At 37.2% G+C, this 272,724-nt stretch overlaps 30 protein-coding genes and 2 pseudogenes across 34 annotated transcripts; 19 read left to right on the top strand and 13 right to left on the bottom strand.

The window, feature by feature from the left end:
- Positions 1-5,147: 5,147 nt before the first annotated feature.
- Positions 5,148-7,074, bottom strand: LOC137742427 (uncharacterized). Its single transcript, XM_068482289.1, has 2 exons — positions 6,998-7,074; positions 5,148-6,042 (listed from the first exon to the last, which is right to left on the bottom strand). Exon 2 carries the CDS (start codon positions 6,017-6,019, stop codon positions 5,345-5,347), a length of 675 nt encoding a protein of 224 aa, XP_068338390.1. The 5' UTR covers positions 6,020-6,042; positions 6,998-7,074; the 3' UTR covers positions 5,148-5,344.
- Positions 7,075-11,937: 4,863 nt separating this feature from the next.
- On the bottom strand, positions 11,938-12,627 carry LOC137743215 (protein ZW2-like). Its single transcript, XM_068483099.1, has one exon. The coding sequence runs from the start codon at positions 12,625-12,627 to the stop codon at positions 11,938-11,940; it is 690 nt and encodes a 229-aa protein (XP_068339200.1).
- Positions 12,628-14,045: 1,418 nt separating this feature from the next.
- Positions 14,046-18,954, bottom strand: LOC137742202 (protein DNA-DAMAGE INDUCIBLE 1-like). Its single transcript, XM_068481994.1, has 16 exons — positions 18,696-18,954; positions 18,545-18,577; positions 18,139-18,266; positions 17,949-18,057; positions 17,592-17,708; positions 17,234-17,299; positions 16,975-17,037; positions 16,851-16,895; positions 16,547-16,608; positions 15,780-15,873; positions 15,599-15,691; positions 15,426-15,495; positions 15,259-15,329; positions 14,832-14,889; positions 14,525-14,550; positions 14,046-14,377 (listed from the first exon to the last, which is right to left on the bottom strand). Exons 1-16 carry the CDS (start codon positions 18,759-18,761, stop codon positions 14,249-14,251), a joined length of 1,230 nt encoding a protein of 409 aa, XP_068338095.1. The 5' UTR covers positions 18,762-18,954; the 3' UTR covers positions 14,046-14,248.
- A 9,098-nt stretch (positions 18,955-28,052) lies between these two features.
- On the top strand, positions 28,053-35,856 carry LOC137741648 (enhancer of mRNA-decapping protein 4-like). Its single transcript, XM_068481340.1, has 12 exons — positions 28,053-29,123; positions 29,564-29,613; positions 29,715-29,871; positions 30,039-30,257; positions 31,150-31,278; positions 31,378-32,976; positions 33,318-33,677; positions 33,798-33,917; positions 34,029-34,199; positions 34,751-34,915; positions 35,041-35,166; positions 35,259-35,856. Exons 1-12 carry the CDS (start codon positions 28,296-28,298, stop codon positions 35,565-35,567), a joined length of 4,233 nt encoding a protein of 1,410 aa, XP_068337441.1. The 5' UTR covers positions 28,053-28,295; the 3' UTR covers positions 35,568-35,856.
- A 1,140-nt stretch (positions 35,857-36,996) lies between these two features.
- On the bottom strand, positions 36,997-37,759 carry LOC137743747 (chaperone protein dnaJ 11, chloroplastic-like). Its single transcript, XM_068483691.1, has one exon. It carries the CDS (start codon positions 37,684-37,686, stop codon positions 37,252-37,254), a length of 435 nt encoding a protein of 144 aa, XP_068339792.1. The 5' UTR covers positions 37,687-37,759; the 3' UTR covers positions 36,997-37,251.
- Positions 37,760-43,228: 5,469 nt separating this feature from the next.
- On the bottom strand, positions 43,229-47,845 carry LOC137742582 (probable galactinol--sucrose galactosyltransferase 1). The gene is made up of 13 exons (XM_068482491.1): positions 47,462-47,845; positions 46,452-46,711; positions 46,258-46,348; positions 45,929-45,977; positions 45,742-45,833; positions 45,556-45,663; positions 45,333-45,467; positions 44,835-45,245; positions 44,580-44,721; positions 44,417-44,484; positions 44,176-44,310; positions 43,877-44,094; positions 43,229-43,781 (listed from the first exon to the last, which is right to left on the bottom strand). The coding sequence occupies exons 1-13, from the start codon at positions 47,650-47,652 to the stop codon at positions 43,408-43,410; spliced, it is 2,274 nt and encodes a 757-aa protein (XP_068338592.1). The 5' UTR covers positions 47,653-47,845; the 3' UTR covers positions 43,229-43,407.
- Positions 47,846-55,968: 8,123 nt separating this feature from the next.
- LOC137743214 (major oleosin NAP-II-like) lies at positions 55,969-56,406 on the top strand. Its single transcript, XM_068483097.1, has one exon. It carries the CDS (start codon positions 55,969-55,971, stop codon positions 56,404-56,406), a length of 438 nt encoding a protein of 145 aa, XP_068339198.1.
- Positions 56,407-60,326: 3,920 nt separating this feature from the next.
- LOC137742137 (vacuolar cation/proton exchanger 5-like) lies at positions 60,327-65,016 on the top strand. 2 transcript variants are annotated; one of them, XM_068481898.1, is made up of 13 exons: positions 60,327-60,476; positions 61,058-61,220; positions 61,413-61,673; positions 61,747-61,814; positions 61,902-61,930; positions 62,622-62,818; positions 62,900-63,112; positions 63,283-63,417; positions 63,710-63,826; positions 63,898-63,951; positions 64,142-64,258; positions 64,414-64,513; positions 64,630-65,016. In XM_068481898.1, exons 2-13 carry the CDS (start codon positions 61,185-61,187, stop codon positions 64,650-64,652), a joined length of 1,350 nt encoding a protein of 449 aa, XP_068337999.1. In that variant the 5' UTR covers positions 60,327-60,476; positions 61,058-61,184; the 3' UTR covers positions 64,653-65,016. The 2 variants fall into 2 exon arrangements, with proteins under 2 accessions (XP_068337999.1, XP_068338001.1); XM_068481900.1 differs by lacking the exon at positions 61,058-61,220 and having other exon boundaries at positions 60,328-60,476.
- A 3,447-nt stretch (positions 65,017-68,463) lies between these two features.
- On the top strand, positions 68,464-82,411 carry LOC137743292 (probable amino acid permease 7). The gene is made up of 7 exons (XM_068483159.1): positions 68,464-68,796; positions 69,898-70,131; positions 70,642-70,735; positions 81,066-81,280; positions 81,399-81,532; positions 81,658-81,885; positions 81,985-82,411. Exons 1-7 carry the CDS (start codon positions 68,604-68,606, stop codon positions 82,384-82,386), a joined length of 1,500 nt encoding a protein of 499 aa, XP_068339260.1. The 5' UTR covers positions 68,464-68,603; the 3' UTR covers positions 82,387-82,411.
- Positions 82,412-84,456: 2,045 nt separating this feature from the next.
- Positions 84,457-85,764, top strand: LOC137741424 (transcription factor MYB80-like). Its single transcript, XM_068481140.1, has 3 exons — positions 84,457-84,589; positions 84,688-84,817; positions 85,044-85,764. The coding sequence occupies exons 1-3, from the start codon at positions 84,457-84,459 to the stop codon at positions 85,762-85,764; spliced, it is 984 nt and encodes a 327-aa protein (XP_068337241.1).
- A 14,997-nt stretch (positions 85,765-100,761) lies between these two features.
- LOC137741535 (probable amino acid permease 7) lies at positions 100,762-104,549 on the top strand. The gene is made up of 7 exons (XM_068481234.1): positions 100,762-102,068; positions 102,307-102,543; positions 102,668-102,761; positions 103,208-103,422; positions 103,535-103,668; positions 103,785-104,012; positions 104,105-104,549. Exons 1-7 carry the CDS (start codon positions 101,996-101,998, stop codon positions 104,504-104,506), a joined length of 1,383 nt encoding a protein of 460 aa, XP_068337335.1. The 5' UTR covers positions 100,762-101,995; the 3' UTR covers positions 104,507-104,549.
- A 4,646-nt stretch (positions 104,550-109,195) lies between these two features.
- LOC137741468 (transcription factor MYB80-like) lies at positions 109,196-110,942 on the top strand (annotated as a pseudogene).
- A 909-nt stretch (positions 110,943-111,851) lies between these two features.
- On the bottom strand, positions 111,852-124,417 carry LOC137741655 (proteasome activator subunit 4-like). The gene is made up of 35 exons (XM_068481349.1): positions 124,074-124,417; positions 123,722-123,824; positions 123,512-123,624; positions 122,936-123,058; positions 122,540-122,641; positions 122,285-122,450; positions 121,905-122,021; positions 121,724-121,791; positions 121,506-121,607; positions 121,201-121,417; positions 120,615-120,848; positions 120,403-120,530; positions 120,203-120,320; positions 119,894-120,112; positions 119,661-119,816; positions 119,458-119,534; positions 119,149-119,357; positions 118,731-118,947; positions 118,547-118,626; positions 118,337-118,454; positions 118,060-118,230; positions 117,269-117,437; positions 117,152-117,195; positions 117,001-117,043; positions 116,764-116,909; positions 116,421-116,515; positions 115,406-116,304; positions 114,398-114,679; positions 114,212-114,307; positions 113,888-114,066; positions 113,677-113,758; positions 113,274-113,398; positions 112,693-112,785; positions 112,249-112,402; positions 111,852-112,161 (listed from the first exon to the last, which is right to left on the bottom strand). Exons 1-35 carry the CDS (start codon positions 124,232-124,234, stop codon positions 112,120-112,122), a joined length of 5,448 nt encoding a protein of 1,815 aa, XP_068337450.1. The 5' UTR covers positions 124,235-124,417; the 3' UTR covers positions 111,852-112,119.
- Positions 124,418-127,677: 3,260 nt separating this feature from the next.
- LOC137741947 (uncharacterized) lies at positions 127,678-129,446 on the top strand. The gene has a single exon (XM_068481651.1). It carries the CDS (start codon positions 128,051-128,053, stop codon positions 128,717-128,719), a length of 669 nt encoding a protein of 222 aa, XP_068337752.1. The 5' UTR covers positions 127,678-128,050; the 3' UTR covers positions 128,720-129,446.
- LOC137741946 (THO complex subunit 3) lies at positions 129,339-132,672 on the bottom strand. Of its 2 annotated transcripts, none has more exons than XM_068481649.1 (11): positions 132,457-132,672; positions 132,242-132,337; positions 132,006-132,135; positions 131,825-131,916; positions 131,602-131,670; positions 130,934-130,991; positions 130,747-130,846; positions 130,404-130,490; positions 130,184-130,262; positions 129,770-129,902; positions 129,339-129,682 (listed from the first exon to the last, which is right to left on the bottom strand). In XM_068481649.1, exons 1-11 carry the CDS (start codon positions 132,529-132,531, stop codon positions 129,645-129,647), a joined length of 957 nt encoding a protein of 318 aa, XP_068337750.1. In that variant the 5' UTR covers positions 132,532-132,672; the 3' UTR covers positions 129,339-129,644. The 2 variants fall into 2 exon arrangements, with proteins under 2 accessions (XP_068337750.1, XP_068337751.1); XM_068481650.1 differs by having other exon boundaries at positions 130,747-130,841; positions 130,935-130,991.
- Positions 132,673-137,467: 4,795 nt separating this feature from the next.
- LOC137742306 (uncharacterized) lies at positions 137,468-143,988 on the top strand. Its single transcript, XM_068482138.1, has 14 exons — positions 137,468-137,671; positions 137,763-137,842; positions 138,411-138,505; positions 138,583-138,743; positions 139,038-139,189; positions 139,920-140,038; positions 140,607-140,770; positions 140,920-140,994; positions 141,314-141,385; positions 141,903-142,040; positions 142,654-142,809; positions 143,141-143,193; positions 143,275-143,453; positions 143,563-143,988. Exons 1-14 carry the CDS (start codon positions 137,590-137,592, stop codon positions 143,621-143,623), a joined length of 1,587 nt encoding a protein of 528 aa, XP_068338239.1. The 5' UTR covers positions 137,468-137,589; the 3' UTR covers positions 143,624-143,988.
- Positions 143,989-145,497: 1,509 nt separating this feature from the next.
- LOC137741842 (KH domain-containing protein At5g56140) lies at positions 145,498-150,147 on the top strand. The gene is made up of 7 exons (XM_068481548.1): positions 145,498-145,761; positions 145,894-145,979; positions 147,517-147,662; positions 148,493-148,612; positions 148,691-148,807; positions 149,008-149,151; positions 149,262-150,147. Exons 1-7 carry the CDS (start codon positions 145,637-145,639, stop codon positions 149,409-149,411), a joined length of 888 nt encoding a protein of 295 aa, XP_068337649.1. The 5' UTR covers positions 145,498-145,636; the 3' UTR covers positions 149,412-150,147.
- Positions 150,148-150,428: 281 nt separating this feature from the next.
- LOC137741843 (probable calcium-binding protein CML21) lies at positions 150,429-153,200 on the bottom strand. The gene is made up of 5 exons (XM_068481549.1): positions 152,887-153,200; positions 151,720-151,969; positions 151,419-151,621; positions 151,147-151,321; positions 150,429-150,853 (listed from the first exon to the last, which is right to left on the bottom strand). The coding sequence occupies exons 2-5, from the start codon at positions 151,916-151,918 to the stop codon at positions 150,747-150,749; spliced, it is 684 nt and encodes a 227-aa protein (XP_068337650.1). The 5' UTR covers positions 151,919-151,969; positions 152,887-153,200; the 3' UTR covers positions 150,429-150,746.
- A 2,781-nt stretch (positions 153,201-155,981) lies between these two features.
- Positions 155,982-158,445, top strand: LOC137742155 (ubiquitin-conjugating enzyme E2-17 kDa-like). Its single transcript, XM_068481924.1, has 5 exons — positions 155,982-156,120; positions 156,773-156,864; positions 157,553-157,680; positions 157,863-157,967; positions 158,066-158,445. The coding sequence occupies exons 2-5, from the start codon at positions 156,795-156,797 to the stop codon at positions 158,207-158,209; spliced, it is 447 nt and encodes a 148-aa protein (XP_068338025.1). The 5' UTR covers positions 155,982-156,120; positions 156,773-156,794; the 3' UTR covers positions 158,210-158,445.
- Positions 158,446-176,218: 17,773 nt separating this feature from the next.
- On the top strand, positions 176,219-181,549 carry LOC137742348 (phosphatidylinositol/phosphatidylcholine transfer protein SFH13-like). The gene is made up of 15 exons (XM_068482197.1): positions 176,219-176,249; positions 177,306-177,415; positions 177,567-177,870; positions 177,992-178,091; positions 178,396-178,662; positions 178,761-178,838; positions 178,989-179,093; positions 179,176-179,225; positions 179,332-179,431; positions 179,536-179,634; positions 179,734-179,847; positions 179,948-180,077; positions 180,214-180,599; positions 180,688-180,762; positions 181,016-181,549. Exons 2-15 carry the CDS (start codon positions 177,409-177,411, stop codon positions 181,034-181,036), a joined length of 1,836 nt encoding a protein of 611 aa, XP_068338298.1. The 5' UTR covers positions 176,219-176,249; positions 177,306-177,408; the 3' UTR covers positions 181,037-181,549.
- Positions 181,550-182,582: 1,033 nt separating this feature from the next.
- Positions 182,583-183,428, top strand: LOC137743213 (probable CCR4-associated factor 1 homolog 11). The gene has a single exon (XM_068483096.1). It carries the CDS (start codon positions 182,583-182,585, stop codon positions 183,426-183,428), a length of 846 nt encoding a protein of 281 aa, XP_068339197.1.
- Positions 183,429-185,099: 1,671 nt separating this feature from the next.
- Positions 185,100-218,026, top strand: LOC137743834 (GPI-anchored protein LLG1-like). Of its 2 annotated transcripts, none has more exons than XM_068483768.1 (3): positions 185,100-185,334; positions 185,465-185,521; positions 217,441-218,026. In XM_068483768.1, the coding sequence occupies exons 1-3, from the start codon at positions 185,235-185,237 to the stop codon at positions 217,800-217,802; spliced, it is 519 nt and encodes a 172-aa protein (XP_068339869.1). In that variant the 5' UTR covers positions 185,100-185,234; the 3' UTR covers positions 217,803-218,026. The 2 variants fall into 2 exon arrangements, with proteins under 2 accessions (XP_068339869.1, XP_068339868.1); XM_068483767.1 differs by lacking the exon at positions 217,441-218,026 and adding an exon at positions 186,588-187,179 and having other exon boundaries at positions 185,102-185,334.
- On the bottom strand, positions 188,666-192,757 carry LOC137743832 (putative disease resistance RPP13-like protein 1). Its single transcript, XM_068483765.1, has 2 exons — positions 189,461-192,757; positions 188,666-189,316 (listed from the first exon to the last, which is right to left on the bottom strand). Exons 1-2 carry the CDS (start codon positions 192,755-192,757, stop codon positions 188,666-188,668), a joined length of 3,948 nt encoding a protein of 1,315 aa, XP_068339866.1.
- Positions 198,866-214,380, bottom strand: LOC137741760 (actin-related protein 8-like; annotated as a pseudogene).
- A 1,508-nt stretch (positions 218,027-219,534) lies between the features above and the next one.
- Positions 219,535-223,617, bottom strand: LOC137741339 (putative disease resistance RPP13-like protein 1). The gene has a single exon (XM_068481063.1). The coding sequence runs from the start codon at positions 223,615-223,617 to the stop codon at positions 219,535-219,537; it is 4,083 nt and encodes a 1,360-aa protein (XP_068337164.1).
- A 3,442-nt stretch (positions 223,618-227,059) lies between these two features.
- Positions 227,060-227,827, top strand: LOC137743212 (uncharacterized). Its single transcript, XM_068483095.1, has one exon. It carries the CDS (start codon positions 227,060-227,062, stop codon positions 227,825-227,827), a length of 768 nt encoding a protein of 255 aa, XP_068339196.1.
- A 2,041-nt stretch (positions 227,828-229,868) lies between these two features.
- LOC137743833 (actin-related protein 8-like) lies at positions 229,869-234,675 on the bottom strand. Its single transcript, XM_068483766.1, has 12 exons — positions 234,129-234,675; positions 233,421-233,506; positions 233,147-233,217; positions 232,914-232,981; positions 232,606-232,667; positions 232,383-232,480; positions 232,119-232,200; positions 231,594-231,736; positions 231,116-231,264; positions 230,692-230,825; positions 230,441-230,559; positions 229,869-230,184 (listed from the first exon to the last, which is right to left on the bottom strand). The coding sequence occupies exons 1-12, from the start codon at positions 234,464-234,466 to the stop codon at positions 230,107-230,109; spliced, it is 1,428 nt and encodes a 475-aa protein (XP_068339867.1). The 5' UTR covers positions 234,467-234,675; the 3' UTR covers positions 229,869-230,106.
- A 3,953-nt stretch (positions 234,676-238,628) lies between these two features.
- LOC137742580 (uncharacterized WD repeat-containing protein C2A9.03-like) lies at positions 238,629-243,265 on the top strand. Its single transcript, XM_068482489.1, has 10 exons — positions 238,629-238,826; positions 240,046-240,196; positions 240,394-240,561; positions 240,684-240,770; positions 240,991-241,125; positions 241,202-241,312; positions 241,715-241,806; positions 241,910-242,015; positions 242,281-242,367; positions 242,456-243,265. The coding sequence occupies exons 2-10, from the start codon at positions 240,068-240,070 to the stop codon at positions 242,867-242,869; spliced, it is 1,329 nt and encodes a 442-aa protein (XP_068338590.1). The 5' UTR covers positions 238,629-238,826; positions 240,046-240,067; the 3' UTR covers positions 242,870-243,265.
- Positions 243,266-244,232: 967 nt separating this feature from the next.
- On the top strand, positions 244,233-244,962 carry LOC137742131 (photosystem I reaction center subunit V, chloroplastic-like). Its single transcript, XM_068481891.1, has one exon. It carries the CDS (start codon positions 244,351-244,353, stop codon positions 244,840-244,842), a length of 492 nt encoding a protein of 163 aa, XP_068337992.1. The 5' UTR covers positions 244,233-244,350; the 3' UTR covers positions 244,843-244,962.
- Positions 244,963-247,088: 2,126 nt separating this feature from the next.
- LOC137743486 (high mobility group B protein 10-like) lies at positions 247,089-250,279 on the top strand. Of its 2 annotated transcripts, none has more exons than XM_068483389.1 (6): positions 247,089-247,380; positions 248,094-248,172; positions 248,554-248,716; positions 248,813-248,884; positions 249,279-249,634; positions 249,886-250,279. In XM_068483389.1, exons 1-6 carry the CDS (start codon positions 247,133-247,135, stop codon positions 249,973-249,975), a joined length of 1,008 nt encoding a protein of 335 aa, XP_068339490.1. In that variant the 5' UTR covers positions 247,089-247,132; the 3' UTR covers positions 249,976-250,279. The 2 variants fall into 2 exon arrangements, with proteins under 2 accessions (XP_068339490.1, XP_068339489.1); XM_068483388.1 differs by having other exon boundaries at positions 248,813-248,890.
- A 3,113-nt stretch (positions 250,280-253,392) lies between these two features.
- On the top strand, positions 253,393-255,447 carry LOC137743211 (uncharacterized). Its single transcript, XM_068483094.1, has one exon. The coding sequence runs from the start codon at positions 253,393-253,395 to the stop codon at positions 255,148-255,150; it is 1,758 nt and encodes a 585-aa protein (XP_068339195.1). The 3' UTR covers positions 255,151-255,447.
- A 3,272-nt stretch (positions 255,448-258,719) lies between these two features.
- Positions 258,720-262,479, bottom strand: LOC137742171 (WPP domain-interacting protein 2-like). The gene is made up of 3 exons (XM_068481958.1): positions 262,296-262,479; positions 260,909-262,105; positions 258,720-259,792 (listed from the first exon to the last, which is right to left on the bottom strand). The coding sequence occupies exons 2-3, from the start codon at positions 262,020-262,022 to the stop codon at positions 259,056-259,058; spliced, it is 1,851 nt and encodes a 616-aa protein (XP_068338059.1). The 5' UTR covers positions 262,023-262,105; positions 262,296-262,479; the 3' UTR covers positions 258,720-259,055.
- Positions 262,480-272,724: the final 10,245 nt, after the last annotated feature.

The following is a 272,724-nucleotide window of genomic DNA, read 5'->3' as shown; positions in this document are numbered from 1 at the left end:
ACCCAGACATGCCGCAATCTTGGATAGAAAGATGGAAAACCGAGGTAAAGATCTCTTGGAAGATTATTTTATCCCCAACAGTTTATTCCCTGATCATATTTTTAGACGTCGTTTTAGAATGCAACGAAGTTTGTTCGAAAAAATCATGATTTTTATTTGCAACCATGATCCATACTTTGTGCAAAAAAATGATGCTTATCATGTTCTAGGTCTTCTTCCTGAGCAAAAAATTAATGTTTCCATGCAAATGCTTGCATATGAAGCATCTGTAAGCCAAGTGGATGAGATAGCAATGATGGAAAAATCAACTGTTATGGAGTCCCTGATAAGGTTTTGCTCTGCAATCGAAGCCTTCTACATCAATGAGTACATCCGAAAACCCACGACAATGGACCTGCAAAGGTTTTTGAAAAAGGGTGAGATGCGAGGCTTTCCTGGTATGATTGGAAGCATCGGCTGTATGCACTAGACCTGAAAAAATTGTCCAAGGGCATGGCAAGGAGCTTATGGCGACAGAAAATGAGCCAAAAGTATCATTTTGGAAGTGGTGGCTTCATTTGATACATAAATTCGGCATACTTTTTTTGGTGTTCTAGGAGCTCAAAATGACCTCAATGTCTTTGCTCAATCTCTAGCATTCAACGAGGTGTTACAAGGAAAAGCACCAAGAGTCACATATTGGGTCATTGGCTATAAATATGAAGGAGCATACTACCTAGCAGACGATATTTACCCAAGGTGGACAATGTTTGTCAAAACAGTGTCACATCCATAAAGTGAAAAAGAAAAATATTTCGCAAAATGTCAAGAGGGGTGTAGGAATGAGCTTGCAAGATATCAAAACAACGCTCCAACGAGCTTGCAGGATACCAAAACATTCTAGCAGCAGCCCTGACAATCGCCCAACGAGATTGCAGGATACCAAAACAACGCTTCACATCCTTCCTACACCCCTCTTAACATTTTGCGAAATGTTTTTCTTTTTCACTTTATGGATGTGGCACTGTTTTGACAAACATTGTCCATCTTGGATAAATGTCGTTTGCTAGGTAATATGCTCCTTCGTATTTATGGTCATTGACCCAATATGTGACTCTCAGTGCTTTTCCTTACAGCACCTAGTTGAACACTAGAGATTGGGTAAGGACATTGAGGCCATTTTGAGTTCCCGGCACACCAAAAAAAGCATGTCAAATTCATGTATCAAATGAAGCCACCGCTTCCAAAATGATACTTTTGGCTCCTTTTTCTATCGTCATAAGCTCCTTGCTACACACTTGGACAATTTTTCCAAGTCCAGTGTATACAGTCGATGCTTCCAAACATGCTAGAAAAGCCTCGCATCTCACCCTTCTTCAAAAACCTTCGCAAGTCTATGGTCGTGGGTTTCCGTAGGTACTTATTGTTGTATAGGGCTTTAATTGCGAAGCAAAACCTTATAAGGGACTCTAGAACAATTGATTTTCCCATCCTCGCTATCACATCAACTTGATCTGCAGATGCTCCATATGCAAGCATTCGCAAGGTAGCAGTAATTTTTGGCTCAGGAAGAAGACCTAGAACATGAAAAGCCTCTATTTTTTGCACAAAGTATGGATCATGATTGCAATTAGCAATCATGATTTTGTCGAACAAATTTCGTTGCATTCTAAAACGACGTCTAAAAATATGATTAGGGAATAAATTGTTGGGGATAAAATTATCTTCTAAGAGATCTTTATCTCGTCTTTCCCTAGTTCTATCCAAGTTTGCAGCGCATCTGAGTTTGGATATCTAACCCACAACTTCCATGACACGACGACAATGTGAGGCTCTTTGCCTTCTATGTTCATCATCATCATCCTCTTACATTGCGAAAGCTTCATCTCCACCTTCCTCGAGATTGAACAATTCTTCCTATTCTGCCAACAAGTTTTTCTGTTACTCATCGATTTCATACAATCTCCTTAAAGAAGACATTGTAAGAACTCAAAATTTAAAAACGATTAAGAATGATTCTGAGCTAGTTTGAGTTTGATGTATAAATTATGATGGATGTAAGGTTTATATGGACAAAAAAAAAATGATGAGATTCTGGATAATGTCACGTGGCACTATGTGATCGGTTGAAAATCTTATCGAAATCTTGACTAAATTATTGTAAACAGATAGTGACACGTGACGCGTTAGGATTGGTTGAAAATCTTATTGAAAATTTATTCACATAATAATACTTTGGGATAATGACACATAGCGTGACAATATTGATTAAAAATTATATCCGAAATTAAAACTAATTTTTTTTATTTATTATTTTATAAAAATAAAATTAATAATATTTTAATATGAATTAACTAGACTTTGTACAAGCACATTTTAAGAATGGAGATACATTTGATCAATTACTGTTCATTAGAGTCAATCAGCATTCATTTAAGTTGATTAAATGGACTGAACGCAATGCATTTTTAGGGATATACTTGCTCTAAGGAGAACGAGCAGTGGACTGGACAACTCTTGCCTCAAAAAATTTGGATGGTAATTTCCTATTCGCTTACAATGTTCTTGACAAGGGCCTTGTAAAGGAACTAGAATTTTCTCCCTTTTTTTTATTTCATTCCCTTCCCTCATCTTCTCTCGCATTATCTATTTTATCTTTTTCTTTCAATATAAAATTAATATAAGATGTTAACGTGGTTTAACCGTAACCGTCCAAATAGGAAGGAAGGGCCTTGTAAAGGAACTAGAATTTTCTCCCCCTTTTTTTTTCATCCCCTTGCTCATCTCCTCTCATATTATATATTTTATCTTTCTCTTTTAATAGAAAATTAATATAAAATGTTGACGTGATTTAACCGTAACCGTTCAAATAGGAACGAAAGAAAGAATAGGAAAAAAAAAAAAAAAAAAAAAAAAAGGGGGAGTAAAGAGATATATGCAGACATCTTTGTCAGCACAAAATTCCAGTTGGCCTTCACTTGACAAGGCCTCCCTGTGGACCAAAAATCCTACCTTCTTGTAATTGAAATCTCACTCCACTCCTCTATACAAACAAACCCGCTATTGATTTCTCAGAAAAATATAACAAAAATTGCTGAGTGAAAAAATGCTTCCAGGAAAATCAAAAATTTGGACTGATCAAATAAATAAAAATAATATAATATAATAAAAACATGATACTTACTTGGGGAAGACGACGGTTAGTTTGGAATCGCGTTGCTCTCTCAAGAACATACACATGATAATATGGCTGAAGGACAATGTGGCAGTGTACTAGGAACTGATGAACAGTAGTCTCATCTGTTATTATTCCTTCCCGGACTTCTGTTAATCCATTACACACAACATTGGGGAAGATCACATAGTTCATGATAATGTAAGGATTTGGATTTTCAATTGCATCAATGATAGGAAGTTTAAGCGAGAGAGATGAAGAAACAAAGAGCGAGAGAGGGTAAGCCGAAGAAGAAGATAGGGAGCTTTGCTTGGGGTGCCCATCTGAAGATGGAAAGCTCAAGTGTTCACGAAAGTCACAGTGCTCTAAATTTCTGCTGTTTGGATTTTCTCCTTCTTGTGTACAAAGCTCTACGAAAGCATGGTTAAATGACCCAAATCATTCTCCTACACAACTTACAAAATACAAATGCTCCAAGTCCTTCGGCCATAGCCGTTGGATTACAAAAATCTAACCTCAACGACCCTTCAAACTTGTCCGTGACCGTTGGATTACAAATAGCCATTGAATCTTCAGCCTTTGTAAGCTGAGTGATGTCATTTTCTTTTTTATTCCTTTGTTTTGTTGGAGAAATTTTTTATTGTAATCGGAATACTAATGGTATACCACAAATTTTTATATAAATGATTGGAAATTTTTTTTTTTTAATTATTAACATTTTAACACACATATCTCACTATTTATATAATAACACGTGATATATCATTCTGTATTCTGATCACATTAAAAAAATATCTCGTCTTGTTGCTGTTAGTTTCATGCATGGTGCATCAATCACTTCATCTTCATGCATGCTTTCTCCTTAAAGGACAAAGTAAATTTTTTTGGAAAGTAGGACAATGTAAATTTTGGATCCACTTTTTCCATGAAAATAAAAGCAAAACCTGAAGATTCTCTGCTTGAATACTCAGTACATCACAGACATCTTTTCTCTGATTTCATGCACGATGCATCGATCACTTCATGCATGCTTTCTCTTTATTCATTTCAGGCCTTGTTTTTTCCATAGCACTGTGACGCTCGTGAAAACTCAACCAACATTCAACTCTCTTTCCAATTCCACGTCATTTAGGACTATCGTTCTGTGTTGCGGTAATCAGTTTATATATGCAATAAAATGACCACGTGGCGCAATATCTTGATAGATATGAGATTGAATTTCTATCTATGCGTCTCAGGTTCAAAATCATTTTCTTTTTCTTTTTCTTTTCAACAAAAGAGACTAATTTACACAAAATTCATCTAAATTATAGAATACTTAAGCCTTGTTGCTATAAGAAAGTAATTACTCAATCGAGCTGTAGTTACAAAAACTATTTTTACCTAATGATTCTTAATAGTTTAATTTAAAAGATACTAGGGTATAAGCATGCACTTTGTGTGTGAACAATTTCATTTTCTTTTTTGTTTTTGAGTAAAGAGTGTGATTAGTTTTTAAAATTTTTAAAAAGAACATAAGACAATGATGATAAGATCTCTTAATAAGGGCATATTTTTTCATTTTCATTTTTGTTTTTTATTAAGGAGTGTGATTAGTCTTTAAAATTTTTAAAAAAAGTATGGGACAATGATGATAAGATCTCTTAATAAAGGCATATTTTTCTTAATGTTACATAATTATCATTTTGTCTTCTTTATATAAATATTGTGTATAAAAAATAAGAGTAAAATATGAAAAATAGGGATCTGATTATTATTTTGTGTACTCAAAAGTGGGGCAAAATTGAAAAAAAATAGGACAAAAAGTTAACAAACCCTCTTCTCTTATAGATTACATTACTTTGGTCGAACAAGATCCATTTTTATCGACTTGGATTCTACCCATGTTACATTACCTTGTAGAGAAACTTCAACTTTCCCTAATTTCCATGTTTTTAAGTCAATTTATTTTCGTAGGATATGCATTAACTGTATAATCATATAATAATAATAATAATAATAATAATAATAATAACAAAATCAATTCATACCAACTTGTTTCCAAAAGATAAAATAAAATAAAATTCTTACGAGATGTCCCTACGATGTTACAAAATCCTCCAACCACCTTTAGCAGAGACACAGGCATCCTCAAAATACTCAAGAGTCAAAACTACAATTGGCTTAACATAACTCAAGACAAACCCGAAATCAAAACCTTTCGGCCAATCTGGCAGTAACTGCTCTTAATTTCGAATACACTTTTCCGGCAGGGGACCCTAAGATAAGGCTGCAAAGAGAATCCCTTGCAACTTTAATATTTGCAAACGAACCCAGTATGTGAATCTTGGTGTCAGCAATCACAATCCTCGTCTTTGTAGCATTCTCGATTGCAAACTTTGTTTTACCGCCCTTACCGGACAGTCTTCCTATAGCACGAGACAAGTGCTCCCCACGAAGGGTTTTAACGTCCTTGATCTCAAACGACTCTACATAGAGCTCATCCATCCGCAAAAGGGCAATGGCGTCTATAACATCAAAGCCCAGCATGAAAGCCTGAACAAAATCAGCGCACTTCTGTAGATTACTTACTTCGGGTGTGTCAGCTCTAGTCTTTAACTCAACTTTGCGACCCTTGAGATTCATACGAATGTCTATCTTCATCTGCTCATAAATTGGTGTGTATATGTCCATCCAAGCTTTCTTGAGGGGCGAATAACGATGTGGCGGAACAGAGACTTTCCGGAACTGGACTTGTCCATCTGACATCTCATGAGCCTTCAAAGGCGCAAACAATGGCTTGGGTGGTAAAGTCACAGCCGCTGAATTTGGTGCAGATGGACCTGCTTCAACTTCCATGGCTGTAAGAGCTCCGTTGGACTGCATTTTTACCTCCGCTCACTACAACCCTTCAAAGATTAATCAAACGTTCATCAAGGGATTACTATAGCAGCACAAAATCAGATATTCATACAAACCCCGTTTACAAACCAGAACAAACATCTATTAAAATAAACCTCTACTCTAATAAGCTCTATATGCAACTTAGTACTACGTTCTAGTGGTTCCATGGCTGTAAGAGCTCCGTTGGACTGCATTTTTATCTCCGCTCACTACGACCCTTCATAGATTAATCAAACGTTGATCAAGGGATTAATATAGCAGCACAAAATCAGATATTCATACAAACCCCGTTTACAAACCAAAACAAACATCTATTCCAATAAACCTCTACTCTAATAAGCTTTATATGCCACTTGGTACTACATTCTAGTGGTATTCTTCTTCAACGTTCTAGTAGTATTCTTCTTCACTTGTAAATGACAGATCTTAGGTTCGGTCATACAGAAGCAACCCTTCCGTTGCACCAAGGCTCACCCACAAGCTCTATAATATCAATGAAATTATAAATATACGAGACATTCGTATAACGCAAAATAACCCTGCCTTATCTAGTGGACTACAACAGTTATTCTCACAACCACCACCATGGAAACATTCCGGGGCCTAAGATGCAATCATGAACCTACGATTTCACAACTGCTTCAATTAATCCACTTCCAAATTTACAAAACAAATGTAAAAAAATTAAATTAAATTTCGTATCCGAAGCGATTAAATATTCCCAATTTCATCATTAGGTGCCTGAAAAATTCTTATCGAGCTCGAAAGCAGAACAAGCATCCAAATTGACACAAACCCAAATAAGAAAAATCAAAGCTTTCATCAAATTCATACAAAGATACAGATATAAACCGATTTTTCAACATACCCACAAGATCTTAGATTATGCATGGTCTAATTCGATTGCGATTAAGAAATGATACAGAAAAGACTGGAACTTTATGATGAAAGAGAAAGTACCTGGACCGGGATTCTTCTTCTTCTCTCTTCCTCTGCGCGTCTTCGTCGATATGAGAGAGCAGAGAGAGAGGCTCGATAGAGGAAGAGAAGGATTAACTAGGGTTTTGATTTTATATGAAGTAGGTGTTTTGGGTATGGATTGGGCCTTATTTGTTCTTATAAAAATATTTAACAGGCTAGTCCACTTGCAACCCTCCTACGGGCTTTTATTATCTTTGAACTGTTATTTATTTTATTTTATTTTGACAAACGTTATTTAATTAGATAGTTAAATGTTTAAAGCATGGGAATTGGTGAAGATCGAACTGCGACAAAGTGCATAAGTATTATTGTTTTTCATCAAAACGTTAAAGCGTCATTTGCTTGAACTGTTAATTAATTACATAGATTTTTGTTAGTCTTTAATTCTTTGATATTAGTCATATTCTAATATAATCTACAGGTATCTTCAATTGAGAATTTAAAAGATTTTAAAGGTTCATACGTATTTAACTTGAGATTTTAAAAGAGTTACACGGAGAGGTTCAGATTTGGATGTATGTGACAAAACATTGTTCTAGTCAATTTGGTTCCGTATAGATCCACTTTTAACAATTAGTTTTTAACTCCTTAATATGTTTTGGGTGAAAGATATTGTAAAGATTACTCTTGATCTAACTAACCCCAACAAACAAACAAGACCGTTGAATTATTGTGCTATATCTGATAATTTTAGAAGTCACATGAGAGTAGCTTGCTCGAAACAGATTTGTCATCGTGTAACTTTCAGATCTGATATTGCACTGTTATGTGAAAAGAAACTTACACTTGACATTGTATTGTTCGGTCAAAATATCACTAGGAACGATTGTTTAAACTTACACATGAATTACACAAAGAACAATTACTGTACTTAATTTTCTTCAAATAAGGACGTCCTTAACATATAGAAAACTAATATTGTTGTCGAGGTTTGTCATGCGGAATAATAATCGGACATATTTCTTCTATCGTCCTTGCTTAAATGTTGGCACAAACTGAAAGCTAAGTAATCTCGTGAATCGGTACAAACCATACATGTAGAATCATGTCTATAAGTTCTACGAAAACCTTAAAAGTCCGCAGCCTCGATGATTATGGCAAACATATCTTCCGCTGCTGCTCTCGATCATCACGGCGAACATACTTTGGTTGCAGCCTGCAGCAGCGGAAGATAAGTTTAATAGTTATCTTAGCAATGACAGATAACAGTAGTCATACACAAGATACATGGTTATTCAATGACTTATACAATTTAAAATTACTACTTCTAAGAAGAATAAAACATCAAACACGCATTAAGCGAAAGCATCCAATCCAGAAATATTTTTGGTTTCCAAAAACTTGCATCGCCCCTAATTAATAATGATGATCATGTGGTATAATCCTGCCAAAGTTTTTCTCCTCAGTTTTATCATGCTTCACCTCATGGAACGTAACAAAAGCGAAGGAAACGAGATCGTCGAAATATCTAAACTTATAAAATTCCGCAGCCTCAAGACTTGCAGAAAGGATTGAGTTGCCACCAGAGTCGTTTGAGATGGAAACTCGAAACACCGCTAAGCGACTATAAGGAACAGAGTCGTCAGCAGCCTTGCCATCGTACACGAACCACATACGGTCATCATCAAATCGACCTATGTGACAGTTAAACGGGGGTAAGAAGGGACAGAATATTGGCACAAGCTCATGCAGAACCTGATACGGCTTGGGGTCAGGGATCCTCGCAGATTCTCAGACCCTCACAGATCCCTGGATCCTCACAAATCGAGGGACCCTCCGAGCTAGTGAGATCAAGGCAATAAACATCCAAATTTGGCACAAAACTGTCATCTGTATGTCTTCCACCTCCCAGAGAATACAACTTGGAATTCACATTATGGACATCCATATCAAAGGGATAATAGGCTGGGGGTTCCTCTGGGGAAAAATCATGCACAAGCTCAAACAGCGGCTTGGGAGAGCTTTTTTTGCAGAACTGACTGATACTTAGACGGCATAGTGCACTATCCACCATCATGTACAAAAACCAATCCTTCTTTGGCGGCGGCGACATCTTCTTCGAAGTTTCCCTTTCTTCAACCTTCACTGCTTGAGAGTACTCCAGCTTTGGAGAAAAATAAGAACATAAAGATTTGCTAGTATCTAAACTGCACGGCCGGCCACACATCTTCACGTATGAAAAGAAATCCTTCTTCAGCATCGTCTTCAACACCTCTCTCTATCGAAGCGGCAGATCCCAAGTGAGGAAGCCGGGTTGTAGGGTTTTTCTTTGGAGGGCTTCATAGGTTCACTTGCTCCTAATTTGTGCTTGCAACGTGTCTAATTATTTAATCGTACACTTTTTTGTTAGATCAGTGATTTTTTTTTTAGAAATTTTAATAAGTAATAGCTAGGGTGGTTTTATCGAATATGCTTTTAAGTATACAACGATATATTTACACCTAATAGGGTGGAGAATTAAATTGGTAGCAAAATTGCCGTTTTTGAGACTAAGATTCGAACCTAAGACCTCTCATTTACAAATAAATGAAGAATATCATTAGGCCGTAGTACTAGGTAGCTTCTTAAGGTGTATTTTGAGTGACGGTGATATATGATATAGAACAAATAGAAAAATCGATTGAAGAGGAAATGGATCATCAGAAGACAAAAGGATGCATTGAGAATTTGCAGATTTAGCGTCCCAGCTCCGATTTGGGACTACGATACTTTTTTGAGAAGAGAATGATGTCATGAGTCAAACTCACTGATTTTTCGTGATGTATGTGAATTTTGGCCATCTAACCTTTTGAGTCACCCATGCTCTATACATATATATCTAATTGCAGCAACATGAAGAACATAATCAAAGAAGTTAAACGTTGAAATTCAATAGGAAAAAGGCGAAGCAGAGGATATAAAAAACCAAATACAAACTAAAGAAGATCACTTCGAACTGAATTATAAGATTAGATCAAAGGGTAATAAGTACATAATATTTCAACTTGAACTTTTATAACTAAGTTCTCAAAGATACCCGTCCGGTTAATTATTCTTCGTTACCATAAACAAATTTAAGAACTTGCGTTACGGAATCTCTCCTAAACCATAGCTCAACAACCTTTGCAATATTCAGTCGACGATATAACTGAGCGCATCAACCCAATCGAACTTCTCCAAGTGGTGATCGACCCCGAAAGATTGAATAACTCTAGTCGTTAACTTAGAACAACCGAGATTAACCAAATGTAAACACTGATAGAAGTTAGCAGAAAGCTAAAGCAATTTAACTGAGTGACTGAATCATGTTAGAGGGAGCACTTCCTGTGTCAATTTATATCATCAGTTATACATGTGGGAAAGATTATACATGCAATGTTATCACAATTTGCCTTTAACGAATTCAACTAAACAAGATCGATCGATGGAACTATAGTAACAAATGAGCTAACTGAAATGAAATCTGGATTTCAAACCAAAAAATAAGTTCTGAATTTTAAACTCTGCATTTATATTTGAGTTTCTTGACCCGTTCATCTAAATCCCGAAAAGATCCAAGCTTTACTTCAGTTTGATACCAAGAACAACTGAGATTAAGCAAATGTAAACACTAGAGCTAAGTTAAACTTCTCGAAAGAAAATCGCAGATAGCGAAAGGAATTTAGCTGAGTCGTGTTAGAACAAACACTTCCGGTGTCAAATTTAAGAGGAAAAGTGAACGATCATTAGTTTTATGAGTCAGCTATCGCAACTTGCATTCAACAAATTCAACCAAACAAGAACCAAAGAAAACTAAATTACACCTCCCCAACACAAATTATTATAATCAAAGCATTTCATTAACAACTCGAGAGCATATCGTAATGAATGCCATGAATATCATCCAACGATCATACAGTTTTGGATGTCGGTGATTTTTGTAGAGATGATTTTGAGAGAAACTTAAAGAATAAATAATTGGATCGCCGGACACATTATAGAGTAGGCTTTAAAAAGTGTATCAAAATTTGAGTCAAAAAACGTCTCCCAATACATAATATAGACACACGCTTTAATACATTTTTCAGGACTCACTTCATAATATATTTCAATAATACAACCGTCTATCTTTTAGGTCGTTGCTCATAATTTTAGATATGCAATCTTACCATGTGTAGGAATGAATTCAATTCAACACTTTGACAGTATAACATGCCAATTACAGTAGCTTAGAGCATCTCCAATAAACTTTCTAAATGAACTCGTGCTAGATTTTGCCACAGTTCCTATCCACCTTCTATTTTGTCACACTTCCTATCCACCTTCTAGGATATGAATTCTCCTGAAAGCTCCTAAATCTAGAAAATGAGAAAGTAATTCCCAACATTAATTGCTAATATTTTAAATAAGAGCTCCCTGACTATTGGTCAACAATGGAAAGGGGTCTCTCCGGATTCCTTCAATTAAATTCATCAATCCTAACTCTTGAAATTTGATCCAACGGTTAAAGTTATTATAACTTTTGAAGGTACCCCTATTTTTAGTCGTTGGATCAGATTTCAAGGATCCGAATTGATGAATTTGACGAATTTTGTGGAAGGGATCCACCCTTTCCGTCAACTATCGTTATATCTCCCTAAACTGGAAAGTATGATTGAAGTAGAAATTTTTAAAGAGCTCCAAAACTAATTTTTTTTTATCTTATTAACTAAAACTGAATTAAAAGTATTAAAAACATAATTAAAGATGCTTTTAATTTTTAATTAGCTTCTCAACACGAGTCTGGCGAGATTTTTCTTTAATCACGCTCACTACGACCCATTACAAATTTGCAAACTATTTGAGTAAATAGAAAAACAAACTTGTAAATTATTCAACTGAAGTGCCAAAAACAAAAATAAAACGATAACATGGAGCAACTTACATGGCTTCCTTTCCCGTTTCATGTAGGTCCCTCGACATTAGCTCAGCTGCGAGTCCCTCTGCAACCCCCACCTTCTAATCCTCAATTGAAACTGCGCCACCGCCGCCAAAACCTTCACAGTCTGCTCCGGACTCAACACCTCCACCACCTTTCTCACCGTCGACCCGCGAAGACCATCGGCGCTCTCAAAAACCCCCAGCATGGCCGTCTTCAGCATCTCCATCGCCATATCCAGCGATGAAATCTCCCCGCCCATCAGCCTCCCCACCCTCCTCGCCAGCGCCAGAATAGGCGGCGCCGCCACGCTCTCCTGAATCCTCGCCATTGTTTCCGAGAGATCCCGCTCCGCCCGCCTCGTCTCGCCCTTCACCGCGTCCATCTCCCTCACCTGTTCAGCCGTCAAGTCCTCAACCGAGCTGTCCACCATGCGCAGCACCATTGACGGCTTGAATCCCGCCAACCAGAGCAAGCTCCGCTCGAAGGAGCTGAGCCACGGCGGCGAAAACAAGACGAACACATCCTCCTCCGCCGTTCTGGCTTTCTCGGCGAAGTACTGCTGGTAGTAGGACAGAACCTGTTCGATTAAGATCCTCTCTCGGGCATCCTTGTTTTCGTAGTCCGGCGATTCGACCAGATTAAGGAGCTGGTCCAGAAACGTTTGCTGGCGGTCCAGCCAGCCGCCGAGGAACGTGACAAACCGTTCCCTGGCCGGGTGAGCAGCAGCCATGTTTGTCGGAAAAGAGCCAACCAAATTGTCGGTGTCTTTTAAAAAAATGGAATGTCACCGCCTCAATTTATATGGTTTCGATTTCCCTTTTTGGTAATTTTATGTCTTTTTGGGATGTGAGTTTTGGAGTTACTTTCCTAAAAGGGTTAGGAGTGGATGCTTTCATAATAGTCAATTACTTCATTGGTGTGCGATGCGGTTGCTTCGTTATGAAGGCTTTTACTTGTTTGGTTAGGCGAGGAAGATCACATAGAAAGTGCTCCTCAATTGTAGGCGGTGAAGCAATGGCAATTCTGTGGGGTTGGTGAATGACTTTCATGTAACGATTTGATTATCGTTTTGATATTTAAATATAAGGTCAAATATAAATTAATATTTTGTTATTGAACTATAAAGCGTAAATTGGCATTTAGATAACTTTACAATTAGATAATGGACTGACATAGAACGAGTTGATAATTATAAAAATATATGAATCACTAAATGTCTATGTTACGTAATGCTAAACTCGATTCATATAAGTTGATATTTTCGAGCTATCCAAATTTTTTTTTTTCTTTCAAATGGGTGTAAGTGTCAAGCAGTAAGAGAGACACGTAATTGAAACGGTGGGAGACATTCAAGTCCTCTGGCTTGGTGATAATTTTGCTTGGCCCACGGTGGGACCCACAACCGACGATTTCATGAAAAGATATGTATTAGCGGTTAATTTCTATCTATCAACCTATCCAAGTCGGGCATTCCCCCTTCTATAACTATCTTTCGCACAGGAATCAAGCACGTTCGTTGATACAAGAACTTTTGCGCCACCTGGTGCTCCTACCAATCGTCGTTAAACACTTGGCCACTTTACTTAGTGACACATGGCATTTCGCTTGATTGACAAGTGGCATATTTGTGTCGCTAACAACTGGAATTCATTATTTTCATTATTTTTCTATTACCACAAAATCCAGGTTACTAAAATTGAATATGACGGTCTTTATTAACTTAGCCTATTAACTCACCTCACACAACCAATGCCCTGAAATTCTGTTACTCACTCTCTTGAACGGTACAAATTTCATGATCCTTTGATTGTAACAGTGATTCAACGCTATATTATATGATCCATCCATACAGACAAACTCGTATAGAGAAATGTAGCGTTATCATTTCACTCAAAATGCAACGCGCAAAATAATTAATACATGGTTTCTCTTTCCGATAAACGTAAAATTCCTCCTCTCTAGAAGCAAGGGCACCTTGGACCATTGCTTTCATCAAATGGTCACTGCATTTGGTACCACCCTTGCTCTAGCACATGTAGCATCTAACTGCAGCTACAAGAGAAACATCATCAAGGAACTTTCGAAACTCAATCCGAAAAGGTCAACCTAGCAGGGGCTAAAGAACAGATTCGAAGTAAAAATAATACTCAAGAAAATCACGGCGAAAGGAATGGAATTTGGAACAGCAAACAGTTTTCGTATAAATTGCAGCCCTCGTTCGAGGGTTTCAGTCAAAAAGATTAGATCAAAGGGTAACAAATACATAATATTCGAACTTGAACCTTTGTAATTGAGTTCTCAAACTAAGCGTATTCCAACAATGAAATGAATTTTTAAGGTATTAAGTTTACTCAGCCCCCGAAAAGATATCCGGCTGCTTGTTCTTCGTTACCATCAAAAAATTTAAGAGCTTGTATTACCGCATCTCTCCCAAATCCTAGCTCAACAAGCTTTGCAACTTTAGCTTCAAAATCAGATCCCTGCAACCAACATTGTCAGATGTGAAAATTTCATTCGATGATCCAACTTCCATGTATGGCGAACCCCGAAAGAGTGAAAACCCTAGTTGATATCTTAGAACTGAGATTAAGCAAATGTAAAATAGCGTATTTGCTAAAAAAATTTACCTGAGTCGGGTTAGAACGAGCACTCCCTGTGTCAAGTTTAAAAGGAAGGAAACGACCATCAGTTATATGCGGGAAAGATTCATACATGCACTGCTCTCACAACTTGCAAGTAACGAATTCAACCAAAAAGAGCAAACAAACTAAATTTCACACCTTGATACATATCATTATCAAGACGTCCCATTAAACTCTATAATTCGCATTTAACAGATTCAACCAAACAAGAGCAAACAAACTAAATTGCACCTCCCAACACAAATCATAACCAAAGCATCCATTAATGACTATGAGCAAGTTCCAAACTAACCAGAAGATTGCCCTCCTGATAGTACAGTTTTGCTCGTATCTGCTGTTCCCGATGTAACCTGAACAACACCATATTAAAGCAAAATGAGCAATAATGAAAGAAATATAAGTCCAAGGTCAGCTACCTTACTATATTTGAAACTTTTCTAAGACAACATTATCCTAATGAATGCTATGATCCAAAAAACCGTGTAATATAAATAGATTCTACACTTAAACAATAAAATTAGGAGGGGATGGGAAGATATGAAAAAAGCCTAAAAAAATGGAGCAAATACAAAGCCTCATACAAGATGATCCAATTGTTTGTAAGGACAACACCAGAATTTTTATCCTAAGTTTTTTCTTATTAGACAATACATTTAAGAATCGGAAACTGCAAAAAGATTCCTTGACTTAAGGAAAAGCATAAACTCGAGTAGACTTACAGGAGCTCCTGAGCTGGATGCTTCCTTAGCAAACCTTTCTTCATCGAGAAAACGAGATGGGATGTCTTTTTCTAAAACAAATACATAGATTTAGATTTTTCTTTAACAAGGGACCATAAATATTCCAGAATATTTAAACATCCATACATAGAGATCATGGGACCAACCTTGCAAAAATGGTACAGAAACTTCTCCACCGCCAACTCTCAAAACATTTTCATTCAAATCTATAATGCACTGATGACATCTTTAATGTTAGAAGACTAACAAATGGAGCTCCTTCATTAATTAAAACCATTGAGAAAGACAGCTTGCACGAAATTTGGAGCATGGATTCTACCTGATGCTTACGGAGCATATCCAACCCAAAGAGAAACTCCATATTTGGAGCATCAAGAACCATGAATGAACAAGGGTAAAATATATTTCCAATCTACAGAAACAATGTTAAAAAGCCTGTCACTCAAGTATGAATTTCAGACAGTATAGTATGATATGGATTGCTTATCACAGGCAACTACCTTGATAGGAGCTACATGTATTCGACCCAATATCTCTGATTGACCAACTCCATGAGCAATGCCCTTATAACGTTGATCTAAAAGCCTCAACAATCTAGAGAGTTCAATGCCCAAAACAACACAACGTTAGGCTTTTGCTCCTGTAACTCTCACGTTATTCATAAAAATATGGAAGAAAAAATAAACAGAATTTGTAATTAAAAAACCCACAGTAAAGCATTAAAAAATTGCCTTCCTTCTACAAAACTTATCAGTAGGGTTGGTCGCCAAAGCAAAATTTATGTGGCTAAAGTTGTATGATAAAAAGTAGCTGGTGAAAAGAAAAATAGATTTGTCATTGAACCACCTCCTAAGGTCTCTCATGCATCCAAATCAACATCAGTATTCATAAAAATACAAAGGAAAAAAAGTCAGCAGATATTCAAATAAAGAAAAAAGCAATAAAGCATTCAAAAGTCTCCTTTTTCACATGAACTTATCTGAGGTTTGGTCGCAAAATCTTATTCTAAGAGGCTAAAGTGGTATGATATAAAGTGGCTAGTGAAAAGAACCGACTACGATTGTTATCGGACCCCCTACAGTTCCTACCGTTCTACATGATCCAAATCTACATCCGCATTCATCTCAAAATCATGCATGCATATTTATCATGTATGGGCCACTGAATGTCCACCATGAAACACATATTAAATGAGTCGCTTGTGTAAATATACTTTCACAACCAGTAAAGAGAAAATTACTATCAAATAGTTAAAAATATCTCATACCCACAACGCTCGGCACAACTTTTAGATATAATAGTTGACTGCGCTCCACTATCAACAAATGCCTGGATACAAGTGGAAATAAACAAAGTATGTAACTTTTGCAGTTACTTAAAGTACAGACAATCAATAAAGAAGGACAACTGATAATACTACTCGTGATGGATAGCGTTTATTGAGTTGTACAGGAAACATAAAGGGCAGTCGAAGGCAACACAGATGACACAAAAATATTCCAGCAGTCTCATATCACATTGAACTGAAGAGAAAGAAAAGTAACAGTCCTAAGCTATTTGGGAATAATTACCTTCAACGGGATACCATTCACTTCCATGTCAACATACAACATAACCTGGAAAAACAATGAACATCAAACAAAATACCAACTTAAAATAATAACACTGGTAGCGACAGCTGATAATCATACATACCACTCTTGCGAAAGCTTCAGGGTTATGCTCCAAAGCAGCAGCCCAATTTTCATCAATTCCTTTCTGCAAAGGAATTAGCAATATTAAACAAAATATATAATGTGAGCAATTAAGATTTGATTTTAAGGATACCGTTACCACTGCAAATGTTTTAGGAAAGAACAACTACAACTCCAGGTTATTAACGAAACTATGGAGTTGGATTATCGCTTGTGAACCACACTCCTTTGACAAAGACAATAATCACAATACCACTAACCTGGCGAATAGCAGCTTCAATCTTCTTCTGGGCTTCAACATCAAAAGGATCCGCATAAAGAAGAGCCTGCTCACAAGATTCAGGTAAACAAAAACTCCATTAGTTACAGGGATTAAAATCATGCCAAAATCAATATTCAAGAGGTAGGACAGGATAAACAGGTATACTTACAGAAACAGACATTGCAATATCTTTTACAGTTAGTTAACGTCACTGTATTTCTCTGAAACTTCGTAAACTACCATATGGCTATATGTGTTTTATTAATTGGAGAGTATGGAGACAGATTACAGTGAAGGCCATATTAAGTAGCAACTATCCCACAATGACTACGGATATGGAAGAAAATGTAACTTACAAGCTCCTCATCTTGTTTCCGTTTTAGTTCAGATTTTTGGCGGTGACGCTCTCGTAAAAGTTCCTGCAGTCTATTGAGATCATTTCCAAGAATAACTTGTGCCAAGTCTGGGTCACTCTGTAAGTTACAAACATAAGAAAAGACTATCAGAAACTCACGGGAAGTAGAAAATCACAAACTAAGGACAGTGAATTACATTTTGAAAGACTGCAACAAACAGTTTATACCTCAGAATAGCAATGCAAAATTTAGAAAGGAAGATTTCATTCAACTTATTGCTGTTTCTTTTCAACCACTACGTAGCAACGGCAAACGCCAACCAAAACCAGAATAAGAAGTAAAAGAACACCATGCTACCTGAAACAACTGTGCTATCAAATTAGAATCATTCTTAATGTGCTGCTGGAAAGCTCCTGGATTTACCGCAGACCCATCCGGATTGAAGCTCAAAGCATTGGTGGGTGCACTGAAATATACTCACAGGCCCATTAAACACACGAACATCATAAAGTGAATTGCGCATAAAGTACAACATTATCAAGTATACCTCGAAGCGGCAGTGGATACCATCATTATCAAGTCTTCATCTCTGACACCAAGAGCACTCAGCTTCTCAGAATTCCTCATCTCCCTCCCATTATATAGCAGCTGCTGCTGATGAAGCAGCACCCGCGTCTGCTCATACGCATCAAAAAACATATCAAGCATTCGTTATACATTACTATATTAACTAATCTGCTAACTGAATTTAAAATTAGCTTCCAAACCAAAAAAAAGTTACGAACTTTTAATTCTGCAATCGTATTCCAGTGATGAACTGTAAATCCCATTACAGAAAGATCTAAACTTTACTTCAATATGATATTGTTTTCCCCAAAAACAGCATAATCCCACAAAAATAAAGAAAAAATAACAATAAATCATCAATAATTAAATTAAATTAAATTTCTCACCTCCACCTCCAGCAGAGCTTTCACATTCTCAACCTATCACAAAAAAAAAAATCAAATCAAATAAAAAAAAAGAACTTGAACTTCCAAATTAATTGAAAGAACTATCAAATCAATTGGGGGTTTCTGCTGAAGTGAAAAATTAGGGTCTTACAGTCTCGTGAGGATCGACGTCTAATGAGAGGATCTGTTCGTCTGCAGTCATCACTGTGATCTTCATCTTCTTCAATCAGTCGCTGCGATTGGATCTCCGCAGTCGATTGGTGAGGATTTTGTGAGATTGTATTGTGGATTGTAACGAATCGGAGCTTCGGGTTTTTGGATATAATGGAGGATTTGTTTGATTAATTTGGACTTCCAGTCCCACTTGGAGAAGACGGAGAGAAGGATCCTCTGTGATACGAATTAGTTGCACTCGTCTAGTTTCCTTCCTCTAAAAGAAAGTTATATTCTTTTCCTTGTATTTGTTTAAGAAAATAAATTGATGTAATTTTTTTTTTTTTTTTTTTTTTTTTACGGAATCAACAGGTAACTTCGGCACAGTATCCACTCTTTTAAGGGTCGAAAGATTAACAATGGCATTTATGTCTTCTCCTGGACATAATTGTGTGATTTTGCTTATATTTTATGTTTATTGACTTCTGATCCAACTAAACAACTTTTCTACTTTATAATGATGACTCCACCTAGTTTTTAAGAGAGTGTGTTTACAACTTCTCCAAGTACCCTTTATACCATTTTGGGTGCTTTTGTACTGTTATTTGATGTGCACATTTGATTTTAGGCTCATTTAAACATTTTGCACCATTATGCATTTTAATATTATATTATATTACCACTTAATATTACGATACTGTTCTTCATTTAAATGAGAAATATTAGGTTCGATTTTCACTAAAGACGGATTTGAATTACATTATTACTAGTTCATTGTGAGGTTTAACTCATTCTTTCACTCATTTAGTATAAATACAATCGTTAGATAAAAAAATTGTATATTGTTTTCTTTGTTATGGTGCTTTTGAACATTTTGTAGCAGGTAATTAATAAGAAATAGTTTAAACCATGCTAGACCTAAGTAGGATGATAACATGGGATGGCAACAATTCGTATGATCGAACGAATCACATGTACGTATGAATGTTGGTTACTTCTAGCATCATTAGGTTTATCGACATTATAAATTTACAAACCACCAGGGTAGGTTTATCAAATTACAAACCTAATTAAATATGCTTCATCAGGTTCATTAACCTAACTGTCTCTCTCCTTCACATCCCCTTTCTCCCTTTGTCTCTTTCTCGGTCGTTCACTCACCTTCTGCCTCTTAGAGTTTTTTCTTTTTTCTTTTTCGTGTATGGAAAAGGGAAAGGTTCATGTTTCACATTTCTGACCGGCGTCGGAAATTTTCATATGAAAAGGGTTCACGTGTTCAAGAAGAAAGGATTTCAATTTTCAAAACCACACAATCTCAATTTGTTGGTGCTTTCTAACTAATTGGGTTTGAATATTATTGTTAAAAGATTGGATGAAATTTGATGTGTAAAATTATTCGAATTTTATGCAATTGGATTTGCTGGTTAGATATCAATGAAAGAGATTCGATATGACGTGAAACATTCTTCTCTCTTTTTATTTTTTGTTTGTTTTGTCAATTAGTATTTTACTTTTGTATAATAAGAATTATTTAAATTAATAGCTTAATCTACCGTAAAATGATCTTAGAACTCATGTAAAAAAGGACCTCACAGGTCTTCAAAATGATGGCCTTAGAGAGCAGCTCTGATTAAACTAAGCTACAAATGGGTTATAGTAAAAAGAAGAAAGGCTTGAATTCTTAGTTCAAGTGTCGTGGAGGCTTCTAACTCCAGTCGAACGCATGTCCTAATTGATTCATGTTCTCCTCTTTTACAAATAATTATTCGGTCCTTATGAACACTAGCTTTACTGCTTAATTTTACTCCAATAAAACAAAAAACAAAGCAACATAAATTCGAAGATCAACGTCCAAATCCTGATGGCAGCTTCTTTTTTAGTCAATAAAACTTCATAAGATGAAACACAGGAAAATCTATATAAACCAGAAACCTTGATTACAATTACAAACAATGAAAATATAACCTAATTAAGAAACTAAAATTCAAATAATAACAAGGAGGAGAATAAAGAAACAAAGCCCTAGCTAGCTAGCTGGAAATTAAGGTGGAGGTGCCGTGTAACCAAGAAGGGTTTTCTGGTCATCCAACGCCTGCATGAAGATGTTCCACGATATTATTTGGATCACTGACATGATCCACAGATTGCTTGATGATGAATTGATGCTTCAGATTCTTCAACGGACCGACACCAAAGAACACCGCGATGAATATCAATATCACGAACGTGCAAATGCAACAGAGGCACAACCTGCAGCACATCTCTAATTACTACTTTATTTGATTCTCTTAATTTCCCACTTCTCCCTATTTTTCTTTTATTCAGATCCAAAAGGTTCTTTAATTTTCTATCTGAGATCTTGGAATTTTGTGGAATTGGGTGTTTGTGTTTTGGACAATGCGAGGGGAACGTTCGAATGTCCTTCGTTGTTCCAACTTTATCGGATGTTTTTCTTGACTTTTCCGTTGTCTATATTAATCAAGTGAGAATGAAAACTCTATGATGCCATGGGTTGGATTTGAGTGCCAATTAAGTTGTATCATATACCGTAGTTTCTTCATTTAATTGTAATTGTATGAGAAATGGTTTAATTAGATGAACTGCTTAATTTGGGTGTCCAGTGGGCATTCCGGTTCAGGATGTGTCACTCCAGGATATGAGAAGTTTTTGCAGTTGACAAGAAGTGTTCTCTGAACAGCAAGGAAAAACGCTACCATTTATAATTAAAATCAATCGAATACTAACTAATCTTGCCAATATGTGTGTGTATGTATGTATGTATCATATGAAACAAAAATTAGCACAAAAACGAATTAAGCAATGCACAATTAATATCGCAGTAAACAATGTACATAATAATATCAAACGGGGGAACACCAAATCAAGTACAAAAACCCGGTAAAAATAGTTTTATTTAAGTTTCAAGACCAACTCAAATTCATCGGTATAACACATATGTAACGTTGAAACCCAGAAATAACCGTAATAAAATATGAACCTAGCAAACCCGGAAAAAAAATCAAAAAATAGAAAGAAGAGAGAAAGATACACATATATATTACATTGTATATTTAGTGTAACAACAAGAACCCTAGAACGGTGAAGGTGCTATCTTATCCAACAAGCTGGGTGAAGGTGCCATGTTGCCAAGGAAGGGTCTTCCAGTCTTGCACAGTGATCCATATAAGCTTGGCTCACAAGATTCCTGAAGGTGATTTATGTGAATAATCCTGAACCTCTGGATGGGACCAAGCCCCAACAGCAGGCAAACTATTACCGTCAGTAGTATAGTGCAACAAATGCACGAGCAAACCCTAGCAATGCACCCGGGGCAACACATCTTTGCTTGATTTCTTTTGTTTCTCCTTCTCTTCTTTTCTGAAGATTTGGATCCAAAAAGAGAGAAGAGGGAGGAGGGTTCCTCTCTTTCTCTCTCTTTGTGTTTTTGTATTTGGCCAGGCAAAAGATTTCGTTCTTTTTCCCACTGGCCAAACGAAACTTTTTTCTTCCTAGAGATCTTGGAATTCCCTTGAGTTGGGGAATGCAAATGGTTTAGCGATGTGTTTTTTGTTTTAAAGGGCACACCGGATGTTAAATTTAGTAAATTTTCGTATAGTACGCGGACACAACCATGTTTTTAGAAATCGGTTGACAAGTACGCTTGTTGATTATACACCTTTCAAACTATTTCCTGAGAAAAAGAGATTTCTAACTTGGCTTGCCTGTGGCCACTATTAAATCTTGTGAAAAAAACATTATCTTTTAATTGTTTAACTCAAAACCAAGTAAATTCTATCCAAACATGGCTAACAAACTTGATATGTTTGACAAGCTTGATATAATTTGACTTGGTCCTTCTTCTTCTTGTTGAAAAATTACAGACATAATCTATGCATGCTGCTTATTAATGTCGTGCGTTGGTCTACTATAACAAAGATATTGTTTCGACCTAGATCTGTCATCCCTCGTTTAAGTTGAGTTGAGTGAGCTTAGTTCTAGTCGAACAACTCACTTCGAGCGAGTCGGATGAACTTACTCCAGCCAAAAACCCATGTCACGACAAGTACTTAACAATTTTGTTGACGAAATTAACGAAATAGAGCAAACTGAGACTTATAACAAGAGTTCATAGGGTAGAATGAGACACAATAAAGTAAAATAGAGTAAGACTTATTGAAGAGTACATGAGATATTGCTAAAAGTAAGCATGTGTATAATTAATGTCATATCTTGTGTTGGCTCGACTCTAATGTTGAGAGCAACTCCACCCCTCCACAAATGAGCTGGGCAACAACTCATTTTTACCCCTAGCCTCCCAAAAACCCACTCCATTCCATCCAATTAGCTGGCCCAAAGTGGAGGCCAACAACTAACCCAGCACAAAATGGACTGACCCAGAAACCGGCTTACATGACACTAGGTTGACGTCGGCCATGTTAATTAAATTTTTTTGTGACTAGCACTAGGGGCACACATTCTAGAATAAAAAAAAAAGAAAAAAGAAAAGAAAATGTCAGATGAAGTTACCGTTGGCCACGTGTCCACTTTTGGGATGGCAATCCATATTAATTAACTTAATAAAAATTGTTTAAAAATATAGAAAAAATAAGACTTTTTTTTATATATATAAATACCTAACCATCTTCTACAAAAATTGTAATTTCGGATAATAACACGTGGCGTGACAGGATTAGTTAAAAATCATTTCCAAAATTAAAAATAAAATTAATTTTTTTTATTATTTTTATAAAAAAATTAATAATATTTTAATACGAATTGACTATGCTATTCAATTTATAAGTGAAAATGCACTTGGGCAATTATCATTTATTACAGTTAATTATTATTTATTTGAGTTGATTGAATTGACTCTTGACTAGAGAGGTTTTAGAGGTAGAGTTGCTTTGAGTTGATTGATAGGTTTCGAACCATTGGGGTACATTAGATGTCATGTATTTATTTAGGTCAAGGGATGTGTTTGTACAAAATATTGATTTTATTTGTACTAAAACTCCCACTTTGTTTTATAATGTATATGTTTATTTTATCTCTACTAATTAATAAAATATTCATTATCAACTAAAATCATATAAAATTATCAGTTTAACCTTCTAATTAAAACAAAATATGAATAAGAAATATAAAGTAAAAATGTAATTTAGTACAATCAAAAATTTTTTTTTTCAAAACCTCACATGCATGTAATCCTAACATATCTTTAATTTAAAAACAAAAAAAAAAAAACTTCCCTCTTCCACATTCTATATCACTCTCTTCCTCTCTCCTTCTCAAAAACAAAAATAAAAAATTTTCTCACATACTTTGTATTAGTCCATATGCTATTATTATTTAGAAAAACAGAAGAAAAATTAATTTGATGTTTTACAAAACTTAAGCTAAATACTGTATCCCGTGTGTTTTTCGTTTTATGAGTATATTTTCACAAAATAATCCACCGAACACATTTTTTATCTGTTTTTTGTATCTAAAAAAAACAAAAAACTACTCTACAAAATGTTAACGAAGAGAACCTTAACCTACACCAAATTCTAATCAATATAAAGAATTCAAGAAGCTCACACACGAGTCAAGGGGCAGAATAAAATAAACATCACAAAAACAAAATAATAACCTGAAATTGGGCAAAATACAAATCAATTTATAAATCCCAAGAACAACCCAAATCCCTAGTGAAATAAGAAGATCAAACCTAAAAGACTAGAAATTAAAAAATAATAACAGTAAGTAAACAGATTACATTGAAAAATAATGAGAGATAAACAACCAAACCAAACCAAACCAAACCACCTAGAAAGGTGGGGGCGCAGCATAACCCAAGAAGGGCCTACCCGATTGGGACCCGCAGTAAGACCCGGGAACATTCGGGTCACAGATATTCACAGTATCTTTCAGCTTGTGGAATCCGTTCTTGAAGACTCCGAACCCGAATAGCAGACCCACCAGAACCACCACCAGAATCAAACAGGTACACAGCATGCAAACCCTACTCGGACAGCACATCTTTGCCTCTGATTTGGGTCTTTCTTTCTCTCTCTCTCTCTCTCTCTCTCTCTCTAGAAATTTCAAAACCCAGAAACTGGAACTTGAGATCTCGAAATCTGGGAACTGGGTTTTGTTGGGTTTTTGATGAATGTGGTGAATTTTCAGGCTTTAAAGCTTCTTCTTCTTCTTCTTCTTCTTCTTCTTCTTCTTCTTCGGGAACTCAACGATTCGGGTTTCTGTCTCTCTCTTTATAATGGGTTTTCTTTCTCTCTCTAGAAATCTCAGAACCCAGTAGATGCAGCCTGAGATCTTGGAATCTGGGTTTTAATGGGTTTTGGATAAATGTGGGGAATCTGGTCGTTTTCAGAGATGGAGATGGAAAGACGCGATGGGAATCGAATTGTTGGCTTTGAAGGAAAGCAAATTGTAAAAGAGGGTTCGGATTTTGCCCTTTAAAACGTGAGTGGATGATGCGGGCAAGAGAAAAGGAGTCCGTTACCGTCCTTTTCTTCTACAAGCAAGAAAGATGGTTTGCTTTTTTATTGTTTGATGACGTGGAGGGATATGAGTGGGGGGATTCTTTAATGGAATTATTGTCTAATAATTGTTTAAATTTGAAGTTGTATTGTAGGAAATAATTGTTTTCCTAATATGACTTTGTAACTTAATATAAAAAATAAAATAAAATATAGGGTATTTTCATTAAATTCATACGGATTTGAATTTGAATGCAGGAGAGCAGAGTTCTCTGACCGGACTAGATGTGGAATGGATAGAATCAAACCAATGTAGGTTCGTTGTGTTTAGTTAAACTCATTGTGTTTGCGTTAGCTCAACTCACTTAAAATTGAACTTTCATATTTTATGCTGTGTTATTTTTGTTGAATCCAAAATTTAGTAAGTTTTGGATTCATTGTCATATAATCAAAGAGCTTGTTTGGAACTGTTTTAAAAATTACTGAGAACACTTAAATCTTTGCATGAAGCAACAAAATATTTTCCAGAACTTATTTGACATTTTAGTATGAATTGATTTTAAAAATGTTTTCATCAAAAACGCTTTTAACCATTCTTAAGGCAATTTCAAACAAAACAAAAATAAGCACTACAAATTGTATTTATATAACCAATAATTAGGATCATCATAACCCATTTGTTTTATTCTTTTCAACTTACCTAAATTATTTCCTCACCAATTTAGTATAAATATATCATTTGTATTGATAAAAAAACATTTCATAAATTATTTTTCATTTTTGTGATTAAATGTAACATAGACGCCAAATCCCCACTATCTTTAATGCCCCACTCCTAATGGTCACAAGCCCACGTAACCGGGATTTCTTCAAGCCCATTAAAAGGACACCTCGGGAGAGCTTCTAGCTTAAAGCCCAAAAATCACTTGACTAATTATTTTGACAGAGCTTATAAGCCCAGTTCTTAATTCATAGCACTTGCAGCCTAAAAGAAAAACATTATTTTAATTCAAAGTTAAAATGCAATGATTTGTACACCAAAAACAAGGATAAATCATTTGATTCGACAATCAACAGTTAAGAACGGTGTGTAAAAAGTAAAAATAAACATGTGAATAAAACTATTAAAAAACAATCATCAAAGTCACAAATGCAAATGCATTTTTGAAAAATAGTTTAACTTTGAGAAATGCTGATGGGACTCTCTAAAAAATATGACTCTTCGTAGACTCTATGTCACTTCATGTTTTTTTGCACTATGTTTTACAATATTGGCACGAGAAAACGTTAAACTGTGAGTAGACAGAGAATTTATAAAAAAATATTATTTTTGAGAAAGTTCTGTTAGCATTCATTTTTAAGGGAAGATATTTTCTCCGAATCTCTCCCATTAAATCCTAGGGATCTGAAGATCCGGGCATTTGAAATTTAATCCAACAGCTACAAATAGGAAGTTCCCTAAAAGTTATAATAATTATAACCGTTAGATCAAATTTCAAAGGTATGGATCTTCGGATTCCTGGAGTTTGATGAGAGAAATCCGACGGGGATCTCTTCCCCATTTTTAACTTTTGGTTGAACTAAAACCTTTTCACTATTTGGCCCAACAATACCTTAAAAAATTGACCAGTCTAGAGAGAAGGAAGCCATTCGAACACCACTCATGAGACATTGAGACCCTTTTGTTCATAAAAGTTGTAAAGCACGGACTAAATTATTATATACCTTTTCTTTTCCCCATGCTAAAAGCTCACTTGGAGTGGAAAATATTTTTCTTTATTCATACAAACGGTATTGGTGAAGAAAGAATATAACGTACAAAATCCGGTTTAGAATTAAATACTTTAAACTGCTTTTACTACAAATTCTTTTTAGCAAACTATATTTCTGAATTTCTTACTTTCTATAACATGTAAAAAATAAAAATAAAAAGCCTCAAATATTGATACATTATAATTATAATTATACATGTATATTCCAGAAGGTTGAAGCTCCTAAATATGATATCTGACCCACTTCATATAGATATCATAATTAACCATATAAAAATAATAAAAAACAAATATAATAAGTAAGATAAATGCTAAGGAGACACTCTGTAAAACTCTTTGTGTCAATATTTGGATTTCTTCGATACGTGAAAATATTGAAAAATCAGAGAAATATAGGAAAATGCGGTGAAGTCTAAACCTTACAAGATATTGAAAAAACTTTTAAATTTCGACTAAAATTGATAGATCTCATTTTTTTTTTCTTCTCTTGATATATCGGTTAAATATTAATAAACTGCTGTATGACATTCCTTAAGGTTTAATTTTAAATGTCTATTTGTTTTTAGCACATTTCCATTATTTATATTGGAAGCAATCGATATCGATATACCCATGATATTTCCACAAAGTTGCATACTGATATTTTCACGGTTACATACTTTAAACACTGCTTGTCACATCCCCGCCGGGGACGGATCACTTCCCGGGCCTGATCCACCACCGTAACATGATATTGTCCGCTTTGAGCTTACCATTTTCTCACGGTTTTGTTTTTGGGAACTCACGAACAACTTCCTAGTGGGTCACCTATCATGGGATTGCTCTAGCCCCTTTCTCACTTAACTTCGGAGTTCTTACGGAACCCGAAGCCAGTGAGCTCCCAAAAGGCCTCGTGCTAGGTAGGGATGAGAATATACATTTAAAGATCAATCCCCTGTACGATGTGGGATGTCACACTGCTGATAATTCACAGTTTAATGTCAATTTTTTTATATCAAAATTATAAAATATTATGTCAAAACATGAAATGATATAAACTTCGTCGTTTCATAAAATATAGAATAATAATCACCTCCTTCTCTCTTGTAGTGGTCTCTTCCAAGTCCCCACTTCTTCACTCCAAAGTCCTCCCTCATTCCCACAACTTTTAATTATTTTTCGCTCCCTCTCTCTCCTCTCTGCTCATCACTCCCTTCAGATCCCACTCGCTCTGCAAATCCCAGATTCCCGATCGCCCGTCTCTCTCTCTCTCTAAAATCCATTCCGTCAGGGAATCAAAATCCCATCTTTTTCATTCACTTACAAAACCCACACACACATATTTATAGATCTGCTGCTCCTCCTCCCATGGCTGCCACCGGGAATCAAAATCCGCCGCCGCAGCAGCAACCGCCGCCCTTCGACATGCAGAAGTTCTTTAAACCCACAAGCCCATCTCCTCTCACCCCCCAAACCTCAACCCCCGCCCATTCAAACCAAAACCCTAACCCTAATTTGAGTTCCTCCTCGTTCCCAATCCCGCCCGCTTCTTTCCCTCCTCCCACGGGGCCCTACTCGTACCCGCCCCAAACGGCACCGTTTCACCACCATCAGTTTCAATACCACCCCCACCCGCAGCAGCCCCACCCCCAAATGCCTTACTCTCCGCAAGACCACCTCTTGCTCCACCAGAGGTCTCTCTCGTTTCCCACCCCGCCCCTCCAACCCCCTTCTAATTACAACATTGGCACTCCCGCTTCCAACCCCAACAGCACCGGCGGTAGCAATTCCAATTCAAGCCCGAATTCTGGTGCTCGAATCATGGCGCTTCTTGGTGCTCCTTCGGGAAGTCTAGAGCCTGAGTTGTCGACTCCTACAGGTGTCTCAATGGTGCCCGCTCTCCCTATGGGGATTCCATCCACTGGCCCGACTCGAATGCCCAGCAATAAGCTGCCGAAAGGCAGGCATTTGATTGGTGATAACGTGGTTTACGATGTGGATGTTAGGTTGCAGGGTGAGGTTCAGCCACAGCTCGAAGTTACGCCCATAACCAAGTATGGTTCAGATCCTCAGCTTGTGCTCGGCCGCCAAATTGCGGTTAATAAATCGTATATATGTTATGGATTGAAGCAGGGGAACATTCGGGTGTTGAATATACACACTGCATTGAGATCTTTGTTTCGAGCTCATACGCAGGTTTAAGTCAAATCTTGTATTCTAATTTGTATTCACATCATAGTTTTTTTTGGATTGGTTATGTGCTCTTTTATTTTGTTAAAATGACATTGCTGTCTTTGTCGCTATCCGGGTGTTGATGCCCTTGCATAGTTCATGAATTCAAATTTAGATTCTTTACTTTCGGATGGCTGAAAAAGTTAGTATGACTTCATGTACTATAACTTATGTACCAAGAAATGGCAATGGGAGTTAAACGGAAAGAGAGAGAGCAGTGCTTGAAGTACTGAATTGCAGGAAATATCACTGCTTGACAATTGCTATAAATAAAATAGCTTGATTTATTGAGTGCTAATCTTGTATTCTGTGTCTATCCCTCATTAGATACGGTTTTTGTAAAGCGGTGTAAGCTTGCAAGTTTTTATTATCTTATTGATCTAAGTGATGTCTTGTTCTGCCAGAGGGTCACCGACATGGCTTTCTTTGCTGAGGATGTTCACCTTTTGGCTAGGTAGATGTTTTCTGCTATTCTAATATATATATATATATTTTTTTTTTTGGGTTTTTGCTCATCTAGTTTGGCTTTCTGTTATTTGACATAAATTTGTGCAGTGTAAGTGTAGAAGGACGACTCTTTGTATGGAAGATTTCTGAAGGTCCAGATGAAGAAGGTACGCCACAAATCACTGGAAAGGTTGTCATTGCTATTCAGATAGTTGGAGAGGGAGAAGCTGTTCATCCACGAGTTTGTTGGCACTGTCATAAACAAGTAATTCATCCTTAACTCCTATTTTTATCGAACAGTTAATGGCTCCTTCCATTCAGTGCCTACAGTCATTTTCTGTACATTTTTTGTTCTTCTTTTTGGCTTTCAAGTTTGAATTGGCTGGATGATCTCTCTTTTACTTATGAGTATTATGAAAAATGATCTTACAGGAGGTTTTGGTAGTTGGGTTTGGAAAGCGTGTACTAAGAATTGATACTACTAAAGTTGTGAGGGGTGAAGCCCCTTCTGCTGATGAGCCTCTCAAATGTCCTGTTGAAAAGCTGATTGATGGAGTCCAGTTTGTCGGTAAACATGATGGAGAAGTGACCGATTTGTCAATGTGCCAATGGATGACCACCCGTCTGGTTTCTGCTTCTATGGATGGAACAGTATGTACCTTTACTATATTTGAAGGCTTTGTTTCACCTTACATATTTTCTTGTAGTGAAATTAGTGAAACTTTATACAGCATTTTTGAACGGCTGAAACAAATTTAAGGAAACCCTGTTGCCTGCTCCTTTGTGTCATGGAAAAAAATTCAACTTGGTTATTTGATTTTTGAGTCATATGGATTTGTATACTGTTTGAGGTCAAATTTTAGACACGTTGACTTTCATTGCATATTTTATACTGTTTAATTTATTTGCTCTGTGGAGTTTGGTCTAGGTTTGAGGTAAAATCTTGCATGCATTTTTGCTTCCCTTGCATATTTCACAGTTTGCTTTATGAGTTATGTGGGTTTTGCTTAGTGTTTGCGTTGCATATTTTTTTACTATTGGCTTATGACCTGTATGGAGTTTGGTCTAGATTTAAGGTAAACTCTTGCATATGATTAGCTTCGCTTGCATGCATTCTACTGTTTGCTTTGAGTTATATGGGTTTTGGTCTAGGTTGAGGTGAATTTTTCACTGCCCTTTTCTATTCTCAACTATTTCTGGTCAAATTCTTGAGCTCACCACCTTTTGGCTCATACATTTTGACTGAAAATTTGTCAACAAAATGTTTCTCTTAATACAATATGGCTGGTCAAAAAGTGTGTCCAGTTTTCTGACCCATAATGCAAATGGCTCTGAAGGAATTCCTGGTTCCAAAGTGACTCTGAGAAGTGTCTTGATTTCTACATCAATGTTTGTATTGAAGGGGTAGAGAAATAGTCATGGGCTGTAACATATAATTCACAAGCATCTACTGACATGCACGCGAACACTTTCCTTAAACATTCCTGTTGATGTTTTGTAATAGTTTGTGCTTATTCCACACGAAATGTATGTCATGCAACAGATAAAGATCTGGGAAGATCGCAAGGCTCAACCTCTTTTAGTATTGAGACCCTATGACGGCCAACCTGTTTATTCAGCTACATTTGTGACGGCTCCCCACAGGCCAGATCATATTATACTTATCACAGTGGTAAGTATTTTTTATTCTTTGCTTGTATTATAAGGGTTCTAGTTGTGTTTCTGCGTGTAAGAATGTTCTAGTTTGTAATTATATAAATCTGTTTTATAGGGGCCACTTAATCGGGAAGTGAAGATCTGGTCCTCAGCGAGTGATGAAGGCTGGCTGCTTCCCAGTGATGCTGAATCATGGAAATGTACCCAGACATTAGAGTTGAAGAGTTCTTCTGAACCCCGAGTCGAGGAGGCATTCTTTAATCAAGTGATAGCATTGTCACAAGCTGGCCTTCTCTTACTTGCAAATGCTAAGAAGAATGCTATATATGCTGTACACTTAGAATTTGGTTCTGATCCAGCATCAACCCGCATGGATTACATTGCAGAATTTACTGTTACCATGCCTATTTTGAGTTTTACAGGGACCAGTATATCTTCTCATGGTGAACAGATTGTTCAGGTTTATTGTGTCCAGACACTAGCCATTCAGCAGTATGCTTTGGAATTATCAAAGTGCTTGCCTCCACCACTGGATAATGTGGGATTAGAAAAGTCAGATTCCAATATCTCACGCGATGCAATTGGGGCTGAAGGATATCTATCTGGAAGTAAACCCACAGAGGCACTGCTAGCAAATTCATCACCTAAACCAGCCGTACAAGAAAGTAGTTCTGAGGGTGCAGCTGCCATGAGGTACCCTGTAAGCGCTAGTTCTGTTGAGGCAATCACTTCAAAAGATATTACCACTTCAAATACAGAATCCAGACTTGTTTCATTGGCATCGGCAACGAGTGACTCTGATGCTGTTTTTGTTGCATCACCACCTATTACTTTGAGTCCTAAGTTGTCTGGGAAATTTTCTGGTATAAGAAGTCCAGCAGATAGCTCTGAGGCAGGTCGCACACTTAATGACCATGGTGGAGACCAACAAGTCAATGATTACTCAGTTGACAGGCAAATGGACGCTGCTCATTTAAACATGTCAGATGTGCCTGCAGTGGATGAAGACTCGAGGAATGATGAACCTAAAGTTGGACAAGATGATTTATCTAGTGTGCTCAATCCCCCTATCATGTTCAAACATCCAACCCATCTAATAACTCCCTCTGAGATTTTAATGGCTGCTTCATCTTCTGAAGCTGCTACTATTGAAAGCAAGAGTGAGGGGGAGGGAAATATGCAAGATGTTCTTGCTAACAATGATGTAGGTAATTCTGAGGTGGAGATGAAAGTAGTGGGTGAAACGAGATCTACTCAAATTGATGAATTTGGCTCTCAAGGAGAACCACAAAAAGCTATCTCAGAAAATAAAGAAAAATACTTTTGCTCCCAGGCATCAGATCTTGGAATTGAAATGGCCCGAGAATGCTGTGCGCTACCAGCAGAAAATTATGTTACAGATGAAGCTCGGCAAGTTGATGATGCCAGCGTGACAGAACCACCAGGCCAGTCTCATGCTGGAGACGAAGACCAGGACTCTGCAAAAGATGTTTCTGTGTCATCTACCCCCCCAACAGTTTTGCAATCGCAGACATCAAATACAAAAGTGAAAAAACAGAAGTGGAAAAATTCACAAGCATCAGGTTCATCGTTCCCATCAGCAACTGTGCTCAATTCAATAGATTCCACCAACGAACATGGTGTGAGTTCAAGCCTACCCTCTTTAGAAGCTGCACACCCTCAAATTATGGCCATGCAGGATACGGTTAATCAGGTAATTGCCAATCCCCGTACGGTAATATTTGGCATATGAATTATTCTCCACATGACAACTGAAGACTTTCTTTTATAGTTTGAAGACTACTCATCCTTTATCTTGACAAAATAGTGCTACTGCCACTTCAGTGCCTCTGTTAATCTTTTTCTTTGTCACGTTGGAACATGTCCTATTTAAGATGGATTTTCTTGTCCTATTTCAGATGTTTATATTTTTGGAAAAGTGAAAAAGTTGTATGTATATGATGTAGTGTGGGTTGTGTTGTAGAAAAGTGGACTGGACCTGTATTTATTTCAATCATCCTTATCTTTACTTTGTGTACTTTTCTGTTCGTGCAGCTACTGACCATGCAGAAAGAAATGCAAAAGCAGATGACAATGATGGTTGCAGGCCCTGTTACAAAGGAAGGGAGGAGATTGGAAGCTGCTCTTGGGCGAAGTATGGAGAAGACTGTAAAGGCCAATAATGACGCTCTATGGGCTCGTTTTCAAGAAGAGAATGCAAAGAACGAGAAGTTATTGCGAGACCGTAATCAGCAAATAACCAGTTTGATCAATAACTTCATAAACAAGGACTTCCCAGTCATGTTGGAGAAGGTGGTGAAGAAGGAATTATCTGTGATTGTACCAGCTGTTGTTCGTGCTATAACTCCAGCGATTGAGAAGGCCATACCTTTGGCTATTTCTGATTCCTTCCAGGTTAGAACTTTGGATGATTTGACCCCTTCTTCAATAAAGCTGGCCTAGAATTCTATATGATCTGGTATCTTTCATAATAAAGTTGCCTTCTAGTTATCTAATTTGATGCATGTGTTGCAGAGAGGAGTGGGTGACAAGGCTGTTAATCAGTTGGATAAATCTGTTAACTCAAAACTTGAAGCTACTGTTTCCAGGCAAATTCAGGCACAGTTTCAAACTTCTGGCAAACAAGCTCTTCAGGTGTGTATTTGCCGATGGTAGCTTAACTTTCTTGAATTTGTAATCTGAATATGTAACATGTTACCTTGGTTTTGACAATTTATTTACTGATACTATGACCTTTGCACACAGGATGCTCTCAAGTCTAGTATGGAAGCTTTGGTAGTACCTTCCTTTGAGAAGTCATGTAAGGTCATGTTTGAGCAAGTAGATGCTACGTTCCAGAAAGGAATGGTTGAACACACAACTGCGGCCCAGCAGCACTTTGACTCTGCACATTCGCCATTGGCACTGGCTCTAAGGGTGCGTATGCTTTTACCAAGTCCAACCATTTTCCTCTTGATAATTTTTTGTTGGCAAACTTCCCTTCTCTTATATTTGAACGGTTATAATCCTTGGGGTCTCAGACTATATTCAGAAAACAAGTGAGAGATCATGTGCTCGTTGTCAAATACAGTGAGCCAAATATGAATTTTGCACAATGATCTTGTTTGATGTTTTATGTTTAACTGAATGTAAGCTGATATATCAGATTTTTTGTGTGTGGTGTTTTATACGGTTCTCCTTGCATGAAAGTAGCATCCGACGTTTTGATTCTATTGTTGTACATGGTAAATATCATTAGAGATAAGGATATGATAGTTTGTGTTGACTGAAAAGATGATTCTATATTGTAAGATACAATTGTTTTCTTTCGGTCAGTCAAGGTTTTACTCATGATATCTTTTGGGAATGAAGTAATTTTTTTTTTCCTTTGCTTTTGCTATGTCTTTTGATACCCACTGCATGGCTTAATTTCGTTTGTATGTTCATCTGTTCCTACGGTTGATTTTATATTTTGATGATATTTGCAGGAAGCTATTAATTCTGCATCATCGGTTACTCAAACCTTAAGCGGAGAAGTGGCTGATGGTCAACGTAAGCTCATAGCTCTTGCAGCTGCACGGGCAAACTCAAGTGCAGTAAATCCTATGGTCACACAACTCACTAATGGACCTTTGGGTGGTCTCCACGAGAAGGTTTGTTCTCTATCTTAAATTTGTGGAATCTGTGGATATGTAACTCCAAAATGTTCAATTTTATCATTGAGGGTTGGTTGGTCGACTATTTTTATCATGAAAAGCAATTTATTTTTGCATGATAGGTTGAGGTACCTTTGGATCCAAAGAATGAGCTATCGAGGCTGATATCTGAACGCAAGTACGAGGAGGCTTTCACAGCAGCTCTGCAAAGAAGCGATGTGACCATCGTATCGTGGTTATGCCATCAGGTATGCTTTAGATGATACCCATGGTGGTTATCAGAGATTCTGAGCTTGCAAAGGATTATCAGCCTGAAACATTCTTACGGCTCTTTTTCCAGGTTGATCTGCGTGGGATATTGCTGTCGAATCCTGTTCCCCTGAGCCAAGGTGTGCTTCTCTCTCTTTTGCAACAACTGGCCTGTGATATCAGCAATGATACACCCAGAAAAGTTGCGTGGATGACGGATGTGGCGGGTGCCATAAACCCGACTAACCAAATGATTGCGATGCACGTACGGCCTGTATTTGAGCAAGTTTACAATATACTGCACCATCAACATGCCTTGCCTACGGTCTCTAGTGCCGAACACACTAGTATCCGACTTCTCATGCATGTCATCAATTCCATGATGATGGCCTGTAAGTGATTATCCATCTCTCGACAAATCTACCATTGTGCAAGAAACAATTATTATATGGACATTTTGTACAAAAATCTGCTGTGATCTCTTATGAAAAGCGTCGCCGAACCGTGTAGAGTCAGTTTTCGTCGAATTGGATACATAGGGCTTAGGCATTTCGGGTTTTTTTCTTCGGGATACTGTATTTATCGTCTGTTTTTCGCCTTTCTTTTACTTGTCATAGCTCTATGTAAACTTGCAATTTTGTGTTTTCTTCACACCTGTGAATGCATCTGTGTTTCTATTTTTCCTTAAATTTTAGATGTGTCTTTCGAGGTTATGGTGAATAATTTGTAGACAAAGGTCCCCAACAAATTGCGATGAGAGTCAATCTATGGTACATGTTTAAGGAAGTGAGTTGATATTGTTGTACCAATACAACTAACATGTCTTAGGCTTAAATGTTAAAATGGTCTCTGTGTTTTACCGTACTGATCAATTTAGTCGTCGTGTTTTCAATTTTGCCAATTTGGTTTTTGTGTTTGACTCAGTTAGTCGATGTGCTCCTTTTCAATCCAATTACTGTTAAAATTTTAAAAACATGTTTCAAATTGATAAAAACAAACAACAAAATTGAAACCTCCCACCTCCTACATTTCCCCTTATCCTAGCCACCGCCATTACCAAATCCATCCAAAACCAACACTTCAGCCACCTTGAATCGTCCCATAACCACCCATCCTATCTCTATCCGAAAAAATACCCCACGGTTCCCCGCCTGCCATTGAATACCGTGTCATTTTTTCAGCGATACATCGACGTTGCATTGCTCTCCACCTTCCGCTCCGCTGCGCCAACGTTTGACCTATACGACCCTAATCCGAGTCATCCTCGCATCCATTACCTTCGTAGCATCGATCTGCACACCTTCTCCCCCTTTGTAGGTCTCTCTTCCCCACTGCACATTCATGACTGGAGATGTTGCCTTGAGTTCTTAATCTGAACTTTTTATTTTATTTAATTTTATATTGAGCTTTTCATATTTCTCAACTAAATAGAGTTTTTAATAAATTAAAATGAAATATTTAACAGTAAATTAACGGAATTGACTAGAATGGCCAACGATTTATAGCACAAGGACTATGCTGATCAAATTTAAAAAATGAGACTAAATTGATAATATAAACACATGAACCCTTTAGACATTTAAGCTTATTTTTAATCATTTTATTAGAACCCAAATAAAAGGGTTAATTTATCTTGGGTGGCGCTACTCACAAACTCTTGAATTTTAATTTTTTGTCACTAATCATCTTAATTTGTTAGATTAGATGTTAAATTAAGGAGTTGACGAGATTCGAATTTACACCGTGATGCAAAGACAACATTCCCTATGGATCACTTGCAGTCATTAATCACCTTTAATTCATTAGATCCGACAACAAAAAATTATGTAAAAAACATTGAAATTAATATAAATAAATAAATAGATGTAGTTTCCGTTCAAATTCATTCACTTCGTACCCCGTCATCATAAAAGCATTTACAAAAAATTTCCCTACCTTCTAATTTTTTTTCTTTTTACACGTCACTCTTAAATTTCTTTTCTTTTTCAAGAAAAGGAAAAAAAAATAAACACAAGCAAAAGTCGGTGTCTGCTGAGTCAGCGGCGAGTCTGGTGGACCCCGGGATTCTATTCGCTTTACGTTTTCTACCAGCACTGGTCCGTTTCCCACCTCCGGGTCGAGTAAAACCCGTCGGCTCGAAACCCGACCGACCTTCTCCGCCGATTAAAATCAATGTGAGCAGCGCCCAACGACATGTCGTACACCGCCCGGGCCGCCGGATCTGACAGCGTGGCGTAGGCGTTGTGAATCTGGATGAAATCCCGGCCGTCGGACTCCGATCGCGACGCATCCGGGTGGTATTCCTTGGCCAAGCCCCGGTACGCCGACTTGATCTCCGATTGCGAAGCGTTGGCCGTGACTCGGAGGACGTCGTAGAGACTCGCCGCCGAGGCACCGGGTCGCGGCTTGGCCTCTGTGAAGGCCTGGGCGGAGGATGCCTTGATCTGGAAACTCCGCCGCTGGGGCGGTGGCATTTTGGGAAGGGGGTTTGCGGCGGGGGGGAAGAGGGTTGTAGACATTGGGGATTTTGGCGGTCTGCGAAGGGCAATTTGGGAATTGGAAGAGTTTGGGAGGAGGAGGAGGAGGATGAGGAGGAGGTTGGTGTGAATGGAACTTTTGAAAAGGAGGTATAAATAGGAGTCAAAATGCAAAGACGCAGCAAAATCTGTGTGTGTGCCGTGGGTTTTCAGGGGGCGCTGACGTGACACGTGTTCCAGCGGCTTACAGTTTATATTTATTGCTTCTAGAAGCACCAAGGTTTTCCCAAAATACACGGCTTTGGCTAACGGTAAATTATTTTTTAATTTAACTATTCTTTAGTCTCACATGCTATGAGCAATTCGGTGAATTTTGATTTAAATTATTTTAGTCGTAGGATTAAATTGAGTTATTATATATATATTTTTACTGTTTGATTTGTTCATATTCGATCTTAATCTTTGGATTTAATATTTTTGTATATTTGATTTAAAAAAAAAAAAAGGAATCTAAACCGTTGGTTGAACCAACAGTCTAACTATGTGGGTTGTCCGGTAAATAAAATATTCGTTCATCTTTCCATAAGTGACCGACAGAGTCAGCAACTGGATCCCAGCCTCTAACTTTGACTCATTGTTTGGGTTAAATTTGGACAGAAAATAATTTTAACCCAAATTTTTTTAGCCCAATGATTGGAAAAGATGTAGGTGAGTTTAAAACTTAAATTTTGAGTTTCAACCTAGCCATTGGAGTTGGTCTAATAACTAGGGTTTAGTGAATGTATCACTAAATTTGTGTGATTGACCTGATATTCAACTTATTATAAATGTCTAGTGTGATACTTAATTATAATTGGTTAATTGCGTGGTTGTCAAAATCTTAATAAAAAAAATAAAAATTTATCATATGCGAATGGTACATAAAATTGTAACTTGCCCTAGGTTAATTTTTTTTTTTTTTTTGGTAAACAACGAGGAATACAACCCAAATTAAAACTAACTCAAAATAGCAATGAAACAAAACGAGTTCGAAAGACTCCAAAAATTTCGTCTATAAGAGTCGATTCAATCCAGGAGGCTGATCAAACACATGAACGCCAACATTCTTATTAAAATTTCAATTTGCCAACTGATCTGTCATATAATTCTTCTTTCAGAATTACAGTTTTGATAAAAAAAGGAAGTAAGTTTTTAGTATTTATTTTTCATAGAACACTTGTAGATATTTTGTAGAGACATGATGATGAAGATGGGCAGGCAACTAACTATGCTATCAAACTTTACTTAAAAACTTTTTCCGTGGTGTTGGTGTTGTAGGACGTGCCTTTTTTTTTTAAGGAAGATATTTCAAGTGATATCATACAAGTCAAGTCACAAAAGACATATAGTTTGCTACATACTCTCTGTTTAATAGTGTGCTCCTATACTATAACAATTTTGAATAGAATTCCCTTCTCTTTGAATCCTTCTCTTCGAACTCAAGAGTTCTCAAGAAATTTGAACCGTTTAAATTAATTATGCGATCACCATTAGCCGATTTCGTTGGCCGCTTCATACAGACTAAAAAATGCTGTTCAATTTAAATTATATACTTTGAATTTTTTAATCTGTAAGTTCTGGAGTGTAAGAGGCGAATATCTGAATTCATATAAAGCAAGTATAGGAAGCGTGGCCCTCCCGAATAGACAAGTGAAAGGGTCCTCTTTCTAACCCCCATAGATGGAGTTGAGATGGTTTGCCACGTAAGAAGGGCTTCTAGAAACCCTAGTCTTGCTGACTGAAAAATTGTACTCCCTACGGCCTCTACACTCCTAACCCACGCAGGCATTAAATAGTTGGCACTAGGTTATGCCACCCTTCTAGAAGCCTTTCTTTTTTCCCAAAAATGGGGAGGGAGAGAGAGAGAATAATTAGGTGGTAATGGAAGGCTTTTCCTTATTCTGAATGTATGATCAGATCATGCTACAAACGATATTACTATTTTAAATTAGACGGGGAGAGAGAATTTGAAATTCAAAGATAATAAGTTGAAAATTAGGGAAAAAAAAACTCTGTCTACCAAGAGAATCTATTAATTGCAGGTTTGCAACACAATGAAGAGTCTTATTTTCGTTACAATATCAGAAAAGTTTGATCATTATCATCTTCTAATGTGGTAAAGGATGTTAGTCTTATATATATATAAGAGTCTTGTTCTTCAAAGGTCCTCATTTTGAGAATATGTAAGGACCAAATGTATATTAGTCAAAATATTAAATTAGTTTAGATTCAAATGCTTAAAGTAATTCACAACTTAATAAAGCAAAAGCAACTTAAAATCCATAAACCATTAGAAAACTCATTTTCTTGTTTTGCTTTGATAATTAAAAGCACTTCAAGTCATCATGTTTGCTATTTTAATGCTTCCAAAACAAATGTTTCCTTACCATTAACTGAGAGATTTGTTGGTGTGCCGGGAACACGACTCGATACACCAAGTGTCATTATACAAGTGGATGGACATTTGAAAAGCAAAAAACTTCTCCCCAACACTTGGTGTTGAGGGACATGTTCCTCGGTACACTGAAAAAATTCTTCCATTAACTACCCTAGTACACTGAAAAATTTCTTCCATTAACTACCCCAGTACACTGAAAAATCTCTCTCATTGACTACTACATAGAGAGCTAATAGCTTTTTGTTTCTCTCTAATCCTTGGATCCTCCTTAGGGGTCATACATGAGTAGATCAATCGACGTAAGTTCTGGATTAATTAGTGCCTGCTTCATGTCTAAAAACATCCTCCGGGATCGATCTCTGTATCCGCCAACTTCGGAAAGTATTAAGCATGTTATAATCTTTGACTCCTGTAAGTCTAACAAGTAAGTTACCATATGAAGGGTGAAGTCTCTTTACTTTTGCTGCCCCAAGAACCCACATTGTCAATTCCATTGGTGTTCGGGTATGGCAACCAAAGTTCTTGCTCAGATCGAAAGACAGCTTGTACTTGTCAAACTCAAGTAACCGGTTCTCAACTAAGTTCTTATTAACCCATGTTACTCGCCCACTTCATACAATGTAAATTTAAATTGTTTTAGTTAAATCGTGTAGTCCGAATTTGTTGATCCGCGAGTTCCGAAAGTTGTGAGATTCCAAGAGGATGTGAATTATATAAAGCTAGTATAGCAAGCGTGGCCCTACCAAATAGACAAGTGAAACGAGTCCTCTTTCTAACCACTATAGATGTAGTTGAGATGATTTGCCACGTGAGAAAAGGCTTCTAGAAACCCTTGTCTTGCTCACTAAAATTGGGCCCTAAAACTGGGGAAAGGTTCTGGGATTTTGGAGATTTCGTGATCGTGATTGTTTATTGTATATTATGTGGTCAGTTTTCATTAGATACTATTTATATTTAATTTAAAATTTAAAATAATTTCTGATCGCACGATATACAATGAACGATCACGATCACATAATCTTCAAAATTCCCAGAAAAAAAACGGGCGAGAATCGTTTTCCCTAGAACTGTACTCTCGACGGCCTCTACACTCCTAAAATCCACACTGGCATTAAATAGTTGGTACTAGGCCATGCCACCCTTCTAGAAGCCTCTCTCTTTTATCCAAAAAAATGGAAATAGTAAGAGAAAGAAAATGGAAATAATTAGATGGTAGTTGAAGGCTGATGTATGATTAGATCAAACACAATGAAGACGAAAAAATGATATTTGTTATTACAAGCGATATTAATATTTTAAGTTGGAGGAGGAAGAAAATTTGAAACCTAGCGTACTTCAAGTTATCATGTTTGACATTTAATTCTTCAAAAAGAAAATGTTTGAACTTTGCAGTCTCCTTGCCATTAATTGAGATTTAATATAACGAAAACACGATGGTACATTAAGTGTCATTATACAAATAAATGAACATTTGAAAAACAAACTTCTGCTCAACACTTGTACCGAGTCGTGTTCTCTGATCCACGGAAAAATCTCTCCCTTTAACTTCTACATGAAGAGCTAAGAGCTTTTTGTTACTCTCTAATCCATGAATCCTCCTCATGAGACGTACAAGCTCTAGGTCTGTTGTCCCCTTTTGTGTCTTCTTTGTGCTCTAGGTGTGCTGTCCTCTTTTGCGTCTTCTTTGTGTCTCTTTACTAATATTTTGACACATGTTCTTTAAATTACCTTAGAGAAAACTCTGTTAATTTTTTTATTTAACATTTTAAAGTTAATAAAAAAAATCCGAAATAATCACTGGTTGTTGGGTTAACAAGATGAGCAAATCCAAAATAAGATTCTTTGCTTTCTTCTTTGTGGCTCTACACTTCCTTTCGTGTATTTTACTGATAATCAAGATGCTCGACACTCTTGTACAATTGATCAATAGATCCTTTCAAAGAGCCAATCTGATCTTTTATTAACTTTTAGATGTTAAATAAATAAAAAACCGAGTTATCTCTGAATTAAGTTAGATGACATATGTCGAAATATTAGCAAGAAGACACAAAGGAGACACGAAAGGAAACTTCAGACCTAGAGCTCTTTCCTAATGCACTAATGGAGTCGGAGATTATAACTTGCCTTATACTTTCCGAGGATGGCGGACGCAGAGATCAAATCCGGATGATGTTTTTTACATGAAGCAAACACTAATCCAAAAACTTCTTTGAGAATACATCGATCGATCCACTCATGTATGAGACATAGGAGGATTTATGGATTAGAGAGAAACAAAGGAGACACACAATATGGGACAGCAGGCATAGAGCCAGACAAGAATTACATACAGAATCTCTGCCGAGACAAGACAGTAGTATAAGTCCAACGAGTAAGTTACCATATGAAGGGTGAAGACTCTTTACTTTTGCTGCCCCAAGAACCCACATTGTCGATTCAGCTGGTGGTTCGGGCATGGCAACTAAAATTCTTGCTTCGGATCGAGGACAGTTCTCATCCGAGAGAGGAGGGAGCCTGCCGGTGAATTTTCAGTCAGTCATAGGAAGGCCAGATCGTGTTAGGCATGTAGCAATGCCAAGTATCACCATACTAAACACCCATTCTGCAGAACCGATCGAGAAGCCAATAGCCAACCATTTTCGGAGCATGAGGTCCTCCATTTACACTGAACACTTATGATGCAATTGTCATGGAAAATGAAGTTTATTTGTTTGGTACAGCATCGTCATTAGAATTCAATTCCTACTACTTCATAAGAATGTAGGTGTTCATTATTTTCACGCAACGAACGACTGCTCGTTCCAAAGGAACATCCTTAACCGAAACCCAAAACTTCCCCAACTCAACGTTCCATATTCACTAACGATCCGATCCTAAGTCTGAAGCATCGAAGTATAATAAAACGTGTGGAGAGAGGAAGGAACTTCGAGCAAAGATCGTAAGGCATCCACGCATCAAAAAGACGGTGTCATTCCACTCAGATTGTACAGTGCCCTTTGTGATTGTCCTTCACAAGAAGCAACGCTGCTACTCAGCTCCGCCTAGCAGACTTTCCACATCACAAACATTGGGCAAACATCCAAGCAAGCAAACATTCCATGTCAAGATTCAAACTATCGAAATAATACTAACGGTCACACATTTGACTAGTTAAATAGAAGCTTTCATTTCTCTCCCAATTTCACGAATACAAACTACAAGCCACGATGCAGACAATAACAGCAGTCTGCATTTTCCTTCCAATTTTAGTTACTTCAACGACAAGGTACACTGCTTCCTTCTACACACCTACACAACATTCTAATACAACACTTGTAATTTATACCTTAAAACTCGATGATGATGTCCCAAAGGTGCAGTTCTTTCTCTGGCACCCTCAAATCAGTGGTGAGTAAACCAGACGTGTCTTCATATCCAAACTCAGTTTCCTCCGAATCAACTGTTATCCTCTTGGGTCGAGCTGATGAGTAGGCTCCAAATGTGCCACATCCACGAGCTTTCACCACAACTGTTGTGCTTGTGTTAGGTTCATCATATTCTTTTATGGCTCCCCCAGAGTTCAACATCTTGATTAGGCCTATAGGAGCAAATTTTACGCCGCTGGACAGTTCCTTGACAGGAACCACTGTGAAGACTTCATATTCCCGGGTTTTTAATGTTATTGTCATGGATGCATCCTTGGGAAGATAAGACACCCCTCCTGAAAATTTAAATCAATAGAATTTGTTAACACTCTAAATAGTATGGTCTACTAGTAAAGCGTCAAGACTACAACAAATCAAATGCTAAACTTACCACCAAGATGAGAAAATACGACAACATCCCCAGACCATTGCTCATCTGCAACCTTGGGCAGATAATCAACATCTTTAGCCCGAATAACCCCGGTAATTGTGCCTGGTTCCAGGTCGTGGATGAGGTTCGTCTTTCCAACCTTACACCACCCAGCTCCCTGGCAATTGAAGACCCCCACAACTCCAGTAACATCGTTCAGATTCCATATCTTCAGAAGACTGTAATAACATAATTTGGATTAGAAAACACACATTATTTGAAGAGACAAAACCACAAAAGATTGATGTCCTTTTACGAACCTTTTCCCATCTCGGGCAGGATCAGAAAATAAGCAATCTCTTGTTGGTCTTCCTGGAAGTTTGGCCCTCAAGATAGATCCATCAGGAAGTACAAGCTTCCTCAGAAGATCGAAGTCATGCTGCCCAGGCTTGTCACTGCATCATATATAAATAGCCCCCATATAAATTAGTCTCTGGTTTGATTATTTAATTTATTTCATATCAGAAGGAGAAGCTGGCAAGGACAAAAACAAATACATACCTAACATAAATTGCACATCCTCCGACTGCGCGAGCTGCTCCATGATATTCAGCCATTGGATGCAGGCTCTAACATCCAGAACAAATCCAAAATAAGAATCGAAAACTAAAACAAAATAGGAGAGTACATGAACTTCAAACTAATATCAGAGTTGGCTGCTTACTTGAAACATATCCCAATCCGGCTGCATAAACTCCCCAAGGAAAACAGTGTTGTAAGCAACTGATGCGATATGAATTGTATGCGACGCTGGATCTCTAGGCCAGAAATCATCTGATGCCCTTATAACAGCTGTACGCTTCACGCTAGCAAATTCAAGGTCACACCAAATCATTAATGTTGAGAATTCATACAAAAAAAATTCAAGGTCTTACGAAATCAGAAATATTGCACACACAAATGTGAAATAGATTTTTACCTGTATAAAGCGTCTGTATTGTGACTCATACAAGAAATAATTTCGTTGTTAGGAAAGTTTCTAGCGATAGACGCTTCCAATGCTTGATGGTATTTTCTCGTAAGTTTTACCCTTCCACCATGGCCTGCCCCTAGGGTCTCAAGAATGTTCTGAACATCAACTTTGACTCCATCTATACCAGCTGATGCGAGATAAGAGTGCAGTTCATCATAAAAGTTGAAAATTTTATCGGGATTCACAAGGCCGAGCCCATTTGTGGTAATATTTTTCAAGGCAAAGCAATCCTCATTAGACTCAACCCCTGGAGATGAAATTGGGTAGGCCAACTTTGAATCGTAGTGTTCCATTTCAGCAACACCAGGTCTAACACCTCCCCAATATCCAGTTATGGCATGCCACACATAAGCATATCTGCAAGTTCGAAAAACAAACATAAGTACTTCCTAATAAACTAAATGGTTGTGACAACCAAATGTCAGAAAATACAATAAGACTTACTTCAAAGCGTATTTTTCTTTAATTTCGGTAACAATGTGGCGAAGCCCCAAAGCAGGATCCTCTACTCTCTGACCCTCTTTACCATCTTTCTGAAATTTGTGGTTCTCTTTGATATGTGTTAACCTGTTTGCAAAGCTGCAAGAAAAGAACAGAAATATTAATATAACGAAATCTGTAAGGTGAGACAACGTGAAAACGAGAGTACTTTGGACCAAGTGCTCACTTTGCTGTGTTATCAGCTATGTATGGAACACCAGAAGAATCCATGTCGACTGACTGCCATCCGTCATCAAGAATAACAAACTTTGGAGGGGCTCCACCACTTTCTAGGCTGCAAAAAACACTTGTTACTGTCTCTGTAATGCTAATGTCGAGTATTCAAAAGCATCCATAACGAGAATATCAGTACCTCTGCAATCCTTGCTTCAGGCCTTCTGAAGTCACGTTGGTGTAGAAAGCATCCCATGTACACCAGCCAAACCAGTTCAACATGTCTGGCATCTGAAACATAAAGCATATTCACTTAGAGATGATCGAATTGAGGGAAAAGAAAAGGCGAATTCAATTTACAAGAACTGCGAAAAAGATTACGTTACCTTCTTTCTCTCACGATGAGAAAATGTCTGCAAATGTTTCTCCACAGTCCTGTGTACAGTTAAAGTTACAATTAAGTCAATCGTATACACATTCACAAATAAATGTTGCCAAGAAAGAGTGGCAGTCCCAATTCAATTTTATTTTCGACTTCAACGAGGAATCTCTATCAGAACTTCAATATCTTCGTTTATCCTAAACTAAAAGCATGGCGATCTAATTCCTTTCTACCATTTTCAACAAAAAATTTAATTGAACATTTTCACAAAGTGACGAGCAGAAACCAAAGAATATATTAGCAAGCATGCAATTTATTAACTCTTCAACTTACTTCACAGAATCTGTGATGACATCGAAGGGGTCTGATCCGGCTCCAACGAAAACCAAATGACTACCCTCAAACCCATCAACAGCAGGATCTCCTACAAAACGCAGATTTTTTATCATTTCAAAACCAACCAAAATTACTTCTAACAGACCAAAATACATATGAAATTTTTTTAAAACCTTTTCCTTTTGCCTTACCACTTTCTAGGCAGATTTCAATCTCATTACGTTCATTTCCTTGAAGAACAGCCCTGAAGTCCCCTTCGAGAATCGGTAAGAAAACTGTATAAGCTGCAGATTGATCCGCTCCATCATTGCTTCCTTCACCAAAATGAGACTCATCCTTCGTTTCCACGATCAAAAACTGAGTCTCAAAGGGAACATCTTGGCCACTATTGCCCATCCTCTGTGTCATCCACCATAATTTAAACCGGAAAACGCACATAAAACGCAATCCCCTGCACAAAAGATCGATTACATCAAACATTCACGTAGGTTCAAGCCACAAATCCAAATTATGAATCTTAACCACATCACTAATCACAATTAGAAAATAGAAAAGACAACATCCTAAAACTTACTAAAGTTTTAACAGTTCATTAACATTAACACGGAATTAAGCCACAAATCTAAAAGTTGACACCTTTCCCACATCACTAATCACAATTAGAATTTATTATTAAATGACTTATATACATCAACATATAATCAAGTAATTAACCGAAAAGCATATGTTGAAGCCAAAAAATCCAAATTATGACACTTTCCCACTCTACAAATCACAATAAAAAATTTGAAAACAAAAGATCACGAAACTTACTTAAAGTTCCCAATTGCATTAACACAAAATTAAGCCACAAACCCAAAATATGACCTTTCCCACACCACTAATCACAATTTAAAAGTGAAAATAAAAGAACTTACTCAAATTTCCAATTGCATTAACACATAATTAAGCCACAAATCTAAAATATGACCCCTTTCGCCATCACTAATCACAATTTAAAAGTGAAAACAAAAGAAGTCACTCAAATTTCCCAATAGCATTCACACATAATTAAGCCACACATCCAAAGAATGACCTTTCCCACACCACTAATCACAATTTAAAAGGTTAAAAAAAAAAAAAACAAGATCGTACTTAACGATTAACGGGTCGAAAATCACGATTAAAAAGGTGAAAAAGAAGGAAAAAATGAAAAACTTACTCAAGTTTGCCAATCGGAAAGACCCTGCGGCTACCAGTGTGATCAGATTGGACACCAATGAAAGCACCATTGGCCAATGCACCCCCACATGCCGGAGTAACCACAACGTTGTCATGAACCTCAGACAACACTTTGTTCCCCAACACCACCAAGTTCCCATCCTCCACAGAAATCCCTGCCCCAACCGTCATCTTTGCTCTTCCTCCGCCGCAAAAAGTCCACCAAAAACACCAACTACAACTCCAAAGTTCGAGTGAAACAAGAACACCCCAACACCAGCAATGGAATTAAATTGCAGAGTCGGACACGAATAGTGGAGAAAAATCTACGGAGAGGTATTTATAGCATAAATTATAAACTGTCGCAATTAATTGTTGAGTTATGCAAATTTGAATTTTGCAATCCAGGGACTCCGTGGAAATCGGGGAAAAAATGACACTTTCCTCAGATATTTGTTCAAACGTAAACAAAAATATCTTTGTGTTGGCGGGAGAGCGATATATCTGGGATTTGTTGCATGTACCGTGTTGCCACGTATTTCAATCATATGTATTTTCGAAGCATATTAAATCATTGAGTTGTATTATTGTTGTCGACTTCTATATTTTCGACAGACAAAGTTATACACCAGTCTTTCGATTAGTGGCCGTCAAATATGTGGTCGGAATAAATACATAGTAATGCTTGAGAAATTCTTCAGTGTGCCACAACACTGAGTTTTTAACTAATTATATTATTACATTTGATGTACTGAATTGTATTTACGATTGAAAAATATCTTTGTATGCTGAATCAGAATGTTTTGTCATACATACACAGTGAAACATGTGATGTGTACGAGCGTAATGATATTTCAAGAAATAAAAAGACAAAGAAAAAATTTGAGGTGTGACAATAATTCTTGGTTAACATAGTGGCACGTATCTACATCTTGTAATTTGGATGATTGATGAGTTTAGACTAATGAGGATAATATATTAATATAATGAACATCTTATAATTTGGATGATTGATGAGTTTAGACTAATGAGTATAATATATTAATATAATGTAAGTGAATTCATCATTCTAATTTGTGATTTTGAAGGTATTCTGAAGTTTGAATAACTTTGGTTTCAAGGTGGATGAGTTTTTATTACTTGAGCGATAGTTTAATTTAAGTTAAATTATAAGGTGAGGCGTTCGAACTTGAGTGTTAAGGAAAAACACAACTCTAACTATCTTTGAATGTCATTACAATATATTTATCAATGGGGTGTTGTACTAAGTACATGAATGTAGCCAAGACGAGTGAGGAAAACGATGGATCAGTTCCGGCCTTTCTTTTGTTAATAATTAGGCGAGGTTCTAAGAACGAAAGAGGATGGGAAAGCTTCATACCCAAATGAGGAAGACACAAGGGTGTTTAATTTCTACTATGACACTACGGCTCCGCTTTGGTATTGGTTTTTTTATTTTTTTATTTTTTTATTTTTGTCCTTCCTTCCTTCAAAAACTGCTTTTAAGTAATAAAAAATTGTTTGGTAAAAATATAATTTCTTACTTATTTTAAAAGTAATAACCTTTAGTCAACAATTTTTATAAAAAACGACGTTGAGCCTTTAATAAACATTTTAAATTCATGTAATAACCTTGTTAGCTTTTAAAAATGACATTATTTATTCTTCTACACACATTTTCTCCATCTGAGAACAAAGTGACCGCCACTACCTACCACTACAACCACTAACCTTACACCACCACTGTTAGTACCACCGAGGACGCTGCCATCCCCGCCGTTACCACTACCACTACCACCACCACTGCCACTACTAGCACCACCAAAACCAAAACCAAAACTATAATACCCTAAAAATTTATGGAGGAAATCCAAAATAATTATGAATATGTGGAGGAAATCCAAAATAAATCAATTTATGGTTATGAAAATTGAATTGAGAATTTGTAAAAATTTTGTTTCCGGAAATTATTATAATTTACGTCGTAAAAATTTATCGATATGTAAAAAAGATGAAAAAGGCCCCTAGTTGGTTTAACGTAATATGAGGACGTATGTTATCCTCATATATTTCATCGTATTTCTTGATATATTTGAATAGAGGACGACCATATGAGCATGTAGGCGAAAACCGTTCTTGAAACGGAGTTTTAACAAAAGAGTTATTAACATATAAAGTTAGGGACATTTTTGTAATTTACCCCTCATTTAGAAGGCTCTAGATTTTCTGGAGCAAAGAGATGTGCCACGTGTATGGCTGGGATGAAAGGAAAAGAAAAGAAAAGAGAGAGATGAATGGTTGTGATAGAAAGGAAAAAATAGAAATGAGGAAAGGTAGAAATGAAGGAAGGGAGGGGGGACCAATGGGAGGAGGGAGCCGGGAAGGGAAGAGAGAGAAAAGGGAAACACCGGATCACCCTAGACTCAATGACCTGACCTGGTTAGCCGGCTCCCGTGAAGGTTTTCGACAGTTTTCTGTCTGATTCTTGGCTAGTTTCTTCAAATTATTACTTGGAAAAGTGTTTTCGACCTCCCCTTTGTAAATTCTATAAAAAAACCCGAGCTATTTTGGACTTGGTTTCGTGGGAAATGCACCGGTGGGTGTACGAGGTGGGCAGCGACGATTTCGCCATTTGGGGAAGCAACACGGTCGACTACCACCATGGTTCAACTCCTGGTGAAGCAGGGAACAAAGCCCAAACAATTGTAAGGGCAGCGGAGCACCGGAGGTGACAGATCGAAGTCACCCATTTCTAGGGTTTCTGGGGGGTTTGAAGGAAATTGGAGCTTTTCCCGGCCAAATTGGACTTGGGCACAAGTATAAAACTTGCTCTACTCATTGAAATTTTCATTTCTGTGAAATTTGAGAATTTTTGGAATTAGTTGAATTTTCCGGCCAGTAGAGGCGCCCGGCAACCTCGTGTGGCGGAGTGTGGGCCGAGATCCCACCTAACCTTCCGAGGCTAAATTTGATACCCCAAATCCATATTTGACATTTGACTAAGCAATTCCGTTATTTGAGTATAATTTCGTTAAGATTTGCCACTTAATCATTATATGAATTGACGATCTGACCGTTGGATCAACACCAAACTTTAATACGTGATAGTATGTAATATATAAGGACCATAGGAACCTACGGACTGGGAATCCGATATACGAATTTTCTCGGATTGGATTTGTAAGTTCGTGAAAGAATTGAATTGTGATCCGATTGTGAAAGCTAATATTGGATATTTCCATTATTATATGGTGAACTACGAAATGCTTGATCCCACTCAAGGGTACATAGGCAGTCTAACAGGGGTTAGATGCAGCCTTAAATAATTGAGATTAAATTTTTGTTGGAGATTTGAGGGAAGAAAGAAATTATGGTGATTTAATTGAAAATTAAAATCTTATGTTTTTGGTAAGTAAATTTTTGTTGTAGATTTTGTGAGTAATTAGGAAATTGAAATAAAGAATAAGGTTTAATGGTAGTAAAATAAACAAGAGTTTGAATTGGGCCTATCATTGGAATTATTTCCCAAAAATAAATATTTCGGGGCGGGACGTTACAAAAACTGCCACCACAATCACAACTGCCACCACCTCCATGTTGTCGCTTTACCACCGTTGTTACCTCTGCACCCCAACCACCACATCTCTTCACCATGGTACTCCTAACATTGTCGTTGTCATCACCACTACCCCCGCCACCGCCACTGTCGTCATCGTCTCACCACCCACGACTACAACCACTATCCTTACACCACTGCTGTCATCATTTCCACCTCCACAACGAATGCCAATGCCACTGCCACCACCTCAATCTCCACCACTACTACCTCTACACCTTAACCACCACACTGTATTATTGGCACTACTACAACCACCACAATCGTCACTATTACTGCTTTTCGCCACTGCTACCTCTAAACCTCAATCATCACACCCTGTTTTTGGCACCACCACCATAACCCACCATTGTCGCTGTCATCACCACTGCTACCCCTGCCATCACTATCATCACCACTAGCTTTACCATCATGTCCATTTTTTGTCATTATGTACAATTATATTACTTTATATTAAAATTTACCAAACGGTTTTACATTGTTTTTCATGCTCGCAACACTTCAAAAGGTACAATTTATCAAATGCTCAGCTGCTTTATCTTATAGCTGATTATTCTTAAAGCACAACAGAAATAATTTTTTTTTTTAAAGCATAACAATTGCAAATTGGCCCTAACCCTCCTTGTTTCTCGTCCTATTTGATGTTAATCTAAACCTACATTAATGAAACCCTCTTTGTCAACCAAAAAAGGATAAAAATACATCTTTATCTTCTATCACAACAAAAAGTTAAGGATAGTATTGTAATTTCACAAAACAAAATTTTACTATTTTTTTAGGGAATTGTTATTAGCACTTCAAAAATCTCACTTTGCACTCCTAACTTTCTATAATTAGAAAGAAAAATACACTTGTGAGGAGTGTACAATGAAATTTTTGGAATGCTAATAACAATTCTCTTTTTTTAAACCTCACATACATGTAAGTTTATCATCTCTATTTTTTTTTAAAAATAATCTCCCTCCCTCTCTCCTCAGTCCTATGTTCTCTCTCACTCTCTTCCTCTCTTCCTCTCTCTCTCTCCTTCAATTTTAATAACTAAAGTGAAAAATTTCACACTTTATGTGTGAACATATATACCAATGTTGGTTAAAATAGCTGGAAAGGAGGCCTACAAAGGTCAAGGGTGTTTTTGAAAATCTACTTGGTAGGGTTCGTGGACGGGAAAGGAGAATCACTTGATTATTTTCTGAAACAAAAATCTACTCTATTATTGTGGATTTCCAATGACGTGACTTCCGGCATCACATGCACAGTAAGTTATTCTAACTTTGAAAAGTAGAAGAGAATTTTCTCAAAACAAAAAAGTAGAAGAGAAAAAAAAATCAGAGAAAAGTAGAATAGACAAGTTATCCAATAAGCTCAAGATCACGTGAACCCTACCACGTGGAAAAGTAATAAGGGTTTCCACCCAATAATTTGGAAACAAATCATTAGGATTGGTTAGGTTATATGGAGAATGATTTGTATGAAATTGGTTTGCCGTCACGTGATCAAGGGTGGAGTCAAGTACAAGGTTTCCCTAGACTATAGTAGGAAGAGTTTGGTTCTTCAAGCTTAAAAATATTAATTTTTAGGTTAATTTATGATTTTTAATTGTCATATTTCACATAAGAAATGAATTTTTTTTCATTAGTAAGCCTATTTTTAAGAATAATAAGAGGTAATAGATATTAAATAAACTCATCACTTTAACCAATATTATATTTAATAATAATAAATTAAAACTTTCATATCACAAATGATTCCTTATTTTATTCACTTGAAAGCTTTGAAGGCTAAAAACCTAGAAAACATAGCATAAAATTACTACATTCAAGTTTTTACTATTATATAACTTTAGGTAGGCAACGTAAGATTAAAAACTTGATTTCGTAGTAATAATTTTAGCTTAGCCCACCCACCGAATAATTTATGGTTACGCCATTGCACGTGATGTATCTTGTTTAATAATATATTTTATCGTGCGTAAGTTTTTTTATGTATTATTAAATCGAGATGTTACCAGACAGTGAATCAAGTACATATAAGTTACTATCGGATACACGAGTACTTAGATTTGTCGTGGCAACTAATCACTAGAATTTTGGAATTCATTTCATAAGTTCATAACCACACGCTTGGTTTTCTCCAGAAGGAGTGACACGCCAACTGCCAAGTAGATTAAGGCCTGGTTTGGTATTGAGGTGATTCTGAAAAAAACTGGTATAAAAAAAAGCTGGGAGCTATTTTTGTGTTTGGTAAACATTCAGTTTCAGCTTTTTTTCACAGTTTTGGGTGAAAAAAGCCAAAAACAAGAAGCTGCAAAACCCAACTTTGAAAAACCAGCTTTTTTTCACATCTGTTTTACATAAAAGTTTACCAAACACTATAATACTGTTTTTTTTTTTTTTTTTCAAAAGCACTTTTACAAAAAAGTTTACCAAACACTCTGCTGCTTTATTTCATAACTGCTTATTCTCACAGCACAGCAGAAACAACTTTTTTTTCAAAGGATAACAATACCAAACCAGTCCTAAGACTTGGCCAGTAGCTAGGCCAACAATAGAAATTAAGAGGTGCAATGCTGATTAATTAAGAGTAATGCTATTCATACCATGTTTTTGTACCACATTTTCATATCATATTAAGTGACATTCGATGTGAACAACCACATCATTCGAATTAATCAGATTTTTAAATTTAGTTCATTATTTAATAAACTAATAATTAAGAAAAACTAGTTAATTAAATAATGATTGTGGTATACGAGAAGTCTTTCTCCTTCATTTTCTTGGGTTTTGCAAATTTTTCAAATGATGTGGCTGTCCACATCAAATGCCACCTAAGGTAGTATAGAAATGTGATATAAAAATATGGTATAAATAACATTACTCAATAATTAATGGATAATTAAGGAGGCCGATCGAAAATTGTGCGAGCAGGGTGGGGTTATGGTGAGTTCAGCTTCTTCCAATGTAACAAAGTAAACATTAAACTAGCTGCACAGATGTAAATTTTTCCTGCAGATTATGATCTTGTGATAGAGAAGGTTGAATTATGAACGTTAATGTTTCGAATATATCTCTCATTACTTTGATTTCTCGATTAAATTTCTATGATATTATGCATTATCTATCTTGGATTCGATGCTCAAATGAATCTTCAAAACAGAACTAATTAGATGTTAAAATTACTCTTCCAGTTTTCATCGAATTTAATTAGGCACCAAACGAGACTATTTAGAAGTGAAACAAAAAGCTCTTGGCTGCCGGAAGAGAATTGCTAGTTAAAGTGGTGGCGCATCCCCTCTACACCATGAGTTGTTTTTCTCTTTTCGAAGTATTTTTGTGACGCCCTGAATCGTATGGTTGCTTCGTTTTGCTGGTACGAGTCGGATAGCTCAAGAAGATACATTGGCTTGCTTGGCAGAATCTCTGCTGCCTAAACCCCAAGGGGGTCTGGGTTTTCGCAGCCTTAATGCTTTCAACAAGGGATTACTCGCTAAATAGGGCTGGAAATTAATCCAAGAGATCCCTTATTTTCACTGTTACACATTACTAAGTAAAGAACTATACCTTAACTATGACACTAATTTCATATTTGGTACGCCAGTTTTTGTTTGGTTTTGTTGTTTCTGAAAGTACCAAGCTCACTTAGAGTTTTCCTTCGACAAATAAGTCAATTTATAAATTAAGTGGTTATTGGAGAACATAGTCCCACAATATAATACACACTTAATATATGAAAAATTATAAATAATTAATATATGGGAGTTCTCACTTCTAATATTACGGTGAGCTTTTGTGATAAATCCAACATCGATTAAGTTAAAACGATAATCTTTGTGATGGACCTGCATGACCTTATATAAGTTTATCCGGGTGGAGGATAGGCAATAGCATAATTACCATCGTGCACTTCTTCTCCAAACATCAGACACATATCCCCCTTTTCATTATATCTTCCATTGTCAACCAATTTATGACCCTGAAAATGGCTGACACGCTTATTTCCTTGAAGATGTGGAGGATGAGGCTCTCTTGAGGATGCACAGAGCAAAGGCGTGCTGGATGATTGAACACTGACATTTTGGAAAAACAAGTTGAGAAGCAAGAAACTGAAGGTGCAGCTACTACTTTTTCTAAGAAAGTAACTTTATCTATTTTCCCGGTTGTTGTCTCGGTCAACCGGGCAAATAGACTAATAGATAAGCAAGAAACTGATGGTGTAGCTGCTACTCTTTCTAAAAAGTAAGTTTATCTTTGACATGCTCACTAATAATTTGATAATTTTTTGGGACGCTAATAATTTGATAATTAATAAAGAGTTTTAGAATAATTAACCAATTTTATTTATGCAAATTAACTTCTTTGCAGGTTATATAGGCATTCTCGTTGATTACCTCAAGTTACAACCTTACAGGCACAATCTAATTGATCTCTTTCCATTCTTTCTCTGAAGAGGACGCTCGAGTTTTCTAAAACGACGTATTGCCAGATTAGTTACTTGTCATTTGTCAACAGAAATTAAGATCAATGTTTTGCCGACACATATCGATCGACAACTGCACAAAAAAGTTGTAGACCCTTTGTACTTCGTACGTAACAAGCTAAGGATTATCCATTTTCTTTTGGATGAGGCAAAACATCGATTGGTTTGTTCTTCTTTTTTGTTGGTATTACAGTAATCGCCAGCAAAGCCATGCATGCAGAACAACGTGTCGCACGCGTCGACTGCAACGTGTCCCACATGAACTGAAAACAGTTGCCACATAACAATAGATATCAAAATCTACACGTAAGCAAAACCCAGCTCCACCACCTCAATATAAAACCCCAACTTTTGCCACTTCAAAAACTCCCAGCGCAAAAAATATACAGATGCGAAAGTAATATATGAAGCAGAGCAAAATGGAGATTCAGCATGGACAGCAGAAGCAGCAGCAGATGCAGCTGCAGACCTCAGGCACAAAAATGCTTGTGGCTGCTTTCACTGGCTTAGCAATCGGAGGGTCGCTTGTGGGGTTGATGGGGTTCAGCTTCTTGGCGTCGGTGACGCTGCTGGTTTTGAGCTCGCCGCTTCTGGTTATTTTCAGTCCACTGCTGTTTTTTGCTGGGTTTGTGTTTGTGGGAGCGTTGGTTGGGTTTACTGTGGCTGCAGCCATGGCTCTCGCAGGGATGACTACTTTAGGTTGGATTTTTCAGGAGCTTACTGGTAGACGGCTTTTGGGATCTGGCGGCGGAGACGGTGGTGGTATGGTGGAGAGATTGAAGGATGAAGAAAAAGATTGGGGTGGGTTTTTGCAGCATGGGAGTGAACAAGATCGCAGGGTTAGTAGTAGAGGCTGAACTTTGTGTACAAATAGTTGCGGCATACTTGTGTGTTCTAGTAACTCTAATGGTCTATCTTTCCCCGGTCTCTATCTTCGTGTATTAACATTATGTGGGGTTTGATGGTATATAACCCAAGTGTTTACACGAAGTTTAATATATATCCTTTTCTGTATCACTAAATTAAGTCACCAAGTTTAGGGCTGGTTTGGTATTGTTGTGCTTTGAAAAAAAGCTGCTTCTGCTGTGCTGTGAGAATAAGCAGCTGTAAAATAAAGCAGCAGAGTGTTTGGTAAACTTTTTTGTAAAAGTGTTTTTGAAAAAAAAAAGCAGTATTAGAGTGTTTGGTAAACTTTTATGTAAAACAGATGTGAAAAAAAGCCAGTTTTTCAAAGCTAGGTTTTGCAGCTTCTTGTTTTTGGCTTTTTTTCATCCAAAACTGTGAAAAAAAGCTGAAGCTGAGTGTTTACCAAACACAAAAACAGCTCCCAGCTTTTTTTGATAGCAGCTTTTTTCAGAATCACCTCAGTACCAAACCAGGTCTTAATATCCTTTTCTGTATCAATAAATTAAGTTAACTTGTTTGTCTTATAACAAGAGGATCAAACTATGATGTACGAAAAACAATATTTTCTTACCATTGACGCTCCATTCATTGAGATAAAATCTTCTTTTTTTTCAAAAAAAAAAAAAAAGTTAAAAAAAAAAAAATGTTAGTAGACTAACCCACATCATAAAAAATATTAAGAAAAAAAATGCCACTTAGCCTACTCCTCAAATTTTAAACCGTATGTGAGGTTCTTTTATTTTTCTAGTCCTTAAGATAATATCCTTTTTTTCAAAAAAAAAAAAAAAAAAAAAAGTTAGTAGACTAATCCACCTCATAAAAAAAATTGAGAAAAAAAATGTCATTAAATCAGAAGTTAGTCTACTCCTCAATCTTTAAATCGTATGTGAGATTTATATACGATCTTTTATTTTTCTCGTCGTCCTTAAAATGTGAGAAAAGTGAATTTTAACTACATTACTGCTAGTTCGCTGTAAGGTTAAACTCACCCATTCTTCTTTAATGCAAATGATATCGTTTGTTTTAAAAAAATACGAGAAATACCACTATGAATATGTAACATAACATTTATTAATTACTCATGCAATACACGTTAACTTTCTAACACAAACACTCGTCATTTTTCTTGGCATAACTCAACTTTGGTCTGAAATTTGAAATCGATAAAAATGGTCCATGAATTTATTTTTCATCAATCATTTTGGTCAATTCGTGCAAAATTTTTGTTAGATAAAAATGGTCCATGAGTTTATTTGTCATCAATCATTTTGGTCAATCGTGCAAAATTTTTGTTAAATAAAGATCAAACTGATAAAAATACTCTAAATTTAATAAACATAAATGATTTGAAAAAAGTTAAGGGTATTTTTGTCATTTTCTCCTTATTTAACGAATTTTTTTCGAGAGATAACTAAAATGATTGATGGTAAACAAACTCAAAGATCACTTTTATCGATTTCAAATCTCAATAACCAAAGTGAGGACTGCCAATCTCAATAACCATTTTGGCTAAAAAGCCTTTTTGAAAATTACAATTTTGTCAATTTGAATCATAAACTTTGACACAATTTTAAGTCAAAATCAGAACGAAAACCAAAAAGTGAGATTTTGATAACAGTCAAACGATAGATTTGTTAAATTAACTGTTAGATTAGAGTGCCGACAGGGTTTAAATTCTCGTCGTGATGTAAGGTAACACTCATCTTTACCATTGTGGTAGAAAATCACTTGAAAAAAAAAAAAAATAAAAACATAAAATGAGAGTTTGACAACAATAAAAAAAAGGGAGCTTTATATATAGTGACAAAAAATTTCACTATATTTCAAGGAACTTCATTAGTTTTAAAACATGTTAATGAAAGACAAAAACATAAAAACAACTAAAGTCCAGCCCAAAAACGTAGAAAAAAATATGTTAAAATACCATATACCCCTAAGGCTTTAAGACTATTAATAGAACCTAACTCTCACAACTCCAATATCCTCAATTATTTTTGCAGAATCAGTTTGTATCATTTATTACAAAAATTTAGTTTAACACATCCTCGACCATTTTTGTAGAATCAGTTCAATAAAGTCCTCAACCATTTTGCAGAATCAATTCATCCCATCATCGACCATTTTTGCAGAATCAGCTCAACCTGTCTTCAACCATTTTTGCACCCATCTTCGACCATTTTTGCATAGTTCAACCTGTCTTCAATCGTTTTTGCAAAATCCGTTCAACCTCGTCCTCTATTGTTTTTGCAAAATCCGTTCAACCTCGTCCTCGATCATTTTTGCAGACTCAGTTCAACTCGTTTTCGACTATTTTTGCAGAATCAGTTCAACTCGTCCTCGATTTTTTTTTTTGTAAAATCAGTTTAACCCGTCTTTGATCATTTTTGTAGAATCCGTTTCAACCCGTTCGACCATTTTTGTAGAATTAGTTCAACCTATTTTCGACCTTTTTTGCATAATCAGTTCGATCCGTCTTCGACCATTTTTACAGAATCAGTTCAACCTGTTTTTAATAGATTTTTTCCGTTAACAGAGGTTGAAATAAAACCCTTAGAGGGACTACGGTTGTGAAATTGTTTGCAATCTAGGCATGGTATTGTGAAGGCTATCATGATTTGGAACTTAGACGTCATCCGAGTTGTTTTTTGAGCTTCATTGCAGTTTTTTAACATCAACTACTTGAACAAAATTAACATATTTGAAAGTTTCAAATAATTAATTTTTTTTATCTCTTCCTCACTCACATCATGGCCGATGAATCCAGAAGCTTGGCTTTTCAATCTTCTTCCTAAAATTCTAGTCGATTTTCTAGCAGACCTGGGAACCATGGCTGCCATGTTTCAGAAACTTAATGAAAATTTTCTCCATTAAGTCCTAAGATTTAAATCTGTAACTATAACGAAAAGCACAAAATTTGAATCAAACCCATAATTAATTTGCTTCTATGTTTCTCTCTCCCAAATGGCAATACAACTCTATCAAATGTTTACCAAGTAAACCCAATAATCATCGTCCAAAAAATTAGGAAATATAGTTGGCAAAATATCGTTTTACAGTCAATTAATTTTAATTTTTACATCAATAGATCCGGTTGAAAAGTTTAAGATTATTTAGAAGATGTAAGATGAGGATGAGAGATCGAAGCAATTCCCAAGGAGAGAGGAAGGAAAACGGGGGGTGAGCAAGAGAGGGAAAGGGTGGTTATGTTTTAATTGTATTTGACAGGATTTGTGTCTTTAGCTCGTGATGGGGAGAGATGGTTTAAACATAGGGTCAAAATCGTAAATGCAAAAGTAAATCGAAAAAAATCATGACATGGGTGTTATAATTTTGTCTCTCATCGAAATAATAAAAAGTAAGGCCGTTTGTATGTGATTTTGAAATAACTGAAGGAGCTTTTATATAAATTGGTTTTGGATTCTAAAAGTACTTAAAATGCTTTATGCAAGAAGCACCAATTATATGCTTATTTTAGGAAGCACTTTAAATGTTTTTTCAAGATTTACTTGCATTTTTACTAAGGATTTGTTCTAAAAACGTTTTCACTAAAAGCACTTTCAATCATTTTAAAAGTATATCCAACAAACTCGTATTGTCTTAACTTAAAATTAAGTATTAAAAATATTCTTTGTGTGTAATTTTTCCAAGAAAAAAGAGATTTTGACAACATAAAAAATGAAATGGCCGGGTGAACGCATACCACTACGTATTCTCCCGCCTATCAGTTAACGACTTACGGCGTTTTGTCCGACTTAACTGCAAACGTACAAATGATACGGCGTTTTGTCCCAAACCGTTGGGATGTTAAATCGACGCGCGGGGCCGGTGCGTTGGCGGTGCGACCAAAGTTGTGCTTCACGAAACTGTTTGGTGAAAATTCAAGAGAAGCATCAAGATCCAATCTTCCAATTAGTCACCCACAAGGAGGAAGAAAAAACCCCAAAAATATTAATCAAAGAAGAAAAACAGCGACTTGGAGATTTGGATTTCTTTGTTAATCATAGCAAAGGAGTATAATCAAGTACGTTTTACTTTCTAATTTATTTATTTATTTATAAATTTTCCTTCTTTTTTTGGTATTTGTTCATGGGATTGTTTGAACTTGGCAAGATTAGGGTTACTGCTATACTCAGATTCCCATTTGAGCATTTAATGATTTTGTTTGCATTCTGTGAAACGCAGTTTCAATTTTGTGTTTTGATTTCAACCCAGTTTCTGTATCAGCATTTTTTCTTGTTAGTTCTGGGAATTATTGAGTTTCCTTAAAAACCCAATTAAAATTTCTTATTTTGATTCCAAATCAATTTTCGTTTCAGCATCTTTTTTTCTAATCCTGAGAATTTTATTGGGTTTCTTTAAAAACCCAGTAAAAATTTGTGTATTGATTGCAACCCAGTTTTTGTTGTTCTGTTGTTATATGGATGAGATGGGAGTCTTGTAATTGGAACGTTGGAATTGAGAATGCAGTTTCATAGTGGAAGGAACAAACTTTAAAGTTTGATTTTGTGGCGATTTTCTTAACCAGTTTTGAGTTATTGTTTTAGGGATTTAATTGTGTTTATGTGGTAAGTTACAGTTTTATTATTGTTCAATTGTTTGCAGTATATCAAGCTTGGCTCCAACCTTTTGAAACTTCGTTTCTCATAGTTGAGAAATGCTCACCAAGAACTCCGTGCATTGATGCTATTTTCTTTGTATGGATGAATCATTGCGTATTTAGTAAAAGACGATGAATTATAAGCCTGGAATCCAGTCTCAACTTGAAGTGAGTTTTATTTCCTTTCTTTGATGACTAAACTTTTGTCTTTCAGCACTCCAATTATGGTATTTCATTACCGTTTATGCATTAATTTCTTTTTTTCACACAATGTTACTTAAAAGAAGAGAACTAACGTAATGTTATTTCGGCATAAGCACTGAAGTGATGTTTTGAATGTTATGGTGTTTCTTGTAACAGATGGAATCACTGGGTAAGGGATCAATACATGAGTTTGAGGATGAGAGTCTTTTTACTCCAAAGACAGATGCTCAAAAGACAAGTTCTATTGAAGCTGTGGGAGAATGTTCGTTTTCAGGAGGTTCACAAGCTAGCGGTGATAAAGTGTGGAGGAATATTTTTTATAGAAGCATAAAGACTGTTGTTTTCTCAACTAAACTCAACTTGCTTATGCCTTTTGGACCGCTAGCGATATTTGTCTCTAAGCTAACCGGCCATAATGTGAGTTGCAACTCCTCCTTCCTGGCTCATTACACCATTCAATTTTGTATCTAATTTATGAATGTGAATACAGGGTTGGGTCTTTGTTTTGAGCTTGTTGGGTATAACACCTTTAGCTGAGCGTTTAGGTTATGCTACCGAGTGAGTACTATTTTTCCTCTCTTCTTTCTATCTCCTACTAACTTGAAATTTTTAGAAGCTGAGTTAACTTCATCTTTCCTGATACAGGCAGCTGGCATTCTATACTGGAGCTACTGGTAATGCATTCTTGTTCTTTTGTGCCTGATTGGTTACTTTCTACCTCTTAATCCTTTTTGGTTCATTGAATCAAATTGTCTAATTTCTATACTAGAGTTTGCAATCTAAATGTAGTTTTATCTGACTGGGAGTTGACTTTGCTTGATATTGCTGAAAATTCGGAATAAGAAAACCAAAAGTTATCTTACTGAAAACTATAAAACATTATCTAGGTTGCATACTTGATGAAGAAAGGATCTTTATCTTATTATTTCAGCCACAATTTAAATATGGTTTGAAATCTGCAATATATATGTTGCTATGTAATAAAAAAAAAATGCATGTCGTTTTCAGTCTGGTTACCTCCTTACTTTCATTTTTCTGTAGGAATTCAGATTCATGTAGGATATTGATTATGGCACCGGAAGGGTATTGTGAAATTCTCCAGTTATATATGCACATGCATACATAATATATATATATATATATATATATATATATGTAAACACATAATTGTATTTGCCTTCAGTTATAATACTGAAGGCGTGCTGCTGTGATTGTCAAATCCACATTGATACTTGGCCTGAAGCATTGAGTATTTAGTCTTGTATAATTTCTGTCCTAGTGTATTGTGACTATTGTCTTATAAATGGTCAGTGACAACTTTTCCTTTTAGGCTCAGTTTTTGACGTATCAAATTGGAACTTGCAGTTGGGGGTCTTTTAAATGCTACTTTTGGAAATGCAACAGAACTGATTATATCGATTTATGCACTGAAACGTGGAATGTTACGCGTTGTTCAGCAGTCGTTGTTAGGCTCTATTCTGTCAAACATGTTGCTGGTGCTTGGCTGTGCATTCTTCAGTGGTGGACTTGTTTTTCAAGAGAAAGAACAGGTGTTTAACAAGGTAAATACATCGGCTCTCTTCTTTCCTCTAGAATTTCCAGCTTCTCTATCTTTCATTCTGAAGCTTCTGTATATTGGGCAGGCAACTGCTGTTGTGAATTCAGGCTTGCTGTTAATGGCAGTCATGGGCCTACTTTTTCCAGCTGTCTTGCACTACACTCACACTGAGGTGCATTTCGGAAAGTCAGAGTTGGCACTTTCAAGATTTAGCAGCTGTGTCATGCTCCTGGCATATGCTGCTTATCTATTCTTCCAGTTAAAGAGTCAGCATAATCAATATGTGCCTCTAAATGAGGTTAGCTGAGGTTTTTTTTTTTTTTTTTTTTTTTTTTTTCCTTTTGTTAGTATGGTGCATTTTTTAATTTGAATATTATTTCATCATTTGTCTTAAAAGATTGCGAATGTGTTTTAGCACCATATGTTACCTTATTGAATTTTGTGGTGGCATGTATGGTATGAACTCAGGAAGAGATTCAGAATGAAGAGAATGCAGATGACGATGAAGCTCCTGAGATATCTAAATGGGAATCAATAATTTGGCTATCAATAATGACTGCTTGGATCTCAATCGTATCCGAATATTTAGTTAACGCCATAGAGGTAAACAGAAGATTGTGTAGTTGGGTCTTTTAGACTATGCATCTGAATAACGTTTTAATTTCCCCCTCTTATTACTTGTTCTTGGTCAATGTGAGTAGTTGTTATGCTTTGCAGATTGTAAGTGATTAATTTTTATAAGTTTTCTTGGGAAATTAATCTTTCAAAAAAAATTCAGTGGGTTGGAAAAAAAAAAAATTCAGTGGGATCAAAGTATGGTGAAAGTTTGGCTACTTGTTGTCATGTTTTTATATATATGATTAATGAGCTTCGGTGTTGGATGTTTGATTTGTAGGGAGCATCTATAGCATGGAACATGCCAATTTCATTTATCAGCGTTATTTTGCTCCCAATTGTGGGTAATGCCGCAGAGCATGCCAGTGCTATTATGTTTGCCATGAAGGACAAGCTTGTAAGCATCAAGCTTTTTACTTATTGTGGTTTTCTTACTTTGTGTGCCAATAACCATGAGTTTTTCTTCAGGACATTTCTTTGGGAGTGGCAATAGGGTCGTCAACGCAGATATCCATGTTTGGGGTGGGTACTTATCTTGAAGTTTTTAATGCCATTATCATGTTTCTTAAAAAACAATGTCTATATTTTGTTATATACTGTCATCCAACTTATGCCTGTTGATAATTCAGGTTAATAACAATTCAGAATAATGCTTTTCTATTCTCATATATAAATATCTTAGACGTTTTTCTTCTTCTTTTCGTTACTGCAGATTCCTTTCTGCGTGGTTGTTGGGTGGATTATGGGGCGCCCAATGGACTTGAACTTTCAGCTTTTTGAGACGGCAACCCTTTTCATAACTGTCTTAGTTGTAGCCTTCTTGCTGCAGGTATGCATTCCAATTCCTGAGGTTAAGAACAAAATGACATAATATGTCTTTTTTGAAGTCGATTTGTCTGATTAGCTAAAGAGCTTTAAGTCCATTTGATAATATCCGTTTTCAACATTACATTCTGTTTTTGTTGATCATGGCTTTGTTTGCAGGATGGAACCTCTAATTACTTCAAAGGGTTGATGCTTATTCTTTGTTATCTGATAGTTGCTGCAAGTTTCTTTGTTCACGTAGATCCTTCACCGGCAGAAGGTACAACCCCTTCTAGCTGCTGGAGATCTCGCCCCTTTTTTGCTTAAATTTGTATTTACAACGTGCTGTTGACTGAAAGAGTACGGATCTTTACATATTTTTGTGCAATCTTGTAGAGGAAACGCAAGTAAAAACGTAATCATGGAAGCTGTTGAAGAAGGCTATAAATAAAAGATGGAGCCTATTTGAGGACGACTCTGTACAGAATGAGAGGCGATATTGGAGATGATATGTAGTTCAAACATAGTCAATGAAGCTGTTGATTCTTAAGCTGGATCTGCAAATGATTCGAGGTCATCGTTCTGTTTGTACATATATACGAGTTTCCGACTGGTTTTTGTTTTCGGTCAACTTCTGCTTCTTCTGTTCAATGGATGTTATGGAGGGGAGGTATTGTCTGGGCTTGGATGTAAACCTTGAATAAGATAAGGGGGAGTTTGGGGATTGGAAAATCTAAATCATGTATGTTAAATTGTTACATAGAAAAGCCTGTTCTTTTATCACTCTGTTTTGTGGTAAAATTTTGTTACCTTGTGGCTTGTGAAATTAAAATAATTTAAACAAATTTGAAAACAAATGGCATTTTTGGCATTTCTGAACAATGTTACAAATCTAGAATTGGTGTGTGTTTAGAAGTGTTTTCCAAATATGGAAGAGATTTTTATGAAAATTGCTTTCGGAATCAATCTTTGTTACAAATCTAGATTTAGAGTGTGTTTGGAAGTGGTTTTAAGATGATTGGAAGAGCTTTTGATGGAAATGCTTTTGGAACCAATCCTTAATAAAATTGCAAGTAAATCATGGAAAAGCATTTGAAATGTTTCTTGCATGAAGCATATAATGTTTCTTCCAAAACGCACTTCAGGTGTTTTCAGAATCTAAAACATTTTCACCAAAAGTGTTTTCGATCATTTTAAAACCACTTCCAAACAAGTCATTAACCTTTTTTGAAAAGAAAAATAGTTAGACTTTAATTTTATTAATACTGGAGAAACTAAATTATGAGAAACCATAGTGTAATGCTTCTAAAAGTAGGTCGTATTTATTAGAGCTGTACAATATAATCTCTCTAACATTTCTTATGTATCCTTATTTTGTAACAACGGTGAAAGACAAGTTTATGCTCGAAGATATAACATAAATAACATGTTCCGATTACACTGATGGTGGCTCATCCAAGACCACGATGAAGGGTGGAAGACGGGTTTGACTCCTGATGTTGATGAATCACACGATGGTGGCTCGGAGGAGGCTGTGAGTCTTCCCGGGTCACTAGAAGGGTAGACTGCAGTAACGAAGCCACCAACTGGTCTCCTTTTATAAAATAAAAGAAACCAAGTGTAACACCTCTAATAGAAATAAGGTTCGTCAATAAAAGTAAATTGTGCCTTTATTAGAGACGTGATATAATATAATCTTTCTAACATTTTTTATTAATCCTTGCTTTATAACAAAGGTACAACTTACTTTTATTAATAATCTTTGCGTTATAAAAGACAAATTTATGCTTGAGGATATAACATAAATAATGTGTCATAGTTACGCTGAAAAAATAACTCGGCAAACATATTCCAAACTCATCCAGGACGCGATGAAGCCTATAAGGCAAATGAGCAAGACGTTGATTTCATATTGCGTGTACATAACCACCTAGGAAAAATGAAAAGAAAAGGCAAATGAGCACGACGTTGAATATATCTTGGATTCCGTCGAATTATTATTGGGTTTTTTTATTAGTACTCTACTAATTGTTGAAGACATCCCATTTAATATTTATTATTAAATAATTTGTATAAAATAACTATTTAAACCCTAAAAAGTAAAGCAAAACAATTATTTACTTCCTACACCCCAAATCGCTTAAAAAAGATCCTAACGACCCGTAAATTATATATAATTTTATATATACCTACACTCACAATGCCGGGATTATGTTTTTTTTATCAAAAATGTTAAGGATTCTGCAACATTAGAGATGGAGTACTCTGAAATATTCAAATCTTCTTTGAGATAGTGTAGTAGTGGTTTTTTTTTTTTTTCTTTTGCTAAAAATGTTCAAGCATGTTTGCTATTTATTTCTTAGGATGGTTTGTGGTGCAATTTCATTCAAGCATGATTGCAGAACCGAGAATCTGCATGAACACAGCAAAAGCAAAATCCAGTAGCCCCTTCATGATTTCTTATTTAAGAAAAGCCAGCAAAGTAGCTATTTCTGAGTTTAAAATCAAATTCACATTTAGAGCTTAATTCCCCTAAATTGACAAAAACCTTGAAGCAGTAGAACCATGAGCACTGTTTGTGTGCTGAAGACAAAGGGTTTAAATTTATTTTTAGGAAATGATGAAGACTCGAGGAAGATTTCGGTGTGGGTTGTGTAGGGTGTATGAAATGTGTGGGTGTGAGGGTAGGTTCGGTTAGTAAGTGGGGTGTATTAAGATAATTTTTAATTTAAAAAGTAAATGTAGGATGTTTTATCATGATTCGGTTCTTGTCATTTTCTAGAGGAAGATCTTTGATTTCTTATTGCTTGTACATAACAACCAAGAAAATAAGGGCAATCAGCACGACGTTTAATATATTAATTCAACTTTTGATAGTGGCTTGGAAGTGGCCTACAAATTACATCACCTTTGGATTTTATAATGTTATCAGAGAACTTTTAAAAAAAAACAACGCGAGATTATTTCCGCAACTTTAGCCTTTTTTTACGCTCTGCTAAGACCACAGAAATAGATCTGTTAAAGGATTGGATTTTGACCCCAAATCGATCAGAACCTGATAATTCGATTATAAATAGATCTGGGATATTTGTCTAAAGCTGATTTGATCCGATAATAATCTATTTGATCGACTTAATATATCATATTATTTGATTTTGATATTATTACAATTTTGTGTTATCATAAATTTTTTTTCGTAATCGTTGTAGTGATACCCTACTTTTAAATAGATCCATGTGGTGAAAAAACTATTAATTGTAATCCTGTGGTGAAATTCATTATCAATCATGATCCTAATTGGATTTTTCCTCATTCTTCTATCATTTGTAGGGGCAAAATTGTTATTTTCTTTTTTTATTGATTCTATCAACCAATCATAAAGTGCCATATGGACATATTATTAGATTTTCTCATTTCAAGAGAGTCAAGAGTTCAAATTCAAGATTTAAAAAATCACAAAGTACCTCATTGCATTTAGGTTAGAATATAAGTTATTATGCAAACATGGAATTAAGTTTCATTTTAAAAATAACAGTGGTGGACGGGATGACTAGGGTTATGTGAGGGAAAGGAGGGAAGGTGGTGGGTGGTCGGTGTGGCTATGGCTAACAAAGGTAGGGATTGGAGAGGGATTTCTTTTTTTTTTTTTTTTTTTTTACTTTTTTTTTCGTTGATTATAAAAAAGTGGAATACCAAAAAAGAAAAGAAAAAAAAAATAATGGAATGACCTTTTTACCCCTATATGTGGATGAGATTTTGACAGAAATTTCAATTTGGACTACGATTGATAACGAACTTCACCACAAGGTTAAGATTAACATTTTTTTTCACCACAGGGGTCGATTTAAAAGTAGTGTCTCACAACAGGGATCAAGAAAAAAATTTAGCACTTATATCATATTTTCTTATTATTCAACATGAAACCTTAAATTAAAAGTAAAAAAAAATATAACAAAAAGATGAGGCCACTAATGATATTTTAATCTTTTCTAAGCCTTAAATTAAATCCGATAAGGATCCGATTTGATCAGATGGTAATTGGATATAGATTGACTAGTCAAATTCAATTATCCGAATCGGAATAAGATTCAAATTTGTCAATCAGATTATAAATGAATCCGGATATGAATCAAGACTGATTGGATCGGAATATGACTCGTTTATAGGTCTAGAGATGAATTAGTGTGGAAGGAAAGAAAAGAGTTTGGGGTAATTTATTGGACGAATTGTAAGCCAACGACGTGTTTAATTGTACCAAACTGTCAACTTCCCACCTCACCATAAAAAAACAGTTCTACTAGTTGCTTTTTGACTTTTGAGTGATATCTCTGCAGCAAAGATGACATAGATCTGCCGAAGTTTTCTATGACATGCCAAATGTGAACTTTGTTTTCGGGTGCCAACCTGTTTATTTGTACCTCCATATTTTTGACAAGTTTTTCCATCTATCAAATTTTTGTGGGGGGAAAGACATGGGTGTTGGTGAAGCAGCAGAAGATCAGCAGTTACCGCTGCTCATAAGTTCTTCATCAAATGAACGCAACCAACCTCTCAAAAGAACTGGTAATCTCAACTCATCCCATTGTTTCTTACAACTTTTGTTGAGTTGTATGCATATGTAGTCAGATTTTGCTGCAAGAAAATCCGTTCGAACCAAGGGAGTTATTAAATTTGTTTGACGAGTGGCACGTGACCGTTTGGTTTAGCAACACTCAATTGTTGTTTTGTTGGAGGAGGTCATGAGTTAGAGATTTCATGGCCAACAGTGTTGATTGGAAAAAGGAAATTTGTAACCAGAGGACTCAGAGGGGCCATGTTTGAGAGCTTGTAGAGCTTTCGCATGATAACTTTAGGTGGTTCTAATTATTTTGGTAGTGTAGCGGTTTTTGGGTAGGTTTGATTGGCAGTTGTGGGGAATGTGCAAACAATCCCGTGGTCCTAGTTCCTCCCTCAACTACCCCCATTAATTTGTATTATTACTAAACTGCCGTTTGACCTCCTCAACAATGATTTTAGTTGAAATTAATCCCTACATAATTTTTTTGGTGAATTAGTTTTCTGAACTATTTGAAATTAACCAATTAATGCTGTCAGATTCGATGAAATTTCATATATTTTGGCGTCAAATACCAGCACGTGCTGGTCCAACACATGATTCACTTTTGAGAGAAATGTCATGTCAGTAGTTGACTGCAAAGTAGATGAAATTTTATCGAATCTTATGGTGATTTAGGGGTTAATATATATATATATATATATATATATATATATATATACACACACATATATAAATGTTTAGGTGGTCAATTTTAACTATGGTAATAATTCAGGAGATCAAACAGTAGTTTACCCCAATAGAATTTCGAGAGTTTATGTAAGTCTCTCTCTCCATACACTTGATCAGACAAAGTTTTTTCATGGAACTAGTCACAATTGCTGAATTCTCGCTTTTGCTAGTTTTTGGTTCAATTTGATTTTTCTATAGTTTGCATTTTTCTTCGTTTTTAGCTTTTTTCTTAGGGTTTTTGGTTATTGTCCCTCCTATCTAGGTATTTCTCTTTGCTTCTTCAACAAGTTTTCCTCGTGCCGTCAACGTTCAAAAAAAAAAAAAAAAAAAAAAAAAACTTTTGAGGCTAATCTTGACATGAACTTTTTAATGTACAGGAACTCTACCGACTGCAGTAGCACATATAATAACAGGCGTGATAGGAGCAGGAGTATTATCCCTTGCATGGAGTGTGGCTCAGCTAGGGTGGATTGGAGGTCCATTGCTTATGCTTGTATTTGCTTCAGTCACCATTCTTTCCACCAACCTCCTCTCCGACTGCTACCGGTACCCCGAATCCGATAGCCCGACGAGGGTCGGATCCTACTTAGAAGCTGTCAAGGTCTACCTAGGTTAGCATTTCTAACCCAGTAACCATATAAATATACTCTCGAACTTATTTTTATGATCTTTGTAGCATCCCATTGGCAATTTTGATTAAAATATTTTAGACCTTGTGAGATGTAGATGTAGAGTATGTGACGTGCATTCACGGGGGTGTGATTTTTTCACTCTCGTTCTGTCTATTTGCACTTTTCTCCGTGTTTGCTTTCGTTCTTCCTTTTGTTTCCTTAAATTTCAATTACCAAAATATAGAAATAAATGGAAGGAGCACATATGGACAAACTGAGAGTGTAAAAGTCGTAATTTTCTAAATGCGTGCAAACTTTGTTGAAAAAGTGGAGCTAGTAATACATGAATGACTGTATGTTACGCTCAGTCGTGCACGCATGAGTAGACGACTGTGAATGACATCTCAAAGTCTCCTAATTTCACGTTGGCGACTTAACTTAGTCTAGCATAATTTATGTGTAAATTGTATACACATAAGTAATTTTGACTTGTGTATGATTGAATTTTAGGAGAGAAGAGTCAGACAGTGTGTGCAATATTTGTACAGGAGAGCCTGTATGGCACCGGGATTGCCTACGTTATTACAGCTGCTGGCAGCGTCAAGTAAGTCCTTGTTGAACCTTAATCTGCTTATTGCTTCTTTGTTCTTTGTTTCTTGTTGCACTTGTCTTTGCAAATCCAACGTGATTTGATGGGATGATTGTTTGCATGCTTAGTTTAAGTCCTGAGTTTGGAAAAATCCTAACGTCTTTCTTGTCGGATCACATGACTTTGCCGTTACACACACAAAAAAAGCTGCTTTGTATTTCCTTTTCTCTCACTCATACCCAAGGATCGATCCGGTTGAGAGAGACCTCATGCTACAGTCAACAAAATTTCTCTCCTAAATTTGGGTGAAAATCAAGGAAGATGATTTTCATATATTCTTTTAGTTTCTTAGACATTGCTCTTATATTTAACCGTCAGGTAGGATTAAATATGAGTACGAGAGTCTTAAAAATGTGTATCATTTAAACGAGTCACTTGGGTTTATGATCCCAATTTTTTTATAGAAGAAATTTGAGTCCAGTTGCTTGGCATACTGGACCATAATCCAATTGAAAATGGCCCATACAACTCCAATCTTGAGTTTGATGATTCTGTGCCAAGTGAAATCCGAACGTTGCCAACTACAAGAAGATATTTGGTATGGTTATTTGATTATGACAATTATCATTTCGTGTAAGATTGTATGAGGTTGAACAATACCAAAATACGAAATAGTCTTATACTTTTATGAGTCACATCATTAACGTGATTGTGCACTTTCACCCAAGTTTTTCTCGCTGATTAAAGGTCTACGGCTCTAGACATGAAAGGATAAAGTGATGAAATATGCACAAAGTGACAAAGCAAGAGATGCCGATTGACATAATAAAGTTGATGCAAACATATATCAACTTGACGTGAGAAAAAGGAGGGAGATGCTCCTGCCTTAAGAAAACTACAAGCTCAATGTATGTGTGGTTAGAGCTTTGCTATGTATAATTAATTAGTTGTCCAAGCGCGGCTGACTTTTAACTATTGATGCAGTGGTGCCTACTCGTTAATCAATATTGGAAGTCATCGGCATGAATTGAAAGACGTGTGTGTTAAATTTTGCTAAAAACGGATGGTACACGAACGGGTAACTCTTGGTCATTGATTAATAGTGGATAGACTTACACTAACAAAGTCACTTGCCCACGAGTGTGTGACTGTTCCACTCACTCCTCGGGTGTGAGTTATGGCAGCTAATAAGTGATGAGGAATCAAATAAAAACATACTAGAATGTTGAAGCTCTAATTCTATGAAAAAACATACTAGAATGTTGGAGCTCTAATTTTATGTGTTCTTTTATCTTCTTAGGTTCATGCGAGATTTATTTTTGTAATATGCTCCGGTATACTTACACACTAGTGCGTACTGGAAGCTTTGAACTTTTTTTTAGTAAATCAGGACCATGGACGAAGGCAGTATATATTCACTGGGAGCAGCTTTCCCCACTCGGAACTCTTTTTGCTATAAAAAAAATGTTCCAACTAAAACTATAAATTACCTATATGTTCAGAAATAGTCTCAGTCCAAACACTCAATTCAAAATATCCTCTCATGTTCCGTACTTTTCCTACTTTCTCATCCTTTTGAGCCATGTAATTCTTCCATTAGCTAATTGTTCACATTTTACCGTTCTAAACACCAATTACCTGAAATTATTTCAAAGTTTAATTTAATTTCATCATTCAAAGTTGCTTCCACCAAGGTTCTTAAAGACGTTAGGCACTAGTTCTGCGGCGGGCAGAGGCCTAGCGCCAAGGCATATTTATATAAATTTATTTTATCGTATAAATAAGTCTTTGTTTATACTTAAAAATACATAATTGGATTGAGATGCATAACTTGCAAAATAGAATGATATATAGATTATAAAGTATTAGAACATAATAAAAATATGGGGAACAAGCATATAATGTATGTTCATTTAAGTATTCAATAAGTCTATTACAATTTATTGAAAAAAATAAAATGCAAAATAAAAGTTATCTATTCTCTGTCTAAGTTTGAATCACGAACTAAACGGGTGCCTAGGTGAGTTTAAGTGGACGCCTAAGCAGATTTGACGCCTAAATTGGCCTAAATAGTATTAGGAGGGAATTTTTAGTGGTCCACTAAAAAATGTTTTTGGCTTTGTCTATGATCAGGACTCATTAACGAATAGTGATTGCTAGTTTGAGCCGCCTTAAAATTGTAAGGTGGCCTTTTGATGGTAGAACAAAAGAGAGTTGCAAATTGCAATGACCACTAGGGAGTTGTCCTTGTGACATACTGACATGTCTATGCAACTATAGCGGCACTTAAAAATTGGTATCACTGAGAATTAGTACAATAAACTGTACTTTGGCACATAGGATATCGGGATATGGTTCACAGTTCTATTTATTTACTTATTTTAGTTTTTGATTTATCAATTTAACTTCATTGAACGGTGATAAATATGATAATGAGTGTTGTTGATGCACAAAATCGGCGAGGACTTTGGTACAACAGAAAGTGTCAAGTTTGTGACCTTCGCTAGGTTGCTATGGTCATTAGTGTGGATAAGTATGTAAATGAATAGAGACAGGGAAACAAATAACACAAGATGTACGTGGTTCACCCAGATTGGCTACGTACACAGAGTAGAGGAGTTCTCATTAGTTGTGAAGGGTTTACACAAATACATAGGTTCAAACTCTTTTTTAGTGAGTTCTAGTGAATAGTTTAGTACAAATGACATTAGGGATTATTGTGGGAGAATGATCCCCTTTTATAGAAGAGAGTTTCTAGTTTTGGTTGTGACATTGACACGTGTCGTGTTGTTATTGGCCTCTAATATCGACACGTGTTGCGCTGTGATTGACCTTTGATACCGACACGTGTCGCGTTGTGATTGGCCTCCTAGTTGGAGGAAAAGTCTTGTGGGTCCTTGACGGTATGCTGTTGACCGGTGCTTAGTAGTTTCGGGATTGGTCAAGTATGGTACAAACAGTGCTCCCCTAAGTTCCCGACTGAGGGAAGCTCCTCGGTTTGGGACTTGCAAGATCCAAGCCATTGAGTAATCGCAAAACTTCCAAGTACCGAAGTGTGGTGTCGCCTTCACTTGCCTTCTTTGTCCTGTAAGTAGAAGTGGCATCTTCTCTTGGAAGTACTTTTCCTTCATCCATGAATGGTATCTTTGGTTGGCGTTGACGCACAAGGTAATGTATCATTTTCATTTGAAGCTTACTTGTAGTTTCGGGTTTGGTCAAGTGCGATACAAACCATATAGTAGGAGTCCCCCAAGTCTCTAAGCGAGGAGATTTGCCGAAGGAGGTGACATGCAAGGTAAACAATCAGGGTTCCAAGCAATCAGTCTCAGATCGGTAAGTTGATCTTGGGTTTCGGCTGATTGTACTCATTCTCCCTGTCTCTCATTCAGCAATAAGGATAAAGAGAAGAAACAGGGAGAAGAGATGATATGAGGTATTCTTGTTTTTGGAGAAGACGAACGAATAGGCACGTGCTTTGTTGTACTTGACTTTCCACATGTGTATTCTTGAACTGGGCTGGAAGGTTTTCTGGTTTCCTCCAAAGGAGCGAGTCGACTCCAGAATTTAAGGGTCAAAACAAGTCCGTCAAACCTGAAGTATGTTCGATCCTGATGATATGGGATACTTTTGCTGTTTGACAAAGTAGTAGATGTGGTATGGCGAAGCTTTGTTATTCAACAACGGTGTTGGCAAATGGCTGTTGACGCTTCTCAATCTTTTCAATTAGAGCAATGATACCGAGCCTGGATTTTTTATTTTGTTGAAGTTTGCATGTTGAAACTTCATGGGTGGACCCTGTAAGTTGAAGTAGTGCTCCCTTAATTTCTTGAGTGAGGAAAACTTCTCGGTTGGGGACTTGAAAAATCCAAGGCATTGAGTAGTCGCGAAATTTTTGAGTACCAAGGTGTAGTATTATATGGTAGGAGTCCTCCAAGTCTCCGGTCGAGAGAGTTGACGAGGGAGGTATCTTGCTAGTAGGCAATTTTCCAAACAAAACTTCACCATTTTCCTTTCTAAGTGGTTGCCCAAAATTCCTCCTTCATATATATTTGGTATGAAAGTTGTTAGGCCCAAAGAAGGGGAGGCTTAGGCTCATTTTATTTATTTATTTTTTTAATGGGTGAAGCTTTTGTATTGAAGCTTTGTGGGTGAAGTTTTGGTGTTGAAGCTTTGGTGTTGAAGCTTTTGTGTTGAAGCTTTGATGTTGAAGGTTTTGTGTTGAAGCTTGTAGGTGAAGCTTTTGTGTTGAGACTTTGTAGGTGAAGCTTTTGTGTTGAAGCTTTGTAGGTGAAGCTTTTGTATTGAAGCTTTGTTGGGCACCATAACTTGATTTTGCTTCACACTATCTTGATCAAGAGTGTGTGAAGCTTTTGAGAATTGTAGTTGCTCTCCATTAATGAAGCTTTGTAGGTGAAGCTTTTGTGTTGAGGCTTTGTAGGTAAAGCTTTTGTGTTGAGGCTTTGTAGGTGAAGTTTTTGTGTTGAGGCTTTGTAGGTGAAGCTTTTGTGTTGAAGCTTTGTAGGTGAAGCTTTTGTGTTGAAGCTTTGTAGGTGAAGCTCTTGTGTTGAAACTTTGTAGGTGAAGCTTTTGTGTTGAAGCTTTGTTGGGCACCATAAATTGATTTTGCTTCACACTATCTTGATCAAGAGTGTGTGAAGCTTTTGAGAATTGTAGTTGCTTTCCATTGATGAAGCTTTGTTGTTAAAACTTTGTTTGATGTTGAAACTTTGTAGGTGAAGCTTTTGTGTTGAAGCTTTGTTGGGCACCATAAATTGATTTTGATTCACAGTATCTTGATCAAGAGTGTGTCAAGCTTTTGAGAATTGTTGTTTCCCTTCACTTGTTGAAGCTTTTGTTGGCACCATAAATTGATTTTGCTTCACACTATCTTGATGAAGAGTGTGTGAGGCTTTTGACATTTGTTGTTGCCCTCCATTTGTTGAAGCTCTTGTGGTGAAGCTTTTGTATTGAAGCTTTATAGGTGAAGTTCTTGTGTTGAAACTTTGTACGTGAAACTTTTGTGTTGAAGCTTTGTTGGGCACCATAAATTGATTTTGCTTCACACTATCTTGATCAAGAGTGTGTGAAGTTTTTGAGAATTGTTGTTGCCCTTCACTTGTTGAAGCTTTTGTTGGCACCATAAATTGATTTTGCTTCACACTATCTTGATCAAGAGTGTGTGAGGCTTTTGACATTTGTTGTTGCCCTTCATTTGTTGAAGCTCTTGTGGTGAAGCTTTTGTGTTGAAACTTTGTGGGTGAAGCTTTGAGGTTGAAGCTTTATTGGGCACCATGAATTGATTTTGCTTCACACTATATTGATCAAGAGTGTGTGAGGCTTTTGACATTTGTTGTTGCCCTCCATTTGTTAAAGCTCTTATGGTGAAGCTTTTGTGTTGAAACTTTATGGATGAAGCTTTGTTGGGCACCATGAATTGATTTTGCTTCACACTATCTTGATCAAGAGTGTGTGAAGTTTTTGAGAATTGTAGTTACCCTCCATTTGTTGAAGTCGTTGAATTTCCCAATTTCCTCTTTTTTTTTTTTTTTTTTTTTTTTTTTTTTGGAAAAATTAGAAATTTGAAAATGTGGGAGAGACAACCTATACAAATTTTGCTTCCACACTGTTGAGCAAGAGATTGTGATGCAAGCCACACCTTGTAGTAGTCGAATGTTTGGATGAACCATATAAATTGAATTTGCTTTGAAAAGTCTTGATCAAGAGTGTGTGAAGCTTTCTACGAGTTGTAGTGTTTTCATTGTTACAGAGGAGAAATGTCTGAAGCAGATGTAAGAGGGCTGAAGAGCTTGATCTTCGTATACCATGCACTGAAGCCGTTGTTGGCTTGCAATAAGACTTTGTTGGTGACTATAACTCTTGTTAGGCATAAGTGCTCCCCTAGTTGAGTTGTAAAGCTTGAGGGTTTTTGATTATTTATGAATGCTAGGAGTTCACATGTACAAGTTGTACCACTCGTCTTCTGGTTGGTGGAATGAATGGTGAGTTGCTTTCATCACTTGGTTAGTGGTACGAATGTGGGTTCCTTTATCACCTTTCATCACATTTCACCACCTGATTGGTGGCACGAAGATGAGTTCTTTCTTCACTTGGTTGGTGGCATGAGTGGCAAGTTGCCAAATGATGTTAGAGTACGGGTTGTACATTTCATCACCTGGTTGGTGGCACGAAGATGAGTTCCTTCTTCACTTGGTTGGTGGCATGAGTGGCAAGTTGCCAAATGATATTAGAATACGGATTGTACATTTCATCACCTGGTTGGTGGCATGAAGGAGAGTACAAGTTGTACATTTCATCACCTGTTTAGTGGCATGAAAATAAGTTCCTTCTTCACCTGGTTGGTGGCATGAGTGACAAGTTGCCAAATGATATTAGAGTACAGGTTGTACATTTTATCACCTGGTTGGTGGCATGAAGGAGAGTACAGGTTGTACATTTCATCACTTCGTTGGTGACATAAAGATGAGTTCTTTCTTCACATTTCATCACTTGGTTGGTGAGAATAAGGCCGAGGTGTCAAGGCACATTGTAGCAAGTGTCGAATGACACAAAGTATGTTAAACCCTTTCGAAGCACAGTTGGCTTATGTATGAATGTGTTGGAATGTATGATGTTTATGTATAAATGTGTTGGAATGTATGACGTTCATGTTTATTGACATGAGTGATGCTTATGAATGTTTTGCTATGCATGAAGGGATCCATGCTTTCGATATGTGAACCATATTGGTTGTAACACTTAGTATCACATACTTTGTGTCAAAGTACGCATGTTGAAGCTCTGAGTTGGAGTATAGGGGTAGGTCAGCGTAGACCAAGTGTTCTAGTGCTAAGAATGCAAAAGACTCAGAATAAGTTGTCTGAATTCCCTATTCTTTAAATATTTTCCGAATGGCTTGTGTGACAAAAGATCTCAAGTGGTTGAGAGTCAAAACATTTGTAATGTGTATACCTTTTTATAATAGCATTTCTTTCATTACCCAGTCCTCCACTTTGAAAAAATGAGGCTTGGCCCCATAATCATAATAGTCAACGGTATGTTCACCCCTGGTTGTTTTGATACGAACTTTTATCCCTCTTGTTGTAATAAACTTTCTGAGAGTAAAAATTCTTCCTCTTACCAAGAGACAAATACGTTTGGTGACTTAGCGAGTAGCTAAATGAGGCAGGAGATGATGCAATGGGTGTCTGAATGGCCAAGATCTCCTCACTTGGTAGAACTTGACTTCCACTTCCCACTTGTTGATATGGGTTAACCATATGGGGGTTCCCTTGGTATGTCTTTGCTTCGGCGGAGGTGTGGTTGTAAACCTGTGCCATCACCCCAGAGTAAGTCTTCCAAGTGTTGGCATTGATCATGTACTTGAAGAAACAATCACGTAGGCCTGCCGTGAAGGCTTTGAGGGCGGCCTTGTCATTTGCCTCAGCGCAGCGAGAATACTTATGGCTGAAGCAGCCGGCATACTTTCGTAGTGGCTCGTTCGGCTTCTGGCGAATAGTGTACAAGTTATCTGCGGAATGCAAGCGATCTGTCTGGAAGATGTGTTAAGAGATAAACAGTTTCCTCAGTTCCTCAAATGAGTCTACTGTCTCAGGTGGAAGACGACAATACCAATTCAGAGCTCCGCCAGAGAAGGTAGAGGGGAAGAGAAGACATCGTTCTTCGTCAGTGTGCATCCGATATGCCATGGTGGACTCAAAGAGGTTAAGGTGTTCAATCGGGTCCTCCCTTCCAGTGTAGAGCTGTAAGCCAAGCTTCTGCTTTGTCTTTGCTTGGAGGGGGGTGTCGAGGATCCTCCTTGTAAGAGGGCCAGACCTAAGTTGGTTCCAGTCAGGTATTTCGGCCTGACGTTCGGCCTTTAACTTGTTTACTTCCTCAAGGAGTTGTAGGACAAGGGGGTCCTGAGTGGAGTCAGGTACTGCTGGATCCTTCTTCCGTAAGTCTCCATCTCCTCTTGGAACTAGGAAAGCTTGATCAAGGGCATTAGATTTTTCTTTGGACTCACCGTACTGACTTCCAGGGTGAGCCTGTCGAAACGCCCCCGAGTCCCATGTACCTTCATATTCCTTTAGGACATGTCGCTCATTCCCTAGATTGGCAGTTGGCTTGGGGCATGAGAGATGACTGAATCTTTCAGAAACCCTTGGGTTATTGACCTTTGAGTTTATGTGGATGGGGTTCTCTCGACGTTGCCTCAGGAAGTCTCGACAGTTGCGATAAACGGCTTTTGATCCTTCTACTCTTTCTGCAAGAAGGTGCCTTCCTCCACTTCTCCTACTTCGGGTCGAAGTAGCTGGGTCGAGAGAGGTCTCATGTTGATCAACACCTTGATGAGTAACTCGCTCCCCATTAGGGATATCCATGTTGAAAACAGGTGATCCCTCGTGTTGGGGGACACCCAGGTGGTGGTTAACTTCCTCAGGGACGATGAGTTCATGTGTTTGAGTATGCCTAGCTTCATGGAGCATCCTGAAGAGCTTCTCATACTGCTCCTGGAGGATCTCATTCTTTATCGCTATCTTGTTGTTCTGAGCCTCTAGCTCATCGACTTTAGCCTGAAGAGCAAACTTCTTTCGTTCCTTCGCACTAAGTGCGAGGGGGGTGTCGTTCTGCGTGTTGTGGCTCCCTTCACTCCCCATGTTGGATAGGGGTGCCTGGTCAAAAGAATGTGTACGAATGGTGGAAACCAGCCTGATAAAGCTGGAGAGAGTAGGAATAAGTGTGATTCCCACAGACTGCGCCAAATGTTGATGCACAAAATCGGCGAGGACTTTGGTACAACAGGAAGTGTCAAGTTTGTGACCTTCGCTAGGTTGCTCTGGTCATTAGTGTAGATAAGTATGTAAATGAATAGAGACAGGGAAGCAAATAACACAAGATGTACGTGGTTCACCCAGATTGGCTACGTCCACGGAGTAGAGGAGTTCTCATTAGTTGTGAAGGGTTTACACAAATACATAGGTTCAAGCTCTCTTTTAGTGAGTTCTAGTGAATAGTTTAGTACAAATGACATTAGGGATTATTGTGGGAGAATGATCCCCTTTTATAGAAGAGAGTTTCTAGTTTTGTTGTGACATTGACACGTGTCGTGTTGTGATTGGTCTCTGATATCAACACGTGTTGCGCTGTGATTAGTCTCTGATACCGACACGTGTCGCGTTGTGATTGGCCTCCTAGTTGGAGGAAAAGTCTTGTGGGTCCTTGACGGTATGCTGTTGACCGGTGCTTAGTAGTTTCGGGATTGGTCAAGTATGGTACAAACAAGTGTAATACCAATAAAAGATGATGAGTAAAAATATTCAGTTTGTTTATTTGAGAGAACAACTTACTTGTAAACTACGCACCATAGTTTTTAGGTGCAAATTAGTGGGGAGTGTTTTCAATCGAGCAAGACATTCTACTTCTGTTTTCAAGCAATTTATTTATTTCAGAAGGGGACCGGCCACACACCTACTAAATTCATGTACTAGAATTCAAATCCAAAATAAAGTGAGGAGGAAAGTTAAAAAATGGGTAAAAGATGAACATGACATGATTGATGATAGCTCGTTCCTCCAATTATTGAGAAGATTCGAATAACACATATCAACCATTTCACAAAGTATATGAGCTCCTTGCTATGGCTATAATGGTCTTTTACCCTTAACATAGTAAAGCTATATTTCTTTTTTACAACCAAATCACAGTTTGACATGTCGTATAAACTTTTGTTTATGTGTTTTTAACAAGTCAATCTAGTACATGTGTTAGTCTACGATTTACAGGTAAGAACAGAGATTGATTCTTAACTGTAAGGAGACAAGTAGTGCTCACAAAGCTACATATATGAAAGTCAAGTGTTAATTAGCTAGAGGGATAGAAATGGAAAACGAAACTGTTGCCATTTGGGGCATAGTTAGTTGCATCAATTCAAGTTTGGCATAGTGCTATTTATCATAGTATTTTCCTTTTCGTTTTGTTTCAGATTCAGCCCCTGCCATAAGAACAACAATAGTACATTTTGCAATGAAATGACTCTCTTTTATATCAGTGAAAACGATTAACCCTTACTTAGATTCTATCTAAATATGCACAAAAATAACCAGTTATAAACATTTAATCATAATAGTACTGGAGGGATCGTCACTAAACCATGTTATACATACAACTTAACTGTTTTGTTTTGGTCCCGTACGTCTATTTTTTTTTTATTAGTTTGTAACGAGTTATGTTTGTGCATATTTTCCTCACTTGTACTAGTATGTTGATGCTTACACTTCTTTCCAACTGAAATTAATTTCGTAAAGATGATATGTATTAACTTTTGTATTCTATTTTGTCAATTTAGAGCCATTCAGAGATCCAACTGCTACCACAAAGAAGGGCATGAGGCTTCATGTGAATATGGAACTAGTCTGTATATGCTGCTATTTGGACTTGTCCAGATTGTTATGTCACAAATACCAGATTTCCACAACATGGAATGGCTTTCAGTTATTGCAGCAATCATGTCCTTTACCTACTCTTTCATTGGACTTGGCCTCGGCTTTGCGAAAGTAATAGGTATTCACTTCGATTTTTTCCAGCTTCTTTTTTCCAAACCTTCCGGCCTCATTGTCCAGAATAAGACATAAATAAAAACTTGGAACTTCGATTTTGAAGATATGTTTGTTAATTTCAGAAAATGGGAAGATTCAAGGAAGCCTAACAGGAGTTCCAACATCAAATGTTGCTGATAAATTATGGTTGGCCTTCCAAGCACTTGGAGACATTGCTTTTGCCTACCCATACTCTATTATTGTTCTTGAAATTCAGGTTGGATTTCTAATCTTTTCACACAAAAAAAAAAAAAGGGAAGAAATCTGATTAAAACCACGCAAAATTCTGATAATTTTAGAAGCTAATTAACATTGGATTGTGTGATATCTGTTAAATCAAAGGATACTTTGAAGTCCCCTCCACCCGAAAATCAGACAATGAAGAAGGCCTCAAAGATTGCCATATTTGTCACAACCTTCTTCTACCTCTGCTGTGGATGCTTTGGATATGCCGCCTTTGGGGATGACACGCCAGGGAACCTCTTGACAGGATTTGGATTCTACGAACCCTACTGGCTCATTGATTTTGCCAATGCTTGTATTGTTCTTCATTTGGTGGGAGGATATCAGGTACCGTACTACAAATATGTATCGAATTTTTCAAGTTCAAATCCCCATTTTTGATCTTTTGTAGTCACGTAAGTACATGTCACATGTATCATGTTGCAGATCTTCAGTCAACCAGTATTTGCAGTTGCTGAGAGATGGTCTAGGAAGAAATACCCGAGCAGTGGATTTGTGAACAACTTTTACTCTATCAAAGTCCCATTGTTACCGAGATTTCAAGTGAATCCCTTCAGGCTGTGTTTCCGTACTGTTTACGTTGTGTCAACTACCGCAATTGCGATGATATTTCCTTACTTCAATCAGGTTTTGGGAGTTTTAGGGGCCTTGAACTTTTGGCCTTTGGCCATATATTTCCCTGTAGAAATGTACTTTGTACAGAAGAAAATTGGGGCTTGGACAAAAACATGGGTTGTTCTGAGGACATTTAGTTTAGCTTGCTTTCTTGTGACAGTTGTGGGTGTGATTGGATCAGTTGAAGGACTTATAAGTGCTAAACTGAGCTAGGGAAGTACAAAGAATATTGTAATATCCTCCATAAACAAATGAATATAATATATACATATATATTTTTTCATCCTCATTTACATAATTTAATTGTTTCCATTGCAAGCTACAAAGATAATGAGATTGCATTGAGCAAATATACGACCACAATAATGAAACTTTGTCCCACTAAATGAGATCAGCTATATGAATTTTAGAACACCACTGCCTTAATTATATAGTAGTTCTACCTAACAACCTCAAACTAGATGACACACATTGCAAAGGTTAGCAACTTCAAAGAGTTAATATCGCTTATCGAAATTGAATCCTGTGAAGAAGTAGAAGAAAGATTGTAAAAGCACTTCATATCTTGCAGATTTCACCATTTATAAATCATCAGCCTCTTAACTACTCAAAATGTTATGAAGTGCTTGTCTAATGCAAATATATATCCTCATAGGCTAGCTCCTCTGTCTTAAATAAGAGCTAAACACTGCAAACCTAATTGTTCCCTCTTTCTTACCCCAACTGATCAGTTTGACATATTTTCTCTTCCATAAAGGGGGTAAAAACAAGATAAACCTAAAAAGTAAATAATTAAAACAAACTTGTGCCCAATTTTGTGGTATAATTTTTTTTTTCTTTAGAGCTTCTGGGATTTTGGACAAGAATATTATATATAGGGGAATGCTCCCAAATACCAATATTATTGTACGTAATAGATCTCAAAAACACTGTTAGTGTAGAAAATAAACATATCATTTCTATATCATCTTAATATGTCGTCGATGTTGTCCCATTACATAGGTAACAAAGATTCCCCTATAGTTGTAATATATAAAGTATCAATATGTTGTCAATATTGCAGATCTACTGCATTAAATCAGTAATGTTGTTACCATTTCAATATTTGAGAGCATTTCAATATTTGAGTGCATTTCACAGTATTATAACAAATCGTAAATATGAGGCTTAGACGACAACGACGACAACAACAACAACCAAGTTTTGTATACTCCACTTAATGAGATTGGTTGTATGAATCCTAGTATACTATTGTGCTCGGTTTTGCTCCTAGTGTTCTGTTAACTCCAAGTACTTTATATATTTTCTTATAGTCTCTTTTAAAGTCTTCCCCTGAGTCTCTGTCTCATAGTTCTATCTTAACTGAAGCAACTATAGGTGTTCGATTCACATATCCAAATCATCTTAACCGATTTTCTCTCATATATGCACACACACACACATATATATTCATTAAAACTAAACAAACTATTAATTATGTGGGTTTTTTAATCAATTTACAAGTACATGAAGTCTTCCATAACCATATATTGCATGATTTAGCAACGGTAACATTATTGGACAACCTTGCCGACAAGGCCACACGGTTGCAGACAACATGAACGCATAGCTTGGAAGAAACTAGTAGGGAAATGCACACGTGACCATCACGTGCAACAACCTTAACTAGGTTTTGTCTGAGGAGAGCAGAAAGCCACCCAAAAACCATGCACGGATGAAGCATCATACATGCGTGCGTGCAGTCAACCGAGAGAGAGAGAGAGAGAGAGAGAGAGAGAGAGAGAGAGAGAGAGAGAGAGAGGGTTGACCGGGTGTCATGTGGGTGAGCTACCGGCCAAAGTCTCACACGCTCAATGGCGTTGAAGTTTTTAATGAAATCACGAGCCTTTGATGGGATTTTTCCAGTAACCCTATTATGTCATGGCTAATGCATTTGAACCTCTTCATACATTATATCATATATATAAAGAATATTAGAGAACAGGTAAACCTGTAAGAGAAATTTAGAAATTAAAAAAAAAAAATTCCCGAAGAAAATGTTTTCGTTTCTTTGTTTTTAGCAAACCAAAATCAAAGAAAAATGTTTTAGCTCTTTTAGCTTATTAGTTTACTTCCACTACTTTCTCAACTCTCAAGCCCTAATCTTGTCTTTTTTTTCTTTTCCAAAATTGTTGACATTTTCGTTTAAGAAAACCTCGATAGCATGAAGAAGATTATTATTGGCATTTTTTAAGTTGAGGAGTGAAAGTTCTTCGAAAAATAGATAGAAAAAGAAAGAGAAAGATGGGTCGGATTCCATGCTGTGAGAAGGACACTGTGAAAAGGGGGCAGTGGACTCCTGAAGAAGATAACAAGCTCTCTTCCTACATTGCCCAACATGGCACTCGTAACTGGCGCCTCATCCCCAAAAATGCTGGTAATTACTATTTACAACTGCAAAAACTCTCTCTCTCTCTCTCTCTCTCTCTCTCTCTCTCTCTCTCTTCCTGAAACGTTCTTCATTTGGTTTACAAGGTTTACAAAGATGTGGGAAAAGCTGCAGGCTACGTTGGACAAACTACCTTCGCCCCGACCTTAAGCACGGACAATTCTCCGACGCGGAAGAGCAAATAATTGTTAAGCTCCACTCCATTGTTGGCAACCGGTAATGTTGATCTTTTTCTGTTATATGATACAAAAAGAAATAGTTATTAGCACTCCAATGCATCTAGTTATCCTGCCATTCTTCCTCATTTATTCTTTTCACTTTTTACTATAATTAAAGAAGTGAATGCTTTTTTCTCTTTTAAGGTGCGAATAACAGCTCCCTTGCATCCTCTACATATTTCAAGTACTCGGCTCACTAATCATTTCCGGTGAATGTGTCACAGATGGTCGTTGATTGCAGCGCGACTACCTGGCCGCACCGACAACGATGTGAAAAATCACTGGAACACCAAGCTGAAGAAGAAGCTATCAGGCATGGGGATCGACCCCGTCACACACAAACCCTTTTCCCACCTCATGGCCGAGATTGCAACCACACTAGAGCAGCCACAGGCGGCTCACCTTGCAGAATCAGCACTCGGCTTCTTTAAGGACGAAATGCTCCACCTCCTTACAAAGAAGCGCATGGACTTCCAGCTCCAACACATCAATCCAACGCCGGGAAACAGCACGGCCACGTACATTAACAGAAAGCAGGAAGAAAAAGACGGTACTATTGAAAAGATCAAGATTGGTTTATCTAGGGCAATGCAAGAACAACCAGACATGTTAAACTCAAACAAACTTTGGACGGACACTACTGGAGCAATATCTGTGAACATCACAGGGAACTACAGTCCTTTCCCCTTGCCCATGTCTGGATTTCAGTACGGCCATTCAACGTTTGGGAATGAAGGCAATGGATCGCTGTGGAGCCAGAGTCTATGTACTGGAAGTACGGCAGCAGATCAGCTGGGCCAGTTGCATGACAAACTTGAGGTGGAAGAAAACGGAGAGGAGTCCACGGGTGGAAAGGAGCTGAGAAACGGATCATCCAACATATTCAACTCGGATGGTCTCTTGTGGGATTTACCATCTGATGATCTGATGAATCAGATGGTTTAGTATAAATACATGTGTGAAGGAAATTTAAAAGATAGGTTCAAATCCCTGAAATTTCTTGTGGCTGTGACAATGACAATGTAAATAAGGTCATTATATAAATTATGGTAAAAGAAATATTAGTAAAAGAAAATAACTTACTGTGAATTGCATGGTGAATCATGCGAAATATGAAGATGAAGAAGATGAAACATGCGAAAGAAGTGCTGTTAAGGAGCCTTAAGTCCTTGTAGCTGCTTCTCAAGTCCTCCTCTTCGTTTCTATGACGGACTCATCTTTGACCTTCTATTGAGAGTATCAATCCCCCTTGGGGAAAAGGGAGGCGTTGCATGTACTTATAAGTAATTAGGCTACTCTCTATATTGCCAATTGATTTTATGGTGGAATCTCAACTTCTTCATAAATAATATCAGGATAAGTTGTCCTGTGTGTGAGCCTAAATGTGCTTATAAGTAATTGAGCTATTCTCCATATTGTCAATTGGTTTTATGGTGGAACCTCAACTTCTTCGCTGCTTCTCCAAACCCTGCTGCATCTCCCCTGAAACCCTTGCACACAACATGAATTGGGGAATTTTTTAATGGTTTTACCTTAATTTCTATTTTCAAATTTGGTGAACTACCTTCTTGGCTGCCAGGGCGAATGCTAGAATGATTTGGTTTAGTGTTGGGTTCTACTCTGCTTATCTTGCCTAGGATAAGGTCGGTGTTACAATCAAGCACAATGACAACGATGAGCAGTAAGTGTAGTAGTCACGGGCTGGAGGTGGCTCATTCACCGTTACTAGAGACATCGTTGGCGAGTTCTTAGTAGGGGTAAGAAGATCACTCTTCACCTTAAGGAAGAACAGCTTGAGTACCTTGAATACCTTGAGGAGCACCGTCTCATGGATTTGTTTAAGAAGCAATATGTGTTCTTCAGTTAATCTCACTCTGGATTTGAGAAAAAGATCACTGACATGGAGATTTGATGTCGAAGACGAGGGAGTAACGAAGAAAGAGGAAGGGGCGGTTGTGGACATTGACGAAAAGAAGGGAAAGAGAAGGAAAAGAAGATCTACGGCGGTTGGTTAATTCTTCAAAAATGTTGTCTAACTTCACTAATCATTTTCCATGAACGGAACAGATGGCACAGTTGATTGCCTGGTCACACCTGATAACTAAACCAAATATATGGAAGAAATCACAGATGTATGAAGAAAGTCTTAGTGATGATGAATAAAGAAAGCAAGAAACAAAGAACTCTAGAGAGAGAAACGAGCGGAAGACGAAAGAGTAAATTGTATTGAATGAAACCAATCGTAACAGATTACATCAGTTATATCCCAACAATTCTAACTAACTTGCTTATGTGGCAATCCTCTACATCTCTCCTTATTTCTCCTTATTATGCTCTAACCATTCAATGATTGCCACTTGTACATTTCAGTTATTACCCCCCCCCCCCACACACACAAATCTCAGCTAGGATGTCCAAGATTGAGATTGATACAATGATTTACAAATGTTGGATTGTGTAACCCTTTAGTCAGCACATCAGCAACCTAGTTGTCTATTGAGACATTGTGACTGTATCCAACACACATCTGCAGCACAGTTTGCTAATCCTTTATATTTAGCCTCTATGGAGCTTCTTGAAACTATTTCTTAGATTGCCAAGATATAGGATTGAGACCAAGAAAGACAACATATCATGTGATTGACCTTATTGTATTGATGTCTGCAACCCAATCTGCATCAATATAGGCTGAAATTTGTTATTAGAGTCTGCAAAATATGTGAGACCACATTGTATAGTTCCTTGGAGATACCTGAGTATCCTTTTGACCAAAAACATATGTGCATCAGTTGGATTGGTCATGTACTGGCATACAACATTCATAGAATAGGCTATATCAGGCCTAGTGAATGTCAAATATTGAAGTGCACCAACTATGCTTATGTAAAAACTTGGATTAGCTAAAGGTTGACCCTCATATAGTAATAAATTTGTATGTGGTTTTCAGGGAGTTGGAGCTGGTTTACAATTCTCCATTCCAACTTTTTTAATGAGTTCCTTTGCATATTTAGCTTGACTGATAAATACATCACCATTATCTCTGTATTGAATTTGTAAGCCCAAAAAATATGTTAACTTCCCCATTTCTTTTAAATAAAAATTTTCACTTAGAGCAGTAACCATAGCTTGAACTTTAGAGATGTTGGAACCTGTGAGGATTATACCATATACATACAACAATAGAATGACTACATCTTTGCCATCTGTTTTAACAAATAGACTTGTATCAGCTTGAGACACTTTGAAGCCCAGAGATGGTAGCACACCTGTGAATTTTGAATTTCAAGCTCTTGGAGCTTGTTTGAGACCATATAAAGATTTGACAAGCTTACATACATAATCTGGAGTCTTTGAATCCACAAAACCAAGTGGTTGTTTCATACATATATATATATATATATATATATATATATATATATATATATATATATATTTCCTCCTACAATTCTCTATGTAGAAAGGCATTCCTAATTGGCGAAGTTCCCACTTGTGACATATATATATATATATATATATATATATATATATATATATATTTCCTCCTACAATTCTCCATGTAGAAAGGCATTCTTAATGTCTAATTGGCGAAGTTCCCACTTGTGACTTGTAGCTAAAGCAAGTATAAATCTCACTGTAGTATGCCTTACCACAAGGCTAAATGTCTCAGAGTAATCCAACCCATGTTCTTGTGTATAACATTGTGCAACCAATCTTGCCTTATATCTGGTTATGCTGCCATTTGGATTTTTCTTCAATTTGTAAACCCATTTATTCTTTATGATCGTTCTGTTAGGAGGTTGAGGTATTAATGTCCATGTAGCTTGCCCTTTAAGAGCATCAAACTCATCCTGCATTGCTTACTGCTAATTAGAATTACTTGTAGTTGCTTTGAAATTCTTTGGTTCTTCAAAATCAGTGATCTCAGCCAGAAATGAAAAATCACCACAGCATAAAGAACCATCATTTATATTTAGAGACTGTAATTCAGGTAAATCTGCATGAAAAACAGTGTAATCCTTTCTTTGAATGGTTCCAGTTTGTAATCTGGTATTCATAGAGTGAGTACTTGAAGCATCTCCAGTTGAAGGATGTAAAGGTTGTTCACAATCATTCATAGAGATAGGAAGTAATACCTGAAGTTGAGCTGGATCAAAGACATGCAACAAGGGTTGATGCAGATCTTGTACTGGAGTAGGTGAGTGTGATGAATATGGTTCAAATTCCTGTGTATTTGTTGCATTCTGTGAACTTTCAGTTGATGCAGAAGATATATTAGGTGCTCCCAGTAAAGAAGTATCATCAGAAACTGAGCGAGCTGTGTCATTTTCTTTCCTTTCTTGTATATATAGAACTCTTAACTAAACTATAATTGGAGCTGAATGTATTGAAGTCTGTACGATATTATTTCTTGGTATTACAGAAGACTGATATTTATTTGGAAAAATAGACTCATCATGAAGAACATGCCTAGAGAGAATTAATTTCTTAGTCTGCAAGTTATAACAGATAGCCCATTTTGTCACATCCCGACCTGAGCTTTACCACATCCTGGGTTCAACTTCGTCATAGCACGATATTGTCCGCTTTGGGCCCCGACCACGCCCTCATGGTTTTATTTCTGGGAACTCACACGAGAACTTCCCAGTGGGTCACCCATCTTGGGATTGCTCTCACGCGAACTCGCTTAACTTTGGAGTTTCGATGAACTCTGAAGCCAGTTAGCTCCCAAAATGCCTCGTGCTAAAGAAGGTGGACATTACATATAAGGCATAGAGGATCCTCTCCCTTGGGCGATGTGGGATCTAACACCTTTATACCCTGAATCATAGCCTAAGAACACACAAACTGAGGTTTTTGGCTGAAACTTGCTATCATTTTAGTGTCTCAAATAAGGATAGATTGCAGACCCATAAACCCTCAAATCTTGAAGAGATGGATGTTTATCATACAGATAAAAAAAGGGTGAATGAAACCAAATGAATGTAAAGACAAGAAACCTTATGAGTCATCCATTTTGATTTCATAAACTCTTTGAACACATTACTTACAAACTCTCCACCTCAATCTAATTGTAAGCATTTAATTTGAGTTCCAAATTGAACTTCAACATATTTATAGAACTTGACAAATACTGAGAACACCTCAGATTTATTATAAAGTGGGAAAATCCACATATATCTTGTACAATCATCAACAAATACAACATAGAACCTATATCCCTCTGTAGATTTTACAAAAGAGAATCCCTAAACATCAAAGTGTATTCTATCAAATGGTAAAACACACCTAGAACCATCATTAGAGAATGGTTTCCTGGTAATTTTCCCATGAATACAATTAGTGCACATTGCATGCTTATTATCAATAGTGACTGGAATTTTGGACTTAGCTAACATAACTGCCAACACTTCATTTGTAGGATGCCCTAGCCTTTGATGCCATAGTGAAGACTTTACTAACTGCCCAATGAATGCACTTGACTCCTTCCATGATGACATAGGAATCTGAAACATGTCTTGAGGCCTACTTCTTCTTTTGTACAAGATCTTCCTTGTCACCTTGTCCTGCACAAAGAAATATGTGTCATCACAGATAAACCAACACCTATTGTCTTTGCATAATTGTTTTACAGACATAAGATTGATAGCAATTGATGAAACATGTAAGACATTCTTCAAAATGATGGAATGAGATGGTGTTTTGACAACTGTGGAACCAATATTTTGAATTGGCAAATCTTGACCATTGCCAATCTTAATTTTCTCTAAACCTTCAAATGGAGAGACATGATTGAGACTAGCAAGATCCAAAGTCATGTGATGAGAAGCTCATGTGTCCATAATCCAAGTTGCAGGATTAGAGTATGATGGTGAAGCTTGTGCAGACATGCCTTGCATTTGATAAGACAGATCAGGCATACACAAATTATGTTGCATTACATGAGGTACATGTGTGTACATGTGTTGGAACTTGATAGGAATAATGAGCAACATAATTTGGTGGCTCTGGAATTGTATGAGGTTGTCCTTGATTCACAGACTCAAGATCAGCAGGTGGTCCAGATGGTTGATATGAGTAGTTGGCACTGTGATAGCTCTCAAGTGCAATATGGCCCCTTTTTTAACACTTTGTCATGAAATGTGGCGAATTATTTTAAGAGTTTCTATAAAAACAGGTAGGTGCAGTATGCCCTCTTCTTTGACACATTTGACACTCAGGATGCAGTGTAATTCTTGGTTCAGTATTTCCATTCCAGCCACTGTTGCTTATATAGTTGTTAGAGCCCTTGCCTTTATATCCAAACCTGTAATTGCCATTTCCCCTCAATTGTCCTCCATTGTAGAATCTCTGTTGACCACCATTAAGATTCAAAGAAGATTGTTGTTATTTAGAGTTATCAAAAGGCGGATCCATATGACCCAAAAAACCAGTACTTGAACCATATGAAGTTTGATCTGAAAAATATGCAGGATGTCCCATTTGAGACTGTGAACCAAATGACACTTGTTGTGGTAAAGGACTCCAAGTGATAGTACCACCAGTACTTGATGGATCGCTTGCAGAAAAATTAGAACTAGATGCACCATTGCTATAGTGAGAACTGGCACCAGCATTAGTATTATGCATATATAAAGCTGCCATACTTTGTGTTAAAGAACTCAAGACAACATCATTTTCCCTTTCAGCTCCCAATAGTAGTGCCCTGAATTCTTTCATGGTAATAATGAACTCTCTTGCAAGAATCACAGTTCTTATTGTGGCATATTCTTTTGGTAACCCAGCAATCATAACATCATTATTGAATATATATTCTCCAGCAGCAATCAATTGATCCCTTATAGATTTGATTCTCAACAAGTACTTAGCCATTGAATCACCACCTTTTTGCATTGTGTGCAACTCAGTCTTCAAATGATTCACACCAATTTTAGACACAGATGCATAAATGTCTTCAAGATTAGCCCATGCTTCAGCAACAGTCTTGCACCCAATTACTTGTTGCATAAATGTCTTCAAGATTAGCCCATGCTTCAGCAACAGTCTTGCACCCAATTACTTGTTCAATAGCATCATCTGATAGTGTAGCCATTAACAAACTTAACAAAGCCAAATCTACAGTCTCCCATTCTTGAAAAGTAATTGTCACCTCTTTTGTAATCTCAGTTTCAGCACTCACCACAAACTTAGATGGACAATTTGCAGAACCATCAAAATAATCAAACAGTTTGTACCCTTTAAGCACCGACTTGAATTAAAATGACTACTTAGTGTAAATGTGATCATTCAACTTAATAGTTAACATTCCCAACAAACCCTCAACTTTCACAGAAGAAGAAGCCACATCTAACAAATTCCAAGAAGTAATCTTTGACAAATCTTTAAACAATACAACTATAAACTTGCTTGAATCACTGGCTTTGGCCTTTTAGATTCTTTCTTGACACAGAGTAAATGGCATTGGCCTTCTCAAAACATTTAGTGCAAAGTAATTCATTCAATCTACAAATACTGGCATTGGCCTTCACAAACACATAAGAAAATCTACCAAACTACACTATCTCAACAAACATTTCAAGATCGCAGAAGATCACAAAAAATCTACCCACAGAAGATCGCAGGCTCGATACCATGATAACTAAACCAAATGTATGGAAGAAATCACAGATGTATGAAGAAAATCACAGTGATGATGAACAAAGAAAGCAAGAAACTAAGAACTCTAGAGAGAGAAACGAGCGGAAGACTAAAGAGTAAATTGTATTGAATGAAACCAATTGTAACAGATTACATCAGTTATATCCCAACAATTCTAACTGACTTGCTTATGTGGCAATCCTCTACATCTCTCCTTATTTCTCCGTATCATGCTCTAACCATTCAATGATTGCCACTTGTATATTTTAGTTATTAGCACCAACATGACGTGAAACGTCATCAAGCTGAAGAAGAAGCTATCGGACATGGGGATAGACCCCGACACCCTCAAATCCTTTTCCCGCTTGCGGAAGAAAACGGAGAGAAGTGGGTGGAAATTGTAAAACGGAGACAACATAATACAACTCGGATATCATGTAGTCGGATTTACAATCTAATGATCTAATGTTTCCGATGGTCTCTAATATAATGTGAGAGGAAGGTAGAATGAAATAAATTTCTGCGGCAGTGATAAACAATGATAACACAAGGCTTATTACATAAAATTATGATAAAAGAAATTATCAAAAAAAATTATAGTTCAATACTGCCGGTCCTAAGCCCGGATAGAGGAGAGAGAGCGTCAGGTAGTCGACAGCTAGCACTCCGTTTTTATGTCGAATCCCTATGTTTGCTTACTTTCAATCAATTGCTATACAACTATATCGTTTCTCTTTCCTACGAATTACATGGTGAATCATGCAAAATACGATGACGATGAAGACGTATCTGCCAGAACCTGCATATACGAACTGAGGAAAGTTAGAAAACCAGAACCGATGAATAAATATTTGAATGTAAAGGTTTAGTTTGGTCAGCACACACACCTCAAGTTGCTCTTCAGTAAATGAATCTTTCTGAATATTCCATGTATCAGCATGGGTACGTCGAAACTCTGCAACTGCTTTTGTAACTGTAGATTTCACCGGCAATGGGTCTCCACTAAAACGAGCGAGTAAAGTAACATGCTCCGGCAACCAACTGAGAAAACAGTGGAAAATGGAAATTGGTATGAGAGAGACATTCAAACATTCATATCCCGTGATAATTAAGATGAAAGAAGTCATGAAATGCTAACTTCCTCAACTTACAACATGCCAACGTGAATATTTGAGCTTGTCATACTTGACAAGAAAGGGGTCAGTGTTCCTAAATACATTTGAGCTTGTCATAGTTAACGCTGCTAAAACCCAACCTATTAGTGCGATTGTTTGAGTAACCGTGAATAATTACAAGATCAGTTGCCTGTATCGGACATGACGTACCTGGGCATATCATAAGGGGCTGACAACACGGAAGCCACCAGCACCGTGAATAGAAGCTATGGACTGGCTTGAGCTCAATGTTCTGCATTCATAAACAATGAAAGCATATGAGTTCAGGATTAATATAAATTCGGAACCAAACCTTGTTACAAATCTAGATTTAGGGTGTGTTTTGAAGTGCTTTTTGGATGACTGAAAGAGCTTTTAATGAAAATGTTTTTGGAACCAATCCTTAGTAAAAATGCAAGTAAATTATGGAAAAGCACTTGAAGTGCTTCTGCAAGAAGCACATAATGCTTCTTCTAAAAAGCACTTAACGTGTTTTCAGAATCTATAAACACTTTAACCAAAAATGTTTTCAGTCATTTTAAAACCACCTTCAAACGAGTCATTAACTTTTGTCGAAAAGAAATATAGATTAGACTTTAATTTTATTAGTACTACGGAAACTAAATTATGAGAAACCATAGTGTAACACCTCTAAAAGTAGGTCGTATCTTTATTAGAGACGTAGAGTATAATTTCTCTAACATTTCTTGTTAATCCTTATGTTGTAACAAGGGTGGAAGACAAGCTTATGCTCGAGGATATAACAAAAATAACGTGTTCGGCAGATGATGGCTCATCCAAGGCCCGATGAAGAGTGGAAGATGGGTTTGACTGCTGATGCTGGTGAATCATACGATGGTGACTCAGAGGAGGCTACGAGTCTTCAAGAGCCACTGGAATAGTGAACTACTGTGGTGAAGCCACCAGCTGGTCTCCTTTTATAAAACAAAAAAAAGCCAAGTGTAACATCTCTAATAGAAATAAGGTTCATCAATAAAAGTAAGCCATACCTTTTATTAAAGGTGTGATAAATATGATCTCTCCAACATTTTTTATTATTCCTTATGTTATAAAAGATGAGTTTATGCTCGAGGATATAACATAAGTAACGTGTCACAGTTACATTGAAAAATAACTCCGAAAACATATTCCAAAGTCATCCAAGACGCGATGAAGCCTATAAGGCAAATGAGCAAGACGTTGATTTCATATTGCTTGTACATAACAGCCTAGGGAAAAAGAAAAAAAAAGGAGAAATGACAAATGAGCACGACATTGAATATATCTTGGATTCCGTCGAATCCCTTTTTTTTTATCATTGATTCAGCTCTTGGCATTTTCTAGATTAAGATGTTTGATTTCTTATTGCTTGTACATAACAACCTAGAAAATAAAGGCTAATGCTTAATATATTAATATAACTTTTGATAGTGGCTTGGAAGTGGCCTACAAATTACATCCCCCCTTAGATTTCTTAATGTTATCAGAGAACTTCAACAAAATAGTAATGCCAGATCATTTCCGCAAAGCCTTTTTTACGCTCGGTTAAAACCAGAGATAAATAAATCTGTTAATGGATCGGATTTTGACCCGAATTCGATCAGAATCTGATAATTCGATTATAAATAGATTTGGATATTTGACTAAAGCTGATTTGGTCCGATAATAATCTATCTGATCGACTTAATATATCATATTATTTGATTTTGATATTATTACACTTTTTTGTAATCATAATTAAGTTTTTTTATGCAATAAAAATACACTTATATCATATTTTCTTATTATTCAACAAAAAATTAAATTAAAAGTAAAAAAAAAATATATATATATATATAACAAAAGGATGAGGTTACTAATGATATTTTAATATTTTCCAAGTCTCAAATTAAATCCGATAAGGATCCAATTTGATCGGATGGTAATTGGATATGCATTGACTAGAATGATTCGAGTCCGGATAGGATTCAAATTTGTCAATCCGATTATAAATGAATCCGGATATGAATCAAGACTGATTCAATTCAAATCGGACTTGTTTACAAGTCTAAAGATAAATAAGAGTGCAAGGAAAGAAAAGAGTTTGGCGGAATTTATTGGACGAATTGTAAGCCAACGACTTGTTTTATTGTACTAAACTGTCAACTTTTTGCCTCACCAGAAAAAAAAATAGTTCTACTTGTTGCTTTAAAGTGATATCTGCTTACTCCAGCAAGATGACAAACCTGGCGAAGTTTTCTATGACATGCCAAATGTGTACTTTGTTTTTGAGGTGCCAATCTGTTTATTTGTACCTCCAGATTTTTGACAAGTTTTTTCATCTGTTAAATTTTGGAAAGGGAGAGAGATGGGTGTTGGTGAAGCAGCAGAAGATCAGCAGTTACCGTCGCTCATAAGTTCTTCATCAGGTGAACTCAACCAACCTCTCAAAAGAACTGGTAATCTAAACTCATACCATTTTTGCTTACAAATTTTATCGAGTTGTATGCTTATGTAGTTAGATTTTGCTGCAAGGAAATATGTTAGAACCAAGGGAGTTAATAAATTTGTTGATGAGTGGCACGTGACCGTTTGGTTTAGTGGCACTCAATCATCATTTTGTTGGAGGAGGTCATGAGTTAGAGGTTTCATGGATAACCAGAGGACTCAGAGGGGCCATGTTTGAGAGCTTGTAGAGCTTTCACATGATAACTTCAGGTGGTTCTAATTATTTTGGTAGTGTAGCGGTTTTTGGGTAGATTTGATTGGCAGTTGTGGGGAATGTGCAAACAACCCCCGGTGGTCCTAATTCCTCACTCAACAACCCCCATTGATTTGTATTTTTAGTAAATTGCTTTGACCCTCTTAACTATTATTTTAGTCGAAATTGATTCATGTACTGTGTTTTTTGGTAAATTAGCCTTTTGAACTATTTGAAATTAGCCAATTAACCCTTCACCGTCAAATTCGATGAAATTTTATATATTTTGCCATCAAATATAGGCACATGCTAATCCAGCACATGATTCACTTTTGAGGGTAAAGTTGTGCCGGTGTTTGACGGCAAAGTGAATGAAATTTTATAGAATATAACGGTGATTTAGGGGGTTAATTTATCAAAAAATAGTTTATAGAGTCAATTTCAACTATGGTAATAGTTCAGGGAGTAAAATGGCAGTTTACCCCGATAGAATTTCGAGAGTTTATGTAAGTCTCTCTCTTCTTACTGGTGATCAGGCAAAGTTTTTCATGGAACAAGTCACATTTCCGAATTATCGCTTTTGCTAGCTTTTGGTTCAGTTTGATTTTTCTATAGTTTGCATTTTTTTCTTACCTCGATTCGTTTTTAGCTCTTTTCTTAGGGTTTTTGGTTATTTTCCCTCCTATCTAGGTATTTCTGTTTGCTTCTTTAATAAGTTTCCCTCATGCTGTCGAAGTTCAACAAAAAAAAATTATTTTGAGGCTAATTTTGACATGAACTTTTTAATATATAGGAACTCTTCCGACTGCAATTGCACATATAATAACATAACAGGTGTGATAGGAGCAGGAGTATTATCCCTTGCATGGAGTGTGGCTCAGCTAGGGTGGATTGGAGGTCCATTGCTTATGATTGTATTTGCTTCAGTCACCATTCTTTCCACCAACCTCCTCTCCGACTGCTACCGGTACCCCGAATCCAATAGCCCGATGAGGGTCGGATCCTACTTAGAAGCTGTTAAGGTCTACCTAGGTCAGCATTTCTAACCCAGTAACCATATAATATACTCTCTAACTTTTATTTTTATGATCTTTGTAGCATCCCGTTGTCAATTTTGATTAAAATATGCTAGACCTTGTGAGATGTAGATGTAGGGTATGTGACATGCATTCATGGGGTATTGATCTTTTTACTCTCGTTCTGTCTCCTTGGACTTTTTTGCGTGTTTACTTTGGTTCTTCCTTTTGTTTCCTCAAATTTCAATTACCAAAATATAGAAATATATGGGAGGAGCACATATGGACAAACTGAGTGTGTAAAAGTCGTAATTTTCTAAATGGTTGCAAACTTTGTTGAAAAAGTTGAGCTAGTAATACCTGAATGACTAAATGTTAGGCTCAATCGTCCACGCATGAGTAGATGACTGTGAACAACATCTCAGAGTCTCCCAATTTCACATTAGCGACTTAATTTAGCATAATTTATGGGTAGACTTTATACATAGTTGTAATTTTAACTTGTGTATGATTGAATTTTAGGAGAGAAGAGTCAGACAGTGTGTGCAATATTTGCACAGGAGAGCCTGTATGGCACCGGAATTGCCTACGTTATTACAGCTGCTGGCAGCGTCAAGTAAGTCCTTGTCAAACCTTAATCTGCTTATTGCTTCTTTGTTCTTTGTTTCATGTTGCACTTGTCATTGCAAATCCAACGTGATTTGATGGGATGATTGTTTGCATGCTTAGTTTAAGTCCTGAGTTTGGGAAAATCCTAGCGTCTTCTTGTCGGATCACATGACTTTGCAGTCACACACAAAAAAAATTTCTTTGTATTTCCTTTTCTCTCGCTCATATCCATGGTTGAGAGAGACCTCATTCTACAGTCAGCAAAAATTCTCTCCTAAGTTTGTGTGAAAATCAAAGGAGATGGTTTTCACATACTCTTTTAGCTTCTTAGACATTGCTCTTTATTTCTAGCCGTCATACATGATTAAATATGAGTACGAGAGTCTAAAAAATGTGTGTCATTTAAACTAGTCACTTGGATTTATGATCCCAATCTATATATAAAGCCAATACAAAAGGTGAATAGTACTTTTGGTGTCACCATGCTTCAACAAAAATGCTCCCAATACAAAAAGCTTCAAAGGCATCCCAAAATAATGCAACAAATAAGGCAGGGGCATTTTTGTCATTTTAACAGTGTTTTTTTAATAATTAATTTTTTTATGCTTTTTTTTTTTTAAATTAGTACCTTCATAACATCTTAAGAGGCATGTAATGCCGGTTATAAAAAAGATCTTTCACACGCGGATAATAATGTGATTAAATTAGTTATCAAATGATTTTTTTTTAACAAACAATATTATCTATACTAAGAGAGAAGGGGTTGGGTTTAGCCTCATAATGAGCTAGCAATAATGTAATTAAATCAGTTGTTTATTAAATATTATTTTCTCTATTTTTAAACACGTTAAAAATATCTTAAGAGACGTGTAATGTTGGTTATAAAAAATGTCTTTCACATGCAGATAATAAAGTGATTAAATTCGTTGTCAAATGATTGTTTAAAAAAAAAAAAAAACGATATTATCTACACTAAGGATGAGGGGGTGGGCATAGCCTCACAATGGGCTAACAATAATGTGATTATTGCTTATTAAATATTATTTTCTTTATTCTTAATGTAAATTCTATAGAGACCGATTTTATTATGTGAATTCATCTGCTTTAATTAGTTTATGAGGGTTTTCTTCTAGCATGATCTAAGATTATTCATTTACTTCGAATATTTGACATTTTTTTGTCAATTTACTTATATAAATACATTTAAAACGTATAAATCACACGTAATATGCCGTAATTCAAAAAATATATTCTGCACTCGCTAAAGGCTAGGTTTTTTTATAAAAGAAATTTGAGTCAAGTTGCTTAGCATAGTGGACCATAATCCAATTGAAAATGGCCCATACAACTCCAGTTATAGAGTTTGATGATCCTGTACCAGGTAAAATCCTAATGTAGCCGACTACAAGAAGACATTCGGTATGGTTGTTTGATTATGACAATTCTCATATCGTGTAAGATTGTATGAGGTTGAGCGATACCAAAATACAAAATAATCTCATACTTTTATGAAATGAGTCGCATCAATAACGTGACTGCGCACTTCCACCCAAGTTTCTATCGCCGATTCTTCTACGGCTCTAGACATGAAAAGATAAAGTGACGAAACATGCACAAAGTGACAAAGCAAGAGATGCCGATTGACATAATAAAGTTGATGCAAACAAATATCAACTTGACATGAGAAAAAGGGAGGAGATGCTCCTACCTTAAGAAAACTACAAGCTCATTGTATGTGTGGTTAGAGTTTTGCTATGTATAATTAATTAGTTGTCTAAGTGCGGGTGACTTTTAACCATTGATGCAGTGATTTCTACTCGTTAATCAATATTGAAAGTCACCGGCATGAATTGAAAGACGTGTGTATTAAATTTTGTTAAAAACAGACGGTACACTAACGGATAACTTTTGGTCATTGATTAATAGTGGATACACTTCCACCAAGAAGTAGGAGTCACTTGCCCACGAGTTTGTGACTGTTCCACTCCCTCCTCAGGTGTGAGTTATGGCAGCTAATAAGTGATGAGGAATCAAATAATAAAAACATACTAGAATGTTGGAGCTCTAATTCTATGTGTTCTTTTATCTTCTTAGGTTCTTGCGAGATTTATTTTTGTAACATACTCTAGTATACTTATACACTCGTGCATACTGGAAGCTTTAAACTTCTTGTTTTTTTTTAATATATCAGGACCATGGACAAAAGCAGGACCATGGACAAAAGCAGTATATGCCTACTGGGAGCAGCTGTCTCCACTCAACTTTTTTTGCTATAAAAAAGGTTCCAACTAAAACTATAAACTACCTATATATTCAAAAATAAAGTCTCAATCCAAACACTCAACTTAAAATACCCTCTCACGTTCCATAATTTTCCTACCCTCTCATCCTTTTTGAGCCGTGTAATTCTTCCATTAGCTAATTTTTCATATTTTGCCGTTCTAAACACCAACTACCTGAAATCATGTTGTTGGACAATAAGTTAATAGCATTATTTCAAAATTTAATTTAATTTCATCATTCGAAGTCGCTTCCACCAAGGTTCTTAAAGACTCTAGGCACTAGTCTTGCGGCAAGTTAAGGCCTAGCGCCAAGGCGGATTTAAATAAATTTATTTTATCGTACAAATAAGTGTCTGTTTATACTTAAAACACAATTGCATTTGGATGCATAAATTGCAAAATAGAATGACATATAGGTTATAAAGTATTAGAACATAATAAAAATATGGGGAACAAGCATATAATGTATGTTCATCTAAGTATTCAACAAGTCTATTATTTTGTTCAAAAAAAAACAAGTCTATTACAATTTATTGAAAAAAGAAAAATGCAAAATGAAAGTTATCTATTCTCTATCTAAGTTTGAGTTGCGAACGAGACGGGTGCCTAGGTGGGTCTGGGTAGGCGCTTAGTTGGCCTAGACAAGAGCCTAAACAAATCTAGGAGTCTATTCTTAATTTTCAAATATTTAGAGATTAATCGAGGTGGTGGCCAACTGTCTAGCGCCTAGGTTGGCCTAAACAGTTTTAGAAGGAATTTTTAGAACAATGACTTCCACTAAAAAAATATTTATGGCTCCATCGATGATCAGGACTCATTAACGAATAGTGATTGCTAGTTTGAGCCGCCTAAAAATTGTAAAGTGGCTTTTTGATGATAGAACAAAAGGAGAGTTGCAAATTGCAATGTCTATGCAAATATAGCGACACTTAAAATTAGTATCACTGAGAATTATTACAGTAACCTGTACTTTGGCACATGGGATATCTGGTTATGGTTCAAAATTCTAAGATTTATTTACTTATTTTTAGTTTTTGAATCATTGGTTTTTGAACAATGATAAATAGGATGATGAATTTACAATTATTGAAGAGTGGTGAGCAAAAATATTCAGTTTGTTTATTTGAGAGAGCAACTTACTTGTAAACAACGCACTTTTAGGTGAAAATTAGTTGGAGTGTTTTAAATCGAGCAAGACATTCTATTTCTGTTTTCAAGCAATTTGTTTGTTTCAGAAGGGGACTGACCACCCACCCACTCAACTCATGTACTAGAATTCAAATCCAAAATAAAGTGAGGAGGAAAGTTAGAAAATGGGTAAAAGATGAACATGACATGACTGATTGAGAAGGTTCAAATAACATATATCAACCATTTCACAAAGTATATGAGCTCCTTGCTATGGCTATAATGGTCTTTTACCCTTAACATAGTAAGATTATATTTGTTTCTTACAACTAAATCACAGTTTGACATGTCGCATATAAACTTTTTTTTGTATTTTTAACAAGTCAATCTAATACATGTGTTAGTTTGCGATTTACAGGTAAGTAAAGAGATTGATTCTTAACTCTAAGGAGACAAGCAATGCTTGCAAAGCTACATATATGAAAGTCAAGTGTTAATTAGCTAGAGAGATAGAAATGGAAAATGAAACTGTTGCCATTTGAGGCATAGTTAGTTGCATCAATTCAAGTTTGGCATAGTGCTATTTATTATAGTATCTTCCTTTTAGGCCTTCATATTTTCTATACACAGGTCTCAAAAACTTCATAAGTTCCTAGTGTGAGTCTGATAAGCATGGCAATTCAACATCCACTTGAGTCAGCTAGTAATGGTTCCTGTGATGATGATGGCCATCCACTAAGAACTGGTAAACTTTTCGTAGTCTAAATTAAGCACTTGATAATTAAGCGTATGCTGGCGATTTTGATACTCATCTTTTAGCCTCATGCACTTGTTATGTAGATGCCAAACAAATTGTATAATGTTCAATATGAAGTGCATACGGCTCTAAAAAGGGAGTGCGAAAATCGTTGCCTCGATTTTATACTCTGTCATTTGGTCTTGGACTTACGTAGTTTCTGGTGGGAAACTCATCAATTAACCAGGAACGCTGTGGAGTTGTGTGGCTCATATCATCACTGCTGTGATTGGATCTGGAGTTTTGTCTTTGGCATGGAGTACTGCTCACCTAGGGTGGATTGGAGGCCCCGTTTCGTTGCTTTGTTTTGCAATTGTCACCTACATTTCTTCCTTCCTCGTTTCGGATTGTTACCGGTCTCCTGATCCTATCACCGGAACTCGAAACAAATCTTACATGGATGCTGTGAAAGTGAATCTCAATAGTAAAAACACCGAAAACCTCTCTTTTTTGCACTTTTTGCTCTACGTGATCTTCATTTTAGGATATGTTTCTAATAGATTGGATTCTTTAATGTGGGATTCTGATTTAGTTCAGTGATAGTTCAGGTAGAAAAAAGACCTGGTTTTGTGGTTTACTTCTGTATTTCAGCATGTTTGGAACTGGTATTGCTTATGTGATTACCACTGCGACCAGTATGAGGTACTTAACCAGCTTCCCCATTGAGTCGTGCTTTTCATGTCATTTTCGTTTTGTTTCAGATTCAGGCCCCTGCTATAAGAAATCAATAGTATTATTAAATGAAATTTGAGATCAAGCTTCTTATTTTCTAATTCTAACTCTCTTATGTTAATGAATATAATTAACCTAATTCACTCAGATTCTATCAAAATATGCACAAAAATAACCAGTTACTTTTAATCAAAACACTACTGGAGGGATGGTCACTTAACCGTGTTATATATACGACTTACTGTTTTGTCTAGGGTCTCTCAGTTCTTTTTTTTATTAAAAGTTTGTAACGAGTTTTATTTGTGCATATTTACCTACACTATACTAGTATGATGATGCTTACACTTCTTTCCAACTGAAATTAATTTCGTAAAGGCGATATGTATTAACATTTGTATTCTATTTTGTCGATTTAGAGCCATTCAGAGATCAAACTGCTACCACAAAGAAGGGCATGAGGCTTCATGTGAATATGGAACTAGTCTGTATATGCTGCTATTTGGACTTGTCCAGATTGTTGCGTCACAAATACCAGATTTCCACAACATGGAATGGCTTTCAGTTATCGCAGCAATCATGTCCTTTGCCTACTCTTTCATTGGACTTGGCCTCGGCTTTGCAAAAGTAATAGGTATTTGCTTCGATTTTTCCAGCTTTTTTTTCCTACCTTCCAGCCTCATTGTCCAGAATAAGACATAAATAAAAGCTCACTTCGATTTTTAAGATATGTTTGTTAATTGCAGAAAATGGGAAGATTCAAGGAAGCCTAACAGGAGTTCGAACATCAAATGTTGCTGATAAATTATGGTTATCCTTCCAAGCACTTGGAGACATTGCTTTTGCCTATCCATACTCTATTATTGTTCTTGAAGTTCAGGTTGATTTCTAAACTTTTGAAAGAAGAAAAACGAAGAAATCTGATTAAAACCACACAAAATTCTGATTGATTTTAATTAGAAACTGTTGGATTGTGTTGTGTCTGTCAAATCAAAGGATACTTTGAAGTCCCCTCCACCAGAAAATCAGACAATGAAGAAGGCCTCAATGATTGCCATATTTGTCACAACCTTCTTCTACCTCTGCTGCGGATGCTTTGGATACGCCGCCTTTGGCGATGACACCCCAGGGAATCTCTTGACAGGATTCGGATTCTACGAACCCTTCTGGCTCATTGATTTTGCCAATGCTTGCATTGTTCTTCATTTGGTGGGAGGATATCAGGTACCGTATATATATGTATCAAAATTTTCAAGTTTGAATCACCATTTTTTATCTGTTGTAGTCACGTATATTTCGAATGTTTCATCTTGCAGGTCTACAGTCAACCAGTATTTGCAGTTGCTGAAAGATGGTCCACGAAGAAATACCCGAGCAGTGGATTTGTGAACAACTTTTACACTATCAAAGTCCCATTGTTACCGAGATTTCAAGTGAATCCCTTCAGGCTGTGTTTCCGAACTGTTTACGTTGTGTCAACTACCGCAATTGCGATGATATTTCCTTACTTCAACCAGGTTTTGGGAGTTTTAGGGGCCTTGAACTTTTGGCCTTTGACCATATATTTTCCTGTAGAAATGTACTTTGTACAGAAGAAAATTGGGGCTTGGACAAAAACATGGGTTGTTCTGAGGACATTTAGTTTAGCTTGCTTTCTTGTGACAGTTGTGGGTGTGATTGGATCAGTTGAAGGACTTATAAGTGCCAAACTGAGCTAGGGAAGTACAAAGAATATTGTAATATCCTCCATAAACAAATGAATATATATATATATAATCATATATACATATACATACATACATATATATATATATATAGTCATCCTCATTTACATAATTTAATTGCTTCCATTGCAAGCTACAAAAATAATGAGATTGCACTGAGCAAATAAACGACCACAATAATGAAACATTGTCCCACTAAATATGATCGGTTATATGAATTCTAGAACACAACTGCCTTAATTATATAGTAGTTCGACCTAACAACCTCAAACTAGATGACGCACATTGCAAAGGTTAGCAACTTCAACGAGTTGATATCGCTTATCGAAATTGAATCCTGTGAAGAAGTAGAAGAAAGATTGTAAAAGCATTTCTTTTCTTGCGGATTTCACCACTTATAAATCATCAGCCTCTTAACTACTTAAAATGTTATGAAGTGCTTCTCTAATGCAAATATATATCCTCATAGGCTAGCTCCTCTGTCTTAAATAAGAGCTAAACACTGCAAACCTAATTGTTCCCTCTTTCTTACCCCAACTGATCAGTTTGACATATTTTCTCTTCCATAAATATGATAAAAACAAGATAAACCAAAAAAAGTAAATAATTAAAACAAACTTGTGCCCAATTTGTGGTATAATTTTTTTTTCAGAGCTTTTGGGATTTTGGACAAGAATATTATATATAGGAGAATGCTCTCAAATACCAATATTATAGTAGTACGTAATAGATCTTAAAAACGTTAGTGCTGAAAATAAACATATCATATCTATATCATCTCGATGTTGTCCCATTACATAGGTAACAAAGATTCCCCTATAGTCGTAATATATAGAGAAATTATCAATATGTTGTCAATATTGTAGATCTACTGCATTAAATCAGTAATGTTGTTAGCATTTCAATATTTGAGAGCATTTCAATATTTGAGTGCATTTCACAATATTATAACAAATGGTAAATATGAGGCCTATACAACAACAACAATCAAGCCTTATATACTCTACTTAATGAGATTGGTTGTATGAGTCCTAGTACACTATTGCGTTCTGTTTTGCGCCTAGCGTTCTGTTAACTCCAAGCATTCCATATATTTTCTTATAGTCTCTTTTAAAGTCTTCCTAGGTTTTCTTCTATCCTTTTTGCCCTGAGCTTCTGTCTCATAGTTGCATCTTAACCGAAGCATCTATAGGTGTTCAATTCACATATCCAAACCATCTTAATCTGTGAAATTCAGTTTTCGGATTTCACTGTTATAATCTACGTATTTGTATTATTGAGATTTTATATTATTTTTTCGAGAATTTATATTAGTTTATTTGAAATTAGATTTCAATTAAACTAGTTACGAAGAGTGAAGTTTGGAAAATTATTATTTACTCATTGACCTTTTGTAACGTTTTCGAATAGGTCTCGAAGCCACGAGCGCATAGGCGAAAGCCGTTTGCGAGTCCGGATTATAACGGTATAATTACGGACGTTTGAAGTTGTGAAACTATAGATTGTGGGAATTATTTTAATTTCCACTTAGGGGTGAAAAAGGCCCAAACACTTTTTGGGATTAAAGGACCGGCCAGTTTAAGGGGAAAAGGGGACCAATTAGAAGGAAGAAAAGAAAGCAAGGACCAATGGGGGAAAAGGGATTTTTTTTTTTTCCCTCCATTCCCATGAACCCATTTACCCGCGCCAACCCGGAGTGGTTTCCGGCCACTTCCATCATTTTTTCAGGTAAAATTCAACTATCCATCACCTGCAAACTCTTCCACCATCTCCCATCTTCCATTTCCACCCCAAGTTGAGGGTTTTTAGGTCCAAAACCGTGTAAAAACCGTGCGGGTGACCCATGGAGCTTTGACTGCGATTCCGCAGTTCCAGTGAGTTTCACCACCCACCACCACCCTTAGTCAACTCCCCTTGGATCCAGGAACAAGACCCAACAGGTTGTAGAGGCGTTGGGACACCGAGGAAGTCGAATTGAAGAACACCCACCTTAGGGTTTCGGCGGTTCGTGGCAAGTTTGGGATGTTTTCAGGCCAAATTGGCCTTGGCCGCAGGTATAAAGTTTACTCTACGTGTTGAGATCTTCATTCTTATGAAATTTGAGAATTTTTGAAAAAAATCGAATTTTCCGATATGTAGTGGGCCTATATTAGTTTGTTAGCGACTTGAGTATATGAGATATGTTTATTATCTTAATTTCTTTTATTGGTACCGATTGTGAATAAGAATTGGTCGTATGAATATGATTTTCTATTGAAATGTGATTTTATATATTTAGCCATAGACCTATGTTTATTAAACATGATTTGGCTTGTGTACTGATGAGGATTGTGATATGTGATTTGACTTGCATATTTGAATGGTGGTTGATGCGCTTAGGATGTGATATGATAAAATGTGGGTGACTTTAATGTATGTGATATTGGTAATTAACCATGTTTTCATAATTATGATCCGGTGTGGATATGAATTGGTTTTATGAATATGTTTCTATTGAATTGTTATTTCCAATACTGAGATATTGATTTAAGTTTATGACATGAGATTTGACATGTATATATTGAAATATGGTTTGATTGGTTTGTTTGGCATGTTGTAATGAAATGTGAGGACTAGTGGTAGACCGTTAACCTGTGGTGGTGGGGATTTGTTGCTTCGATATGGTTTTATCTCCTGTTTCGCTGATTCGTTCTAAATTTAGTATTTGTGCCTTATTTCCCTTGGTTGAACTTTTGTAAATTAAGTAGCTTGTGCTTGTCTCATTTCTTTGAGGCGTTGTATATATGGTTGTTGGCCCTCTGCGATTCCGTTAAATGATGGTCCGGAATCGTATCCACTCAGATTCCGTTAAGAGATGGTCCGGAATCCCTCTTACTCCGCGATTCCGTTGAGTGATGGTCTGGAATTGTATCCACTCGGATTCCGTTGAAAGATGGTTCGGAATCCCTCCTACTCCCCAATTCCGTTGAGTGATGGTCCAGGATCGTATCCACCTTGGGTTTCATTGAGTTTAGATTGAGAGAGCTTCAAAGATGTAGGCTTCGGCCGAATTGCGTCCCTCTAGCCCTAGTTTTTAATGTACATACAAACGATGAATTTTGAGAATCTTGTGCTTTGAATTAGAAAAGTCGTTGGATGTCTGGGTGACTCATTTGAAGTTGTCAGTGACTTGATTATGATTTCATAAAGCATGATTCTATATTTGATGTTTATATATTGTGATCGATGACACTAATTTTACATGCGAGAAACCGATTGATAGTTTTGGATTCCATTGAGTGGTCTGGAATCCCTACTCTTGCTCATTTCCATAAGTTAGACTTGTACCCTGGATTCGAGTGAATGGGAATTACCCACAATAAATCTTGTGAATATAAATTAGAATTATCAAGTTATTATCTGAAATCCAGGCAGGGAATTATATAGAAGTCCTATATTAATTATGAGCATTGAGATGTGACCTAATTGACTGATTAACGTAATTAAATGTTAATATCGTGCCTCCTTGATATCATGGAATGGGTTACTTGAGATGATTGTGGAACGATGTTGAATATGATTGTTGATAAAATGATTAGATATGTGATCAATGCGACTAGAGGATACTATTGTGCTTTATTGATTCTTTGATATATTACATGATATGAATAGCGATTTTATGTTGAAACATAATGATTTATATGATGGATGAAATAGAAACCTTGACTGTCTTGCGGGTTGTTATGTAGTTTGAATCGAATAATTCATGCTTGTCAAGTCCAAATGTTTGATTGAGGAATGTTATGTATTTTGGCTTAACAGACTGTGTCATATGTCGAGTTATAGCAATGGTGAACTACGAATAGCTTGATCCTTATTGAGGGTACATAGGCAGTCTAACGAGGAGGTTAGATACAACCATAAAGTATACGAAAAAAAAATTACTATGAGATTTGATTCTCGAGTTGTGATTTGCCATATCCCGAAGATGGGTATGTTAGATATACGAGTATTTTGTGACATCGTGTATCGATCCAGGATATATGTCGGGATCGGGGCGTGACATAACCAATTTTTTCTCATCTATATATATATATATATATATTCATCAAAACTAAACAAACTATTAATTATGTGGGTTTTTTAATCAATTTACAAGTACGAAGTCATCCATAACCATATATTGCATGATTTAGCAGCAACATTATTGGACAACTCCTGCAGACATGGCCACACGGTTGCAGACAACATGAAGTCTCACACGCTCAACGGCGTTGAATTTTTTAATGAAATCGTGCGCCTTTGATGGGAGTCTTCCAGTAACCCTATTAGGTCATGGCTAATGCACTTGAACCTCTTCATTCATTATATCATATATATAAAGAATATTAGAGAACGGGTAAACCTATAAGAGAAATTTAGAAATTAAAAAAAAAAAATTCCCCAAGAAAATGTTTTCGTTTCTTTGTTTTTAGCAAACCAAAATTAAAAATAAAAAAAAAAGTTTTAGCTCTTTTAGCTTATTAGTTTACTTCCACTACTTTCTCAAACTCTCAAGCCCTACTCGTCTTTTTTTTATTTTCCAAAAGTTGTTGGCATTTTCATTTAAGAAAACCTTGACGGCGCAAAGAAGATTATTATTGACATTTTTTAAGTTAAGGAGTGAGAGTTCTTAGAAAAATAGATAGAGCAAGAAAGAGAGAGATGGGTCGGATTCCATGCTGTGAGAAGGACACTGTGAAAAGGGGGCAGTGGACTCCTGAAGAAGATAACAAGCTCTCTTCCTACATTGCCCAACATGGCACTCGTAACTGGCGCCTCATCCCCAAAAATGCTGGTAATTACTATTTACAACTGAAAACTCTCTCTCTCTCTCTCTCTCTCTCTCTCTCTCTCTCTCTCTTCCTGAAACGTTCTTCATTTGGTTTACAAGGTTTACAAAGATGTGGGAAAAGCTGCAGGCTACGTTGGACAAACTACCTTCGGCCCGTGATGCAGTTCACTTAGAAGCTGCAGAGAATAGGAAGGGAATAACAACACGCAAGCTAATAAAAAGAGAAGCTATAGGAAGCTAACTCAATTGAGAAAAAATTATATTCCAACTCCGTTTCCAGCATCCAAATCACAACCTATTTATATAATAAAAGGAACTTAATTAGACTAGTACATGAAATAAATAAGGAAGCTCAATAGGTCCTGCCGTTCCCAACGTTATTAATCTCCTGGGTCTTGGAATCTGATGGGTTTAGTAATCATCCCCCTAGGACATTCCTTGAAAATAGTATATCGCACCTCAGACTTTAATTCTCTCAGTGACTCTTCAGATGGTCCCCCATCACCCCGACCTGCACGGACAATTCTCCGACGCGGAAGAGCAAATAATTGTTAAGCTCCACTCCATTGTTGGCAACCGGTAAGTCTTGGATCATTTTCTATTATATGATCCAAAAAGAAATAGTTATTAACACTCCAACGCATCTAGTTATTGCCATTCTTCCTCATTTATTCTTTTCACTTTTTAGTATAATTAAATAAGCGGATGTTTTTTTTAAGGTGCGAATAACAGCTCCCTTGCATCCTCTACATATTTCAAGTACTCAGCTCACTAATCATTTCCTGTGAATGTGTCACAGATGGTCGTTGATTGCAGCGCGACTACCTGGCCGCACCGACAACGATGTCAAAAATAACTGGAACACCAAGCTGAAGAAGAAGCTATCAGGCATGGGGATCGACCCCGTCACACACAAACCCTTTTCCCACCTCATGGCCGAGACTGCAACCACAATAGAGCCGCCACAGGCGGCTCACCTTGCAGAAGCGGCACTCGGCTTCTTTAAGGACAAAATGCTCCACATCCTTACAAAGAAGCGCATCGACTTCCAGCTCCAACACATCAATCCAACGCCGGGAAACAGCACGGCCACGTACATTAACAGCAAGCAGGAAGAAAAAACGACACTATCGAAAAGATCAAGATTGGTTTATCTAGGGCAATGCAAGAACAACCAGACATGTTAACCTCAACCTTGGATGGACACTACTGGAGCATCATCTGGGAACTTCACAGGGAACTGCAGTGCTTTCCGCTTGCCCATGTCTGGATTTCAGTACGGCCATTCTACGTTTGGGAACGAAGGCAATGGATCGCCGTGGAGCCAGAGTCTGTGTGCTGGAAGTACGTGCACGGCAGCGGCGGACCAGCAGGGCCAGTTGGATGACAAACTTGAGGTGGAAGAAAACGGAGAGGAGTCCGCGGGTGGAAAGGAGCTCAGAAACGGATCATCCAACATATTCAACCCGGATAGTCTCTTGTGGGACTTACCATCTGATTATCTAATGAATCAGATGGTTTAATACATGATAATGTAAATAAGGTCATTATATAAATTTATGGTAAAAGAAATATTAGCTAGTAAAAGAAAATTATAATTTACTGTAATTGCATGGTGGATCATGCGATATGAGAAGATGAAGAAGATGAATCATGCGAAAGTGCTTTTAAGGACCCTTGAGTCCTTATAGCTGCTTCTCACATCCTCCTCTTCGTTTCTGCGACGGCCTCCTCTTCGACCTGCTTCTCCAAACCCTAGCTGCATCTCCCCCTAAACCCCTGTGCACAATGCGATTGGGTATTTTTGATTGGGTTTGGTGTCGGGTTCTACTCTGCTTATCTTGTCGCCGATACGGTCAGTGTTCTTCACCTGAAGGAAGAAGAGCTACGTCTCATGGATTGATTAAGCACTCCGCGTTCATCAGTTAATCTCACTCTGGATTTGAGAAGAATACCTTTGAGGAGGAGGTTTGAAGTCGAACATGAGGGATAAACAAGGAAGAGGAAGAGGCGGTTGAAGACGCTGACGAAAAGAAGGAAAAGAAGATCGAGGGCGACAGCCTAGTTTTTCGATAATCTTGTCTAACTTCACTAATCATTTTCCATGAACGGAACAGATAGTGCGGTTGATTGCCTGGTCGCACCAACAAGACGTGAAAAAGAAGCTATCGGACATGGAGATAGACCCCGACACCTACGAGAGATTTTTCAATGTAACCAATACACGAGATGGTACATCACTTGTTACTATACAAATGATGGGATATGTGTGTTAAAAAGTTAATAACTTAAAAAGTAAAATTTCCCACCACTCGCATAAAAACACGTGGTATACCATCCGTGTTCCTGTTACAATCAAAATTTTCTCCAACACCCACAAACCCTTTTCCAGCTTGAGGAAGAAAATGGAGAGGAATCCGAAGGTGGGAATTGTAAAACGGAGCAAAAATAATACAACTCAGATATCATCCCGTCGGATTTACAATTTGATGACCTGATGATTCCGATGGTCTCTAATTCCGATGGTCTCTAAAGATAAACTGAATTAAATTTCTCCGGCAGTGATAAACAATGATAATACAAGGCTTATTATATAGAATTTATGGTAAAAGAAATTATAAAAAAAAATTATAGTTCACTACTGCCAGTACTAAGCCCGGATAAAGAAGGAGAGAGGGCGTCAGGTAGTCGACAGCTACCACTCCGTTTTTACGTCGAATCCCTATGTTTGCTTACTTTCAATCAATTGCTGTACAACTATATGGTTTCTCTTTCCTATGAATTACATGGTGAATCATGCAAAATACGACGATGAAGACGACGTATCAGCCAGAACCTGCATATATGAATTGAAGAAAGTTAGAAAACCCGAACTGATGAATAAATATTTGAATGTAAGGTTTAGATTGGCCAGCACACACACCTCAAGTTGCTCTTCAGTAAATGAATCTTTCTGAATATTCCATGTATCAGCATGGGTACGTCGAAACTCTGCAACTGCTTTTGTAACCGTAGATTTCACCGGCGATGGCTCTCCACTAAAACGAGCGAGTAAAGTGACATGTTCCGGCAACCAACTGAGAAAACAATGGAAATTGGAAATTGGTGTGAGATGAGACATTCAAACATTCATCTCCCGGGATAATTAAGATCAAAGAAGTCATGAAATGCTCACTTCCTCCACTACAACATGCCAACATGAATAAATTTGAGCTTGTCATACTTGACAAGAAGGAAAGGGGTCGGTGTTCTTAAATACATTTGAGCTTGTCATAGTTAACGCTGCTAAAACCCAACCTATTAGTGCGATTGTTTGAGCAACCGTGAATAATTACAAGATCAGTTGCCTATATCGGACATGACGTACCTGGGCATATCATAAGGGGCTGACAACACAGAAGCCACCAAAGCAAGTACAGCACCGTGAATAGAAGCTATGGACTGGCTCGAGCTCAACGTTCTGCATTCATAAACAATAAAAGCATATGAGTTCAGGATTAATATAAATTCTGAAATCATATATGAGATGCTTAGTTGCGGTTCTGGACATAAAAAACATAAAATTGCCTCAAGTATGTATGACAGCATAACATTTATCAATGAATACGTGTAGTATTGTATATTAAAAATATGATGTGCATATTTGACTTCAAAAGAGCTTCTAACATGCTATTGCACATCAAAAGTAGCTTCTTAGGCTGCTGATGTAAAAGTGTATGCTGGAATGTGGGAAGCTACTTTGCAGTGCAAAGAAAATTTCCTTGTCTAAATCATTTTCAACCCATGAAGACGTTTTGTTTCCAGAAAAACAACAAAAACTTGATGCGAGACCAGCAAATTGTAGGAATGAACGAGTGAATGTGGAACATGGATAAACAATACACATATTCGAATCCTTTTAAAGAAAGGACATTGTATAACCAAAGAGAACAAAAGCAAGGGGAGTACCTCTGCTTTCTCTTCCTCTGAAGAGTAGTAGCTTTGGTATAAGCTTTATCGCGAAAGTCTTTAGCAAGATCTTCATCCCCACCCTTCATTAGGCCTGCTAAAACTGCAGCAGCATGCTCTCTTACCTGAGATATAAATTATAAGTTAAAAATATAAAATCTACCTCACGTTGAAAATCTAATACCCAAAAGAGTGAGACTCTCAAAATATCAGTGCATCAATGTTTAATGACCATCCTTAAGAAACACCTAAATTCAGTTTTCCTCTGCTTTCCAGATCAGAAGCTTTAAAGTATGTGTGTTGATAGATCTACATTCTATATACGAAAGAAAATGTTCAAATGAAAGGAAACATTAAGTCATCGAATAATGAACTATGTTATTATCTTGAACCAGAAACTTGCCTCAACTTGGTTGTCTAAAAGTAGATTTTCAACAGTTCTCCAAATTTGCTGCTTCTCCGCACTTGAGAGGACAAAAGTGTGCCTGTTGTTTAAGAAAATACAAATAATAATAGTACTTTCTTAGTCTACATGCTAGAATCAATATCATATGTTCTGCAGACTGAAACCAGAGGCTCGTAACAGAACAGGAGATGTAAAACATGTAATATACCTATACATAAAAGTTCGCAGATATGTGAGTGTTGCAGATCTGATTCGCCAGTTAGAGTCATTGGCAGAAGAAAGAATCACAGATACAGCCTCCTGGAGATGAGGTCCCCAGAAAATTCTCCACTTCAGCAATTCAAAAGCTGCTTTTGCTAAGGTTGACAGATCTTTACTTGAAGTTTCCTTTGGAAAAAGAAAAACACCAAAATCATTATTCAGATATAAAGATAATTTCTAGCGCCATTACATTAAAATAGAACCATCCAGTAGATTGTTACAAATTGCAATATCAAACCCCTCCTCAAAAGAGAACTTCAATTTCACATACCTGTAAGGATATAACAGGAGAAAGAAGTCCCACAATTACATCCAGAAGATATGAAACTCGGCCAGACTTCAAAGATGAGATGATAAAATGGAAAAGCTTCACAAAATATGAAAATTACAAATCGATCAGTCCAAAACTTTACAAGAATAAAAAGATACTAACAAATATAATGTAAACAAATAGTACCGTCTCCATCCACTTGACATCATCCTGTGAATCACCATTTGAATTCCCATTCTCAGAACTAATATTTGTTGCGGTATCCAAACTGTCAGACTGGGAAGTATTCTGAATACTCATCAGCACTTCAGATGCTCGCTCTTTCAGAAACTGAACCCAACTTTTCCCATCAAATTTGTTGGCAACATCTCTTTTTTCGCCCTCAAGTGAATGCTCATGATTAAATGACTCATAAAGCTGGATGTTAGAGCACACCACTGAAAGAGTAACACCTAAAGCTTCTCTTACCTGTCCCACAGAAAATATTCCTCATTACTTATATTTAAAATAAATGATAAGGTTTGAAATCCCAATGAAAATGCATAACAGGGATAGAGAGAGAAAATAAAGGTTGTTTCCTTCTTTCAAATAATGATGTTATATTACGAGATCAAAAACAAAAGTTATTAGGACAATAATGACACACAAGAGAGATCATTTTGCAATAGTTTAGATAAATGAGTAACATGGTATTTATACAACCTCCTACAACGATCACTAATCTTCATCACAATGTCAGAATCTCTTACGTTCATGTATCTAATTGGACAAGACGAGAGAATGATGCATTTATAAACAGAAGTCGTGTGATAGTGCCATTCTAAAACGAATGAGTGATTAAAAGTAAATTTAATCAATCTTTTGAAGTATCACCATCCTAGCCCGTAATTTCTTATGAGAAAGCATCTGAAGACTACCTAACCAATAATTTCTTATGAGAAAAGCACTGTTAAGTTCTCCCATAATATCTATTTTATCCATCTGTTCTGCAAAATAAAAAGGATAGTTCTATTCACACACCCATTGTTACCTCCCACACCCTTGTTAATTTTGGGCCATTGATCTTCTTCAATTCATTCAATCATACAGTCGAAAATTGAGAGGGTGCATGAGAATTGAGAAGTAAAAATGGGTGTGTGGATAGCACTACCCAATAAAAACAGTAAAAGGCATGTACAGAGTGAAAAGGCTTACTTGGGCAGATGAATGGCACATGCTACCAAGCAGCTCTTCCAGAAGTCTATGATGGAGCTGTACTTCAGTTGATGGCATTGTCTGTGGAGATAATTCTATAAGTGCAGCTGAAAGAAAAGCATAGCGCTTGGCAACTACAGTAGTGGTTACAGTTCCAGGTAAAGGTGTGGCCAAACAATCCAATACTGGTTGCCTCAAAAGAGGAACTCTTGTTCCATGCTTCCCTTTCCCAGTAACAGCGTAACGTATACAGGCTGCCCACTCAGGTATTGACTCTACCGATTGTGATAAGATTATATTCTGCAACTGGGCCAAAATCCAAGTATCCCATGCTACTAAAATACCGTCAACATCAGAATGCAATATTCCAGCCAATGCTTCAGCAGCAACACACTGCTTAGACCTCTCCTTGGCATTTGCAAACTCCTCTAATGAGCTTTTAAGTGCCAATAGAACAGGCATGCCACATTCCTGTATTAGCCGCTTGAAAATTCTAGCAAAGTTCGAGTAAAATGTGTCACTCCCTAATAAAGAGATCCAAGTAGGAGTGCGTGGCCATGAAGCAGAAAAATCAAAATAAAATCGGGTGATTGATTTGTCTGCGAGGCTCTGAAAAGAACTTCCATGATTGCCTCTGGAAGATGCGCTTTCAGTATCAGTAACAATATGAACATGAGAAAGACTGTTCAAGGTCTCATTGAAAAAACCATCTTCCTGAAATATTTGGGTTAATTCTCCTTCAAGGGATGACTTTCTACTTCCTTGCACATTCCCAGAGGGGAGAGTCTGTTCCCCAGCAGATAGTTTATAAGGTGATTCTTTTAACAGTGTATTTAGTGCAGAAATTGCAAGTATCCTTGTCTGAGGAAGCTGACTTTTTAAATTCTTTAAGAAGTGACCTGGAAAGGCAAATATAAAGAATTTAGAATTTCACTAAAAAAAGGTAACCTGACAAACAAGATTAGTGCAAAAAAGAAAAGGGTCAACCCATGAGTCAATAAAATCATGAACCCACCGGCAGTTTCACTCAAAATTTTTGAGGAGGAAGTTGGGTCATTCCTAGATGACATTGCCAACAAGAGTAGAACCCTATTAGCCATCAGATTGTACCTGAAAAAATATAAAGAAAAAGATTTTAACAATTAACCTTATGGATTTCAATGCCTACGCATTTAAAGCTTCAAGATATGTAAAGTTCGCTTCAAAGAGAAATCTTCACAAAACACCAACCGCTCAGGTATACTTTCACAGTTTTAGCGTTCAAGGGATGCACCAGAAACTTCAAAGATTATAATAGGAGAAAGTCAAAATAGTTTTTCCAACCTAAAAGAAAAGGTACAATATATTTAGTTACTTACCTCCAATGCAAGCCAGTAGAATCAAAACTCATAGAAGTGATCTGAGAAACCAAATCTGCAAAATCTGGTGCTTCTGTATTATTGCCTGATGCCCTGAAAATGCTTCTAGATACTCCAGCAAAGTGAATGTTGTATTTGACAAAAAGCTGCTAGCACAAAATTTATTTTGTTTATGACAAGCACAAAGATTATTTCAGACAACATGAAAATCACATGAATAGCTTTATCAACTTTTACCTCATTGATTGCTTTCTGGGATTTCAGTGATTCATGATGAGAGCTTCAAGAAGAAGAAAGACACATCAGAATTCAGTCTATAACTTCATAAAGAGGAATGCCAAACCCAGCTCGCAACAGATATTGCTACATATATGAAAATTAGCATTACCTTGAAAGAATTCCAAGAATGCACGAAGAGAACGCCTTTGGGTCCTGGAATGACAGAAACATATCAGAAAATCTCATTTTCCAAAATCAGTTGGAGCAATTTGTGTTGAACGACTACCATTGTCAAATGCTTGAGAACTGTCTGTGAGGCAAGGACTGCACATGAACCTAGCACCATATATTCTGGTGACTTGGGATTCCGTAAGTTCTCTGTTAGAGAAAGGACGCACTTTGAAATCATAGATGGCCATCTCTTTATCATCTTTAAAAGAGATTTCCCAGCAAGTCTGGACACCATGTAAAATTTTTAAATAAGATATGGTAACGCAGAATTGCGACATTGGAAACCACTAAGAATCATTGAATAAAAAGTCTGGACACCATGTAAAATTTTTAAATAAGATATGGTAACGCGGAATTGCAACATTGGAAACCACTAAGAATCATTGAAAAAAGTCAGTGCCATAAAGAATCAAGGAACAAGAGGTAAAATTTACCAGTTTGAATAAGTGGTAAAACTAAAACAAGATAACAATGAAGCAAAAGAAAAGGGAATACTTATTCTCCACTTGCAAACAAACCAAGACAAAAGTTGACATGTGATCACATCAATTTCATTCCATATAAGTACGCTGATTCAATATCAGATACAGATGCAGACATGGTAGGGTCCATTTTCTTAAGAAACTATATACGGATGGGAAGTGTTATTGGTACTCCAAAAATCTCATTCTACACTCCTCACAAGTGTATTTTTCTTTCCTAATATAGTAAGTTTGGAGTGTAGAATGAGATTTTTGGAGCGCTAATAACAATTCCCTATATGGATAACCTGATGTGCATTTTGAGTGAACAGTTTATTTGCTACGGCTTCATTATAAAGTAAGGACAAGAAGATTAGAGACTCACAAACGAACAGTTTCATAGTTATGCAATGAGAGATTGAGAAGATTATCCACCAAAAGATTCACATGGTCTGGTGGACCAAAATTCCCATTAGTACGGTATATATGATAAGATGATTGTGATGATCTCCATGTACTGTGCATAAATGCCTTGTCAATGAGTGCCCACCGCGGCCTGGCACAGAAAACATAATCAGGGTCAAATTCTGAGATAGATATGAATATTCAATGTGACAAAAAGGAGATTCTTTTTGGATAATAAGATCCAGCAAAACTCTAACCTTCTCTTCCCCTTCGAATGAGCAGAATTTATAAAGTTTACTGAAGGTTCTACAATGGCAGCAGATTCTAGTTTCCATGCCTGCCGGTGATTTGACCACTCATCATACTCCAAACTTCCTGCATATAAGGTAAAGAAATTGATGATGAGAAAGAGCATACCCCAAAAGAAGGGGTCGGGATGAGTATTGTCTAGAGTCAATGTCGATTACCATAGTTTCCTAAAGCATCCATAATACGAATAATGAGTATCAACAGGATGCTATCATCTGATTTCTTCTCTAGTATGTATCTGCACAATGCACAGAGATAAATAAAAAATAAAAAGATTCAGTAAATCAATCTGCACAGAAGAAATGGATGATATCCACAGGAACATTCCAATGTAGACATTACTTGCAGGCTGCATGTATAATGTCAGCAGCTTTTTCTCGCAATTTAGTGGTACCAACAGTTGAACCTGTTGCTCCGGCTATTAGAAAAGCAGCATGATTTGGATGTTCAAGGGTCCCATTCCTTGAGGATGGGGCGAAGTCAGGCAGGCAAGACAAAACACCTTGCAATGAAGAATCTATACGCAGAAGAGTCACTTTCAAGTGCTCTTTCTCATCTCCTGGGTTGAAAATGGCATGTATTAGACAATACAGCTTCACTTCCATGCATATCAAAAGGCACTCACATAGAAGTATATGTGCAGGCCATACATCGTTGCATATCAGTTTGATTACTACATACACTAGATCTCACTCCTGATAACAATATCTCCCTTCAGTACTATATCTTCCCAAGGAATAACACCATAAAAACAAATTACCTGGATCTGAGTGGATTTTAGTTTCACATATTCTCGAAAGATCATCCAAAGCCATCCGAAAATGACAGTCCAAAAGTTCATTTGCAGATTCAACTTCTTCGACACTTGGGATATGCCACTTGGGGGCCGCCAATGGTTTATCATTGGAATAATCTTTGGTGTTGATCCATTCCTCTAATGCAGCAGCATTTGGATGATGCAAAACACACCTAGAAGAAAAATAAATATTTTATTTTTTTTCCTTTGTCAGACAGATTTCAAGTGTATATTCACAGAGAAATATGAAGCTAGCAAGAAAAGTTAATATACTTGTACTGATCAATAGGATAATAAAGAACCAGGCTTCCAAGGAGAGATCGAAGAAGATGATCACCAGCTCCATTGACCTGTCAAAAAATAAAATAAAAATCATTCAGATCATTGAACAATGCCAGAGAGCATCACATTTTGAGACAAATGTAAAGGAAGAAACTGCTGATCGTGAGGAACAATAGCCATCAAAGTTACAAGACCTTCCAAGAAGGGGACTCAAAAGCTGAAAGTATAGCCTCTTTGAAGTGATCCTTGTAGCGCAGAAGTGCAGGACCTCCATAACTTATGGCAACTGATAATACTTTTAATTGATAGTCGATTGCTGTTTCAAGAGCTGGAGAAATTGTTGGCTTAACCTGGAATGAAAATAATTCATAATAAAAACCTAGAAGCACAGAAGCATACAGCTTAAACCATTCACAACAGAAAGTACCTTAGTTGAAACAGAAGCGCCACATATTCCTCTACCTCCAAATCCTGTAGCTGGTGTTCCTTCCAAAGAAGAAATAACAGACAATAAAATTGGCTTGACAAGTTGAGTAACTGCTTCTTCTGGGTTGGAATGAACACATGCGCAACAAAGCAGTCCAACCTCTGCAATTGCCCCTGGAAGAATATTTGTCTTCACAAACTTGGAGATCTTCTTCAAAGCCTGCCAGTGATTTGAGGAGAGTTTACAACATGTCGTGACGAAAAGTTAACCATTAAAACACATTGATTATTATGTCAAAACCAGAGAAACCTGATTATAGAGAGGTTGTGAAAGTCTCCCGAGCAAGATTTCAAGCATGCAATAGTAGTAAGGACCATCCTCAACTAGAAAAGTTCCTGACGCTGCCGATGAATGTAGGCCTTCATTCCTGCAGCATCAGTAACCAATTACTCTGACTATAAATAAGTAATAAACTATACAAGTGAAGCAACAGAGAATACATTACTTACGTAACACTGCTTGGTTCCAGGTGTAAGAGTAAGGAAAATAGGCGACACAAGAACTCATCTAACCATTCAGAAAACCGAATCATTGGCATGACAGATAGCTCATCAATATTATCATCCAATGAAGACATCTGCGACATAAGTGAATTAGTAAGACTGTTTATGCACAACCTACAGGCATATTATCAATGTTTGTTAGGGGATTGAGTGCTTACATTGGAAAATATAGAGCCAATTAATTGCATTGTTGCCAAGGTTTTAGGAGGATCATTGGCATCCATACCAAGTAATGCATTAGATAGTGAAACCATCAAAAGCTCAATGAATTCATCACCATTACCAGGATCAACTGATTTTACTGCAGAATCTGATAGGGACGTGAGGAACAATGAACGCCCAACAAATGCTACCGACGTCACTGCAATCTGCAACTGGTGGGTGGCAGTCATCTGACTAGACAAAAAAAGTTGGTAAAGGAGAAGTTAATTCAATGAAAGAACACCATTTACAGGAGCACACATTTCCTATTATATCCTATAAAGTGCATGCAGTTATAGAAAAGAACACTATGTTTTGTAAGCCTCTAAGTTGAGTAGAAGCCTTCATAAAGGACAATCAAGAAAACATTTTCTAGAAATAGTTTTCCCAACACTTACCAGAAAGAAGAAAATAAATTCCAAAGAAAATTCTTTCCAATAAACTTTTCCAGCAGAAATATTCCCTAAAATTCTATTCTAAAGCCACAAATTGCCTGTATTCAGTAGTTCTAGAATAAAGACAAAAAAAATCAATATGACTGACCGTCTCCAAGGCCATTTGGAAGCGAGATGCGACAAAAGGAAGGACCAAAGTAGGCTCCACATAAGACAAAATCGATGTTGCAGCAGCAACTGTTTCAGAAAGATGTTCATTCTTGCTATATTGACCACGATCAATTAACTTAAGCACCACCCTGACAAAGAAATTCCTTTCTGATCTTCCTAGGTACTGTTCATCCTGTCTATCTTTATCAATGCTCCTGTAATAAGAGTAATTTAGTGGAAAGAGGACAAAATAGGCCCAAGCATACAAAGAAAATATGTCATATCATGTAGACAGATTCTTACAGTTGTTCATGCTGTAAGCGTTTCCGGAATGAAATTACCAAATAGAGCAAAAAGCGTTCTAATGCATAAGTCCAGCGACCACCATTAGAAGGGTGGTAATATCTACAAAAACGAACACCAGTAAAAACTCAATAACAGATGCTCAGAACAAGCGACATGCTATTAAACAACATAACAGAGAAAAAGAGAATTAAAACTGAGTATTTGAGTATACAAACTGTTCTAAGAGGTTGACCAATTTTTCAAAATGCTCCTGTGCTGAGCTACCAGGCCTTAGCAAATAGACCTGCAATTTCAGTCATAATATCTCTCACTCTACTATCAAGGAAGCATTTATATAGAGACAAAAATCATTTACAATGCAAAATGTTGCGCATGGCACATAAATTATAAACTCACAATGGTCTTTGCGATGGCCTTTGCTGGGGTAACTGTCTTATTGGAGAACAAGAATCTTGTGTATCTTGGAACATCCACAGAAAATGGATATGATCCACTTCCATTTGCCACAGGAACCTTAACATAAAAGATAAAAACATTGAAACTTTTATTATATTCAATACACTTATAACAAGTTTACTACCATTACAAGCCAAGTCACAGTATAATTATCAATAATAGTATAGCATACATCGGTCAAGATTTAGTTGTATTTCGATTACAACAAGCTTTGGAAAATAGCAAATCATGTTCAGCAACAAAATTCAAACATCAAGGAAAATGCAAGTAACCTAACTCTACACAAATTCAAAGTTGCCTTGATGGGCTTACTCACTCACCTCAAACATATTTAAGTATCTCGTGAAAAGTGCAGGCAGGTAACACTCCCAATCAATCAACTTGTAGTTCTTTACAACACGAGCTATAACAGCTGCCCATTGACTGTTCCAAAATTGGCAATTGGGTATCGAGTCCCAGAGGTGGAAAAACTCTTTAATCCAATCGCTGTAAAACCAAGAATACAAGGTGACTTCCATGACAATCATGTTGAAAACAATAAAGGAACAAGAATATGAGATACATGTGCTCCTTACTGCGAAAAGAAGTCCTGGTTGTCCAAGTTTGTAGGAAGAAACAGTCTAACAAACCCAGAACCCTCGAAGGATGAATTATGCCAGGGATTTTCCAATAAAGATCTGCACAATTTGTTTCATTAAACAAATAGAAACAACAATGAGGGAATGAATGGAACAATTGTAATCACCTATCATGCGGTTCTATTTAAAAGTGAATGTGCACACGCGTGTGTATCTATCTATATAAATGAAAACAGAAACAAAAAAGAAACTGAAAAAAATAAATGCAAATGTGACTTGGATCATGCGGTACAGTATTTTAATCCTTTTGACTGATGAAATATCAACAGTGTCAAACATCCTAGAAATCATGCACCCCAGTCCCACAAGGGAAAAGGGCCTCAAAGTACTTACCTAAACTCGGACCATATCTCAAAGGCAGAACCTGGTGGGAAGAACTTCCGGCAAGACCGAACAAGAGAAGTAGTAGCCTCAAAATGTCGTTGTCTCAATCTCCAGCCTTCTGGACCTGTATTCCTGTAAAATGTATCAATATATGAAGTTCTTCAAAAGCTATCTATGCTATACCAATTTAATTGAGAAGTTAGTAATCAAGCCAAATATTTCAAAAGAAACAATAATATGAACTATACAGCTTCATTAAAGCCATATCCAGGTTAAACAACGCATAAGATTAAGCATGTGAAGTCAGATTGGTTATCATCTTCCTTCAAGTCATTGGCTTCATTATTTAAGAACACCTTTTCTTTCAAATCCATAGTTCGATTGCATTCACAAGGAATCGTGAACTTATGTACATAAATTTGTTCTGTCTAGAAAAAGATGGTCATATCTTAAATATTTCTATGTACCGAGGTTGCACCCCTTTGCAGCTATAATAAATTTACTTATGACTACAGAACAAGCAATAAATTAATTAGCTATGAAAGAAAAAGGCAGTACGTTTGAAGGTGAATATATAAGACTCACCTAGTGAAATGTGTATGGATCAATGTTTCGTACAAAGGCCGCCATTTTAATTTCAAAGACAACTTCTTTCGATGCTTATTGAGTAGTTTGACTAGGATGTTTCCCCATCTAACCTATCAATACAAATCGAACCCACATTTAAGAAATACTGGCGACAAGCATGTCATCGAAAAATGAATTAAAGGAAAAATCAGCTATGCAAAGTATTACCTGGGCATAAAGCTTATTTTGCGATACATAAAACAATTCCAATCCAAATTCAACAAGAACAGTTACATCTTCCAAGGATACTTCACTTTTCGCCTTGAGGAAACTGCATCACAAATTACACATCCAACTTCGATATGGTTTAAGTGCAGCAACACTAACACATTCATTGCTTCCAAAGCTCGAGTATATTATTTAAATGATGAACACAAGTAATTCGGATTTCAAATTTAACAAAACCCCAGTTCGAATAGCAGAATTTAACACAAACCCAATTCCAAAATAACAAAATATTTAGAAACCCAATAATTTGAACAAAAATGGAGAGGAAAGATAGTGAATTGGGTGAGCTCACAGGTCGATAACAGAAACCCATTTGAGAGTGGCATAGACGGATTCAGGATCGTCGTGTTTGTACGAGTTCTTGACGGAGGAGACGACCCAAGAGAAGGACTCCTTCTCCTTCTTCGACTCCTCGGCCACCGGAGGCGGCAGCCATGCATTGTAGAGATGCATAGTTTGCAGGATTTGCTCTGTGAATTGGTGATCCAGAAGAGAAAGGGAATGGATTTGAGAGTGAGTTTGTGGGGATTTATAGTGAAAGCATTCGAAGACTTTGGGTTCAGCCTGCCTTTCTGAACAAGAAAGTTGGGAAATTGAGAGAGAGAGTTGAGGGAGACGGATTGGGGTTTTCTTTCTGGCTTGTGTGAAAGATGAAGGAGGGGGGTGACTGACTGGCTACCGGGGACTGGTTTTTTTGTTCACTTACGTGCTTTGTAAATATTTTCCACTCATCGTTTTATATTGTTGAGATTAACATAACTCTTAATTTTATCATTTTGGTAATTTTATAAAAAAAATTCTGGTAAACAATGACCAAAATGATAAAAGTACCTTAATTTAATCAACAATGGTCTGAAATGATTTGACAAAAATTAAGGATATTTTTGTCTTTTTCTCCTTATTTAATAGAAATTTTTAATAAAATTACTAAATAATCGATGGTGGACAAATTAAAAACTAATTCAATCGATTTTTCGGATATCAAAGTAAAGAGTTACCAATCACGAAGACCATTTTAGTGAAGAAAAAAAAAACCTTTGCTTCATGAGGTTTCTGTACCTAAATCTCATCCTTGAGTCCCATCCGAACGCACAAATATTTTATTTTAAACTTTGGACAAGATTTGTGTTTTCTAAAAGGGAAACCTAAATCTCCAATGGAATACGAACAATGGTATATTTTCCATTAATAGTTATTACATTACTCAATATTCCAACCATATATGATAGAATATTCACTTTTTTGGAATAATTTTAAAAGAAACAATTATATTTAAAATATAAAATAATGGACCGTGGATAGATGGAAGAAAGGTAATATTCTAATTTCCGACTTTTGAGACATTTTATGACTCAATTTTTGATCATTGGGCATATTGAACGGTTCATTTTGATTCAAATAATTAGCGGCTCGTTTCAAAATACTTTTAAAAAGATTAAAAGTGCATTTGATGAAATTGATTTTGGCACCAAAAGCCTTTAAGGGGTTTTTTTTTTTTTTTCAAAAAAAAAAAGTACCATATATATGCTCCTTACAATAAGCACTTAAGTATTTTCCAAGATCACTTGAATTTTTATTAAAGATTGATTTAAAAACATTTTCATTAAAAACGCTTTCAATTATTTTAAATCATTTTCTAACGAGCCCTAGGACTCATGGAAATCAATAGTTAAAAAGAGATGATATTGATTTGTAAAAGTATCGCATATGTTTGCTCAACAAGTTTTTATCCTTTTAATATAGGGAACTTTAACGAAAGCTCCGGTATTGTTCACTTTAACGAAAAACCATATTTTTATACTAAATAGTCAATCTTGATACTATTCACTTTACCCTTTATTTTGTTCTTATCGTTAAAACTCAAAATTTTCAAACTTTTTTTTATTAGTTTTCCTTTTAATCTATTGGGGCAATTTTTTCTTATTGAGAATATTCTTGCTCACAGTCTTTAAAAGAAGTGACGTGGACTGTATAAACGTCATCTCACATATGCTTGCTCAATAAGTTTTCATCTTTTTTGTTTTTTTGGGGGGCAATTAGTCTTTTTGTTGAGAATAATTTTGTGCACTACAATTGAGTGATGATGATTATGACCTGATCTAGCTGTTACACGAAATTTAAAAATAAATTAAATTAAATTGATGAAATTAACATTCAAATCAAATACAACGTCTTAAAAGAGGACGTCCTGAATGAAATCAGGGAAAACCTCATTTCATACTAAGGCACTTCTATCAGTAAATGCGGACTTTGGTACCCAATTTTAATATTTAAACTCATTGGATGACGGATAGTATGGTAGTAATTTTTGTACCGCTTAAGAGTGTTGGGCAAAAATGTTTTCTTCTGTTGTTCGTATGATGCAAGCAAAAATGCTCTTGGCATAATAAAGTGTGTTTAGCTGACTAAATGGACGATGGATTTCAATGGCCAAATTGCAAGCCACGCTCAAGGTAATAAAAATAACGGCCTGGATTTAATTTATCAATAGATTTGTGAACCATTAAACCCGCCAAAGAAATCACCCACTGCCATCAGTAGCAGAGCCAACATAAGGTCATTGGCTGCTTATGTTCACAATGACTTCATAGCCCCAATGTATATTTATATAATATTTGTATACGACTAATATACACAACTGCATCAAACTAAAATAAAAAAAAAAGAGTCAAAAACACTAAATTACAACGTGCTACTTCTTTTGTGCAACCCTATGTATAGTTATTATAGTATTCTTGTTTCTTTGTTTTGTCATTTTTACTATTTCTTGTGTGCGACTCTATGTCTATAACAAGTGTTCGATAAATTGCCTCACTCGACACACTTCGGTAGAAATCGACAAAATACGACATAACTCGCCAAGTACCCACTAAGAGATCGACACAATTATCTAATAAACGTTTTTGACCAAAATTATGACCCCACTATTCTCAAATTCTGGTTCTGTCATTGACTGTCACTACTGGATTTTTCCCCCCACAAGTAGCAGATATGTCATGGCCGCCTTCAACCCACCCTTGGTAGATCCGCGTGCCTAATGTGCTTTTCGGCCTTAGACCATCTCCAAAGGAAATGTCAAATTATAAGAGTCAAATTACACAACTGCATCAAACTAAAATAAAATAAAAAAGAGTCAAAAACACTAAATTACAACGTGCTACTTCTTTTGTGCAACCCTATGTATAGTTATTATAGTATTCTTGTTTCTTTGTTTTGTCATTTTTACTATTTCTTGTGTGCTACTCTATGTCTATACCAAGTGTTTGATAAATTGCCTCACTCGACACATTTTGGTAGAAATCGACAAAACACGACATAACTCGCCAAGTACCCACTAAGAGATCGACACAATTATCTAATAAACGTTTTTGACCAAAATTATGACCCCACTGTTCTCAAATTCTGGTTCTGTCACTGACTGTCACTACTGGATTTTTCCCCCCACAAGTAGCAGATATGCCATGGCCGCCTTCAACCCACCCTTGGTAGATCCGCATGCCTAATGTGTTTTTCGGCCTTAGACCATCTCCAAGGGAAATGTCAAATTACAATTGATGGCTAATGTGACAATTTGAAGCCTTATGTCAAATTTTGTAGTTCTCCAACCGAATTGTCAAATATTATTTTATTATTTAAATAGAACTTTAAATGATTGTAATTATGAAAAAAAATGTTGAAACAAAATTTTTATTTGTTGAAATGTTAGTGGAACAAGGGACCCACTATTAAAATGAATTAAAAATAAATTTGACATCAAATAACTAAATCTTCGAATCCAATTAGCAAATAATATTTCGATTTGAGAGACTTTTGATGTTAAATATGTACAATGACATTCTACCTAAGATTTTGACATCCTTCTTTTAGAGATGCTCTTAATTCCTACCAATCAAATGGACCCAATATATTAGACCCAAGCTACTATCTAAAGCCCATCAGAGACTGAGAAAATGTGACCGTTGAGAGAATAAAATAAACGGCCAGAAAATGGGACCGTTTGGAGAAAAAGTTACCGTTGCCGGCTGACCCTCATGGCTCTCAGGCTCTTCCCAACAAATATAAATACCTCGGAATCCTTCATCTCCCTCCACCAAAAGCAATCGATACTAATCATCTCTCTCACTTACTCGCTCGCTCTCACTGCAAATTCTCAAGCTTTCTCTCTCTAAATTTCAATTACTTTGTTAAAATCTCACCTTCTGCATTTTGTTTTTCTGCAATTTCATTTTTTTATCTTTCGAGCTTCCATTTTTAAGCATTTCTTTACCAATGGCCGGAATGAAAGATGCCCACATTGTCGAAATCCCGGTAGACGAAGAGCATCAGCATAAGCTCTCGTCCGCCATGACCATCATTTCCGCAAACCAACACCACCCGCTAATGGAAATCTCTGAATCCCCCGGCCATCTCTTGCTCCTCAAGCTCTGGCGAAGGGAAGAAGACCTTTTCGCCAGGCGCATTGCCGGAAAGGAGTCCAGAATGGACTCCATCCGCCGCGAAATCTTTCAGCTCTGCTGCTTTTTCTTGATCTTTCATGGGTTCTTCACCACCATCCTGTTCACTTCTTCGGTTAACAAATCCGAAGACCACGTCTGTCATAAATGGTGGATTCCCAGCGTTTTGTCGCTCTCGACCTCTTTTGTGTTTGTGTTTTTGGTGCAGGTGAATCTTTGGAGGTATTGGAAGGTGTGGAACCAGTTGCAGAGGGCGAAGAGCGAGAACAGAGCTCTCACTAGGTCTATTCAAGAGCTGAGGATGAAGGGGGCGAGCTTCGATTTGTCGAAGGGGCCGCAGATCGGGAAGAGGATGAAGAGCTCGAGCGTTGAGATCAAATGGAAGCCACTGACTTGGTGCTCTCAGTATCTCATTACTATCTGCCTTGTTTGCTTTGCAGGTTTGATGTTTCCTGTTTCGAAATTCATGCTCTGCGGATTCTGAAGATGTGAGCTTGGAGGTGTTTGCTAAGCAGAGAATGGTAGCATTCAAGATGTAGCAGAAGCAGAAAGGGAAAGACAGGCGGCAGAAAGCGATCCTTCAGACCAGCCAGCCAGCGGAGATCAACACAACTGACCTCAGATGGGTTCTTCCATCAATCTCCTGGCAATTGCTCAACTCTTTCCGTCAAGCACTCACCAGTGATCTGATCGGAGTCTTTATTCAACAATTGGGAAGCCTGCAGAAAGCAATCCTTCGAACCAGACAACCAGCGGAGCTGAACACAATTGAATTCAGCACGTCACTTTTTCCGTCAACCAGTCACCGATGATCTGATCGAAGTCTTCATTCAACGCTTGGGAAGCCTATCAGATATCTATAATGGCATTCCAAATGTTTTGCTGCTGCAAAATCATCCTCTCTTCAATGTCCAAAAGGGGGATGAAGCATCTTTGGTCCGATTACTAGCCAGACTCATTCGAACAACCAAATTATACTCCCTCTTCGGCTACAGATCATTCGAGATGAAAGAGCAGAAACAGACATTTTATCTCCACACTACTTCTGAAGCCTATTGCACTCACTCAAACAACGAACTTATACGAAATTATACTCTCCTCTCTTTGTACACGTGATTCAATGTTAACTTCTCATAATTCATTCAATACAGCAATACAATTGTGTCATACTACAAGCACTTTTTATCGAGAATAAAATTGTAAATTTATCTCGCGCGATACTTGTTTTCAACAATATGAAAGTTTAGAATCAAATACATTTACTTGAGAAAGTCCGCACGGAGCCTTGTCTTGAAAATAGAACTGTCAGCATAGTCGTTCTTTTGGACGTAATGTAAGTTCAGAACCACAACAGTCGCGTCACATGCACAAGACTGCTCCATTTACAAGCCAAAAGAGAAGCGCAAAGCTTAGGTTGCACTTTTGAAGCCAAATATCCTAAAAACACCTGCAACAAATTAAGGTAACCAAGCACGCATTAGTTAAATGTGCCTTGCGTGTATGAATGAGCTTAGTGGAAGAAGAAACGGCAAACCTTCATCAGTTTGGTATTTGTTCTTGTCATCTCCAGCATATGCAAGTAGATTGGATTTGGGATTCCACTCAACGCTGTTCATGGCAGCCCTACATGGAATTTGATGCACTGTCCGGCCGGTTTGCACATTTGACTGTTTTATACAGCAGCAATATCATCATTACTACTATTTTCAGGTCGGCGTAATAAAAGATGGATTTCATAGGAATGACCTAGCTACATTATTTAATAAAAGAAAGTACTTCACAGAACATATATCTTAGTTAAAAAAACAAAGATAAAATGGGATAAGCTAGAAAACAAAGTCACTGTACAGTGAACAGACGGTAGCCCTTGTAACCAGACATCCACCCACAGGGAGAAGGTACTTGGAAAGATAAAAGCCAGAAGTGGTAAGCCACATAAGGCACTTACTATATCAATGAATAAGTCTTCACTGGCAGACGCAAGATACTCTCCAGTGTGGTTGAAGCTTATTGTCCTCACAGGCGATCTGAGAAAGGTACGAAAAGAGGTCGTTCAAGGACTAGAGATGCTTATGATTAATGTCTACCCGACAAACTAGTTATCCAATAACTGCAAAGTTAGAAGAAATATAATTGAATTGTACAGGAATACACATGGTTGAACTTACTCAAGTTTTGGAAATGTTTTCACACAGAGCATCTCTGATATATCCCACAGGCTCACCAAGGAATCAGCACTCCCAACAGCAAAATATCTGTCAAGGTACAAAGAGCATTAGAAAGAGTACAAGGCAAGCAGGTCTTCCTGTGACAGCGCCAAGAGAATATTTTGGACAAAAAAAATTACTAAATAAATTGAGCATACAACGCTTTTTTATAGTGATTGGATCGATGATGGTGGAGTTAAATAGGCAGCACCAACTAATATAGCAAGTTAATAGCCCAGATGACATCAAAAAGCGTTTTTTCTCTCTTAAATAATTTAAAAGATAATACATCTTTGTAGCAAACCTTCCAAGTGGGTCAATGGCAATGCAATAACACCCAGCTGTATGAGCCATGAGGGTGTCGACTGGTTTAAGAGATGGGTATGCTAGTACTTCAACCGTACCTGAGCAAAAGAATATATAATAAAATATCCATTCCAAGTTCCAACATATAGAAAGAAAGGAGATTACTTAAAGACAGTTTTTCTCACCGTTTCCAGTCGTCAAGAAGAAAATTTCACTTGTTGTGCTCCAAGCAATTTCATTAACCTGGAAACTTAGAAGACTGTCCAATAAGTATTTAAGGTGCAGAGACAGATGCTATAAACGGGATTAGGAGGTATCCCTTGTACTAGGATGAAGCAATAGGCGGAAGGATCGCACAAATGGTTTACAGATAAGTTACACATGTTTTCACAACTATGAATCAGTCTTACTACTTAAGTTCGTGGCTCTACTGGCAAAAAATCATTGAAAACATAATCATGTGGATACAGAATAGTAAAGTCAATTTTTTGAAAAAAATTGAAAAGCACCAATGTTCAATGAAAAAGAAAGAATTTGGGTTGACAATTTCTGAATTTCATAAATTTTACGACTTCAACACCACCATGAAAATAGAGGAGATATGATTAACATCAAATGTGTGGAGAAATCGATCTTGTGATTTGTGTTCTACAACCATAAGCTCTTAAGGTCAGTTTCTAACGTTACATATGAAGATCATACAGAAATAGAATGACTTCTCAAGATTAAGCACCATTAAGCATCACAGTTTTTTTTGAAAAGCCTCATGCTGATGAGACAATATAGCTAAGCATCATATACGAAATGTGAAATAGAAGGGGGAATGGGTAAAAGTATCCCTTTTGATAATTACCTCATAATTGAACTTTCGCTTGTGAATTGGCTTAAATTTCCGAACATCCAAAATTGTTAGTTCATCATCCTACATTTGAACAACGGGCAAAAATACAGCTTAAGAACAGCAATAAATAGCTATTAGCTACTGATACCCACCACTCAGAATTCCACAGAATGAAGTTACTGAACCAGAAACTGCACAAAACCCGGGGAACGAGGTTTGGAACAACTCAACTTACCCTATTACCAACGGCGATGTGCGTCCCATCAGGTTTATAGGTGATGTTAATGTTCTCCCCACTAAGTTCTGCTAGCTGTGCACATTTTCCACCTGAAGCACCCACATAGAGATAACATCAAATTCCCATCTTTGTACCTAAAAAACGAAAAAAATAAAAACTTGAAAGAGTAATGACTCACTCCGAGCATCCCAAAGACGAACCGTCTTGTCCCCAGAGGCAGTGGCAATTAAATCAGCATGCTTGGGGTCCCAACACAGCTGATCCACACTATCTGTGTGCCCCTTCAATTCAATATCTTTAGCCTTACCCTGTAACATATATAAATAGATATACATAAACATAAATATAACTCCGATAAAACCTATGAATTTATTGGAAATTTGAATAAATTAACTGGAAACAGCTGAGCTTTACATGTCCATGGGGCTCAACGTGCCAAACCCTAGCAGTTTGATCAACAGAACCCGACGCAAGCTTCGTCCCCGTGCAGTTCCAAGCCACAGAATGCACCTTATCAACAAAGAAACGAACAAATTTAGCAAATTGAAAACGGAAGCAAGAGATTTAGGTTTTGTGGAGATTGCGATTGGATTACGAAATTTAAAGAGAGAGGGGAAGAGGGAGAGAACTTTCTTCTTGTGGCCCTGGTACTCTCTGCTACTGAGATTCTTAAAGGGTATTGCGGGTTCCTCCGTTTCTGCCATTGTTGGCGAGCTTCAAGGTCTAAATGTTTACTTTCGCTGTTACCAGTAGCGGGTAGAGAAATCAGTCCCTCCAAATTATTTGGTTTCATTCGCTTCGGTTTTTTTTCAAAATCGAAATTTTTGGTTCGGTTTGGTTAGATTTTTTTTAGGTTTTTTCGGTTTGATTTTCTTTTACTCAGTTTCGACTTGTTTTCGGTTTTTTTTTTTTTTAATTTTATAAAAATTAATCTATTTTTAATATGAAATTTAGAAGAGTAGACTAATAATAAGAAAATAGAGAAAGTGGAAAAATAGTTGTACATATACAAAATCATATAAACCAATTATATTCTACCAGCAACCTCAATTGCAAAGAAAAATTATAACTGTATCCATTCCAAAAGCAAACAAATAAAAAAGATCTTATAAGTTCCAAAGCCTTCTAAAATTTTCTTCTACAACCAATGGAATATCCTCTCTAATTGTACCAAATATGCTCTTTGAAAAAGCCTTAGGCTTAGTTTCAAATTTGGCTACAAAGTTTTACAAAAGAAACATAATGGGATACATCCATAAAGTGTAAAGGATTCAATTTCCGAACTTCAAAAACAGAAACCGAACCAATAAGGTTTGGTTCTGTTTGGTTTTCCTTTTTCGGTTCGATTTTTTCGATTTTTGGGTTTTTGGTTCTGGTTCAGTTAATAGTACGATTTTTTTTTTTTCGATTTTTTGAACCCATCCTTACCTCCAATTACATGAAAGAGGCTCATCTTACTTTCTTTTTCATTTTTTATACAACGACATTTATACTAAGAATGTTGACGAAAAAAATGATATTGCACTCGTTATTTGAATTTAAAACTTCTCATTTGATGCTAATTGTAAGACTTAGCCCATTATCTCATCCATTATTGTAAATAATATCGTTTATTTAAAAAAAATAAAAAAAACTTCTAATTCGATAATACATTAACATTTCGTATAAGTTACTTTTGTACTTTGGCTATTGTACTTTGTTGGAATTGTCACCGAGTATTGATATGTAAAACTACACATTTTTCTTAGCCTCCAATTTATACATGTAATTTGGAATACTCCACCACAACCACCATATCAAAAGATTCAGAAAATGTAAATGCAACATCATCTACCTAAGTACAACGTCCGTCATATTCTCCCCCTACTCCATCAAGTTCTATGATCCAGCATTCTACAAGACTTCTCAAAACCTAAAACCATCGGCATTGAGTTGTAAGTAGAGCAATTGAGCTCTAACGTAAAGAATTTTTCAGTTTGTTGAGAATACAACGGGTTACAACAAGTGTTATAATACAAGTGCTTAGAAAATTAAAAAAAAAATTAGTAAATTACACAAAACTACTTCAACTTTGAGTTGAACCACAATCTGATATCTCATTTTGTAAACATTGCAATATCATATTTCAACTTATGAATTCGTTGCAATGTGAGACCTTCTTCAATCTTTCTATCAATTTAGCTGTTAAATGATGAAGTGGCATGAGTGGTGCCCATTTCTCAGATTGCAACGAATTCATAAGTTAAGGTATGACATTGTAATGTTTAAAACATAAGGTACGAGATTGTGGTTCGACCCAAAGTTGAGATAGTTTTGTGTAATTTGCTCTAATTTCAACCACTTGTATAAAGACACTTGATGTACCGTGTTCTGATTGTGTACATTGGATGTTCATGTTGAGTAGTTGGGTGTACATTGGATATTTATGTTGAGTGGTTGGGGTAGTAATTTACGAAGAAAATTTTAAGTGTGTCAGAAACACGATCCAATATACCAAGTGTTATAATATAAATGGTTGAAATTTTTTTTTTAAGTATCCAACCACTTGTAATATGACACTGATGTATCGCACCGCGTTCCTATCATACTGAAAAATCTCTCTTATTTACGAATGAGTAGTGAGTAGGTAGGTTAAGTAATATAAATAGGTAAGCTAGGTTGTTATACATCTCCAACGCACAGCCGTATCCTCCCACACTCTGTAAGTATATATATAAATTTGAAATGTTTTCTTAATCATGAAAATAATGGGAAGAGCTCTTTGTTTCGACATCAGTAATAAATAATTTATAAACGGCAATAGCTTTGGTTATTTATGTAATACAAATGTTAATTTTTTTCTTCTTTTCTGTTATTATTTGTTTTAGTTTTCATGTAACGCGTCAGGAGGTCTTTTATGCAAGTATCAAAGGAGGCTTATATTTGGAGTAATGCTGTTATACATATCCAGAATACTAAAGCTTTTTGGAATGGAAGGGGTAGGAAAGAAGGAATACTCCGCTCTACCCTTCCCTCCACCTCCACCTCCATGATTCCCCACCCTGTCTTCCTAATCCTTTCCATTTGCCTCTGTCCTTCGTTGATCATTCCTTCAATGTCTGCATCAACTACTCAACACTACGATTTTTTGCAATTTCTTGGGAGGTGCGTAGAGCTTCGAGTTTTCTTGTCGCTCAGGTGTTCCCACCACCTCCTTCCCGCTGTGTGCACTCGTTGGCACTGTTTCTCGTGGGTTGGTTCCTACCAGTGGCAGCGAGGAGTGGCGACCGCCCCTCCGCTCTCGTCGGAATTCATGGCACCTATAAAAATTGGTTTTGACCGATGCACTGTCTTGGTCGAATTTGCAGAAGAAGGGCAATAGTTTGGTTGGATTTGCAGAGGAATGACAAAGATTGAGGGGAGAGGTTGGAGGGATGAGGACCCCCGATTATCTGGGCAGGTACTGCTGGCTGGGTTTAGATGCACAGTCGACGGTGAGTGGCTATAGCTCACGAAGAAGAAGACTTTTGCTTTGTCTTTTTCTCTTTTAAAGCTTAACACATTGTCGTTTAAAAGGCTTGGCCTTAATAAAACGTTGCGTTTGTTTTTATTATTATTATTATTATTATTTTTATATATCTTTTGGGGAAGGGTTGTATGATTGTTTGTTTTCCTTTTCCAATTCTAAAACCCCACAAACTCATCCCACCTACATGTCTATTATATATAAAACTAGCGCCCTAATAATTTTATTTTATCTTAAAACCAAAAAAACTCATATTAATTATAAACGTAGCTGTTATTATATTAAAAACAAAAAATTGTTTGATAATTATTTTGTTTTCACTTTTTTTTGTGTTACTTTTTTGAAAACTAAATTTGTTGTACTTTCTGCTTACATTGACTTTGATATTATTGTTTATAATCGCTTTGGTGGATAAACTACTTTCTACTATGAATATTCACTCAAAACTTTACACCTTCTAATGTGAAAGCAACTGTTTCGATTGAACCTCGCATTCTTTTGAATTTTACCCCTCCTCTTGGCAAATCCTGGCTTCGCCACTAATTCCTACGAGCTTCTGTCGGTTTCTACTGCAGATCTGCATGATGCTCTTTGAAGGATGTCGGCGTCTTCTATTTCTCCACTTCGGAGTCTCTGTTAGGTATCGTTTATGGCGATGGGTTTGAGCTTTGCGGTCGGGATCCTTCTGACGATGTCGGCAGCGGCGGCAAGTTTTAGTGTTCTTTTGGTTGCTTGTTTATTTTCCGCTTTTAGCTTTCTGTTGGGCTTTTTTTACTGTACTGTGGGGTGCTTATCTCTTTTGTGTGTCTATTGTATTTGGACTCTTTCTTGTAAATTTGTTTGTTGGTAATAATAAAAGAAGCCGAATGACCGATAAAAAAAAAACAAAAAATGAAAAGAAAGATAAAGGCATTACAAGTTAAGTACTGGATTGCTAGCTTACATTGATTATAGGCTGTTTATACGGCCAATCACACTCTCGAACGCCATGGTGCTTGATGAACTCAAACGCATTATAGATGTTGTCGCCTTCCGTGTCAAATGGAAGTTCTTCTTTCGGCTTTGAACCCCAATCCTCATCGTTCACAATGTGTTGCGTGTAAGATCTCACATTATCCAGAGAAGTGGATCCTGTAAGCCTTATATGTATATTCTCATCTCTATCTAGCACGAGGCTTTTTAGAAGTTTACTAGCTTCGGACCCGAAGTTAAGCGAGTAGCGCACGAGATCACTCCCATGATGGGTGATCCACTGTGAAGTTCTCGTCTGAATTCTCAGAAACAAAACCGTAAGGACGTGATCGGGATCCAAAACGGATAATATCGTGTTAACGGCCCGGGATGTGACATTGCGAGACATCAAATTTTACTCCCGCCTCTTCCATGTGAAGTGCTTGAACGCATTCGACGCCACTCATGGATGATGTGATTTGCACAATTTTCAATTAGATTCATATAGTTTTCGATCCATCCGGCATTACAGTTCAACCAAAGAAAGCAAAGGTTTTAAAATATGTGATTACTTCTCTAAATGCTATCGTTGCCGATGATTTATTTTACTTTGTTCAATAATTTTACTTGTCACTTCTATGTCCAACTAATGTATCCATTTGAATATCCACCGGGATTGGGAAGATACAAGTTTTGTTCAGAACTAATCCGTCTTTTATCTTCAACGTTGATTAAAATTTCGACGATTGCAAAAATTGTCAATTTAAACACTATTGGTGGGAATGGTTGTGATATTTACTGTCCACGTTGTGCATTTTTTGGTCTCATAATGACTGATAAGTATAACATTACTCTTCGTTAAATTGGTGGACCTAACCCATTTTTAGGTTAACACGTAAATTAAATTTAAACCAAAGAAACAGAATATAGTCACCATAGAGCTTTTCCTTATCTCAATCAATGTTTCATATTTTGAAATGACAACATTGTCGACAAACAACGCTAATGGACTCTCTTAAAAGTTATACTCTTTATAGATTATCTTTCACTTTATGTTTCTTGACATAGTATTTTATAATATTAATACGAAAATTAACACATGTGAAATGAAAGAGAGTCGACGACAAGTCAAAGAGAGTTTTACTTAACTAAATTAAATTGAACATTAAAAATACAGACTTATAAGAAAAACGAAAGGACCAAGCGGGCAGCAGCCCCTGAAGCCTTCCCACTGATCAACCCCGCGAGCCATCGCGTCGCCGACGGCGACAACTTTTCTCACTCTCCCTAACCGCCAGAAAAATCAATGTCAAATTCTTCGCCGGTTGGATCCCAATCTCAACAATTCAGTGACAGCAGCTTCTCTCGCACCTTCAAGTACTTACTCGGTCAGTCTCTCTTCCCCAATCTCTCTCTCTCTCTCTCTCTCTCACTAACCCAAGGTTGAGGATGATCGATGTAAATTGCTAATTTTACCAGCTACCCAATTCTTGTCGAGGGGAATCCCATTCATATTCAATGCGTGGATCGTCAGACACCTCTCAGTCGAGGACTTTGCGGTAACAATCTCTCTTCAAATTTCTCCACATTTTACTGCGTTTCTAATATTTTGCATTAAATTTTTGTCTACTTTGCATCTTTTGATATCTTTTCGGTTTCTGATTCGGATTTCGCAATAACCTACGCGGAAAATTTGTAAACTTAAGCTTGTTAATTGTTCTTCAATCAAATTGAGCAATAACCCACATGAAAGATTTATACTTTTGGTTGTTATTTGCTCTACAACTGAATTGGATGATTGGTTTTTAGTTTCCATTTGATTGGGAAACCATAACTGTCTAATTGTGAGCTCACTTTCGCATGTTTCTATATCTTTTTGGCTTCAGCCCACATGGAAAATTTATGTATTTTAGTTTGTTGTTTGTTCTACAACTGAATTGTGTGATAGTCCAATCTCATACTGTACCAAAACTCTAGCAATCCAGTCCAATCAAGTGTGAGGTTTATATGCTTAGAGGTTGTGTTATTGTTGTCGGTAATGATTGGGTTTTGGTTTCTGCTTGATTGGAAACCATAATAGTTTCAGTGTGAGCTCACTTTTGTACACTTTTCTCTCTTTTGATGCAGCTTTATGGAGTACAATTTCCTCTTTTTGTCACCTGTGTATTGTTTCTGAGTCGGGAGGGAGTTCGGCGAGCATGCCTGCGCGCAGACATGAAACGGTGCTTTCTTTGTTCTCATAGAAATGCATTTATTTGTACCAACTAAGGAGCCGTAATTCTTATGTATATTGCTACAGTGATGGTGTGTCGACAGAAGAAAATATAGCAAAGATAATGAAATTTGCATGGTTGATTCCCCCATGTGGAATTCTTCTTACTGTTGCAGCGTGCACTGTTGTCTTCTGGAATAAAGACTTGAGCTTTTCTAATCCATATGGACAAGCGATCTTAATTAATGGTACATTGCTTTATCTTGTTTTCTGTTTGAAAAAATTATATGTTGTTGCTGTTGCTTCTCTTCAATTATGGAGATTTTCACTTATAATTTTACTCATTTACAAAGCATTTGAGACTAGGGTATATGTTTGGTTTTCAAGTCCAATTGTGATTTTTGAATCATTAGTATTGGTTCAGTAATTTTACAAGTAGAATCTGTTTATGAAAATCATAGACCTTTTCACCTTGCTTGATTGGATTCCTTATTTCAGTTTTCATTTTAATGTGTCGCTGACACGACATTTTCATGTGGCAGGCCTTGCATGTATTTTTGAACTTTTGGCAGAGCCCTTGTATATCCTTTCCCAGAACTTGCTTCTGCTTAAATTAAGGCTAGTAGTTGAAACAGTTGCCACTCTTTTCCGGTGCATAACGATGTTCATTCTCATTGTCAAGCAAACTGGCATGGTAAGAGCTTTAATCAAATTATTTTGGCAATCATGATTATTTCTTAACATGTTTGTTTTGTCATATGCACCTGTGAAGCAGTGTTGTGTTGATCTTATTTGCTTCCCCTTTGTAGTATGCTTTCATGTGGTGATGAACTTTGCTTCCTTAACCAGTAGGGTTATGGTTTTGCAGAACCATCTTATTGGGTACTGGACATGGAACAAATCTTGTAGTAACTTTTTAACCCATTATCCATGTTAAAGGACAATGAGGAAATAAACTGTAATTATACCATAGTAAAAGATTAATAATGAATGTAGGCACTTCTCCATAGCCCAGCATATAAGGCTAGAAAAACCACTGAAGTCCTCTGTTGGTAAGGATTTAATTTCCGGAACAGGGAGGCGATAATAAAATGAGCAATTACATATAGGAATCTAGTTGTACAGTTAGAAGTGATGCATCTAATCAAACCTACTTAAGGGTGGTTATCAGTCGACCTTGGGATCTGGATGTGATAACATGAGCACATGGGCAGCATTCCATTATATAATTCACCATTTCCATCTATTTTATGACTTGTAGTTAATCTCTTTGTTGGTTGGAAATATTTGTTTAGTACCGGTTGTTTACTTATTTGATAGTTATGATATTTTATCCACTTTGACTCAAAATAAAACTACTAGATTATTTGGTTTATGGCATTAGTTCCACTTCTAATTACGAACGGTCAATTGCTTGGTTGCAGGAGAAAGCAATTGTATTTACATTGTCACAAACTGCCTATGGAGTGTGCTTGTTCCTTGGTTATTGGGTCTACTTCCTCTTTTTTGCTGCATGTAGAAGTACTGCTCTTTTCCCCTTCAGGTATTTTGTATTTACTTCTAGCTTTACATTACTTTGCTTTTTGTAGGATGATAAATTAGCATTTTTCGGTTATACCAAGACGGAGAGAATTGTTGAGATAAAGTGTGGTTGCAATCTCTTTTAGAATGGATTTTTCTCATGAAGAAATATAGGAATGCATAAGATATGGTGGCTCTTGTGGTCATCACGGTATTTGTTGTATTTGACTACAGAAAAAACAAATTATTTATTTTTGGCAAGACTCTTTTGTAGAATGTTCTTGTTGGTCCTGGGCTTATCTGGAGGCATTTAGGCAACAGTGCCTTATGTTGATGATGAATGGTTTTCATGGTAGCTAGTTATATATTACATTTAAGTTCTGAATCATCAAAATTGTGTACTTGTGTAGTTGAGTGGAATATTATCATTTGTATATTCTTCAGTCGTCAGTATTTTTTTGTCTTGTTCATATGTATTGAAATTACAACCGGTTGGCTTAGCAGAAAGGATACTTCGATAAACAAATCTTCCTAATTAATCTTGTGTTTATTATCAATGTGCTTTAGTTGATTGCTTGATGTTTTCACAGTGTAAAGAATAAGAAGGATTATGATAGGGAGCTGTCAGACATGTGTAAGTTGTTTACACTTCAATCCTTGGTGAAGTTGATCCTTCAAGAAGGACAAAGTCTTATCCTTTTATGGTGGGCGACATATTATAACCAAGCTGTGTATGGGCTTGTGGATAAATTAGGTAATTATCTGGTCCAGAAATTTAGTCACGGTCACTTATCACAATAAGAGCTGATTTTGCTCTGAGACGACTTCGATAGAGAAACATGGCATTAATTTTGGATTTACTTTCTTTTTTTTTTTTTTTTTTATAAATTTATTGCATATCAGGGAGCCTGGTGGTCAGGATGGTGTTTCTTCCTTTTGAAGAAAGTTCCTACGCTACATTTGCAAGGTCTGCATCAGGTTTACTTTTCTCCTCTATTTCCTTTATGGTTTTTTTATTTTATTTTATTTTATTTTTTTATGCAGGATACAGTGTTGTCTTGAATTTGAGTTAGCCTCTTTCTGCGTTTTTGTTTTTAGCCATTCGAATTACAGATGATCTCCACATTCAGCTCACATTTCAAATTGGTATCCATGGAGCTTCTCCATGGTTCCATTAAGAGTCCAAAACTATACTATCTTGAAGTCAGTTGCCATTGTGCTTGCTGCTTAAAATAAAATTACGTTGTACAGGGTTCAGTGCTTACAAACTTTAATTTTCTTCTAATTTCGTCAACAGGAAAAGACCCTGATAAAGACAGGCGGCTAGGAAGTAGCCTTACTGAGGCCCTCAAGTTGGTTTTGTTAATAGGTGCGATGTGTTTCCACTTCCTCTTTCGATCTGTTTTATTCAATTAATTATATTGTGAATAGGTATGTACATAGTCTTGATCCAGTAAGTAAATGAGTACATAAGTAGTTGAACTGTATTAGCATCTTAGTCCTATAGTTCAAATATGAGTAAATGTCATTTACAATGAACAGAGTCCAAGGGACTCAAACAATTTCGAAATATCTTTGGAAAAAAAAAAAGAAAAATATGCAAAGTCAATATGTTGTAACAGACAAGATCAAGATATTGAGAACACTTACGTTGGTCTTCGGTTTTATGGCCTAATGAGTAAATTAGAGGACCCCCTCTGCTTGGGATTTCCACGGCAGTGAGTTTAATTTCTCTGTAACCGTTTGATAATCCTGGTGATCAAGTGATTTTATATCTTTTTAGGAAGGTTCTATTTTGACACATATTTTGAGGTTTATCATTTTATTGTATGTGTTTTATGGCGTTTGAGGTTCTGGTTTTCTCACATTGCTTGGATATCCTGTAGGTCTTGTATTCATGGCGTTTGGCCCGAGTTATTCTTATTCTCTCATCAGATTGTTATACGGTCGGAACTGGAGTGATGGGGAAGCATCATCAGCCCTTCGATATTATTGCTTTTATATAATAGTTTTGGCGATGAATGGTGAGTGATGTTCTGGCTCTGCATGTCAATTTTCATAGGTGTATATATTATGGTCTTTCACTTGCAACTGTTTTTTACATAACAACCACCAAAACAAAGAAAGTAACAAATACATAAGTGGAAGATTGAGCAAATTCATTGGCTCACGCTTTTTATTTTTTCGGTTTCAAGGGACTTTCTGAATTCTTTATTCAGTTACCAATTATAGTAACAAATACATAAGTGGAAGATTGAGCAAGTTCATTGGTTGTGAAATCCTTGAAGTCTACTTCTCTTTGAATGATGAATTCCCTTATTTTAAAGTAAATGAGTACCTAAGATTCATGAGCGATATACTTGTCTATTAAGATGTAGTAAGGCTGCTAGGTTCCAAGAAACTAAACGGTGGTAACTGGTAAAACAATAAATCGTGCACATGTACACATCCATCGACAGATCGAATAAGGGTTTTCATTGGAGCTGGCACCCCTTTTAGATCATTGATATTTTTCAGATATTTGATTCGCTTTCTATGCAATCAGTCATAGGTGGCCTGGTGATAACTTAAAGATCTTATTGCTGTGCCTAAAAAGTATCAAGTGAGAACTTAGATTGTGCTTTGATTTTGCATCAGGAACTTCTGAAGCATTTCTACATGCCGTTGCAAAAGAGAAGCAACTTGTACAGTCAAATCTGTCGTCGTTTCTGTTCGCATTCATACATATAGTGCTGAATATCCTGCTGATAAACTCAGCTGGTGCAGTCGGCTTGATTTTGGCAAATTCATTAAGTATCCTTTTCTTGGTTTAGGCAGTTTTCTTAAGGTTCGTTGTGTTTCTTTCGTGTTTTTTTAATTAAAGAAACTGGTTGTTTTTCTTTTACAAATAGCACCTGCAATATTTTTGTTAGAAGAGTAAGAACATAAGGTTGCTGCATGTGCTGTGTAGTGTGTATATACACAAGTATGTTCATCTAACTTTTCGTCAACAATAAAAGTTACGTAAGCACAATAGAGATGCCATCATCAGTTTGAAATAAGGTTGATCAGAGAGTGACTACCATAATGTGTTACAGCATTTAAGTTTATCAGTTCTAGTCTCTGCTTTCTTGACTTGGTGAAGATATGATTCTGAGAATTATCTACTCGGGGATATTCATCAAGCATCATTTCCAGGTACACTGTTATTTATTTTGATCTTGCAAGTTTCATCGATGTTTTTATCCTTGTAAGTACTGATTTTTTCTCTCTCCACAGGATTCTTCCACGTTTTCCTTTTACAGATGTTTACCTTCAGGGTGGAAGGTACTATTGTTTTCGGGAATAACAACTACTATTTCTGAGAGAATATTTCTGGACCGGGAGAATTTCTGGCCGACCTTTTTGGTTCATTTTTCCATTGGTGTTGCTTGCTTCTGCATGTCGTCGTTTGTTATGTATGTTCTTGTGCCCTGTGTTCACACTGAAATTTTCGTTTCACGATGTCCTAGTTACTTTGCGCACGAGGATATTAATCATGTGTTTTGTTTCTATATTCCTCAACAGATACCGCCGTGAGAGATCGTTCATCAACAAAATCATCCGCTTCCGTGATCACACAGACTAAACAACAGACTTTTCTTTGATCCGCCTACGGACACAGTGTAGTCTTTAGCAGCTAACTGATCTACAACTTCTTACAAGTGTATCTGGTTATCTGAATTCTGGATTACGGTGCAGCAAAAACAACAGGATGTGGAAGTTGCAGCCATATATTACGAAGAAAAACAGGTTCTGGATTATAGACAAGTCACCATTGGAGCCCATTCAGTAGGAATTTTCGGAAAAATATAAACCGAAAAGATTTAATTTAGTTCGTATGTTAGAATTTCAAAGCATAGAGATGTAGTTTATCAGTTAAATTCGGTTTTCTTGAGAACTAGGGTTACTGCAATTGCTCTTTCATATGGTGATTGTTTTGACTTTTATCCATGATCAAGTTCAAATATTATGACGATGAGCATAATAGGTTGGCTAAACTATGATTTCGGTCCATGTCGTTTGGGCGAAGTTATTTCCAGCTCATGTAGTTTCAATTGTCGCAATTTAAGTCATTGACGGAATTAAGCTAATGTCCTTGAATTGCGGAAACTATGAGAACTAAAGCGAAACTTCTGCGCAAACTATGGAGATCAAAATCATGATCGTTTAATAAAATAATTGAATGACACATTAAGACTAGAACTTGGCCAAATAATCTTCGTTAATCAGTCAAACATACCTACTTAAAAAATATGAAATTGATTTTTTTTTCTTTAAAAATGAATTATTGGATGGTATTATTGCATATAATTTTGCTTGTTTTGTCATAATTTGTATGGAATAACATGTATAGCTACAATATTAAAATATCAGAAATTTGGAAACTCATTTGCCTTACGCAACAGAAATGTCATAGAGTTGATACAATCTGGATCCGGTCAGATTCTCTTGGTGAGGATTCTTAAAATTCGTAAATCGTGTCTATTTATTATATATTGTGCATTCAGAAATTATTTTAAATATTTTTATTTCAAAATTAAACACAAGCAGTATGTCACAAAAATTAATCATACGATGTACGATAAATAAACACGATTTACGAATCTTCATATCCTCGCCAAAGGATCAGGAGAGAATCTTGTTGGGAATTGATAGGACCCTATATATATAAAAAAAAAATTGAAATGTCAATAGAATGTGGGTTTGAATTGTTACACGTGGCCATCTCAAGGTTTCATGTTTTCATGGCTGAGAGTCTTGAGACTAAAGTGTCCATTTATTGCCAACTTCCGGATTGAATCTTCTGCGTCCATTTATTGCCAACTTTAGTCTTGAGACTAAAGTGTCCATTTAGTCTTGAGACTAAAGTGTTAATTTTTCAACTTATCTTTTTAATTATAAAATTAAAAATAAATTAAGTTAATATCACTCAAGTAAAGTAATTCATAAAAGACAAGAGTTTGAGTACAGAAGATTTAAACTCTAACTAATAGTTTAGAGGTGTGAAAATAATAATAGAGTTAGTTTAGGTGAGCAACTTGAAAAATATAATTGCATATTCAAGGAAGACTTTTGCCTCGTGTTACTCTTGTAAGGGCTCTGATTGCAGTTGTTGCCATGGTAAAAAAAATACCGACTCTATTTTTCTACATTTTCAAAGGTAGAGAATTAGTGTATAATTTATTTGAAGTTGTCATCGATATGAAAATAAAGAATAATTATTTTCGGATGAGTAGCGGCCGATTTGTCTCATGACTCATTTTTAGGTTAAAAGAAATTAAGAAATCAAACATTTAGGTAATTGAATTAGATCCAAAGTTTAATTTTTTTTTTTACTTCCCAAGAGAAAGAAAGTTACTGTGTAGTGATAGTGGTCCTGGCGACGGTAAAAAGTAAAAAAAATCAGTTCAAGTACAAATGAAAATCCACCGACGGTCGGACCTGGACTGAAAGAGATTTCAGAGAGAGAGAGAGAGAGAGAGAGCGTCTGGTTGGGAATCGCGATCGTCCCACCTGCCAGCCTCAGACCTACAGAGGGAGAGTCACCTCCGACGACCAGAAGAAGGAGAAGAAGACGATCGGACGGCTGAGAGGCGCTATGGAAATGATGTCATCATCGGGCGGTGGAAGGTACATGGCTTACTCGCGTTCACCGTCGGCACCTCACTCCCCTCACCTCTCCGGCCTTCGCTCCGCCGCTCTCGTCGCCGCCGAGCAAGAAAAGTATGCCGCTTTAGATCTGTTCACGGTTTCTCGATTCCTTTTCAATATGAAACCGTAATTTGATTTGTTGATTTTGTATGAACCCTCATCGATATCGGTTTATTGATGTATATATGTATATATATGTTGCAGATATCTATTGGAGCTGCTTGGGGAGCGTCACAAGCTGAGTCCATTTTTGCTAGTTCTGCCGAATTGCAACAGGTTACTAAACCAAGGTCAGTTTTGATCTTTGAATTGAGCTTGCCTTTGTTTATGAGAACTGATTTTATTGGTATATATGCATGTGTAAATGTGGAGACTCTGCGATCAGTAACTGATCAACCCGAATCACAATTCATTTCACTCGATTTGAGTAACTTTGCAGGTTGTTGAGGTACATACCCTATTAATCTAACATGATTAAGCTAAGTAAGCATTTGCGAAACACTTGATAACCCACTTTGTAATTAGTTTAACTTGGTGCTAAGCACTAGGGTCGTAGAGATGTTAATGGTCCCGCTAATCCAATTTGTTGAAGTTGGTTTTGCACTAATCGTCTCCTGATATCATTTAGCTCGAGCTGATGTTGTATTGCATGGCTGGGATAGAGTTATTGAAGACATCACTTGCTTGATTAGTTTGGAATGCCAATTCCATCTCAAAATTTATTACTACAGAAAAGTTTTGAGGTGGTGCACATATCACCATTCAACTGCTTTGCATATGAACCAAAAACAATTCGATTACAATGATAATCGATTAGAAATTCTTTTCATTGCATTGTATCTCTTTTAGCTCCTAGGTTCTTTACATACCACAGTGGTAGGATATAGGTTGCCTTATTTAGTCTGACTTGGTGTTCTACTTTTAGTTCTCGGTATCTCTTGCAAACCTCGTCTTTTAGTTCAAGATTGAGGAAAGTCTCATTTTTTAGACCTGAAAAGGAGGACAAACCAATATCTTGTGTTTACCAGTGGGAACATGCCGACATAACAGGTTTTGGGTGTTTTTACATTAATTAGAGGATAACAATAAATAAACCTGGTCCTCCTACGTAAAGTGATACATACAATGTTCCACGGTATTTGGATATTTATGGTGGGGCCTTCCTTTTCAGATGCCTAAAGACTACAAGACCACCTGTCCAAACCAAAAGGTATGAGCCTTTTTAAAGTATAGATTTTTGACCCGTTGTTTATCTTGGGATTCCATTACTAGCAAATTTAGATACCAAGTTCCTAGCTGAGGACATAGCTTGATCCATAAGTTTTCGCTTTGCTTTTGGGAGTACTTCTTTCTATGTAATTATACTTTTTTTTTCGTCTCTCGCAGAGGAGTCCAAGTTTCTGCTTATTGTTGTTAGATTGGTAATATTTACATTGATTTCTCAGGTTTAAGTGGTTTGATGACCTCGTCTTAGCCAAGTGGTGGTGTTTGGTGGACGTGTATTCTTTTCTGGTGTTTCGTGCCTCTAGTTACTTGGGTTCTCATGTATAAGTTTCTGGCTTCTGTAGTTTGTATTAATTAAGCTTTAAGGATTCGTGATAGTGTTCATAACTATCTTATGAATAATAGGCTTCTTTTCTTTATTAACTTTTCATTACTTTAATGGTAGTTTACAATCTTTTAATAATTTTATTACTTTGGGGAAGCATTGATTTAACTGACTCAGGAAAAATTTTTTGTTGTCTCTCCATTTTGTGGTGACTACTAACCTTATAACCAATGCTAACTGGTACATCTTATTCTTGAAAATTGACATTTTTGGAGCAGAAATATTGCGTGTAACTACACTGTTGGGGAATGCGTCAGTTTTAGGTCAAAGTGGGCTTGAACATGCTAGCCCCCTGGCATCTAGAGGAATGTTCTCAAATGGAGGTGCTGATGTGAACGGATGGGCATCACGTTTTCAATCAGAAGTACGGATACTAACCATTAACTTATTAACTTAACATAACATTGTTTTCTGTCTAATTTTACTTTTACTAGAAGCATTGCTGACACGATCCTTTACATCTCATGCTAACCTTTAAGATTTGTTTAGGTGCTGCAATTTATATTGCCACTTTTGAGACAGGTAGTCTGAAGCTAACATCAACAAGCAATACTAATTAGCTTTGCTTCGGGAATCCTACTTCAATTAAGATGGTTCTCTCTTCATTCTGTCTGTCTTTGTCAAGACGAACTTAATTTGATTTTATAACATATTATCAAATTTTACATTTGGCATAAAGATGCATTCATACTACAAATGCAGAGTACTGAAAGGCGTGTATAACTTTATACAATCTCTAGGAGATGTCCAAATTTTCTTGTTTTGAGTATTGACCCTTCGGTTATGCTTGTTGATTGACTTTGCCATATCAGGCAAGTTTTTGGTCGTTGTTGATATGGTTTTGAAATATTTCAGCTACCACATGCCTTTATTTGCTGGGTGATTGTAGAATGATATTATTTTTGTTGTATTAATTTTACTTTTAGTCCTTGAAATGCATTGTTTTCTACATTCACAGTCGGGCAATGTTCTGTTTCGATTGTATATTCTAAGGTCTACTATCTTTTTCTACTTAGTTGTTTTTCTACTTAATTATACATCACATTGTTCAAAGCATGCGTTATGAATTTGTTTGGATCTTGAAGGTTCTTCAAAGACCAATACCTTATGGTTCTCATATGTGTAGAGTAGAATACATATGATCATGAAAAACAATAAAATGTTGTTTTAACCTTTGTGGATTATACTGTTCAGATGTCAGGTTTATTACAGCCTTCATCAACCCAAAACTGGCTGAGTCCTCAAAGTAGCTCATCTGGTCTAATTGTGAAGCGAACAATCCGGGTGGATATTCCAGTTGACAAATATCCTAATGTATGGATGAAGTACTAAATTCTGTTAATTTATCTGGGTACTTTTCTATGTTTGTCTGACATGAAATCCTTGTTGCAGTATAACTTTGTTGGGCGGTTGCTAGGCCCTAGAGGGAACTCTCTTAAGCGGGTGGAAGCAACTACTGAATGTCGTGTTCTGATCAGGGGACGTGGTAGCATAAAGGATCCGACTAAGGTAATAATGAGTTTATTTTTAACATACGAATGCATCTATGCTTATTTCTGTAATTGATCTGCTATTCATGGATTCAAAGGAATTCTGAACGAGTATTTTTTACATTATTCTGTAAATAAATTCAGTTTCCATTACTTTTGGTTCACATTGTGTGAATCTAATGTTAGTCCACTCTCCACTGTCATATTTTTGTTCTAAAGGAAGAAATGATGAGAGGAAAACCAGGGTATGAACATCTGAACGAACCTCTTCATATTCTAGTGGAGGCAGAACTACCAGTTGAAATTATTGATACTCGTTTATTGCAAGCACGTGAGGTACTTGAAGATTTGCTCAGGCCTGTGGTATGTTTTCTCTTCTCTGATTAGAAGTTTTTCCGATCACCTCTCTTGTAAAGTTTGTCTTCAATACAATCTCTTAACTGTTTCTTGGAATGATATCTGTATTTTTTCAGGACGAATCTCGGGATTTTTACAAGAAACAGCAACTGCGAGAGTTGGCAATCCTCAATGGCACACTTCGTGAGGAGGGTTCTCCAATGTCCGGTTCAGTGTCACCCTTCCACAACAGTCTTGGTATGAAGAGGGCCAAGACCAGGGGGTGATAGATCCGCTCTTGGAGGGCTCTTGGAGCTTGTTTTGTTAGTTTCTGCCAGTAAACAGAGGTTTCCACGCCACGTGTTGCTGTGTCAGCCAATCCTCCAACCGCCATCGGGGCACTGGCAACACCCCTTGTGTGCCAGTTCTACTTGTTTCTATATCAAGTGTGTGTACCTACTGGTCAGGGGCAAGGGTTGGCATATCGCATAGGAAAGGACAGTTTGATTTCGACGGGTTTGCTTTTTATATGTTGCATTGGAAGTTTGGTGGGAGCATTAGCTCTCTAAGCCTGTCCTTATACTATTATAAGCATGTGATGACAGTTTTGCTACCGTCTCTGGGTTTCTGTGAGCAAGTTATGGTATGGTATGGTGTGTATATGAATAGCGATTAACAAGGCGAAAATTCGAGTAATGTTGTACTGTCCAGATTGCATTTGGATTTATTTAAAGCGTTCTTCGTTTTGTTTTGTGAAAAAGTAGTTTCTCGTATATTTGACGCTTCTTGCACCAATAGCTCTGAGCTCTGAACGTTTCTTGTTTTTTGGGCTACGATTTACAGCAGAGAATTGTGGAAAGCTTTGTGGCACCTTCACCACTGTTTTGCATAAGCTCAACAATTGCATTTGGCCACAAAAACTGAGTTATATTAGCCCACGGCTTTTGATTGATTTTGTTCACCTTCAACAATTTGAACCGACCGCAAAGATTCAATTCAATCCGACATTATTTGCTCTTTTAATTGTCGTGAAAGAATTAAAATGTTTATTAGAACACAGTATTCATCAAATTTTTTAAACTCTATTAAATGCGTCGTATATTTCCGATGTGGTTAATATTTTGCAAGAATAATTTATGACGTGCAACTTGAAAAATATATGGTTCAAATTGAATTTTGATGTGGTGTGGGCTTCACCACTAATAAAACATGAGACCCCTTCCTCCAAAAACTGCCCTGAGGAGAAAGTAAAAAACCTTACTGGCTAGCAATTTCAAAAGGTTAAGTCGTCTAGAAACGTCAAATGGTTGACAACTTTGAGAGATTTTATTGCAGTTCGAAGTCGATGAACGTACAAATTCACCGTGAATCTTCTTAGAACACACGAGCAGGCACTATCAAGTGAAATATTTACATGGTGATCTCAACGAAGGACTCGTTGTAACATTTTACAAGCTCTATCGTTTGGAAGTGCTTTTAAAAAGGCAGAAAGCGCTTCTGGCAAAAATGTTTTTGAAACCAATCCTCAATGAAAATACAAGTGAATCCTGAAAAAGCACTTAAAGTGCTTCCTGCTAGAAACACCAGTTATTATAAGTTATCGAACCTTCAATTCCCCCAGTTCAGTCTTCATCCTCGTCCTCAAGCTCGTCAATGCCGATCCATCGAGTAAACGCAAATAGAAACTCCTTGAAGTTCACCATTCCGTTCTTATCCCAGTCCATTTCTTCTGCAACAATAGAAGTAACAAGATTATTAGAAAGGGATTTTCTCTACCGTCTTACTTCAGACCATTTAGCTAAATGAACTAATTCATAAGAATCCACCATCGTAGACACGAACAAACCGAATTACTAGCTTCCGTTTTCACTAAGTCACAAGTTTTACTTGGTAATACGTCCACGCAAATGCATACAGATGGACACAAATGATCTGTATGCATACAGATGGACACAAATGATCTGTATGCTTGCAATGGTGTGTTTGTGTATAATATGTGTGTAGAGAGAGAGAGGGGCTGACCAAATCTTTTCATGGCTATTCGCCCAGAGGAACGTTCCCCTGTCGTAGTCTCGTTAATGGCCTCGACCATCTCGCTCTTGCTGACATAACCATCCTTGTTCTTATCCAAGAACACAAATCCATCTACCAATGTTTCAAATGTGGCCTCCATTTCCGGCATCCCCAATTGCAATTTCTAGCAGAAGTCATGGAACACAGAGAACGAGGAAAAGAACACAAAAACAAGGAAGCTTAAAGAAAATACAGATAATCAAGTATGCGTGTTTGGATACAGTGTGAACGGCTTTGTTATCATCCTTGAGAAGATGAACGAGGCAAATAAGAACGATGAACTCATTGAACTTGATTCCCATATCCTCGTTAATATCGCATGCCTCAAAGAGATCATCGATCTCCTCATCTGTAAAAGAGACTTCCAGTTTATAGAAACACTTTTTCATCTCTTCTTGATCGATCATGCCATTCGAATCCTCATCTGTCGAGAAGAAAAAAGTACACAAGTTACTGATTAAACAGACATGAAAAAGTACAAATTTAGAACAGAATTGAACAAGAACTCAATACGATACATACCAAATTGCTCGAAAATAGCCTTGCAATTTCTTAAGCTCTCGTCAATCTTCGGAAACTTCAAGATGAGGCTGTTAAATGATTTCATAATACTTCCTTTAGCTGCTCTGCGCTGCATAGCTTCAACCATTTTGGCCTCTAGCTTCGTTTCATGTATCGAAAACCTTCTAGCATTTTCGCTCTTTCCCACTACGGCCCCCATTGTCAATTAGTAAGACAAATCGGGATCCAGGAGTGGATGTAACTAATGTGCCTGGCCAGTTAAGTAAATAAAGACTTCAGTTGATATTCAAACAAGAGCGATGGAGCGAACTATGAAGCAATATATAAACAATTCGATCAAACAAAAGAAATAAACAGATAAGCAACCGAGCGAAGGTCACAAACTTAGAAAAAGCGACAGTGCCAAAAGCGAGATAGTGCCTTGGCTGAGGGAAACTACAAAGCGATATATGAAACTACATCCCGGATGCATCAAAATACTTCGAAGGAGATCAAAGCGATGCCCCAAATCACGAGTCGCCTATCTAAATGTCAAAGCTTTAGTGTCAATCTACAATTTCCACTCAGTAACTAAACTTAATTCCAATTACCTCCTACTTAAAGATTCAACAAAGATAAATGGATGTTCTTCATTACTCCTGTTTTTGTGAGAAAACCCTATCAACCTTTCAGAGAGACGGACCATCGGTTCACTACTAATCAACAGTGGTATTTTACGGGCACAACAGATGTGGGGTTTTATCACAAAATGCATCAATGCTGTGGCGGATCATTCCTTATATATTATCATTTATTTTGTCAAATTTTCGATGTGAGATTTTACCTACAGTCCTCCATATGAAAGCAGAACAGATATCTGGCCAAGAAATAAATAACATCAAAATACAACTACTGGATTGAAATTGTTTATTTATATCACAACTTTTCATTAAGATTGTAAATTGGCAATAATCACATGCTTAGTTCATCAATCAGAAAATTTAAATTTAATCAATAAACTATCAAACAGATAAAAAAACGGCGACCTCAAGCTAATAAGGCTCTTGCTTTCCGAGGATCGGGGCATCTTACGCAATACAACATCTATCGTAACAGCCTTACTTTTATTAAAAACAGATAAAAGAACAACAGATATAAATAAAAAGACAATAACTTTAGGGGACATACCAGAAAAATCCCAGGCTGCTTTGACTGAAACAAAAAGCTTGAAACTTTGACAATATCGGAAGCTGCAAGACGGGCAAATCAAGAAGAACCACCCGGAAATTGAGCACAAACCAAATAAGCAGAAAAAAGCACTTAACAAATAAGCAGAAAGAGAATCAGAATGAAGGTAAGAGGGTAAGTTCTTCTGATCAAAGTTTTGGTTTGTTAGCGAGATGGGGTTGGCTTTTGGCTCCAGGCTTCTGAACCAACATTTGTGGTCTACCCAACACGTATTCTTGTCCTTCATCCATCCATCCCAAAATCGCTGACTTTTCACATGCTTGCAACATAAAAAAACTGAAATAATTAAAAGCCATTTTAATATACCATTATTCTATGAAGATTATTACTAATTTAGGGGGCGTTTGTTTGCCCTCACTAAGTTGGACTGGACTGGACTAGGTATTAGTCCAATACTGTGTTTGTTCCATGTTGGGACTAACTTTAATGAGACTAAAGGGGACTAGCATGGACAAAACCCTTCACTAAGAGGTCTTAGCGAGACCCCCTAATAACCATGGGACTAGCTAAGACTATCCTCTCTTTCTCGTCCTCGTCATGCTCAACAACCACTCCCGACAAACTCCTCGTCATCTCCGGTCACCTAGATCAATCATTAACTTTCCGACTCCCTTTCAGATCCATTTCACAACCAACTTTCATATAAAATATACCAAATTGAAGCTGGGAGTGACAAGATTACGATTTTACCTGAATAGAGGCCAAAATGTGGTCGAATGTGGCCGGAAAATGGCTTGGAAGTCTCGGCCTGTTTGGGCTTCTTCAAATCCATGACAGATTTGAGCATTCAAAGCTAAGATCTCGGTCTAGGGATGGTGATGAATTTTTTGGCGGTGCTAACTTCATCAAATTTAACGAGGGTTGGCCGGAAAACACATTGGGAAACCTGCAACTCGTCGGGAAAATTGGAGCCGTGAGGTTCCATTCGAACAACACATAGCTAGAAAGGGAGGGAGGACAGAGAAATAGACACTGGAATCAATAAGGAGTTTGACCAGGAATGAGAAAGAGACATGAATTGAGAGGTCTAAGAGGAAAAAAAGAGGGAGAGGGTGGGACGATGAGAGAAGAGGAAAAGAGTGGGACGGAAATGGTAGGAAAAAATGAAGAAAAAGATAAGATCATAATAAAATATTAATAATTTATATATTAAATAATATAATATTAGAATTTGTTATTATCTAGCTTCTTAGTCCAATACTGCACCAAACGCTTCACTAAGTTAGTCCAGTTTAGTCTAGTCTAAGGCAGTCCAGCTTAGTCCTTGAAGCTAATCCAGTCCGAGATAGTCCGGCGCAACAAACGCCCCCTTATAGTTTATAAAAATGATTATTTATGAATTTGGAAATCTGAGGTGGGCTGACTTTACAATTTCTAATGTGAGCTGCCATGCATTTATTGTTGCATTGTTAGTCATTCACATTTCACATGAAGGGTTAACGGTAACATCAGGAAGTTTCAACTAAACATTTCTGGTACTGTTTATTTTTAACGAAAATTCATATTTTTACTTTTTTTCTGATACAATTCACTACACCTTTATTTGTCATTTTTCTTAAAAACCAAAGTTTTTTGAAGTTTTCGTTAGTTCTTTTTTTCTTCAAAGGAATTAGTTGGTCGTTCTGTTAAAACAATCTACCAGTTGAGAAAACACACAGCCAATTAATTTATTACTCATTCACAATTAATTAGTGGTGGAATCTATGCGTACGTTTGAATGTATTTTTTTATATTTATATATGCAATATTGAGGGTGAATTGAGTGAAGCACGGAACTTCAAATGCATAAATACTTTCAATCGATTAAGCTACACATTTTTTACGGAACCCTTTTTAATATTAATTACATTTCATGATTAAATTTGTCATTCCTGTCATTCTAAATTTTGTAGAGCCATAAATGTAAGTGAAAGCAACTTCCAATCGTGCTTTGGGGATATTCCTATGCCACTAAAGTTTCCTCATTTCTGATGTCCAAGTCCAACCATGTCCCATCATCGTATTTGAGACTTAAATCTCTCTTTGCGACTTTGTATTCTATTGTATTCTTTTTCACTTGTAAGTAAGAAGTTTTAGGTTCGATCTTCACCAAATATGAATTTAAACCATATTATTGCTAACTCATTATGACGCTTAACCCACTCATCCACGTCCTTAGTGTAGATAATATTGTTTGTTAAAAAAATCTCTCTTGCTTTCTTTGCAAAGAAGATGGTATTAATAATAGGTAATTGCAAAGACTTCTTCATCTTTTCTTCACTCTTCTTCATTTATCATTTTTCTCATGTATTTCTGAGCGGAAAATACACTATCAACTAGCCTTACAGATACTCTATATCTTTAACACAAAACTAAAAGTTGGTTAATAATTTTCCTCCTTGCACTAAGGTCTTGTGTTCAAATCCCCCTCCCCGTGATTTAATGTAGATATCCTATCGTTTATAAAATAAAAACAAACAAAACAGCTACCAAACGGAAGGAATTTATACTAAAATACATAGAAAATAGCACATTTGTACCACTCAACGTAGCTATGTCCACTTTTACGATCGATAATCTCATTAAACATCTAAATTATTTTACATTCTTGTAATCTCTTATTATGCCCACTCCTATCGATATTTTAGTTATTGAATTGAATAAATTAAATAAAAATGAGAAAGGTGCGCATATGGTTAAGAAAACATGTGTTGAAATAGTTTTTCTTTTTGTTTTTGAATAATTTATGTAGGGTTTTTATATAAATTAACAATAAGAGAAATGCTAACAATATATAACATTATGCTAAAAATACGAAATGACACAAAATTTATAAGCGTCTCATTTTTTCAAGATTCCTCTAGTCACTCTCAATCATAAATAACCCTAAATAATAATCCAACAAAAAGATGATAATAAATAAAAAGTAAGATAGGCGACAAGTAAGAAGATGCCGAATAGGGAGGTTACGTGGCGGGAAGAAACACGCCCACAAACAAATCCGAGTTCAAATGGAAACGCCCACACTCTATAATCTCCCTATTGTATATAATGCGGAAACCCCCCAACCAAGGTCACTCCTGCGTCTCTCACTCGCTGTACGGCTCCTAATCGGAGAGTTTCTCTCGCTCTTCTTTCTCTCTCTAGAAGCAGAAGCTCCCCGAACCCAACCAGAAAACCCTAGCCAAATCGCCGGTGAGCCTATCGCCTCTTCGATTTATCGAATTTTTATGTTTTTTTTTTCTTTAATTGTTTCGGATTGTTGATTTGTCGAACGATTGTATACGAAATTTCATAATTTTTGGGTTCTTAGTGATCGTTTTGGTTGTTGTGTTTGTTTTGAATTTTGTTTAAATTTCCTTTTGGAACGGTGATTTTGTTTTCCTTTTCATGCAATGAAATGATCGAAGTATATAGGTTGAACGATTTGGCTTTTTCGATTTCGAAATGCTCTGTTTTTCACGTTTTAGAATTCTGAACCCTAGGGTTTGTTGGTTGATGATAGTACTGGGATAAATTTAGATTTCGATGTGAAATTGTGAGTTGATTTAATTTCATGATCATCCTTTTAGTTTTTTCCTATCAATTTAGGCACCTGATTCGATTTAGGAGAAAGAGGCTCTTGGAATGCTAAATTTGTATGTATCAGGTGGTTGGTAGTGTGAGTGTTGATGGTACGGGCGAATGGATTTCGTGATCCTTTCACTTTTTATCGGTGTATCGATGTTGGCACAGTATCTCACGTTTGTTCAATGCCTTTCGTTTTTGGTTGTGCAACACTGCAATTCAATCAGATGTATCTTATACGGAGTATTTGTTTTGACCGTTATTGTGTTTAACCTTGCAGCACATTGTTGTAGTGTTTTGTGATGGCTTCAAAGAGGATCAACAAGGAGTTGAAGGATCTCCAGAAAGACCCGCCTGCTTCTTGCAGTGCAGGTATTTTTTCTATTCTCTCATATACTTTTAAATGTTTCATTTGCTATGTACATGTTCTGGTCAATTGGTATTTTGTCTGTGTGAACTTCAGTTGCTAGTTGTAAGTATTCATCTTTTCCTAGATATCATTTTTTTTCTTCTTGTTTTTTATTCCTCGAGGTTATATGAAAAGATTGTTCTCATTGATTATTCACATGGAGTTCAGCTTATTTACAATCAAAGAATGATATTAGAGACTCCACATTTGAAATGAATATGAGATGAGATTCATTTATCTATAAATATGAAAAGGATGTTTTTGTGCATTGATCGGTATCTTGGGCATCTGGTTAAAGTGGACTTTTTTAAACTTGCTTGCTCGCTCTCGCTTTAGATAAGTGTGTTGTAGTATCCAATGCATTGTCTTCAGCATTTTGTTTAAATGCAAATTCCCCCATAGTATTTCCTAGGACTGAGTGTATGATTATTTTAATTAGAGATGCCATCATGCCAGTATTACCTTGTATTCTTTCGGTTTGGTAGATGTATTGGTTATTTTTGGATGTTGCATGTAACTACTTTAACCATGTTTTGGGAAAGAACCAGGTTCCAATGCAGAAGAGAGGACGCATTGAGGTTTCACTATTGATGTTTACAAAGTTTTACTGTTTTAAGTATGTTTTGTAACTAAATTTTTCTTTTTCAACAGGTCCTGTTGCTGATGATATGTTCCACTGGCAAGCAACAATTATGGGTCCTGCAGAAAGCCCATTTTCAGGTGGTGTTTTTCTTGTGTCCATTCACTTCCCGCCTGATTATCCTTTCAAGCCACCCAAGGTATATCTTCCCTGAAAATTTTATTAACCGGTTCCCTTCTTATACAATACAAACTAGAGAAGCAAAAAATTCGCATCTGTATTATGTTTTTTTATTTCAGTGCAATTGGATCGAAGTATTGTTTTGTTTTTATTTGGGGATAATAACGCTCATAGCATGCTCACTATTTGTGCATTGGACAGGTTGCTTTCCGAACAAAAGTTTACCATCCGAACATCAATAGCAATGGTAGTATCTGCCTTGACATCCTCAAGGAGCAGTGGAGTCCTGCCCTGACCATTTCCAAGGTAACAAACTTGTCTTGTGCCAATTATATTTTCCTTATTTTCTATGTCATTGTATATTGATGCTCATCTACATAGAAACTGATTGTTTCTTTGTGCAGGTCCTCCTCTCCATTTGCTCCCTGCTGACAGATCCAAACCCCGATGATCCTCTGGTGCCTGAGATTGCGCACATGTACAAGACTGATCGACAGAAGTATGAGACAACTGCTCGATCCTGGACCCAGAAGTATGCCATGGGCTAGGGGCTTCTTCCTGTCTTTGGGAAATCAATCTAGTATGCTTGAATGTTATGGTAATAGTAAATAAATAGATGCAAGAAGTGGAACCGGGATTTAAGATGCTTGTTCTTGTTTTGTCTGCGTGTCGTGTCGTTGGTTCTGGAGGAGGTTTACGTAGTTTTGCCTTCTTTAAACTGAGATAATGCTATTTGCAATAGGTGGTGGTATAGTAATTCAAAGTATGGTGGAAAATTTATCGTCATTTCGAGTACTTGCAATTTTTGTGCGTTTGTTTGTTTGCATTGTTCTACTTTGTTGCTCTGATGTTAGATTAGAAAATGTCAATCCCTAAATGCAATGCTTGTCTCAGAATCGGATTAAAATCTGATGCAATTCTGAGATTAGGTCGAGGAAAGTAGCGGTCTATGTTTGCTGATTGAATTTCAATTCGATGTCAGATACCAAGATCGTGAAGAGAAGGTATCTACGTTTGTTTGGGATTGCTTCTCCAAAAGCCTAAAAGTTTTTCGATTATCTTTTTTGTTTCTACGCCCCCCATGTGTGTTGATGAAAATCTCATTTCTCCAAATATGCGACCTTTTGCTCTTTGCCATCGTATTGTCTCGAGCTGCTCATTTTGTTAAGTTGGTCTGTAAAATCGTTAACTTGGCTGTTGTGGAACTAGCGCCACAACAAAGAAAATGTTACGTTTGTACCTATACATTCTGATGTTATTCAAGTTAAACGATTTTCCAGACCAACATAATGGAATCGGGTGACGGGCACAGAATGAAAGCGTCTTTGATGGCGTCCGGCCAAAAAAAAAAAAAGTGTTTATGAGTTGTAAGTACTTTTTAGTGCCGTTTTGGACGAGCATCTGCAAGGTGCTTGTTTAAGAAGCGCTTCTAAATGCATTTTCAGAAAGAGGATTTTCCAAAAGGAAAACTAATAAAAAGGGCTCGAAAACTTTGAGTTTTAACGATAGGGACAAAATAAAGGGTAAAGTGAATAGTACCAGGATTGATTTTTTAGTGTAAAAATATGATTTTTCGTTAAAATGAACAGTACTCCAGATTTTTCGTTAAAACTCTATTTTCCAAATGCCATCTGGGCCTCTATATCTTCTGTTTTCCACTTCTTGGTCTACTGCTAAATGGGATGTATTCTTTTCCCTGAGAGGGAATTATATTTTTTTCAAATTTTTATTTAAATAAAATTATTTATTTTTGCTTCTTGTTCACCTAAGAATTAAAAAAAACAGAGCGGGTGTGGGCCGCAGAGCACTTAACCAACCGGTTGAATCCGACTGGATTTGTAGGGAAATTCTAAGGCTGTGAATTCTGTGGCTGGCAGCCAAGGTGGGGCATTTGGGTGGTAAGGTTTTGTTGGGTTCACTGTCCTTTTGTTTTTGTTTCTTTGTTGTCTTGTATTTACCGTTAAGGGTAAGTTTATGGTGTCAGGTAAAAATTGGCAGCATTAACTGATGTGACAAAGGTACTCTATTTATCACATGATCAGCTAATCACACTATGATCAGGTGTGTACTATTGTTTTATTAATGGGACGGGACGGGGCGGAGAATTCGAACTTACGACTTTTTTCACGTCAAAGTATTTGTACCACATTATAATCACATTGATCGAATCGCTCATAAAAAACCAATTTTCAAATTAATATATGAAAATATTCGACTTCTCATATGTTGGGAGTCGTTTCTCTATATAAAACGAGGTTGACGTGTGTGCAAAAACCTTAATTTGGAGAATGATTTTGCACTCCGCGGCTCCCTAGTTCTTTTTTCTTCTCCAGCCTCCCTTTTGTTACATCATTTGGAATCGACATAGAAAAGTAGAATCGTTTTAGACAGATAGTACTATACTATAACTTGCATATAAGGAGTCAGACAGTCAAAACGCAAAAATTTTCGTTAATGTTTCTAAACATTGAGTAATGCAGAAAATGAATAACTGAAATTGAAAATAAAAGATTTAATAGTTGTGGAAATCAAATCTAATGACTAAAATACCTATATAATTGAATGCTACGTAGCATTGAAGCTACATCCCAAAACTCAAAAAGGGGTATTTGAAAGTTGAAACCCTAAGCATCTTAAGGCAGAAACGCATGCATGTTGACCTCTAATGGTTTATGTGAAAACATGTTTCTCCACAAATGGGACCCTTACACACTAACACGACAGCACCATCCGCCCTAATTTATGCAATGTTTCCACCTTTGCTTACTTGTGGTGTGTCTCTGTCTCCTCCCAACCCCTGCAAACAAACGTGGCTCTCTCCATATTTTTACCAGTGCTGTGAAATTTTCAGCCATAAATTACCATATGGGAGCATGCAAAGAATGCAAGGCAAAAGGAGAAAGAGAAGCACGTAGTAATATGCAATGGGGAGAGTGAAGCGGATCAAAGGGTTATTGAGCTTAATATACATAGGACGATGTTATTCACACACCGTTTTTTACCTTTCACGTACCACTTTTAATTTTCGACTGTCGGATTGAATTTATTGAAAATGATCCAATAATAGAATTAACAAGGAGTGTGCCCCTATATGTGTGGTTAGACTAACACAATTAGAAAAAAGTAAAAAAGAAAGGAAAAATTAGTATCCGGTCCTCAGTATATTCCAATGTTAAGTTTGTAATATACCACATCGCGTAGGGGAGTGGATCCTCTAAACCTTATATGTATATTCCCATCTCTACCTAGTACGAGGCTTTTTAGGAGCTCACTGGCTTTAGGTTCCATCGAAACTCCGAAGTTAAGCGAGTTGGGGGTGAGAGCATTCTCAGGATAGGGAGAGCATTCTCAGGATGGGTGACCTACTGAGAAGTTTAGGGTTTAGAGTTCCCAGAAACAAAATCGGGAGGGCATGGTCGGAGCCCAAAGCGGACAATATCGTGCTACGGTGGAGTTGAGCCCGAGATGTGGTGGGGGCCCGGGCCAGGATGTGACAATTTGGTATCAGAGCCAATCCCTGGCCAAAAATGTGCCAACGAGGATGTCGGGCCCCTAAAAGGGGTGGATTGTAAGATCCCACATTGCCCAGGGGAGTGGATCCTGTAAGCTTTATATGTATATTCCCATCTCTACCTAGCACAAGGCCTTTTGGGAGCTCATTGGCTTCGGGTTCCATCGGAACTTCGAAGTTAAGCGAGTTGGGGGCGAGAGCATTCCCAGGATGAGTGACCCATTGGGAAGTTTTCGTGTGAGTTTCCAAAAACAAAACTGTGAGAGCGTGGTCAAGGTCCAAAGTGGACAATATCGTGTTACAGTGGAGTTGAGCCCGGGATGTGGAGGGGGCTCGGGCAGGGATGTGAAGAAATTTACTAATGTTATTAAGCCTAATATCTTTCTTTTATTTATTTTTTATTTATTTATGATTTTGAAGAATGTACCCATGTTTTGGTACAATAATTTATTAGTTAATTTTGATGAATGTACCCATGTTTATATATACACACACAATAGTATATTTATATTTTAATATTTTTAATCCCACAAATTATGGTTTTTTATTTAAAATATCATTAATATAAACAACTATAAATTTCAATTTTTAATTTAAAAAAATATAGTAACATACATAGAAATAAATTATCACATTAATTTTAGGGACTTCGATAAAAAATTAAAAACCAACAAGGTTTTAGTCAAAGAATATTCATAGTTAATGACTGCATCCAAAGTCTCCCAAAAAGAAAAGTATGCATTTTGTTACTTCCACAATCTTTGTTTACACTTGCTTCTACGTACTTGTTTGGCATGCTCTCTGTGTAGGCACATGGGCATGCTTGCCTTTGTTCAAACTTAAAATTATGCATATGACCGAAACTTGCAAGTTGGGAGTCATGTTGTATGGACAATAATAAAGTACTTAATTTGTTGCTGACAATTAAATTACAAGTTGCTTTGCTTGTTTCTATTTGAAACATGAAGGTGAGGGCAATCAGAGAATATTGGGTAGGGTTGTCACGTTTTTTGGACTTGTACGTTTATCTAATAAAATTCGTCACATTGATACAAATGGGGCCGAATTAACTAAAGAGCAGAGGAGGTGCGTGTTTTTGTGTGTGAGAGGGAGAAGGGGCTCACTCGTTTCCTCACTTAGGTTTCTTTGCCAGGTAAGAGTTGAACTCTTTCTGATTTATATAAAATAATTGCATGTTTACTTGAAATAAAGGAGTCATAAATAAATAAAATAAGAAATAAGGTCGAAGATAATGAATAGAAACTAAATCAACTATTTTTCAAATCAATTTAAGACTAATTTTTCAAGCATTTATTTACAAATTATAACACACGAATAATATATGTAATGTTTTAATTCTTGTATTAGTTAAAAAAAACATGAATCACCATAAACAAATAAAAGACACGAACCAAATAATTCTAATACTCGACCATTTCAAGTTATCCACTACAAAATATATCTCATGGCGATTTCTCTATTAGAACTTTTTGTGACTTGGCAATTCACATGAACTCTTTTCTCAGTTAATGCCAGAACACATCTTTACGTTCCCTAAAAACTAAAAGTTAAAAATTATAAATTTGAAAAGAAATGGACGTTCCTATTGGCATTGCATTGCACTGCACTAGGCATTGACATTTAACTTTCTTCAAGTGTTAAAAACAGTAAACCTTCTCCAAATCCAATGTACATAACATAGCATTGACCTGCAACTGAAAGAGGTTATCTTGTCGTAAGAAAATGCAAAAGCTGTTGGTCAAGATTTTGATGTCGGCGTGTTGCATGTTCATGTACAGTAAATTGTACTCTAGTGTGTATTTTGAGGTCGGATATTACTAATCTGTATTATTCTGAGAGACGAAGGACCAAACAGAGAGGAACGTGCCAAGGTTTTTTTGTAAAGAGATGCTTATTTTATACAGCAACTTCCACAATGTCCAAGTAACTGCTAATTTGATACTTATAAGCTGCCAAACTTTTTCCTTACAGGGTTCGAGGAATAATTAAAGAAGATGTTACCCAATCTACAAAAAGAACTATCTAATTGAATTGTGCTACAATGTTTATGAGTAAATAGTATAATTATCAATTAACGGTCATATATGCGGTAATGATATCCGACAATTATATTTGATTGTATCAAATACTTATAAATATTATAGTCAGTTAGATAATTAATTATTTTTTTTTTTTTGTAGATTGAGTAACAGTACTAGTTTTACCTACAAATTTTCTTAAGTACTTAAAAATCCTTAATGTCGACATGTATTTGACTGTCGAATAATTTCATATTTTCAATCACTTAGTTTAAATTGTAAAATCAAGTTCAATGGTCAAATATGTCTTGGTAACGAATGCCTTTAATTACTATAAAAAAATTAATTTTAGAAGTGTTTGTTGGTCCTAAACTGTTAATATATATTTGAAGATAATAATTGAATTGCGAATTTTACGATCCCTACTTAACATCCCATCCAATTCGAAGTAGTTCACATTAGATTGGACGATCCTTTTTATTATAACATGGAAAACATTATCACAAACTTTTATTGATATTAATGTAAAACATAAGTTAGATGGTAAAGACAAGTGTATTCATTCTATAATTTCCATCAAATGAGTTCAACTATTCATGGTATTTCCATTACAATGCCTATTAGAAAAAGAAAAAATAATTGAAATCAACTAGACTGAATTTGGGAGATGTTACTATAGGCTCGTTTGAAAGTATTTTTAAAATGACTGAAAGGACATTTGATGAATATGTTTTTGAAACTAATCGTTAGAAGTGGATCTTGAAAAAGAACTTTAACTAATAAAAGGAGTTCATAGAAGATGTATAAAAGATTGTAGGGTTGTTGACCAAAGTGCGCTATGAAAATTAATTAGAAAAATCACTAATGAGAAAACAAAAGCAAATGTATATAAGACGGACGAAGAAAGTTGAGGTTGACTATAAAACCAATTGATAATATGAGAAGTAATCTAATTACGTATAAGCACATTTAAGGTTATTCCTCCCATCAATGTGGGATTAATATACTCTCAACACGTTCCTTCATGTCATACGAGTTTTCAAGCCTAACACATTGAGAATATACATTGAGTGATGTGGAGCATATGTGGCCGTTTTGTTTCACACATGGAACAACCTGCTCTGATACGATGAAGAAGGTTGAAGTTCCATCATAAAACCAATTGATAATATAGAGAGCATCTCAATTAATTATAAGTAAATATAAAATTTTTAATTTCATTGATGTGGATTTTATTATCAACAATTGAGCTAATGATTAAATAATGAATTAATGGAATTTGGAGGGAAGGCCAAACAAAGTAAAATGATTTTCTCATCAGATGAGTCCGCTAAAGATGTGGCGAAAACCAGGGGAGCCAAGCCACACACATTATTCAATCTTCTTCTTCTCTCTCTACTCTCTCTCTCTCTAAAAGAAGGAGAGGGACCATGGAAAAGAGAGATTTCTGGAGAGATATGATCGGGTCTTTATGCACTGCGGTTATAGAGACTAGCTAGCTAGGTCACAGCTACATTCTGTTCTCTAGTGTAATAAGTGTCAGAATAATTTACAGAGAATCACGTGTTCCCTTTTTTCTTCGGGTATCAGATTCTAAAGTCCAAAAGAAAAAAAGAATGTGGGAAATTACAAAAGAGCTTATTGGGAGGGAAAAACAAGGACGTTTCACAAAGTTTAGAGATTGGAAAAAGAAAGAACGAAGCTAGATTAAATATCTATGCGTGAAATCCTGATCCTGATGAAAGAGAAAGAGATGAGAGAGAGAGAGGGTGGGAGAGAGAGAAAAAGGTATTAGGGTATCTGTTCGTTGTCTGTTTCTTGTTGGTTTTTACATTGGAATGTCTGGAGGGTATTGATTTACGAGATGCCGACACCCCTTAAGACAACACAGCCATGCTGCCATGCATGCAGCTGCTGGCAGTACTCTATCTTCTACGCAGAGAGGCAGAGAGACAGAGAGAGGGGCTAACCGGTATGTGACAGGGCGTAGTAATGTGGCAAGCTCAATGACTTCTCCCTTGTTTAAGCACTAGGTTTCAGCATGGACCATGCAGTTTAGGGAATGCGTTATATTATTGTTGTTCGAGAAATTTTACCGACCTTCTCATTTTTCGACATTATTATTTTACTTTTATCATTTTTTACAATCTTACTAAATGTATAGCTTGATGCTTTGAATTGTCCATTTTCTTAGTCACTCTCTAAAGATTATATATGCAAAAAATAATCAACTAAATTCAAATGATTTATTTATCTAATAAAAAGTTAGACCAAGTTTTTCAGTTAATTTTGGAAACGTTAGTCGAACAGTTAAAGAATTTCTTATTCATTCCATTTTTTACAGAATTTATTTTTAATTAGTGATATAAAAAAATAGACATTTCTAACCATCAAGTAATATTGAAAGATCGTTAGAAAAGAGAACGTTGCTAGTATCCCCTTGTCATTACATGAGGACCAGGTTGAAAGATTGCATCATGTTTGAAATTGTTTTTGAAATGACTAGAACTATTTTTTTTATAGTAAAAAACGCTTATAACTGCAATTCGCAGAAAAAAGAAAAAAAACACTAAAAACTTATAAAAGCGTTTTCTGAAAAAATACATGTCAAATAATACTTAAAGAAGCACTGGATTTTTAATAAAAATTTCAACATTACCGAAAGCATTTCTAACAAATTCACTTAAGAAAAATAATAATGTATAGAAAAGCTGTTCCAGCAGCTTAGATCTTTAAAGAAAGAGAGAAGGGCAATGAAAGTGACCCATAACTGGCGACACCACCTGTTTCCGTTGGGGCTCTCTGTCTTTCTGAAACTGAGCTATCTGCCGACGCATGGAGAGAGTGACAACAGCACTATAGTCAATAGTGTATAGCGGCAATGAATTAACCCCACAATTCCAAATTGTTTGTTCGAAACCAGTGGTAACTCGTAAGTACAGTTCCCACCTCTTCCCTCCCCCAATCAGCGCCATACCTTCTCCATCCATCCCCATTACTCCATCCCATTCCCATAGGATCCTGAAAGTCAAATTGACTGTGGTAATTAACTAGAACTGTATACAGGTATGGGAATGGTACACTCTCTTTAATTTCCAAACCAATTTTATGTGGTAAACTATAAATCCTTCGTTTTACTTACAAGATAGCAAGCATTGTAATCTGTTAATAGAAAACTTCATTTTAATCTTTGGCAAAGATAACTTTTAAATTAAAACTATGAGTAAGATAAAATCTAATTTTAGTTTCATGATACATTAATAACCTTATTTATTAATTATATTTTGATTAAAAAATTATTTCACTTTTTCTTCCTAATTTTTAATGTAATAATTTTATTTCATTATAATTTTCATTTTCATTTCATTTATTGTAATATATTTTGTTGTAAACATTTAGACAAAGTAACTTTTTGTTATACAATACATTTCGATGTACTTTGTCTTCTGCATTTAGGTACATTAAATTTATTATAATACATTTTGGTGTATACATTTAGGTACACACATTTCGATACATACATTTAGGTACATTAATTCAATATAATACATTTCGGTGCATACATTTCGGTACACACATTTAGGTACATTAATTTAATATAATACATTTTGGTGCATATATTTCAGTACATGCATTTCGGTACTAACATTTAAATACATTAGGTCAATATAATATATTTTGATATACACATTTTGGTACTAACATTTAGGTATATTAATTGAGTCTTTCAAGTTTGAAGAATGTTAAATAAAATTATTAAATTAAAAAATCTTTTTTGGTAAAAAAAAAAAACATTAAAATTTGTATATTAATAAATTTAAATATTTAATGGGAGACATTAAATAAAATGCATATTAATTATTTTAAATTAAGGACACATCAAGGGATTATAATCAATATGTAATCTAACACCAGGTTTATTTTAAATTTCAATCCTCTTAAGGGATTAAAGTTAAAAAATCCAAATGTCAAGCCTAATTATTCATTACTCACAACGTGTACGGTAAAAAACTAAACTTCATATTTACTTTGGGTTATGGCTAATTGAATATGGCTTACTCATGATTCATGCACTACATCAAGGAAACGAATACTCATGCCAAGTGCATGTATACCTAGATTTGAGGTTTGTTTAGAAACTTGGATCAATCTTGTGACATCCCGTCCCGGGATTATTAAAATGCACGTGTGAAATTACCTTATTGCCCCTAGTTCGTTTTTGTCACGTTGTGGGTTGTTTTGTGTGGTGTGGCATGTGTTGGACCACACACACACACACTCACACACACAGTCACTTTCCCTTCCCTCTGTCTCTCTCCCCCGTGTCTCTCTCTCTCTCTCTCTCTCTCTCTCTCTCCCTTCCTTCTTCTTCTTCCTTAAAACGTACGGACCAACACCAAAACCACCCAAACCAGTGCAGATCGAGGGAACCAAGACCACCCTCGTGCTCGTGGGGCTGAGAGGAGTCCAGTGGTACCATTTTCAGGTAAGGTTGTAGCCGTTTTCACGTCGATTCGACGAGGTCCGTTTTAGTCACTATTCATGCAAACTTATTCTAGCGTGTTTTTGGACTTTTGAAGCTTGTAGTTGTGTTCGTGAGGTCCCTAGGAGCCTCGGAGTGCTTCGTTGGACAAATTTGGACGTCGGGATCGCCCTGTTCTAAGTTGACCGGTTTTGGTGAGTTTGCACAGGTATAATCTAGTGAGTTTTAGACCTTAAAATGTGTATGGTTGTGTTCTACTAGTTTAGGGCTTTAATTTGGTGCAAGAAACGTGAAGAATGGTGGAAAAATGAGCGAGAAAACCCAAGTTGCAGGTTTTCCCAGTTTCCGGCGCCGGCGACGTCGCCGGAGATGGAACGAAGAAGGTGACGGAATATTCCATCAATTCTGACGGAATATTCCTGACGCCGTTAACGGTATCCGGTTAAGTCTAACGGAATATTCCAAATTTTAACGGAATATTCCTGACAGCGTCAATTGACGCCGTCAGTGTGCATGGCACGTGGCCGCGCGTGGGAGGCGCGTAGGTCCGTGCCTATTTCGGCGCGTGGGGGCGCGTGAGAGGTCCAAAAATTATTTTAAAAATATGGTTGTGATCCTGAGGTTGTGTAGAGCACGTTGGTACATTCATTTGTCCATTTTGAGCAATGTATGAGAAGTTATTACGAGAAATTGGTTATGTGCCTTAAAGTTAACGTTTTTATAGCTATTTCGCATATAGGTGACACATACCCCGAGGACGAGCGTGCACACGCGAGGCAGGGGGGCTACGACCCTTCCACATACCAGTGAGTGGGCTTTTGTTTTCCGTATATACCTATATACATTTATATTCCCAGGAATTGTTTAAAAATGGGTTATTTACGTTATGCCATGCACTTTATTATTATCGTTTATGCATAACGGCATGCATTAGTAGAGGCTTGCATATACATATGCATATTGGATGCAGTGGACGCACAGGTAAGTGCCAGGTAAGCGTTACTCACGTTTATGTTTCAGTAGTGGTTTGAGGTAGTTAGAGAGCTCATAACCTGCACCCCCGGTGTTAGTGCTCCCGCCCGTGGCCAGGGCACAGTCCTTCACGTGATGTTCACCTCCCGCACCTTATGCTCACCTTGACTCAAGGTAGGTGCACAGGCCTGTCGTACAGACCACTTTAGGTGGTTCCGACTCGTAGGTGACCCGCGATTATTCGCCCAGTCTTCACGTGATCGTAGCACTTATTTACACCCAGGCCTGTCGTACAGACCACTTTAGGTGGTTCCGACTCGTGGGCAGGTTTAGATATTGAGTTTGAGATTCGAGCTCTAGATGCAGCCGTACAGGTCACGTTAGGTGACTCCGGCTGCCAGATTACATGATATTGATATGTTTATACCTGGGCACTTGCATATCGTTATGAGATTTCGGCATGGCATATTATCGAGCATGATTGACATACCTTTGATCATATTTGGCATATGCATTATGTGTATATATTTTCTGGGAAGTATACAGGTTTTACGGCGAGGGGTTAGAAAGTACTTTATAAATGGTTTTTGAAAGCTTTGTTTTTGCCTACTCACACTTTTGTTTTGCGCCCCTCCAGGTTCTAGTTGAGTAGCAGTTTCAGGTGGTAGTCCCAGAGGATTCTCCCGGCTTTTCTGACAGATACTCACCAGCGTAGGGTCACCTTCAGGTGTATCTTTGTCGCAACTTTCTTTTGGACTGCTGTAGACCTGCTTTGAATTGTGTTTCACTTACGCTAGTACTTGTTTAGTACTTTATATGCTAGTTTTAATTTATTTGTACTTTTATATTATTACTTTATTAGCTTCCGCACGTGCACATGGTTACGTCACCTTAGTGGGACGGCCAACACGCTCCGATCTTGGTCGGGGTGTGTCAAATCTTTCATGTGCATGTTTGAAAAAAAAAGATATTAATATACCATCTACGGAATGCAAACCCATAAGAAAATCTAAATGCATCTACAGTTGACAATATTATGCTTATTTGCAAAGTGTAAATTGATAACTGGTAACAATCTATAGTGGTGAAACTGCCAAAATTGAATCGATAAGGATTTTAGTGAAACTTGGCCTTACCTTACATGGATTTAAGTATTATTGCATCTTAACGGTAAGGATCCATGGTTGTTGGATTGGATTCTTACGAATTTTTAGCCCCCGCACATATCTACTCGTTTATTTACTTGATTTATTTTATGGGTGTGTTTGTTCTAAATTTTGTTAACAATACTAAACTTGAGGATATGGTCTTTTTAATATCATAATCATTAAAGCAAGTGATGAATTGTCTTGATAGTTATGATTATTCTCTTTCAGCTTGCTGTATTCCAAATTCAAACCTTCCTTCTTTTTTCTTAATATAGATTAATTTTACATATTACATGTATTCAAAATATCACAATCCTCAAGTGACTTTTCTTGGTCATCACATGCTATAATAGTGGATAATCGTGTGGGAACAAATTCTAGACAACTATTATTGCGTTCCCACAATCCTTTAAACATGCATTTAGTAATCAAATGATCTGTACGTGGTCGATATAAAACAGATTTCGTGTAATTCATTTCACCAAATAGGCAATGGCTCAAATATAGAGAAGACTTGGTGCAGTGGATTGTTAAGGGGAAAACACACACAATACGTACGTATAGAGCAGTGGGATTGACAAAGAAAACTCAAAACGATTTTTAATTTGAGTTTTGAATTGACTTTGCTGTCTCATTTCATTTTACGTGATGAAATCCATATGCTCTAATTTTTCTCTCTCTCTTTTTTTTTTTTTTTTTTTCATACACTCGTATACAAATAAGTGGCGCACGTATATGATATGGCACTTTTCCAATATCTAGGGTTTTAGTGACTTGTGAATTGTGATGATGACTCATGCCATGCTGACCTAATCGATTTGAATTTCTAGATCGTATTCGTACCAACCAAATATGTGAAGAGGTTTTTGTTTTGCCATATATTTATATTTCAAGATTCTTCTTTGTATGCTGTATAAAAGAATGTTCGACTATGAGACATCATAGTGATGCAACATTCCTCTTGAAAGCATTCAAGAGTGAAATGTTTTGTAGGAAAAAAAAAAAATCTAGACAATGATATATGTTTATAATTGTTTTGGATTAAGTTATATTATGTGGCTACTAACCTTCTAATGTTTGTAACCACATTAATTATGAATTAAAATGATCAAAATAATTTGGTAGACGTAGTCCAAGTCGAATAAACCAAGTAATTCATTTCTAGTTGTTACGACAGTATGTACACTCCCAACCTTGTAAAGTGTAATAAGGAGATTTTTATTATATTTAAAAATGAATTAACTGGTAGATTCGTCATGGCAGTTTACTTTTTTAGATGTCAGAAAACTCATAGAAGCATTTCAGTCTCCACTGATGACTATCGTGTGATTTTCCTTGTAAGTATATTTTTGTTATGCAATATTTAAGGTTTGAAGTGCACAATAACTTTTTAAAAATGCCAAAAACACATGTTTAATTGACTCATATTTTCAAGTCCACAAATCTCCTCTTTTCTTTGGTCTTCTTTGTATAAAAAGAGTTTTAGTCGTATGTAATTGATGAAACACCTAAATTTCATCCGTCATTTTAAAGAACTTTGGTAACAAATAAACATTTTGATAGGTTATCATCAACAATTTTAACAACAATTTAAAGATAGATAAATAGGTGACCAAACTTTTTTCTTTTTTGTTCAACTTCCAAAGGTTTCCCTCTTTCAAAGAAATTAAATCTAAATTGTACTTGGTTTAATTAAATTTTTTTGCATTACATTCAAACTCTCAAAATTAATTAACTATTTTGATTTACATTGTATGTGATATCCCACATCGCCCAGGGGAGTGATCCTTAAATGTATATTCCCATCCCTACCTAGCACGAGGCCTTTTGGGAGCTCACTGGCTTCGGGTTCCGTAGGAACTCGGAAGTTAAGTGAGAAGGGGGCTAGAGCAATCCCATGATGGGTGACCCACTGGGAAGTTGCTCGTGAGTTCCCAAAAACAAAACCGTGAGGGCGTGGTCGGGGCCCAAAGCGGACAATATTGTGCTACGGTGGTGGAGCGGGCCCGGGAAGTGGTGCCGCCCGGGCTGGGATGTGACAATTTGGTATCAGAGCCTAACCCTGGTCGCGTGTATGTCGACGAGGACGTCGGGCCCCCAAGGGGGGTGGATTGTGACATCCCACATCGTCCAGGGGAGTGATCCTTAAATGTATATTCCCATCCCTACCTAGCACGAGGCCTTTTGGGAGCTCACTGACTTCGAGTTCCGTAGGAACTCCGAAGTTAAGTGAGAAGGGGGCTAGAGCAATCCCATGATGGGTGACCCACTGGGAAGTTGCTCGTGAGTTCCCAAAAACAAAACCGTGAGGGCGTGGTCGGGGCCCAAAGCGGACAATATCGTGCTACGGTGGTGGAGTAGGCCCGGGAAGTGGTGCCGCCCGGGCTGGGATGTGACATTGTATGTTTGAACCTACTCTTGAATTATTCTCTTTAATGAAATAGTAGTGTGACTTTAGAAAAAGATATGGAGTACTTTGAGCTTACAGAATACTTGGCGCAAGATCCGTGGATTAATGTTCCCATGCATTAGTGTTTTAAGATTCATACAGCCGATTCCACTCAATATGATGTTATTTTCAGTCTAATGGGGGAGCATTTTTGCTCACTACATCATAAACTATGATGTATGCCACCTAATCATATGACACATATTCTTCCACCTACATGTAATTTACTTTCACGTTAAATATTAGGTAAAGAACACATGACAAATGATGAACATACATTAGAATTATAACGGTGAGCAAAAATATTCCTGGAACTGATAAACTGTCATTCATTCATTCTGGGTTGGAGAGTTTGGCGTGCCAACTTCTTCCAAGAAAACAAAAATCTCATGATTACGAAAGGAAGGGAATCTCACTCAAAACTTGGTTAGCTTTTCCTTTTCCTCATTTTTCAACGAATCTATACCGCACGCGAGCATTAACAAAAATTCCTTTGACTAATTAATTATTATATAGGTTTTACACCTTCCGTTTCAAAGATAAGTTTATGATAAACTAATTAGGTTTTAGTTTTTATGAATTTCTTTTTATATACATTTAATGTTTTTTATATTTTCACCTTTTTTCTTCTTTTTTGGCTAGCACTTTTTTATTTTTAGACCTGTCTCACTTTCAAATCCATTAAATTAGTGGCAATTAGTTTGGTCAAGTTAGCCTTATTTACTTTCAAGTATATTTGGATTAAGAATATCATTTTTTATGTTTGTATTCATTATCAATACTATAATAAAACTGTTATTGTTTGGCGTAAAAAAAAAAAAAAAACGTATTTAACATGGTAGGACTAGATAATAGGACAAATATTTTTGTGTTATGTGGGTTAACAAAAATAACAAAATTTGTGTTAATGTTGCTTTCATTTTCATCGTCATCAAGGTATGAAAAAACTACCCAATATCACACGCATTACCAATATGTAGTTTATCTTATTTTTATACTTGGTTAGCATAAATACGTACAAAGGAACTTATGTAATAATATAAGTGGTGAGACATTAAATAATAAACATTAAAAGTGAGACATATGAAGTATGTCGTCTATTTGTATAAAAAATTATAATATATCATCTTGTGTTTCAGGTACACGTAAAACTTTCTTCACGTTCCATACGTTGACACAACATTCACCTTCTTAAAATATCCAACACTTTTGGAGTGAATTAATTAAAGTGATGGTGGTGCCAACACAAGAGATTTGTGAGTTGTAATGAATGCTTCAATCTCCATCACCCATGAAGGAAGAAGTGGGACTGACCTAATTAAATTTGAAACCCTAGAATCTGTGGCTGTAGTAAATTCTCTGCAATAGTTTGGTGAATGAATATAATCTTTCAAGCATATATATGTAGCACCGTGCGGCGTATGTATGGACCGCAGTAACTAGGGTTTGGTGGTGGAAGTGTCGTCTTTGTTGTGTAGCTCCCGTTGTTAATAAATTTTTAACACCACGATCAACTAACTCTACAGAATTTTGGGGTGTCGGTTCATCATCCTGTACCATCCTAGGATTATTAATGAATGACTTGAACTAAACCTTGATTATGGTTGGAATTTCCAAGCCACACGATTGCAGCACATAATTGACCCATAACCCATCACTCATTAGTGAATGATTTTGTTTGCACTAAAAAAATTGTCATGTGATGTTATCAAATCACGTATTATGACCTGCTCGACATGTGAGTCTTACAATCAAGTCCCTTTATGTCTTTTGCACTCAAAGGCTAATCTCTATCTTGCCCGGGGAAACCTTTCCACGCCTCTATCACCTTTTGGGAGAGCGACGCTCCCTACATACCATTTACCTGAGATCGTACCTTTGCCGGTTGGTCTTGACATACAAGATTAAAATTATAGCTCTTTTAGAATGGTATCTCGCTCATGGCTCATACAACATCAGAACTATGACATTCTTTGCTTTCCAACTAAGTTGTGTAAGAAAAGCCAAAAGCCACTCTCAGAGAATGAAGCTTTATGTCCAAAGTTTGACACGTTTACCTTAGAATTTATTTGAAACAATAACATTATGTGACGATATTTCATTATACGAAAAAGTACACATAACATATCACTTATTTATCGCACATATAATTGGATGAGAGATGAGGATGTACTATCTAGCTAGCAGAACTGCCAAAAGCTGATGACTACGAAAGTCGTGCCAAGTTATAGGAACAACCAACCTACTATTTTGGTCGTATGGATATCCATTTCCTAATTTGGTCGACCTTTTATTACGCAACGATTTTTGTTGACTAGGAAATTGTTAAATTTTTTGACTTTTGTTTATGTTCTTCAGTTACTTGCATGCATGGATCCAACTTAAATGCAACCTTAAACTATACATTTAACACATAAAGCGAGTTGGAAGTAACTCTTCTCATGCAATTGTCGTAATTAACGACTACTTCAGGGATAGATCATCTATTACTGGTCTAATTGAGAGAATGTGATATATGTAGCGACTCCCTTTCTCTCTAAACTTTTCATGTATGTCCTTAGAAATTGTAGTGGGTAGACAATATATTAGTTAAGTTTTCCGTGTCAATTGGCAACGAAGTAGTTTGATTTGAAGAACCACCTGCTATTATTCAAGATCTTCTCCATCATTTGATGTAACTTGATTGAGTTCTTAATATATCGTCTTTAAAAAAAAAAATTGAAACGAGTTGTAAAATCATACTTGTTGCTCGTAAAGATATGGATGCAAAAAATTGAGTTATATTGTTTTCACAAGAAACATTACCAAAACAAAGAGAAGGTCAAATTTTATCGTACATTACAACAAAACAAAGAAACCAATAAGACACACCCTTTACAGTATAGAAATTCCAGAACCTCAACTCTCGTGGCACTTTTACAGTTGCACCGAAACCCCTTCCTCGTAGATTATTGAAGTGCGTTGTCCATATTAGATCCTCCTTACATAAGATTAATATTTGGAAGGGAAGTGTACGAAAATTTACAACTCAGCTTGAGGGCTCGCTTGGAAGCACTGATGTTTCTTACAGAAAGCACTTTAAGTTCTTTTAAAATTAAAAAAAACGTTTTTCTAAAAGAGTTTTTTATTTTAAAAACACTTCCAAACAAACTATAAATTAAGGGAATTGTTATGGGCGCTCTACAAATCTCATTTTGCACTCCAAACTTTCTATAATTACAAAAAAAATATACTTGTGAGGAGTGTAGAATGAGATTTCTGAAGTATTAATAAAAATTTCATAAATTAATTACAATTAGCTAATATAAGTGGCGTAGTATGACCACAATATTACTTATAAAAAAAAATTAAAAATACATAAAAATAAGGCGCGTGAGCGATTAAGCAACAGCTAGAAAGAAAGTTATAACGAACCCTACGAGAAGCAAAGCGCACAAAACACTTTGCTTCATCCGACTCCAATCGCCACCGTCAATTCATTTTTCCTGCAAACACCTCCAAAATTAAATTAAAATTAAATTAAAATTAAATTAAATATTAATTAATATACAAGTACAAAACACTAAAATTCTGAAAACGAAGGCAGAGGCCGCCGCGTATGCAAATCTTGGGGGGCGTCGGTGCCAAATAAGCGGACCAAAAGCCATAATTTAATAAAAATAAATAGAGTGAGGAGAGAGAAAGAGAGGAGAGAGAGAGGACAGCTGGGAAAAAGGAGGAGAAGGAGAGGAGGAGAGAGAGCTCTTTCGCTTCCGAGAATTGTCTTTTGCTTTTTTCCTTTCCCTTGTGCTAAATTCTCCTACCGACTTCCATTTCAATTTTCTTGAGAAAATTCCTCATTTTTTTTTTCTCGGGAAAATCTCCTAGCGACTTTCAATTTTCCCACCGTTTCTCTCTCCCGGCCCATCTCTGTTTCTGGATTAGATTCTCTGCGGGTGAAACCTATTGCCTGAGCTTCTCGGATTGCGATGCAGCTTCCAATCTAGGTTTCTTTTTTGGCTTTTCCCTCCTCATTTTTTTTCCTGTAAATTTTCGATCTTTTTGTGGGAAATTTACGTAGAGAGGGAGAATGCGTGTGATCCGGACGTGGGTTATCGGCATTGATGAGGTTTAATGCGTTTTGGGGATTCGGGAGCGTTTAAGAAGGTGTTAATGCGAGAGCTTGATAGTTCGGTTGCTATCAGATAGCTTTTGTGACGGTTTCACTGTTGTCACTAATTCGTATAAGTTTCAGAGAGCTCCTGAGAGATTGATTGAGTTTGCGTGATGGGATTTAATTTTTCAGTTTTAGCTGAAGTTAGAGAGATTGGTTTTTGGGAATTTGGCTGCTTTTTTGTGAGTTATTTTCTGTGTGTGTTAATATTTGTGGAAAAAGGATAGTGAAATCTGGGAAAGGTGGCAAATTTGGAGATGATGAGATTGGAATCTGATTCTGGTGAAGGTAGAGAAAAATGGGGTTTCTGTAATTTGATTGGGGAATTTAGCTGCTTCAGATCTGTCTGCCATTTGAAAAATTGGGTATTGAATATTAAAAGGGTGTGTTTTGTTGGCCTGCAGATGTTGGAAAGTGACATTTTTTTTTTGCAAGTTTTAATTGTCAGGAAGATGAGTTAAGAAGTTCAGGGGAGGCTGTATAGTGATAAGGTTCTTTTTATGAGGATTTGAAGTTTTGGTGTAGGAAGTCACTTGGGAAAATACCAGAATACAATGCAGTTGTTTCTTTTTTCTCATTTTTTACCAAATGCAGTAAAGGAAATTTCACAAATGTGCATATATGATATATGCATTTACATTTACCTGGGTTGCTAATTTTGTGTTCTTTTTTTATTTTTTTGGTTAGAAGGATTTTTTTATATTTACACTTTGATGTTTTTTAAGGAGTTACTTTGGTTTTGTGTGCAGTCAAATTATTTAGTCATATTTCACCTTCTGCTGTAGATATAAAGTCAGTCAATATCAGTTCTTCAGCTTCAACTTCTGTATATTGAAGATGTATTTGTGTCTTATATTCGAATCCTAAGTCGTTGCTTGTATTTTGACAGAATATGGGACATTCATGTCAAGAGTTTGCGGTGGATTCGCTTCCTTTCTCTGAAGATTAAGGGCCAAGAGACAGTGGAAATCTTGCCTCTGCATTGGACTAAGATGTCAGGTATGCTTTCTGGTACGCTAGATGAATTTGTTATCTCTGGTTGAAGAAGGGAACATGATGCTTGTTTTATTAGAAAAACAAAATGCAAAATCGAGATAAAGGTTGCGTATGGTGGTACTGATGGTTATGCATGTTACTCTGTTCACTGAAGGCCTTGAAGGTTTTGGAGCTCTTGATGAAATCCGAGAGAGAAGATCAGATTTTGAGAATTCTGAAGAGGAGAGACGACGCTCAAGAATTTGCAACCTCAAGAAGAAGGCGATAAATGCTTCAAGTAAGTTTACCCATTCTCTTAAAAAAAGAGGAAAAAGGAAAATTGATTACCGGGTTCCAGCAGTTTCCATAGAAGATGTACGGGATGCGAAAGAGGAGAGTGTTGTCCAAGAGTTTCGTCAAAGACTCCTTGACATGGACTTGTTGCCAGCAAGGCATGATGACTACCATACTTTGTTGAGGTCAGTCAATATCCCTCCAATGTATTTGTTCATATTATTGACATAGTGGCCAATTCAGTTGACAATTCAGATGTAGTGGATTATAGTAACTTGATCTTATCTTTTTTTGACTCTCATGTAGATTTTTGAAAGCTAGAGACCTTAACATTGAAAAAACACTCCAGTTATGGGAAGAAATGCTTAAATGGAGAAAAGAATTCGGAACAGACACCATTTTGGAGGTAATGAGGTTATTATTTTATCTGATGATGTAACTATAGATGTATTATCTTTTGGACAAGAGAATTCTTTGGTGTGCTAGGAAAATTTAGGGTCATCGTCTAATTAGGAAATTCGGAAGCACAAATTTAATTAATCTAAGACCTTGAAACGGGATGTCATCTTTGGAGATAAGCCATTATTATCTGAATTGTGATAGGGCTCTAACAGTCGGAATGTTGTAGCGTGTTCGAAGTGCAAGCTGTGAATAAAATTTTTCTTTTGTTGATTTAGTTCTAACTCATTCTCAAATTTATCAATTCGAAGGATTTTGAATTTGAAGAGCTTGATGAAGTATTGCAATATTACCCTCAAGGATACCATGGGGTTGATAAAGAAGGCAGACCCGTTTACATTGAGAGACTGGGAAAAGCTCATCCAAGTAGGTTAATGCAAATCACCAGTATAGAGCGATACTTAAAGTACCATGTCCAAGAGTTTGAGAGAGCTCTGCAGGAGAAATTCCCTGCTTGTTCAATTGCGGCAAAGAGGCAGATATGTTCAACAACAACTATACTGGATGTACAAGGCTTGGTATGCTTACATCTTTTCCTCCGCTTTTGGTACTTCCTTTCCTGCCACTGCTAATTTCCTGATTTTTAACTAGAAAACTAATGTTATTTGAAATACAGGGCATGAAAAATTTCACTAGAACTGCTGCAAATCTCTTGTCTGCCATGTCAAAGATAGACACCAATTACTACCCCGAGGTATCCAAATAACCTGAACAATATTTTGCTTTAATTTATTTTTGGTTTAAAGAAAAATATTTTTGTTTTATTTTATAAAGCAGCCACTTAGTGGGATAAGGCTTGGTTGTTGTATTTTGTAAAGCGCGTTTAACTCTTTGCAATACACAGACACTACACCGAATGTACATTGTCAATGCTGGTCCTGGATTTAAGAAGATGCTTTGGCCAGCTGCACAGAAATTTCTTGATGTAAAGACTATTGCAAAGATACAGGTAAAGGATACTGCTCTAGGCCCGTGGCATCGTATTTTCCTTATCCTGCAGCCATGATTGCTGATAATTATCTAAAATCCAGGTTTTGGATCCCAAATCCTTGTCTAAACTACTGGAAGTCATTGATTCAAGGTATTTTTAGCGCGTATATATATAATTATATATAAATACTCTGCAATATTTTTATCGACATTTGACAGTGCTTGTCAGCTCACTGTTAACATATCTCTCTTTTCAGTCAGTTACCAGACTTCCTAGGCGGATCATGTACATGTTCAGCTGAAGGAGGCTGCCTTAGGTCTAATAAAGGTCCATGGAATGACATCGAGATAATGAAGGTTATCATCATTTTACTTTCTAAATGAGTAGTATAGTGGCTTCAGGCTTCAATTTCTTTATTGAAGTGAGTAGCGAAGTTTAACCCAGTGTCTCTAATTTGTAGCTTCTGCATGCCGCCGAAGCAACATTTGTAAGGCAAATTTCTAGAGTGTCTGGTGATCAGGAGAAATTTGACTCATATATTCAAATATATCCACTGAAGGTTAGTTCAGAACTATTTTTTGTAGTACTTGATCTAGTATTGGTTCAGAAAAGGTGACACATAAATTCTTTTATTTATTTGTTTTAATTTTGTTATCAGGGTAGAACAAGCGATACATCAGTTGTAGAATCAGGATCGGATATTGACGATCCTTGTTCTTCACTAGGACAAAGGAGTTCTGCATTTCCTCCTTTGGATGCAGTTGATGAAGAAGTGAGTTTTAAGATTAATTTTCTTTATGATTTGTTTGGTTCAAAAGATGTGCTGCATATGTTGGTGTGTATATTGATTAATCTGTCTTGCACACGTCAAGGCATCAGATCCAAATGCTTACTACAGCTGTGATGATCTTCCTCTGGTTGAGAAAGCCGGAACAAGTGTTCAAGGAGTACGATGTCATCAGGATCATAATGTTTCTCTTGAAGCAACATCAAATTCCGAAGGTAACACATTATTATAACCTTATTTCCAGTTATTATTTACTAAATTCCTTTGTCGACACTTCTATAAATCTAAAAATTGTATCACCACTGCTTATGCATTTCGACTATTATTTCCTAAGTTCATGCGTCTTTTCAGGTAGTTCAGTTAACCTTAGGTTTGACGCAACTAAGGACAAAATTGAGAAGACGGACTTCACTCGTACGGCAAAAAAGCTGGTATCTTTCCTGGTCAGACTAATACCATTTTCTCAGATTCTACAATTTGAATTTTGGAGAAAGCAGAACAACATTTACCCATCAAATTTGGTGGAAAGCAACACAAATAGTCATTTACCATCCCCTGAAGTTGTGAGTCAAGAAGACTATGTCCAGCCATGTTTACAGCGTCTTCAGCAACTAGAAAAAGTATGTGAGGAACTTAACAACAAGCCTGCTTCGATTCCTTTAGAAAAGGAGCGAATGCTGATGGACTCGTTGGAAAGGATCAAGTCTGTTGAATATGATCTCGAGCAAACGAAAAGGGTATGCTATATTTGAATGCTTTTAGCCATATTATTGATCTTTCAATTGCACAGATAACAATATTTTCTTTTCAATGTTGGCCTTACAGGTGCTGCATGCTGCAGCGGTAAAGCAACTAGAGATTGCTAGGTTGTTGGAGAATCTACAGGAATCTAAATTTCATGTAAGTCTATATGCAAAAACTTAACTTCCGTGGTTAAATTTATCTGAAAATCAACCGACTTTGATTTTCGGGTTATCAATTAAGCCTTTATTAGGAAAGTCTTATGGGGAGTTTTTGTCATCGAAATATGATCAATAAGAAGGTAGAAAAGCATATAGTTATAGGTAGCTACAATCAATGAGCTAATGTTCATTTCGTAGCATTTCGTTTTGTTGAGCCAAATCTGACATAGGTGAGGCCCTTTTTGATGCAGCGAAAGAGACCGTTTTGTTGAATAGGTAACAACTCATAGCGGGAAAGGCTATACACGCGTGGTTTAAGAATTATGATGCAGAGAAGGCCCCTTCTTTTTATCTTCTTTTTTTTTTTTTTTTTTTTTTTTTTCTCTCTTGTTTTTTTGAAATTGTCTCTCAATCAAAGCTATATGGAGCTGTGTAACCTTCTGCTGCTTTGAGACAAAAAGAAAAGTGCAGAGATAAACAGAAAAAAGGATTAATGAAATCTTGTACAATTTTGTACAATTCGGCATAGTGTTTTTTTTTTTTTTGGAGGAATTTGAAGGTCTAAACTCCCACACCAGATCCATTGCAATGTATATGATGGAATACTGAAATCACTAGAGTTCCTCCATGTTAATTGTATTCAATGGCGAACGCTGAGCTTGATGAACAAACTAGCCAGCATCATAACAGGGGATTTTTTTTCTAGAGTGATACTAACCACACATCCCTTTTTGGCCGTCTGAACGAATGTATTGAAGATTATTAAAGAACAAGAATTAACAGGAGATGTACGGGAGGTAAAACGTGTGTAAATAGCATCACCCTCTTTTTATTTTCCAAAATTATCATATGCATTGTACAAAAACATGAGCATAAAATTTGTATATTGAGTGCAGGATGATCTTTTTGAAGTGGTAATAATAGTTCACTTTTCTTGGTGAAACTGTAAATCATTTATCGATTGATGCTCTGGTTATGAGAAAAAGACCCTCAGGTCTTATAAGCCTATGCAGTATTCCAAAGGACTCTCTTGAACACCATGGGAAATACCATTTGCATCCTGCCAATTTGATGTTTGTGAGAAGGTAATGCGATTTTGACTTGGATATGATAAGTCTCGATGTTAAGATGATTAAGATTAGTTCAGATTAGTCGGTTAAGATTAAGACTCGCTCAGAGTTCGATTTCCTTTAACGTACCAAATAAAAATAAAACAAGCCTTGGATGTTTGGATATATCAAAGACTCGTCTTAACCAAGGCTTCAGTGCAAAGGTATGAATTTGAGTACAAAATATGTTTAGAATGAAGGAATGAGGGAAAAAGATATTTGAGGCTACATACGATACGATTACAAGACATTTAGGTCATGTTTGGTGACAATGATTGAATTGGATTAGATAACTTAGGATTGTAGGATAAGATTACTTAGGACCGGAGATGTAACTTAGGATAGGAATACCGGGATGATTTGTCCCACAATTTTGTAAGGATTAGTTGTCCCTTTGATCGCCAAATATAGGATTGGATTAGCTAATCCAATCCTATATTACATTTGACTTTAGGTTTCAAAAATATCCGGGACTTCGGGACTTAGACGCGCAAAAGGTTTTCTATATCACATTTGCTTTCTTTTCGGCTAGGGTTTCCTACGTTCTCTTGGAACAAAGTCGGCCAGTAGGAAATAGAGACTACATATTTCCTAATTTCACCTGGATTCGGAGTATGAACTTCCTCTCTATATATATCATTATGCCAGGCCTCATTAGAGCATAACATCATTCCAAGAAAATTCAGCAAAAACCCTAATACCAAAGACCATGAAGAAAGTTGAGATTCGACATGTATGGCAGCACAATTTGGAATCCGAGTTTGCTCTAATGCAGTCCATGATTCGTTACTACCCTTTCCTCTCCATAGACACCGAATTCCCTGGCACAGTTTTCCAGTATTCCGATATCCACACCCCCTTACCAACCCCGGCGTCCAAATACAAGCTCATGAAGGCCAACGTGGACAACACCAACATAATCCAGTTAGGTTTAACACTCTCCGATAACAACGGAAACTTGCCCAGTTTCGGCAATAATAGCTGCTACATATGGGAGTTCAACTTCAGGGACTTCGATGTCCATCGTGACCTTCAGAATATAAGTTCTATTCAGTTACTTGAGAAGCAAGGAATCGATTTCTTGAAAAACAAGGAAAAGGGTATTCGTTCTTCCGACTTCTCCTTGCTGTGGCATAAATCCTCGCTGCTCTCCAAGAAGTCCCAGTTGACATGGGTGGGTTTCCATAGCGCTTACGATTTCGGGTACCTGATCAAGATGCTGACGGACGACTGGTTGCCGCCGGACATTAACAGTTTCATGTGCATGATGGATATATACTTTGGGAAAAAAGTGTACGACATCAAAAGCATGATTAGGGTTTCTCGAGGGATTTATGGAGGATTAGAGAGAGTGGCTAACAAGCTTGGGGTTGATCGTGTGGCTGGGAAGAGTCATCAGGCTGCTTCTGATAGTTTGCTGACTTGGCAAACGTTTCAGAAGCTTACACATGTGTACTACACAAGTATGCTAGGGGAAGACAACTTCAGTTTAGATTTGAGAGATTTAGATTGGTCCCAAAGGGTTTTGTATGGTTTGGAAGTTGAGGCTCATTGATCTAGCTAATTGCAGTACAAGGAATTCAGAATTTTGATTGTTTTCATTTATTTCATTCTTTTGTAGTATCCTTGATATATAATGAAATTGGATTTTTACCCTATTTCGAACTTTCATTTATGCATTTTTTTTTTAGAAGTGCAAGATCTTGGTCAGGGGCAGAAATAGAAACAATTATTGGTATAAGACGCAATGGTTACAAAAAACCCCTTTCATAATAGTAACCAATTGGTTATGGTGGACTTTTTTTTTTGACAAACAATAGTATTAGCGAGTTAAATAATTAGTCGTTAGAGGAAGAGAATCGGTAGGAATAAACGGACCGTATTATTCTATTAACATAATTAGATCATTATTTTCTTTGCGGTGACGGCAGCACTTTGGTTGGAAAAGGTTGATGCTAACGCGCAATTCTATTAAGATAAAAGCATATTGGTCGTTTTCGTGAGCAACGTGACATCCAAAACTCCACCAAATACCGTTTACCCAACAAAAAAAAAAAAAAAAAAAAAAAAAAAACACCCCACCAAGTACCAAGTACAACTATAGAAAATGGAACAAAAATGATTTAGGTACACAAAATTTGCATATTTATTCACACTCTTTAATATGAATAGCATTTCACAAAAAAGGATAGCGTTGATTTCAACTCGAGAATATATCAATAAGAGCATCAATTTTATGCTTCCAAATAACATTATTGATTTGAATTTAAATGAATATGTGAAGATCGAGAGGTATTGGACTATACCATTACTTCAAATTGAATGGGATATGTATTGAATGTTATTGTTTAGGATATCCATTTTTCATAAAATTTAGATTCATAAAATTTAGACCGACAAGAGATAGAGATTTGAACTTGAGACATCTTTCAACATTGATGTATATATATTAAAATGTGCTTTTCTTGAAGCAGTGGGGACGTAAACTTCACCATCTTTTGCAGAAACAAGAGAAATCGTAAAATATATCACTTTTAGATTATTCACTTGAATGTAGTAGTATAGTTTTTTGTTGGCCAAAGGATTGTAAGAGTCCATTAGTTGAAAATCTCAGCCTAACATGATCAGGAACTAGAGATCAATATTTGACAATAAAAAACGACAAAAACAGAAACAACTAGTGAAATCCAATAGGATCCTCTCCGGATCGTTTTGGTGAAGATTCTAAGGATTTGTGAATCGTGTCCATTTATCGTATATTGAACGGTCAATTTTTGTTAGATACTGTTTATGTTTAATTTTAAATAAAAATATTTCAAATGATTTCTGACTGCACGATATACGATAAACGGACACGATTTACGGATCTCCTTAATCATCACAAAGAGTATCTGAATTCTAGTTAAATGCTCAAAATAATAAAAGAAAAAGCTTAGTTTTAACTACAACACACGCACTCTACGCTTTTTATATTTTCTAACGATTACAAATGGCTCAATTTTCTGAAGATTGTCAACTAAACTCACTATTTTGTTGGCCAATCTCTATATTCGTTGTTAAAAGACCAAAGGGCACATACAAGGTTAGCAAAACTAATGGCTTCTCAGTTGAGGAAATGAGGTAAGGGAAGCACGAAGGATAAGGACTCGCCGTACTCACAGTTTCTAAATTCTATGGTAAATAAATAAATAACAATGTCTTTTTTGTTATCTTCCCAGAAAAAGAATATAGTGAATAAATAAAACAGAGAGAGCCAGCAGTCAGAGGAAAACAAAAGAAAGTAGTCCCCCGCTGACAAGAAAGAGAGATCTTTGATCTCTGACTTGGTTTCTCTTTTGTTCTCTCCAAAAACCCAGAAAGTATGGTGTTGAATCAGAGCTTCTGCTTCTGCTTTTCCGTTGTTTTCCTTTTCCTTTTTCTGGGTTTTCCTGCTTCTTCATCCTCACCAACTTTCATTTCAGGTACTGCCCGATTTAACATCTGAAGTTCTATATATGTATATGTATGTTGTAATTTTGCTGGGTTGTGGTTCAAATCAGCTTAGATTTAGCAAAGCTCTGAACTTTGTGATTTCTTTGTGTGTGGCTGCAGATGGTGTCTTTGAATCTCAGGCTTCTATTGGCCGGAACTTGCTGCAGGCCAAGACAGGTTTGATTTCCTTCACACCCTTCTCTGAAAAATTTGTTCTTTCTTTGTCGGTATCATATAATTTTCACTCTAGCAATTGAAATGCAGTGCTAAAAGGTGTAGAAGCGATTGTTTCTACTTTTGGAAAATATTGATTTGATTGATTTTTCTTGCTTCAGTTTTACTGTGTTGGAGGATGAAAGCGTATCGAATGTATGTGTTGTTTGTGAGCTATGATCTGTTAATGGAGGGTGATGGATTGGGCTTGTATCTTTTCTGGAATTTTGAGTTTTGGATTTGTTAAGTCCATGTCGAACTTGTTTTGAGAAATTAATTGACGAAAATCAAATCGAAATTTAGTAATTAAATTGGATAAGTCTTCGTAGAATAATGTATGTTTGTAAATGCTTGGTGGCTCATCATATCTCTGCTTACATAGGATGTGATATATTGATATTTACTTTGTAACGCGCGCATATAGGAAAAAGAAAATAGAGGAGCTTTGGAGATGACACTTTACCGCAGTGGCGGAAAACAATAATACCTATGCACCCTAGTGCGGGTTCGATCTCCACCAATCCCCTTCCCATAACATTTAACAATTTAACTCACGAATGCTATTGTTTGTAAAATGGAAAGTAGAGAAACTTGAGATCGGGATCAATTTGAATCCAAGAAATCGATGCATAAACATTCTGCAGCTTGATTGTGCTGTGTGTATTGTCTTCCCATTGAAGCCTTTCATACAATTTGATTGCCCATATTCCGTATTGTAGTTGGAAAATGGTGTTACTTGCCCCTCTCTACTTTTTTCCATTGATTTGGGAATTATAGGTAGAAGGAGCTTATGTTTTGTTCCTTTGAGAGACCTCGAAGGCTAGAAGCATGTTTAGGATGGATCATGGGAAGTTTTTGGTTTTGGATTTTCTGATACAAACTTGGAAGCTTATGTCGTCACACCGAATCTCTTTTCGGTTCTGAATCACATAGACGCTTAATATCTTTCGGTTCCATTTTCCTTTTTGGTAGATCTTAATAGGAGGTAAATAACTTGGTCTGATGAAATTTTGGCTCCTGTTATCTGCAGGTTGCCCAGTGAACTTTGAGTTTTTGAACTACACGGTTATCACAAGCCAATGCAAAGGACCCCAATACCCTGCTAAACAGTGTTGTGGTGCATTCAAGGAATTGGCTTGCCCTTACGCAGATGTGCTTAATGACTTGACAAATGAATGCGCTTCAATTATGTTCAGCTACATCAACCTCTACGGAAACTACCCACCAGGACTTTTCGCCAATGAGTGCCACGACGGAAAAGAAGGTCTGATATGCCCTGCATTACCACCATCTGCAGTGGCCAATGATGTAAATGGGGCTCATACCGCACACTATCCGTCTCCATTGCTAATGCTTGTTGCCGGCTTCCTAGCATTGTCCCGGTTACTATAAATTTCCAGACCATTTTCCGGCAATTAGTATATTCTTATGACGTGAGAAATTTACAATTTTTTTCGTTCATCTGGTTTTCATCTATGTTTATCCTCAAGTGCTAGAGCTATAAGATTCTTTCCATTTAATATCAACACTCTGTGGGTGGCATTTGTAATTTGCAATTTTGTAAGTCCTTTTGTGCAATACCTTGACAGCCATAATACAGTGCAGAATCTTTCAATTTCTTGAGCTTTATCTCCTACTTCTTCCCTTGAACGCGTTGAATGATCAGTGTAAAATGAGCTGGATTTTGTAATGTGGGGACCACGCAGATTCAATTATCTTCATATCATCTGTTTGCTTTGGAATTTTGTTTCTGTAGCTCTATATAATTGCGTAACTCTCTTGTGCATCTGCAACAACCATTAACATTACATCCACTGACCGCGTTTTCGTGCTTTAGGCGGCTCCCATTTCGCTCTCCGCTGCCCTCCATTGCTGCTCTCGCTCCTCCGTCTCTTCCCAGTCAGAACAACTTGCCATCCTTCCCTCTGAAAATCACGGTTAGAATGCTAAGTACTCTGGTTTTGCTTCAAATGTGCAGCAATTTCCAAAAAGTTAGACAAGCGCATGCTCAGTTGGTTGTATCCGGCCTCTTTGACCACCCTCTAAATGCCGGGAGGCTTCGCCAGTTCTATGTGACAGTCACGCAAATTCACCATGCCTTGTCGATTTTCAATAGAATATCTTATCCTGATGTGTTTGCCTACAGTGTCATGAACACGGTTACGAAACCTTTTGGAAGATGTCACAAAAAGATACAGTTGTTTAGGGAGCTATGATTTCTGGTTTTGCGATACATGGCGAAGCTGAGAAATGTTTCGAACTGTTCAATGAAATGGTTGTGAACGGAATGTATCTGAACGAAGTCATTTTTGTGGCCATTTTATCTGCTTGTTCCCATGCGGGACGTGTCGAAATGGGATACGAGTACTAGGATCAAATAGTGCATGACTATCGAACATTATGGATGCACGGTGGACCTTCTTGGCCGTGCCGGGTGGCTGCAAGAGGCGGAAGAGCTCATCATGTAAATGTCAGAAAAGCCTAATCCGGTAATATGGGGTGCGTCTTGGCGATTGCCGGATACATGGTGACCTGAGGAGAGGGAACCTTGCGTTCACGCACCTGACAGAGCTGGAACCAATGTCTGGTGAAATGAGGATTTACCGCTGCGACTGAGGTTTGGAGAAAGACTAGTAAAATATTCGATTCATTCACCATCGTGACATATAAGATGGTTGTATATATTCAAACTTTATTGAAAGATTTTGTACACGGTAGAATTCTTACATAATCTGGGACGATCACAGTTATAAATATAGATAATAATACAAAGATAAATGTATTCCAGTATCAGCATCTTCCTCTCTCTGCTCTCTGTGGGAGGATGTTACCCATAGTGTCTGCATAAGCTCAATTCTGGACTTGTGCCGGAACTGTTTCATGTGTCACGCACGCGCTCATGCACCAAGGACCAGGCCGCTCGATCAGCTGCATGGAGAAAGCTCGATATGATCGGATAATGTTAAAAGAGTGTGTGGAAAACTTGCAACATGAAAGTTGTAAATGGGTTACATGCCATGTTTTTGGCACATTTTGGACATTTGGATTTAAATAACATTAAATTCTTGATGTTGTTTGAAACAGAAAGTACCTGGATCTTTAGAGCGTCTAATATATTTCTTGGCAAGGAATGTTGGATATTTTGGGCCAGTATCGTCCTTTTCCAGGTTGACATCTCTCTGCTAGTAAAGGACACCCGTCGATCCAAAGTTGCCCAAGTGAAAGAGGCAGGCCCTCCTTTGGAATGGATGCGAGCCTTGGACAATTATCTAGTTCCAGAGTCTGAAGAGAGGTGAGGAATTGAATGCCATTGCCGAGTTTCTTCAGATTTGGGAAGCCACGAATTGTGAGTTTAGTGAGAGATTTGGGGAGCAGCATCTCCTCCTTCCCATCAGGTGGAAATGACAACACATCTGGATCTTCACTTGTGATCGACAACTCTCTAAGAGAGGAGAGTTTGTGCAACTCCCAGAGCCGCTTACAACTCTTGAGTTCAGAAATTTTAAGTGATGTCAGGTTGGGAGGAAAGGAAGTCAAACCTTCCAAGCAGTCAATCTTCAATTCCTTAAGAGGCGTGAGATTGCGAATGTCTTTCGGTAACACCTCCAATTTTTCGCAGCCCCAAACAATAAAAGCTTGAAGATTGGTGAGGTGGCATAGGCCCTCCGGTAATGATTTCAGATTTCGACACGTGGCAATGTTAATATATTCAAGACAATTATTAGTATTGTCGTGGAAGAACCGGTCTGATGCTATTAACTCTAGCCCTTCACATTCCTCTATCTCAAGGTGTTTAAGCGCCCTGTAAAGCTGGCCTCTCAGTGATAACGATGTCAGAGATGCACAATCATGTATCTCCAAGTGCTCAAGAGAAACAGAAAAAGAAGATGAACAAGAAACAACGAGCTCCTTCTCCTCCTCCACTAATGATTTCAAGCTTCCACACCCCCGTATCACTAATCTTTTCAGATTTTGGGGAATCTGATATTTTGCAATATACATCAGAGAGTGACAACTTTGAATCACCAAGACTTTAAGAGAAGGTGGCAGGCCAACATCTGGAAAAGAAACTAGACTGTCACACTTGCTTATGTGAAGCTCTTGAAGAAACGACAATTGGTGCAACCCCTTCGGCAGCTTCGGAAGACTTCCACGATTCTTTATTTCCAGATATTCAAGCTTCCAAGCTAATATTGGAACCTGCAGCAACCCCTCCAATTCTTTTCCTAGATCTTCAACCAGGGCATAGTTGCCTTCAATAACCAAACGAACAAGAGAAATCAGGTATGGGAAACATCTATCCTCATTTTTCAATGAAGACATCAGCTCCTCACAACCACTAATCTCCAACTCCTTAATCTTGCCCATTCCCTTCGTAAGTCCCCTTGCTTGCAACCGCGGCTTCGAAATATTTGAAAGACGCAAGGTCTCTAATAACTTAAAGTCAACCTCTGCGCTAGTATGCACTAGCGCTTTGCAACCATCGATGCGTAGTTCACTCGCGTGTTCGTAATTGGCAACTTCCACCACCAATTCCTTGCACCAACAAATCTCAAGCTTTGATAACGAATTTAGTTTCTTCGGCAACTCGCCCTCCAGTTTAGGGCAGCGACTGATTGAAAGCACTTTTAGGCTAGGGAAAACACCACTTCCCTTATCCTGATCGAAAGGCAGCCATTTCTCCCAGTGCTGCATATTCGAAAACTCGAGAATCTCTAATACTCGAAAAGGCAAAGTACGCTTTCCGTAGAATTCGGGACCAACGCTTTTCACAGCAGTCATTCCCTTGATATGAAGTTCTTTAAGGCAAGGCAACTGTCCAACTGGTGGCAAGAGATGACAATTTGCACAATCATATAAGCTTATACGCACCATGTTAGAAAACAGAGGATCTCCAATCCACGATGAAAAATTCAATCCACCATAACGCCAAATGGTGAGCTCTTTAAGATTTTTAGGAGGATGTAACATGTCAAGCACACCCAACTCCATTTCCCTCGATCCGCTCAAATTAGACCATTCCAGCAGCAATGAATCAAGCCTCTCCTTGTCTATTAACTTGGCCCCACTAGCATCCTCAGCATCAACCACATTCTCCAATCTTGAGAGCCACAATGTCCCTCGGAGATGCAATAGGGACCCTATCTCTCTTATCCCAGACTGATCACTACCTTTGCCAACCACAAAATACGGCAAGGATTGCAGATTCGTCAATCGACCTAGATGCGGAGGCATTCCTTCCAATCCAATGGAAGTGTTGAGATGCCGCAAACTAATTAGATTACTCATGTTTGCTGGCAATGCCTTCAATTCAGAACAACCTTCTAATAACAATGTTTGCAGATTGCAAAGAGTGGTTGTTGATGGAGGCAAACTCTTTATCTTTGTATAAGAAAGGTCAAGATACCGTAGATTCCACAATTTACCAATTGAATTGGGCAGCTCAGTTATTTTATAGCCATTCAAAGAAAGCACCCGTAAGATTCGCAGTTCCGGCAACAGATCACATGTAACCCAACGAGTTAGATAGTTTGGTGCTCGAAACCAAAATAAATCTCGTGCAAATGGCAAGAATGTCCTCAAATGTTTAACTCTGGAGATGGCCTCAAATTTCTTAACCCCATCATACTCACCACTGACATAAGACACATGACGAGCCATTGGATGCAAGCCATCATTTCCCTTGTCCTCCAATGAAAAGCATATTTCAGCTGCAGCCCACCGCGCCAACTCACCAACAAGGTCATGCATTCTGTACTTATCAGTGCTTTTGCTTGCCTTTTGAAATAATGACCTAGACAATAGCTCTTGAAAATAGTCACTGCCTACTTCTTCCAGTTGTTTCTTGTCCTCTACTCGTTGTTGTATCAAACCTTCTGCCATCCATAAAAGGATCAACTGCTTCTCCCCAAATTCGTAGTCATTTGGAAGTAGAGAACAATAGGCGAAGCACCGTTTCAAACTTGAAGGTAGATAGTGATAGCTCAATTTTAATACTGGGAGAATGCCACTATTGTCTGATAGACTCCACATCTTGTTGTTTAAGATTTCCTCCCATTCTTCAACTTGTTTACAACGTAGAAGACCTCCTAGAGTCCTTGCAGCCAATGGCAATCCGCGACATTTTGCAACAATTTTCTCCTTTATCAACTCAAAATTTTGCGGCCTTTTGGTAATGTCCAAGACGGAATGCTGCTCAAAGACTTCCCAACATTGATCATCTGATATGCCACCCAATCGATAAACAGTGGATCCCATCATGTTTGCAACATTTGCATCTCGTGTTGTCACAACTATCTTACTTCCTAATGCTCCAACACGAAAGGGGGATTGCAATTTTATCCACAAATCATAGACACATGTATTCCAAACATCGTCTAAAACAATTAGAAACTTTTTTCCTGCTAGCTCCTTACTCAAACTTTCTTGAACCTGATTGAATTCCTTGAACTCCTTTGCATGACCAGATGTGGCGGATTCAAGAATTGCCTTTGTCACTCTTTCAAGATCGAAGTCATCCGATACAGATGCCCATACTTTTAGGTTAAACTCTTTCGTCGCATCATCATCATAAACATGCCTTGCAAGTGTTGTCTTTCCCACTCCGGGCATACCGACAATGGCAACTACATTAAAGTTAACGGCACGAGGTGCTTCTTTCAACAACAAGTCAATAATCTTCGTCTTGTCTGTATCCCTTCCAATCACAGGACCTTCTGGTAGGTGGGAACTTGGTGGCACGTGCCATGCCTTAGTAGATGGTGTCCCTTCATTTAAGCCAAGTTGGTTTTTCCGTTCCAATATCTCATCTAACCGATCAGTAATCTTCTTTATTTCTGAGCTCAGGTTACAGTTAAATTTAACATCAGAAAACAATCCCCATACCTTGCTTGTGGTAGCCCAATGTTTCTTCCTTATTTGTCGTCGCAATATCTCAGTTGAATACTTGTCCAATATGTCTTCCACATCATAAGCCAAGTCTCTGAGACCATCTAGCCACAGTTTCACTGCTCGGCTCGTCAACTGCTTCTCCTCTGCGTCATTCAGTACCGCTTGAATAGCAGACAACATTGAATTCCATTTGTCCAGCTCTTTGCCAACGCCAAGTAGGAGTCTAAAGTAGCTCAGCGTCTCACGAGATGTCAACCTTTCAAGTAACACTTGAAGTAATCCAGAAATAAAAACCTCTCCCAATGACATAGCTTATAAGAACTTCTTCAGGATAATGTATATTAACAGCTTCTTCAGGAGAAATGAAGGTATCAAGATTGAAAGAGTGAAGTGAAGCAACCAATCCAAGAACAAGCAAGCAAATGTTACAGGGAAGCTTGAGCAATGTCAACCGTCAAACTGCAAAAAGTGAAACTCGTTAAGAAAAAGTTAGATAAATTCTAGTTTTTTTGTCTCACTGCATTTTCTCAAAGCTTTTAGTATTTACTGAATAAAAAATTATGATTTCTGTCCTAGTTACAAGCTCAGAGATATGTCCTGAGCATAGTAATCAAATTGGTTCCTGATTGTTTGAGTCAGATGTTCTTTTGTTTTTGCACATAAATTTGTAACACTTTTTTTTGCCAAAAATAAGAGCCAACCATTTCCTTACCAATTTCCATTGAAATCATAACAAGATGGTTTATGCAAACATGATTCGTTATACATAGAGTTAGGATCAGAGGACACCCATGTTTTGAAACACACTTTGTAAGGCCTGTTAGGATTTTGCTCGTTAGTTTAGAGTCCTATTCTGTTTAGGATTGTATTAGAAAAGCTAAAGATGCACAAATTATTGTCTTACAAAGATTAGTAAAGAATCAAGTTTTCTTGTACAATTAGATTAGGAATCCTAAAAGCAGAAATGGAATATGAATGCAAGTGTGCTTTCCTATTACAAATAGATTAAGAGACTTAATCGGAAGATAGGCATGTAAACAGCACCCTGTACTTATATATAGGGTGCGGCTAGAAGTAGAAAAACTAAGACAAACAAGAGAAGAGAAGGAATGAGATTAGTTCTATGGTTTGCAAAAGTATTGTATAATCTATTATTAATTAAATAAGCCGTGATTTCTCTATCTAGAAAAATCACAACTAGACGTAGGCTAAAGTTCTGCTCAACCAGTACAAATATTGTGTGTTTCTAGTTGTTCTCTATTTGTTGAGTTTAGTCTACTGACAGATACATCAAAGAACATAATCTAGAGGGCAGCTAAAATTTTACAATTGGTATCAAGAGCTTGGGTCAAGGTGTTCTGCGATGGCAAGATGAATGAAGGTAGCAGGCTTAGGAAGCTTAAGGCCTGCAGTTAAACATTTCAACGGCAATGATGACTTCATAGATTGGTAAGGGATGATGAAGAATGTATTGATACCTCAAGATTTGGATGATGCACTCCTTGGTGAGAAGCCTACAACCTTGACAAAAACGACATGGACCAATATTCTCAAGAAGGCCAAGAGTTCCATCGAGATTCATCTCAAGAAATTAATCAGGTTCTACGTTATAGAAAAGATGACTATTAAGGAAGAATAGGACAAGTTGGAGAAGGTTTATATAGGTAAACGTGTCTAATACACTGTTTCTCAAGACTGAACTATTTAGTCTTTGTCTGGAAGAAGGAGGTGATATTGAAGATCATGTATGCAGGTTCCATAATTGCTTAGCAAATTTTCAAAAGGTCGAAGAAACTTACAAAAGACGATGATATAGCTATCATCTTGCTAAGGTCTCTACTCTCGTCTTTCAAGCACTTTCGAACAAGTCTAATATTTGTAAAAGAGTCCCTGCAGCTTGAGGATGTAATTCAGGCCCTTAAATCAAGCACTTAAGAGTATCTCCAAATGAGATGTCAAATTTTAAACATCAAAATTATATTTGATGGCTTATGTGGCAATTTGACATTTTGTACAATATTTTGCTCCGTCCGATATGTTAAATAGTAATGTCATTTAATAATTTTTTTTTTGTTTGTGGTGTCCAATAATTGAAGCAACCAATCAAATACATAAAAAACACAACATTTATTATATATTATATTATTCTATTAAAAAATCATTTAATAAATTTGACATCTACTGTCAAACTTGGAGGATTGGGTTTAATTTGGCTATACTGGCTAAAATCAGTTGGAGAGTGCTACAGAAACAAGACTCGATGCTTAGCATGGTGTTTCAGGATAAATATTTTCCAAACTCATACTTCCTGGAGGCGAGAAAACAAAATAAATCGTCGTGGGGGTGGAAAGGCATTTTCTTGAGGAGGCAAATTCTACACCGTGGACTTCGGTGGAGGGTGGGGAACGAGGACACAGTCAGGGTGGTTGATCCATAGCTTCCTAAGCCTCACTCGTTTAAACCGGTGTTGAGGAACAAGGCTGTCACATCTCGACCTGGCCTCTACCACATCCTGGGCTCAACTCCACCGTAGCACTATATTGTCCGCTTTGGGCCCCTACCATGCCCTCAACGTTTTGTTTTTTAGAACTCACACGAGAACTCTCTAGTGGGTCACCCATCGTGGGATTGCTCTCACCCGAACTCGCTTAACTTCGGAGTTCCTACGGAACTCGAAGCTAGTGAGCTCCCAAAATGTCTCGTGCTATAGGGAGGAGAGCATGTACATATAAGGCATGGAGTATCCACTCTCCTAGGCGATGTTGAATCTCACAATCTATCCCCCTTAGGGGCTCGATGTCCTTGTCGGCACACTTCCGGCCAGGGATTGGCTCTGATACTAAATTGTCACATCCTAGCCCGGGCCCCCACCATATCCCTAGCTCGACTCCACCGTAGCACAATATTGTTCGCTTTAGGCCCCAACCACGCCCTCACGGTTTTATTTTTGGGAACTCACACGAGAACTTTCTAGTGGGTCACCCATCGTGGGATTGTTCTCGTGCGAACTCGCTTAACTTCGGAGTTCCTACGAAACTTGAAGCCAGTGAGCTCCCAAAAGACCTCGTGCTATAGGGAGGGGAGCATGTACATCTAAGGCATAGAGGATCTACTCCCCTGGACGATGTGAGATCTCACAGGGGCTCCTAATTAAAAGGTGTGTGAGTTGATGATGGCGGATAGGTAGGGGTGGAAAATTGAGGAGATTGCGACTATGGTGGACCCAGATGATTTGGAACTGATTCGAACTATACCGATTAGTTGAAGTGGGTGTGAGGATAAACGAATATGGCATTATACTAAGAATGGGTTGTATTTGGTGAGGTCTGGGTACCATGTTGCGATGGAAATGATGAAAAATGGCAAGTTTGGGAGGCAGGGGAGCAGGATGTCAAGTTCACCAGGTGCATTGGGAGGGATGTGGAAGAGGATATGGACTCTTGCAGTGCCGAATAAACTCCGGTTTTTTCTTTGGAAGGCTAGTAGAAAAGCTTTAGCGGTGAGGCACAATTTGGAGTGTCGGCGGATCCGAGTAGTGAATTGGTGTGAACTTTGCGGAGCGGGTGATGAAACTGTGGCTCATCTCTTCTTTGATTGTGAGTTTAGCCGTGCATTTTGGTTTAGGACATCGTTGCAAATTAATATGGCAGCTATGGGTGTCAATGATTTTTTGGAGGGTTGGCAGCGAATCGTGAAGCACTTGGAGAAGGAGGAAGATACCGAGTTGATATTGCAGCAGGTGGTTTTTGAGCTTTGGCATATTTGGAAATGCAGGAATGAGGTGGTTTTGCAAGGGGTGTGGATTCTACTGCATGTGGCTGTGGAATTATGGTAGCGGCAGGTGGAGGAGTTTAGGGATGTTATGATTGATACGATGGGGAAGGGAGGGGATCAAAGGGATTCTAGGTGGTCTGGGGAGGGGAAGTGTCCAGGGCTGGGGCTCCAGGAGGGTGCGGGGCAATGGTAGAAACCTTCATTTGGGGAGCTAAAATTGAATTATGATGCGGCATGGAGAAAAGACACGAAGGAGGGAGGCGTAGGGTTGGTGCTTCAGGATTTTGCTGGGATCCCAAAGCTTGCGGGAAGGGTAGGAGGGGGGCGGTTTGGGGTTGCTAATATGGCAGGGGTGGAGACGATTAGGCAAGGTTTGGAGACAGTTATGGGGAGCGATATTATGGAGGCCGGCACTAGATTGGTGGTGGAATCGGATTCCAAGGGATTGATTCAAATACTAAATAAGGAGATCACGGTTTATGTGACTCTCTAGACTTAGCCCCAAGATATTTGGAGGATGGCTAGCTTATTCCAATTGGTGAGGTTTTGCTTTACCCCTCGTCAATGCAATCGTGCAGCCCATTCAGTAACAGCATATGTCATTAAGCATGGCGGGAGATTTGACTGGAATGAGTTAGGACCAGAGTTCCCTTTTAATATTTTAGCAAAAGATGCAAATGTAACTTATTCGTATTTAAGTTTAATAAATTTCCTATCTTTCGACCAAAAAAAAAAAAAATAATAATAAAAAAACCCTCAATGATAAGCCTTTGGCTTCTTTTGGAATAAGAGTTAAAAAGTGTTTTTGGAGAAACACATGATAGATGCTTCTTCAAGAAGCACTTGGATTTTTTTTATATAAATTCAACGTTAAAGTCTCTAATAAACACACTTCTAGCAAAAAGTGTTTCTAAGTGATTCCTATACAACCAATTCCAATTTCTTTATGTTGTTGAAACCTCCATTTCAAGTGTTTCCTATATTCAACTAACGTATTTCCAATTTTTGTCAAACAAAATGTTTTTACTCGTATAATAACTAATAAGCACTAATTATGCCAAAAGCACTTCCAATGAGCCCGTAAAAGTGGTTGCAACAGGACTTTTCATTATCATATAAGTCAATCGATTTTTGGATATTTTCCAACAGTTAAAAAAAAAAAAAAAGCAACTCATAGCCTAAATATTATCCATGCAAATTTGAATAAGCAAGAATTCATCCCTACTATTTCAAATTGTAAATTATATAAAATGAAATAGATTACCCATGGCAAAAAAGCACTTACATGGTATGGAAGTAGAGAGACGAGAGACGGCTCGCTAACAAATCCGGACTGATATTGAAGAATAACTTGCACCTTCTTTTGCTTTATATCATAACAATTTTCTACTTCCTTTCTTTGCAGTCTACGGAATCCCTTTCCACCATACTACTCCATCTATTTGTATTGTATTAATAGCTTCTTCAGGAGAAAGGAAGTTATCGAGATTGAAAGAAGGAAGTGAAGCAACCAATCCAAGAACGAGTAACAGGGAAGCTTGAGCAATGTCAACCGTCAAACTGCAAAAAATGAAACTCGTTAAGAGAAATTTCTCGTTTCACTGATTTGTCTCAAAGCTTTCAGTATTTACTGAATCGAACATTATGGTTTATGTCACAGCCACAAGCTCAGAGACATGTCCTGAGCATGGTTTGTGGGATTATAATCACATGATAGAAATGCAAATTTTCCTGATATAGATTCATATTAAGGACATGCAGATTTGGATGAGGAATAAAAGACAATACCTTTAAAGGAAAATTCACACGAGATTTGTTGTTCTTGAAGATGGAGACTTGTTGTTCTTGAAGATGGAGAAACACCTGCTCAGCTGCAGTAGAAAGTAATGAAAGAGTGCTTAAAGAATGTTTAAAGACAGTTTGGGCATTTGGCATATAAGAATTGGTTAAGCTCTCTCATCAAAAGTGCTTTTTGGTTTTTTTCAAAAGCACTTTCAAATAAGCCCTCAGATTTTTCATAGTAAAAAACTTACATGGAATGAAAGTAGTTAAGTAGAGAGATGAGAGACGGCTCGCTAACAAATCCGGACTGAAAATTGAAGGAAGAATAACTTGCACTTTCTTTTGCTTTATATCAGATCAATTTCATGTTCCTTTATTTGCAGGTCTACGGAATCCCTTTCCACCATGCTACTCCATCCATTCATTCTTTCTTCGAACTTGTTTTTGGTATACATTCTTACTTCAAGTACAAATGAAAGCATATCCTTAGGCCTTCCCTAGTAGTTTTTATGTGCTCGCGTTCGATTCCCGTTACATTGTTTACATAACGGTGTGAGTTTAACAGTTTTAGTAATAATATTTCATAAGAACCGAACTCGTGAAACTTGCACGCTAAAACTCAAAAGTTGAAACACTCTGTTGGACTTGTATTTTTCAGCCTGCCGTGTTAGTTTGATTCCAACTTTAACCATCACAATGAACAAAGTGTTATCTTCTTCTTTAAATCTTTTAAAGGGAAATGTTCTCTTGCAGAATGTGTTGGGAAACAAAAAATTATTTGTGTTATCGTACAACGAAATTAAACAGATTCTTACCTTACCGTGTGGTCCAGATAAAACATATCATTCATTCAATGTGAAATAAGAACTTGCTTTATTTATAAAAGTTATCGTAAGATTATACATACATTGTAGAATTCTTCTTATTCAAGGACGATTATAGTTACAAATAAATAATTCCAATTTCGACATGTTCTTGAAAAGAAACTCTCTGCTCGAATCACATGCAGGCTCCGGCAGTGCTGTTTGATCCAACATCATATCACATACAGGCTACGGCAGTGCTCCAACACAAACCAGATTATTTTTCACCACATAAGCTTGATTTTGGACTTCTGCCGGAACTGCTTCTTTGTCATGCACCAAGGGCCAGGGAAGGTGCTCAGCTGCAGTATTTCCAGGTAAATTACAGCAAGCAAAACGTGAAACTCTTGGAGAAAGCCGGATATCTGTTACTGTTCTAAAATTGTATGGATGACTTGCAATACGAAAGTTGTAAAGGAATGCTTATATATAGTCCAAGAAATAAATATGTTCTTCAAATAAGTGTTTTTTAAAGATGTTTTGCAATGTCAATGTATGTAATGTTGTATGTTCGAGTCGTAAGTCATAACACTTCGACACAGATAATGACAGAGCTTACATTGCAGATCATCTTGGCCCCAAACCATGCTGTATCTGCACCATATGGAGGGGGAATGACCGTGATTCCATTAGACACAGATGGAGGGAGAAGTCCGTGTAATTCCTTCTCTAACCTTCCTGAATATATAAATATATATATTCACAGAAAGATGATAAACTTTGTTGGCCCAGAAGGTTAGTAAGATTCCCAATTCATATCCCATTATTTATCAAAAAATACATGAAAATTTTACTAGTAATTGAATGATACCTGCGAGTCCTGGTAAACATGCGGTGCCTCCTGACAAAACTACTGTCTTGAACCAAGCATCGTCTCCTGTTAGTTCTGCCGAATGACAATGTTCCATGCAAAGAGCAACAGCCTGGTGCAAACCCATAGTACGCCTATATGAAATATGACATTATAAGTTCCAAATAAAATTTCCCATTGAAATTCCGTTTTCCGAATAATCTAACCTGTAAAATTTGGAGAGAACATGATTAGCAATCTTACAAGACATGCTCGAGATCAGACCTGAACCAACCATAGGCATCAATTTGATGAACACGGCACAGAGTCGATATTTGTTTAGGAAATGGGTGCTAGAGAATTTACTGGTTCTCAAAATGGGGAAAGGGAGACCAGGAGAGAAAAACAGAGAGCAATAAATCTAAAAATTTTGAGTGGTGCTTACACTCCTGCAAGCTTTGGCTGGAATAAGATCTCTCCTGTTTGAAACCGCTCCTACGAAATAGTAAACCAGCCTTCTCCACCAGCTCCAAATGATGCTTGTGTATTTTTTGATAGCTCAGCTTCATAATCCTCAGCAACATAACATAGTTTCTGAATAGAAGTCAACCAATAAGACGTGAAATTGAAAATTCTTTCTTTCGTGATTTACCATACTAACTAATACGCATCTTTTTCAAGTTTCCACAATCCAATCCTTCAACCAGTAAAGCATGGGGCAAACTGAACCTCTTACCCCATGATGTCGAGCTCACTTGGTAACTTCCTATTTATCATTCCACCAATAAATTTCCAAACAACTATGACATGAGAAGAAAGAACAAAAGCTAGAACTAGAAAAAGCCCTCTTTAAACAAACTGTGGCGTTCTACTGGTCACATTAACACACGGATAGCATTCTATAACGATAAAAATCCAAGCTATACCTCTTTCACAGTCCGAACAGTGCAGAGTGAGTCAAAATTGATATTGTTCTGCTGCAATAGCTCCCTAAGGAACCCTGTAAGCTTCAGTGCTCCCAATCCCATAACCTCCACACCCACCTATAAAACTTAGGAACTCATGTGTTTCACTTCAATTGCATACCCAAACAACTGTGGGTTGCATGTATTTATAATACTTTCAAGATTACATCGCGGGTTTGAAAACCCAAATTACAAGGAACTTTGAATTTGAAAACTACAAACAAAAAGATGAAAAGATTACAAACAGATTACAAATAAAATACATTTGAAAAACAGACCCTACAAACATGGAAAAACCAACGGGATAAGAGTTTGAAGTACACCCAAACTCCTCAAGTTGCGCAGAGATTAGCTAACAGCCCCCCGCAAGCTAACAGGCGGTGGAACGACGGGAAGCTTGGACACCAGCAATTTAAAACGAGATGAAGACAACCCTTTGGTAAACACATCAGCAATCTGATCCTGGGAACAAATGTAATTAACCAACAATTGACCACGCACCACCTTCTCTCTGACATAGTGATAGTCGACCTCTAAATGTTTAGTGTGTGAATGAAAAACTGGGTTCGAAGGTAGGGCTATGAAGGAAATATTATCGCACCAAATAGTTGGTTGTGCAAGATGCAAGTGCAGTTCCTTGAAGAGAGACCGTAGCCAAGATAGTTCAGTTGCAGTATAAGCCAATTGCCTATACTCAGCTTCCGCACTCGACCTTGAACTGTTTTCTGCTTCTTTGAACTCCAAGACACAAGATTAGAACCCAAGTAAATACAAAAACCACTTGTGGACTGTCGTGTTTCCGGATTGCCAGCATAATCGGCGTCTGAGAATGCTGTTAACCGTGAACTTCCAGACTTGTATACAAGTCCATGATCATACGTGGCTTTCAAGTAACGAAGAATCCTCTTCACAACCATCCAGTGAGTAGTTTAGGGGAGTGCATAAATTGGCAAACTTGATTAACAGCATAAGACAAGTCTGGCCGAGTAATAGTGATGTACTGTAGGGCGCCAACAACGGTCTGATACAATTCTGGTTTGTCAAATACATATGCACTCAATTTCTGTCCAGAGGCAACTGGAGTGGAGATGGGTTTGGCCTCTGTAAATTTAGTACGTGTGAGTAAATCGAGGGCATACTTGGATTGACATAGATGCATAGAATGACCATCATATTTCACTTCAACACCCATGAAATAATTAAGCGGTCCCAAATCTTTCATAGAGAACACTGTGCCCAGTTTCTTAATTAGCCGTGCCATTTGATAAGAGTTGTTCCCTGTGACCAATATATCATCTACATATATTAACAGAATAAGATACACTCTTTATGATTGTAGACAAACAAACTGTAATCACAAGTAGATTCTTGAAAACCAAGCTGAAGCAAAAAATCTGATAACCGTCGAAATTTTAAACCATAAATGGAGCTTGCAACTTACAAACATGATTTGGAAATTGTTTGTCAAAGAACCCGAACGGTTGGCGCATATATACTTCTTCATTTAAATAACCATGCAGAAAAGCATTGTGGACATCAAGTTGCCTAACATGCCACTTCTTGGAGACTGCAAGACTAAGCACAAGTCGTATGGTGCTATGCTTGACAACGGGACTGAATGTCTCGTTGAAATCCACTCCAGATTTTTAATGAAAACCATTAGCTACTAGGCGAGCTTTATGTCTCTCTATTGTACCATTTGCACGTCTTTTAATTTTGAAAACCCATTTATTTGGCAGCAAGTTCATCTTGGGATTATATGGGACCAAACTCCACGTTCCACATCTTTGCAAAGCATTAAATTCCAGAACCATTGCATTCCTCCATTTTTCGTGCTTGACGGCCTAACTAAAACAGGTAGGTTCAACAGGAAAATGATCAACATTTACATGCATAGCATACTTAGGGTTTGGTTTTTGAATCCCTGATTTGGAGCATGTCATCATACGATGTTTAGGCGCATTGGAAGGCATTGATTGCACTGGCACAGGTTCTGGTAGTGATAACACTTGCTCATTTGATGGTGTAAGGGGTCCTAAAGGCTGGGCAGGTTCTAAAGTCAATGTGGGAATAGGATTGGTAGATTCTACATGGGTGGAATCTGTTAGACAAATAAGGAATATGGTTGGAGTCCTTGTGTAATTGTATATAATATTATTATTGGAAGAATAAGCCGTCATACAGCCGTCCTACCTTGTCCTACCTACACACTAGCCGTCCTACAGCCGTCAAGCCGTCCTACCTTGTCCTCTACAGCCGTCCTACCTTGTCCTACCTACACACTAGGACGACTACCTTGTCCTACCTACACACTTGTATCATGTATATATATCCTTGTAATCTTGTAGAGAAACACAATGAGAAAAAAAACATTCTCTTCCATTTTTCCACATTCACGTATCAATAACAAATATATTTTTGAGCCTACATACCTTTTTCTACATGGTATACAGAGCAGGTTTATAACCCTAGCCCTAATTTTTTTTTTCGGCAGCTTTCTCTGCCGTTCCCATGGCTGACTCTTCTTCTTCCGATGGTGTTTTTTCCCTTCATCATTCCGACCACCCGAATCTTGTCCTTGTATCCAAGAAGTTGAATGGTGATAAGTACACATCCTGGGCCCATGGCATGCAGCTTTCCTTGAGTGCCAAGAATAAACTTGGTTTCATCACTGGCGATATCCAAGAACCTTCTTCCTCCGACGACCCTGATGCTCACGCGGCTTGGCGTTGTTGCAATGACATGATTCTTTCTTGGCTTCTGCATTCCTTGGAACCTGACCTTCAAGAATCTGTGCTTTTTTCCACCTCTGTCCAAGCTGTATGGGATGATCTTCGCGAACGCTTCTCTCAGAGTAATGCTCCACGCATCTTCCAACTCAACCGGGAACTTGCTACAATTTCTCAAGGTTCTTCTTCTATCTCCGCCTATTTTACTCGCCTGAAAGCTCTATGGGATGAGCTTGCTTCTTATAATGATGGCTGCACGTGCTCTTGCACCGCCAAGCATGACCGTCAACAACTCATGCAATTTTTAATGGGCCTCAACGAATCCTTTGCTGCTGTTCGTGACCAGATTCTTTTAATGAATCCCCTTCCCACTGTTTTTCAGGCCTGTTCCTCGGTGTCTCAAGCTGAAAAACAACGCTCCCTGGGCATCCTCCGCTCTGTCGATCAACCTGCTGCCATGGCTGTTCGTGGCCCGTCCCGTCCCTCATCTGCTCGTCCTCCCCTTCACTGCACCTACTGCAATTTTGATTATCATACCCGAGACACCTGCCATAAACTTCATGGCTATCCCGTTGGCCATCCCCTCCATGGCCAACCGTGGCGACCACCGCGCCGTGCCACTGCTTCCAGTTCTTCCCGCAGCCATGCACCTTCCAGTCCTCCCCGGCAGCCACGGTTTTCTACTTCCCAGCCCTATAATTTCACCCAGGCCCATCACGTGCAAGGCACCCAGGCCCCCGTCTCCTCTTCTACTCCAGCGACCTACCAAGTGCACGGGGCCCAGCCCACTTTGCATGACTTGCAGCTTGCCATGCCTGACCTCTCTACCGAGCAGCACTCCCATGTTCTAGCTGCTCTACGTGACACCACCACCCCTCCTCAGGCCAATGCCATGCTCACTACTGATTTTGCCCAAGGTTTGTTACCTGTCACCTCTCGTCATGGTCAATGGATTCTTGACAGTGGTGCTACGGATCATATTACTTCTTCCGCTTCATGTTTGGTTAATCGTTCTCCTTCACATTTGCCGCATGTTTCTTTGCCTAGTAGTGCTTCCGCTCCCATTACTTTTACCGGCACTCTTCCTTTAAATTCATCAGTTACTTTGAAGGATGTTTTATGTGTCCCTAATTTCCGAGTGGACCTTTTATCGGTTGGTAAACTTACAGATGGATTATCGTGTTCCATAACCTTCTTTCCTTCTTGGTGTGTTTTGCAGGACTTGGTTTCGAAGGCGATGATTGGTGTGGGTAAGCGACGTGGCGATCTGTATTACCTTGTGGCCCTTACCTCTTCTCTCCCCACCCGTCAACCTCTCTGCAACATCATTACCATCCCCTCCTCCCTCTGGCATAGGCGTCTTGGTCACCCCTCCTCCACTCGTTTGCAAGCTTTAGCATCTAGCTCTCTTAATTGTACTTTTGATTCTAGTCATATTTGTGATGTTTGTCCGTTGGCAAAACAAACTCGTCAACCTTTTCTTTTGAGTTCAATTTCATCAACTTTCCCTTTTGCTTTAATTCATTGTGATATTTGGGGTCCGAATCGTCAATCTTCTCTTTCTGGTGCTCATTATTTCTTAACCATTGTGGATGATTTTTCTCGCTTTACGTGGGTCTTCCTCATGAAACATAAATCCGACACTCAACAATTAATTAAGGATTTTTTTGCTTATGTCACTACCCAATTCCGCACTACCATCCAATGCATTCGTACTGACAATGGTGGTGAATTTTTATCTCTTCGTAGTTTTTTCTCTGATCATGGGGTGCTTTTACAAACTTCTTGTGTTTATACCCCCCAACAAAATGGCGTTGTTGAAAGAAAACATCGTCATCTTCTTGAAACCGCTCGCGCCCTTCGTTTTCAATCCCATCTTCCTATCAAGTTTTGGGGGGAATGTGTTCTTACCGCTACTTATCTCATCAATCGTCTCCCTACCCGTCTTCTCCATCATAAATCCCCATTTGAGGTTTTCTTTTCGAAAACCCCATCTTATGACCACTTCCGCGTCTTTGGTTGTCTGGCATATGCCACCTCTGTCACTCCCACCACCAAATTTTCCCATCGGGCTCATCGTTGCATTTTTCTCGGTTATCCTCATGGACAAAAGGCCTATACCCTTTACGATCTCGACAATCACCGCATTTTCACTAGTCGAGACGTCATTTTTCACGAAACTACTTTCCCTTATGCCGTTTCTCACCCTCCTATCCCATCCTCTTCGCCTACCCTACCCATCCCACCCTCTCTGGACTTTACATATAACCCACCCCTTCCTGCCCCGACGCCTCACCCTCCTCCACCTTTCACCCTTTTACCCACGGACATCCCTACCCCCCCCCCCACTACCTACCAATCCTCCCCTTCCCCGCACCTCTTCCCGTGCCCATAAACCTCCATCCTATTTAAAAGACTACGTTTGCTCGCAGGTGATTCTGCCATCCCACCCATCTTCGACTTCGCAACCCGGTTCTACACAAGGTACGCGATATCCACTTTGTAATTTTCTCTCTTATCACCGTTACTCTCCCAGGCATTTTTCTTACATTAACTCTGTCAGTCGGACTGTGGAGCCTTCCTCCTTTGCCGAGGCTGCCACTGACCCCAATTGGCAACGTGCTATGACTGAGGAGCTTCAAGCTTTACATGCTAATGGTACTTGGACTTTAACTTCCTTGCCCCCTGGCAAAATTCCCATTGGTTGTAAGTGGGTGTACAAACTCAAGCACAATTCCAACGGCTCTATTGACCGCTACAAAGCTCGTTTGGTTGCTAAAGGCTTCACTCAGGCTGAAGGTATTGATTATCATGACACTTTTTCTCCTTGTGACATCCCACATCGCCCAGGGGAGTGATCCTTATATGTATATTCTCATCCCTACCTAGCACAAGGCCTTTTGGGAGCTCACTGGCTTCGGGTTCCGTCGGAACTCCGAAGTTAAGCGAGAAGGGGGCTAGAGCAATCCCATGATGGGTGACCCACTGGGAAGTTGCTCGTGAGTTCCCAAAAACAAAACCGTGAGGGAATGGTAAGCCCAAAGCGGACAATATCGTGCTACGGTGGTGGAGCGAGCCCGGGAAGTGATCCGCCCCGGGCCGGGATGTGACAAATTTTGGGAGCTCACTGGCTTCAAGTTCCATGGGAACTCCGAAGTTAAGCGAGTAGCGCGCGAGAGCATTCCCAGGATGGGTGACCCATCGGGAAGTTCTCGTGTGAGTTCCCAAAAAACAAAACCGTGAGGGCGTGGTAGGGGCCCAAAGCGGACAATATCGTGCTACGGTGGTGGAGCGGGCCCGGGAAGTGGTCCCCCCGGGGCCGGGGTGTGTCAGTTTGGTATCAGAGCCTAACCCTGGTCGCGAGTGTGCCGACGAGGACGTCGGGCCCCTAAGGGGGGTGGATTGTGACATCCCACATCGCCCAGGGGAGTGATCCTTATATGTATATTCTCATCCCTACCTAGCACGAGGCCTTTTGGGAGCTCACTGGCTTCAAGTTCCATGGGAACTCCGAAGTTAAGCGAGTAGCGCGCGGGAGCATTCCCAGGATGGGTGACCCATCGGGAAGTTCTCGTGTGAGTTCCCAAAAAACAAAACCGTGAGGGCGTGGTAGGGGTCCAAAGTGGACAATATCGTGCTACGGTGGTGGAGCGGGCCCGGGAAGTGGTCCCCCCGGGGCCGGGGTGTGTCACTCCTACTGCTAAGATGATTACGGTGCGTTGTCTTCTTGCTCTTGTTGCTAGTCAGTCTTGGTCTCTTCATCAACTTGATGTTAATAATGCTTTCTTACATGGTGACTTACATGAAGAAATCTATATGTCTCCTCCTCCTGGTCTTCGGCGACAGGGGGAGAATCTTGTGTGTCGCCTTCACAAGTCACTTTATGGTCTTAAGCAGGCTTCTCGCCAATGGTTTGCCAAATTCACTAGTGCATTTCTGCCGGTTTTCAACAATCCAAAGCTGACTATTCATTGTTCACTAAAAAGTCTGGTATTTCTTTCACAGCTTTGCTCATTTATGTGGATGATATTGTGATTACAGGCAATGATGCTAGTGCCATTAATTCTCTGAAGTCTTTTCTTCGTGATCATTTTCGGATAAAAGACCTTGGTGATTTAAAATATTTTTTGGGTATTGAGGTTTCTCGTTCCAAACAAGGGATTTATATTTCTCAACACAAGTATGCATTAGAGATTCTCAAGGACTATGGTTTTTTGGGAGCACGACCCATTGCTTTTCCTATGGATGACACAAAATTATCTGATAAAGGAGAACTTCTCAAGGATCCTGAAAAGTATCGACGATTAGTAGGTCGGTTAATATATCTCACTATCACTCGGCCGGATATCACCTATTCTGTGCATGTTCTAAGCCGTTTTATGCACGAGCCAAGGATATCTCATATGGATGCTGCGCTTCGTATTGTTCGTTATTTGAAGGCTACTCCAGGTCAAGGTTTATTATTTCATTCTGACAACCAGACCAAGTTAACTGCGTTTTGTGATTCTGATTGGGCAGGTTGCCCTATCACTCGCCATTCGACTACTGGGTATTGTGTATTCTTGGGCGGTTCTTTGATTTCTTGGCGGACGAAACGACAGAAAACCGTTTCGCTCTCTTCAGCAGAGGCGGAATATAGGGCCATGGCAGGTGCTTGTTGCGAGATAGTTTGGCTTCGTTTTTTGTTGAAGGATTTGAACATTCCTTTGGATGGTCCTTCCATTTTATTTTGTGATAATCAAGCAGCGTCACATATAGCTGCCAATCCTGTTTTTCATGAACGAACTCGTCACATTGAGATGGATTGTCACTTTATACGAGATAAGATTGTAGATGGCACAATAGAGACCAAGCATGTGGGTACGGCACAACAGTTGGCAGACTTGTTTACCAAACCTCTTGGGAAAGAAAAGTTTTCGGGTATGTTACGCAAGTTGGGAGTTCTTGACATCCACTCTCCAACTTGAGGGGGAGTGTTAGACAAATAAGGAATATGGTTGGAGTCCTTGTGTAATTGTATATAATATTATTATTGGAAGAATAAGTCGTCCTACAGCCGTCAAGCCGTCCTACAGCCGTCCTACCTTGTCCTACCTACACACTAGCCGTCCTACAGCCGTCCTACCTTGTCCTACCTACACACTAGGACGGCTACCTTGTCCTCTACAGCCGTCCTACCTTGTCCTACCTACACACTAGGACGGCTACCTTGTCCTACCTACACACTTGTATCATGTATATATATCCTTGTAATCTTGTAGAGAAACACAATGAGAAAAAATGCATTCTCTTCCATTTTTCCACATTTACGTATCAATAACAAATATATTTTTTAGCCTACATACCTTTTTCTACATAATCGGTGGGAACAATAGGATAATGCTGACAAGTGGTGGAATCGGTGGGAGTAGTTGAATTAGGCTGAGAAGCGGTGGAAGCGGTGGGAGATGATGTGGTTGGATTAGAAAAGGTTTCTTGGGTCACGGGCAAAATGGGGTGATTAATTGATGGAGGAAACTTTGGAGAGTGAGATAAGGGAAATGTGAACAATATGTCAGGGGAGGAAAACGTACCTTGTGTGACAACATTTTCTGAAGAAGATGTGAGTCCTTTAAAAGGGAAATTGTCCTCGTTGAATAGGACGTGGCGAGACAAATATATACGTTTCGTGGTCAAGTCCATGCATTTGTAACCTTCATGGTTCAAAGAATACCTAATAAAAACACAAGATTTTGACTTTGGTTGAAGCTTATTTTGGGTGTATGGCATTAACCAAGGAAAACATTGACAACCAAACACCTTTAACATTTCATATTTGGGTTTTCGATGAAAAAGTCTCTCAAATGGTGACATATTGGACAAAACACGAGTTGGCATGCAGTTTATCAAATATGTGGCAGTCAGGCATGCATCAAACCAAAATTTTGTTGGCACGTGGGATTGTGAAAGCAAAACAATACTTGTTTCAATTATATGTCGATGTTTTCGTTCCGCAATTCCATTTTGTTCAGGATGTTTAGGACATGAAAATCGTTGAGAAATGCCATTGAGTGCAAGAAAGTTTTTGAAAGCATGACTTTTATATTCACCACCTTCATCACATTGAAGGGTTTTGATTGACAAATTAAACAATTTTTCAACTTTAGCTTTAAATTCAACAAAAATGTCAAACACTTGAGATTTATTTTTCATGGGAAAAATCCAAGAATATCTAGAATAATCATCCACAAAAAGCAAATAATAATGAAAACCTTCATTGGAAATAATTGGAGAACACCATACATCGGAATGTAAAAGTTGCAATGGAAATTGGGAAATGGACTCAGAGACATTGATAAAAGTTGCAATGGAAATTGGGAAATGGACTCAGAGACATTGAAAGGTAGCCTAGTACTCTTTCCTAATGGACATGACTCACAAAAGGTGACATTTGAAGTACCAAGAATTGGTACCAATTTATTTGAAACTAAAAACTTTTTTGTTGAGTTGGCAGGATGACCAAGTCGAGCATGCCACTTTTGAACCGAGACTCTAACTCCCACAAAGGCTGAAACTGGATATTGTACTTGACCACTGCCACTTGCCACTTGGAATTGGGTATAACCCATTCTCATATCTCCCTCGGAAAAGCGTCTTCCGGGTCTTGAGGTCCTTAACAAGGAAAAAATGGGGAAATATGAGTAGGTAGCAATGGTTATCTAAAGTAAACCTATGTGCGGAAATAATATTTGTGGAGGCAGTGGGACAATGATGGATATTATTTAAGTCAAATGAGCAAGCATTAGTATATAATTGATTAGAACCATAGTAAGATATAGGAATGCCAGAATCGTTACCTACACCTCCTACACCATCATTACCATTATATTCCTTTGGATTGACCAAATTTTGAATTTCTGGAGTAATATGTGCATTTGCACCCGTGTCAAGCAGCCATGTTCCATTTGGTTACTTGTTGAGAGTGATAGGAGAGGAAGATGCCATTGCTGAGAGACACTTGGTAGGAATTCTACCTTCATATGCACCATTCATCCTTTGGTAGCAATCAAGTGCGGGGTGCCCAGGTTTGCCACAAATTTGACACACAATCCTATCACCATTTGGAACAAAATTTTCAGTATTACCTTATGTATTACGCTGGTTGATGTTGTTACGAGGGTTAAAACCTCGTTGGTTGAGAGATGCACCACGGTTTGATGGGACTCCACCTCTGCCCAGGCCACGAGTTCGTCCACCACCGCGGCCTCTGGTCGCAACAAAAGCATTCACTGAAACATTGTCAACCACAGGAGGATTTTGGTCCACCATTCTACGTTCCGTTGTCAACAACAAGGCCTCAAGGGTGGGATAAGTAATGGGTGTGTCAAGAGCTTGAGCCGCACTAACTGTCATCTCAAACGTTGGTCCCAGATTGTTCAACACAATCTGAACTAGTTCATTATCATTCACGGGTTGCCCTACTAGGGCAAGGTTGTCAGCTATCGCATTCATGCTATCAAGGTAATCTGCCACAGAAAGATCACCCTTCTTGGTCTGCAATAATTCATTCTTCAAAAACAAAATGCGATTTTGTGAAGAAGACGCATATCTTTGCTCTAGAGCTTCCCAGGTAGCTCGAGCAGTCCATTTGCTTGCCATCACGGACAAAACAGAAGCAGTCAAAGAGCCATTGATCCAACTCAAGATCATTTGGTCATGTTGCACCCAGGCAGTGTACGTGGGATTTACAGTTGCATCTCTAGGTAGGTGTTTAGAAGGACACACCAGAGAACCATCAACATATCCCATTAAATCCCTACTTTTGAGGATCGGAAGAATCTGGGCCAACCACAGTGGGTAGTTAGTCCTATCAAGCTTAATGTGGACTACGGTAGTCATGGAGGATGAAAACTGATGGAAAGGGTTGTTTGGTGGGGGGGGGGGGGGTGGGGTTGGAAGTTTGGGAAGCAATGTCGTTGTTTTGAGCCATGGAAGCTGTGATGGGAAAAGCACAGGTTGAGGATCAGTGTCGTTAGACAAAAAATGCTCTAGAAACCATGTAAAACTTAGGAACTCAGGTGTTTCACTTCAATTGCATACCCAAACAACTGTGGGTTGCATGTATTTATAATACTTTCAAGATTACATCGTGGGTTTGAAAACCCAAATTACAAGGAACTTTGAATTTGAAAAATACAAACAGAATGATGAAAAGATTACAAACAGATTACAAATAAAATACATTTGAAAAACAAATCCTACAAACATGGAAAAACCAACGGGATAAGAGTTTGAAGTACACCCAAACTCCTCAAGTTGCGCAGAGATTAGCTAAGTGTTGACTTCGTCTAACACCACCTTGCGCATAACTTTACCGTTTAAAACTGTAAACACGATAGTAACACTTACGTAAAAAATTTCAACAGTCCAAGCAACCAAAAATGAAGAAAACAAAGCATCACCAGAAATAAGGATATAAATAATTACTGGAAGTCTGGAACGGAAAAGTACAGTGGAACAAATTTTTCTAGAGAATATCTAAAGAACAAAAAGTAAAAAGTGTGCCTAGAACTACAAGTCACAGAATGGCAGCTAAAATGAGATGTAACCCAACATTTGATTAATTGTGAAGAAAAAAAAATTACAACACAATTGTAAAAGAGAAACTATGCACATTCCCCACGAAAGCATCAAGTATGACCAAAGATCTTTTCAGTAGTTAATAAATCTGAATCACGAGGAAGATGAAACGTAGAATGGCTTACTTGGAACAATAGAAATGACCTGGAAACCAATGTTTACAACAATCCCTGAAGTTCGTCTTGCTGCATACAAAGCTAAAGCCTAAAGTTGCCTGCAGTTTCAAAAGCAGACAATGAATACTGGACCTAGACCCAATTAACTCATTTATACACGGAGAGATGTAGTTACAGATGACAGGACAACTTTGCACAATTGCAACGCATTTGGTACGTTCTTCCCTATGGTTTATGGGCAACATATATATTATTATGGAGGGGATGGGGAACGGTTTACCTGATTAATGGCACAGACAGCAGGGACATCCATGTCAAAAAGTACTTTGTATATGGCTTCTTTGAGCTGCCGTCTCGATGCTTTAGCAGATTCAGTATCTAGAATAAAAATAAGAAGAAAAAAAATAGCGCATTAGGTGGATGCAGACAATGCTTTATGAAGGATAACAAGACAGAGAATTGTGCAACTAATCCAAATTATAACTCTAGGGTAGCAGCAACTCACCATCATAATGGCAGATTGGTATAGACAAAACCACGCAGCCCGTGGTTTTGTCTATACCAATTTGCCATTATGATGGTTTCACCTGCATCCTAAGAAGAAACACAATCACATATCAGCTATACCTGCTATCAAAGATTCAGAGGAATCCAGAGAACTAGCATGCCACACGTTAACGAAGGCAGTGCAGTTTCTTCTATACTTTTAAACCGAAAAGTGGAAAAGTATCTCAAATGTGCTCACTTGTATTTAAGTAATTGAACATGCAGATGGAATAAAGAAATCTATGCAATTAACTAAGAGAAAGAGGATTGCATCAAGAAGAGGCTACAAGAATCTTTAACTATGAAGTTGCTTGACTAATAATAATGAAAACTAAAATGTATGACACACCTGCTATAAGTAATCACAAAAAAATGGCGGAGTCTAAAGTACATCGGCGGCTCAACATTACCAAATTCCTGCGAGTCAGATCACTTCAGAACATTGTAGTGATAGACATAGCAAGAAAAAAGTATGGAATCAAAAGTGACAGGTATATTGAAACAATCTAACAATCATGTGGAATGGAAGGTATATGCAAAAGAACTTCTTGACTGTGAGCTGAAATAAACATCTCACCAACAAGGTTGCTGACCGGCCTGATGGACATGCGTATTTGCTCCAGCCAAACTTGCAATAGCCAGAGCGCCCTTCCCAAGAAATGCAGAGATAAAATGAGGGAACGGTTCATGTTGGAGCTACATAAACTCAAAGGTTTGCTAACAAAACAAAATCATAACTCTACTCATATTATTACGGATGGTAGATAATAGTGATACTAAAACATTGAATAGCTATTGTTAGCCTTCTTGAACATAAATATTGTTACTGCATAAGGAAGCTAGAGACACTCACCGTCAATGATAACAGAACCAGGAACTTGAACTCGTTGACCATAAATACCCATGTAGGACAACTGGGGACTCTCACCCGAGAATGTTCTTCAACAAAAACAATATTTGAATAAGCTCGGCCATAAAACTCAAAACACAATTTAATGCACATGCAACAAGCAGCATATACATTATTTCGGCAACAAAGAACAAATTCACAATTCCATGGTTTTTTCACCAAAACAATGGCGTACGTTTTCTCCAAGATACTTGAGTAGTTCTTCAATTCAATTAACTCAGATATATGGCGTTCAAAAAAAAAAAAAAAAAGAAAATTAACTCGGATATGTTGCCTCAATTTCAATTATCACAACGAATAAATACGACCAATTAAAATCCTGTTCACAATTCTGACATTTTTTATGTTTGACCACTTGAAAATCACACCTTTACACAATTTTGCCAAACAAGAAAAAAATTATCAGTAAAAAATTCAATATTTACTAACACTATAATAATTTAAATAAAAAAAATCATTTAATCAATAAAAATAGACATTAGAGCTTATGAATTGAGCTGCCGTCAAGTCTTGAACTTTCTTCCAAAAAATAAAGAAATTTCCCAGTAAACTCTCAATCTTTTAACACTAATTTGAATTCAAATTATTTATATTTAATTGAAAACAAAGTCGTTAAAATTGAATCCCAAAGTGAGATTTTTCAGATGAGTTGATAAAATTGAAAAAAGAATTAGAAAAAAGAGAAGTGGGAAATGCATGAAATTGCACAAACTCAAGTGGGTTTCCGAGAAAACAGTGGATTTCCAAAATACCCTTATTTTATCTTTGATGCGTTTGCGTACAATAACATGATCAGAGGATTCATGCTAGAAAACTGGATTGACATTTTTGCCCCCATTTTTTGTTTCTGGTATGCCCTTAATTTTTCTGTAAAATGACGGATTTGCCCCTGTTGGCATCTTTGACGAAAACCCTCATTGCGCTCTCGCCCTGCAACGACGCCTCCTCCAGGCGGCTCCTCACTCTGCGACAACTTCCTTTCCGATTCAAGCTGCTCGACCACGACATCAACGCCTACTCCGCAAGTTTTTCCGAATCACCGTACGTCGGCCTTCGCCATTGACCAATCCCTCGAGACCTCACCATCGAGTATTCAAGGTAAGGATTTAACTCTGAAACTCCCTCGCGATCTCAATCTGAGGCCCTCTTCCCTTCCCTTTCTTTAAAATCTCTATTTTTCAAATCCTAATGGATTTTGAAAGTTGCTGAGAAATTGCTTCTGAAGAAACCATCTTTTCAATTTCTTATTTACATGTTTCTAACTTTCTCTGTAAATTTAGGTATTTTTTACCCAAAAGTTTTTTTTTCCTTAAGCTTTCATCTTTCTGGTTTCTCTATTTATATTTTAATTAGCTAGATGAGGACGATGTTTATTAATTTTATAGTTCTTTCAATTAATTTCGAAGTTCAAGGTGTTTTTTTTTTTTTGGTGATAGGCTGAGAATGTGAAAGCTCTGCTGGAGGTGGAGGTGAGAAATTTAATTTAATTCATGATTTATTATTGATTTGTTTTTACTTTATTTTTTGTGGGATTGTACGGCTGGATTTCCTTCATTTAGCAGTTTACATGTTTTCTTGTATTTATTTATTTCCTCTCTTTTGTTGCAGCTATGTCTGCCAAAGAAGATAGACTGTGGAACGTTGTGAGGGCCAATTCCTCGGATTTCAGTGCCTGGTCTACTTTAATTGAAGAGGCAGAGACGGTTGCAGAGGTACTTTAGCTGGATCTTTGAGTCATTAGATGAATCCTTAGCACTTCTTTTTGAACTAACAAATTGCTCTACGTTGGTAAAGTATGCGGATCATGAGACACGTCTAGGTTCTATCGATAAAGTTGTGGAGGTCTATGAACGAGCAGTTCAAGGTGTTACCTATTCAGTTGATATCTGGTTGCGTTACTGCATTTTTGCCAGTAAGCACATATGGAGATCTAGACACTGTACGAAGGTAGTAGATTTTCATTTATGCATTGTTGGTGCTGGTCTTTGCTTTGATAGTTCATGGTTGCATGGTTTCTCAGTTGCAACATACTGGTGCTCTTGCTTTCTAATTAACGTCATTTCAGTATGATTGCAACAGTGATTCCTGAAATGTATTTCTGGAAAGGTTTGATGGGAATGCACTTTTGAAAAGCTTTTCTGATGTGCAATCCTATGGTCTTGAGGCTACAGTATGAATGTAGCTTTTTTTTTTTTTTTTTTTTTTTTTGTGTGTTTTTTTGTTTTTGTTTTAAACGATCTAATTCCATTTTTTGATCTCAAATATATATTCTACCTTATCACGAAGACCTGCATCTTAGTAAATTTAAGAGGAAAATTGTTTTGATAAACTTTGCTAAAAAATGAAATGACGATTGACATATGCTAAAATATGAAGTTATTTATTGCCCTAAACCAAGTTCCTTAATAATGCATATTTTAGTTGCAGGATTTCAGTCTTTGAAGGAAAATAATAGTTGCAGGATTTATGATGCTTGGTTATTTGATATTTGTAGAGAAGTGGGCTTAATTTGAAAGAGTTTATAGAAAGGAGAATATGGGGTGTCGGGTCGCTGGATGAGGCAGAAGAGCTCATCATGTCAATGCCAGAAAAGCCTAATTCAGTAGTATGGGGTGCGTTACTTGGCGCTTGTTGGACACATGGTGACCTGAGGGGAGGGAACCTTGCGTTCAAGCACTTTACTGAACTGGAACCAATGTCTAGTTACAGATACAAACTAGCAGGGATTATGTTTGCCAACGCTGGAGAAAGGAAGTGCAACTAAAATTCGGAAACTCATCGGAGAAAATGAATTGGAGACTGCTAGTGGTCTGAGTTTCATCGAAATATGTGGCGCCGTCCATGAGTTTGTAGTGGGGACTAATCATCATAGCAGGCACAAAGAAATCCACAACATGTGGAACAGGGTTCATAGATTGTTGGTCCTTGATGAAACTGAAATTGGAACACCATTCTTTACGTTGGAAGATCGCAAAACCGCAAGAAATGGCAATCCTCTATGGACATGTAATACTCTTGATCTTGATACACAAAGGGGATTTTAAATTGATAAGAGCAGTTATCACTGCAACTGAGGTTTGGAGAAAGACTCGTACAATATTTGATTCATTCATCATCGTGGTATAGATGATAGCTGTATATATTCACAATTTATTGAAAGATTTGGTATATGGTAGGATTCTTACATAACCACAGTTATAAATAGATAATAGGCAATGATAAATGTATTTCCAGTTTCAGCATTTTCCTCTCTCTGCTCCCTGTGGGAGGAGATTATCAGAAGGTTACTTACCCATAGTGTCTGCATAAGCTCGATTCTGTACATCTGCCGGAACTGATTCATGTGCCACGCAGGCACTAAGGCACCAGGGACCAGGTTGCTCGATCAGCTGCATGGAGAAAGCTCAATATGATCGGCTAACGTCAAAAAAGTGTATGGAAAATGGAAAGTAGAGGAGCTTGAGATTGGGCTCAATTTGAATCCAAGAAATGGTTGCATAAACATTCTGCAGCTTGATTGTGCTGTGTGTATTGTCTTCCCGTTGAAACCTTTCATACAATTGGATTGCCCATATTCCGTATGGCAGTTGGAAAATGGGTGTTATTTGCCCCTCTCTACCTTTTCCATTGATTTGGGAATTATAGGTAGAAGGAGCTTATGTTTTGTTCCTTTGAGAGACCTCGAAGGCTGGAAGCATGTTTAGGATGGATCATGGGAAGTTGTTGGTTTTGGATTTTCTGATACGAACTTGGAAGCTTATGTTGTCACACCAAATCTCTTTTTGGTTCTGCATCACATAGAAACTTAATATCTTTCGGTCCCATTTTTCTTTTTGGTAGATCTTAATAGGAGGTAAATAACTTGGTCTGATGAAATTTTGGCTCCTTTTATCTGCAGGTTGCCCAGTGAACTTTGAGTTTTTGAACTACACGGTTATCACAAGCCAATGCAAGGGACCCCAATACCCTGCTAAACAGTGTTGTGGTGCATTCAAGGAATTGGCTTGCCCTTACGCAGATGTGCTTAATGACTTGGCAAATGAATGCGCTTCAATTATGTTCAGCTACATCAACCTCTACGGAAACTACCCACCAGGACTTTTCGCCAATGAGTGCCACGACGGAAAAGAAGGTCTGATATGCCCTGCATTACCACCATCTGCAGTGGCCAATGATGTAAATGGGGCTCATACCGCACACTATCCGTCTCCATTGCTAATGCTTGTTGCTGGCTTCCTAGCATTGTCCCGGTTACTATAAATTTCCAGACCATTTTCCGGCAATTAGTATATTCTTCTGACGTGAGAAATTTACAATTTTTTTCGTTCATCTGGTTTTCATCTATGTTTATCCTCAAGTGCTAGAGCTATAAGATTCTTTCCATTTAATTATCAACACTCTGTGGGTGGCATTTGTAATTTGCAATTTTATAAGTCCTTTTGTGCAATACCTTGACAGCCATAATACAGTGCAGAATCTTTCAATTTCTTGAGCTTTATCTCCTACTTCTTCCCTTGAACGCGTTGAATGATCTGTGTAAAATGAGCTGGATTTTGTGATGTGGGGACCACGCAGATTCAATTATCTTCATATCATCTGTTTGCTTTGGAATTTTGTTTCTGTAGCTCTATATAATTGCGTAACTCTCTTGTGCATCTGCAACAACCATTAACATTACATCCACTGACCGCGTTTTCGTGCTTTAGGCGGCTCCCATTTCGCTCTCCGCTGCCCTCCATTGCTGCTCTCGCTCCTCCGTCTCTTCCCAGTCAGAACAACTTGCCATCCTTCCCTCTGAAAATCGCGGTTAGAATGCTGACCACTCTGGTTTTGCTTCAAATGTGCAGCAATTTCCAACAAGTTAGAAAAGCGCATGCTCAGTTGGTTGTATCCGGCCTCTTTGACCACCCTCTAAATGCCGGGAGGCTTCGCCAGTTCTATGTGACAGTCACGCAAATTCACCATGCCTTGTCGATTTTCAATAGAATATCTTATCCTGATGTGTTTGCCTACAGTGTCATGAACACGGTTACGAAACCTTTTGGAAGATGTCACAAAAAGATACAGTTGCTTAGGGAGCTATGATTTCTGGTTTTGCGATGCATGGCGAAGCTGAGAAATGTTTCGAACTGTTCAATGAAATGGTTGTGAACGGAATGTATCTGAACGAAGTCATTTTTGTGGCCATTTTATCTGCTTGTTCCCATGCGGGACGTGTCGAAATGGGATACGAGTACTAGGATCAAATAGTGCATGACTATCGAACATTATGGATGCACGGTGGACCTTCTTGGCCGTGCCGGGTGGCTGGAAGAGGCGGAAGAGCTCATCATGTAAATGCCAGAAAAGCCTAATCCGGTAATATGGGGTGCGTCTTGGTGATTGCCGGATACATGGTGACCTGAGGAGAGGGAACCTTGCGTTCACGCACCTGAAAGAGCTGGAACCAATGTCTGGCGAAATGAGGATTTACCGCCGCGACTGAGGTTTGGAGAAAGACTAGTAAAATATTCGATTCATTCATCATCGTGACATATAAGATAGCTGTATATATTCAAACTTTATTGAAAGATTTTGTACACGGTAGAATTCTTACATAATCTGAGACGATCACAGTTATAAATATAGATAATTATACAATGATAAATGTATTCCAGTATCAGCATGTTCCTCTCTCTGCTCTCTGTGGGAGGGTGTTATCAGAAGGTTACTTACCCATAGTGTCTGCATAAACTCGATTCTGGACTTGTGCCGGAACTGGTTCTTGTGTCACCCATGCGCTCATGCACCAAGGACCAGGCCGCTCGATCAGCTGCATGGAGAAAGCTCGATATGATCGGATAATGTTGAAAGAGTGTATGGAAAACTTACAACATGAAAGTTGTATATGGGTTACATGCCATGTTTTTGGCACATTTTGGACATTTGGATTTAAATAACATTACATTCTTGATGTTGATTGAAACAGAAAGTACCTGGATCTTTAGAGCGTCTAATCTATTTCTTGGCAAGGAATGTTGGATATTTTGGGCCAGTATCGTCCTTTTCCAGGTTGACATCTCTCTGCTAGTAAAGGACACCCCTCGATCCAAAGTTCCCCAAGTGAAAGAGGCAGGCCCTCCCTTGGAATGGATGCGAGCCTTGGACAATTAGCTAGTTCCAGAGTCTGAAGAGAGGTGAGGAATTGAATGCCATTGCCGAGTTTCTTCAGATTTGGGAAGCCACCAATTGTGAGTTTAGTGAGAGATTTGGGGAGCAGCATCTCCTCCTTCCCATCAGGTGGAAATGACAACACATCTGGATCTTCACTTGTGATCGACAACTCTCTAAGAGAGGAGAGTTTGTGCAACCCCCACTCCAACTTCCAGAGCCGCTTACAACTCTTGAGTTCAGAAATTTCAAGCGATGTCAGGTTGGGAGGAAAGGAAGTCAAACCTTCCAAGCAGTCAATCTCCAATTCCTTGAGAGACGTGAGATTGCGAATGTCTTCCGGTAACACCTCCAATTTTTCGCAGCCCCAAACAATAAAAGCTTGAAGATTGGTGAGGTGGCATAGGCCCTCCGGTAAGGATTTCAGATTTGGACACGTGGCAATGTTAATATATTCAAGACAATTATTAGTATTGTCGTGGAAGAACCGGTCTGATGCTATTAACTCTAGCCCTTCACATCCGCGTATCTGAAGGTGTTTAAGCGCCCTGTAAAGCTGGCCTCTCAGTGATAACGATGTCAGAGATGCACAATCATCTATCTCCAAGTGCTCAAGAGAAACAGAAAAAGAAGATGAACAAGAAACAACGAGCTCCTTCTCCTCCTCCACTAATGATTTCAAACTTCCACAGAACCATACCTTTATTCTTTTCAGATTTTGGGGAATCTGATATTTTGCAATATACATCAGAGAGCGACAACGTTGAATCTCCAAGACTTTAAGAGAAGGTGGCAGGCCAACATCTGGAAAAGAAACTAGACTGTCACACGCGATTATGTGAAGCTCTTGAAGAAACGACAATTGGTGCAACCCCTTCGGCAACTTCGGAAGACTTCGACAATTCTTTATTTCCAGATATTCAAGCTTCCAAGCTAATACCTGCAGCAACCCCTCCAATTCTTTTCCTATATCTTCAACCAGGGCAGAGTTGCCTTCAATAAACAAACGAACAAGAGAAATCAGGTGTGGGAAACATCTATCCTCATTTTTCAATGAAGACGTCAGCTCCTCACAACCACTAATCTCCAACTCCTTAATCTTGCCCATTCCCTTCGTAAGTCCCCTTGCTTGCAACCGCGGCTCCGAAATATTTGAAAGACGCAACGTCTCTAATAACTTAAAGTCAACCTCTGCGCTAGTATGCACTAGCGCTTTGCAACCATCGATGCGTAGTTCACTCGCGTGTTCGTAATTGGCAATTTCCACCACCAATTTCTCGCACCAATAAATCTCAAGCTTTGATAACGAATTAAGTTTCTTCGGCAACTCACCCTCCAGTTTAGGGCAGTAGCTGATTGAAAGCACTTTTAGGCTAGGGAAAACACCACTTCCCTTATCCTGATCGAAAGGCAGCCATTTCTCCCAGTGCTCCATCTCCGAAAACTCGAGAATCTCTAATTCTCGAAAAGGCAAAGTACCCTTTCCGTAGAATTCGGGACCAACGATTTTCACAGCAGTCATTCCCCTGATATGAAGTTCTTTAAGGCAAGGCAACTGTCCAACTGGTGGCAAGATATGACAATTTGCACAACCATATAAGTTTACACGCACCATGTTAGAAAACAGAGGATCTCCAATCCACGATGAAAAATTCAATCCACCATAACCCTGAATGGTGAGCTCTTTGAGATTTTTAGGAGGTCGTAACATGTCAAGCACACCCAACACCATTTCCCTCGATCCGCTCAAATTAGACCATTCCAGCGTCAATGAATCAAGCCTCTCCTTGTCTATTAACTTGGCCCCATTAGCATCCTCAGCATCAACCACATTCTCCAATCTTGAGAGCCACAATGTCCCTCGGAGATGCAATAGGGACCCTATCTCTCTTATCCCAGACTGATCACTACCTTTGCCAACCACAAAATACGGCAAGGATTGCAGATTCGTCAATCGACCTAGATGCGGAGGCATTCCTTCCAATCCAATGGAACTGTTGAGATGCCGCAAACTAATTAGATTACTCATGTTTGCTGGCAATGCCTTCAATTTAGAACAACATTCTAATAACAATGTTTGCAGATTGCAAAGAGTGGTTGTTGATGGAGGCAAACTCTTTATCCATGTGTAAGAAAGGTCCAGATACCGCAGATTCCACAATTTACCAATTGAATTGGGCAGCTCAGTTATTTCATAGCCATTCAAAGAAAGCACCCGTAAGATTCGCAGTTCTGGCAATAGATCAAATGTAACCCTACGAGTTAGACAGTTATACCTTGATTGTGGAAGCGGTAAGAATGTCCTCAAATGTTTAACTCTGGAAATGGCCTCAAATTTTTTAACCCCATCAATGAAACCACTGACATAAGACATGTGACGAGCCATTGGATGCAAGTCACCATTTCCCTTGTCCTCCAATGAAAAGCATATTTTACCTGCAGCCCACCGCGCCAACTCACCAACAAGGTCATGCATTACATACTTATCATTGCTTTTGCTTGCACTTTGAAATAATGACCGGGACAATAGCTCTTGAAAATAGTCACTGCCTACTTCTTCCAAGTGTTTCTTGTCCTCTACTCGTTGTTGAATCAAACCTTCTGCCATCCATAAAAGGATCAACTGCTTCTCCCCAAATTCATAGTCATTAGGAAGTAGAGAACAATAGGCGAAGCACCGTTTCAAACTCGAAGGGAGATAGTGATAGCTCAATTTTAATACTGGGAGAATGCCACTATTGTCTGATAGGCTCCACATCTTGTTGTTTAAGATTTCCTCCCATTCTTCTACTTGTTTACAACGTAGAAGACCTCCTAGAGTCCTTGCAGCCAATGGCAATCCGCGACATTTTGCAACAATTTTCTCCTTTATCAACTCAAAATTTTGCGGCCTTTTTGTAATGTCCAAGAGGGAATGATGCTCAAAGACTTCCCAACATTGATCATCTGATATGCCACGCAATTCATAAATAGTGGATCCCATCATGTTTGCAACATTCTTATCACGTGTTGTCACAACTATCTTACTTCCTAATGCTCCAACATGAAAGGGGGACTGCAATTTTATCCACAAATCATAGGTACATGTATCCCAAACATCGTCCAAAACAATTAGAAACTTTTTTCCTGCGAGCTCCTTACTCAAACTTTCTTGAACCTGGTTGAATTCCTTGAACTCCTTTGCAAGACCAGATGTGGCGGATTCAAGAACTGCCTTTGTCACTTTTTCAAGATTGAAGTCATCCGACACAGATACCCATACCTTTAGGTTAAACTCTTTCGTCGCGTCATCATCATAAACATGCCTTGCAAGTGTTGTCTTTCCCACTCCAGGCATACCAACAATGGCAACTACATGAAAGCTAACGGCACGAGGTGCTTCTTTCAACAAGAAGTCAATAATCTTCGTCTTGTCTGTATCCCTTCCAATCACATGTCCTTCTGGCAGGTGGGAACTTGGCGGCATGTGCCATGCCTTAGTAGATGGCATCCCCTCATTTAAACCAAGTCCTTTTTTTCGTTCCAATATCTCATCTAACTGATCAGTAATCTTCTTTATTTCTGAGCTCAGGTTACAGTTAAATTTAACATCAGAAAACAAACCCCATACCTTGCTTGTGGTAGCCCCATGTTTCTCCTTTATTTGGCGTCGCAACATCTCGGTTGAAAACTTGTCCAATATGTCTTCCACATCATAGGCCAAGTTTGTGAGATCATCTAGCCACAATTTCACTGTTTGGTCAGTCAATTGCTTCTCCTCCGCATCATTCAGCACTGCTCGAATAGTAGACAACATTGACTTCCATTTCTTCGGCTCTTTGCCAACGCCAAGTAGGCGTCTAAAGTAGCTCAGCGTCTCATGAGATGTCAACCTTTCAAGTAACACTTGAAGTAATCCAGAAATAAAGACCTCTCCCAGCGACATAGCTTATAAGAACTTCTTCAGGATAGTGTATATTAACAGCTTCTTCAGGAGAAATGAAGGTATCAAGATTGAAAGAGTGAAGTGAAGCAACCAATCCAAGAACAAGCAAGCAAATGTTATGGGGAAGCTTGAGCAATGTCAACCGTCGAACTGCAAAAAGTGAAACTCATTAAGAAAAAGTTACACAAAATCTAGTTTTGTTGTCTCACCGCATTTTCTCAAAGCTTTTAGTATTTACTGAATAAAAAATTATGATTTATGTCCTAGTTACAAGCTCAGAGATATGTCCTGAGCATAGTAATCAAATTGGTTCGTGATTGCTTGAGTAAGATGTTCTTTTGTTTTTGCACATAAATTTGTAACACTTTTTTTTGCCAAAAATAAGAGCCAGCCATTTCCTTACCAACTTCCATTGAAATCATAACAAGATGGTTTATGAAACATGATTCGTTATACATAGAGTTAGGATCAGGGGACACCCATGTTTTGAAACACACTTTGTAAAGCTTGTTAGGATTTTGCTCGTCAGTTTAGAGTTCTATTTTGTTTAGGATTGTATTAGAAAAGCTAAAGATGCACAAATTATTGTCTTACAAAGATTAGTAAAGAATCAAGTTTTCTTGTACAATTAGATTAGGAATCCTAAAAGCAGAAACGGAATATGAATGCAAGTGTGCTTTCCTATTACAAATAGATTAAGAGACTTAATCGAAAGATAGGCATGTAAACAGCACCCTGTACTTACAAATAGGGTGCGGCCAGAAGTAGAAAAACTGAGACAAACAAGAGAAGAGAGGGAATGAGATTAGTTCTATGGTTTGCAAAAGTATTGTATAATCTATTATTAATTAAATAAGTCGTGATTTCTCTATCTAGAAAAATCACAACTAGGCGTAGGCAAAAGTTCTGCTAAACCAGTACAAATATTGTGTGTTTCTAGTTGTTCTCTATTTGTTGAGTTTAGTCTACTGACAAATACATCAGAGAACATAATCTAGAGGGCAGCTGAAATTTTACAATTGGTATCAAGAGCTTGGGTTAAGGTGTTTTGCGATGGCAAGATGAATGAAGGTAGCAGGCTTAGGAAGCTTAAGGCCTGCGTTAAAACATTTTGACGACAAGGATGACTTCACGGATTGGCAAAGGATGATGAAGAATGTATTGATACCTTAGGATTTGGATGATGCACTCCTTGGTGAGAAGCCTACAAACTTGACAGAAACAACATGGACCAATATTCTCAAGAAGGCCAAGAGTTCCATCGAGATTCATCTCACAAAATCAGTCAAGTCCTACGTTATAGAAAAGATGACTATTAAGGAAGAATAGGACAAGTTGGAGAAGGTTTATATAGGCAGAACCGTGTCTAATAAACTGTTTCTCAAGACTGAACTATTCAATCTTTGTCTGGAAGAAGGAGGTGATATTGAAGATTATGTATGCAAGTTCCATAATTGCTTAGCAAATTTTCAAAAGGTCAAAGAAACTTACAAAGACGATGATATAGCTATCATCTTGTTAAAGTCTCTACCCTCGTCTTTCAAGCACTTTCGAACAACTATAATATTTGAAAAGGAGTCCCTGCAGCTTGAGGACGTAATTCAAGCCCTTAAATCAAGCACTTAAGAGTATCTCCAAATGAGTTGTCAAATTTTAAACATCAAAATGATATTTAATAGCTTATGTGGTAATTTGACATTTTGTACAATATTTTGCTTCATCCGATATGTCAAATAGTAATGTTGTTTAATAAAAAAAGTTATCTTTTTGTGGTGTCCAATAATTGAAGCAACCAATCAAATACATAAAAAACACAACATTTATTATATATTATATTAATCTATTAAAAAATCATTTAATAAATTTGACATCTGCTATCAAACTTGGAGGATTGGGTTTAATTTGGCTATGTTGGCTAAAATCAGTTGGAGAGTGCTACAGAAATAGGACTTGATGCTTAGCATGGTGCTTCGGGATAAATATTTTCCAAACTCATACTTCCTGGAGGCGAGAAACAAAATAAATCGTCGTGGGGGTGGAAAAGTATTTTCTTGAGGAGGCAAATTCTACACCGTGGATTCTGGTGGAGGGTGGGGAACGGGGACATGGTCAGGGTGGCTAATCCATGGCTTCTTAAGCCTCATTCATTTAAACCGGTGTTGAGGAACGGGGCTGTCACATCTCGGCCCAAGCCCCACCACATCCTGGGCTCAACGGGGATTCTGGTGGAGGGTGGGGAACGGGGACATGGTCAGGGTGGCTAATCCATGGCTTCTTAAGCCTCATTCATTTAAACCGCAGTTGAGGAACGGGGTTGTCACATCCTAGCCCAAGCCCCACCACATCCTGGGCTCAACTCCACCGTAGTACGATATTGTCCGCTTTGGGCCCTGACCACGCCCTTACGGTTTTGTTTTTGGGAACTCACATGAGAACTTCCCAGTGGGTCACCCATAGTGGGATTGCTCTCATGCGAACTCGCTTAACTTCGGAGTTCCTACGGAACTCGAAACCAGTGAGCTCCCAAAAAGCCTCGTACTATAGGGAGGGGAGCATGTACAGATAAGGCACAGATGATCCTCTCCCTTGGGCGATGTGGGATCTCACAATCCACTCCCCTTAGAGGCCCGACGTCCTCGTCGGCACACTTCCAGCCAGGGATTGGCTCTGATACCAAATTGTCACATCCCGGGCTCGACTCGACTGTAGCACGATGTTGTTCGCTTTGGGCCCCACCATGCCCTCACGGTTTTGTTTCTGGGAACTCACACGAGAACTTCCTAGTGGGTCACCTATCGTGGGATTGCTCTCGCGTGAACTCGCTTTACTTCGGAACTGAAAGTCAGTGAGCTCCCAAAAAGCCTCGTGCTATCGGGAGGGGAGCATGTACATATAAGGCATAAAGGATCTACTCCCTGGACGATGTAGGATCTCACAGGGGGCTCCCAATTTAAAGGTGTGTGAGTTGATGACGGCAGATAGGCATGGGTGGAAAATGGAGGAGATTGCGACTATGGTGGACCCGGAGGATTTGGAATTGATTCGAACTATACCGATTAGTTGAAGTGGGTGTGAGGATAAACGAATATGGCATTATACTAAGAATGCGTTGTATTTGGTGAGGTCCGGGTACCATGTTGAGATGGAGATGATGAAAAATGGCAAGTTTGGGAGGAAGGGGAGCGGGATGTCAAGTTCACCAGGTGCATTGGGAGGGATGTGGAAAAGGATATAGACTCTTGCAGTCCCGAATAAACTCTGGTTTTTTCTTTGGAAAGCTAGTAGAAAAGCTTTGGCTGTGAGGCACAATTTGGAGCGTCGGCGGATCCGAGTAGTGAATTGGTGTGAACTTTGCGGAGCGAGTGATGAAACTGAGGCTCATCTCTTCTTTGATTGTGAGTTTAGCCGTGCATTTTGGTTTGGGATGTCGTTGCAAATTAATATGGCAGGTATGAGGGTCAATGATTTTTTGGAGGGTTGGCAGCGAATCGTGAAGCACTTGGAGAAGGAGGAGGATGCCGAGTTGATATTGCAGCAGATGGTTTTTGGGCTTTGGCGTATTTGGAAATGCAGGAATGAGGTGGTTTTCCAGGGGGTGTGGATTCTACCGCATGTGGCTGTGGAATTATGGCAGCGGCATGTGGAGGAGTTTAGGGATGCTATGATTGATACGATGGGGGAGGGAGGGGATCAAAGGGATTCTAGGTTGTCTGGGGAGGGGAAGTGTCCAGGGGTGGGGCTCGAGGAGGGTGCGGGGCAATGGCAGAAACCTTCATTTGGGGAGCTAAAATTGAATTCTGATGCGGCATGGAGAAAAGACAGTAAGGAAGGAGAGGTGGGGTGGGTGCTTCAGGATTTTGCTGGGATCCCAAAGCTTGCGGGAAGGGTAGGAGAGGGGCGGTTTGGGGCTGCTAATATGGCAGAGGTGGAGACGATTAGGCAAGGTTTGGAGACGGTTGTGGGAAGCGATCTTATGGAGGCCAGTACTAGATTGGTGGTGGAATCGGATTCCAAGGGATTGATTCAGATACTAAATAATGAGATCACGGTCGATGTGACTCTTGAGACTTATCCCCAAGATATTTGGAGGATGGCTAGCTTATTCCAGTTGGTGAGGTTTTGCTTTACCCCTCGTCAATGCAATCGTGCAGCCCATTCGGTAGCAGCATACGTCAATAAGCATGGCGGGAGATTTGGTTGGAATGAGTAATGACTAGAGTTCCCTTTTAATATTTTAGCAGAAAATGCAAATGTAACTTATTCATTTTTAAGTTTAATAAATTTCCTATCTTTCAACTAAAAAAATAAAAAATAAAACCCTCAATGATGAGCCTTTGGCTTCTTTTGGAATAAGAGTTAAAAAGTGTTTTTGGATCATAGAAGTGCTTTTTGGAGAAACACATGATATATGCTTCTTCAAGAAGCACTTTCAAGTACTTTTTCAATAAGCACTTGGATTTTTTTTATATAAATTCAACGTTAAAGTCTCTATAAACACACTTCTAGCAAAAAGAGTTTCTAAGTGATTCCTATACAACCAATTCCAACTTCTTTATGTTGTTGAAACCCCCATTTCAAGTGTTTCCTATATTCAACTAATATTTCCAATTTTTGTCAAACAAAATGTTTTTACTCGTATAATAACTAATAAGCACTAATTATGCCAAAAGCACTTCCAATGAGCCCGTAAAAGTGGTTGAAACAGGACTTTTCATTATCATATAAGTCAATTGATTTTTGGATATTTTCCAACAGTACAAAAAAAAAAAAAAAATGCAACTCATAGCCTAAATATTATCCATGCAAATTTGAATAAGCAAGAATTCATCCCTACTATTTCAAATTGTAAATTATATAAAATGAAATAGATTACCCATGGCAAAAAAGCACTTACATGGTATGGAAGTAGAGAGACGAGAGATGGCTCGCTAACAAATCCGGACTGATATTGAAGAATAACTTGCACCTTCTTTTGCTTTATATCATAACAATTTTCTACTTCCTTTCTTTGCAGTCTACGGAATCCCTTTCCACCATACTACTCCATCTATTTGTATTGTATTAACAGCTTCTTCAGGAGAAAGGAAGGTATCGAGATTGAAAGAAGGAAGTGAAGCAACCAATCCAAGAACGAGTAAACAAATGTTACGGGGAAGCTTGAGCAATGTCAACCGTCAAACTGCAAAAAATGAAACTCGTTAAGAGAAATTTCTCGTTTCACTGATTTTTCTCAAAGCTTTCAGTATTTACTGAATCGAACATTATGGTTTATGCCACAGCCACAAGCTCAGAGACATGTCCTGAGCATGGTTCGTGGGATTATAATCACATGATAGAAATGCAAATTTTCCTGATATAGATTCATATTAAGGACATGCAGATTTGGATGAGGAATAAAAGACAATACCTTTAAAGGAAAATTCACACGAGATTTGTTGTTCTTGAAGATGGAGACTTGTTGTTCTTGAAGATGGAGAAACACCTGCTCAGCTGCAGTAGAAAGTAATGAAAGAGTGCTTAAAGAATGTTTAAAGACAGTTTGGGCATTTGGCATATAAGAATTGGTTAAGCTCTCTCATCAAAAGTGCTTTTTTGTTTTTTTCAAAAGCACTTTCAAATAAGCCCTCAGATTTTTCATAGTAAAAAACTTACATGGAATGAAAGTAGGGAAGTAGAGAGATGAGAGACGGCTCGCTAACAAATCCGGACTGAAAATTGAAGGAAGAATAACTTGCACTTTCTTTTGCTTTATATCATAATAATTTCAAGTTCCTTTATTTGCAGGTCTACGGAATCCCTTTCCACCATGCTACTCCATCCATTCATTCTTTCTTCGAACTTGTTTTTGGTATACATTCTTACTTCAAGCACAAATGAAAGCTTATCCTTAGGCCTTCCATAGTAGTTTTTATGTGCTTGCGTTCGATTCCCGTTACATTGTTTACATAACGGTGTGAGTTTAACAGTTTTAGTAACAATATTTTATAAGAACCAAACTCGTGAAACTCGCACGTTAAAACTCAACAGTTGAAACCACTCTGTTGGACTTGTATTTTTCTGCCTGCCGTGTTCGTTTGATTCCAACTTTAACCATCACAACAAATAAAGTGTTATCTTCTTCTTTAAATCTTTTAAAGGGAAATGTTCTCTCGCAGAATGTGTTGGGAAACAAAAAATTATTTGTGTTATCGTACAACGAAATTAAACAGATTCTTACCTTACCGTGTGGTCCAGATAAAACATATCATTCATTCAATGTGAAATAAGAACTTGCTTTATTTATAAAAGTTATCGTAAGATTATACATACATCGTAGAATTCTTCTTATTCAAGGACGATTATAGTTACAAATAAATAATTCCGATTTCGACGTGTTCTTGAAAAGAAACTCTCTGCTCGAATCACATACAGGCTCCGGCAGTGCTGTTTGATCCAACATCATATCACATACAGGCTACGGCAGTGCTCCAATACAAACCAGATTATTTTTCACCACATAAGCTTGATTTTGGACTTCTGCCGGAACTGCTTCTTTGTCATGCACCAAGGGCCGGGGAAGGTGCTCAGCTGCAGTATTTCCAGGTAAATTACAGCAAGCAAAACGTGAAACTCTTGGAGAAAGCCGGATATCTGATATTGTTCTAAAATTGTATGGATGACGTGCAATACGAAGTTGTAAAGGAATGCTTATATATAGTCCAAGAAATAAATATGTTCTTCAAATAAGTGTTTTTTAAAGATGTTTTGCAATGTCAATGTATGTAATGTTGTATGTTCGAGTCGTAAGTCATAACACTTCGACACAGATAATGACAGAGCTTACATTGCAGATCATCTTGGCCCCAAACCATGCTGTATCTGCACCATATGGAGGGGGAATGACCGTGATTCCATTAGACACAGATGGAGGGAGAAGTCCGTGTAATTCCTTCTCTAACCTTCCTGAATATATAAATATATATATTGACAGAAAGATGATAAACTTTGTTGGCCCAGAAGGTTAGTAAGATTCCCAATTCATATTCCATTAGTTATCACAAAATACATGGAAATTTACTCATAATTGAATGATACCTGTGAGTCCTGGTAAACATGCGGTGCCTCCTGACAAAACTACTGTCTTGAACCAAGCATCGTCTCCTGTTAGTTCTGCCGAATGGCAATGTTCCATGCAAAGAGCAACAGCCTGGTGCAAACCCATAGTACGCCTATATGAAATATGACATTATAAGTTCCAAATAAAATTTCCCATTGAAATTCCGTTTTCTGAATAATCTAACCAGTAAAATTTGGAGAGAACATGATTAGCAATTTTACAAGACATGCTCGAGATCAGACCTGAACCAACCATAGGCATCAATTTGATGAACACGGCACAGAGTCGATACTTGTTTAGGAAATGGGTGCTAGAGAATTTACTGGTTCTCAAAATGGGGAAAGGGAGACCAGGAGAGAAAAACAGAGAGCAATAAATCTAAATATTTTGAGTGGTGCTTACACTCCTGCAAGCTTTGGCTGGAATAAGATCTCTCCCGTTTGAAACCGCTCTTTCGAAATAGTAAACCAGCCTTCTCCACCAGCTCCAAATGATGCTTGTGTATTTTTTGATAGCTCAGCTTCATAATCCTCAGCAACATAACATAGTTTCTGAATAGAAGTCAACCAATAAGACGTGAAATTGAAAATTCTTTCCTTCGTGATTTACGAACGAATACGCATCTTTTTTAAGTTTCCACAATCCAATCCTTCAACCAGTAAAGCATGGGGCAAACTGAAGCTCTTACCCCATGATGTCGAGCTCACTTGGTAACTTCCTATTTATCATTCCACCAATAAATTTCCAAACAACTATGACATGAGAAGAAAGAACAAAATCTAGAACTAGAAAAAGCCCTCTTTAAACAACCTGTGGTGTTCTACTGGTCACATTAACACTCACGGATAGGATTCTATAACGATAAAAATCCAAGCTATACCTCTTTCACAGTCCGAACAGTGTACAGTGAGTCAAAATTGATATTGTTCTGCTGCAATAGCTCCCTAAGGAACCCTGTAAGCTTCAGTGCTCCCAATCCCATAACCTCCACACCCACCTTGCGCATAACTTTACCATTTAAAACTGTAAACACAATAGTAACAGTTACGTAAAAAATTTCAACAGTCCAAGCAACCAAAAATGAAGAAAACAAAGCATCACCAGAAATAAGGATATAAATATTTACTGGAAGTCTGGAACGGAAAAGTACAGTGGAACAAATTTTTCTAGAGAATATCTAAAGAACAAAAAATAAAAAGTGTGCCTAGAACTACAAGTCACCGAATGGCAGGGAAACTGAGATGTAACCCGACATTTGATTAATTGTGAAGAAAAAAAAATTACAACACAATTGTAAACGAGAAACTATGCACATTCCCTATGAAAGTATCAAGTATGACCCGAGATCTTTTCAGTAGTTAATAAATCTGAAATCACAAGGAAGATGAAACGTAGAATGGCTTACTTGGAACAATAGAAGTGACCTGGAAGCCAATGTTTACAACAATTCCTGAAGTCCGTCTTGCTGCATACAAAGCTAAAGTTGCCTACAGTTTCAAAAGCAGACAATGAATACTGGACCTAGACTCAATTAACCCATTTATACACTGAGAGATGCAGTTCCAGATGACATGACAACTTTGCACAATTGCAATGCATTTGGTCTGTTCTTCCCTATGGTTTATGGGCAACATATATATTATTATGGAGGGGATGGGGAACAGTGTACCTGATTAATGGCACAGACAGCAGGGACATTCATGTCAAAAAGTACTTTGTATATGGCTTCTTTGAGCTGCCTTCTTGATGCTTTAGCAGATTCAGTATCTAGAATAAAAATTACAAAAAAATAATAGCACATTAGATGGATGAAGACAATACTTTGTGAAGAATAACAAGACAACGAGAATTGTGCAACTAATCCAAGTTATAACTCTAGGGTAGCAACTCACCATCATAATGGCAGATTGGTATAGACAAAACCACGGGCTGTGAAGATGGTTTCACCTGCATCCTAAGAAGAAACACAATCACATATCAGCTATACCTGCCATCAAAGATTCAAAGGAATCGCAGTGAACCAGCATGCCACATGATAACGAAGGCAGTGCAGTTTCTTCTGTACTTTTAAACTGAAAAGAGGAAAAGTATCTCAAATGTGCTCACTTGTATTTAAGTAATTGAACATGCAGATTGAATAAAGAAATCTATGCAATTAACTAAGAGAAAGAGGATTGCATCAAAAAAATGTTGGACACACCTGCTATAAATAGTCACAAAAAAATGGCGGAGTCTAGAGTACATCGGCGACTCAACATTACCAAATTCCTGCGAGTCACATCACTTCAGAACATTGTAGTGATAGACATAGCAAGAAAACCCCAAAGTATGGAATCAAAAGTGACAGGTATAATGAAACAATCTAACAATCATGTGGAATGGTAGTTATATGCAAAAGAACTTCTTGACTGTGAGCTGAAATAAACATCTCACCAAAAAGGTTGCTGACCGGCCTGATGGACATGCATATTTGCTCCAGCCAAACTTGCAATAGCCAGAGCCCCCTTCCCAAGAAATGTAAAGATAAAATGAGGGAACAGTTTATGTCGGAGCTACATAGACTCAAAGGTTTTCTAACAAAACAAAATCATAACTACTCATATTATTACGGGTGGTAGATAATAGTGATAGTAAAACATTGAATAGCTATTGTTAGCCTTCTTAGCCATAAATATTGTTACTGCATAAGGAGGCTAGAGACACTCACCGTCAATGATTACAGAACCAGGAACTTGAACTCGTTGACCATAAATACCCATGTAGGACAACTGGGGACTCTCACCCGAGAATGTTCTTCAACAAAAACAATATTTGAATAAGCACGGCCATAAAACTAAATACACAATTCAATGAACAGGCACCAAGCAGCATATGCATTATTTCAGCATCAAAGAACAAATTCACTAGACAAGTACAAGGTTTCCTCACCAAAACAATGGCGTAACGTTTTCTCCAAGATACTAACACTCAATTCCAACTATCACAACGAACAGATACAACCAATTAAATCCCATTCACAATTCTGACATTTTAATGTTTGACCACTTGAAAATCACACCATTGCACAACTTTGCCAAAAATAAAAATTTCTGTCAGTAAAAACTCCACTCTTTACTACCACTGATAATAATTTAAATATAAAAAAAAAATCATTTAATCGATAATTATAGACTTTAGAACTTATGAACTGAGCTGCCGCAAAGTCTTGAACTTTCCCGGCAAAAAATAAAATAAAATAAATTTCACAGTAAACTCTCAATCTTTTAACACTAATTTGAATTCAAATTATTTATATATAACTGATAACAAAGACGTTAAATTTGAATCCCAAAGTGGGATTTTTCAGCTGAGAACATAAAATTAAAAAAAATAAATAAATAATTGAGAAGTGGGAAATGCTTGAAATTGAACATACTGAAGTGGGTATCCGAATCTCAAATGGGTTTCCGAGAAAGCAAAGGATTCCCAATAATTCTCCTCCTCCAGCTTTTGATTCTTTAGAAAGAAAATCCACAGCTCGTTCTCGGAGACGACGCACCGCCACGCTCTGCACACGACGCTCAATTTCACGGCTTCCTTGGGCCCCACCAGTCTCACGATTTGCATCAGTAGGTCTGTCGGCACTCGATCGAACGCCCCGAAACCCGCCGTTTCCGACGGAGAGCTCGAAGAAGAAGACGACGACGTTGACTCTGAACTCGAAACCGTGCGGCTTGACACCAACTCCCACACTTTTCTGATCAACGTCGTCATGGATTTCTTCGGCCCACGACGATTAGGTTCTTTCTCAATTTTTGCTGTGGATAATTTTCTCGGGAAAATTGGCCGAGAAAATTTTAGTTTCCATGGGAACAAATGGAAGCTGGGAGTTGTCTGGATTGGGTGGTACGTGCTTGGGGAAACTGAGAAGGCAAAATTGATGACGTGGGAGCTTGTTGTCGACACGTGGGAGCTTTCCCTGCCAACTACCAGCGGCCAATTCCGAAGCTCATACTCAAAAATTTTCAGGTTGGATTACCCAACTTTGTATCGTGAACAATACCGTTTATATTATTAATCGTTTTATAAAAATCATATTTGCAAAAATTGAATTAAAAATAAAGTTGTTGAGTTAATTTATTGTAGTACGTACATAGATGGTTCGTAATGTTTGTAATAATTTTGTTCATCTATTTTTATACTATTCTATGATTAAACGACCTTAGTTTTAATTAATTTTATTCAAATGCAATCTTTATAGAGTGGTTTATAATATGAACAGTTCAATCATAAGCACGAAGTTTTGTAAATTGACAAGTGACAACGAACTGTTTTGAGTATGAACTCATAACCATTTTTGTGTAGCCAAAAATTATACATTTTAACAATGTGTAACTTATATGCATATAATGTTTTATTTGAACTGAAAATGATATTTAATCATAAGGGTGGTTTAGATTTTGACCCTTACAATTCATTAGTTTTAGATAAAAACTCATCTATCTTTAAAGATTTAGTTTAAGCCCAAATTTAAAATTTGCAAACATATAGGAACATTATTGACTTATTAATACAATTTATTTACACTCATGCCACTCATACTTTATGGTCCCTTTTCCAAATTCCTAAATTTATGCCAAATTAAAAGTAGTAGAAAAAGTGAAATAAAATGAAAAAAGTGTTTGCATTGACCGTATCTATGTCAAACTAGAAAAGTAGTTTTTTTTTTCGTGATATATTTTGTAGCAATTTTATCCATATTAATTGGTAGGTAAATTAGTTTGTTCCAATTATTTAAAAAAAAAATACTACACCTATATTATATATTTTTAATCAAATAACATTCCTCTAACTTGTAGGTAAATTATTTTCTATGTATTGTTATATATGTTAGACACGTTTTGTTGTTGTATACACATGAGTGGAACATAATATTGTTGATTTTATACATCAAACTGCATTTCTTTTGTTATAGGTAAATTATTTTCCATGTACAAGTACTTATGTTAGGCAAGTTTTGTTGTTGGTACATACAATATTTTGTATCATTGTAAAGAAAGATATTACATTACAACCATTGTATAAATGTTGTAGGTAAATTATTGGAAATTAATTTGTAGTTAGGTAATGAACATTTTGCATCATTGGAAATGAACATTTCAAAGAGTAGGTAGGTAAATTAATTTGTTCTAATTATATATAAAAAATTACACTACACCTAGTTATATTTAATTTTTCCAATTATTAAAAAAATTTATACTACACCCAACCAAATAACATTTCTCTAACTTGTAGGTAAATTATTTTTCATGTATTGTTAGATATGTTAGGCATGTTTTATTGTTGTATAAACATGGGTGTAACATAGTATTTTTAATACTATGCATCGAACTACATTTCTTCTTAATATAGGTAAATTATTTTCCATGTATTAGTAAATATGTTAGGCACGTTTTGTTGTTGGTATAAACATTATTTTGCATCATTGTAAAAAAGAGATATTATATTACACCTATGATATAATTGTTCGTAGGTAAATTAATGTGCATGTAGATAATGAAATACAATGTTCTAATATATTAATAAAAAAAAAGGATAAATCCAAAAGTATTCAAGAGTATGGTGAAAGAATTGAATTGAATAGTTTCATGAAAATTCAAAACCTTTCTAAAAAATTAAAATGCAGTAAATTTTTAACATTAATGTCTTTTTTTTTTCTTGTTGCAAAATCATTTACTATTTCCTTACAATTAATTGTCTACATCAAGTATGTAATAGGGGTATTTTAGGCATGTGAAAAATGTAAAATGTGTGAATTAATATGAAGTTAATGAATTTGCTTATGTGGATCCTAGTCATTGGGTTTTCTTTGAATAAAAAGGTTATGTAGGGTTTTCTATGAAGAAAATTGAGTTTGAAGGGCTAAAGTCATATTTTCACTAATTAATGACGAAAAGTAATGACGCTTACGGATCTTGAGACGTGTTTGGTTCACCTTAATCTCCTCCTTTAGCAACTAACAATTTCTCAATGACCCTATCGTTTGTCACATAATTATTCTATTTTAACTAATGGATAGATTTGAAAAAGAAAAAAAAAAAATCTAATCGTTTATATCAAAATATGCATTCTAAATTTTATCTAGTTTTTCTAAAAGAAAAATTAATGAAAATGGCTTGAAAACTTTGAGTTTTAACAATAAGGACAAAATAAAGGATAAAATAAATAGTACCATATTTGACTTTTTAGTATAAAAATGTGATTTTTTCGTTAAAATGAATAAAACCATGAGTTTTTCATTAAAACCTTATTTTCTAAAATGTTTGAATTCAAAAAGTTTTAGGATTCGAATTGGACCATTGATTGGCTGGAGCATAGAAACAAGTCCAGTCAAAAGCTCAGTTGCGTGATTGCATCAAGCCAAATTTCGTTTCTTCCTCAACTCAATCTTCTACCATCCCCAAATATTATGGTTTTTTCGTAATGGAGAACTAACAGAAAATTTTCTTAAATTTGCAATTGCTAACAAAGTTTACCACATGTCTGTAATTAACTTTTTGACTATATGATACATTAAAAGTGTCAGTTAGCGAAGAGACTGAATTGTACCCACATTAGCAGAAAAAGTGAGCTTTGGCATAACGAAAATGTTGCTCATTTGTGATCAACAAGTCACTGGTTCAAATCATGAAACAATCTCTTTGCAAAACAAAGATAATGTTGGGTACGATAATGTCCCTCCTAATCCTCTCCAAACGAATAGCCTTGTTGGCTTAGAATCGTCCTAATCTGTATTCAATACAATTCGCAAAATTCATCAATACAATACGACAACAAAGTTGACGATATATTATCTTGAGACATCGTGGCTTTAATGGAGAAATAGACACAACTTGGTAGTGGATCCACATCGTGGCTTTTATAGAATGCAGAAAACTATTCGGTAAGATCTGCACATAGTAGGCAATCATATCTTCTATTTCAGCCGTTGCTGCCATTTTTCTCCTTCAAATAGGCACAAAGCAAAGCATGAGGGAGGTCAAGGTTTGTATTTCGGAGCCTGGAGAAGCAGCAAAAGGTTCTAAAAGAGCGGAGTCGGTAAAACGTGACACACTCCATAGTCGTCAAACTAAGGGTGGTGATGTGCTAGCCATCACTAAAATGGTGCGAAGCCATAGTTAATTAATAAAATATATGTGACAACTTGAACCAGCGGCTCAGTTTATTAAAAAAACAACTAAATTATCATGTAACAAAATTCAACTACAACAACCTCCCAACTTAAAAGACACAGTAGGGTTCATCCCTATTATTACAAGTCACATCATGTTCAGAGCATAGAAGTAATAAAGCATCAATATTCGCATAATAGTTTTGAACGATGATGCTATCCACACACTTCTTTTTATATTTTTTATACACTTTTCTCAATTTTCGACCCTTGTATCAAATGAATTGAAGAATATTAAACAATGAAAATTAACAAGGGATGTGTGAATAACATCACTCTTTTGATCAATATGAAGGAAATTTGCGTAGTACAGAATGGTAAAATGTTAGACTATCGAAATATTTTCTCTTCACTTATAAGTATGAGATTTAAACCTAAATTTCATGAATATAGAATTCGATATCAATTTTACAACCAATTAATGTAAATGCATTTACGATTCTAAACGCGTCATCCTCTGTATTATTATTATAGTTTCGAGCCGAACTCTCTTAAAAAATTGTAAATATACCTTTCTATCAAAAGAAACAAAAATCCCCAGTCCAAAATAGAAAACAGACATTTGTTAAAAATGCAACCGACTAAGTGCATAAAAATACGACATCAAATACGGTACAAATACGGTAGAAATACGAATACGCACAGAACAAAGAAAGCACGTCCTTTTCGTAAGGTTCTCTTCAACATTTCTCTCTTTCGCACGACAATCCGAAAATACCAGTGGATAGAGATAAAATAATATTACGCACTCTCTCTCACCTCTCTCTCTCTCTCTCTCTCTCCTCTCTTCTCCCTGGATCTGAACTTCTTAATTAGGGTTTGAGATTTCGGTTTCTCAATTTGGGATTTCCAGATCCGAACGGCTGCTCCTTCCGAGCTTCTCAATTCCCGGAATAACGTAAGGTGAAATTTTCATTTTTGCTGTTTAAATATTGTTCCTTTTTGTGTGAATTTCGATTCCCAATTGTGAGTTTTAGGGGTTTTTCTGATTGGTGTCTTCTGTCTCTTTTGATGATTCTGTAGTTGTTTTCCCCAATTTCAATTTTTTTTTTGTATATTTGATTGGGGGTTAGGGTAAATTTGTCGATTGTTGGGTGCACCTGTTTCAGAATTTCACCTTTTTTTTAATTTTATTTTAATTAGGGTGTGTTCTTGTTTTATTTTTAAGCAGAACTACAATTTGGGATTTTTCACCTCTTTTATTTTCAATTAGGGTTTTGGTTTTTATTTTAAAATTTTTGTTTTGCTTAATGCATGTATTAATTAATATGTGCCCGCAGTCAAGTTGCTACAACCATGGAAAACTACGAATTTCATATGCATTGTATGTGCAATGTTGGTGAGGGGAATAAAGGGAAAAGCTTAATAATAAGACAACAATTGTCAAGTTGAACCCTTTTATATAAGGAGATCATTTTCCTATGTTTTTGCTTTACCAATGATGCCGCCAAAATTAAAGTTTTAATTTTTAGGTGTTAAGAAGTAATTTGGTTACCCTGGTTATGTTATCGGATGTGGCAAGTTTTGTAATTTTATATAAGGAGGTCATTTTTGTTGGATGTGGTAAAGTTTGTATGTCTACAAGTGCGATTTTTGCATAGTCCGAGATATTAAGTGTCACACGATTCATGATTTTGAATTTCCATGCATGGTAACTCAGTGATATATGTTGTGTAGTCAAGCGCATGCATGACATAGTTGTTTTCATTCTCCATTCTTGTTGTGATTCTTATTGTGTGAACATCGATCTAGTTGTTATGGTTTTCCTGATTCTTTTCTTCTCTGCCGTATATTTTAATCATGTTTTTGGAGTTCTATTTTGGTTTCTAATTTTTTTTGCCTAATTCACGTGTTAATTAAACATATTCCTGCAAACAAGTTGCTCCAAGCTTGGAATATCATGAATTTCATTTGCATGTTTTATCTGATTATCCATTCATAGTTATAAGTAATGACACAACAACATGAGTAGTTGAATCCTTTTTTTCTTTTGTTATGTAATTATTTATTCATTAAGTTAGAAGTTCAACCTCTTCACATCTTGGTGTTTGCAATATATGTTGATCTTTAGTATTGTTTTGTATTCTAATTCTTAACTGGCTTGAATTTTTGTTGGTGTTAGTTGTGGCATTGTTGGGAAGAATATGTCCCATTACGCTGGTTATGTGGAGGATGAATACGAAATGGAAGATGTAGATGATGATATGGATGATGAGTTTCGCGGTAGAGAAATGGGCGGCTCAGATTCTGATGTTGATGAATATGACTACTCGGTTTGTGATATACTTGCATGTCTTACTAGATTTGTCAAATATTCACAGCTTTAAGAAACTAGTCATGTCTAACACTATTTTACGTTATGACTTTTATACGATCAAGTTAATTCAAAGTTTGTATGAGCATTTCACTTTTCATGTTCAGTGTGGTTAGTTCTGTATGTAGCTGGGACTAATATATGGATCTCATGCAGAATAGTAAAGTAGCTGATACAACTGCTGCTCAAGCAAGAAAAGGAAAAGACATCCAAGGTATTCCTTGGGATAGACTTAGCATTACTAGAGAGAAATACCGACAGACTAGGTTAGAACAATACAAGAATTATGAGAATATCCCTAATTCCGGAGAAGGATCAGGGAAGGTAAATTACTACCGTTTTTCCACTTTTTTTTTGTTTGTTATCAAAATACTTGATCACTACTGCAGTGTCAATTTCAACTGGGAAGAGTAACATGATGATTATTTCTTCTTCTTTATAAACAGGATTGCAAAGATACAAAGAAAGGATCTGTATATTATCAGTTCAGACGAAATGCTAGATCAGTGAAATCAACCATTCTTCATTTTCAGGTATGCTGGGTGCAAGCTGCCTTATTCCTTCTTGGCTATTTTCTGCATACATGAATCTTTAGATGAAATTTTCTCACTCAGATATCATAGAATTGATAGGACTTATATTTTCTGGCATAACTTGTGACCAGGGTGCAATGCCCCTAACAGTTTGACAGACACTGAAACATATTGTAGTCCTTTGATGACTGATATGTTTTATCTTTGCTTGGTAGTGCAGTTGCGTAACTTGGTCTGGGCTACTTCCAAGCATGATGTCTACCTGATGTCACATTTTTCTGTCATTCATTGGTCTTCATTAAGTTGCACAAAGTCTGAGGTTCTCAATGTTTCTGGACATGTGGCACCATCTGAGGTAACTGTTTTTAGATCACTTTTGTTCGATAACCAAGTCTTTTTTGGAAACTGATCTTTCTATTCTTCCCATTTAGAAACATCCTGGAAGTCTCTTGGAGGGATTTACGCAGACTCAAGTTAGTACTCTTGCTGTAAAAGATAAGTTGCTAGTTGCTGGAGGATTCCAGGGTGAACTTATTTGCAAGGTGAGTTGCAAATAATGGAATTAACTAAGCAAGCAAATAAATTAATGAGCATTTATTGCACAGTTGTATACCTCTCATGGTGTCAACATGTCTTGGTCTGCACTTATCAGTTGACCTTGTACATGCTTCACCTGCACCATAAAGGTCGTTATTTATTCTTTGTTTTAGCTCTATGGGTGCTACTCCATTCCAGATGGATCTTCTGGATGACTCTTAACCTTGAATCTTCTGCTATCAGTGTCCAATTTAGGATTGACAAAACCTTTGATACTTGACTACATTCTGTCTGTCATTCGGCTGTCTCCACAAGATCCCTTTTAGTTTTTTTTTCCCCCTTTGAAGAACTAATAAAGAGAAACGCTCAATGCTGTCAGATTTATCTTATCTTTGACTGCTTTGCAGCATCTTGATCGGCCTGGAATCAGCTTTTGTTCAAGGACAACATATGACGAAAATGCCATAACAAATGCTGTTGAGATTTATGACAGTCCCAGGTACTTTTTTATTATTTATTTATTTTCCTCCATGAGATTGGGACTTGTCGTTTCCAAATTCCAATCATGAACCCAACTGATATAGTCCCCTTGAATTTTGCAGCGGGGCAGTTCATTTTACAGCCTCTAATAATGACTGTGGAGTCAGAGATTTTGACATGGAGAAATTTCAGCTTACTAAACATTTCCGTTACCCTTGGCCTGTGAATGTGAGTCTCCTGCAGCTTTTCTGGAAATGATTGGATGTTTAATCTCATTGCATTTGCTGGCATTTCTTTCATGTAGGGCTGGTTTTTTGGTCCTGCAAGTGATATATGATAGTGTTTGGGCAGCCATTTTAAAACTGCAAATTTGCAAACTACCTCATTTCATCCAATGCTGATTTTACATTGGGTCATTTTTACTTGTGCTCGCTTAATGCTTCCTTTAGTCAGTTTTACTTAACTTTGATGCACCTCTATGCGTTGTTGGCAGCATACTTCTCTGAGTCCTGATGGTAAACTTCTTGTGATCGTTGGAGACAATCCGGAAGGGATGTTGGTAAACTCTCAAACTGGAAAGGTATATATATCTCAGACTTTCTCGTGATTTTTATTTGTCCTGAGCTAGGAAAGGAAAGTGTGCTGATTTGTATGAGTTCCTTTTGCAGACGGTGATGTCTTTAAGTGGGCACTTGGATTTCTCCTTTGCATCAGCATGGCATCCTGATGGTATGACCTTTGCTACTGGGAACCAGGACAAAACCTGCCGGATTTGGGATGTTCGAAACCTTTCCAAGTCGGTTGCTGTTTTGAAGGGGAACCTTGGAGCTATTCGGTCAATCCGGTATACTTCTGATGGTCAGTATATGATGATGGCAGAGCCCGCAGACTTTGTGCATGTCTACGATGTGAAAAGTGGGTACGAAAAAGAACAGGAAATTGATTTCTTTGGTGAGATATCTGGCATATCATTCAGTCCGGACACGGAGTCTCTTTTTATTGGAGTGTGGGATCGTACATACGGTAGTCTTCTTGAGTATGGCCGAAGCCGGAACTACTCTTACCTTGATTCTCTTATTTGACCAACTTCAATAAGCAAGCTGCGAATAAGGGTGTTGGCGTTGCTCATTCCTCAGTGCGATTGGTAACATATTTCGCGCAGTGGGAAGAGGCTATAGGTGTAAATGTGGTATTATGTGCAATTGTAGCTTTGTTGTTGGGTGTCGCGTCTTTTTTTCCCCATAAAAAGTGTGTAAAAGGGAGGGATGTACAGAAGGCCAAGGCAATGGTGGCCGAAACAAATGGGAAAGAAGGACCGGTGTGTCTTAGGGCGAAAGACATTGGCTGTTTTGCGTTTTAGAAATTTTCATCTCAATGTGGGACTTGTAATGTGAGAAAGAATCTACCAATCATCTTGTTGGTTTCTTGGATCCCAAGTGTTGAGTCTGATATAATTAAAAGTTCCTGTCTGCTCTCTAGCTTCTGGTGTGGATCTTCAGTCAGGCTCTGAGATGTGTGGATGTTTGCATGGTTTGCTACCCCACTCTTAGGGCATGGGTTTTTTTTTTGTTTTTTGTTTTTTTTTGCTTCACTTGGGAAGTAAATCCTGGAATAATTTAACTAAACAAATTTATCATGCAATTTTTGTTCCCCTTCTTAATAGAGTATTTGATGACATTGGTAAGATTGTAAGGTGGTGCTATCTATGATCATCTTTTTATTTTTCACCACTTTTAATTTTTGATCTTCGGATCGAATGAATGAAAAAATGTCAAATGACAAAAATTAACAGAGTGTGTGGAAGGTAAATAGAGGTGTGTGTATAGAACCATCCAAAATGTAAAATGGGACTATTGACACGACGATGATAAGTTGTGGATAACATTGGTGGATAATATATTAATTGGAAAATTGTTTGTTGACATTACGTTAATAAGCCGTTAATGACAATGGTAGATAATACGTTGATAGCAAAATGACCAATGTGTTATCAGTAAATTATCGATATTATTGATATATGAAGTGATTTATACGCGCTTATTCTTCTTATTTATTTGTGGTGTTTAGATTGATTAAATCAAACTAGGATTAAGAGAAACAAGATTTACAAGCTGGCACACCACAGAATTTCAGAGGTACCCAAAGGATTTGGATCCTCTTCTGAGCAGGGTTTGAATCCTGCTAATCAAGGAACACGGACCATTAGATCAAAATTCAACGGCTACAATTATTATAACTTTTAGAGAGTTTCTGTGGTTGCAGCCGTTGGATTTTGATCCAACGGTCTGTGTTCCATGGTCAGCAGGATTCGGACCCTCTACTCATGAGAGGATCCATCCGTACCGAAAAATCTCTAATCCAAAAGGAACCAATAAAAGAATGCCAACTCACCATCCAAAATCTTTCCCTCCCACTTTCCCATCCTCACAACCTCCACAGAACCAGTAGAGATATATCACCCCTTCCCCCACTACTATACAAATCTCATCTCCTCCACAAAACCAACCTCCACTTTTCATCAAACTTCCACAGCCCAACACCCTCCTCGTCCACAACCAAACAAATGGCAGCCACCTCCTCCGCCTTGTTCTCAGCCCCATCCATCTCCTCCACCGCCGCAAGGCACCACCAGGCCCTCTCACCAACCCAAATCTCCTTCCAAGGCCTCAGACCCCTCACCAAGTCCTCCCCTCCCACCAAACTGGGTTTGATTGCACCCAGCACCAGGAGAAGGTCATGCGTTGTGAAAGCTGAGCTGAACCCATCGCTGGTCATCAGCCTGAGCACCGGTCTCTCTCTCTTCCTTGGGAGGTTTGTGTTCTTCAACTTCCAGAGAGAGAATGTGGCCAAGCAAGGGTTGCCGGAGCAGAACGGGGTGACACACTTCGAGGCTGGGGACACTAGGGCTAAGGAGTATGTGAGCCTCCTCAAGTCCAATGACCCTGTAGGGTTCAACATTGTGGATGTTTTGGCTTGGGGTTCTATTGGTCACATTGTGGCTTACTATATCTTGGCTACCTCTAGCAATGGCTATGATCCCAAGTTCTTTGACTGAAAGTTTTAATATTTTGAATTTAAATTTGAGTTCAATCCATATCTTCTTCTTGTGACTTCTCTATCCTGTTTGTAATTTGTATAGCTTATTAAATGGATCACTAGTTTGGGAGGTTCTTTTGCTTTTCTTTGTTTTGTTATTTTTGATAGAGTTTCTTCACAGTAACAGCACCGCAGCCAGGACCGGATCGATTCTGAGTTTGATTGTATGTGTTTTGTTGGAATTTGGAATTTACTACTTGCTCATGTTCTCAAGGGCATCCAAATCCATCAAGCAATGGTGAACTTGGAACATTTCTTTTCTATCGATAAAACGATGTCTTAAACTGCTCTAATTTATGATAAATAAGGTTTTAACTTGAGTGAAAAGAAGCGAACACTTGACTAACTGGCAGAGGGGGCGTTGGGAGTGTGCAAAAGGTGTAGTGGCACAGGACCTCGAATTTCTGAGGGATCCCCAAATTTTTTATGCTTCTCCTATATATTACATATGAGTATAAATTTCTAATAAAAAATCAAGTTTTTAACTAAAAAGAAAAATCATCATAATATGATTTATATATATACAATTGATTAAGCAGAGCTTATACTTAATATATTAACTTTTTTTACTTTTCTCTAGCAATAAAAAACTTGTGTATTACTTTCTTCCACTTTTCTTAAGCAATAACAAACTAATTTGTGTATTACTTTCTTCAACAAACAAAAACGTATTTCCATATCTCTCTTGCAGTTATGCTCCATTTTTCATAGATGACCCTAAATTATGATTTCATGACAATTAGAGATTATTCAATTAGTAAGAGTGGGATGCTAATTTCAATTAAGTTTGAATATTGATTGTTGGACTTTGAATGAATATATTGTCCATTTTTTTTTTTTAAATAAGGAGGGCCTTTTTTTTAAATTCACACAGGGCCTCTAAAATGGCAAAGACGACCTACTAACTGGACCAACTCACATGTGTTTAGGCCAACATAAGCATAGTTTCTTAACCCAAATTAAAAGTTAGACAATACATAGTACAATTTATATTACTTTGTGGCTTTGTACAACTTTCATATAAACAAAAATACCCTTACAGTTTTGATACAAAAGACCCTTACAGTTAAGTTTTAAACATTACTTTTAATTACCGTCGATTAATTAGATTGTAAAAGAGGTAGCACTATTTATATGAAGTAAAATAGTAAAAAATTTGTAATTGAAGTTTTGAAGAAAAATCCTTATTATTTCACACAACGGTTATTCACTTATCTCATGCGTTCTTTATCCGACACTCTTACTCAAACAACAATTGTAAAGAGTTTTATTAGATTTAATCGTCGTAATTATAGATGGTGTTTTACCACAGTGATAGAAAGCAATTATGTCGACGTAACCTGGTGCACATTCGATCCTCACTAATCTTCATTCGCCTAACAACTAACAATTTAACCCTCTAACGCTACCATTTGTAAAGAAAATCATCGTAATCGAAATATGTGTGGTCTAAAAATCACACTCTATTAACAAGTATACCAATATTTTCCAGTACACAAGTCACCTCACCATCTTGCTTTCCCTTTGCCCTTGGAACTAATCTCTTCTTCCTATTTTTATTTTAATTTACAACCCACCAAAAAGGAGTAAAAAAGGGTCTAAATTTGACAGATAATCTTATTAATTTTGGCCAATAAAAGTAATACCTATCTCGGCTTTGCATTCCCAAATATGTGTGCTATCAAACCCATCAGCCCATCCCCATACTCCACCAACTCATAGAATTTCTCTACACTCAGTAGCAACTCGTAGCTCAATTAGTTAATAATATATTTTCTTACGTATGAGCTATTGAATTCAAACTTCCCAATCCATACGCTTATTTAAAAGAAAAATAATTGTCTTGCCCCTTATTCAAGTTCGAATTTCCTTACCATAATTTTATATTAGTTTAAACTGTTATTTGTATCGTAAAACCAAAAAACAAGTTTCAATTTTTAATTGTCGGGAAAGTTTTCTAAGTTCTAGGGAAAAATTTCTTCCATTCTATGAGCATTAGATGATTTGAATTAGTTTAAATTATTACTTTTATTATAATCCCGTGAATTCAAGTTATACAATACATCAAAATATTTAATACTACGTAGCATTGGAGTTGAATCCGTCATAGAGAGAGCATATCCAATATCTTATACAATCATATAAATTGGCTGATATAAAAAGGTCGCAAAAATACAATCTTTACCGAGTCTCTTAAACTCTTAATCCATCCATCAATCTTTACCCTCTCTTATTTTCTCTGACTGAACATGTCTGAGGTCCCAACACCAAAAATTACAGAAAAGGAGAAGACTTCTTCTTCTTCCTCTGCGGCCATTTCAGCTCACCAACAACAACTCCTCTCTCTCTCCGCCAATGGGTCTTCTGTCTCATCCCCCGCCTCCGCTCCAAAGGCTTATCCTTCACCCACAGCAAAGTATGAGGAAGTCGTTCAAAGCTCCGACCTTTTCTGGGAAAAGCTCAAGGAGTTTCACGATTCGTTCAGAACCAAATTCATGTAAATTTTGGCTTTTTTTCCTTTTGTTACAGCTTTTGATTTTGTATTTTGGGTCGTTTGGTGGATTGGGTTGTGTTTGTTTTGCTGTTTTGGGTCTTGCAGAATTTGAAATTTATGTTCTTGTGTTGTGTATTTATATGTGTTGTATTTGCATGTTGCTACTCAGTTGACTGGTTTTATCAATTCATGTAATTTGGCTCTGTTCCCTTTTCTTACAACTTAGATTTTGTTTTGTTGGGCTATTTGATGAATTGGGTTGTTTTTGTTTTGCTATTTTGGGTCTTAATATGTTGGAAGAATTGGAAAATTGTATATTTATGTTGTGTTTTTATCTTTACATTGCTTCACTTGATATATTTCCAATGTTTTTGCATGTTGCAAACTTCAGTTGACTGGTTTTAATCAAAACTATGCCGCCTATTCCTCTGTTTGAATTGATTGAATGGCGAATGACTGAAAAAATTGGACTGCAGTGTACACATCGTTTCGGATATTTTTAGCAAAATTAGGATTGTGTTTAGGATTCAAGATGTTTATTTGAACAATATTATCAAATTTCCATCCCCTGTGGTGGCTCTCCTCTACCTGAGTTTGAGTTGGGGATGATGGAAAAATAAGCAATCCAGACATTGAGTCAATGAAAGTTTAGTTTGGAGTACTGAAAAGAAACAAAAAGAAAGTCCATGACCATGTGCTTAATGCTCATTGTGTAGGATTCCTACTGTTGGAGGAAAATCTCTGGATCTACATCTCCTTTTTGTTGAAGTCACATCTCGTGGTGGGCTTGACAAGGTTCGTTCAGTTTATTTTTCTTCTTAATGATTGTTTATACATGAGACTCTTGAAGCTGAAATTAAACTTATTGCCTGAAAAATGGATCTTAAACTCAGTTGATCACTATTTAACTAATTAGAATTTTCAAGTGTGCCCGGTATAGGCTACACTCATTGTTTTTTCGGAAACAAGCTATGATGAATGGGGGCTGGGGTCTCGGCTGGGTGTAAACTAGGTTGACTTTAACTACTTGTTTAGTAGTATTCTCAGCTCAGACCAAAGTTGGTTCGCAGAATTTTGAAAGGGTCCAACTTTTTTTCCTGGAGCATTCCAAGGTCCCCTTTTTTTTTTTATTTTGTGGCTTTTATTTAACTTCAAATTCTCTTAAACTGGTTACAGGTGATTAGAGATCGCAAATGGAAGGAAGTGATTGTGGCCTTCAATTTCCCAACAACAATTACCAGTGCTTCATTTGTCTTACGGAAGTACTACTTGTCTTTGCTGTATCACTTTGAGCAGGCCTATTATCTCCATAAAGAAGTTTTTAGCATCCCAGTGCTTGGTAATTGAAGACATGGATCTGTGTTGGTTCTGTATGTTATTTCATTGATTTCATCGATTAGAAAGATATATAGTTTTCAAGTTTCTTTTTTTCCAGAACCTGTAAGCAAGGACCTTTTCAATGGGTCAGCCACCGTGGAGGAAGGGGCGAGTAGAAACCAGTTTCCAGGTCAGGGTACGTTTAACCTCCATCTCGAACCCACAATGTTATGGTTCTAATAGTAGTTGCGTTCAAACTTTTGACACTAGTTCTAGAAGTAGAATCATATAACTATGTGTATATTTTCTCTTTGGTGTCTACATTAAACTGTGAGTTTCCAGAAAACCTTTTATTTACAATCATGGAATGTACCTCCAATTGACAATTCTCAGAAAAAATCGTATGAAATAGTTCGGTAACTTCTTAAAGTTGGATGACTTGCTATGAGAATTTAGTTTTGTCTTTCTAATTCGGTACCATCATTTCCTAGATCCTCTGACCTTATTTATAGCATCTGGTTATTTGATCTGTAAGGCGATGAATTAATTGCGATATGGATCTGTTTTCTCTATCTTATGTACAGAAAGTGCAGAAGTGCAGCTTGGCTCTTCAATCATGGGAACCATTGATGGGAAATTTGACAGTGGATATCTGGTTACTGTCAACTTGGGTTCTGACGAACTGAAAGGTGTCTTGTATCATGCTCCTACAGCTACATATGTTTCTCAGAGTTTTTCGGACATGCCTACTCGACGGAACCGAAAGAGATCCAGGTTGGCATTACGCGATCCCTCTCGGCCCAAGTCAAACAGGAGCGGTTACAATTTCTTCTTCGCTGAGCATTATGCTAGATTAAAGCCTTTGTACTATGGGCAAGAGAGAGCCATCAGCAAGAAAATTGGGTACCTATGGAACAATCTCACAGAGGCTGAGAAACAGGTATAATGAATTGGTGACTCAATTTTATTTCCGGTTAGTCCTTTTTTGCTCATAAAGTCCCAAGATAATGTCACTCTTGTATGTGTGTTCGGGATGATTTTGATATCGATCTAAGGTTCGAGGAGAAGCTTCACATGCTTGGATTTTTACTATTTCCGTTTCCTTTCGTCTTGATTCTCTACATTTCTAACTTGCGGTATATTGGAAATCTTTGTGAAATCTTCATCATAACACTCCATTTCTTCGTGCAGGTTTATCAGGATAAAGGGACGAAAGACAAGGAGAGATACAGGACCGAAATGCTGGAATATAAATCTTCCTACAATCATCCACAGCAATAGCCTCCTTGTTCGTTACATAGGCAACTTGTTTCGTAGGCATCATTTTCCTCTGTTGTATGCCTTGTTGTAGTAGTAGGCTAGTAGTAGTCGTCTTTGTTGCCGGCATTTAACTTCCTTTTCGGTTTTCATTTTGCTTTGCTATGGTTACCCCTCAGCGTGCCCCATCCGCGGAAAAGAATCGCGGAAGGGGTGAAAGGGGGCAGCTGTGTAAAATGTGTTGAATTTGCCTTCTTTTCGGATTAGTAGGATTTTACTGCAGTAACAATTTTTGATATTTCTTGGTATTCCAATGTTACAATAGTAATTCCCGGAACTGCAGTCTAAAATTTATGACAATCGGATTGAATAAATCACATAGAAAGCACAGTTAAGATTAAATAGCTGTACAGGAAATTTTTAGTACGTCAAGAATACGGTTCGGTATACCGTGTCATAATACTAATGGGAGGATATTTGAAAATTATGCAATGTTTACAACATAAGATGTACGCAGATCACTACAACCAAATGCTGCTATTTTCATTGTTACTGAAGGCCATCATAAACTTGATTGGCGTGGAGATACACTTGCTTTTTTCCACTTTGCATGGTAAGTCTAATATAAATTTCAACTCCCCATAAAAATATTCTGAATGTGAACTGAATTAACTTGAACAGGCACTACAAGAAAACGAGGCAACATCCACGAAGCAAGCGCGGCTGTTGTTACGTAAGATGGAACTCGTTATAGTAATTGAGTAGATTGGTCGTGTAATCACACATAAGATTGATATATATATATATATATATATTATGATTCTATTTTTCAATCGAAAGTAGACGAACTTGAATGATTTTCATAATTTTTTTTCTAAAGAGTTGTTCACCACAACTAACACTAAGAGTACATTTAAGAAAGAAATACTCAAACAGCGAATAACGTTATATTTATGCATAATCACGTACACTCAGAAAGAACCTTGCTTGATTGCTGAACAATTAGCAGGAACTCCTGCTAAATAGCCAATGTGAAGTGAGCATTAGAGCATTGAGCATTAGAACAATTAGCGGGAACTACTGTCATCACAACAAGTTAGTCCAACTTCGATATCATAATCATCATAAATACTAGCATATGGGCACACACAAAGTGTGTGAGAAAATTTTTTATTTTTGTTTGAGAAAATTTTTTATTTTTGTTTTCGAAATAGAAGGAGAGAGGAAGAGAGTGATAGAGAATGTGGGGTGGGAAGTTTTTATTTATTTATTTATTTATTTTAATTAGAGATATGTTAGGATTATATGTAGGTGAGGTTTTGAAAAAAAAAACAGCAAAATTACATTTCTGCCCCATATTCCTTATTCATTTTCTGTTTTAATTAAAGGGTTAAACTAATAATTTCATAGGATTTTGGTTGACAATGAGTGTTTTATTAATTAGTAGAGATATATCGTTTTAACAATGATGTGAATCGAACACCAGAGCTCGTAACCTCTAACATTGTACAACGAACGAACTTTCTTGACACATTTTCTTCGTCAAAGCATTAAGTAGAGAGTTTAAGATCATAAGTAGTGGATGTGACCCAATTCAAAATCCTTGCTCACACTCATAAAATTTAGCTCTTTCTAAACATTTGCCTCTCAAGCTTTCCATAAACATGGAGGCCATTCAAAGGTTTGAAACCGCGTGGAAAAAGGAAATAAATTGCAAAATTTGCTCCTGTAATTAATTTCTTGTTTAGAGACTAATGGACTCTGGTCGTGTGTGTGGTGAGTGGTGAATGGTGGTGTGAGGTGTGAAAATTCACATAAAAGAGGATTAAAAGGGATAATTATGACATGCATTAACGTAAAGGATGGAGATAAGCACGGATTTTGAAACTAATTAATCCAAGAGTTCCCGCTTTGCTAGGCTTCTTGCCCTTTCTTATCCTGTTGGGATTTCATTCCAAATAGAAAGAAGAAAAAATCCTAATATGCTGCGGAATATCTTGTGTACCGAGATTTTTAGTCGATATATTATTGATTAAATATTTAACAATCGATGTTGTAACAACCAAAAATTTGGTGTATTAAGCCACATCGAAGTATTGTCAAATTTCATAGAAATACAAGGAAAATAAGAAGAAAACAAACCTAATTTTTGGGATGGAGGAATATTACAAAGAAAAGATTTGTATCCTAATTTTTTGTGAAATCTGAGAGAATTCCGGATGATTGGCCTTGGAGTATCTTCGAAGGAAAATCAAAATTAAAATTAAAATTCAAGGAAAAAATAAGAAAAAAGAAATTAGAAGGAGGAAATTCATAAAGCCTTACTCTTTGGGGCAGGTATGGTTAGTGTGGTAAGTGGGGCTCCTAAATAGTCGTAGTGGGATAGAAGAAAGTGGCACGCTTCACACTGAACAGTACTATGTATGGATGGATTCTAATTCCTTGATTGAAGTAGGTTTTATAGTTGAGAAATGCTAAAGGAACTCTCTCCAAATTGAGACTCATCTGTTATCGTACAGTTTAACGTTAATTTTTATGTTAATATTATAAAAAATATTGTGTCAGAAGCATGAGATAATATAGAATTTTTGAATAGTCACAACGTAAAAGAATTCATTTAGCATTTCCCTTTATGGTTTTCAACTTTTGATAATTCTCTCCCTCCTCTCAGTGACTCAAAATTTTATGAGAATTTGGAGATTCTGAAAAAAAACGGATTAACAGGGTTTGACAGTCAATTCCCCACTATCCAAAACTCACGCAAACAGCAGTTAAACCCACAAAAATAACATTAATTATGAAAAAATAAAACTAATTATGTTTATAAAAATAACAATTTGGTGACTTAAAAGACCAAAGACTGCCCAACTGCTGCAGAATTTGGAAAGCTCCCTCCCTCCCTCTCTCTCTCTCTCTCTCTCTCTCTCTCTCTCTCTCTCTCTCTCTCTCTCTCTCTCTCTCTAGCTCTTCTGGGTTTGTTCTTGGCTCCTTTCCTTAGCTATTTTCTAATATAATCCTTTTTTTAGCTGCAATCTGATGACATCATTAGCTGGATGCCACAGAGTTTCCTTGTTTTCTTTCCCCTCTTAGCGTTCTTGATTTTAGGGAGGTCAGGATTTTCAGGACTTATAATTACCCAAAACGAGATTATGATCAAAGTAGCCTAATTTTGCTTCTCAGCTAAGCTACCCTTTTTTCACATATTTATTTACATATATAATTATTTATACATGTATAAATATATATTCTCAATCTCCTAGTAGGGTTCCGCATACTCATATCTGCTGTTTAGGTTCAGCTTCTTTCTTTCTTTGTATATTCCCCAAGCACCAAAAAAAAGAAAACCTAAAGAGCTTGATCTTTACAACCCTCACTAGTTGCGGTTTCACACAATCTTTAAATCTCCGAGCTGGGTTTTTTTTTTTTTTTTTTCCCTCACATATGGATATCCAACACAAAGAAACTAGGTTTCCGCCACTAGCTGCCCGCTATCAAGAGCCAACGCCCGCAAAGAAACTGAGCCGGGAAGAGATGGAGAACAACAATGGAGGACTGTTTCCGAAGCTCAAGGTTGCAAAGCCGGAACCTTTAGACCAAAACCCGCAAAACTCCTCCGCTGCTCCACAGCCTCAATTCACCAGATTCTGCGAGGTCTGCGGCAAGGGTTTCAGCTCAGGTAAGGCTCTCGGAGGCCACTTGAGAATACATATTCAAGCTGACAGGGAATTGTTTAATCAGTCTCGCAAGAACATGATTTCATCAAAAGCCAAGATTTCGAAACCTAATAATTCCGATGTTGGAAGCTCGAATGCCGGTGGTGTTGTTGGGATTGGAGGTAATAGCAATAGCATCAGCGATATGAAGCCTGTTTGTTGCGTTTGCGGCAAGAATTTTCCGTCGATGAAGTCACTTTTTGGGCATATGAGGTCGCATCCAGAGAGAGAATGGAGGGGAATTCAGCCGCCTCCGGCCGCCAAAAACAGCTCTTCCTCCACTCTGTCAGATGCTGTGCCTGATCAGAGTGATAAGAAAGCTCAGGATGGTCAGATTGACTCTGATGAGATGTTTTTCGGGTCAAAAAGTTCGGTTCTTGATCTCTCCAAGACTCTGCCTAAATGGTCTCAAACCGCAAGGAGAGGGAGGAAGAGCGGCAGCACTGGACTAGAGTCCAACTCTGACCAGTCCATCTCCGGTTTGGATTCGAGAAGTCCCAGGACTGTTGAAGAAGATGAAGAGCAGATGAAGGAAGCTGTCCATGATCTTTTGTTGCTAGCTCAGGCCAATCCATTGGAAGGAGGAGGAGCTGATGACACCATGTGTGAGGCCACCAACAGCAATTTCTTGATCACTGCCAATCAGGACGGAGAGGGAGCACTTCCACGCCATGGGTACACTGCAACCACCACCGTGGGATCCACAAACAAGAGGAAGGGATCACCATCTGAGGTGAAGAGGAGTGAGAAAAAATGGTATGATGAATATGGTGGGGGTTTTGGTCAAGAAAAGTCAACGGTGAAGAATTTCTTGAAGCTTGGATTGATGGAGGAGGAAAATATAGGAAATCATAATAATATGGAGGATGAGTTGTCAGACAGTCAGAATTCTGAGAGCATTGCGGTGATGAGGAGGAACAGGAGGAAGATGAAGCTGGTGGACTTGGAAGGAAGGCTGAGGTACAAGTGCAATCTCTGTGTGAAGTGTTTCCCTAGCCACCAAGCTCTGGGAGGACACATGTCAAGCCACAACAAGCTCAAGGGGATCGCGGTGGCCCACCCATCTATGGAGGACCAGTCTGCACCCGCTGACGTGTCGGCCGGTGAAGATAGGGTGCATAATGATGAAGCAGAAAGAGTAGCACTAAATCATCAGCAGCACCACCAGTGTAAAATCTGCAACAAGACCTTCCCAACAGGTCAGGCTTTGGGGGGTCACAAGAGGAGCCACTGGAATGGCCCCACTGAGCAGCAGCAGCAGCAGGTGGTGGGGGGTCCCCCTGAGCAGCTACAGCAGCAGCTGCAAGCTCAGTCCAGTCAGAATATTGCAGGTGTCGGTGGTGGGAGAAGAGTTTTGGATTTTGACCTAAACGAGCTTCCACCAATGGAGGAGGATGACCAGCAAGGTGAGGGTGCAGGTTATCAGTATGGTGGGGCTGCAGCAGCTGGATGTGCACCTTCTTCTTACAATTCAGTTACTAATTAGCCAGCCAGCTGAAGAAGCTGAGGTTTTTTTTCTTCTTCTCTCAGTCTCTGGCTATCTGATAGTTCAGTTAGATTTTGTTTTTTTAGTCTTAGAAACCCTACTGCTCTTTCCAGTTTGATCAAAGTGGGGTCCATTGCCATTGTCATTTTGGGTTAATTCTTTTCATGTAAAAGCATGATGATATGGTCCTCTCAAGGATTTTGCTTTAGTGGAAGGAGACTTCCAATTTCCAAATGGTCCTATAGCTATTACTTTGGGGAGGAAGATGATGTAAAGAATCTGCAGGACTTGTGCATATATACAGTGTTTCTTTTTGGTTAAATTAGTTTCCCTACTTTCTCTTTCATTAATTTTCTTGTTAGAGTTAAATTGTTTGGTTCCTTAAGTTTTAAGTTTCAAAAGCCTTTTGGTACTCAAATCTCAAATGTAAGTGCTCTTTTCCCCATAGTGATATCAAATTTACGGGATTTACATGACATTATTATACGGTTAGATTGTTTATTTAGACTATTACATGACATATATTGCCAAGATTTAAAATAGAAGATCAGGGTAGAAACAAATGGATTTGAAATCTTTCCTTGCATATAATTATTTTAAAAGTATTGAATCTCGCAAACATATTCAATCTAATTTTTTCTAATTTTTATAGAAAATTTACCAGTTTATTGTCAAATGCAATTCCTTCCTTAAGTTTCTTATTATGTGTACATGTTTGCAATTGATTATGATTTGTTTATTGGTGATGTGATGCTAATAACATATAACACTATGTAGTGGAGGCCACAAAACAAAGGAGACATTTTTCTGAAAAAAAAAAAAAAAAAAGGTCAAGAGACTTCTCTCCCCTGAGGAGCTTTTCTCCATCAACCCAATTTGCAAGAATCAAACTTTTTTTCTGGGTGGTGCTATCTAAACTTCTTGGGACAAGAATTGTCTGCCCTCCTACTTCTGGTGTCCTTACGTACCTTCCTGTTTTGTGTGGTCATGGTTAAGCCACGTCAACATTTTATATTATTTTTTTTATAGAGATAATAAGATAAAAATGAATAGTAATATAAAATGTTGACGTGGCTTAACCGTGACCACACAAACAAAAAAACACCAAAAGTGGAGGGCATACAATCCCTGTCCAACTTCTTGTGGGGTCTGTTTTGAAAAGGTGTGTACTGAACTACTGATAGAGATGTAGAATTGTTTCCAAATCATCTAATTTAATTGCAAAATCATCAAAGGTGTTTAAACATTGGTTATTTTAAGCACACAATTCTTAATTCCTCTCCAGCTTAAGTTTTTACCATCTCTTCTCACTTTGTGACCAGGTTAGCAAAAGAATAAGACAACAGATTAAGTCAAGTGTCTAGATTCAGTTAGGGTGGTGCTATTTACACTTATTTTTATTTCTTAAATTCTTTTATCAATTTTTGATCATCGGGTCAAATGAATTGAAGAAAATTAAAGGTAAAATATTAACAAGAGTACTATGGGAGGAAAAAATTAGTGTGAGAATAACATTATTTAGTTTGCAAGGGTATTGGTATATTAGTTGTGTTGTGCATGAAAGTTTATGGTAACTTTTATTTTTCACATTAGCATTCTATATATTTCCTAAGTTTTATGTCATCACACCCCCCGAAAATTCTCTCTCTAAACATTCCCGCAAAATACAATGCTACAAATGTTCACTTACTATAAATTTAAATCATTGATTGGACTGACTTCAGTCAAATTTTATCGTCTAGATTCATTGTAAAACATATAAACATTTGTCTCGCAAAAAAATGGTAAATTTCATAACTAGTTACTTGTGTGTGGTACTCATAATGCATTTGCTTTGAATGATGGATGCTTTGCATTTGGCATAGAAGAAAATAGAAGGGATATGATTCAACCGTTTTCTTGGCAATTTCTCGTGACCTCAAACTTTCTAGACAATCATTTTTTACTTTTATATCCATTGGCACCTTTCTCATGCCATTTTCTTAACTGCCAAACATGCAGTACCCTACCAATGTCCCATACGCTTTCGTGCCTTTATGGCCTTGGTTCTAGGATACACTCATACACATATGCTTATTTCATTAACTCTGGATTAATTGTTAATTACAAGTTTATCTGTTTAATGCTGAAATTCTGTTTCATGCACATCAGGGGCGAATTAATTTGATGAAGGGCCAGGAGGGGCACGTGTACCCTCTTGGTTTGTTTGCGTTGAAAACAAAAGAGTTTAAGAAAAGTTAAACATCAACATCTCTCTAGTGCAACTTTATCACTCGATTCTGGTTCAAGATCACTAAAAGAAAAACCTATATTTTTTCAGCAAACGACACCATTTTTTAAAGGAGTTCAAAGTTAATCATTTTTTCTTAATAATAAAAGACCCATTAATGCTCCATCCTCTCAATATGGTAGAAAGGTAATTGATGCTTAATAGTAGCACTGGATTTGACGCGGCCATGGTCGATACAATGGAGACCAACTACGGAATTTGTGTCCTTCAAAACTTCTAAATCTAATCAAGCATTTACCTGTCACATGCGTTATATATCACTGTCACTTTTCTTTCAATTTCAATTTGCCTATGAGCAACAAGAAATTTCTAATATACTTAGTTGTATAAAGTTTTTTACTGTTAAATTTTTAGTCAAAATTTCGATGAACAAAATTTGACGACCATGTGTATCTTGTACAAAAAAGCATACAATTTTCGCTGGTTAGTAAACCTAAGAAAGTCTTTGCCATGACTTTGAATTTCTATGTAGAATCCAGTGAGATGGTCGAGGAATTGTAAATGGTATCTTAGCAGCAACTACCAGTGTCAGTTGGAGAATCGTTAGTTGATGTCCATGGTGGAGCCCAATGATGCAAGCAAAAGGAGACCCCACATTTGCCTTTGCCTAGCTTGGTTTGCTAATCCTGCGGGGAGCATGGACATTTCTAAGATGCTGAGTTCGATTCTCTTTTCTCGACTAATGCTTGTATTGAAAATAATAGTGAGAATGTTATTACGTATTTTTGGTGGATTCAAAATTGTCACTAATAGTGAGAAGATATAATATTGTCACTAAACTCTTTTATCTTCTTTTTTTTTTTTTTTTTTAAATGAGACAACTAATGTCGAACCACAAGTATCTACATCTTTTGGGCCTCAAGAGGGCTAGTTTGGAATTGCACCCTGCTCGTGAGCACTATCAAGCAGATTCACAGTGTACAAGGTATCAAACCCGGAATCTTCCGTTAGGTCTTCCCTTTAGGAAGCTACCATTCGCACTTTTCTATTAAACCACTTGTCGTGGTTCGCTGACCTCTCTTTATCTTGGTGTCTGATTTATTAGTTATAAAAACGAATACGACAGACAAAATTAAATAAGGAAGAGCGAGATGGCTCTGGGTTTCTCCTTCGATTTCAGTCACTTCATATTTTTATGGATTTTACCTGTACCAAAACAAAAACCAATGCATCTACAAACAACTGGATCGTTTGATATACGAGCAATTTTCGACGGTAGATCGTTCTACACAGCTATAAAACCACACATGCTTGTGCAAAACACACGAGACCTGCAAGCTATGTGCGAGAAAACCTTAATTACGTCTTAAACATCGTCAAGGTACATCCATTACAAGTGACTCGATGTTCCTTGAATTTCGACTCATAAAACTATCCGCCAAACCAAATCGAACACGCAAAAATTACAGTCATGGAAAAGTATAGAACGCTATAAGCAATCATTTTGAGATGCTTCTGTTCCTATGAAAACAAAAATTACAACAATGTTACAAAAAACGAAAACAGAGAGGAAAAAAACAGGTTCTACATGATAAAAGATCAAACTTAACCTTCCAATATTTGCCTAAGGAGGTTGAGAATACACAAAAACAAAATGGCGTTGCTACTCTCGGACTCAGGTGGGTACAGCCACCCCTTCATGGGACGACTGCGAGAAAAAAACCAAGATCGCCAAGCCCAGCAATACCAACTGAATAAAAAGACATGAAGTAATCTTACAAAATCTCTTCTGGATGGTGAAGACCTCTCCGGTCTCTAAAATATCTCCGGATAATTTTCCCAACTCCTCCGTTCGTTCCTTTAGCTTTGTGGCTCTAATTTCTACTTCTCCAAGCTTGTTCAGCATCTGTGCTTGTTCTCCAGCTACTGCTTCTTGCTCGTCAAGCAGTGCGATTTGGCCACCTGCAGCAAACTTCAACCTCTGTGTGGAACTTTTAATAGCAATAAACTCGACCTGGGCTTCAATCATTTGCCTAAACACGCTGTCAAGTTCAGTCTCTAGCTCTCGACTTTTTTCCTCCTCTAAACCTACAGTACTACCTGAATCTTCTTTTGCAGACTTGCTAATGTTAATCATATCTTCGAGTTCGGTAACCCTGGACTCCTTCAACTCCAATATAGCTCTTGTCTCATCCAGTTTGCTTTCCAAAAGCTTCACATTTTGTTTCAAACTCAAGACCTGAGATTCCAAGGACTTAGAAGAAGTTTGTCCAATCTTATCAGAATCCAAATGGTCAGATAAGTTAGATTCATTGTTTCCCGGATCACTTGAATAGATATCGGCAGGTATACCACCACTATTAGAATCCGTTGACAAAGTTTCCTTCCCAATCTCCCCAAATTTCTGAACCTCTGCATGTGCACACATGACTCCATTAATTTAATGTCCTAAAAGAAGCCATAATAATATAGCAGAAATCCCAAAAAAGGAAAACACAACCAAAATTCATATTTCAGACAAAGCAGTCACAAGTAGCTTCAGCAGGAAACAAACCATCGCTAATAAGAAACACAGACAGCAATAAGTTAAGAAAAAACATAAACCGAAATTGCATTGAAAAGTAAAACATGCTCCATTCATTGTATCACTATGCAGAACCCGAGAAAACGCATATCCTGGAGGTATACCTTATTCAGGTTTTGACTTTTGTTTTTTAACTTTTAGATTTCTTTAAAGTATGCAATAACCAAGATGGATGGAACACGAGACAAGAAATAGAACAATACTAGTTTCCTTGAACTAAGCCTTCGGCATAGAAGAGGAAAGAGACCGTAGGTGCCATTACACCGCCACTTCGGAGAATAAAAAAGAATGCAAAACAATAACTTCAATGATGATATAAATAAGTTAAGTCAACATCTAGGCTTCTCAAAATGCTTATTTGTCAACCAGAAAGATTCACCAAATATAATACGCATGAGGGACATAAGATGAGAGGTATTTCAAAACCCTTTTTACGAAGATCCCCTAAACACGAGGAAGACTGAATAAACTTCCAAGTGTAAAAGTATAACCTTAAAAGAAGATTAACATATGGCTGCCATGGAGACTCTCCCACCCATTGATTACACTGTCTGCAGAATAGTCAAGAGGTCCTTCAGACTACTCTAAAAATGACCAAAAGATTTGCTTGCAGAACTCCTAAATCTATGCCCTCTATACCATTTGGATCCAACGATGGTCGATATGTAACAATGATGGAGACTTGCACTTTTACAGAAAAAGAAATTGACGTGTTTAGCACAGAACACAGTTTTGCGAGATCAGGTTTTCCAAAATAACTGACAATCAAATGAAGTAGCTGAACAAAAAATTCTAATTAGGCAATGAACAATAGGGTGATTCATCAATATTATCAAAGCACCAACACGTTGAGAAAAAAGGACTGGAAAGCAGCAATGCAAGACAATAACACTATAACTTGATCTCGTAATTTTTCAAATTTGAGCGGTTTTAGGCAGTCTAACCTTTAGCAAGTGCTTCTTGTACAGAATGGAGATTAAGGATAGACTCGACCAGTGGATCTTGATCTGTCAAGGACCTATGATTCTTATTTGTTCCTCCATTAGCCATCCAAGGCAAGTCTGTTGGAAAGTCACCCTGAGAAAAATCTTCAACATCTCCCACATTCTCTTTGCTATAACCAGTTTGAGCTTCTTCACTGTACTGTGGTTCGCTTGCATGAACTTCATCACTGTTTTCTCCATCATGATTCATTGACCTTCCACTTTGCTTCCCGTTACTAGTCAAAATCGGACTCTGCATAAAGACAAAGTTGGAGCTTCTTGAGTCAGATTCCATGCTTGAATAAGAGTTTTCCTTCTCGATTGTGCCCCTGTCTCCTCTATGCTTCTTACTACTTTCGACTCGTGTGTTTCCCTGTTGAGCCCTTTGAGCTGAATTACTCACACTCTTCCCGCTAGTACTCTTCATCTTGCTCTTATCCCGAGCATGCCCAAATGCTGCAGGCAGCTCAAACTTGGGCTTTGGAACACTGGCAGCAGTTGAAGACTTGCTACTCCGATCCTCACTGTTCTCAGAATCTGCACCAGCAGCAAATGCAGTACCAAAAGCAAATCTAGAGTCCGAACTTGAACCAGGAATGGCAAAGACATCGACAACTCCCACATTTCTTAACATATTCACGGATCCAACAGAACCTTCACTAGTATTATGCCTGATCTCAATGGGTGAATTCTTCGGCTTAACTGGGCTTCCATTACCGGACAAACCCCGCTTCAAAACTTTACTAGAATCATCAACTGCATTGTCATTATCACCCTTGGCAAAATTTCTCTTAATTCTTCTCCACTTCCTTAAGCCGCGCCCTTTGATGGTTGGAGGTGACCCCCCACCGGGAGATTTGGCTGCCAGCGGACTCGAATTCACTACCTGTTCAGTGCCACCATCATTATCTCTACTCCCTCCTACATTTCCAATCTCATTACCACATGACCCGTTGTTCCTAATCGAACTACTACCGTCGCCATCGCCATCGCCACCAGCAGCAGCAGCAGCAGAATTGGAAACTGTTGGTGGGTTTACTACAACATCTTCCACCGATTCATTTTCCAAATCCATAACATAGAAAAAGTTAGGTTCTTCCCTCACCCCTTCAATCAGATCAAGAACAACAACTACACTTCCAGCCCATGACCCAAAATCTAGCAAATACAAAAAATTGAAATTAAATTTCGATCATGAATCTAAACAGACTTAAATAAACGAAGAATTAAACAGATTCAGACAATCAAATGGTTAAGCAATTAAATTCCGTGTAACTGAAATTCAGAAAATTACTAATACGAAACGACGAATTCTAAATTTGGGATTTTGGGGAATTGGGAAACTTACCGTTAGAATTAACTGCCTGAAGAAGCCTAGAAGAAGATGCAGGTGGACGATAAATTCGAAGGGCATTGAAAACCCTAAACTGTGATCGGATTTGCGATTTTAAAGCGATGAAAACTTAGTTAGGAAAATTTAATTAGGAAAATTAATTCGGCTAATTATTAATTAACGGGACAAAAATGATAAAGGGAGGAATAAATAATGGCCATATGCACGAGGGGTGGGCCCACCCGCACCGCACACCATTCGTCACCGCTGGCCATCTGATCTGTTAGTCTGACAGGGTGGGCTCCCTGTTGTTCTTGTTGGTAATTTTGTTTAAAGGTTTGCATTTACGTAATTTGCCCCTAACTCCCACTAATTATCTGATTATCTTATCGACTCTAAAATGCGGTACCGGTAAAAAACTTGTACTATGGTTTAGTAGTATTCTTTTTTACTTATAAGTGAGAAGTTTTAGGTTCAATTCTTGCTAAAGGCAAATTTGAACCACATTATTACTAGCCATTATGAGACTTAGCAAACTCCCTCATCTCCTTTAGTGTAGATAACATCGTTTGTTTCACAGAAAAAAAAAAGGGGGGGGGGGGGGGGGGGGGGGGGGGGGGGGGGGCTGTACCGAAGCTTGTACCTTAAGTGGTTATGAATGTTTATCTTGCACTTAAGGTTTTAAGTTCGATACCTTCGTCCTCCACTATTGTTTGTATATAAAAAAAAAAGGTCAATGTGTATTTTAGACATGGGCTGAGAGCATAACGACTAAGCTTGGCAATTCATTGGACAACCTCGTTAATTTGACACGAAACGACTCGAAAATAATAGACTTCGAGTTAATCAATTAACCAGTCGGATCATTATTGGGTCATCTCTTAAGAACTCGATAAGATGTCTTTTGCCAGATCCAGACATTAGGCATAACAATTTTTTGTAAGACCTATTAATAACTTGGATCGTTATTGGGTCACATGTTAAAAATCCGTAAAAATAATTTGATGACACGAAAACAACACGAACAAACAAACATGACATGTTTACCAAGCCTAATAACAACTATGTGTGATCACTCGCTCTTTGTATTTGAGTGTAAATCTCCTTTTCTGTAATTATAGTAGTTTGGAATAAGATATCATATTGTTAAAGAACAAAACATTTGACACTCCTCCGTTATAGATATATAAGGAAATGGAAGTGTTGGCCACATGTATTACTCTTTTCGTAGTCGAGGTCGGATCTCTTTTTCCGTAAGCTAGAGCATTTTCGAATCATTGTTGGAAATAAATAAATAAATTCGTTTCACACTCCTTCATTAAATATGTAAAATGTATAAGAAACTTCCGGACGACTTTTTAGAATACTAATAATTCATATAATCAACCTAAAGATTGGAAACCAAATATATTAATTTGATATTAATCTACGTCGTAAACTCATAGTAATAAGTAATAAAAGTGAATTTATCGATCTAACAGCTGTAAGTGCGTTTATATTCAACCTAAATTCACATTGGGGAAAATTTTCATTTTCAGGCTCACATAGGAGGTACAATTGGGCCATATTTAGGCATTGACTGTGATGGTTTGGTATAGAACAAGGCCTGCCACTCGGCAACGGTCCAACCTTTATGAACAACTTGATGTATACTTTCTTCAACTAGTGTAAAGTTCCTCTGAGATTTTGTGTCACTTGGGACAAGCAAAATCGAATATGAGCGGTACTTGGAATTTATAATTGAAGAATATTAGCTAACTTCTACATTTGCCTTTCTCTATTTATCTTTTGCTTTCGTTGTCACTTGATACGTGTGTTTCATTCAAATTAAACTACATAATTAATGCATTAAAATCATAAGTTCTAATTTCCTAATTAAGAGAAGGGGGAGGGTTTGACAGTTACAATAATTTAAAGGAGAGAGAGTTTCGAACTCAGGATGCATGACTAGAGACTCAACACCCTATTCTCTATAATATTGGACCTTAAAAGCATGAATTATGTTGTTTAATTTATTAGCGGATTACACGTATCAAGTGAGGACAGGAAAACGTAGATAGATAAAAGGCAAATGGGAAGGGTAGGAGGAACTTGTCCAAAATCCACAAGTTTTTCCATTTTAATCTTTAACTTTCAAGACTCAGAACATCTTCAACAGATATGCCAAACTATTAGTGAATGATTTAGAAGTTGGCACCTTATATGGATACTCTCCGTTAGTCCATTGAACCACATAAAATCACAAGCATATATCATTTTCTTTCAATGTCGAAATTATCTGAAGCGAGTCGCTCTCGAAAATAACATTGTAAAAAACCCTTTATCTACACCAAAACCAAGCCTTCCCTAAAATCTAAAGCCACTGCGTGAAGAGGGGATGGAAAAAGTTGAAGTGTCCCATAGCCCTTGTAACAAAATTTCCACGGTAGTCACCCACCAGCACCACAATTCCAACACCTTTAATCTTGAGATCCTTGTTCCAAGCACCGTCAATGTTCACCTTGAGCCGCCCCAAAGGTGGTCTTTTCCATTTGAACTCTTCCGGGTTAGAAGGTCTGGGCTTAGGGGGGCTTGAGTTGGTACTAACAAACTCAAGCCAGAGACATAACACGAGAGACAAGGATGTTCGTGGCTTCAAGCTTGTTATTGCAAAGCCTTGAGTTCCTTGCTCACCATATTCCCCAACTCAACATAATGAGGAGGGTGGGAAAGAATGCAGTCGTAGCAGGCGAGTGACTAGAATCATAGTTATTTACTAACTAGTTAGCCTTTAAGCACTTACGTGCATATATTTAATTTACGATACTAAGTATGATGGTTATTCATGTATTTCTCTCTCTAAATAGTCTACTTTGGTCATCAAAGAGCAAAGGGCATGTGCAAAGAGGACAAACCAACTCTAACTTCAATTTTTCTGGTGTGTTTGCGGTGTAAACGTAATCATGGGACAATCAAAACAGCAAAGATATATACGATAGGATCATTGGAGAGTGATTAAAATATACAAATTAGGGTTTTAATAAGGTGATCTCAATATGTAGGACCCATAAAATAGAAATTCAGAAGGAAATGAGATTAATTTATGAAAAAGAGACCAAGCTTTCAAGGGAGCTTGAGGACTGCTGTGACATTATTTGTGTCAGTAGGACTTTCCAGCTTTGCTCCAATCATGCATGTCAATTAAATGAAAAAAAGATCCAAAACTATATAGAATTTACTTAATAGATGCTCTTTTCTCTTAGCTTTGATGAAGGCCATAGGGTTTATTTAGGAGGATACTTGAATATGTCTATTTGATATATTTGGATAACTAAACGATATTCAATTTGAATGATTTATTTGTAAGAATGAGATCTTCAAATGAGGATTAAGAACTTGAACGATTCCGATTATGAATTTATACAATGAAAAATACGTTATTCGCAAATGGTAAGATATGTACATTAATTCCTTCCTTAAATGATAAGTATTATCAGTTTAGTTATTAAATTGAAGATAAATAATATGGAAGCTAGTGATCATTTATTCTTTTTTTTCCTCCATAAAAAAACTCAACATGAATTAATTATATCAATTGATCAAAAAAGTGCGCATATCTTTTTAAATTTGTACTCGTATCTTTCTTCTTATGGATCGAAAGAATATCACTTTGTGAAAAGCAAAATTTCTTTTGGAGAAAACAAATCAATGAGAGAAGGTAGTACTAGCACATCATATGGTGTCATGTATTGGATTATATGAAAACACATAAAGTCGTACAGGGACATATGCATGCTCTGTAACTCTTACAAGTTACATGGTACATGAAATAATTCAAATTTGAGTAATGCATGGGTAGAGAGTACTATATATTTAGAAAGGAGTGTGATATCCACACTCCATTTTTTACTTCTCACACATTTTTCTAATTTTCGACCGTCGGATTGGATGAATTGAAGAAGATCAACGGACATAAATTAACAAAATATGTGTGAGGAGTAAAAAATGGTGTGCTATCTAGAAAATAATTCATGACATAATAACGAATGATAACTCTGCATATGCAATGAGTATTAGTATGAATATTTACATTAGTCTAATACTCTAAACCAAGTCGACAGGGTGCTCAAACAAGTAAATGAATAGACTCCATCGATGCCTTCTGAACGGCGCAAATCAGTTCGCACGTACTAGTATCGATCTCGATTACAAAAGATTAATTAAATGTTATGATCGTAGATCAAGAAAGTTTGTTTAAAAAAAAAAAAATTAAATAACTAGCTTAAGTTAAGCTACAGTACAAGAACTCATGAGAAACTAAAAGTACGACTGTGATGCCGATGCTGTTTCTACGCATAGACATCGATGGAAAAAATCAGAAGTACATGTATTAAACACAATGCGAGTTTTTTGTATGAAAATTTCTTTTGACAAATGCTGTTACATTTGTTTTTATCTTTGTACTTAGTAATATGCATTATACACGTAGCCACCTATATTTTCTATAAATAAAAACCACTACACATATGTCTAGATAATATACTATAAATAAAAACCACTAAACATAATCATAACATTAATATATGAGTCTGAACACTCTTTCACATGATTATATATCTAAAGAAAGAGGACAGGAAAAACTATACTCTTTCAGATTTTATAATTGTTAGAGACTGGTGTATTATAGCCACCTGCATGCAACCAAGTAAACAAACTTGGGGATGAAGAGTAGAAAGAATTCAAATTCTTTCTAGATCTGGCAGTCCGGAATGAATGAATTGAGAAATTCGGACAGTTTAAGAGATGAGAAGAGATTCAGACCTTTAATTTGTGTGAAGTAAATCAATGAGATGAGCTGATAGCGGTCATAAGATTTAAATAAGTAACCTAAATTTCTCAGCCTATCTATTTAGAATTTCAAAATTCGGAAAAAAAACTCAATTCTAGTAAAAAAAACTTGTAATTTTTACATTTATCTCATCCATTCCAATGAGCAAGCCCATTTGAGGCAAGTAATTTTATCTTTCTTGGAATAGGGAAGAGATACAATCAATGTTTGGAAAATTTGTGAGGACACCATGATGTGAGTACTCTGTGTGAACGAAAAACACTTGCATGCAAATGTGTCAGTTTCTTTAATCAATAACACAATATTTAAAAACTTTAGTACATATGGCGATGCACTATATACTTCATATGCCACCAACTTAGTGTTCCATTTACATATTTATTCTCTGTTGCATGGACATTTTTCTGTTTCGATTGTACATAAGTTTTTTTATTTCTGTTGCATGTGAATTTTTTCTTACCCAAAATCCAACTGTACATAATTTTTTTCATTTTGTTGCATGTAACTTTTTCTTACCAGAATCCATTTAGGTAAAAGAAGGTTTTCTACAATATCACTTTTCAATGATTTTACGGAGCCCTCCTCAGGAAGCGAGTTGGACTGGTCTTTGGTCCAATTCCCCATGCAAATATATTCAAACTCTGTGAGACGACTACTTGACAGAGCACAAGGCCTGCATTGTCAAATGAGTAATGTTGAAGAGATTAAATTTGTAAAAATTTGTAAATTAAGTTTTATGAAAATTGATAATTGAATTATTAGTTAAATGTTGATAAATATATTTAATTTCATTGATGATATATCATTTAGTTTATAAATTTTATCTATAAATTTAATTTTTTTTAACTTAACCCTGTCCAAATATATATAGTTTGGTATTAGTTTATCAAATTTGAACCCATTTGGACACGAACCCTAGTGTACAAAACAAGGTGCTTGGTTAGGATTCCACTCCCAAAGTCCTTTTCTCTGAAGTGCTTTCTGACCAATCTTTGGCTTCTGTGAACCAAGTGAGTGAGATTAAGATGTAAAGCACATAAAAACAAAAAGAAGTTGGAAAACTCCAATACAAATTATTATTTGATTATTCAGGACAGCAACAAAAATAATATTATACAAAATACCATCCAACCATACATTAACAATTAGATTCCCCCATCCATCTCTGTCCAGCTTGTTCATCGAGAGAGAGAGAGAGAGAGAGAGAGAGAGAGAGAGAGAGAGAGGGAAAAGAGAACATTAAGAGATGGGTTTCCTGCTGTTCTTGTTGGTAATTTTGTTTATTTAATGGTTTGCATTTACATGATTAGCCCCGAACTCCCACTAATTATCTTATTATCTTATCGACTCTAAAACGTCGTACCGGCAAGAAACCTTTTTTTTTTACGGGAAACTTTGACATTACAAGGATAATTTTATTGATAACGAAAAAATAACTTACATCTAGTCATGAGGGATATAAACCTTACCCCTCAAAAAACAGAGACAACAAAAAATAATACATGAAAAAGAAGGGGGGTAAACCTTACCCTTCTAGAAACAAAAACAAAAATGATACAAAGAAAAGAGAAGGGGGGACATGAAATCTAACCCTTCTAAAACCAAACCTAAAGGTCTAAACCTGCAAAATAAGTCAAACAACACCATAAAGTTAGGAGGAAAAAAAATAAAGTGAGACAAACCTGGATGCCGACATGCACATTAATTTGAGAAGTCGTAGCTAGACAAGCTAACATAGTCTGAAAACAAAACAGCACGAACCACCATTGGAGGAGAATCATGTCATGTTAAAGATGGAGAAGACAAACCCATGTTAGCAAATTGTCCACAACAAAATTTCCTTCGCGATATATGTGAGATGGGTATAAGTCATTTTCCGAATGCGATCCAAACAAATAGACCACTGCATATGAAGAGGCCAAAGTGATTGGTTTTCTTTTTCTTCTAGTTATCACCTTATTCGTAGGAGACATAGTGATTGTGCTTGGGCTAAAGTTATCTGGCAACATTTTATTCTGCCACGACGATCTATTTTGGCTTGGAGGCTTTTTCATGATAAACTTCCTACAGAGGGTGCGCTACAACGACGTGGTATTTCTTTAGCATCCATTTGTTGTTTATGTCGTAGTTCTGAAGAATCTATTCCTCATCTTTTCTTTGGATGTCAAATATCTAGGCAACTTTGGAAGTGGTTAGCATGCCAATTTGGTACCTCTTTGCCTTTTTCAGATTCTTTGGCTGTTTTTTGGGATGTCTATGTTTGTAAACCCTTTTCCAAACAGTTGCACAATCTATGGATTTTTGTGGGTCTTTCTACCATTTCAGCTATTTGGTAGGCTAGAAATAAATTTATTTTTGAGGGTCGTCCAATCTATTTTAATCGTCTTTGCATGTCTATCAATTCGGCAATTGTTCATGGTGAGAAGTTTATTCATAGTTATTCTCAGGGTTTTGACACTCAGATCATTTCTTTTTTGGGGATCCGACCTATCCCTTGCCAGGCACCTATTTTTCTTCATGTCCTTTGGTCTTCTCCATGGTTTCCTTGGGTTAAGCATAATACAGATGGTTTGTCTGAAGGAAATCCCGGTCTTGCTGCTTGTGGAGGAGTTTTCAGGAATTGCCGTAGTCATTTTCTTGGAGGTTTCTGTCAATGGATTAGTCATAGCAACTCTTTTTTTTTTTTGCAGAGTTATCAACAATTATTATTGATATTGAGTTTGCATATCAGCAGGGTTGGCATTGTCTTCGGTTGGAAAGTGATAGTTCTAGTGTTATTTCTGCTCTTCTGTTGTACCTACAAGAAACTTGTAGCTTAAATGGTTATGATTATTTATCTTGCACTTGAGGTTTTAAATTCGATTTCTTCCTCCTTCACTATTGTTTGTATAGAAAAAAATGTTCAATCTGCATTTTAGACATGGGTTGAGCGTAACAACTAGCCTGACAATTTATTGTATGACCCGTTAATCAGACAAGAAACGACACAAAAATAACTGGTTTCAGGTTAACCTGTTAATGAGTTGGTCGCTATTAAGTCACCCGATAAGATATCATTTGCTAGACCTAAACATTAGATATGACAATTTCTTACATGACTCGTAAATGAATTGGGTCGTTATCGAATCACTTGTTGAGAACCCGTTAAGATAACGAGTTTGACACGATATGACACAACCCGTTAAGATAACAGATATGACATGAAAGTGACATGAACACGAAAAACACAACCCATTTGTCAAGCCTAATAACAACTATGCATGATCACTCTCTCTTTGTATTTGAATTTAAATCTCTTTATCTAAAATTATAGTAGTTTGAAATAAATTAAATATCATATTGTTAAAGAGCAAAGCATTTGACACTCCTCCATTTTAGATATATAAGGAAATGGAAGTATTAGCCACATGTAATCGAATCATTATTGGAAAAAAATCATTTAACTCACCTCCACTAAAAATAAGAAATTTGCGAATGATCTTTTTACAATGCTAATAATTTATTATCTTTTACTCTTTTATGAATGAGTTGTTATGCTCACGATATTATTTGAGTGTGAAGTTCCATTCAATGGTTGCACAAACAAATAAATTTTGATTAATGCACATCATCAATCTAAGAACTAGAAACCAAATACATATATTAATCAACGTTGAGGTAATGTTAAGGAGATTAAATTTCTAAACTAAATTTTGCAAACTAAATGATGTGGTTGTTGATGATTGGATTATCACTTGAATGTTGATTAACGTGCTTATTTCTTATTGAGGACACCTCCTTTAGTTTGTCTGGTAGTCAAGCACCTGCACCACAATTCCAGGACCTTTAAATTCTTGTTCCAAGCACCGTCAATCTTCACCTTGAGCCACCGTAGAGGTGGCCTTTTCCATTTGAACTCTTCCGGTTTAGAGGGTTTGGGCTTAGGGGGGCTTGAGTTGGTACGAACAAACTCATGCCACAGAGAAATAACACGAGAGACAAGGATGTTCGGGGCTTCAAGCTTGTTATTCCAGAGCCTTGAATTCCTTGCTTCCCAAATTGCTCAACTCAACATCATAAGGAGGGTGGGAAAGAATGCAGTCGTAACGAGTGACTAGAGTTAAAGTAATTTACTAACTAGTTAGTTTTTAAGCACTTACGTGCATATATTTAATTTACAATATCAAATATGATGGCTATTCATGTTTCTATCTCTCTAAATTAGTCTACTTTGGTCATCAAAGGGTGAACAACATGTGCAAAGAGAATAAACCTACTCTAATTTCAATTTTCTTGTGTGTTTGTGGTGTAAATGTAATCACGAGACAATCAAAACAGCAAAGGTATATAGGATAGGATCATTGGAGAGATTAATAAAAATATAGAAATTAGGGTTTTATTAAGGTGATCTCAATATATATGTAGAGACCCATGAAATAGAAATCAGAAGGCCAAAAAATGAGATTAATTTATAAAAGAGACCAAGCTTTTAAGGGAGCTTGAGGACTGTTGTGACATTATGTGTCAGTAGGACTTTCCAGCTTTGCCTCAATCATGCATGCATATCAATGAAATGAAAAAAAGCTCCCAAAACCAAATATAATTTGTTTGTACCATATTTGACCAATCTCGAAACTACCGAGTACCAGTCAATGTCATACCTTCAAGGACCTATTGAGGGATTCATGCTGAGACACCCTTGCCGAAGCACAAGAGTTTCCCTCCAACCAGGAGGCCAATCACAGCACAACACATGTCAACATCAGAATAAGGCTCATAGAGTCCCACATTGGTCGCAAACAAAAGCTGAAGACTCTCCTTAACTATAAAAGAAGAACATTCTCCAACAATGAGGGGCTAATGTCATTATTGTACTTAAACTAGTCATTAGAACCCACTAATGATAATTAAGCTTAAACTTATGTATTTGTGTAAACCTTTCACTATTAATGAGAACTCCTCTACTCCGTGGACGTAGCCAGACTTAGGGCGAACCACGTACATCTTGTGTTTGCTTCCCTATCTCTACCATCATCACTAGGTGATCGGAGCAACCGAGCGAAGGTCACAAACTTGACACTTTCTGTTGTACCAAAGTCCTCGATGATTTTGTGCATCAACATAATTTACTTAATATATGCTATTTTCTCTTACCTTGCATGAAGACCATCGGGTATATTTTGGAGAATATTTGCATCCACGTCCATTTGATACATTTAAATAATTAAATAATTTTCGATTCGAATGATATATTTGTAGGATGAGATCTTCAAATGACGGTTGAAATTGAAAGGTTTCGATTATAAATTTATACAGTAAAAATACTTTATTCAAAGGTAGTAGGATATGTGCATTAATTCCTCCCTTGAATGGTGCAAGTATTATCAGTTTAGTTATTAAATTGAAGATAAATAATTTGGAAGCTAGAGATCATTCATTCTTTTTCCCTCCATACTTCTAAAAAAAATGCAACCTGAATTAGTTAGACCAGTCGATCAAAGTAGCGTGCTTGTTTTTTTTAAATTTGTGTTTATAGATCGGAAGAATACATGCTTGGTGAAAAAAAAAATTCTTTTAGAGAAAACAAATCAATGACATAAGGTAGCATATCATATGGTGTCATTTATTGAATTATAT

The sequence above is a fragment of the Pyrus communis genome, chromosome 8 (assembly GCF_963583255.1).
Source record: "Pyrus communis chromosome 8, drPyrComm1.1, whole genome shotgun sequence".
Classification (NCBI taxonomy): Eukaryota; Viridiplantae; Streptophyta; class Magnoliopsida; order Rosales; family Rosaceae; genus Pyrus; species Pyrus communis.
Note: the sequence above shows the minus strand (reverse complement) of the source record. Positions and strands in the feature narration are given on the sequence as shown.

What these genes read in the sequence shown, in the direction of transcription:
- LOC137742427 (XM_068482289.1), bottom strand. Translation starts at nt 6,019, where the DNA reads ATGCAGTCCAACGGAGCTCTTACAGCCATGGAAGTTGAAGCAGGTCCA.
- LOC137743215 (XM_068483099.1), bottom strand. Translation starts at nt 12,627, where the DNA reads ATGGCTGCTGCTCACCCGGCCAGGGAACGGTTTGTCACGTTCCTCGGC.
- LOC137742202 (XM_068481994.1), bottom strand. Translation starts at nt 18,761, where the DNA reads ATGAAGATCACAGTGATGACTGCAGACGAACAGATCCTCTCATTAGAC. An exon ending in GGAAACAAGATGAGGAGCTT is followed by an intron (nt 17,300 to 17,591) that starts GTAAGTTACATT and finishes TCTTGTGAGCAG; the next exon opens with GCTCTTCTTTATGCGGATCC. An exon ending in ATCAGGAGGGCAATCTTCTG is followed by an intron (nt 14,551 to 14,831) that starts GTTAGTTTGGAA and finishes AACTTGACACAG; the next exon opens with GGAGTGCTCGTTCTAACCCG.
- LOC137741648 (XM_068481340.1), top strand. Translation starts at nt 28,296, where the DNA reads ATGGCTGCCACCGGGAATCAAAATCCGCCGCCGCAGCAGCAACCGCCG. An exon ending in TGTTTCGAGCTCATACGCAG is followed by an intron (nt 29,124 to 29,563) that starts GTTTAAGTCAAA and finishes TTGTTCTGCCAG; the next exon opens with AGGGTCACCGACATGGCTTT. An exon ending in CTATTTCTGATTCCTTCCAG is followed by an intron (nt 33,678 to 33,797) that starts GTTAGAACTTTG and finishes CATGTGTTGCAG; the next exon opens with AGAGGAGTGGGTGACAAGGC.
- LOC137743747 (XM_068483691.1), bottom strand. Translation starts at nt 37,686, where the DNA reads ATGTCTACAACCCTCTTCCCCCCCGCCGCAAACCCCCTTCCCAAAATG.
- LOC137742582 (XM_068482491.1), bottom strand. Translation starts at nt 47,652, where the DNA reads ATGACGGTTGGGGCAGGGATTTCTGTGGAGGATGGGAACTTGGTGGTG. An exon ending in CTCATCGTGAGAGAAAGAAG is followed by an intron (nt 45,834 to 45,928) that starts GTAACGTAATCT and finishes TTTATGTTTCAG; the next exon opens with ATGCCAGACATGTTGAACTG. An exon ending in AATACAGACGCTTTATACAG is followed by an intron (nt 44,722 to 44,834) that starts GTAAAAATCTAT and finishes TGAATTTGCTAG; the next exon opens with CGTGAAGCGTACAGCTGTTA.
- LOC137743214 (XM_068483097.1), top strand. Translation starts at nt 55,969, where the DNA reads ATGGAGATTCAGCATGGACAGCAGAAGCAGCAGCAGATGCAGCTGCAG.
- LOC137742137 (XM_068481898.1), top strand. Translation starts at nt 61,185, where the DNA reads ATGAATTATAAGCCTGGAATCCAGTCTCAACTTGAA. An exon ending in CTAAGCTAACCGGCCATAAT is followed by an intron (nt 61,674 to 61,746) that starts GTGAGTTGCAAC and finishes ATGTGAATACAG; the next exon opens with GGTTGGGTCTTTGTTTTGAG. An exon ending in AGATCCTTCACCGGCAGAAG is followed by an intron (nt 64,514 to 64,629) that starts GTACAACCCCTT and finishes GCAATCTTGTAG; the next exon opens with AGGAAACGCAAGTAAAAACG.
- LOC137743292 (XM_068483159.1), top strand. Translation starts at nt 68,604, where the DNA reads ATGCCAAATGTGAACTTTGTTTTCGGGTGCCAACCTGTTTATTTGTAC. An exon ending in AGCTGTCAAGGTCTACCTAG is followed by an intron (nt 70,132 to 70,641) that starts GTTAGCATTTCT and finishes ATTGAATTTTAG; the next exon opens with GAGAGAAGAGTCAGACAGTG. An exon ending in TTATTGTTCTTGAAATTCAG is followed by an intron (nt 81,533 to 81,657) that starts GTTGGATTTCTA and finishes GTTAAATCAAAG; the next exon opens with GATACTTTGAAGTCCCCTCC.
- LOC137741424 (XM_068481140.1), top strand. Translation starts at nt 84,457, where the DNA reads ATGGGTCGGATTCCATGCTGTGAGAAGGACACTGTGAAAAGGGGGCAG. An exon ending in CCTCATCCCCAAAAATGCTG is followed by an intron (nt 84,590 to 84,687) that starts GTAATTACTATT and finishes TTGGTTTACAAG; the next exon opens with GTTTACAAAGATGTGGGAAA. An exon ending in CACTCCATTGTTGGCAACCG is followed by an intron (nt 84,818 to 85,043) that starts GTAATGTTGATC and finishes AATGTGTCACAG; the next exon opens with ATGGTCGTTGATTGCAGCGC.
- LOC137741535 (XM_068481234.1), top strand. Translation starts at nt 101,996, where the DNA reads ATGGCAATTCAACATCCACTTGAGTCAGCTAGTAATGGTTCCTGTGAT. An exon ending in CGGCTTTGCAAAAGTAATAG is followed by an intron (nt 103,423 to 103,534) that starts GTATTTGCTTCG and finishes TGTTAATTGCAG; the next exon opens with AAAATGGGAAGATTCAAGGA. An exon ending in TTATTGTTCTTGAAGTTCAG is followed by an intron (nt 103,669 to 103,784) that starts GTTGATTTCTAA and finishes GTCAAATCAAAG; the next exon opens with GATACTTTGAAGTCCCCTCC.
- LOC137741655 (XM_068481349.1), bottom strand. Translation starts at nt 124,234, where the DNA reads ATGCATCTCTACAATGCATGGCTGCCGCCTCCGGTGGCCGAGGAGTCG. An exon ending in TGGGTTTCTGTTATCGACCT is followed by an intron (nt 123,825 to 124,073) that starts GTGAGCTCACCC and finishes TTTGTGATGCAG; the next exon opens with TTTCCTCAAGGCGAAAAGTG. An exon ending in AGGCCATCGCAAAGACCATT is followed by an intron (nt 121,792 to 121,904) that starts GTGAGTTTATAA and finishes CTGAAATTGCAG; the next exon opens with GTCTATTTGCTAAGGCCTGG.
- LOC137741947 (XM_068481651.1), top strand. Translation starts at nt 128,051, where the DNA reads ATGGCCGGAATGAAAGATGCCCACATTGTCGAAATCCCGGTAGACGAA.
- LOC137741946 (XM_068481649.1), bottom strand. Translation starts at nt 132,531, where the DNA reads ATGGCAGAAACGGAGGAACCCGCAATACCCTTTAAGAATCTCAGTAGC. An exon ending in TCGTCTTTGGGATGCTCGGA is followed by an intron (nt 131,917 to 132,005) that starts GTGAGTCATTAC and finishes TGGGTGCTTCAG; the next exon opens with GTGGAAAATGTGCACAGCTA. An exon ending in AAAACATTTCCAAAACTTGA is followed by an intron (nt 130,263 to 130,403) that starts GTAAGTTCAACC and finishes TACCTTTCTCAG; the next exon opens with ATCGCCTGTGAGGACAATAA.
- LOC137742306 (XM_068482138.1), top strand. Translation starts at nt 137,590, where the DNA reads ATGTCAAATTCTTCGCCGGTTGGATCCCAATCTCAACAATTCAGTGAC. An exon ending in CTGCGCGCAGACATGAAACG is followed by an intron (nt 138,506 to 138,582) that starts GTGCTTTCTTTG and finishes ATATTGCTACAG; the next exon opens with TGATGGTGTGTCGACAGAAG. An exon ending in ATTTGCAAGGTCTGCATCAG is followed by an intron (nt 140,995 to 141,313) that starts GTTTACTTTTCT and finishes TTTCGTCAACAG; the next exon opens with GAAAAGACCCTGATAAAGAC.
- LOC137741842 (XM_068481548.1), top strand. Translation starts at nt 145,637, where the DNA reads ATGGAAATGATGTCATCATCGGGCGGTGGAAGGTACATGGCTTACTCG. An exon ending in CATCACGTTTTCAATCAGAA is followed by an intron (nt 147,663 to 148,492) that starts GTACGGATACTA and finishes TATACTGTTCAG; the next exon opens with ATGTCAGGTTTATTACAGCC. An exon ending in CAGTTGACAAATATCCTAAT is followed by an intron (nt 148,613 to 148,690) that starts GTATGGATGAAG and finishes TCCTTGTTGCAG; the next exon opens with TATAACTTTGTTGGGCGGTT.
- LOC137741843 (XM_068481549.1), bottom strand. Translation starts at nt 151,918, where the DNA reads ATGGGGGCCGTAGTGGGAAAGAGCGAAAATGCTAGAAGGTTTTCGATA. An exon ending in GGCTATTTTCGAGCAATTTG is followed by an intron (nt 151,622 to 151,719) that starts GTATGTATCGTA and finishes TCTTCTCGACAG; the next exon opens with ATGAGGATTCGAATGGCATG. An exon ending in AATAGCCATGAAAAGATTTG is followed by an intron (nt 150,854 to 151,146) that starts GTCAGCCCCTCT and finishes CTATTGTTGCAG; the next exon opens with AAGAAATGGACTGGGATAAG.
- LOC137742155 (XM_068481924.1), top strand. Translation starts at nt 156,795, where the DNA reads ATGGCTTCAAAGAGGATCAACAAGGAGTTGAAGGATCTCCAGAAAGAC. An exon ending in ATCCTTTCAAGCCACCCAAG is followed by an intron (nt 157,681 to 157,862) that starts GTATATCTTCCC and finishes TGCATTGGACAG; the next exon opens with GTTGCTTTCCGAACAAAAGT. An exon ending in CTGCCCTGACCATTTCCAAG is followed by an intron (nt 157,968 to 158,065) that starts GTAACAAACTTG and finishes TTCTTTGTGCAG; the next exon opens with GTCCTCCTCTCCATTTGCTC.
- LOC137742348 (XM_068482197.1), top strand. An exon ending in TACTGGATGTACAAGGCTTG is followed by an intron (nt 178,663 to 178,760) that starts GTATGCTTACAT and finishes TTTGAAATACAG; the next exon opens with GGCATGAAAAATTTCACTAG. An exon ending in CTGGAAGTCATTGATTCAAG is followed by an intron (nt 179,226 to 179,331) that starts GTATTTTTAGCG and finishes CTCTCTTTTCAG; the next exon opens with TCAGTTACCAGACTTCCTAG.
- LOC137743213 (XM_068483096.1), top strand. Translation starts at nt 182,583, where the DNA reads ATGAAGAAAGTTGAGATTCGACATGTATGGCAGCACAATTTGGAATCC.
- LOC137743834 (XM_068483768.1), top strand. Translation starts at nt 185,235, where the DNA reads ATGGTGTTGAATCAGAGCTTCTGCTTCTGCTTTTCCGTTGTTTTCCTT. An exon ending in CTCACCAACTTTCATTTCAG is followed by an intron (nt 185,335 to 185,464) that starts GTACTGCCCGAT and finishes GTGTGGCTGCAG; the next exon opens with ATGGTGTCTTTGAATCTCAG. An exon ending in CTTGCTGCAGGCCAAGACAG is followed by an intron (nt 185,522 to 217,440) that starts GTTTGATTTCCT and finishes TTTTATCTGCAG; the next exon opens with GTTGCCCAGTGAACTTTGAG.
- LOC137743832 (XM_068483765.1), bottom strand. Translation starts at nt 192,757, where the DNA reads ATGTCATTGGGAGAGGTTTTTATTTCTGGATTACTTCAAGTGTTACTT. An exon ending in TGGAGGAGGAGAAGGAGCTC is followed by an intron (nt 189,317 to 189,460) that starts GTTGTTTCTTGT and finishes GAAGGGCTAGAG; the next exon opens with TTAATAGCATCAGACCGGTT.
- LOC137741339 (XM_068481063.1), bottom strand. Translation starts at nt 223,617, where the DNA reads ATGTCGCTGGGAGAGGTCTTTATTTCTGGATTACTTCAAGTGTTACTT.
- LOC137743212 (XM_068483095.1), top strand. Translation starts at nt 227,060, where the DNA reads ATGGCAGGTATGAGGGTCAATGATTTTTTGGAGGGTTGGCAGCGAATC.
- LOC137743833 (XM_068483766.1), bottom strand. Translation starts at nt 234,466, where the DNA reads ATGACGACGTTGATCAGAAAAGTGTGGGAGTTGGTGTCAAGCCGCACG. An exon ending in AGATTCGGATACCCACTTCA is followed by an intron (nt 233,507 to 234,128) that starts GTATGTTCAATT and finishes TTTTTGTTGAAG; the next exon opens with AACATTCTCGGGTGAGAGTC. An exon ending in CAGCCAAAGCTTGCAGGAGT is followed by an intron (nt 230,826 to 231,115) that starts GTAAGCACCACT and finishes TATTTCATATAG; the next exon opens with GCGTACTATGGGTTTGCACC.
- LOC137742580 (XM_068482489.1), top strand. Translation starts at nt 240,068, where the DNA reads ATGTCCCATTACGCTGGTTATGTGGAGGATGAATACGAAATGGAAGAT. An exon ending in GACATGTGGCACCATCTGAG is followed by an intron (nt 241,126 to 241,201) that starts GTAACTGTTTTT and finishes CTTCCCATTTAG; the next exon opens with AAACATCCTGGAAGTCTCTT. An exon ending in GTTACCCTTGGCCTGTGAAT is followed by an intron (nt 242,016 to 242,280) that starts GTGAGTCTCCTG and finishes CGTTGTTGGCAG; the next exon opens with CATACTTCTCTGAGTCCTGA.
- LOC137742131 (XM_068481891.1), top strand. Translation starts at nt 244,351, where the DNA reads ATGGCAGCCACCTCCTCCGCCTTGTTCTCAGCCCCATCCATCTCCTCC.
- LOC137743486 (XM_068483388.1), top strand. Translation starts at nt 247,133, where the DNA reads ATGTCTGAGGTCCCAACACCAAAAATTACAGAAAAGGAGAAGACTTCT. An exon ending in TCGTTCAGAACCAAATTCAT is followed by an intron (nt 247,381 to 248,093) that starts GTAAATTTTGGC and finishes CTCATTGTGTAG; the next exon opens with GATTCCTACTGTTGGAGGAA. An exon ending in TCACAGAGGCTGAGAAACAG is followed by an intron (nt 249,635 to 249,885) that starts GTATAATGAATT and finishes TTCTTCGTGCAG; the next exon opens with GTTTATCAGGATAAAGGGAC.
- LOC137743211 (XM_068483094.1), top strand. Translation starts at nt 253,393, where the DNA reads ATGGATATCCAACACAAAGAAACTAGGTTTCCGCCACTAGCTGCCCGC.
- LOC137742171 (XM_068481958.1), bottom strand. Translation starts at nt 262,022, where the DNA reads ATGGATTTGGAAAATGAATCGGTGGAAGATGTTGTAGTAAACCCACCA. An exon ending in ACAAGAAGCACTTGCTAAAG is followed by an intron (nt 259,793 to 260,908) that starts GTTAGACTGCCT and finishes GTGCACATGCAG; the next exon opens with AGGTTCAGAAATTTGGGGAG.